Source organism: Lithobates pipiens, unplaced genomic scaffold, assembly GCF_037356315.1.
Source record: "Lithobates pipiens isolate NorthernLeopardFrog02 unplaced genomic scaffold, aLitPip1_a1.2 Scaffold_8, whole genome shotgun sequence".
Lineage (NCBI taxonomy): Eukaryota > Metazoa > Chordata > Amphibia > Anura > Ranidae > Lithobates > Lithobates pipiens.
In genome coordinates, this window is record NW_027507903.1 from 425,919,085 (window position 1) to 426,207,442 (window position 288,358).

The 288,358-nt window shown below is 45.3% G+C and overlaps 1 long non-coding RNA gene across 1 annotated transcript; it reads left to right on the forward strand.

Moving 5' to 3' along the window:
* Positions 1-16,379: 16,379 nt before the first annotated feature.
* Positions 16,380-183,827, forward strand: LOC143963062 (uncharacterized). Its single transcript, XR_013270872.1, has 5 exons — positions 16,380-16,804; positions 145,715-145,774; positions 149,038-149,187; positions 150,444-150,568; positions 183,618-183,827. It is a non-coding gene; the product is annotated as an uncharacterized LOC143963062 (long non-coding RNA).
* The last annotated feature ends 104,531 nt before the right edge of the window (positions 183,828-288,358 follow it).

Consider the following 288,358-nt stretch of genomic DNA (forward strand, 5'->3'; position numbering starts at 1 on the left):
TGCACTGGAAGGAAGTTCACCTCTCCCTCCTTCCTCTCTGCAATCTTCTAGGACACGTCACAGGTCCCAGAAGATTGCCCGGCCATTCACAGAGTGCAGCACAGTAAGAATGCCGGGGCTGTGGAGAGGAGGGGGAGAGGAGTGTGGCTTCGTACTCCCACATTGGTGGACCATGGAACAGGTGAGTGTCTGATTATTAAAACTCAGCAGCTACACTTTTTGCAGCTGCTGACTTAGAGGTGGAAGGAGGTGGAACTCCGCTTTAATGTATTCTATGCATTAAGATACAAAGCCTTTTGTGTGCATCAGCCCCCCCACAGCCCTCATAGTACTTACCTGAGCCCCATCTCTATCCAGCAATGTCCACGAGTGCCTCGGCCATCCGGGACTCTCCCTCCTGATTGACCATTGTCTCCCGGTGGGGCAGAACCCCGGCTCCATGTCTGAATGGACACATGGAGCTGTGGCTCAGCTCGGGTGCCCCGATAGCAAGCTGCTTGTTGTGGTGGCAATCAACAGGAGGGAGGGGCCAGGAGCTCCAGCCAGGGACCTGAGAAGAGGAGGATCCAGGTTGCCCTGTGTAAAACCACTGCACAGGGAGGGTACAGTGCCTTGAAAAAGTATTCATACCCCTTGAAATTTTCCAAATTTTGTCATATTACAACCAAAAATGTAAATGTATTTTATTATTTTGTGTGATAGACCAACACAAAGTGGCACATAATTGTGAAGTGGAAGAAAAATGATAAATGATTTTCAAAATGTTTTACAAATAAATATCTGAAAAGTTTGACGTGCATTTGTATTCATCCCCCTCAGTCAATACTTTGTAGAACCACCTTCCACTGCAATTACAGCTGCAAGTCTTTTTGGGGATGTCTCTACCAGCTTTTCACATCTAGAGAGTGACATTTTTGCCAATTCTTCTTTGCAAAATATTTCAAGCTCCTTCCTTGTCCCTGCTGAAGAAAAGCATCCCCACAACATGATGCTGCCACCACCATGTTTCATAGTGGGGAGGGTGTGTTCAGGATGGTGTGCAGTGTTAGCTTTCCGCCACACAGCATTTTGCTTTTATGCCAAAAAGTTAAATGTTGGTCTCATTTGCCCACTTCTTAGGGCTTTCTAATCAACAAAGGCTTTCTTCTTGCCACTCTTCCATATCGGCCAAATTTGTGGAGTGCACGACCAGGGCCGTCTTTAAGGCAGGGCAAAAGGGGCAGCTGCCCTGGGCCCTGTCATTGTTGGGGGCCCAAAGCAGCTGTCTCATACTTGCCAACTATCCCAGTTTAAATTCCCTTGTCCCTTGAGGTTTTAGTCCTGTGCTGTGTCCCGACATCTCAGTGTGAAATTCTGGTACTAATGCTGCCCAGATCTGCCCTATTGTTGTATACAAGTAACTCACCTGCAGACCCTGTGTCTACATGTAAATAACCGGCATTCATATGTAAACAGCAGCAGCATTAGCAAGTAAATAGATGTGGCTGGCGGCATTGATATGTAAATAAAGGCAGCATTCATATGTATATCATAGTCCCCTGCAGTGAGGTGATGATGTGCTGTAACCTCTAGCAACTAATCAGTGAGCCATAATGTGTGCTGTAACCTCTAGCAACCAGTCAGTAAGCAGTAATGATATGCTGTAACTGCTGAAAACCAATCGCAATTTCTGCCTGATCTGGTACAGTAAACTGATTTTAAGTCTAGCTGCTATTTAGCTATTTATTGTATGTCTCAGAGCAGGTGGAGAGTGAAATTGCATGGCGGGGGCAAGAAAATTTTTGCCCAGGGTCCAATCAATATTAAAGACGGCCCTGTGCACGACTAATAGTTGTCCTGCGGACAGATTCTCCCACCTGAGCTGTGGATCTCTGCAGCTCCTCCTGAGTTACCATGGGCCTCTTGGTTGCTTCTCTGATTAAAGCTCTCCTTGCTCGGCCTGTCAGTTTAGGTGGATGGCCATGTCTTGGTAGGTTTGCAGTTGTGCTATATGATGAATTGAACAGTGCTCCGTGAGATGTTCAAAGTTTGGGATATATTTTTATGACCTAACCCTGCTTTAAACTTCTCCACAACTTTATCCCTGACCTGTCTGGTGTGTTCCTTGGCCTTTATGATGCTGTTTATTCATCAAGGTTATCTAATGTCGCGTACACATGTAACCAACTATCCGGCGGACTTAGTCTGGTGGACTTCCCGCCGGACTGTCCGCCGGACTTTCCGAACGAGCTACTTGTCCACACACTGCACTTTTTCAGCAGACTAATACGGCGTACTAAGTCCGCCGGACTATCCGCCGTACTTTTGAAATGAACGGACTCGCCCACACACGCGAAAGAAAGTCTGCTCATTTTGAGCGTGTCTCCAGGTAGCCGAGGCCAGCGAAGGAGGCGTCGCTGGCCCCGTCACCTGGTATGGAGTTAAAGGGGAATCCCTACGCCGAAAAATCGGCGTGGGGGTCCCCCCTAGGTCCACATCAGACCCTTATCCGAGCACGCTACCCAGCCGGCCAGGAAAGGGGGTGGGGATGAGCGAGCGCCCCCCCCCCCTCTTGAGTGGCCCCCCCACCCCAAAGCATCTTGTCCCTATGTTGATGAGGACAAGGGCCTCTTCCCGACAACCCTGGCCATTGGTTGTCGGGGTCTGCGGGCGGGGGGCTTATCGGAATCCGGGAGCCCCCTTTAATAAGGGGGTCCCCGGATACCGCCCCCCACCCTATGTGAATGAGTATGGGGTACAATTGACCACTACCCATTCACCTGTAAAAAAAAAGTTAAAGAAAACACAACACACAAGGGTTTATTGCACAGCTCTGGGGATCTTCTGTCCGTCTTCGGGGGTCTTCTCGCCGGACTCCTCTGCTATCTTCTGCTCTTTTGCTAGCTCTTTCACTAGCGGAGGAGCCCAGCTTTCTTCTTCGCCGCCGCCCTCTTCTTCCGACTTCGGGGGTCTTGTCCCCCTCTTCGGTTCTTCTTGCCGGGCCACCGCGCCTTCTTCTAGCTCTTTTACAAGCAGTAGCCCGGTCTTCTGTCGCCGCTGTCGCCGTCTTCTGTTCTTCTCTTCAGATGTTGAGGGCACGCGGCCTGGCACGGCTCAGGAGGGGGGGGGGGGGCGCTCGCTTGTCCCCACCCCCTTTCCTGGCCGGCCGGGTAGCTTGCTTGGATAAGGGTCTGATGTGGACCTAGGGGGGACCCCCACGCCGATTTTTCAGCGTAGAGATTCCCCTTTAAGTCCATACCAGGTGACGGGGCCAGCGACGCCTCCGTCGCTGGCCCTGGCTACCTGGAGATGCGCTCAAAATGAGCAGACTTTTCTCTGCGCGGGAAAAGTCCGCTCATTTCAAAAGTACGGCGGACTAGCACACACACGGCCATACTGTCCACCGAAAAGTGAGTCTGGCGGACAGATTGGAGTGCAAAAATACTTTCTTAGTCCTCCGGACTTTTGGGTAAAAAAAATCCACCGGAGGCTACACACGGGCGGATTGTCCGGCGGACTTGAGTTTACCGGACTTTTCCACCAGATTGTTTGATCGTGTGTACGTGGCATTAGTGTTGATCTATCACAAAAAATCCCAATAAAATACATTTACATTTTTGGTTGTAACCTGACAAAATGTGGAAAATTTCAAGTGGTATGAATACCTTTTCAAGGCACTGTAAGTATAACATGTTGGTTATTTTAATAGAAAAAAAAACAAGAGTTTACAATCACTTTAATAAATCACTAACCAGTAGAGTGTTGTCATTATAGGCCATACGCATACACTAAAAAAGGGATACCCCGTAGCAGGAGACAGGAGAAGTAAAGTAGCTGTATTTAATGACAAGAATAGCATGGTTGGGTTATCAATAAATATTCTTTATTATACAAAATTGTTTATTTTGTCTCAAAAAAGGTATGATTGGTATGTAGTGTCAAGGTGATTTTTTGTGTGTTCCCATAAGGCGGAGGGTGTATATACCCTCCCTTTTTAATTGGAGGTAATTTTTTGAGACTAAATAAGTAAACAATTTTGTACAATAAAGAATATTTATTGATAACCCAACCACGGTATTCTTGTCATTAAATAATGCTACCTGCAAACTTTGACTAATTAATATACAAAAAATTATCAGGTAAAACTGCTCTTGCTCTTTTCAACATTGCTCTTCTTTGATATTACTATTTAAAGTAACAATTGCCATAACTTAAAGACAGGATGAAAATATTAGGGAATTATAATACTTTCAATTCTTATAAGATCACTCCAACAAATGATCATTTTGGTTATAAGCAATCTGTTTTGATTAGTCAGCCCTTGGATCTTTATCACAGATTAACAAAACGAAAAGGTTTTTTTCCCCCCAAAAAAAGGGGTTTTGGCAAAATGTTGTCATATTGGCAAATTGACTGAAGTTAAAGTGATTGTAAAGGTTTTGATTTTTTTTTTAAATAACAAACATGTTATGCTTATCTGCTCTATGCAATGGTGGCTCTGGCCCACTCCCCTACTCTCTCCTCATTGGCTCATTGGCTGTGATTGACAGTAGCAGGAGTCAAAGGCTCCTGTTGCTGTGTGAGGCAACAAGGAGTGAGAGACCCGAGAGAGCCACTGCTCTCATGCACATCTCTGGACCAAGATGGGGCTCAGGTAAGTATAAGGTGGTGGGGGGGGGGGCTGAAGGGGGAGCTGCACCCAGAATATTTTTTACATTAATGCATAGAATACATTAAGTTAAAAAACCTCCTGCCTTTAAAATCACTTTAATGATGAAAGTGAAATTAGTGTCATTGTGGGTGTTTTTAACAGGCTTTAAATGGCTCACCAAGGTTATGAAAGCTCGTTTCAAATATTTTGGATCTGTTATTTGCCAAAAAAAACACCCATCATTAGCTGTTTTTTTTTTTTTTTTTTTTTTTTAACAAAAAAAATAAAAACAAAAAGAAGCAACAGTACACAAAAAACTACACACAGACACAAAATGAAAATACATAGAGAACAATGTAGGTACTTTATCACCCCAAAAAATGTTAAAGCGGAGGTCCACCCTAAAGTGGACCTTCCGCTCATCGGAACCCTCCCCCCCTCCGATGCCACAATCGGCACCTTTCAGGGGGGAGGGGGGTGCAGTTACCTGGATAATCCAGGTAACTGCACCCACGTCCGGGATAGCTCTCTGCGGAAAGGGGCGTAACTTACGCTCCTTTCCGCAAGTGCCCGCCCCTTCCCCCAAGTGCCCCGCTGCCTGCTGGGAAACACACAGATCCCAGAGGCAGCGGGGAGCGTCCTTATTGCGCAGCGCGATTCGCGCATGCGCAGTAGGGAACCGGGAAATGAAGCTGAAAGGCTCCATTTCCTGATTCCCATACCCAAGATGGCGGCGGCAGGACCCGACAGGCGACCTAGAGATCGGCTTCGGGTGCCGACATCGCGGGCGCGCTGGACAGGTAAGTGTCACTATTTTAAAAGTCAGCAGCTGCAGTATTTGTAGCTGCTGGCTTTTAAAAAAAAAAAAAACGCGGAGTCCCGGTGGACTCCCGCTTTAATGCTGAAAATGTTATTCGGTATTACCGTATGCAGTCGTCAGCCTCCTCCAAATTCCTTTTCTTTTTTTTTTTTTGCTTCTGCGATTCGAATTCCTGTTAATGGGTGGCTACTTTTATTCTCCATGGTCTCACTGTATGTAGGACTGTAGCCGCCTTATCATGCTTGCTCCTGAGATGGACTATGAGATTTGTGGTGTACATAGAGCAGTAAACATGACCACACCTATCCTCCACTGCCAGTTCTAAAAAGTTACAAATTCTGCTACAGATATGTCACTTGTTCAAGGACAACAAAAAGCACTGACCAGTTATTTAAAATAGCAATCACTGCCCAGTAACTGCAATAATCAGAACCTTAGGGATGATTTCTGCAAACTCTGCTGTCTATTGAAGAAAAGTTAAAGCAAACTCATGTAAAGGGAGACACTTTTAGAAATATTAAGTGATTGCTGTGCTTGGAGGTCAGATAGAATTATAAGTTTAAAGTCTAACGCTACATTTAACGTCCCTTTTAATAGTTTGTTTGGGACAAATTGTCCCAAACAAACTATTTACTGCACTAACAAGAGCTCTTGGTGGCTGCACTGTATTATCTGTATCTAGTCTCAGCTATTTACAGTATACAGCACTGTGTTCTGGCAGTGGGACCCATTCCTGGAATAAAATAGCGTGGGGCTGAGCATTGCTTAGCCATTCACAGGGAGCTTTGTATTGTAGGAATTAGTACAAAGCTCCCTCTGATATGCTGAGTAGGGATGAGCTTCGTGTTCGAGTCGAACATACATTCGACTCGAACATCGGCTGTTCGCCCATTCGGCGAATTCCGAACGTTATGGGCCGTTCGCGCCAAATTCGTGTGGCGCTCACGGCCCACAATGCACTGCGTCATCGCAGTGCATTGCTGGCTCATGATTGGCCAAGCATGCACTGTGACCCCGCATGCTTGGCCAATCACAGCGCCAGCAGCGAGGAGAGCCATGATTGGCCACAGGCAGGATGCCTGTGGCCAATCATAGCTCAGGCTGTGTAGTACACGCCCCACACTATATAAGGCCGCCAGCGCGGCGGCCTTGTGTAGTGTGTTGGCGTCTGAAGCAGTTAGTGGGTGTTCTGTGTACCTTCAACACAGTATACACTGATCGTTATGGCCGATTTTCGATCTTGCTCTTCTGCAGTGGTTGTCTGTGTGCTCTGACCGCAGTATACACCGCTATATTCACCTCACCTATATAGCTAGTGATCTATCTTTTATAATAGAGCTTGCAGTCAGTAGTGTTAGGAGCTTGTGTGTGCTGTCTGCATGCTCTGTACCCTGTACACACCGCTATATCCACCTACATAGCTCTTCTCTATTTGAGCCCACTTGCCATCTGCAGGAGTTATTGGAAGTTGTGTGTGCCTCCAGCACAGCACAGTATACATCTGTATATACCCCTTTATCCCTGGTGTTCTATAAAAAAAGGCATCTGCAGGAGTTAGTGGGTGTTTTGTGCCTCCAGCACAATATACACCTGTATCTACCCTTTATTGCTGTTCTCTAATAGAGCCATCTGCAGGGCTTAGTGGGTGTTGTGTGACTCCATTACAGTATACCCCTTTATCTCTGGTGTTCTATACTAAAGGCATCTGCAGGAGTTAGTGGGTGTTGTGTGCCTCCAGCACAATATACACTACCCAGCTGCTGTTTTACCCAACTCCCTTCAGGCCATTACCATGTCTGGAAGGCCAGCAAGGAGAGGCAGACAGGCGCGAGCCGATACAAGAGGGCAAGCAGGCTCTGTGTCTAGAGACAACAGTGCTGGTCGTGGATGCGGTGCATTGTCATCAGCACGTGGCCATGGGACACGCTTGTCCTTCTTTTCGGCAGCTGGACATGTTGAACCGCAACATGCCAACGACTTGGTAGAGTGGATGACCAAGCCCTCTTCATCCTCCTCATCCTCTCTCACCCAGTCTCAGGTTACTAGCAAAGCAGCTGCCAACGTATCGTCTTCCCTCCTCTCAATGTCATCATCAGTGACTCCTTCCCTAGACCCACCACGTCCTCCTGAGGAGTCTCCAGAACTCTTTGAGCACAGTGTTGGGTACATGCTCCAGGAGGATGCCCAGTGTTTTGTAGGCTCTGATGATGACACTCAGCTAGAGGAAGGCAGTAGCGTGAATGCAGAGAGAGGGGATGCTCAAGAAGGACAGCAATCTGGCAGTCATGTTCCACAAGCTGCAGCATATTGCCAGGTTTGCTACAGCGATGAAGAGGGAGGGGATGAAGAGGGCACTGACTCCACATGGGTGCCTGGTAGGAGAGAGGAGGAGGAGGAGGAGGAGGAGGCACATGTCCAACGAGGCAGGATGCCCTCCGGGGGCCAGCTTAGGGGCAGCACACCAACTGAATCACACCGCAGAGCTCCGCCTGTGCAGGGCACTGCCTCTGCGCGTTATTCTAAAAGTTCTTTGGTGTGGGCCTTTTTTGAGACGAGTGCATCAGATCGCACCGCTGCTATTTGCAACATATGTCTCAAGCGTATCTCGCGTGGCCAAAACATCAGCCGCTTGGGCACCACATGCTTGACCAGTGTAATGTTCGGGGGACCAGGTAGATCGCAGGACACAGGCTTTGCACACAACAAAGGGTTTATTAAACTTAAATCGCTTTACAGCAGCCAAAAACAAAAGGTTTGTAGTCTCACCGACTTGCAAAGTCCAGAACAGCAGTCTTTATCAGAAACAGAGCTTGATCTTGATGGCAGGTAGCTTCCCCTGCCAGGAGCCTTCCAAACAGGACACTGCTGTCCACTTCAGCTGCTGCAACCCAAACAAACACCATCCACCATGTGTTCTCCACTCCTCCACACCCACCTACCACTTCCTGTCTTGTTTTTTAAAGGCACTCCCTTAACAGGTGGGTTAATCAATTTTATTCATTTAAAAAGACCACAACCCAGAGGGGAAATATAGCGTCCTTCCAGGACCCAGCCACGGCGTCCTGTACATATCCCCCCCCCGTGCCCCAACGCCAAGGAGGTGGAGGCAACAGTGGAGCTCAAACAATGGACTCGGGAGAGGGCATCTGCATTTTGATGCAGTCTCCCGGGCCTATGCTCCACTACAAATTTAAATTCCTGGAGTGCCAGGAACCACCGGGTAACCCTGGCATTAGTCCCTTTTCCCTGTCTCAGCCATGTTAAAGGGGCATGGTCAGAAATCAACCTAAACTTCCTTCCCAAAAGGTAATATCTGAGGGATTCCAGAGCCCACTTAATGGCCAGACACTCTCGTTCAATTATGGCATAGTTTTTCTCCGCTGGTGTTAACTTCCTGCTGAGGAAGACTATCGGGTGTTCCTCGCCATGAATAACCTGTGACAACACCGCTCCCAATCCTACATCGGAAGCATCAGTCTGGACAACAAACTCTTTTGAAAAGTTAGGTGCTACCAGTACAGGGTGTTGGCACAGCGCCGACTTGAGCTCCAAAAAAGCCTTCTCAGCGTCTGCATTCCACTCCACCATGACCGATTTCCGACCCTTAGTCAGATCGGTCAACGGAGCCGCCAACGTGGCAAAGTTGGGTACAAACCTCCTGTAGTATCCCACCATGCCCAGGAATGCACGTACCTGCTTTTTTGTGAGGGGGCGGGGCCAATTCTGTATAGCCTCTATCTTGTTGACCTGAGGTTTCACTACCCCTCTACCCACGATATAACCCAGGTATTTCACCTCCTCCATTCCCAAAGCACATTTTTCAGGGTTTATTGTAAACCCCTCCTTCCAAAGAGAGTCCAGCACTGCCTGCACTTTGGGCAAATGCGATTCCCAGTCTTTGCTAAAAATGACTATATCGTCCAAGTATACTGAGGCATACTTCCGGTGAGGTCGTAAAATCCTATCCATTGCTCTCTGGAACGTGGCTGGAGCAGTTTGCAATCCAAAAGGCATCCTTTTGTACGGAAAACTCCCCTCTGGGGTAGAAAAAGCAGTTTTCTCTCTAGCAGCCTTAGTCAACGGTATTTGCCAATACCCCTTGGTAAGGTCTAACGTAGTGATATACCTGGCTGGACCTAGTCTCTCGATAAGCTCATCTACCCGGGGCATGGGGTAGGCATCAAACCGGGAAACTTCATTAAGTTTCCGGAAATCATTGCAGAATCGCAGAGTCCCGTTGGGCTTCGGTACCAACACAATCGGGCTCGACCACTCACTCTGCGATTCTTCAATAATCCCTAGGTCTAACATCTTTTTTACTTCCTCTGAAACGGCCTTCCTTTGAGCCTCTGGGATGCGGTAGGGCCGGACAAAAACTTTGACTCCTGGTTCTGTGACAATATCATGCTCTATGACACTAGTGAGCCCTGGCAAGTCTGAAAATGTTTCTTTATTTCTCTGCAAGAACTCCTTTGCCTGCTGACTTTGGGTTTTAGACAGGGTATTTGCTACTTGGACACTCTCCACCCCAACCCGAGGCTCAAGTTTTGTACTAGCCAGGGAGGTCACTGGTTCCCTGTCTGTCCAGGGCTTTAACAAGTTTACATGATATATCTGGAAGGGTTTCCTCTTGCCTGGCTGGTGGACTCTATAATTTACCTCTCCCACTTTTTCTACAACCTCGAAAGGGCCTTGCCATCTGGCCAAGAATTTACTTTCCACAGTGGGAATCAACACTGCTACTCGATCCCCCACTTGGAAGTTCCTAATTTTGGCTGCCCTATTATAGACCCGTCGTTGAGCCTCCTGGGCTTTTTGTAAGTGTTCCTTAACTAGCGGCATCACAGTTCGGATCCTCTCCTGCATTTGAGAGACATATTCAAGAACACTCTTATGCTGAATTGGTTCACTTTCCCATTCTTCTTTAACAAAGTCCAGTAATCCACGAGGTCTCCGCCCATATACCAATTCAAAGGGCGAAAACCCAGTGGAGGCCTGGGGCACTTCTCGGATAGCAAATAGGAGAGCTGGTAACAGGCAGTCCCAGTCTTTCCCATCCCTTTGTACCACTCTCTTGAGCATAGACTTAAGGGTCTTATTAAAACGTTCTACCAATCCATCTGTTTGGGGATGGTAGACCGATGTGCGCAGATGTTTAATCCGGAACAGTTTGCATACATCAGCCATAACCTTCGACATAAACGGGGTGCCCTGGTCTGTGAGAATTTCCTTGGGAAAACCTGTCCGTGTAAACAACTGGAATAACTCCCGTGCAATAGCCTTAGAGGAGGTATTCCGTAGGGGTAGCGCCTCAGGATATCGAGTGGCATAGTCGAGGATCACCAGTATGTAAGAATGACCTCGAGCCGACTTTACCAAGGGACCCACTATATCCATGGCTATCCTCTCGAATGGGACCTCAATTATGGGCAGAGGGACCAACGGGCTCCGGAAATGGGTCGCTGGAGCGGTCAACTGACAGGTGGGACAAGAGGTACAGTATCTCCTTACCTCTGCTTTCAAGCCTGGCCAGTAAAACCGGTCTGCGATCCGTGCCTCCGTCTTTTCAACTCCCAGGTGTCCCCCTAACACATCATCATGGGCCAGGTCCAGGACCTTGCGTCTATACTGTTGGGGTACCAATAATTGTTCTACCACATTTTCTCTCACTTTAGTAACCCGATAAAGCAATTCATTACATATTGAAAAATGTGGCCACCGCTCATTAGCACCTGGCTCTTGGGGCTCCCCATTTATTACTACAACCTGTTCCCGTGCCCTGGCCAAAGTGGGGTCCTGCATCTGGGCAGTACCAAATGCCCCCTGGGGAACACCCAAATCTGGCAAGTCAGGGGTAGAGGCCATTTCCTCATCCTCTTCCCCCAGCATTACCTGGAGCGGGGAAGGTTCCCCCCCCCTCAGTGTTCAGGTAGGTCTGAGACCCCCACATATTGACATCCTTAACAGTATCAGCACTATTTTCATCATTATTAACCAAAGTCTTGGCGTTTTTATCAACTGGGTCCATATTACGAACATGTGGCATCTCAGGGTTATTACCCTCAACAACAGGAACAGAGGGACTAGTTTCTTCCCAGTCTCTGGACCTTTCAGATAGTTCTCCTTGTCTCCAAAGTTTTGCAAATAACGGACAGTCACGTCCTATGATAACGTCATGTACCAAGTTTTTTACCACCCCCACCTCTTGAGTACTAGTGCCACATGCTGTGGAGATGGACACCGAGATGAGAGGGTACTCTCTAGTGTCCCCATGAATGCACACAACCCGCAAAATTTTGCTTACTGGACCAATCTTCCCAATTACTCTAGGGTGAACCAGGGTTACCATGCTTCCAGAGTCCAGCAAAGCCTGTGCAGGGTGGTGGTTCACTTGGACTTCACACTCAAACTTCCCCTCTCCAAGGTCAAGATGTGTTGTACACGCTTTATGGGCATAAAAAGACTCCCTCTGAAGAACCCCGCATTCCATGGGTTCTTCCTGCAATGGGCAGTGGGCCCGGGTATGGCCCCAGGCATGACATCACCAACATTGTACATCCCCTCCTCTCCGATCAGGAACAGGTCGCTGAGGGGGTAACGGGTGTGACTCTTGGCCTTCCGGGGTGTTGGTTCCAGGGCTCCTGGGGACATCCTTTCGAAGGGCGGCAGTTGGTTGGAAGGGCCGTGGCAGACTGGGCCCTTGACGCTTGGTGGGGCCAAGCAGATCCTCCACCACCGTATATCGTTCCACCATCTCAACAAGGCAGTTCGCGGTTTTGGGGTCTCCATGGCTGACCCACCGTTGAAGGTCATCTGGCAGTGACCTTAAGTATCGGTCCAGCACGACCCGCTCCACAATTTGGGGGCCAGACAACACTTCGGGCTGCAGCCATTTTTTTACTAGTTGCACCAGGTCATGCATTTGAGATCGCGGTGGCCGGTTTGAACGATACTTTCATTGGTGCACTCGTTGGGCCCAAACGGCCGTAGTCACCCCCAACCGAGCCAGTATTTCTGCCTTTAGTTTTTGATAATTTTTAGCATCTTCTGGTGGTAGGTCAAAATAGGCTTTTTGAGAATCTCCGGTGAGGAAAGGAGCAATTAAGCCGGCCCACTGGTCCTGGGGCCACCCTTCTCTCTCTGCCGTCCTCTCAAATGTTGCCAGAAACGCCTCTACGTCATCACTCAGGGACAACTTCTAGAGGCGATTCAGCTCGCATTGTGCGCTATATAAGTATTTCATTCATTCATTCATTCAAAAATGGCTTGCCCTTATGGTCACCTGGTTGCCAGGGGCAACGGCCACTTGTTCACGGCCCTGAGAAAGCTGCTGCACTGCTTCTTTTAAGGCCGCCATCTGAGCCTGCATAACCTCTTGTTGGGTCGCTAGCTGGGCTGCTAACTGGGCCACCAACTCGTTGTGGTGCGTTTTTTGTACCTCCAGCTGGGTTGCTAAGCGCTGATTAGCTTCCTCATGGCGAGTCTGCGCTTGTATATTAGCTAAGGACAGCTGTTTAATTAGCTCCTCCATTGTTTCAGCTTTCAACAGCTGTGCAGCTTTAACCCAGGACATAAATTCACTGTACTGTCCCTTTAAATGTCAGTTCAAATCCCATGCAAAAAAAAAACTAGCAAGAAAAAACGCCTGTTACTTTGTCCTGCCCGCATTCGAGCACCACTTGTAATGTTCGGGGGACCAGGTAGATCGCAGGACACAGGCTTTGCACACAACAAAGGGTTTATTAAACTTAAATCGCTTTACAGCAGCCAAAAACAAAAGGAAAAAGGTTTGTAGTCTCACCGACTTGCAAAGTCCAGAACAGCAGTCTTTATCAGAAACAGAGCTTGATCTTGATGGCAGGTAGCTTCCCCTGCCAGGAGCCTTCCAAACAGGACACTGCTGTCCACTTCAGCTGCTGCAACCCAAACAAACACCATCCACCATGTGTTCTCCACTCCTCCACACCCACCTACCACTTCCTGTCTTGTTTTTTAAAGGCACTCCCTTAACAGGTGGGTTAATCAATTTTATTCATTTAAAAAGACCACAACCCAAACAGAGGGGAAATATAGCGTCCTTCCAGGACCCAGCCACGGCGTCCTGTACACCAGACATATATTGACCTGCCATGCAGCTCGTTGGCAAGCATACCTCAAAGACCCACACCAAAGAACAAAGCGGACCTCTCCTTGCTCCTCATCAGCTGGCATCTCCCACCCCACTAGACCTTCAGTCCTCTCTGAAACCTGCTCTGAGAGGAATGAAGGTGTAGAATTAGGTGTGTCACAGCCAAGTGCTTCCGGGCACTCTGCTAGCAGTACACCCACGTCCGATTATAGCAGGCAAATGTCCCTGCCCCAGCTGGACCGGCGAAAGAAGTTCACTCCCAGCCATCCACATGCCCAGCGGTTGAATGCTAGCTTGGCTAAATTGCTAGCACTTCAACTGCTGCCTTTTCAGTTGGTAGACTCGGCCCCCTTCCGTGAGTTTGTACAATGTGCGGTTCCTCAGTGGCAGGTCCCCAAACGCCACTTTTTCTCACGGAAGGCGATTCCGGCACTCTACCGGCATGTGGAAGGCAATGTCCTTGCCTCGCTGGACAGGGCGGTCAGCGGTAAGGTGCATATTACCGCTGACTCATGGTCCAGCAGGCATGGACAGGGACGTTACCTGTCTTTCACGGCCAATTGGGTCACTCTTCTGGCAGCTGGGAAGGATGCAGGACAAGGTGCAGTAGTGTTGGAGGTTGTTCCGCCACCACGCCTCCAAAATGCTACTATTGGTTGTGACACACCTCTCTCCTCCACCCCCTCCTCTTCTTCTTCCTCCATGGCCTCTTCCACACTGGGGCGGATGTTTTGTCAGCTCTGCAGGGGCAGGCCAAGAGGTGGTTGACACCACGCCAGCTTAAGCCAGGAATGGTGGTTTGCGACAATGGCACCAACCTCCTCTCTGCCCTCCGACAGGGACAACTGACCCATGTGCCCTGTGTAGCTCACGTCCTTAACCTGGTGGTGCAGCGGTTCTTGGGCAGGTACCCCGGCTTACAGGATGTCCTGAAGCAGGCCAGGAAAGTCTGTGTGCATTTCCGCCGATCATTTAATGCCTGTGCTCGGCTGGCTGAGCTCCAAAAGGAGTTGAACCTGCCCAAGAACCGCCTTATATGTGACATGCCCACCAGGTGGAACTCAACGTTGGCCATGCTGCAGCGGCTGCACACGCAGCAGAGGGCCATCAATGGGTACCTGTGCGACTACGGCACCAGGACAGGGTCAGGGGAGCTCGGTTTTTTCTCACCACGCCAGTGGGGCATGATCAGGGATGCATGCACTGTCCTGTCACCGTTTGAGGAGGCCACAAGGATGGTGAGCAGTGACAGTGCATGCATCAGTGACACTGTACCTCTTGTCCACCTCTTGGAGCATACGCTGCGTGGAATAATGGACAGGGCACTTGAGGCAGAACAGAGGCAGGAAGAGGAGGACTTCCTTGCCTCTCAAGGCCCCCTTTATCCAGACAGTGTTCCTGCTGTGCCACCCATCACACAGGAAGAGGATGAGGAGGAGGAAGAGGAGGAGGAGGATGCGGCGCGGCGATCAGAGGTGCTGTGCATCAGTCTGACACACCGCAACTCTGATCATGGTATGAAGCCTCTGAGGCTTCTTACCAAGTGATCAGCTGTGACCAATCACAGCTGATCAATGCATGAACCAGGAAGTGCCGGTAAATGGCTTTCCCTGGTTTATGCGATGATCAGCTGTGCTTGCATCGGCTCTGTCAGTGGCTCTCCCTGTCGGGGGGGGGGGTCTGTGCTGATATCAAAAGGTACCCATCAGTTGCCAATCAGTGCCCATCCCCTGTCAGCCTGTCCCCCTCTATAAATGCCTGTCAGTGCCAATCATTGCTAACAACAGTGGCAATCAGTGCCCCATCAGTAATGCCTGTCAGTGCCCCATCAAAGTGCCAATCAGTGCCACTCAGTAATGCCTGTCAGTAGCTCCTCATCAGTGCTACCTATCCAGTGCCACCTATCAGTGCCGTCAGTGCTGCCTATCAGTGCCCATCAATGCCCATCAGTACCCATCAGTTTTTTTTTCAAAATTGTCTGCCTTTTTTTCGTTTATAGGGCCAAAATTTAAAACCGCAAAGGTGATCAAATACCACCAAAAGAAAGCTCTATTTGTAGGAAGAAAAGAATAAAATTTTAGTTTGGGTACAGTGTTGCATGACCGCGCAATTGTCATTCAAAGTGCGACCGCACTAAAAGCTAAAAATTGCCCTGGACAGGAAGGGGGGAAAGTGCCAGGTATTGAAGTGGTTAAAGGGACAAGAAATGTGGAGTTAGGCTTTAAAGAGTTAATAAACTAACGGAGATGAGATTAATAAAGTGAAGTGGTGTTGATCCATTGACCGAATCATGCACAAGGCAACATCCATTTATTTTCTTAATTCCTGTAAATGATTTGATTTTCAAAATGAACATGGTTTTACTTTATTAATATTACTTCCATACTAAATACTATTTACAAAATCTCGTTATTTTAACCAGAAGTTGGACTTGCTATTTCCATTTCTTGTTGTCGTCGTAACAGTTTAAACAATACAAGACAAGTAGTGATTTAAATGACCTCAGTTGAGGTAATATAAACTAGTAAAAAATGTTACACAAACAGGAAATTTTTGTTGTAATTGAAATGTCTGTTTGGAAGAAATGCCAAAGAATATTTTAACGGAAAAGTCATAAATTAAACGAGCTATTTCCCTGTTTATATAACACATTACAATTACTACTGTTATTCCACTAAAAAAATTCAGTTATAACAATTATAGTCTAACATGAGTGAGATCAGATGCCTGATACGTCTACAGAATTGAAAGAAAAATCATGGCCACATCGTAGCTGGTTTCTCCACCTCTAGGTCAACGATGGACAGGCTGCTAGAGAAGAGGAGTGAGCAGAAAGACTCCGATTGGCCAAAACGTACCCCCACCCATGGGACAGAATGTGACATAGGAGGCAGACAGTCTGCCAGGGAGAGAGCTTGTGAGAGCCTGCAAAGAGAGTGCTGTCTGTGAGTGGCACCAGGGAGACGTGGCCAAAGACCCAGAACCCCAGGACATAAGCCAGGAATGGGGTGTTCAGCTGACTGAAATTGGATTGCCACATGGACCAACAGAGATTTAGAGCAAGTTAGCAAGAGCAACAGAAGGGGGGGGGGAGGTGCAGACTCGCGTTGGTCATCCTGCATACTAGCCATAAGGGATACTGTGGCCTACAACTCATCTGCTCTCATCAAGCCTGCGGGGTGTGACTATCTGATCCCAGAAGGACATTTTGTCAGATACCAGAGTGGTATGTATGAGATTTTTTGCCCACCAACTTTGTTTACACTTGTTTGGGGACACTACCAGCAATGGTGGAACATTCTTAAAGGGAACTTATGCATCTTTTCATGGTCATTTTTTTGGGACACTTTGTGAAGATGCACTCTTATTTACAAATACCTTCCTTGGAAGGTTGGGTGCTCCACCATTGAGTTAAAGGGTGGTGCCACCGACAGTCTCTGCAATAACCCATTGGCTAGTGGTTAGTCAGGGATATTAGTTTGTCTATAGGCCCAGATAGTTTAACTGCACCTTTCATACTATACATCTGGGAATAACTGTGTACTAAATATCGCCTTATTTACCATAAAGGTTGTTCCCATGTATTTTACCTCTAGTTAAAGGGCAAACAAATGGCCACTATAACTGGCATTTTCAGCAAGGAGCACATGGAAGGGTGGAAAATGACGAACAAAAACCAAAGAAAATTCCCAGCTCAACTTACCAACCAGCCTGCAACCAAACAAATGATCCTGTCTAACAGTTTGCATTAAAAACAGGGGTTTAGTTTGCACACATTTGCAAATACATGCATAAGCTGCAGAGCCACTTCACGGCACCTCAGTATTATCTGCAGTCTTAACTCAAAATTTTAAGAGCCTCCATAGCAGAGGCCCGTGAATTATAGGGCAGAGGGCAGGTGAGGCTGTAGGGAGCCCACCCCTCCTTAAAGGCACAGGGGTGCACTGAACACCAACACAAACTGCATATAGCACAATGGCAGCAAAGGTGTGCAGTGTGTCCCCTCACCAGTATTCCAACAGTACAAACAAATGGTCACTGCCCTCACCTATAACTGCCCTTTGCAGCAAGGAGCACATGGAAGTTAAAGGTCAGATCATCACTAGAAACAGTAGGAGAACCCAACATTTCCAGCAGCTCTTTCGGGGATCATTTCTACATAGCTGATAAACTTTCTTTCTATCTAATAATAAGGGCAACTTTGCTAGTCTGAAAATTCTGTTACTCAAAATTGAATTGTTTACAGTAGTGTAGCCTGACGGACCTGGGCCCTAAGCCCAAAATAAAAGCTAGTGCCACTGAGCTTTAGTTCTTTACCCACTGCTTCAGACTAAAACCCCTATAACACCTTCTCTGAATACAATGGTATTACCTGCTAAACGAATACCCAAATTCCCAAAACCAGCTCCACCTTGCATAGTTTGTCACTTTTCCTCTATCAGCATAGAATTACACCCAGTATCTAAAAGTAAAATGACTATATTTACTTTTTCTTGTGGCCCGTTGGTTGAAGCAATGGTGTTAATTTACTAAAACTGGTGCAGCTCTGCATAGAAACCAATCAGCTTCCAGGTTTTGTTTTTTTAAAGCTTAATTGAACAAGCTGAAGTTAAAAGCTTATTGGCTACCATGCACAGCTGCACCAGATTTTGTACGGTTTTAGTAAATCAACCCCAATGCCTCTTCGTTGCTCATCAGCCCCAGCAGATACTCCACTCTTCTGGGTTTGTGGAACTTTTCTTCTCCATGGCGCATGTTTTGGTTTCTCCTGCTGGCACGTACATCACTACTGGACATATGAAAAAGCAAGCGGAACCACAGCCTGCAGCAGGGCAAACAGGTATTCAACCCATTTGACCAGTTCTATGCCTGCTGTAGTCGACAAACAGTGAAGAGGATGCATTTCAGTAAAGAGGCCACCAGATAGGTAAGTATAGTGTCTCTTCTTTTTATAGGCATGTAATCATGGCTCGAGTCCTGCAGGTATGAATGGGAACGGCATTCCTGCACTTTTTCCTTTTTAGCAGCCACATCCAGCAGGACTGGCCTTTGAAGTACGCAAGCTGTGTGGCAGACGCTATACCAGCAGCTGCCAACACAGCTCGTAATAGTAAGTGCACTGTATACGCCTACTAGCATCAGCATTCACTCAGTGACCAGGCGCACATTCTCTTTTCCTGGTTTATTGGAAGCTTGGGACTGTTAGGAAATGTAATGATTTAAGAAGTTTAACCACATTTATTATAATTTCTTAATCCCTGAAGATATGTGTGTGACTGTTTTAATGGATGCATGCGCAACTGTGACACCCTTTTTAATGACAACGTTTTGGAAGGTTTACACCGGATCTGTTGTTTTTCTTATATATGGTGCCTTTTTTTCTACAGTAAAATTATCTTATTTCAACCGAAGTGTACCACAGATGTGACTTTCTTGGTAGGTCTTTCCTCCCCTTTTTTTGTATGCAAATTTTGGACATGTGGGCTACACCATGTGGTAAGCCACTATATGGTTATTGGTTGGCAATTTATTTTTTAGTCTATCTATACTAGTTACCAGTTGAAGCGGTGGATCAAGGCGTTGCAATTGCCAATATTTATCTAAGTGCCGCACACTGATTGAAGCTAATGTTGCCAACCGCCCTTTAATTTACAGGCAGCCCATACATTTCAGCCCATTTTCAGGCCACCTGTAAAAAATATGGCTGCGGGCCAACCATGCATGCGCCGTTCCGAAGCCTGCAAAGCTCGTACATGTTTGGCCATTTTTGGCTAGGCGGGCGCATGCGCAGTGGAGTAATGGTGCTGCCTGGCTCCATTTTTGAATGGAAGGCAGTAACACTTGGTCTCGATGGCTGTGGTGTCTCGCCACAGCAGAGCACAGAAGGACAGTAGCAGTACATTGTTGTGAGTGTCTTGGTAGTGGAGCCCTGCCACAGCAGAGAGGAGGACACTGATGTGAGGTGGCAAAGGAAGACATTACTGGGGGGAGTGAAGGGGGCAGAGGAGGACATTACTGTGGGGGGTGGGGAGGTGAAGGGGCAGAGGAGGGCATTGCTGGGGGGGAGTGAAGGGGGCAGAGGTGGACATTACGGGGGGGGGTAAAAACAAAGCAGAGGAGGACATTACTGTGGGGTGGGAGGTGAAGGGGCAGAGGAGGGCATTGCTGGGGGGGAGTGAAGGGGGCAGAGGTGGACATTACGGGGGGGGGGGGGGGTAAAAACAAAGCAGAGGAGGACATTACTGTGGGGTGGGAGGTGAAGGGGCAGAGGACAACATTACTGTGGGATGAGAGTTAAGGGGATAGAGTTGGACATTACTGGGGGGAGGTGAAGGGGGCAGAGGTGGACATTACTGTGGGGGGGGGGGTAAAGGGGGAAGAGAACATTACTGGGGGGAGTGAAGGGAGCAGAGGTAGACATTACTGGGGGGGGGAGTGAAGGGGCAGAGGTAGACATTACTGGGGGGGGGGGGGGTGAAGGGGGCTGAGGTGGACATTACTAGGGGGGAAGTGAAGGAGACAGAGATGGACATTACTGGGGGGGAGGGGCAGAGGTGGAAATTACTGTGGGGGGGTGGGGAGGGGTGAAGGGGCAGAGGAGGGCATGGCTGGGGGGAGTGAAGGGGCAGAGGTGGGCATTACTGGGGAGGTGAAAAGGAGGCAGAGTTGGACATTACTGTGGGGGGTGAAGGGGGCAGAGGACGTTACTGGAGGGGGGAGTGAAGGGGGCAGAGGTGGACATTACTGGGAGGGAAGTGAAGCTGACTGAGGTGGACATTACTGGGAGGGTGGAAAAGGGGGCAGAGGTGGAAATTACTGTGGGGGGTGGGGAGGTGAAGGGGCAGAGGAGGGCATTGCTGGGGAGGAGTGAAGGGGGCAGAGGTGGACATTACTGTGGGGGGTTGAGGGGGGCAGAGGAAGGCATTACTGTGGGGGGGGGGGGGGGTGGATACGGCAGAGAACATTACTGGTGGGGAGTGAAGTAGGAAGAGGTGGACATTACTGGGGGGGATGAAGGGGTAGAGGAGGACATTACTGGGGGGGGGGTGAAAGGGAGAGAAGAGAAGGACAGTGCTGTGAGGGCAGGGCTCAAGTTCTGCAGGAATACATGGGAACACACTTTTTTATTTTTGAGGTAGGGGATTTTCGGTGAGTTTTCACACTTTTTTTTCCCAGGACTTGTGCCCTGTATGTAATGCTATGTAAGTGACCCTGTGCAGACAGAAAAAAGGACAAACGCATTTTACACTTATCTAAAAAGTGAGAGCAACCTTGTTTAGGGTTAACTCATTACTTCCTATGCTCTATAAATATGAACATTTCAGACACACAATGAAAAAGAGAAAACTAAACAGTCTATGTACCAAACACAGTTGACAGAGAAAAAAAATCTGGCAACTGATGAATTTTAAACTAGGCAGTACACAGTGGAAGGGGTCAATTCACAAAGTGCACAAAACAAGACTCGCCAGCACTAGCCAGCTAGGACCTTCCAATGATCTTTCACATAGCATAACTTTTTAAGGCTTAAAGCCGCGTACACACGGGGCGGACTGTCTGGCCAACTTAGTCCGTCAGACAATCCGACGGACAGTCCGTCATACTTTCGAATGAACGGACTTGACCACACACACCACTTTTTGAGCGGACTAATACGGCGTACTAAGTCCGCCATACTATCCGCCCTACTTTTAAAATGAACGGACTCGCCCACACACGCGGAGGAAAGTCCGCTCATTTCGAGCGCATCTCCAGGTAGGCGGGGCCCGCGAAGGAGACGTCGCTGACCCCGCCGCCTGGTATGGACTTAAAGGGGAACCCCAACGCCGAAAAAAAATCGGCGTGGGGGTCCCCCCCAAGTCCACAACAGACCCTTGTCCGAGCACGCTACCCGGCCGGCCAGGAAAGGGGGGCGAGCGAGCGCCCCCCCTCCTGAGCCATACCAGGCCACGTGCCCTCAACATGGGGGGGTGCCTTGGGGAAGCGGGGCCGCGCGGCCCACCCACCCCAAAGCACCTTGTCCCCATGTTGATGAGGACAAGGGCCTCTTCCCAACAACCCTGGCCGTTGGTTGTCGGGGTCTGCGGGCAGGGGGCTTATCGGAATCCGGGAGCCCCCTTTAATAAGGGGGCCCCCGGATACCGGCCCCCCACCCTATATGAATGAGTATGGGGTACAATGTACCCCTACCCATTCACCTGTAAAATAAAAGTACCAAAAAAAACACAACACACGAGATAAAATACTTTATTGCACAGCTCCGGGGGTCTTCCGTCTTCGGGGGTCTTCTCGCCGGACTCCTCCGCTATCTTCTTGTAGCTCTTTTGCTAGCGGAGGAGTCCGGCTTTCTTCCTCGCCGCCGGCCTCTTCTCCTGACTTCGGGGGTCTTGTCCCCCTCTTCGGTTCTTCTGCCGGGCCACCGCGCCTTCTTATAGCTCTTTTACAGGCGTTGCCATTGCCGCCGCCTTCCGTTCTTCTTCTTCTTCTTCTTCTTCTTCTTCTTCTTCTCCAGGAGATGTTGCCTCGACGATCTCTCCGGCCGGAATGCCAGGGACGCACTGCGCGGCCACTTATATAGGGACAATGGGGCGGTGTCACATGGCTTTATGTCACATGGGTTGGTGTCACATGGTGACCCCGCCCCCTTACGATGTCATAGTCCCCATGTGACATCAACCCATGTGACCAACCCACGTGACATAAAGCCATGTGACACCGCCCCATTGTCCCTATATAAGTGGCCGCGCAGTGCGTCCCTGGCATTCCGGCCGGAGAGATCGTCGAGGCAACATCTCCTGGAGAAGAAGAAGAAGAAGAAGAACGGAAGGCGGCGGCGACGGTGGCGACAGAAGACCGGGCCACCGCCTGTAAAAGAGCTATAAGAAGGCGCGGTGTCCCGGCAGAAGAACCGAAGAGGGGGACAAGACCCCCGAAGTCGGGAGAAGAGGCCGGCGGCGAGGAAGAAAGCCGGACTCCTCCGCTAGCAAAAGAGCTACAAGAAGATAGCGGAGGAGTCCGGCAAGAAGACCCCCGAAGACGGAAGACCCCCGGAGCTGTGCAATAAAGTATTTTATCTCGTGTGTTGTGTTTTTTTTGGTACTTTTATTTTACAGGTGAATGGGTAGGGGTACATTGTACCCCATACTCATTCACATAGGGTGGGGGGCCGGTATCCGGGGGCCCCCTTATTAAAGGGGGCTCCCGGATTCCGATAAGCCCCCCGCCCGCAGACCCCGACAACCAACGGCCAGGGTTGTCGGGAAGAGGCCCTTGTCCTCATCAACATGGGGACAAGGTGCTTTGGGGTGGGGGGGCCGCGCGGCCCCCCCTTCCCCAAGGCACCCCCCTATGTTGAGGGCACGCGGCCTGATACGGCTCAGGAGGGGGGGCGCTCGCTCGCCCCCCCTTTCCTGGCCGGCCGGGTAGCGTGCTCGGACAAGGGTCTGTTGTGGACTTGGGGGGGACCCCCACGCCGATTTTTTTCGGCGTTGGGGTTCCCCTTTAAGTCCATACCAGGCGGCGGGGCCAGCGACGTCTCCTTCGCGGGCCCCGCCTACCTGGATACCCGCTCGAAATGAGCGGACTTTTCTCCGGGTGGGAAAAGTCCGCTCATTTCAAAAGTACGGCGGACTGGCACACACACGGGCGGATTGTCCGCCGAAATGCGAGTCCGACGGACAGTATTACGGAAATTCCGAAATACTTAGTCCGCCAGACTGCACGCTGAAAAAGTCCGCTGAAGCCCACACACGAGCGGACTGTCCGCTGAAATGTGTTTCGGCGGACTAAGTAGGCCAGACAGTCCGCCCGTGTGTACGCGGCTTAATAGTCCTTTAATGAATACATTTATAAGGATCAACGCCTAACAGTATCATGTAGAAATTATGACAGGCATGAGTTAATCAGAATTTTAAATTTTTTTTAATGATCACACTGCAGCCATTTTTCGCTGAAGTTATCAGGCATGGAACAGTTAAAAATCACATGTCCCTCAGATTTCATGTTTTTTACCTGAATCCACTGGTCTGTTTCCTACATACTTTTATCTGCCTTCACCCTGCTTTCTGCTTTTATCATTTGTCCTTCACAGATCTTTAATTCAGACACCGAACTAAAGGCAGACGTGTTTAGTCATCCAGGTTGTGCAAATATCAGAGCGACCATGAACTACTATTTATTAAAACACCAAACAGTGTTTTGAAATTCAATAGAAAAATAGCGATGATGGGGTTGTGCATACGCTTCCTTCCTGTAGCTGTATGGTGGCCTTTTACCGAGAGTCGGGAAACCTTTTGTTACATATTATACTATATAAAAAAAAAATAGCATTCCAAACAATTTCTACTGCATTTAAGGCTCAGAGAAGTGATGTGGTGATTATTCTGAACACATATCTCCCATGTATCATATTCTATTGTGAGCTAGACCCGCAAGGCAGATAAAGCTCAAGAAAATCGAAGTTTCCAGGGAAAGATTTTCTTTTAGACCCCAATAATAGTTCTCTGCCTTACTTCAAGCAAATTACACAGAAACCTTTTAGATCATGAATATTCAAACTAAATTGCATGAGATTTTATTACTGAAGTTTTCCCACAATTATACAATTTTAAAGTGTATCTAAACCAAAGAACACAATTGTAATACATTGCAGCTGATCAGTCCTTACAAGTGGTGGCTGCATACGTTTTCTTTTTTTTTTTAAGACCCTTTACCCTTGCATTTTCACCTTTAGGGTACTTGCACACATTACTGATGTACGATTAGACATTCCTGGCAGAAAAATGTGAGGATGGGCTGTTCAGCGTGTATTTGCACATACACATGCATGAACATTCTTGTGGCATATTTGTGTATATTCACATAAAAAGACTGATCAGCAACGCAAATTTCTAGATTTTTTTACCTGATCTATATGCAGGGCATGTTTACGCACCTGTGTGTACAGGCACATAGAAAACAATGGTCTACATTTACATCACTAAAAGAAGCAGTGTGCAAGAGGTCTTAGATCCCAATAATAACACGCTTCCTCTCCTGATTTGACAACACTTATAGTGCTGCATCTATTGAGGCCTAGTAGCAGTGCTGCCACTCTATTGCCCTCTACACACGGTCGGAAATTCTGACGGAAAAAGGTCCGATCGGATTAAATTGTCGGAAAATCCGATCGTGTGTGGGCTCTATCAGACTTTTTCAGTCGGAAATTCCGACAGAAAAAAATTGAGAGCTGGATCTAACATTTTCTGACCAAAAATCCGATCGCACTTTTTCTGAACGTTTGCAGAGAATTCTGACTGACAAAGTGCCACGCATGCTCAGATTAAATTACGAGACCAAAGCTATTGGCTACTAGCCTCTATGTAATCCCGTCGTACGCAACGAACGTCACCTCGTTCCGAAAGATTGGATTTTCTGACAACTTTGTCCAACCGTGTGTATGCAACACAAGTTTCGGCCAAAATCGGTCGGAAAAAACCTGATGGATTTTGTGGTTGGAATGTCCGACCGTGTGTCTAAGACAAGTAGTGTGTTAGAACTACAGGATGCCTCTTCCTATTCTCATCACCATAACAAAGGGTGAGTTGTTTTGTATGAAATATGAAAGACAGTTTTCGCGCTACTCCTCATGTAGTGAACAATAAACTTATTAAAAATGAAAAATTCCTCTATAAAACATAAAAATAAAAAATAAAAAAATACAGTAGAAAACATACTCCAATCTCCATGCCTTAAAGTAACAAATAGGAGTTGATTTACTAAGGTAAAATTTACTGTGCATTTTTAAAAGTACAGTTCCTCCAGTGGGCGAGCTCTGCTGACTTCCATCATCCAATCATGTGCAAGCAAAAATGCTCTTTTGTTTTTTTCCTGGCATGTGATTGGTTGTTCTTTGTAAAGCGAAGCTTTACCTCATTTACTAAGCTCTGGGGCAACTACCAGAGTGCAACTTCACTTTCAAAAGTACACAGTCTATTTCCCTTTAGTAAATCAACCCTATAGTTCCTCCTTCAATGTATGTGCTCCACCACTAGGGATGGTTCGGCCCGAGCATTAGTTCAGGCAACAATATGCGGTGTTCAGGGGAAATGCAAAAAGAGTTATTGTCATAAAAAGTTTTTGGGGACCCGGGTCCCTTCAGGTCTGGTATGGATTTTATGGCGAACCCTGCACCAAAAGTTAAAATAATGGCGTAGGGTCCCCCCAAAATCCCCACCAGACCCTTATCCGAGCACGCAACCTGGCAAGCCGCAGGAAAAGAGGGGGGACAAGAGAGCACCCCCTCCTGAACCATACCAGGCCACATGTCCTCAACATGGGGAGGGTGCTTTTGGGTCTTACCCCAAAGCACCTTGTCCCCATGTTGATGGGGACAATGACCTCATCCCCACAACCCTTGCCCGGTGGTTGTGGGGGTATATGGGCAAGGGGCTTATCGGAATCTGGAAGCCCCCTTTAACAAGGGGATGATCCCAGCCCCCCATGTGAATTGATAACAGGGTACATGTACCCATACCATTTCACAAAAAAAGTGTCAAAAATGATAAATAAGACAAGAGAAAGCATGGGACAAGTCCTTTATTAAAAGATAAAAAAAAATGTCCTACGATGTAAATCTACGCTGCCCGACGCACTTAAAAGGAAAAAAGCCACAACGGTTCCGCCTTCATGGGAGGCTCCCGCCAAGTGTCGCTTCTTCTTGGTGACAGCTGTTATATAGCTGAGGGCGGGGCCAAATGGTGACTTAAACGGGTGCCCCCGCCACCTCTGATGCCACGGGCTTCCCCATGGTGTCAGAGGGGGCGGGATCACCCAGTTATGTAAACGGATGACCTCGCCCCCTCTGACACCACAGGAAAACTATGGGGGAAGCCCCTGTGGCGTCGGAGGGGGCGGGGCCACCTGTTTATATGACTGGATGGCCCCTCCCCCAGCTATATAACAGCTGTCACCAAGAAGAAGTGTCACTCAGCAGGAGCCTCCCATGGAGTCTGAACTGTTGCTGCTTTTCTTTTCTTTTTTGGTCCATTGGGTGGCGTGGATTTACATTGCGGGACATTTCTATCATTTTATCTTTTAATAAAGGACTTGTCCCAAGCTATCTCTTGTCTTTTTTGCCATTTTGACACTTTTTTTGTGAAATGGTAGGCCGCTACCAATTCACATAGGGGGGCGGGATCTGGGGGTCCCCTTGTTAAAGGGGCCTTCCAGATTCCGATAAGCCCCCCGCCCGCATACCCCTACAACCACTGGGCAAGGGTTGTGGGGATAAGGCCCTTGCCCCATCAACATGGGGACAAGGTGCTTTGGGGTCAGACCCCAAAGCACCCTCCCCAAGTTGAGGGCATGTGGCCTGGTAAGGTTCGGGGGCACTCTCTCATCCCCCTCCTTTTCCTGTGGCCTGCCAGGTTGTGTGCTTGGATAAGGGTCTGGTATTGAAATTTGGCACAGGGTACCCCTTAGTTTCCATACTAGACTTATAGGGCAAGGTATGGATTTTGGTGGGACCCCCATGCAATTTTTTTTTAAATGTTGCCATTTGCCATTTTTTTCAATGAGTTTTATCTATATTGCCGAGACCCGACAATTCAATACAACTGCGATCAGTTTTAAATGACAATTTTTCCTTTTAGAAATGTCATTTTGCTGTCGTACTGTTCTAAACATGGGAAAAATGTGCCACGTTACAGATATATTATAGACACCTCAGAGGCACAATATTTAAAGGAAAATTTCATTTTTATTGTTTCACTTTAAGCATTAAAAATATCACTGCTCCCGAAAAACAGCCTTTTAAAAAAAAAAAAAAATGCATTGATACATGTCCCCTGGGGCAGGACCCGTATCTCCAAACACGTTTTAAGACAATAACTTGCATATAAGCCTTTAAAATTAGCACTTTTTATTTTTCATGTTCGTGTCCCATTGACTTTAACGGTATTTGTGTTTGTCCGAGTTTTTTGCTAGTGCGAACCAAACCCGGGGGGGGGGGGGGGGGCGGGGGTGGTGTTTCGGCTCATCCTGATTCACCACATGTGAGAGAAGTGCGCACTCACCAACTACAAATGACCATTGCACGTTCTTGGTCGCTTTTCACAACACTCAAAGAGGATTTCCTTAAATCACTCTTCACATGGTTTCAGGGGAAGATGAATCCACAGCACTCAGACACTTGATTTTTTTTTATTTAAATGTATATTTATTGAAAAAAGATTTTTGTATAGCAGATAGATTTGTACTTCCGATACAGACAATCAAGATTGACAATGCAATTGTAACAGGAAAAACCGCCGCAGGCGGGATACAAAATGTTAACATCTTAACACATCACATTAAAAGGTAAGGAGAAAAGGATACACCACGGATCCGCCGATAAAGATACGTAAATAAACCAAGAGTTGTATTTGTGGGAGGGCATGTAGAGTAAGAATCCTGAGATTAAACCTGAGAAAAACATTCCTGAAAGTAAGTAGCCACAAATTAGGGTGTTGTCTCAGGGTTAAACGCGGAGTTGTCCCACCTGTCCCATATTTTAGAAAACTTGGGTAGGGAGTCTTGTACCAGTGCAGTCATATGTTCCATCCTGCGTATGTATGCAATAGCGGAAATTAGCTGTGAGTGGGACGGAGGGGAAGGGGACAACCAGAGGGCAGGAATCACTCTCTTAGCAGCTAGGAGGATATAAGCTGTCAGTTTCTTGGCGTGTTTAGATAACGCCGCAATAGGTAGGCCTAACAAGTAATGTCTAGGGTCTAACGGAACATCTATCTCCAAAACAGATTGGAGTAGGGACTGGACCATAGACCAAAAAGGTATAATCAAAGGGCAGCTCCAGAAAATATGGTAATGGGTGCCCTCATTTCGTAGGCACCTCCAACACAGCTTAGATACGGTGTGATCGTATTTATGTAACATTTCAGGGGTTTTGTACCAAAACATTAGTATCTTATAAGCCGTCTCTCTGCTCCACACATCTAGAGACTTTAGAAGTAAAAGTCCAGATGTCCTGCCATTGAGAAATAGTTAAGGGGGTCGGTAAAATTGTGGCCCATCTCCTCATATAGAGATGTGCTTCCGTGGTGGGCGAGATTGAATTGTGAAGGATACTGTAGATAGAGGATATAAGTCCTTTCTGACAGGGACCTTGGGAGCACAAAGTTTCAAAGGTGCTAGGGTTGGCCAAAGTTAGGTCAGGGGATCTGGAGTGGAAATAATGTTTAAATTGAAGGTATGAAAAAAGGAGCCGATCCGGAATGTCATATATATCCTGAAGCTCTGGAAAGGATAGGAATTTGCGAGATACCGGGTGCACCAGGTGGCGGAGTTGGAAGATGCCTGACCTGTACCAAGGAAACATATTCTTCACAGAGAGGCTGTCAGGCATATCCGGATTGAAAATGACATTCAACAGGGGTGAGCATGGAGAAGAGAGAGAGAACCTTTCGTGACACTTTTTCCATATGGACATAGTAAAAAGCATCGGCCCAAGGCTTATGCGCCTAAGCTGAGCCACAGAGGAGGTCAGATCAAACCACAGCATGGAGCAAGGATGAACTGGATTGACAACACTCATTTCCAGCTCTGACCATCTACTGGTAGCAAAATACGACAACCAGGAGATAGCCGCCAGAAGGTGCGTTGCATAATAATACTTCACTATATCGGGGGTCCCCAACCCTCCATGAGACCGTGGAGCAAAAACCACTGTTTGGGCTATCCTATGCAACTTATTCCCCCATATAAATTTAGCAAAGGCCCGCTGAATATTCCTAAGCTGAGGCATGGGGATGGCAACCGGTAATGTTCCAAAAAGATATAAAAACTTAGGGAGTATGGCCATTTTTAATACATTAATCCTGCCCAGGAGAGATAGGGGGCACGATGTCCAACCTCTGAGCAGGCTATGCGTTTCCGCAATTAGAAATACATAGTTAGCTTCATAGAGGGAGCTATACGTGGCGGTCAAGTTAATGCCAAGGTATTTGAGGGAAACGGGGCACCAATGATAGGGGTATGCGTGTTTCAAAGAAGCTAGAAGCGGGGGAGGGATATGAATAGGGAGCGCTTCAGTTTTAGTTGTATTAACCCTATAACCCGAGAGTCTGCTGAATGTATCTAAAAGAGTGTGAAGTTTGGGAAGGGAGATGTGAGGTTTCGTCAGGGTGAGGAGTATGTCGTCTGCAAAAAGAGACAACTTGTATTCTTTCAATCTGAGGGAGATTCCACTTATGTCCGAGTCCTCCCGTATAGCTGCAGCTAAAGGTTTCAGGCACAGTATAAAAAACAAGGGGGAGAGGGGGCATCCCTGTCTGGTACCATTACTATGTGTAAAGAGCGGGGATCTGTAAGATGCCAATTGGACTTGGGACGTGGGAAGTGAGTATAAGGCTTGCAGGGCTGACAGGAAAGAACCAGAAAAGCCAAAACGCTGGAGCGTAGCAAACATGTAAGGCCATCCCAGCCTGTCAAAGGCTTTTTGTGCGTCTAAACTCAAAACGATGGCAGGGCAAGATGTTTTATCAAGCAAGTCTATGAGGTCAATGGTACGTCTAGTGTTGTCTCCAGCCCGTCTACCCAGGACAAATCCCACCTGGTCGTTGTGAACCAGGGCGGGAATCATTAAGGAAAGCCTATTAGCCAAAATTTTGGTGAAAAATTTATAATCGGAGTTAAGTAAGGCTATGGGTCTGTAATTATCTGGTAGGGTATGGGATTTACCCGGTTTCGGGATAACTGTGATGTGCACGTGGAGGAACTGAGAATGTGGTACAGTGCCCTTCTGTAGGGAGGTAAAGAGACTAAGCAAATGAGGGCTCAGTGTCGGAAGGAAAGTTTTATAATAAATATAGGGAACCCCGTCGGGACCCGGGGATTTATGGGACGGGAGGTCTTTTACAACCGCAGCCAATTCTTCTGGCGTGACGGGTGCATTAAGGGTAGCCACTTGTGAGGAGGACAACACTGGCAGTTTCAAGGAAGCTCAGAAATCATCAAAGCTGTCTTGAGAGAACACGTGGTTGGGATCTGAAGCTAGGCAATTATATAATTTTTTGTAGAAAGCACCAAATACTTTAGACATCGTCAAGGGGCAGTAAGTCGGAGTGCCGTCTGACTGTAGCAGGAGATCAGGGTAGGAATGAAATGGACGGGGCTTTAGCTTGTTCACCAACATCCTATGAGGCTTGTTGGCAAACTCATAAAACTTTTTTGCCCAAAGTAGAGCCTTAGAACATTTATGCATATCTAAGGATTTTAACCGTTCACGTAGAGAGGTCACTGTGCAAAGATGTGGCACCGATGGGGAGGACAAAAGCAGAGCTTCAGCTTTTTGCAATTGCGAAAGAATGTCCAGTCTCTGCGCAGCCGAGTCCCGCTTAAGGCGGGAGCCAGCCGAAATACACAATCCTCTGAAAAAGGCCTTGTGGGCCTCCCAAAGGGTGGACACGTCCCGCACTGACCCTTCGTTAAGTTGAAAGAATTCGGCTAAACTCTGGGACAAATGGGTTTCAGTGACCGGGTCGCGGAGGAGAAAATCATTGAATCTCCAGTGGCAGGTCCTGGGTGTAGAGAAGGCGAGGGCGAGATCAAGCTGGGACCGATGCATGATCAGACCATGTTATGGGGTTTAACTCCGAGGCTACTGCCGATGTTAGAAGAGGCGCCGTAACAAAGATGTAGTCCAATCTGGAGTACATCTTGTGTGGGGGGGGAGTAGAAGGAGAACTGCCGGTGCGTAGGGTGTTTAATCCTCCAGATGTCTAAAAAGTTATGGGATCTAATGAGTTTGCGAAACGCAGTAGATTGACGTTCCGTTTTTGAGGAGGGGTTGTCTGAGAACAGGGTCTGTCTATCCTTCCTAGCAGACATGGTCATATTAAAGTCCCCGCCAATGATCATGAATGGCTGGGCATATGTGCCCAGGTTATCCAAGACCTCAGTAAGGAAATGAATCTGACCCGAGTTGGGAGCATAAACATTAATGACAGTAAGAGAACGAGATAAGTAGTCACAGTCCAGAAGAATGTATCTACCCTGCGGATCAATAAACGAAGACTTAACCCGTAGCGGGCAGGTCTTTTTAATCAGTATCGCCACCCCTGCTTTACCAGAGGGGTCAGAGGCCATAAAAGAGACCGGAAAATGTTTGGCTGCAAATTTAAGAGATCCCCCTGGGCGAAAGTGAGTCTCCTGGACTAGGACCACATCTGCGTTTGAGGATTTGAACTCCTTCAAAGCTAACCAACGCTTATGGATTGAGTTCAAGCCCTTAACATTGTAAGTAAGTACCCTCAAAGCCTTCGTGTAGGAAACAGTGGAAGCTTAAAGTACCCATAATATACACACAAAAAGCGGATATAACCATACAAACCAAGAAAATATTGGGTCCCATGGTGTATCCTAGGAATGAAAAGCAAGTGAAGGCATATAATAACAAAAATGCATCTATAGAGTGTAGAAAAGAGCATAAAAATTGAACAAAAAATTAAAAAAAGGCCAAAAACGAGGCCTGAAAAAGAAAAAAAAAACATTAATATTAGAAAAAAGGCCTGGGGGGTAAAAACCACCCAGGAGTCCACAGCCGTAGCCACGGAACAAAAGGAGGCACATCAGGGGTTCCAGCTCATCTGGAGGGACCCCGCCACCTTCCAGCAAAAGTTACAGGTAATAAGAACAGTATACTGTAGTCCCAACAACCAAAAACAGGGGCAGTAGAAAAAATATAACCCGTAACTAAAGTTGCAAACACCCCTTGTTAAGGAGAAAGCATGGTGAGATAGGGGCCGAGGCCGGCCAAACACTGCACATGGAAGTTTCTATCAAGGAGGGAGTCTAGGATGTAGGTTACGCTGGGGAGTAGAAAAGGACTTCTGCGATTTCTCGCGCGCAGGGGTCCAAATCCGGGCAGGGATGGAGGAGGGTCTAGGCGTCGTCGGAAGCGGCATGGGATCCTCGTCTGGTAACGGTGGTAGACCCAGGTTGCGTATGAAAGCTTCACTTTCCTGAAGATCTCTCATGGAGTATTGAGTCCCATCTTTAGTAGCTGAAAGGCGGAAGGGGAACCCCCAGCGATACGGGAACTGATGGTTCTGCAGATGAGCAGTCTACAGGGCGAAAACTACGACGTTTGGCAAGAGTGATAGGGGATAAGTCACTAAAAATTTGTATCTTGGCCCCTTTAAATTCCAAACGGATTTGTTCCGGGTGGCCATGGTCAAAGCTTCCTTGCTGTCGTAGTAGTTTCATAGTTAGTAAGGTTGAATAAAGACACCAGTCCATCAAGTTCAACCTGAGTGAGTGCCCACAATTGTCCCTTTCCCTGTACATTGCATACTCACATTGGTCCCTACCCTCAAGGAGCCCGCAATCCAAGGTTCCCATTCATATACTAGGGTCAATTTTGGACAGAAGCCAATTAACCTACCTGCATGTCTTTGGATTGTGGGAGGAAACCGGAGTACCCGGAGGAAACCCACGCAGGCACAGGGAGAACATGCAAACTCCAGGCAGGTAGTGTCGTGGTTGGGATTTGAACCAGTGACCCTTCTTACTGCTAGGTGAGAGTGCTAACCACTACACCACTGTGCCGCCCAAGTGGAAGCGTACGATAATGTCTCTAGGGTTGGCCCCGGCAGGGGGCTTTGGGGCCAGGGATCTGTGGGCCCTATCCAATCTCCAGTCTATGTCCGGGATTTTAGGGGCAACAACATTGAAGAGGCTGAGTAGGTATGGTTTGATCTCTCCCTCACTGACGGCCTCAGGGACGCCTCTAATACGTAGGTTTTGGCGATGTTCCCTATTCTCCAGGTCTTCCTGTTGGGATTGGAGCTGAGAGACAGATTGCTTCAGACCGGCGTTGTCTTCTTCTAAAACGTGAACATACTGTAACAGGTCATCAAATTTGGTTTCCATGACATCAGTCCGTTCTCCAATCTGAGCAAGCTCCCCCCGTAATTCATGGGCCAGTTTACCCATTTCCTTAGAAACATTGCTTGTCAAGTCTTGCAGGAGAGCTCGCAGTTTATCATCAAGTACATCGACTGTGACCGGGGCGGACATCGTGTCTGAGTGGCTATGTGACAAAGAGTTTGGATTGTCTTCTGCCGACACTTGGGAGGCCACTTGTGCATATGTGAAAGAACCTGGAGAAGGAGCAGGGGAGGCCGGCCTGCTCAAAAATCGATCCAGAGTCTGTGAGGGCTGCAAATCCGGGGACAGAGACTGAGGAAGGTATTTCACCATGAGGCGTTGGGACTAGGCATATATTCAGTTACATGTGGAGCTTCCCATATAGAAGTAGCGACTGTGAGTAGCACGGGAGCATTGGAAGGCGGCTAAGGCCTATGTAGAATGATCACATGTCTGTCAAACAGGGGGGACCCGAGATGAGACCCCAAAATTGTACGTTGCCGGTTAGAGAACACAATCCAACTGGGGGGGGAGGGGGGGTGGAGCAGGTGAGCAGGCCGCAACAGTCTCAAACAATCAGGGGGGGGGAATTCCAGGTACCACTGCACCACTAGGTTGTATGAAGAGACAAGGCAGAAACCAGGGCAGATAGCAAGCAGGTGTAGGCCTCAGGGAGTAGAAGAAGGAGTTGGGTGAACCAAGATGGCCGCTGACCAGGCCGAGGGCAGTTGCAGGGTAAAAGGGTGCGGCTGATGTGGGCAGGCAGTCACTCAGGGGGAGGCAGGCTCCGTTGAGGCAGGGGTTAACGCCTACTTTGGAAGGGGCAGCAATCCAACTACAGGAGAGGGTGAGCAGATATACTGCAGGAGGCCTTGGGTGTAGCAAGATGGCCGCCGGAGCTCACCTTTCCAGCTGGAACCTAGGTGTCTCCTCAGGCATCCGAACGACGGCCAGCGGGGCTCCGGCGCAGGTGGGGGTGCCTTGAGGGGTCAGCGTTGGGCAGCACCAGTGGTCCCGGCCGAGATGGGACCCGGGATGCGCCGTCCGGAGGCTCCGCAGAGCGGTGTAGGCCGCAAGATGGCGGCGGCGTCCGGCCTGTCTCGCCGCTCGCAGCCGCGGGATTGGGTACGGTGGCGGAGCGGCCAGAAAGAATAGCTCCGTCCGGAGCTCAGAGGGCCCACCGGCGGGATGGATGGGCCGGTGGGCAGAAAAATCTTGCGGCAGGCGAGGATGGACACAGATCAGACACTTGATTTTAAATATCTCTCATTCAATATAATAATCCACATGCCAAAACATAATGATATAAATCATGGTGCAGGATTTTATTCAAATGAGGATAAAAAAATTAATGATTGCACATACATTTCAAATGTGCTAGATTGTGCACTGACACAAACAGCACCAGAGAGATTCCTGGGGCTCTTTTATAAATAAAAGGGCGAACATTCTTTAAACTATTATTTCCCATCAATATTATATATTTTTTTACATTTTCCCTTTTTTCATATTTAAATCCCTTTTTGGTTCCAAACATTTTTTATTTCTTAAAGGGGCAGCTGCACTTTCGTTTTTGATATATTTACAGATTCATTGGTGCCAAATTTTTTGAGTTGTTTTGTAGCTCACGAAGAAGAACTATGAAACACTGCTTGAAGTGGAACTTCCCTTCTGTGGGTTTTTTTTTTTTTTTGTTCTTTCCTTTCTTACCTGATTTTTTTGAGTTATCCTTAAAGGACAACTAGGACCAAACCTCTTTTAGCTCTACTTCTCCTGTGGGTCACAGGAGAGCACATCATTCTGCACTTCTGTGACCAGTATTCAGCCGACAGCAGGCTAAAGCCTGCTGTAGGCTGACATCACTCAGCCGGTCCAGACTCTGGAGAGATCCCAACTTTAATGTCAGAACCCATCCAGATGCCTGGACCATCTGCTGGTTCAGCCTCTCAGTGAGCTGTTGAGAGCTTGAGCCAGCCACTCTTGCTTCCACCACAGTCCGGTTCTCCACTGAGTTCTGGAGGGGCAGAGCAGAAAATGAACAGACCTACAGTCACCGTCTCTCTGCTCATCGAAGAACCAAGTGATCAGTGGTCTTTGATCATTCAGTTCTCAGTCTAGAGCAGTGGGGGGACAGATGCAGCATTGGATTGCTACATCCACCTAGGTGATTTTACATTTCTGTTTTCTTATATTCCCCAACTTTTATTTTAAAACCCATGTGGGTGGGGCTTAACATGCTCAATTGTATCCCACTCCTCCAGCATAGCCCATCATGTCACCTCACTTGCAATGACAACCCAAGGTTTCTTGCTGACATTTAGCAATGAACTCTCTCGCTAGGGAGGTTTCATCTTGCAAACCTTTTCACTACCAGTTCCTTCCCTCACCCGTACCAAGTCAATGCTGGCTGGCTGCTTTAGCACCCGACATCATTTTGGTTACCTATAGCAACAGCAATGTAGCCTTTTCTTTACTTTCTTTGTTCCTGTTTTAGCCTTGTTTTTTTTATATAGCATGCATGCACCCCTTTCAAAGGTGCTCTTTAAAAAATGTTTTTATTTTAATATTTATCACCTTTTTACACTGTCCCTTTATTTATTTTTTAACTCCCAATGAACAACAACCCTTGTGATAGTATGGGCTATGAGAGGTCCTCTTTATAGCACTATGTGGGATCTATTAGACCCTAGATCTCTCCCTTGCCCTCCAAAGCAACCGATGAAACCAAGATCGGTTTGGTTGGCTGCTTTACTAGCTGGTACCATCAGAAGGGACAAAATCCTCGTTGTCTTCAGCGTCACATCATAGAAATGATTGGAGAAAGAAAGTTCCTCCTTCATCTCTATGGTCAGTGGGTGTGACTGCAGGCAGTGGCTCTGGGACTCCCCCCGGTGGAATGGGAGAGCCCAGAAACCATCAGCAGCACCACTTCCCAGGGATGCACATACGCATACATTAATCGGGAAGTGGCTAAGAAACTTTTAGAACATTTTCTTAAGAATTCTTTCAGGATAATAATATAAAACAATCTTTCACAGTCGCTTTCAACTCTTACTAACTTCAGGTTGCCCAGATTATACATTTTTCCATTGTAAAGTCCTTTCAACAAAGTCCATAAGGCTGTCTCTGACATGACTAGGGGTGCCCCCCAAGAGTAGAGTTACATGGCTGCAGTTCTCTTTGTACTTTCCCATCCAAGAACCAAGGACCCAGCTAGGTTGCTTGTATTTTTAGCTCACCACAAGGTGGCAGAGCCACAAACACCCGGGAATCAGCACATTAACCAGGCCATATAGAAATTGCACCTGGGGTTTAAAAGCCCACACAATCTATTGATTTCAGAAACTTTTCAACAAAAAAAGTTATTCTGAGGTACTTGATATACATAGAGAAACCAATGCATTTTAAACAATTTAGTTGGCATTACACATGAAATTTTCAGTGGCCAAACAATCTTTTCAAGCGAACATTATTTTTAATTGAGATTTTTTTTTAATTTAGATATTAGAATATACTGTACATATCCTACATATTAGATTATATAGTACATATACAAAAGCTCTTTTACTTGACAAAAGATTTGCATTTTCGCCCATCCAGTCCCAAGATTTACACAGCTGCCAAACAATACAGCCCTGCCTAGCAAGACAGAAGTCATACAATATTTTTTCTTCTGCCGTTAAAGTGTTACTAAACCCAGGACCCTGCATTCACTATATCTGATCTCCCACAGTACACAGAACATGCAAATGAATTTATTTTAGTAAATATAAACTGCTAAATACCTTTTCTTATCAGCAGTATATAGCAGTCTTGTGGCTTCTATCAGTGTTTGGCAGAGCTTGTAGGAGGAGTTTTCATTCTGCTCTGATTGTCCTATGAGGCTGCATGACCCCTGACTTTCTGTTTGGACACTGCTGATTTGCCCTGTGCTGATCACATGCACCCTCCCAAATAAAAAAAATAAAAATAAAACTCTATTAATATACACCAAACTAAGTATGTGCAGAGTGCCTCCAAGGCTCTGATCTATCATGAGAATGATTGGGGACAGTAAAAGAAGGGGAGGATCAGAGAAGACAGGATCAAACAGCCTTTTTACACTATGCAGAGGATTAACCCCTTATGCCTCGTACACACGATCGGACTATCCGGTGAACTTGGTCCGGCGGATCAGAGTCCGCTGGACAATCTGCCCGTGTGTGGGCTCCGGCAGACTTTTTTTCCCCAAAAGTCAGGCGGACTTAGAAAGGAGTTTTAACTCAAAATTGTCCGGCGAACAACCCGCCCGTCTGTGTGCTAGTCCGCCGGACTTTTGAAATGAACGGACTTGCCCACACACGGAGAAAAGTCAGTTCATTTCGAACGTGGCTCCAGGTAGACGGAACTAGCGCAGGAATCAATGTCGCCGGCTACATCGGCGAAATTGGCACCTCGCTGGCCCCGTCACCTGGTATGGACTTAAAGGGGAAGCCCTACGCCGAAAAAACGGTGTGGGGTCCCCCCAAAGTCCATTACAGACCCTTATCCAAGCACGTAGCCTGGCCGGTCAGGAAAGGGGGTGGGGACGAGCGAGCACCCCCCTCCTGAGCCGTACCAGGCCGCGTGCCCTCAACATGGGGGGGTGCTTTGGGGGAAGGGGGGCCCTGCGGCCCCCCCACCCCAAAGCACCTTGTCCCCATGTTGATGAGGACAAGGGCCTCTTCCCGACAACCCTGGCCGCTGATTGTCGGGGTCTGCGGGTGGGGGGCTTATCGGAATCTCGGAGCCCCCTTTAATAAGGGGGCCCCCAGATACCAGCCCCCCACCCTATGTGAATGAGTATGGGGTACGATGTACCCCTACCCATTCACCTGGTGAAAAAAGTGTAAATAAAAAAAAAAACACAAGTTTTTAAAATAATTTTACAGCTCCGGTGGTCTTCCGTCTTGGGGGGTCTTCTCGCCAAACTCCTCCACTATCTTCTGCTCTTTTGCTAGCTCTTTTACAAGCGGAGGAGCCCGGCTTTCTTCTTCGTCGCCGCCGCCGTCTAGGGGTCTTCTTCCAATTTTTGGGTCTTGTCCGCAAGGCCCCCCCTTCCCCCAAAGCACCCCCCCATGTTGAGGGCACGCGGCCTGGTACGGTTCAGGAGGGGGAGGGGCACTCGCTCATGCCCACCCCCTTTTCTGACCGCCTAGGCTATGTGCTCGGATAAGGGTCTGTAATGGACTTAAGGGGGACGCCCACGCCGTTTTTTCAGGGTAGGGCTTCCCCTTTAAGTCCATACCAGGTGACGGGGCCAGCAAAGTGTCAAGACTTCCTGCGCTAGTTCTGTCTACCTGGAGCCGCGTTCAAAATGAACGGACTTTTCTCCGTGTGTGGGCAAGTCAGTTCATTTAAAAAGTCCGGCGGAATCCTGCCATAGTCCGGCGGATTGTCCACCGGAAAAGTCCAGTCGTGTGTGGGCAGGTCCGCTCGTTCGGAAAGTTCAGTGGATAGTCCGATCGTGTGTACGCGGCATAAGGTTACACAGTGAGTATAAAAAGCATGTTTTACTGCACATACAGACTGATTTTACTGTTGTGGGTTTAGTAACACTTTAAGATATAGTTACAGGTCTTGTTCATCTTCACTGTTACTGGACATTTGGAGGAAAAGCTGCATGCTGATGAGATAATCTTTCTGCCACACTGCTGTCTCCTCCTGTTAGTATTCCCCCTTGCAGTGCAACACAACTAATTGGCTCCACCTTCGCCCTCCCTGAGCTCTGCTCTACAATAGACTGCGAGACCCTATAACTAAAATTCATGTACTTATACTGCTTGTTTAAAAATGAATTTAGTTATGTATTAATAAAGTTAAAGTGGCTAAATGCCATGCTAGTACACAAAATGATACAACCTGGAACATTTGGTAGACGTTTCCACCGCCAAACGCGACCCATTTAAGTGAATGGTGCAAGATTGCAGCTTGATGTTCAAAAGTACAGGTGAGCACTCAGAGGAACATGGCTGCTCAAATGTTGCTTTGGCAATCAGGCTCTGGCTTCCTATTCCATATCTTGCCCTCACACCCTAGTATGCTTCCCCATATGACAATAGCATGGTTGTAATAGCGGCTCATCCTGATACTAACAACATGGCTATCGGATGTCCTTTTGCATCCAGTGCCTATATGAATTTATCCTAACTGGACCTAATATGATATTGTTAGCAGTAATCAATAGCATAATGAAGAGCAATTATAATCAAACACATATTCACTGTACAGTAGAGCACAATCAAGCCAGGTTATTGTGTTTTCAAATAAACATTTTGTCCCCTTCTTTCTTTTTTTTTTTTTTCCTTTTTTTTCCTTTAAGCTTATCAGCTACATAAAGCACAAAGCATGACCTTGCACAAGTAGATGAGCATAAAATGATAAAGTCTAACTTAAAGTGACTCTACCTCATTCTAGGTTTGTATAATACAACTCAATGACTCCTAGCTTATTCATAATGATGGACTTACAGGTAATCCATTGCTGATGACATTGGGTGTGGGATTTATTACTTTTCTTTACATTGTATAAGGATGTCTGTGCAGTGCGTAAAACACAAGTCTTCACAGAAAAACAAAAGATTTCTCAGCACACCTACCAGCCAGGCTACAAAACAACCAAATTGACCCTGTCTAACAATTCATGTTAAAATCAGAGGGTTTTGTTTGCACGCATTTTCAATATACCATATTTGCCGGTGTATAAGGTGACCCGGCATATAAGACGACTCCCTAATTTTACAGGTTTTTGAGATGTTTTGCCCGTACTCACCGTTTAAGACGACCCCCCCCCCCCCTTCCGAGGCTTCCGACGCTTCATATCCTTCTTCTTTGTTCTTGCTGGAGCCATTTCCTTCTTCCTTCTTGCTGGTGCTGGAGCCAATCATGGCAAGCAATGTATTCTATTAATGAATACAAAGCCTGCTTGGATTGGCAGAGGCTGTAACATCATCAGCCCGCGCCTCTCTGACTCTCAAAGCCAATCCGAGCAGGCTACTGTGTGTAGCCTGTTCGGATTGGCAGAGGTTGTTACTCCAATCCGAGCAGGCTCTGTATTCATTTGAATACATCGTTCACTGGGATTGGCTCAGCGGTATATACTGTATGTAGCCGAAGCTACATACAGTATTACCGCACATCCAGAAGGCATCCCAGCAGCTGACCTGGCGTATAAGACGACCCCTGCTTTTTGGCCAGTTTTTTTAAGTGTTAAAGGTCATCTAATACGCCGGAAAATACGGTATGCATAAGCTGTATATATGTCATGGCTCCTTTGTATACTGTCATCCTATCTATAGTTTTCAGAGCAGGACCATCTTTAAGGAAGGGCAAAAGGGGCAGATGCCCTGGGCCCTGTCATTGTTCTGGGGCCCAAAGCAGCTGGCTCATACTTGCCAACTATCCCAGTTTAAATTCCCTTGTCCCTTGAAGTTTTAGTCCCTTGCTGTGTCCTGGTATCTCAGTGTGAAGTGCTGCTACTAATAATGCCCAGCTCTACCCTATTGTTGTGTACAGATGACTTACCTGCAGACCCTGTGTTTACATGGAAATAACGGCATTGATATGTAAATAGTAGCTGCATTCATATGTAAATAGCTGCATCCGGCAGCCTAGATATGTAAATAAAGGTGGCATTCATATGTATATCATGCCCCCTGCAGTGAGGAGATGATGTGCTTTAACCTTTAGCAACCAATCAGTGAGCAGTATTACTGTACAGTAATCTCTAGCAGAACAACAAGCAGAAATCATGTGCTGTAACATCTAGCAACTAATCAGTGAGCCGTAATGTGTGGTGTAACCACTAGCAACTAGTCAGTAAGCTGTAATGATACACTGTAACCTCTGGCAACCAATCACCTGATCTGATACAGTAAACTGATTTTAAGTCTAGCTGCTATTTATTGTATGTCTCAGAGAAGGTGGAGAGTGAAATTGTATGGGGGGGGGGGGGGCAAAAGACGGCCCTGTTTCAGAGTCTCCAAAGTTGGAGCACAAATAGCAGTGGATAGATTAATTAATTAGATCAGGAGAGCCTGGAGGGAGCCCACTCTTCCTTAACCACTTGAGCACATTGGGTGCTGGCAGAGGGGAAGGCGGTGCGTGTGCACCACCTGAACCCAGAAGCTGGCAGCGATGTACCGGTATGTCGCTTTGCCTGTGCAGGCTGGCCATCCACAGTACATTGCAGGCAGGTGGTCCACAAGTGGTAAGGCACAGGGACGCACATTACGCCCAGCAAAAGCACAATGGCAGCTGAAGGCATCCAGTGCCTCCCTGCACCCAGTTGAGCCAAGTGTAAAAAAAAAATGGCAACCACCCCAAACTAGAACTAGTTTGCAGTAAGGTGCACATGGAAGGTAACATCACAAAAACAAAAATAAAATACCCAGCACACCTATCAGCCAGCCTGCAAACCAACAACTTGACCCTGTCTAACAATTCACATTAAAAACAGAGGGTTTTGCTAAATTGGCTTTAGGGACCCACTGGATGCCTCCAGCTGCCATTTTGCTTTTGCTGGGCATCACATGCCTCCCTATGGCTTTAAAGAGGGATGGGCTCCTTCCACGCACACCTGCCCTTAATCCATCCACTTAATCCATTTGCTCATACTGCCCTTCCCTGCCCTTAATCCATTTGCTCATACTTAAGAGACTCTGAAAATTATAAAGTTAGGACAGCAGTATACAGAGGACCCTTGACATAGGCACTGCGGCTTACACATATATTTGCAGATGTGTGTAAACAAAACTCTCTATTTTTAATTTCAATTGTTAGACCGTCAATTTGGTTGTTTTTTAAGCTGGCTGGTAGATGTGCTGGGAAATCTTTTGTTTGTTTTTGATGTGCGTTGCCCTTCCATGTGCAACTACCACAGAGGTTAGTTATATACAGGTTGGGGTGGTTGCCATTTTTTTTGTAAAGTACAAGTCTTACCTCAATAGAATGACCTCTTTTTATTTTTTTTTATTTTTTTTAAATTCTTTATTTACGGATTGCAGGTAATACAGGGAAAAACTGTAAAAGACATAGATCACTCAGTTTTCCAGGGTAACAAAAACACTCACATAATCAACCAACACTTTGTGGGGGATCAGGGAAAACCAATCAGTTTGCTAAAGCAGTGGCCCCAGCCTTGTCTAAACCATCACGTTATCGTAGTCAAATTATCTGGCATCCCAGTGTCCACTTAGAAATGAGGGCAAACCCCGGGGCAACGCCCTTCCAAGCCCAGGTCGAGGGGTAGCCGACATCGGTCTAGAATGACCTCTTTATCCCTTTCCATTCTTTAGTTTTCATCACTGTCACATTGTGAATGGCAATTACTCAGGCATGCAAAACTGTACCTAAATTACATTTTTTTTATACAGATAGAACTTTCTTTTGGTGGCATTTAATCACCACTGTTTTTTTTTATTTTTTGTTACATAAATGAAAAATTACCCCAAAAATTATTTGTTTCATTATTTTAGGCCAGGATATATTATGCTACATTTCCTTGGTTAAAAATACGTCCACCAGTGTATATTATTTAGTCTGTTTGAAAAATATAGAATCTACAAACAATGTTTTTGTTTTTTTTCCCCTAAATTCCTTAACCCTCCCCCTCCCAAAAACTTTGGACAGAAAAAAAAAAAAAAACCCTATTAAATATAAATCTTTCTTTTTTTTTTTGTTGAGTGGGAAGGTCTGTCCCCCTCACTTCCCACTCGAGGTCCTCTCCCTCTCTGTCCCCTTATCCCTCAATTATTTCACGGCAGTCCTCCCTCTCCAAGAATGCAAGCCATTGTTGCCACTCCCCGTGGCCCTCTACCTCTATATCTTGTAATTTATGTATCGATTCCTCCATTATCCTCGTTTGCTCCACCCTCTGTACCCATTCCGTTATTTTTGGGATTTGTATGGTTTTCCAATAACGAGGAATCAACACTTTAGCAGCATTCAGGAGATGGGGGACTATCGTGTTTCTATATTGTGTTACTCCTAATTCGGTGTCATGGAAAAGGCATGTCCAGGGGTTTTTCTTTTTTTTTTTTTCCATAATATTTTATTGAGAAATCAAAAAAAAAAAAAAAACATGGAACAAGGTTTACAACATCTTAGTTATATAGGCAAAAGCAATACAAAGATATCACAGAAGCGATGAGTGGAAATGATCAGCAATATCAGACTTAGGATATTATCTATTTCATGTTATTATTAGTCGAACACGTCAAAGGCCTGAGGTGTAATTGTCGATGGTCTAGTAAACTTTTAGGTCTATCTGTTGCATAGAACTGCTTGTGGATAGTCAGCGTGTTCGTTACGAGGATCTGATTGGGCAATTGCTGGATCTGAGAATATTAGCCAACTTTGACTAGGTAGCTTTGTCTAGGGGCTAAGCCGTCAAAGTCGGTTACATGACGTTGCTTGGGAGCAGGGAGTTTTGTCAGATGGGGGAGATAGATGGTGGTGTAAACCCAGAGGGGGAAGAAGTACAGAAGGGGGAAGAGAAGGAGAGAGGGGGAAGAGTAAAGATAGCGAGAGAGAGAGAAAAAAAAAAAAGGGGGTGGGGGGATGATCGGGGGGGGGGGGGGTTGATTGAGGTTGGGGGTACCTCACAGTCTCCGCCACCAGTCCCGGGGGATTGAAAGGACGTATGTAGAGGAATCTAGTCTAAAGATACTTGGATGTTCTTGAGGATAATTTGACAAGGGTCCTCCCTCTGTCTCCCCTTGTTTAGGTGAGGGAGGTCACTTGTCTCGTGATTTGCTGCGAATACTTCCTAGATAAGGTGATGAAATCATTGGGGGTCGTCATCATTTTGGGATGTGCTGTTGGAAGGGGTTTGGCTTGTCAGTAGTTTGTATTGGTCAGTAGTACGGAAATGGGTCCAACAGGCCCATGTGCGGGAGAATTTAGATGGACAGTCCTTGGCTATGGAGATTAATTCCTCCATTTCCGCAATTTTCCCCACACGCTTGAGCCATTCGGGGATGGTTGGGGTATGCGTTGTCCCCCAATGCAGCGGGATACATAATTTGGCTGCGTTTAATAGTGGAGGAATCAGTGTTTTACGATAGTGGTGTGTCGGTATATCTGAATGGTGCAAAAGAAGTTGTGCTGGGGTGTGTTCTAGAGTGTATGAGGAAATTGTGGACGTCAGTTCTCTTACTTGAGTCCAGAATGGTTGGATAAGAGTACAGGACCACCAGATGTGTTCTAAAGTACCTGTAGTTCTGGCACATCTCCAGCATTTCTCCGAGACGGCAGGGTTATATTTGTTGAGAATTGCTGGGGTTCTGTACCAGCGCATTAATAGTTTATAGTTGTTTTCTTGAATTGAGACATTTAGGGATCCTTTATGTGTTATCTGAGAAATACGTTCCCATTGCGCTTCTGTCATGTCTATGTGCAGGTCCCTTTCCCAGCTTAGACAGGCTTTGTTCGATTTCATGAGACTATCAGAGGAGAGTATGTGATATATATTGGAAATCATATGTTGCTGGGGTGAAGATTGGGAACAAAGCTGCTCGAATGGCGTTAGTACTCGAGAGACAGAGGCTACGCGATTAGTGCTCTTAAGAAAATGTCTGATCTGGAAATATGTCCAAAGTGGAAGGGCATTAATGTCTGCGATGATTGGCAGGGAAGAACGTTCTAAGAATGAACCTGCACGGAAAAACTGGTGGGCTAGCACCTCTGTGTGTTGCCAGGTTTCTGTAAGGAAGTTGGCAGTCATGCCAGGTGGGAACGCTGGATTAAATTTTACCGGTGTAAGGGGCCCGGGGTTGGAAGAAATATGTAGCTTTCGGCACGTTTCCCTGAAACAGCGAAGCGTCGTGGCAATTAGGGGGTGTTCCATTAGGTGTTTTGGAATGTGTTTAAGTTCGATCCAAGGAAGGGATCGCAGGGGTAGGGGGGAGAATGTATGCTCCAGAGTCACCCAGTCTTTGTAGGGGGCATGTACTGTCCAGTCAATAATTCTGGAAAGGTGGCATGCCCAGTAATATTTCTTTAAGTCTGGCAGACCGATGCCTCCCTTCGTTTTAGGTTTTGTCAGTTGCTCGTACGCTATCCTAGGTCTCTTCTGTCTCCACAGGAACCTAGTTGTCGTTCTTTGGTAGAGTTGAAAAAAGGTTGGGGGAAGTTTGACGGGTATGGTTTGTAGGATATATAAAATACGGGGGAGGATATTCATCTTTAGGATTGCTGCCCTTCCAAACCAGGAAAAATGGGGATTGTTCCATTTAGTGAGATCGTCAGTAATGGTTTTGAGGATGGGTTGAAAATTTTTTGAGAAGATGTCTGAGAGGCTTGCCGTTAGATATATTCCAAGATATTTAATGTGGTCATGTTTCCATTGAAAGGGGAAGTTGTTTTTGCATTGAGTCACCATTTCTTGTGGGAGGGAGATATTCAGGGCCTGGGATTTTGCATAATTAATCTTGAAATTGGAAATAGTAAGGAAGTGATTCAAATCTTTTAGTAGATTTGGGATTGAGATGTGTGGTTCCTGCAGGAATAGCAATATGTCATCGGCGAACGCAGCCATCTTATAGCTACGGTCGCCGACGAGAAAGCCTTTTATACTGTTGTCTCTGAGACATTGAAGGAAGGGTTCGAGGGTAAGGATAAAGAGAATTGGGGATAGCGGGCATCCTTGTCTTGTCCCATTAGTGATGGAGAAGGCGTTCGACAGGTGGCCGTTCACACGCACTCTAGCGGTTGGGGTTGTATAAAGGGACATAATGGCGTTAAACATACGATCTTGTAGCCCGATATGCCTAAGGACCGCGCTCAGGTAGTCCCACGCCAGCCTGTCGAACGCCTTCTCTGCATCCAGCGACAGAAAGAACCCCTCTTGTTTGCGAGTTGTAATCCAATGGTGAATATTCAGGGCTTTTATAGTGTTATCCCTGGCCTCTCTTCCAGGTATAAAGCCTACTTGGTCCGTTCCTATCAGGGACGGCAGAAAGATTAAGAGACGGGAAGCTAAAATTTTGGCGTATATCTTTATGTCGACATTTAATAGGGATATTGGCCTATAATTAGTCACTACTGTAGGGTCTTTTTCTTCTTTTGGGATCACTGTAATGTGGGCTTCTAGCAACCTGTGAAAGGGGAGAGTGGATGATGTCAAGGAGTTAAAGGTCTTAAGCATATGGGGTAACATGCCCCTGTAGAAGACACATATGTCGAAACGCGTTGGGCGAGCTGTTGGCACCCTACATTGCTTTTAATTCCTATTTTAGACTGTCTATGTGATCACTAAGTCATTAATTATTTTTTGACTTCAATAAATCAACCTTTTTTATACCGTCTGACCTGCACCATGTGGAGCCTTTTTTCTTTTTTCATTTTTTCTGTTTCTCTGGCTTGAACCCCCACAACGTCTCCCTCCCTATTCGGGCGAGATTGGAGCATCAGTACAACGGGCTACGTCTGAGATTGACTACATACACCCTTGACGTTCCATTTGAAAGGATCCATCACAGGGCCTACAATCGTTTTGAGCTCATCCATCAGCTCAACAGACCTCCCTCTTCGTACTCCTCGGTCCCAAACTGTGACCTAAAGCCTTCTAGACTCAACTGTCATATGACTGTATGGGTCCAACTAAGTCGGTAAGAAGTATTTTATCCATTCTTCTCTGATGTTACAGTCAAGCAGACTCGCATGAATACATCCGCCCAGTCCAATTTCCCCCCTCTGTGACGGTTCGGCCACCCTTGGGCCTGCTACATAGTGGAATGTGCGGCCAATATTGGACTTTTCTTTAGGCATTCATATTTATATTATTTTTGCCTTTATTCATATAATTTATGCTGACCACATTCATTAGTGAAGCGCTACACTATTTGTATTATTAAGCATATGGGGGGCTAGTACGTCTGTAAAGGTTTTGAAATATGCAGCTGTAAGCCCGTCGGGGCCTGGACTTTTACCATTTTTAAGTTGTTTAATTGCCACTTTAAGTTCTTCTTCCGAAATAGGGTTTTCTAACTGGGTGGCATCCTCTCTATCTATTCGTTTGGTGCAAAATTTGTTGAGGAAAGATTGGATTGAAGAGGTCTGACTCCCAGGTATATCATGGTTTGTGTTGTGTTTAGGGAGATTATATAAGTTGGTGTAGTAGGTTTCAAATTGTGCCGCTATATCGACCGGGGAGACATGCGCTTTCCCTTGGGAATCTTTGATGGTGTGGATGTGTGTGTGCGCGCTTTCCTGGTTTGGAGGGCTTTGGCCAGGTATTTACTACATTTATTGCCAAATTCATAGTAGAGCTTCTGGTGTAGGGTAAATTTACGTTGCGTTTTACGGTTTAGTTCTTCCCGCAGCAATTTCCTGTGGGTGGTAAGTTCTTGATAAGTTTGTTGCGCTCGTGAGAGTTTATGTGCAAGTTCGAGTTGTTTGATTTTGTCAAGGATGTGCATAATTGTCTGTTGGTGAGCTTTCTGACGGGCTGCTTTAAGGGCAATGAGTTTCCCACGGATAGTGCATTTATGGGCTTCCCATTGAGTGATTGGGGCTGTGTCAGGTGTGTCATTTTCACGAAAAAATGCCTGTATGCAACTACGGACGTCATTAGCAACCTCTTCTGAGGTGAGCAGTGAAGAGTCTAGTCGCCAAATGTTTTTGGGAATGGGTTTGTCAGGAAATGTCAAGGTCATTGTGATTGGGTGGTGATCCGAGAGTAACATTGGTTCAATGGTGGCAGAGGATAGGAAGGGAATGTCTTTCTGGGATAGGAACAAGTAGTCTATTCTAGAATATTTATTATGAGGGGCAGAAAAGAAGGTAAAATCTCTGTCGTCAGGGTGAAGGGTACGCCATGTATCATGTAGGAGAAGATCTTGTATTTGTATCCTAATTTGCCGAATGGCTTTATACGGCAGTGAGGCTGAACCTGAGGATGTATCTAGTATGGGGAAGAGGGCCACATTGAAGTCCCCTCCCAGGATGGTTAAACCAGAGTTGAATTCTGCGAGTAGTTTTGAGATCGATCTGAAAAAGGAAACCTGTGCTGTATTGGGGCTGTATATGTTAGCCAAAGTTACGGGTCGTCCTTGGAGTCGGCCCTTTAGAAATACGTATCTGCCTTCTGGGTCCAGGAGGGAATCTACGAGTTGCCAATCAAGGTTTTTCGAGAGCAAAATTGAGACCCCTTTGGTTTTTGCAAGTGGGTTGGTCGCATGATACACAGTTGGAAACATATGATTTGTAAGTCTGGGGATTTTGTTTGTGCGAAAATGCGTTTCTTGTAGAAATACTACATTTGCCTTTAGTTTATACATCATGTCAAGCACTTGACTACGTTTTTCGGGTATGTTGAGGCCCTTTGCATTCAGTGAAATTATCTTAAGTGTGGAGAGTTTTTGGGTTGTGCGTATGCGTGTCATAGTGTGTTGTCGTGTAACTTGAGAATGCACAGGGAGTTGTGGGATGTCGGGTAGATACCTCTTCACGAATAAACTGAAGGGATCCGGGAAGAGGTAAGGTCTTAAGTAGTTTTTTGTCCTGAAAGGGATGTGGTGGTGGCGGAGGCTGTGAGTCCGAGAGGGAGAGGAGAGGGAGGGGAAGAAGATAAGGGAGCGGGGGGAGGAGAAAAAAAAAAAAAAACCCCGGGAAGGGGGGGGGGGGGTTTAAGGGAGAAAAAGCGAGAGGGGGCGGAGGGGGAAAAAGAAGGGGGGAGAAGAGAGAGTCTGTGAGGGAGGGGAAGCCTAGGTCTTAGACGACCACAAGGAAATCAGTAGTCCGGATTCAGGGAGGTTGCACTTAACCTACCCTGAGGGTAAAATAGTATCCGGTAAAGTGTGACAGGAACACCAAAGTTCCCGTCTGGTGAGGAGGTGGAGGATGTCGGAGCGGAACGGTCACGATTCAATGTCTTCCGTCCGCCGAGGTTCATTCTGTTGATTGTAAAAGGGGAGCCCTTGTTACAGGTGTCTGAAGTAATAGCTATAGGGCCAAACTCAGGGAGGCCAACCAAACGGTATGTGCTTAGGGTCATTGAGCAAATGTATTTTGAATGTACATAAACAGTTCCAGAATGCAAGACATCATATATTATTAGAATAACCATCACAAGAATACAAATTTCTTTTTACCCCCAAAAAAAACTTTTCTTACATCTCCAATAAGGGGGAGATGTAAGGAATCTCTAATAACAGAACAGATCAACATTATATATAACATGTTATGTCAACGTATAAAAATATAACTTTGGTCAAGGCTGTATCAGAGGGCCCACTTCCCCATACTTGAGTTTAGCTGGGCAACCATTAAGTTGCAGTCAGCTTTGGCCAGGGTCCAGTCTGAGTATGATTGGGTTGGAATGTGGATGACAGGAACCCCAAAGATGTGTTTATCGTTCCAGAAGGCGCAAGGCGAAATAAACTAGAGACTTCTGGAGGCGGGGGTGAATAGGCCCAGATGGTGTGTGTGCGTGAATTGGGAATTTTTAAGGTCAGTCAAGACTGAGTGTTTGAGGTAAAAGCTGATATGTGAGACGGAACCCTCTGGTACAGACCAATCTTGAAAGATTCGTGTATCCCCCTTCTCTCACGGGACCTCCAGAGGAGGTATGTAAAGCAGTGTCATGGTTCTATGCGATGATGGAGTAGGTCTCCATGCAACCCCATCCCCCATCCCCAGAAAAAAAAAAAAAAAACCCCCGTCCATGAGAAAGAGTTACAGTTATTGAACCGTAATTAAGGGTAGTTCCTGGAGTGCAAAGGCTATAACGGTTCATATATGGAAGCACTTGATGAGGATGGGTATGGGTGGGAAGGGGGCCCAGGGAAGGAAAGGGGCGAGTAGAGGAAGCGCGGGGAAGGGTGAGGACCGGTGGAGGGGGCGGCCCTGGGGAGGGCAAGGGGAGGTATTTGGTGCTATAGTTCCGTTCCTGAGATCAGATATACATCGTTCAGAGCTAACCAATCTCACAGCACAGACTGAGGCAGTTTGTTGGGGGGTCCATGGTTATTCTTAGGGGGACATCTTTCTCCTTGGAGACCGTTGGTTGGTCTCGAAAGGATTTACCAAGCAAGAGGGTTCTCTAATGTGGGCATCAAACGTACAGTGTAGCCATTTGTGAAAAGTAAAGTAACCTAGGGGTATAGTAGATATCAATCAGGGGTCTGATGTAGGCAGTCACTGGGGAGGAAATGAAAAGAAATACTTAGCTGTATCCGTACGTGGCAAGGTCCCATCTTCTTGGGTGTCACCGACGGGAGTCGCAGGAAGGCTCTTATCATGATGAGGTGCATTCGGTTCGCAAGTGCACAGAAGAGTAGACGAGAGGCCTCTCAATCAGATCTGTCATGACGGGCTCTTCTATGAGCTGGGGAGGCCGTTGGGCTGTTGGGTACCACATTCCGGGAGTCTGAAATGTCGGATTCTCTCGGCAGAGTGGTTCTGCGGCGTCCGATGTGAAAATCATCACGTACTGGGATGGCATCAGTGGAAGTTGATCTTCTCACACGTGGCGGACGAAGGGTGTTATACCAATCTGGGATGTCGACGCGTGGGAGATTCAGTGTCTCACAGAAGGCGGGCAGGTCTTCTGGCACGCGTAGATTTGCTGTACGGCCTTGAAAGGAAGCAGAGAGGCAGAAGGGGAACTTCCATCGATATTGGATCCCTTTGGTGCGTAGGAGATCAAGGAGAGGGCGTAGGTCCCTTCTATTTTGAAGGGTGATCGGCGAGAGGTCTTGGAACAGTTTAATGTCCGCTCCTTGGTAGGTTAGGGAGTGACGGTCTCTGGCCCTGTGAAGGATTTCCTCCTTTAGTTTGAAGTTGATCAGACAACATATGACGTCTCTAGGAGGATCAGTGTCTCTGCCTCTGGGTCTTAGAGCTCTATGTAAGCGTTCAAAGTCAATGGGTGTTTCAGGGGGTCTACCCAGAAGATCGTTAAATATGGCGATAGTGGCTTTTGCGATTTGCGCGTTTTCAACGGATTCAGGGATTCCTCTTAGCCGAATATTGTGGCGGCGGCCACGATTATCCAAATCCTCCATTTGCCTTTGGATATCCCTGATCTGTGTAGTTTGGGAGTGGGATGATGTCTGTAAATGCTGGATGGCATTAGCATGGATGGTTGTTGTTTCTTCCAGATCATCCATCCGCACAGCCATCGCCTGGACATCTCTCCTGAGATCAGTGATAGCAGAGGCAAGAGTGGCTTTAATGTCCTCTGCGACAGATCTCAGGTCTTGCATGGAGAGAGGCTGAGGGGCACTTGCTTCTGCAGCCATAGGCTGGGGCTGGGCAGTGTTCCTGCCTGAGGGGCTGAGGCTGGAGGAACGTGCGGCGTGGGAGTAGGCCCGATCTGAAGCCGGGGCCTCGCGTACCTGGGTACTCCGGAAGAGCTCCGGAATGCGGCGGCCGTTCTGTGCGACAGTTCCTCTCGGCGAGCGGGACCTAGTGGGGGAAGGATCCCTTGAGTTTTTCCCCATGTTCAGCTGCAGATGGCTCGGCTGGGCTTAATAACGAAACCTCCGCGGACGGGAGCTCAGGCTCTAAGCAGCCATTCAGGTCCGGCACCAAGCCACGCCCCCCAGGGGTTTTTCCTAAGTTTCTTTTGTGTCACCATATTTATGATTTCAACAATTTTATCCCAAAACGGGGTTATTTTGGGGCAGCCCCACCAAATATGTGAGAGGGAGCCCTCTTCCGAACACTCCCTCCAACACAGTGCCTGCTGTGCCCCTGTAAACCTCTGCATACTTTGGGGGGTCATATACCATCTTGATAATAGTTTATAGGACATCTCTATCATGCGGACTTCTCTTGATACTGAGTGAGTCAATTTAAATATTTTTATCCTGTGTTCATCGTTCCTTAGTGAGCCTAAATCTTCTTCCCATTTCCCTAAAAATCTCCAAGGGTCTCAGATACTCTAATTCCCGTAAACTTTGTGTAAAGTGTAAAATTTGGGCGTGTCTCCATTTATCTAACGGTTTGTGTCCCCATTCTTGTGTAAGTTTCCTGTATGTGTATAACCTATTCCCTTTAATGATTTCTCCTAATTTTATTTCCTCTTTACTTGCCCATCTACTAAAATACAGTCGCTCCTCTTTACCTGGTAAAAAATAATCTGTGTCCAAAAGTGACATTAAGGGTAAATTATAAGTCCAGTTGTGTGCCCTGTTAATACTATCCCATACTCTTAACGTGTGTCTCGTTAAATTACTTGTGTTTTCTCCTAAGTTCCGCTGCTCAGCTGGTATCCATACCATTTTTTCCAGAGGCACTCCACTCAGTCTCGTTTCCAGGTTTACCCAACACTTTTCCTTCTGATTATATATCCAGTCTGCTACTCTAGCTATTATTATTGCCTCATAATATTTCTTAACTTCTGGTAATGCTACTCCCCCCCTATCTTTTGCCTTTACTAATACTTTGTATGGTATACGTGCACGTTTCAGGGGCCATATGAAGGTCATCATTAGTGTTTTTAATTTCCTAAAGAAACACATTGGGACCGGAACAGGAATCATTTGAAATGTATAATTTATGGTTGAATATATTTTTTATTGCGTGCCAAACAGAGAAAAATAACACAGTTACAAACAGGCAATTGCATCATATACGTAGCCTGGACACCGAATAAGGCATTGCAATATAAACAGAATGAAGAGAGAAAAGAAAAAAAAAGGGGGGGGGGGGGGAAGCAGAGGAAGCGGGTATACCAGGGAGAAGGAGAGAAGGGGCAGGGGGGGAGGTAGAGATAGACAGTAAGAGCTGAAAGGGAGAAGAGTAGGATGGGGAAGAACAAGGAGAAGCACAGCATTCGTATTAATAGAAGCAAACCTGTGCAAAATACACCTTATTGTTATGCACTCACTTTACAACAAAAATGTTCAGTACAAAAGATGGCAGTAATCAAGTTGTTAAGGTTTGGCCGCTAGGCCACAGATGGTCATAAGAATGACACCTTCCACCAACCAAACCCGGCAAACAGCCTGCTCATGAGATCGTAAGGTTGTTAAGGAATGATTCCGTCTGTGAGTGGTGCCGCCAAATGGACCATAACATGGTAAACCTTTCATAAGCGTCATCCGCCTTCGCCTGCAATTCCTCCATGAGCATTGTGTCATTAAGGATAGCCACCCACGCCGAAACAGGGGGGGTGGAATCTTTTGAAATGTATAATTTATAATTGGGAGTATAGTCATTTTTATTATATTTACTCTGCCCATCCAAGATACTGCTTTATACCTCATATTTTTCATTATGTTTTTGATTTTATTAAGGAGAGGGATATAGTTTGCCTCGTAAAGCCCCTGTCTTTGTGCCGTTAATTTAATCCCTAGGTAGTTCAATTCTCCCTTACACCATTTAAAAGGTAAGCTTGTTGCAAGCGTACTCTGTTCTACTTCGGGTAGATTCAAGTTTAAAATCTCTGTCTTCGTGAGATTTATCTTGAAATTTGATAACCTTCCGTAGTACTCCAGCTCCTTCAGGACCGGGGGGATCGATGTTCTTGGGTTAGCTATATATAGTAGTACATCATCTGCGAATGCAGATAGTTTATATTCTATCCCTCCAACCCTAATACCTTGGATATCCTGGTTCCTGCGTATTGCCACTAGGAGGGGTTCAAGGCTCAAAACGAACAACAGCGGTGAGAGAGGGCATCCCTGTCTCGTCCCGTTGAACAACTCAAGGGGGTGAGACAGGGATCCATTAACTCTTATTCTGGCAGTTGGATGAGTATATAGTGCCTTAATCCATCTCATCATTCTTTCCCCTACCCCCTTATAAGTTAGGGTCTCATACATAAACTCCCAGTCTAATCTGTCAAAGGCCTTTTCGGCGTCAACTGACATAAGAACTGTTGGGGTCTTCTCTTTACTTACCTCTTGGATCAAAATGATGGATTTCACCGAGTTGTCCCTTCCCTCCCGTCCCTGCACGAATCCCGCCTGATCGGCATGGACCCATGACGGTAGGAGCACTTTTAATCTATCAGCTATTATTTTTGCATATATCTTTATGTCTACGTTCAGTAGCGATATCGGACGATAGCTCTCCAGAGCAGCTGGATCTTTACCCTCCTTCAAAATTAGGGAAATGTGGGCTAAAAGTGCTTCTTTACGGAAAGGTTGTCCCTCACCAACTGCGTTAAAGTACTCACAAAGTTTTGGTACCAGAAGAGTCTTATATCTCTTATAGTACACACTGGAAAACCCGTCCGGGCCGGGGCTACCCCCCAGTGGCATTTCCTTTATTGCTCTCTCGACTTCCCCAGTTGAAATGGGGGCCTCTAGGGCCTCCATCTCCTCCCTCCCTTCTCTTGGGAAATCGAGATTCCTGAGATATTCCCTTATCGCTTCCTTCCTTTTTCCTCCTTTACTACTAACTGTTCCCAATTCATAAAGGGTACTATAGTAGGAATGAAAATTCTCTGCGATTTCTGGGGTGGCAAACTTTAACTCCCCCTTCTTATTTCTAATTTTGGGTATGAAAGTCCTATTTTTCTGTTCCTTGACCCTTCTTGCGAGCCATTTGCCTGGTCTATTCCCCCACTGGTATCTTTCCTTATTTATCTCATGTGTTCTCCTGTCTTGGTCTAAGTACCCTTCCAACTCCCTTTTTTTTTTTGTAGTTCCTGACTCTCCTGGATACCTCTGGGTCTTGTTTTCTGTTCCAGTTGTTCAATCTCGTTATATAATTGGGCCTTCCTTTTCTGCTTTTCCTTCTTTATTCCTGTTCCGATCCCAATCAGCCTACCCCTTATTACTACCTTATGTGTTTCCCATAAGGTAGCTCTAGATATTTCCTTCATATCATTTAGCTCGAAGAAATCGCTCAACTCTTTTTCAATTTGTCGACTGACCCCCTGTTCCTGCATAAGGGAGTCATTCATCCTCCAGATTATCTCCCTCGCTGTCTCTTACTGCATTTCTATTTGAGCTACAATCGGGGCATGATCTGATAGAGTAATAGGCTTAATTTCGACTTTTTTCAAATTAGTCACAAGTCGGTGTTCTATAAAGACATAGTCCAGTCTAGCAAAAGTTTTGTGCACTGCCGAGAAATGGGTATAGTCACGCTCTTTTTGATGGCTAATCCTCCAAGCATCTAAAAAGTTGAGCCTTTGACAGTGCTTTAATTACCCCCCTATATCTCTGTTGCGACGCTCTTAAGCCTCCCCCCGAGGAATCCATCTTTGGGTCTAGACACCAATTTAAATCCCCTGCTAGTACCACTTTGCCCTCTCTGAATTCCTCAAGTTTTATTAATATTTTCCTTAGGAATCTATCTGTGTTTCTATTTGGAGCATAGATGTTTGCTATTGTATATTGCGTTGCCCCCATTTTTCCCTTTATGAACAGAAACCTGCCCTCTGGGTCGGTTAAACGGTCTTGAATATCAAACCTTAATTGTCTATCAAAACCAATGGCTACTCCTCTTGAGTGGGGCGATGGCGAGTCTCCATATTACCATAATGGAAATTGTACTGAGGACATTTTTATTCCGGAGTCATTGGTTATATACGTCTCCTGTAGACAGATTACATTCCCCCTCATAAACTGCAATTCCTCATTCATTTTAAATCTTTTTTCTCTTGTGTTTAACCCCCTCACATTATACGTTATCACATTAATTAATGCCATTAACTATTAATTTCTTTTAGAGACCTATACCGACCCAGTAGGTATTTTTCGGGACGCGGACCAGGGGACAGATCTACAAACTATGTTATACTGTATATATTTAAAATGTGGTCAACCCTAATGTACTGACTGCCTATCTCATTTCTTGAGGCACTAAAATGCCAAGACAGTATAAATACAAAGTACAAAGTGACCCCTTTTTTGTAAAGTAGACAGTCCAAGGTATTTAGTAGAAGGTGTAGTGGGTATTTTTGTTACGATTTTTTTGAAGAGTCAAGATATTAAATACAATTTTTTTTTTTTTTTACAAAGTCATCAACCTAAGTTATTTATCACACACAGCATAGGCATTTTGAATTACACCCAAAACACATTTGACTACACCTGGCAAGTATGGGGATACCACAGCCTAGATGCATAGAGCGTACAACTAATCATAGTGGTAGTCCTTGGGGGAACAAAGAGGTTACGTTGGTAACAAAGTATCTAATCAAAAGAATATTTTATTGATATCAAACGATAACACCACAAAGTGCAACAATTCTAATCAGATTAGCAATTTTGCAGTGCTATTACTAGTGTGTCACAAATATACATCAGACAAGGACATACATGTAACATAACAACACAAATACTTTAAAACTGGACGTCTGGACACCTAATCATAATGCGCAAAAGGGATGTCATGCGATGGTTGTCGCATATGTTGAATTAATTATGCTTCCTGTAAATGCAAAAATATATGACATCCAATCTGTGCACCACCCCGGGGGTGAATTGCTGTTAGGGTGGGCCTATCCTTTCCAAACAATGGATAGGGTGATGGTAGTGGAACTGTGGATCATTGAAGGTAGGGGCATATAGTATTGGTATGGAAGAAAGGTTTTAAACTCATGTTCAGCAGGACGAGGACTGCATATGATTGAAGTCAAAAGCGGTGATAGTAGGATGGTAATCAATATCACTAGGAACTATATGACATCCTGGTTTGCTGATGAGATATCATTGTTTGCTTATATCAAGTGGTGGAGAGTCATTGCATTTCTATAACTGAAGGACTGCCGTTTATGCACTTATAGGTGATAATAAGTCACAATCAGTGATGAACTCACTGTCAGCAATCACTGTAAGTGCAGAGCTTGTCACACTTAAAAGTGGAGCTGCGTCTTGAGTCAAAGAAATAGTTCCAGTTGGCAACAAGTGCGTTTACCCTTCCATCAGGCCTATATACTGTATGTGTGCTACATCAGCGTGTGGTCAACTGATGGCTGCAGGTCTGATGGGTATAGAGTGGTTGGTACAATTTCCACAGACTGTATGTGCCTTCTAGTGTCCCCAGCTCCGTATCCACTTAGCAGTCTTTATATATGACCTTCATTGCCTCCTGGTTACAATCTGTGGTGGAGAGGACATGAGTCACCTAATCCTTCATTCCACGAGGGCAGCAGGCTGCTCCTCAATCGGGCTCATCATCCCACTGCACTGATTACCTGGACACTCTCTGCTGCAAGGAGATGCTGCTGATCGCCTCTCCTCGCCTCACACTCTCAGTGTGAGGCGAGGAGAGCTGAAAAACTGCACTTCTGTGCTTACATGTGATCAGCTGTAATTGGACAGTTAGCCAATCACATGGTTAAAGAGCCATGTCATTGGCTCTTTACACAGATTGGGGGGCGCCACGCTGCTCGAACCCAGGGGCACGCGAGAGTGGTGACACTGGGACAATGTTATATGACATTGCCCCAGAATGAGAGGTAGTTAAGGAGCATAAAGAACACATAAATTATGCAGCTGGTTTCCTGACTACCCATGACATTTTTGGGGGCCCTGGAGGACAGTGGAAACACCCACAAAATTACCAGATTTTTTAATACAAACACTACAATGTATTTTCCAAATGGCCTAGTGAGTCATTTGAAAATGTAATTTTTTGCCACATGTTTTTGGAAAATGCAGGAAAGAAAATGAAAATTATTATTTTTTTTAACACAAAGTTGTCAGTTAAATAGATATTTCTAGCACACATTATAGGCATACTTAGAATTACACCCTAAAACACAGAAAATGTTTCCCTCTTAGAAAATAAAGTATGAACACCCACCCTGGCTGTAAAATATGTTTCTTCTGAAAATTATGTTTCATTTCATTATTACCTAAAATCCAAAATACAACTTTTAGCAATCTAGCAGCAGTCAAACAGATCCTGACATTTACAGTAATGTATGTATAATTTGATTTTCTCCCAACGATCAGCAGAGCAGGAGTATCTAAACTTTATGTACTATGTGACAAATGATATGTAGCGCACTGAATTGGATAGGAAACCCAAAATATTAAAAGGGGGGCAGACAGTCGAATGATTTACTACCTGCACAGCAGGGAAGAAATATAGTCAGTATTTTATAATACACACATTTATTAAACGTGGAGTCCGGCGGAACTGCCAAAGGCATATTCAGCATGCCACTTATTTCAGAAGTAATGTACGTCCGAAGGAGAGGTCCTTGTTCCTGCATCTGCTATCTGTCTTCACGCCGCCTCTGCAGGGAGACAGGAGACTTTCAGCACATTTTTCAAAGTACTTAATCAATACTCGATAGTGAATGACGCTGGCACGTCTTTCATGTATATGTACTGTATATTATATGGGGCAGCAAAATATAATCTTTCATGCAGATGATTGCTTTTAAAGGATTCTTTTTTTATATACGAAAATCCACATTTCATCTTATTTTATGTAATTTTCTTTAAATTGTCAAATTGTTTAAATTGTAAATCTTTTAAATTGAATATTGTGCTACTTTGACAAAAGTTCTCCTTCCTTTTCCAATATAATTGGTCACAAGCCCGGCTGCATCATATTTATTGAAGAATAACCCCAAATTCAGTCAAATATGACAAATACATTTGCATACGCTAAAATCTATAAATATATTGTATAATTTTTGTTTTCTTTTTTTACCTGCTGAGATCTATCCACATCATGATAGTGGAGAAGTTTGCTTTACATGCTGCAATTTTTAATATTCAATCTGATCCAAGGCGCACAACACGCATAACCACATTGCATAATGTTCATAAACCAGCATACGTTCACACACTGAAAGAGTGTAAATCCATCTTTCATTTATGCCGAATTTAAAAAAAAGAAGTAGAGGTTTAGACTAAAAAAGAAAAATTATACTCACCTAGGTGGATGCAGCATCAGTCCGATGCTACATCTGTTCCCAGTCAGCTCTGAACTAAACAATCAAACACCACTAATTGCTCAGCTCTCAATTTTTAGGCAGCAGAGAGCTGATGACTATCAGTCACTGGCTCTCTGCTCTACTCCTCCAGTGCTCACTGGAGCGCTGGGCTGTGGAGGGGGCAGGAGCAGCTGGTTCTGAATCTCAGCAGTCCAGGCATCTGGGTGGATCATGACCAGCCTGAATCAGCTCTGTGACATCAGCCAACCGTGGGCTTTAGCATACAGTCAGCTGAAAGTGCGTCATAGGAGTGCAGAACAAAATGGCTTCAGTGCCACCCTCTCCAATGTCTACTGTGACAAATTCATGTAGCTGTTTCCAACCAGTTGTCATGCAGGGCAAAACAACAGGGTCACTTTAAATGCAATGCCAACAATAGTAGGTTTTTTATAACAGCTTACCTGTAAAATCCTTTCCTTTGAAGTACATCACAGGACACAGAGCCATATTAATTACTATGGGGTTATAAGCCACCTTCAGGTGATGGACACTGGCACACCCTAAACAGGACGTTGCCTCCCTATATAACCCATCCCACTACTTGGAGTACCTCAGTTTTTGTAGCAAAGCAATACACGTGTATACCAGAAAGAGAGGAGGGACATCTGTGTCCCGTTATGTACTTAAAAGAAAAGGATTTTACAGGTAAGCTGTTCTAAAAATCCTATATTCTTTAATTGTACATCACAGGACACAAAGCCATAGTAATTACTATGTGGGATGTTCCAGAGCAATACTAACTGAGGGGAGGGAGACACAACAAAAGTAGGGCAACATAAGATCAGAGGACTAATGCCCTGTACACGCGGTCGGACTTTCTGATGGAAAATGTGCGATTGGATTGTGTTGTCGGAAAATCCGATCGTGTGTAGGCTCCATCGGACTTTTTCCATTGGAATTTCCGACACACAGTTTGATAGCAGGATCTAAAATTTTCCGACAACAAACTCTGATCGTTTAAATTCCGATCATGTGTGGACAATTCTGACGGACAAAGTGCCCCGCATGCTCAGAATAAATTACGAGGCAAAAGCTATTGGCTACTGCCCTCCTTATAGTCCCGTTGTACATGTTGTACGTCACCTCGTTCTGAAAGATCAGATTTTTCGACAACTTTATCTGACCGTGTGTATGCAAGAGAGGTTTGGGCCAAAATCTGTCGGAAAAATCTGATGGATTTTGTCGTTGGAATGTCTCAAAGTGTGTACAGGGCATAATACTGCTGTCTGCAGCACACTGCACCCAAAGGCGACATCCTCATGTCTTTTTACATCCACCTGATAGAATCTGATAAATGTATAGACTGAAGACCAAGTTGTGGCCTTGCCGATTTAAGCCATGGAGGCTTGGTGATGCACTGCTCCTGAAGCACTAACAGCCCTGGAGGAGTGCGCTTTGATTTGAGAGGGTGACATTGACCTCTTTAAACCATAAGCTAGAATGATTATTTGTTGAATCCATTTAGAAATAGAAGATTTCGATGCTGCCTGTCCTCTTTTAGGACCTTCAGGCAACACAAACAAAACATCCGTTTTTCGAATCTGAGCAGCTGCCTTTAGGTAGATCTTGACTGGTCTCACCACATCAAGAGAATGTAGTGATTTTTCTTCCATAGAATAGGGTTCTGGAAAAAAAAATGAAGGTAGAACAACATGCTGGTTTAGATAAAAACCTGACACTACCTTTGGTAGAACCTAGAAAGTTAGGAGGAGGATGCAATACTACCTTATCCTTGTGAATAATAATATGTCTCTTTACCAGAAAGAGCAGCCAACTCTGATACCCTTCTTGCAGAGGATATGGTTACCAGAAAAACTAGTTTCCTTGTCAAAAGGACCAAGGGAATATGTCATACCGGCTCAAAAAGGCTGTTTTTGTAACGCCGACAGAACTAAATTCAAGTCCCAAGGGTTCAGGGGTGACCTAACCGGAGGATTAAGCCCTGAGAAAAACTACGAACCAAAGAATGCAAAGTATGTGGTCATTGAAGTAATACCGAAGTACTCAAGGCCAGCTTCATTTCTAACCCCATCTGCAGAAAGTCAAGGATTCTACCTATGACATACCTCTTTGGGTGGCAACCCCTGGATTCATCCCAGGAGACATATGCCTTCCAGACTCTATAATATGTGATTCTGGAGGACAGCTTCCTTGAATTAACCATGGTAGATACCACTGAACTTGACAGCCCACGTTTCTTCAGAATGTGGGTCTCAATAGCCAAACCGTTAACTTTAGTGTTTGTAAGGTAGGATGGAATACCGGACCTTGCGAGAGAAGGTCTGGACGTGGTGGTAGGGTCCATGGGACCACTACCGCCATCCTTATGATCTCTGCATACCAAGATCTCCTGGGCCATGCTGGGGGCCACAAGAATCACTAACATCCCTTCCTGCTTGATCCTGCGAAGAAGTCGTGGACGCAGGCAGAATAGGAGAAATGCATAAATCAGTGAGAAATGATTCCACGGGAACAGCAAGGCATCTGTTCCGCATGCTAACAGATCTTTTGTTCTTGATACAGAGTTGACAATTTCTTTGTTGAACCTGGATACAAATAGATCTATGTTTGGGATACCCCATCTTTGACATATTGACAGGAAGATATCGGGGTGAAGGAACCACCCGGGAACAACTCAAGTAGTCCGCCTTCCAATTTTCTATTCCTAGAATGAAGTAGATTGTTTTCTGCCCAAGATAGGATATGATTTTCCTCTCTCTGGGCCGCACAACTTTTTGTGCCCCCTTGGTGATTGATATAGGCCATTGCTGTGGCATTGTCGGATTGGATCCTGACAGGACAATTACGTAAACTGAACGTACAGGCCCTCAGGGCCAAGTGCTCTGCCCGAATCTCTAGAATGTTAATGGGCAAGGTCATTTCTGATCTGGACCATTTCTCTTGGACAGTTACCTCTTCCAGGACTGCTCCCCAACCCAAAAAAAGGTACCATATGCTGTTACCACTTCCCAGGTAACTGTAGGCCCACGTACACACGGTCGGAGATTTTGCCAACCAAATCCATCGGATTTTGCCCATCGGATTTAGTCCGACGGATTGTGTCCGAAACTGTTGCATACACACGGTCGGGCCAAGTTGGCGAAAAATCCGATCTTTCAGAACGTGATGACGTAATTACGATGGGACTACATTCAGGCTAGTAGCCAATAGCTTTGATGTAGGAATTTGATCTGAGCATGCGTGGCACTTGGTCCGATGAAAATGCTCTACACATGATCGGATTAGGTCCGTCCGGCCCAGTTGGTCGGGAAATATTTCCAACATGTTGGAAAATTGGGTCGGACGGAGATTCGGACGGAATCAGTCCGATGCATACCACACACAGTCGGATTATCTGACGAAACGGTCTGATAAGACTCATTCCGACAGATTCTCCGACCGTGTGTACAAGGGCTAGGAATGATTTTGCCCCTTGCAGATTTTTGGTTATTAACCATAAACGGAGGCTCCGGCACACCTTTGGAGTCAGACATATTGGGAAATCTAGAGCTCGAACCATCTTGTTGTTTGCTGATAGGATACTGTTTTGCAGCAGTCTCGAATGAAACTCAGTATAAGGAACGACCTTGAATGAAGCCACCTTCTTTCCCAACAACCTCATGCCCGCTGAATAGAAGGATTCATCTTGGTTCAACCACCTGAATCAGTTCCTTTAGGTCGCTGATCTTTGCCTGGGGCAAGAATACTCTTTTCTGGGTGTATCTATGATCAGACCCGAGTATTTCAGCCTTCTTCATGGTTTTAAGGAAGATTTCTCTACGTTGAGAATCCAACCTAGCTATTCCAGATAGTTGAATGTGGTGACCATACTTTGGTCTAAGCGGGCTACTGACTGGTCTATCAAGAGCAGATCGTCTAGGTAAACTATAATCATTATACCTTGGGCCCTTAATCTGGCAAGAGGAGAGGACAGAACCTTTGTAAACACTCAAGGTACAGTAGCTAGACCGAAAAACTACAAACTGAAAATTAAGATTTTCTACCTTGAAAAGTAGATATTACTGGTGAGCGGGGAAATAGGCACATGGAGGTATGCATCCTTGATGTCTATTGAAGTTCTCCTCCTTGTAGGATGGTGACAACTGATTGGATTGACTCAATGCAAAAAAAGAGCGGATATTCAGGAACCAATTTAGATTTTTGAGATCCAGAATGTCCAAAAAGGTTTGAACAATACCTTAACCCCTGATCTTACATGGGGACCACCATGATCACTTTTTGCCAAAAGATGGTCCAATGCTTGAAAGAAAGGCGTATTTTTCTCTGGATCCTTAGGAAACTTTGATCTGATAAAACGAGGAGATGGCATCTCTCAGAACTCCAGTTTGTACCCTGGAGCTATTGAGGAAGTCCCCCATCTATCTTGACACTCTTCCTGCCAGACCCTTGATAACTGCAGAAGTATTCCCCCTATCGAGCGAGCGGGGCACCTCCTCATAAAGAGGCTTTAGCATTTTATAGGTTTCCTCCCCCAAGAATTCTTTTGTCCCTGGGGTTGTCCCTGAGGATTACCTCTTGAACTTGATGGCGGAGGCCGTCGTGACTGCCTGGAGGCTGATACCCCTGACACTGGAGAAGGAGCTTGTTAAAATGAAATACGTTTACTCCTTTTTCTTAAATGGCAAAGGGGTACTTTTTCCACTAGAATTTCTTTGGATAAATAACCCAAATCATCCCCAAACAGCTGTTTCACCATAAAACAAGGACGACTATCATGAGCTTCTTGCATGGCGCTTAGTGAAAGGCGTGAGGCCTGAAGGATAGAATCTCTCATAGCAACTATTGCAAACATAAAGCTGCTAGCAGCTTGCCAGATCCTTGGCCTGTTGAACAGGATAACCTTGAGCACCTGTTTAAACTGGTCTCTCAAGGATTGACCAATTACTGCCAATGCAGGCTGAAACACTCAACCTGCCAGAGAAAAAAATGTTTTTTAATAGGAATTCCAACGTTTTATCCATTGGATCCCTAAGCATTTGAGCATTGTCTGCCAGACAAGTCAAACTTTTATTCATAGAGGATATAGCAGCGTTAATTGCTGGCATACCCCACTTTTAGTGATTTTTTTTCTCCATAGGATAAAGTGTGAAAAACTTTTTTGAGAGGGAAAAACTGCTTATCTGGTTGATCCCACTCAGACACAAAAAGCTTTTCCAGCAATGAATGGACAGGAAAGGCATGCACAGCTTGAAGAGGCTTTAGCAAACCCAAACACTCAGTTAAGGGTACATAAATGTGGAGCTGACCATTCAGTATGAAAAAGCACCATCAATCTTACAGATTGCAAAGCTGATCTTCCTGCATTTGACCCCTCAGAAGAGGACTCATCAGCTTCACCATGGTCCCCTGAGGGAATTCATCTTCTCCCGTCCCCAGTTCCTCAGTTTTAGGGTCCTGGGTAATGGAAGGGAACCTGTCGCATTTTTGTTCCACACTGGGATGTGATTAAAGCTGATAACTTTTTTCCAATCCTATCATGGTTGAGGAAAAATACCTCTTTAGTAATATAGACAAGGGCTCCAGTATTGAAAACAGTTGAAAACATTTTATGGCCCCAATGCTCTGACCAGTCACCCCCTCTCAGGGGAGGATACCTTTGTAGAGATGAGTAGGCTTTGCAGAGCTTGAGGGTGACCCTTTTAGCCCTTTTTTGGGGGTGTTTCAACCCCCCTTCTGACTTTAGCCCCATGCACAAAAGCAGAGGTACTACCAGAATAAATCACATCCACTGCTTAAGCAATAGTCCAGCCACTGCCGCTGCTATTAACACTCAGCCTGATGTTATTATTAAATGTGGCAAGGGAATGCCTGTGTCACCAACCTCTTACACTCCCCTTTTTGCCTTTGTGTCCTTTTGAAATCTGCAGCCAGCAAAAATTGAGCTTTTAAACATACTCCCATGCTGGATGTTGCAGGACGCCAAGACCGTGCTAAGCCCTGCCCCTTCCATCACATCCCCCCTCTTTTCAAAAGAGGGTTTTCCCACGAGAGCGATGGCCTCCGATCCCATGGTATCAGCACGTGTGTGTGTGGGGTGGAATGCTGAGGGGGAGGCTGCCGAGCAGGGGCGTTCAAAAAATGGAGCCGCATCACCGATAATTTTTGGCTTCCCCCTATCCAGGAAGAGGGGGAGAGCTTTGTCCAGGTGGGGGGTGTGTCGTGGAAGAAAAATCCCCCCAATCTTACCAGAGGTCTGAGCTGCTTGTCGGAGGGAAGCCTTCGGCTTCCGTGACACAGCCTGATCTTTGAGGAAAGCATGACAAGGTACGTGCTCTATACAGCCCCCATTGGTGACTCTTAGGCATGACAAAATTTTTTAAAGGAGACATTTCATAAGAAAATCTAAAAATTCCTTATAAACCTCCACTTACCTTTCTGTGGAAAAAACCAACAGACCCAATCTTCACCTCTCACAGTGGGCTCCGTTACAAAACCTTCAGGAAACCTTCAGGAACCGGGGACCCATGGGGAACCCACACTCCTGGACCTGTAAAGCACCCCACCAGTCAAAACGTTATGGCTGAAAACACCAAAGCTCTGGATCCTGGGGTCCAGCTCTCTAAAAAGAGAAGCGTAACAGGCTAAAGCTAATTTCTTCCGCCACGAGGCCCGGGTACCATTCAATTCAGCCTGAAAGGACACTTTGAATGGATCCGGCTGCATAGCTAGCCCCAGCAAGGATTGCTCCAGTGGAGCTCAGCACAGCACATCTTTACTCATGACCAACCCCTTAGACACTAGCGAAAAAAGTACTGCCAGTAGTGGGAGGGGTTATATAGAGAGGCAACTTCTTGTTTAGATTGTGCCAGTGTCCATCACCTGACGATGGCCTATAAATGCATAGTAATTACTATGGCTCTGTGTCCCGTGATGTATGATTAAGAAAATGAATTCTATTGCAAAAGTAATCTCTTCTCTGACCCTAATCCTTCATTACTTATCTTCCTGCATTAGTTGTGTCAAAACAGTCTCAAAATGTGATTGTGGGGAAAAAGTATGAAGATTGTTCATCGCTGCTCTCTCTCCTTGAGAAAGGTGGCAGGTCTTGTTGTTACTGCCTACTGCAATTCTTTCAATGCAGCACTGACAGTCCTTACACAGAGCTGCCTGTATTGAGAAACTCCTCTTAGTGCCTGGATATCTTTTCCAATTAGTTTGATCGTTGTGTTGCCACTGAGATTAAAGGATTGATTTTATTGCAAATAGATATACATGTGGAGAGAGAGGATTGGGGAGGCAAGAGTAGGTTGATTGCAGAGTTCAGTTTAAGGCTTCTTTCACATTGGTGGTTCTACAGTGGATTGCTTTTCAGAGGGTAGCAGTAGAGCAGTGGTTGGCACTCATTCAGAAGGCAATCTTGCGGCTTCCTGAACATCTGCTTTTTTTTTCAATCCTAAGGGGAATTGTGTAGTACAAAATTGTGCTGCAACTGTAAATCAACTTGCAGTGTGCTTCCATTGAACTCATTGGGCGAGTTTGACAGGCAGTCTGCCTGCCAAAATCTGCAGCATGGGTTAAAATGCCACGGCGGTATGTGTATAGCCCTGTCAGGCTTTAAAGCCGAATTCCAGGAATTTAGCCACTTTATAAAATGTGCGGGCACATTATAGGGTTGATTTACTGAACCTGGAGAGAGCAAAATTGTCAGAAACCATGAATCAGACTGAGACAGAAGTACAATTAAATCACACTTGTTTAATAATAATAGCAAAAAGATAAACGGAGTAAACGTAGTCAACACAGAGTTCAGGAACCAGAACGGATAGTCAGACAAGCCAAAACGTCAGGGAGCCAGAAGGAATGTCAGCCAAGCGAATCTTTAACAGGAACACAGGAGAGTGTCTCTAGAGATATGATCAAGGTAAAGGCAGAGATCATCTGGACTGGACGGTTTAAGTAGGCAAGACCAACGAGCAGGATCATCAACAGGTGAGTTACTGTGGAGAGATATAAGCTGGCAATTAGCCGACAGCTGAGCGGCCAGCTCAGAGATGGAAGAGCTTGGCCCAGCCCTGACAGTACCCCCTCCTCAACGACCCCCAAGCTTGAGGGAAAAACGTCTATGGAAATCACGGAGGTGGACAGGGGCATGTACGTCCGAGGACGGGACCCAAGAGCGGTCCTCCGGGCCATACGCTTTCCAATTCACCAGGTACTGTATGCACCCAGGGAACCTTATGGGAGTCAACAATGGACTTTTCTTCATACTCCTCATGGTTCTCAACCTGAACAGGTTGAGGACGTGGCACCAAGGTGGTAAAGCGGTTGCAGACCAAAGGATTTAAAAAGGAATGAAATACATTTGAGATACACATATTAGAAGGAAGGTCTAATGCCACTGGGTTAATCCTGCAAGGAATACGGAAAGGCCCAATAAACCAAGGTGCGAACTTCAGAGAGGGAAAACAAAGTCAGAGGTTGCAAGATGACAGCCAGACCCTGTCCCCAACCTGGTAGGAAGGTGCAGGCAGGTGTCTGCTGTCAGCATGGAGTCTGTACCTATCATTAGCATGTTTCAAAGCCTCCTGGACTTGTGCTCAAGTAGAAAAAAGACCATTGAGAGGCTCCTCTAATGCAGGAATACTCTGTGGAACAAAAGAGTCAGGCAACATTTTGCCATAAATGGGGACAATCAGGAAGCAGAATTCAAGGCACTATTGTGAGCAAACTTCCCACAGTAAGAGTTCTGACCAGTTGTTATGATGGTCAGAAATATAGCAATGTAGGAATTGCTCCAGGGACTGATTGGCTCCTTCTGCAGCCCCATTAGACTGCGGGTGATATACAGAGGAGAAAGCAAGCTGAATTCCCAACTGTGCACAAAAGGCTTGCCAGAACCATGACACAGACTGACTACCTCTGTTCCAGACAATCACTTTGGGTAGCCTATGTAAGCGAAAGATCTCCCAAGAAAAAATGGAAGCCAGTTCCTTAGAAGTGGGCAACTTCTTAAGTGGAATACAATGAGACATTTTTGAGAACCGGTCAACCACCATAACGATAACTGTATTGCCCCAGGAGTTGGGTAACTCCAAAATGAAATCCATAGACAGGTGGGCCCAGGGCCTCTTTCCATTGGGTATGGGTTGTAGACCCACTGGAAGGTGACGTGGAGTCATTCTCTGAGCACACACGGAACAGACAGCTACAAAGGTGGTTACATCAGCATGTAGACTAGGCCACCAGAATTGTTGGGAAATGGCCCAAAAGAGTTGATTCTTCCCAGAGTGGCCAGCAGCCTTGGAAGAATGGTAAGTCTGGAGCACGGCAGTATGGAGACTCTCTGGGACAAAGCAGCAGTCACAAGGTTTCTCAGGAGGAGCTTGGACCTGAGCAGCCCGAATTTTGTCACCCAAAGGAGAACTGAGACTGGTAGCCAGAATACGATCAGGAAATCACAGGTACCGGAACCAACCCCATCTTGGAAGTCGAGGAAAATTGTCGTGACAGCATCAGCCCTTACATTCTTAATACCGAGTTAGAATGAGACAATGTAATTGAAACTTAATAAGAAAAGAGCGCATTGCGGTACTCCGCCGGCAGGGAGGAGAGTGAAGAGGTGCACAGGACCTTGGCTACCTTCTGGAAGCATGTCTTACTGCATGGTGGTCACCAAGAGAGAACCTTAGCATGGAGCCAATCAAAGGAGGGGTTGTGCCTCTGTAACCAAGGACAACCAATAACCAATAGAAACTTAGGTGAGGAAATAACTTGGAAATGGATCATCTCATGGTGAAGAGCCCTTACAGCCATGGACAATGGAACAGTCTCATGAGTCACATGGGCAGGCTGTAGAGCTCGCCTGTCAAGAGTCTCAATGGCAAGTGGAGTGTCATGCAGCTGCAGTGGAATCGAGTGCTTCGATACAAAGGAAGCATCAATGAACATACCTGCAGCCGATTAGAGCCTGAGTAGATTAGAGCCTCTACGGACGACTCAGCCCAAGAAAGGGTAACCGAAACCCAGGGGCTTATCCTTCTGGATAACTGGGGACAAAACAATGCCACTTCGGGTCTGTTCATGACAGGACCTCAAGGTTCAGGTGTTCCCTGGACAGATAGCACAAGACTTCAAAAAGTGACCTGCCTGGCCACAATAAACACACAATCTCTCCCTCCTCCTAAATGTTCTCTCATCCAAAGAGAGACGAGTGAAACCCAAGTGCATGGACTCACCTTCCCTGACCGACTTGGTACCAGGAGGCATGGGAGGTGAGGGAAGCAAGGGTGGGACTGCAAAGCTTGGAGACAAATGTACAGAAGGCTTCTGCAAGCGCTCCTTAAAAGAAAGTATTTCTCTGAGCCTGGAGTCAATGAGGATGGCAAACGTGAGAAAAGGCAGCCATGAGGGCCTTATTGTTCCAAGCAACCTTTGCTGCCAGAGTACAAATTCAATGGTGTAATCGGCAACAGTTCTCGTACTCTGCTCGATGGACATGAGACACTCTGCAGCAGAAGTGGAGCATGGGGGAATATCAAATACCCTTTTAAAAGAAGCCACAAAGTCAGGATAAATCAAGACAACAGGTTTTTGCGTCTCCCATAGAGGGTTTGACCAGGCCAAGGCTCTCTGAGAAAGCAAAGATATCACAGAATCTACTTTCCTTCTGTCTGTGGGAAACTCCTGAGGCAGCATCTCAAAGTATATCTCAACCTGGTTGATAAACCCTCTGTATTGGACTGGATCGCCCCCAAATCACTGGGGAAGCGTCGCAAAACCAGACATACCTCTTACAGAGGTAATGCTCAACGCGGGTGCCTGCACAGAGACTAGAGCAACAGCAGGGATGGCCTGCAACACAGGTTGTACCGGAGCAGCCACAGTGGGAGATTCCAGGTAAGCCATGGCAAACTGATCCATGTGGTGATCCTGCTCATCCAATCTGGAAAAAATATTACCAACAAGTGGATTGACTGCATCTTCTGAATTCATGGCCTTAGCCTACTGCCAGAAACCATGAATCAGACTGAGACAGAAGTACAGTTAAATCACACTTGTTTAATAACAATAAAAAAAATGGTAAACAGATTAAACATAGTTAAAACATAGCCAGAGTTTAGGAGCCGGAATGGATAGTCAGACAAGCCAAAATGTCAGGGAGCCAGAAGGAATGTCAGCCAAGCAAGTCTTTAACAGGAACACAGGAGAGCGTCTCTAGAGATGTGACCAAGGCAAAAGCAGAGATCATCTGGACTGGACAGCTTAAGTAGACAGGACCAACAAGCAGGATCATCAACAGGCAAGTCACTGTGGAGAGATAGGAGCTGGCAATTGGCCGAAAGCTGAGTGGCCAGCTCACAGAAGGAAGGATTTGGCCGAGCCCCAACAAAAATCTGGTGCAGCTGTGCATGGTAACCAAGCAGCTCCTAACTTCAGCTTGGAAAAGGGGAAAGTCCTAGAATTTGCACATCTTTGCAAAATCCCGTAAGAAGGAAAACATGCAGGAACAGCTTTACCTGTTTCTTTATCCTGCACGGGCAAAGCATAAGCTCACATCCAGGTAGCAAATCCACTTTGACATTTGGAACATGTAAAATAGAAAGATTAATGCCAAGCCACAAACAAAACATAGTCATTATTATTTTATCTTTAGACCAGGTCTAGAAGATTAGAGAGTATGGCCCATACATTTAAACATGTTATCAAAAGCTCAGTATACAGATTGCTACAGATCCATTCTAATATGTACGGATCCATTCAATTACACATTCATTCCAAGTACATGCACAGGATCAGTTATAAAGATTATCGCTAAGCCACCAGCAAAATAAATGGGGATAATCGGATCCTCCAAAAAAAAAAAAAATGAAAGTTAATTAAAGGGACACTCGGATCTTTGTTAAATGTGTGCTATTTTGTCATTTAATTTCCTGGAAGTGCCTCTTGTGTTCTAGTCTTTGTTAAATGAGTAAATAGCATGCTATGTTACTGTTTAGAAATATCAGTGAATGAGACAATAACTTTTATGTTAATCAAAATTTGCTTCCCACCTGTCCACATAACATAACCCTGAAATATTATTATTTAAAAATATATATATATATATATATATATATATATATATATATGCCAAGACCCGCAAAGCACTCACTGTTTCTTCTGTCAACCTTATTGTCCCGTATGAGTCCTGGGAGGTTATGGTAGGAACTAGCGATGATAGGGGAGTAAGTGTAAGAACCCCTGTCAAGTTTTTACTACTGTTTGTGCTCTAACTGGGCTGATTCTTCTCTCTATTTGTCCTGATGACCATTGTCAAGTAAATTGAAAAATAACAGAAAATTGTGTAGCACCCCCTGACCCCAAGAGGCATGGTGGTATCCCCAGAAATAGAGTTGGCTGACATTTCACCTCAAGGGTGCATCACCTATTAGTAGACAGATGGATAAAGTAAACACAAGAGGGCTCCTCCATCTAGGTGTAGCGATCTATTAAAAAGTATAAAAGACAATAAAAATGCACTCACTAGTTAAAGGTGTTTTATAAATGTGCAATAGGATCTCAAGACGTAATCTGAGAGGAGCTACATCTACTTCACCTGGTGTTCTCTACCACTCTCCTGGCCCTCTTATTTTCCCCATTAAATGAAGGTTGGGGCCTAGTAAGTGCAATGGCTTTTCTTTGGTTATTCATTTTCTTTTAATTTTCTTTGGTTTTTCCATGTAGACAGGTGAACGCCAGCAAATTTTTTGGTGAAACAAAAAGGGAATTGATTACTCGCAGTCCATTGGAGAATGGGTAAGGGTTTCAGATAGACATGTGCAATTTGTTTAGTTACAAATAAATTTTTTAATGAATTTAGACAAATTCGTTAATTCGGAAATATCTAAAATTCCGAATTTCTGAATTTTTCAGGATATTCGGAAATTCGAAAATCCAAAAATTCGGAAATTCGGAAATTTGGAATTTGGAAATTTGAAATTCAAAAATCAGAAAATTTGAAATTTCGGAAACTCGTAATTCAAATATTTGGAAATTTGAAAATCCTGGAAATTTGGAGATTCGGAAATTCCAAAAATCCAAAATCTGGAACTTCAAAAAATTCGGAAATTCAGAAATCCAAAAATAACAATGAAAATCCAAAAATTCAAAAGGACGAAAATCTGAAAATAAGAACAAAAATCAGAAAATTCTAAAACCCGAAAACTAGAAAATCTGAAATAATAACTAACTAATCATATCTTAACTATTACTAACTATTAAAGGATAGGTATTTCCTTTCAAATTTGGCTGTTAGTGAACGTAACAAATACGAATTATCCGTAATAACGAATGCCATATCTAAATGAATGGAACGCAACAAATTAATAATAATAAAAAACAATAATAATAATAATAATAATAATAAATATTTATTATAATTATATTTATTGTTATTTTGTTTCATTCTATTTGTTTAGATGCAGCATTCTTTATTTCGGATAATTCATAACTTCAGACAAATTTGAATTTGTTACATTCACTAACAGCCAAATGTGAAAGGAAATTCCGATATCTATAATGTAATAGTTAGTTATTATTAGTTAGTTATCATTTTGACATTTTTGGATTTTTGTTCTTTCTAATTTGTGGATTTTCCTTCCTTATTTTCGGATTTTCGGATTTTAGAATTTCCGAATATTCTGACTTCCAGTATTTCGAATTTTAGAATTTTCGAATTTTCAAATTTCCGAATTTACAAATTCAGAATTTTCGAATTTACAAATTTTCGAATTTCTGAATTTCCGAATTTTCGAATTTACAAATTTAGGAATTCAGAATTTTTGAATTTCAGAATCTCAGAATTTTTGAATTTACGAATTCACGAAATTACACATTTTTTGAATTTACACATTTTCGAATTTCTGAAAAAACAAAAATGCTCTAGATTAAAGCAGAACTCCATCAAATCACAGCACAAGCAAAGGGCCTATAAGTCGAATCCAACATTCCTGTGTTTTAGAATCCATCAGTGAACGATGAGGTTAATAACCTTCTTTCTCCAGAAAAAATAACCAGCTCCTACTCACCACTTTCCAGCATAAAACCCCTGCAGACACCACCAACAAGATCCTCTTGAGCTCTGGAACTGGGACTCAATCCTGTATCCACAAAGTATCTGTCACAGGCCTCACCTCCAGGCCCCTTTAGCAGACACGCCTAGAGAAGTAGTTCTAGCACATACACCCTCCCCAGGTCAGAGTCTGGTGGGGAAGAGAGCTTGCATCAGCCAGCTTCAAATACTTGTACCCTTTTCCATGGTGCACAGGAAACTCCTGGTGGTTGGCTGAGAAAATATATGAATATTTGAAACCGAAACCCATTGTATGATCTCACACTAATGCCAGAGGTGGCAGTGTCACCTACTGACAGATGGGAGAACTGAAAGCCAGGTCAAACTTAGGGGAGGTTCTAAGGATAGTGTACTGGAAGTTCTGAGACTAAAGGAACTTGACACTCTGAAGGTAGCCCATTATTCTCTATGGTAGATGGCATTGGCAATGTATACCTGGGATCAAGTGGTAAAAACTGGAGCAGAGGATGTAAATTTGTGATTTTTGAAGATCTATGGTTAAAGGAGAGTTGTTGGTGAATCTGGAGAGATTCTAAACCAGTGGAAAAGACCCCCAGTGAGGGAGAGCATGTTAGGACCTATTTTATATAGGTCTGTTGGAGAGGTGAGCACATGGTGCTGCTGGTGGAGGATATCACATGGTGTTGAGATATACACACAGGTTGATCATGGTAGAGAAATGCAATTGAATACATACGGACAATATATGCTGAACATTTTCTAAATATTGTGCACAGGACACTTGAAAATATACCCTAAAGGATCCTCACCACGGTTCATAGGTGTACTGGTTACTTGGGGATATACCATGAAGAGGGTTTCATCATCATTGCAAATTGCAGTACTATTTACTATGTATTCACATGTTTCATTTCACAATTGTGGCATATTGGACCCATATTTTTTTATTTTTCAGTATTGTTTTTTGTATTAGACTAAATTTCATGTGTCTAATATGGGAGGTTTTATGAGCAAATTTGAATATAGTATGAATTTAGGCCAGGAAGTGAAGAGGAATCTCTACTCTAGACACACAATATTTATTTTTAGACATACACTATACTACCAAAAGTATTGGTACGCCTGCCTTTACACACCCATGAACTTTAATGGCATACCTGTTTTAGCCTGTAGGGTTCATTATTGAGTTGGCTCACTCTTTGCAGCTATAACAGTTTCAACTTTTCTGGGGAGATGGTCCACGAGGTTTAAGAGCGTGTCTATGGGAATGTTTGACCACTCTTTTAGAAGAGTATGTGTGAGGTCACGCACTGATGTTGGTCGAGAAGGTCTGGCTCCCAGTCTCTGTCTATAATTCTTCCCAAAGGTGTTCTGTTGGGTTGAGGTCAGGACTCTATGCTGGCAAGTCAAGTTCCTCAACTCCAAACTTACTCATCCGTGTCTTTATGGACCTTGCTTTGTGCACTGGTGCACATTCATGTTGGAACAGGAAGGGGGCATGCCCAAACTGTTCCCACAAAGTTGGGAGCATGAAATTGCCTGGAATGTCTTGATATGCTGATGCCTTAAGTGTTCCCTTCACAGCCAAGCCCAACCCCTGAAAAACAACCTCTACACCATAATCCCCCATCACCAAATGTTTTGAACCAGTGCACAAAGCAAGGTCCATAAAGTAATGGATGAGTGAGTTTGGGGTGGAGGAATTTGACTGACCTCAACTCGATAGAACACTTTTGGGATAAATTAGAGCAGAAACTGTGAGCCAGGCCTTCTTGTCCAAAATCAGTGCCTGACCTCACAAATGCGCTTCTAGAAAAATGTTTAAACATTCCCAAAGACACACTCCTAAACCTTGTGGACAGCCTTCCCAGAAAAGTTTAAGCTGTTCTAGCTGCAAAGGGTGGGCAAACTCAATATTGAACCCCTATGGACTAAGACTGGGATGTCATTAAAGTTCATGTGTATGTAAAGCAGGCATCCCAAAAATTTGGTAATATCTTGTATTTTAACAAAATGAACAGTTAACTGCTGAGCAAACCAACCCCAATGATTCAAGCAACAATTAAAACAAAAGCTGAAAGTGGAGGACAGTGATGGAAGAACTTTGACGAGGTGTATCTTGACAGTGCATTTGCAACAATTTTCTAACATTAAGACCATATTAGAAAATCCTGCGCCAAATTCATGAAAGCATTCATGACATGACATTTTTCTTGTCCTTTGCGAAATGTGTGACAAATCCAAGTAGTTATTATGTGCTACATTTTTTTTTCTGACACTTTGGCTTCGACGAATGTTTAAGAAGTACTGCCATATTGGAAAAGATAAGAAAAGTGGAAGAAAATAAGACCTCTTTCATGTTGAGGTAAATAGTGTTGCACGTGCAAGTATTTTACCTTGGATAAAATTCTGTCTGAGGCAATTCTGAAGCAGATTCATGCGCATCTCACTAACAGTTACATTAATCTATTGCCAGTTGTGCCATTTCCTGCACTGATTTCCTAATGAGTGTCTATGACACTCTTTGGGTATAATCATATTAGCAGCAGTCTCTATGCTCCCTCTGAAAAGCAATCTGCAGTGGAATGCTTTTCAGAGGCAGAAGGCAACCGATGTTGCCGCCTTCTTTTTCTTTTTACTGTGTTTATTTATTTTTTACTGAGCAGGGATTTGCATTGAACTACCCAGCAGCTCACAGTTGCAGTGCAGTCCCTTTGACTTCAATGGGCAAGTTTGACAAGTGGTGCAGCTATCAAACTCGACAAGCACAGTTACATTTGCTGCAGCTTCTAAGCAAAGCATCGTGGATGCAGCATGTGTACAAAAATCTCCAGCTGCCATTTTAGGCTTTCGCTGGGTGTTTCAGGGGGTGGTAAAAATGCACCTGTACTGCCTGTGTCAACAAAGCCTTTATGCAGGGCTGGCCCTACCATGGGTCCCACTGGGTTCTTTGGACCCATGCAGCACTTTCAGAGGGGCATCAAATTGACGCCCAAGATTTTTTCTAGCGGTTTTGTTTTAGAGCACAGCTTGCATTTCTATTGGGTGGAACTGAAGGAGGGGGTGCCGCCAGCATGCGTGAAGCTAGGCACTGAAGACTGTGAGAGCGCTGAGAGAGAGCAACAGAGAGGTAGTTTCATAGTTTCATAGTTGGTAAGGTTGAATAAAGACACTAGTCCATCCAGTTCAACCTGAGTTAGTGTCTACAATTGTCCCTATCTCTGTACATTGCACACTCACATCGGTCCCTACCCTCAAGAAGCCCACAATCCAAGGTCCCCATTCATATACTAGGGCCAATTTTAGACAGAAGCCAATTAACCTACCTGCATGTCTTTGGATTATATATAGGTAATATAAGTTTGTTCTGTGTGACAGGACCCAAAGGGTGTCCATCATTTTTTCTAGTAGTGGCTGCTAAGCTGCTGGATGGCAAAATGTTGCATAACCTGTCATGCTCAAAAATCATTATACAGCCCTAGCTTGCCATTATACTACCCTAGCCTGCCACTATATTACCCTAGCCTGCCACTATATTACAGTACCCTATCCCGTCCCTATACTATCCTAGCTTGCCCCTATACTGCCCCAGCCTGTCTATATTCTACCCTAGCCTGCCCCTATTCTACCCTAGCCTGTCTATATACTACTCTAACCTGCCTCTATACTACCCTAGCCTGCCTCTATACTACCCTAGCCTGTCTATATACTACCCTAGCCTGTACATATACTACCCTAGGCTGTTTATATACTACCCTATCATGCCCCTATACTGCATTAGCCCACCCCTATACTGCCTTAGCCTGCTCCTTGGAATTGAGCATAATAGTATGTCATATCATTTTGCATATAGACAAGGTGCTGTTGTATGTAAATCTGACCTCCTGATAAATTAAATTGTCATTATATAAAAAATAGATGTGGGGACCTTTTGGTGGACATGATTTTTTTTGGGCGGGGGCAGCATTTCATTCTTGGACCCAAGCACACAATGTCTTGGGCCAGCCCTGCCTTTATGAATCCCAAGGGATTGTCTTTCTAACAAATAGATGTTGTATTCTTTAAGCTTCAACTGCAATCTGTCATTGGAGAAATGAGTTGCAGGTGAATAACATGCTTTAAATGAGCATAGCTGAATCAGCCTCCTCCTTATTGCTCCATTGGTTCCGATGTGAAAACCCAGCTGTCAGTAAATAGCTGCCAAGAGCTAAAGCAACAACATTCATTTAACATATATAACTATAAACTCATAGAACTTCTATACAGCTACAGTAATTACTTTAAATGCTACATGACACAATGGTAGATAATCATGGTGGTGCAATGAATAGGGGTTTTCAATATGTATGAAGATGAATGCACACTTAGATAAGAACATAAAGCCCTACTCCAGCCAGTATTATGTAGTTTTTGCTTTCCTTTCAGGAGATTCTATTACTTCCTGTCCTGTGACACTCTATCATACTCTGGCAAATTACCTATCACCAGGATGTGGAAGTTAGACAATACCTGCCTAGTGAGGACACAAGCAGAATTGGGTCTCATTGACATGGAGGATGAAAGGCAGTGAGAGCGGTGGTCAGTTCCCCCCAAGTCTGCCCCAAATACTTACCTAAGTCCTATCTGATCCAGTGCTGTGCCCGAGAGCAGCAGCACTGCTCTCTCTTTCCTCACAGGACACAGAGGCATTGGCAGGAGCTATCCTGCTGCTGCAAATCAAATCCTGTGAGAAGGAAGAGGGGGGAGGAGCCATATTGTGTGCATCAATGGACACACACAGCCTGACTCAGGATCAACTGGCTTGCTTTGGGGGCACTCAGAAGGAAGGAGGAGCAGAGAATGCCATTGGGGGACCCGAGAACAGGAGGATCGGGGCTGCTCTGTGTAAAATCATTGCACGTAGCCTACTGTGTGTAGTTAGCAAGTAGATGTTTCCCCAGTTCAGGGAAAAAGGGTTAAAGTTTTGCTGCCTTTTCCCTGATGTGTTTTAAGGCTTTTTCTAGGGTCCAGCCTCCCTCCCATGTTATATAAAATGGATGGGGTTCAGATCCCAGGAGTCCAGGGAGGGCTCTGGGGGAACACTTGGGGGACCTATGCTAAAGGCTTGCTGGGATCTATGGTCCACTCGGGAATGCCGATCCACTGGAGGACACCAGAATATGGGGCTTCTCTGTTAGAGCACTGCAAAGTTTGGACTTTTCTCAAAAAGACATCTCCTGTGCAGGTAACCAGGTGCAGTCACAGTTAGGTTTAGTTAGGGAAAATACGTTGTTGCATGTTATACATGTTCTACCAAAAGCTCAGTAAATTTGTTAAACTGCTCAAAGCCTGGCCTGGTTACTTAAGGGGTTCATGTGGGGTCCTAGGTTCTCTCTAAGGAACCAGGGTCTGTAATAACATTCTAATGTATGTGTAACAACACAACAACAGAAGGTTAACCTGTAAGGCTAAGAAGAGAGGGATGTTGCTATGGTTAACCACAAGGTAGAACAGCAGCCAGTAATTGGCATAGCACCTGGTTAGGTGACAGGTCCTCTAGTAGTCAGGGGGTTTGTGTTTTAGCTTCCTCCCTAGCCATCTATCTCTGCTGGTCACTGGGAGCGGATTAGCATTACGAATATCTAAAAGCGGTTTACTACCTCTTTAAGTATCTAATAAGATAGAATCAATGGACAGTCCCCGTTATGTATATAAGCCCAATGTATAAGTTCTAAAACCGCAAAGGTAATGTATCATCCGTTCACACATCTGATAGATTCCCCGCAGCTATGTAACAAAGTCTATTTCAGCAACATAACAAAAGAGCTGGCCTTAATGGGAAAATTGCAACCATTTTTGTTGAATCATCTGTTCTGTACATTAAATGTACAGAATTATATCAGATACTTACTGTTTTTTTCATTGCGAAGATCGACCTGAACTCCAATTGTGCCGGCGCCAGCACAGAGCATCTTGAGCTGCTGTGTGAGTTAGGTACCATTGTGTGAGCTGGATGCCATTCTGCACACAAAGGGGTGAGGAGCATTCACAGCAGACTTCTTCACCACTTCTGTGTTGTCACTGTGTGTACAAATACGCATTTTACCACGAGACGATAATACATGAGTTTATGTGCTTTGTGATGCAGTGAAATTAATTCTGGTACTCCAAAACACATTTGCAGTTGAAAAAATATACCTGTGCGATAGCACACCACAAAGAACAGATGTGAATATTCTTTGAATTGTGGTATGCTGTAATTAATCATATCAATGTGTATTAAAGCTAAGCCTTAGCTAAAATTGTCTGGTCTACTGGGATGATTACATCACTTTAATACTGATTTATTTCCAGGAACCTAATTTTCAGAACCCTGGTGTCATATACTAACCAATAATATCAAAGAGAAAGCATTAAAGAGCAAATTGAAAAAAACAGCGAACAAATGCACTGAGACTGCAAACCACCACAATATAAAAGAAGTAAAGTACTGGTATGCAGTGTGAAAGGATCACAGTGATACGCCATTAGCAAATTAGCAAGCTTAGATCTAAACGTTGTCTCTCCATACAGACTAGTTTCCAACCTTTTACATAGGCAGAATATGCATCACATCTTATGCCGCGTACAGACGATCGGAATTTCCGACAACCAAACCGTGGATTTATTTCCGAAGGATGTTGGCTGAAACTTGTCTTGCATACAAATGTTTTCGAAAATTCCAATTGGCAAGAACGAGCTGACGTACAACATGTACGATGGGACTAGAAAAGGGAAGTTCAATAGCAGTGCGCCACACTTTGGGCTCCTTCTGCTAATTTCATGTTTATCTCGTGTTAGTAGAAGTTTGGTGAGAGATAATTTATGATTTTCAGCCTCATGCTTTTCAGATAGTTGCTGCTCTTCGATTTGTGTTTGTGGGTCCATGTGTGTTTTTCAGTGCGCGTAGTCAGTTCGTATCTGTTTTTCAGTGTGTTCTTGTCCGCTCGTTTCTGATTTTCAGGTCACTCTTCTCAGGCCTTTCTGATTTTCAGTGCGTTCTGTTCATTCTGACCATCAGACCTTTTTCCAGCCGTGTTGTGGGTACATACTCATCGTAGAGTTCATGCTATGTGGGGTGTTGGGGTTCTTACTTTGACCCAAGCCCAGTCCATGAACAGAGTGGGGAGGAGTTCATGGATGAAGAATTCTTTACTCCAGCTTGACCAATTCTCGTACATGGCTTTATTGCGGGAGATCTGTGAGAATAATCCTGATGATTCCAGGAATTATCTCCGGATGACGGACCCCATTTTTACCGCTTGTTGGCTTTGCTGTCCCCTTATATTACTAAGCAGGACACCTGCATGCGGCAAGCCATCACTCCTGAGCAGAGGCTAATCGCCACCTTGTGTTACTTGGCCACGTGGAGAAGTCTGCAGGACATCAAGTTATCGACAGGCATCTCCCCCCAGGCTCTGGGAATCATTATTCCACAGACCTGTTCTACCATTATTCTGGTCCTGCAGAAGGACTATATAGGGTAAGTTTTCTGCTTTAACCTCACATTCTGTGTATTTAATGTTTGCTAATGTATTGTATTTATTTCATAATTCCATAATTACCATGATTGTAATATGTCTTCTTTGTCCTCATGCATGCTAGAAGTTTTTAAAGTTCCTTTTTTTGTCATTCATGCATATTTGCCTTCACTAACTTCCCCAGCATGCTATCCTGGGCCCATACACACCTAGCCCAGTCACTTAACAATGTATTTTGTGAGCTCCATTGTACTGCTTTACCCTAAACACCCCCTAAAATGTGTACAAATGTGATTTTGTCCTTAAATTCAGGCATAGTGTAAGAGGCTTTTTTTGGGGGGTCCCAAACTCATTTGGACCCCCCCCCCATCGCTATGTCAACCGATACCAATCCTCTATCTGCTGACTGTACCAAACCCATACACACTATATCTACCTCTTTTGTGTTCATATTTTAAAAATCTTTTTTATTGAGTATAAGACATACAAACAGACAAACAACAGTAAACCTGCCACAGCACTGGGACTAGACCCACGCAGGTGTCAGTACCAGCCGGCAATTGGGCTGCTTCCATCATTAGTGACATACAGCTGTAGCACATCCACGAGAAAAGAACAAACGAACAACCTAGTGCTGTATTGGCTCAATTGAAATATCTAAGGATCAAATCTTTCAGTCGAGACCCAAGCGACAATAATAGATATCAAATAAATCCATATGAGATTACAATACAAAAAAGTCACCCAATGTATCTAAATCACATTCACCCATAGAGTGGTATTATGGACATGCTCAATCAGTCTGCAGTTGCCATGGAGGCCTCCGCTAGCCATTTTGCCCACACGCTATCAGATTTTTTTGGGGCATCATCTATTTTGGTAGATTTCCTTATAGAGTGGTGGAACTTTATTGACATGTGTTTTCCATAGCAATATGGACAGCGGGGCACATTTTTTCCAGCAGAGAGTGATCATTTTCCTGGCATAGAAAATCAGGAGTCCTATCAGAGTTCTCTCCGCTATCCTGGGGGCTAATTCTTCTACTAAGCCTAGAAGGCATATCTGCCGGGTTGGAACTATATCTATTCCCACCACTTCTTGTATTACAGATAGTACTTGTGACCAGTAGTTTTTAATTGCTGGGCAGGACCAGAAGATGTGTATAAAGTCACCCGGATCCCCAGTACACCTCCAACACTCCGAGGACAGGGAGGTTCTCATTTTATGTAATCTGCCCGGTGTAGTATTTTGTATTGTATGAGGCGGTCCCAAAGTGAGACCAGGATTTTGAAGGGGAAGTCCAACATGTCCTCCCAATCCTCAGAGTCCAGTCCTGGGACGTCCTGTGTCCATTGGTGACGGAGCTTTGACAGGTCTGGAAAGGAAACCCTAAGGAGATGTGCATAAAAGACCAAGGTCAGTTTCCTTTTGCATTCATATCTTGTGACCCTCTCCAGATCGGATTTCACTATTTGAGTGTCGTTGGGTATTATTTGGGCTTTAAACGCACAAGACAGTTGCATATAGCAAAATAGATGCGATGGAGGCACATTGTTGTGGGATACTAGATGATTGAAGGGGTGTATAGCCCTGTCAGTGGTGAGGTCAGACAGTTTAATACCACATTTGCCCGATATTTTGGAGTCTGGTAGTGAGTAAAGATGGGGTAAGGTAGGGTTGTTCCATAAGGGGGCGTGTGGGGAGACTGCATTTCGTGTGAACTTCTCAAGTCCCAGTCGTGCCCTCCAGGCCTTCAGAGTCGTGTGCATGGAGGTCAAATCGTATGGAACTTTGGGATCTCAAAGGGGTAAATGTGTTAGGGTCTCCATAGAACGGACCACCGCGGCCTCCAGAACTGCCGTGGGGTTGGATGCGTCCGGCACTAGCCACCAAACTGCCATGACCAACTGGGCTGCCAGAAAATATTTCTGACAGTCGGGAAACACCAAAACAGACACTGGATGCATCAGTGTGGACAGTTTAAATCTAGGGGGGTTTGGGCCCCAGAGGAAGGAGGATAAAATTTGGTTCAATTTCGTAAAAAATGAGCAAGGTATCCTTTGTGGGGAATAACGGAATAGGTAGGTAAATTTAGGTATGATTTTCATTTTAATTAAGTTAATGCCGCCTAATAAGGATAGAGGAAGGTTCTCCCAGGCTTTTAGTTTGGCCTTGACTCCTTGGACCACCGGTTCTAGGTTAAGGGGGATAAAGCTGGATGCGTCTCTCGAGACACGCACCCCCCAGTACACAATTTTGTCTACCCATTGCAGTTGGAGATCTTGCAGGGCTAGTCTTTTTGCCTCAGGGTCAATAGCTAGCAACTGGGATTTTGTCCTGTTCACCCGTAATCCTGTTATTTTAGAGATTTCAGTCAATAATTGCAGTGCTCCTCTAAGGGAGGAGTTTGCGTTGTTCAGAAAGAGTAGGAGGTCATCTGCGTACAGAGCTACCCTCTCCTTCAGCCACGCTATTTTTAGTCCTTTTATGTGGGGCGAGACCCACAGTGCCTCTGTCACCAGTTCCATAGCTATTGCGAACAGTGCTGGAGAGAGAGGGCAACCTGGATAGCGTGAAGGGGGGAGAGACGTCACCCCCCAGTCTGATGGTTGCCTTTGGGATTTGTATATAGTTTGCAGCGAGGCAATAAAAACCAACTGAAATCCAATCCCCCGCAGAGTTTCCCAGAGAAATGGCCATTTGATCTAATCAAATGCTTTCTCAATATTGAAGGAGGCATCCGTTCTAGTGCCACATTGTCATGTATGGCATGGGAGTTGGTGAATAGTCTGTGGAGGTAATATCCATTGATTTATGGGCCATGAATCCAGTCTGGCCTGTATCTATAATGGAGGGCAGAAGTGGGTTGAGTCTAGCAGTAATTCATTTAGATAACATTTTGAAATCAATGTTGAGAAGTGCTATGGGCCTGTATGAGGTGCACTGTTTGGGATCTTTATTGGGCTTAAGGATTAGAATAATGTGCGCGTCTGCCATGGAGGGTGGGAGCACTCCCCCTCCAGACATTGGGTATACAGGTCTGCCAACAGGGGGGCCAGGAGATCCGCATGAGACCGGTAAAATTTGACGGGTAGACCATCAGGGCCCGGGGGCCTTCCCAGTTGCCGGTGTGTTAATAATAGCATGAACTTCCTCTGCAGTGATAGGCCTGACGAGATGGGAGCTCTCCTCGTCTGAGAGCCACCCCAGAGCCAGGAGGTCCAGGAGAGGTGCCATCTCACCAGGAGTCATATCCTGAGGGAGCTTGGTACTGTATAGTGTCTGATAAAAGGTCTGAAACTCCTTTAGGATACCTTCTTGGGATGTAATAGATTCACCTGTAGGAGGGACCAATTCTGGAATCATGGTCATAGGGGTGTCGTGATGGGACATCATTGCTAGCAGTCTACCATTTCTATCGCCCTGCTCAATAAATCTTTGTTTGGTGTGAAATAACTCTAAACCAGTGACCTCAGTGAGATGGAGTTGGAGATCTCTTTTTGTCGACTGCAGCTGTTCAAAATTGGAGACCAAGGGGTTAGACCCATAAGTGGCCGATGCCTCTTCAATCTCCCCTTCCAACTGCGTTGTGCTGTCTTGTTGATTTACCTTCACCGCCTTAATTGCTGACATATAGTGTCCCCAAATGAACGGCTTGAAGGCGTCCCATACTGTGGGTGGAGAGGATGACCCTGCGTTATGTTCCCAAAATTCATGCAATGTTTGTGGTGTCTGCCCTGATATCTCGTCATGGGAGATCCAGTGATCCCCAAGGCACCAGATGGAGCCACTGTGTTTTTCTCAGGTCTTCATAGTGATCTTGAGGGGGAGTGATCAGAAAGCCCACTGGGTAGGTATGTTGCCTCCACTATGTCAGTTAACATAAGTTGATTTGCAAACGCCTAATTAATTCTGGAGGTTTTATATGAGGTAGAAAAACATGAGAAAGCTTTAGTCTAGGATTGTAACCACCTCCACACCTCAGTAACCCCTGCCGAGTGTGTCCACCCCAGCAGGTCCCCAGTAAGGGACTGTATGGCGTGGGCCTGTCAAGATCAGGGGAGAGGATGTTATTGAAGTAACCTAGGATTAACAATTTAGCTGGACAGTAAGGGGTAATCCTCTCCAAAATAGTGTACAGCACTTCCAGTTTGAAAGGTGGTGGGAAATAAACTCCTACAATAATATACCTTTGTTGCCAGGCCGTCAATACTACAATTACAAATTTGCCATGGGGGTCTGTATTGACCGCCTCAACTTTACATGGGTAGGACTTATTTATCAGAATTGAGACCCCCCTTGCATTTGAGGAATACATGGCATGAAAAGCTCTCTGAACCCAGGGCTTTTTGAAGGCCATCAGTTTGCCACCAATCGAGTGGGTCTCCTGTAGGATCAGTACCTGCGGGCTGTGCACTTTGACATACAGGAACATCAGTGCCCTTTTAAATTTGGAGTTGAGGCCTCTGACATTCCAGGATATCCCCGACATTGTTCCCTGATCATGTGACGCCATGATCCCAGGGGAGAATTGCTAACTTCAGGGTGAATGAGTCCCAACTGAGTCCCAATTGATGAGTGTTTTTAGAGCCAGAGCCAACCACACATAACTTATAGAAAACAGAGAAAACAATACAACTTCTCAAGCACTGTGTACTTTTCCTACTGATACCTGGCACCCCACAAAAACACTGGGGATGGGCCAGGAGCCGGTATATACCCAAAACTGAACACAACATTGTAAAGCGGCAACCCGAGAACTAGGTCACACTACAGTCCTCCGCAGCACTGAACTGAAGCTGCAGGCTCAAACTATGGCTATTTTAAAGTCCCTCCAGATGAGTGGAGGATAGCGGGTCAATAACTTTGCTAAATTTATGTAATGACCCCAGCTTGTGTTCAACCTATAACAGTAGGCAAGGGTGGGAGGACATGTAACAACCTGTGAGGGGAGGTACAAGGCTTGCTAATGGCGCATACACACAACTGGAATTTTCGACGGACTAGGTCCAACGGTCTTCCCGACTGACTTTTCGGCGGAGGTCAGATGGACTTTCTGAATTAGTGGACTTGGCCACACATGACCAGACTAAGTCCGTTCGAAAGTCAGTTCGTTTTGAACGTGATGACATAAACAGGACTAAACAAGGAAGTTCAGTAGCCAATAACTGCCCTTGCATTGTATTTGGTCCGTCAGACTAGCACACAGACTAACGGTTTTCCCGGTTTTTAGTCCATCGGACTTGAGTCCGTCAAATAGATTTGAAACATGTTCTATTTCTAGGTCCATCATATTTTTTTTTTATAAAAAGCGGTCGGACTAGCCCATGATTGGATGGTCCGAGGACTGATCCAGTCGGACCTAGTCTGACGGAAAGTCCGGTCATGTGTACGCAGCATTAGAGTTATTCATGAGGCGACTCTGGTGCTTGCAGCAAAATTGAAAGTATAAAACAAGTGAGGATGTGGAGAATCTGTGCATCAGGTGAGTATCAGTGAGAGATCCTTATCTCAGAGTGGTCAGCCAGTCATCCGCATCCATCGGGTTATCAAAAAAACAAACCATTCCATCCCGTTGGACCCGGAGGCAACTGGCATACAGCATGCCATACTTGATACCTTTATCTCTGAGACATTTACGGACATCATTAAAGGTTTTTCTTTTCCTCTGCAGTTTGGCCGAGAAATCATGGAAGAGGATAACTGAGGTATTGCTGTATTTGAGGTCTGCAAGCTTCAGAAAGGATCCTGTCCCTGTCACGGTAGTTGAGAAACCAGACTAAAAAGGGTCTAGGTGGATTTCCAGGAATCGCTCGGCCCGTAGGCACCCGATGTGCTCTTTCAACCAGATAAGTGGAACGAACATCTGTGAGTCCCAGCAGGTATTTAAACAAGTCTTCAACAAACTCTGTTGGATGATCCCCTTCCTCTCCCTCAGGCAGGCCAAGGACATTATTTGTCTCATTCGATTTTCCGCATCATCCGATTTTGAAACTAGTGTCTGCACTGTGCGTTGCAGCTCAGCAATGGAGGTGACGTTTGTGGCAGTAAGATCATCGGTGGTGGAAATTCTGGACTCAGTCTCGGTTATTCTTCCCCTTATTTTGACAATAAAAATAATGTTGCGCTATAAGTAAATCTTAAATGTATGTGAATAAATTAATAAAAATGAAAAGTGATTCACAAAATAGTCCATATTGTGTGCAATGGGAATAAACTGAATGAATGTCCCATCAGATTAGCCCACAGAAGACACCATCGATCAGCTTTCACTGTAGTCAGATCTCCAAACGAAAGAGTCAGTGAGTCAACAGTGTGAGCAAATCCAGCCCTCGGCAGGGACCGATGAATCACTAATGTCCCGGACTCTGCTGGCAGCTTCCGGAGATGAACGAAGAGACACAACCGCAAGGGGCGGTGCAAGAATAGGTCAACAGTCAAGCTCACCAATCCCTGTAAAGATCCCACATCTCCTCGGAGGTAAACAGCAATCACTCCAACACAGGGCAGTAAGTGAGACTTCCCAATCACTTCCCAATCAATATGACGGCCAATCTGAAAGAGACATACTCGGACCAACCGGCCACGAGTGCACGGAGCCGATGGACTCCCCTGCAGGTGGAGTCAACAGCTCGAGCAAATCCAGCCCTCGGCAGGGGCCGATGAATCACTAATGTCCCGGACTCCGCTGGCAGCTTCCGGAGATGAACGAAGAGACACAACGGCAAGGGGCGGTGCGGCAATAGGTCAACATTCAAGCTCTCCAATCCCTTAGTTCATATTCCGGATGCTGCTGGCGGAGTGCCGGACATTAGTGATTCATCGGTCCCTGCCGAGGGCTGGATTTGCTTGCTCTGTTGACTCCGCCTGCGGGGGAGTCCATCGGCTCCAGTAAGGACCCTCACTCACTGACTCTTTCGTTTAGAGATCTGACTACAGTGAAAGCTGATCGATGGTGTCTTCTGCGTGCTAATCTGATGGGACATTCATTCAGTTTATTCCCATTGCACACAATATGGATTATTTTGTGATTCACTTTTAATTTTTATTAATTTATTCAAATACATTTAAGATTCACTTATAGTGCAACATTACTTTTATTGTCACTTGTTTACACCATAAGGATATTTGATGGGTTTTTGTTGCAGCTTTTGATTATTTTTCCTAGCACGGTATTGTTTTACTTTTACATATTTAATTCTCCTTATTTTGTCCAGGTCATTCCTTATAAGGTCGCACTCTTCGGCAAGGTGAGAGGTTCTGCTCTGTTCAATCGTGGCAAGGATTATGCTTGTGCTATCCTGCAGCAGAGGGGCTGGTGCATCTGTCACCAGGGCCTCCCCAGGCCCTGCCTCCATTTCAGCCAGCAAGACCTGAAGCCTCCCGAGCAGGTCGGCGTCCAGCTGCAGTGAAGGAAGTGGCGACAGCTTATGCTGAGTAGGTGTCCTAGAGGTCTTGGAGGACTTTTTCTAGGAAGACATCTGCCCTGGATTAACTACAGGGTAGGGTCTCTCAAAAAGGGGGGAGTAGTCTGGGTCTACAGCTGTACTGAAGAGAGAGCCAGGGGTACCAAGATGGCTGCCGTTGCCAGGCCAGGAAAGATCTTGACTTGGGTAAACACTCACTGCAGGGGGATGGGCAGATGGATGAGGCAGTGCAGTTGGCGTTTCAGGGAACCAGAGTGAGTGTAACTCGGCAGGTTGATTCAACTGGGAGTACCAAAGGAGAGATCTGGGAGTACCAAAATGGCTGCCATCCTCAGGCCCCAATAGACCTTGGTTGTTGTAGACACTGGGCGATGGCACTACAATTCCCTACTTGACTGCGGGGAGATGGCCAGAAAGATGAGGCAGTGTATTTGGCGTTACTGGGACCCAGGGTCAGTGTGGCTCAGCAGATTGGTGGGGCTGGATTTGGCAAGATAGCGGCCGTCACCAGGAATCAGTAGGCTGCGGCCGGATTGACAATTTGGCTTGGCTGATAGGCTTCTATGCTACCATAGGGAGGCAGGGGTATATGGGGAAGGGATCAGGCTGAGAGTCCCCCCACTCCAGGCGTAAGGATGGCAGAGTCTCTGGACACGCCGGGGCCTTACAGATGGCAGCGGCTGCCTCGGGGATGTGTGCACTATGGCTGCCCCAATATCACGGCGGATGGGCAGCAAATTCTACACATTTTTGGCTCAGGGCAAGGCAGATGGTTGTGAGGAACGGTCTGTGGAGCTTACAATGCTTTCCAAACCACTGGATGCACAGATGGTTAAGGATTGTAATCAGGATTCCTGGAGCTCCTCTTCTACGCATCCACTGCTGCTCACATACGGACATGTGTTCATATTTATGGATGAATTCACCAATGCATGTTTAATAGTATCGTTATGTTGGCGGTGGTGTTTCTCTATGTGAACGTGGGGAAGAATGGCCAGATGTCAGATGGTGGAGTCATCGCCCAGACTGAGTTCTACAGATGGCTCCAGAGTGGTGGCTTGGGATTGAGACCTGCAGAAGACAACGTGGCTGGTCTACTGTTCGTCTTTGTCGCTGATGAAGCGTTTGGGCTTGGTGAACACCTGATGCGCCCATTCCCCATGAGGACCCTCACCCTGGACCAGAGGGTTTTTAACTACTCAGTGGTGGAGAATGCTTCCGGCATAATGGCCAGCCGATTCCGCCTATTCCTGACGCCAATTCACATGGCGGAATACAAAATAAACCATATCATACTTGCATGCTGCATTATGCACAACTGTCTAAGGAGAAATGCTTCGAACTATATGGCCTCAGTTGGGCCTGGGAGAGGATTGCCAGATCAAGCACCCCCTCGAAGTTCGTCAAAAATACTTTTTTTTTTTAAACTGAAATAATATTTCATTTGTTTTACTGTTTGTGTTTCTTTTAGCTGTCGCCTAGGTTCTCCAATGGACGTTTCTTTTTGGACATTTTCTTCAATAGTGCAAACGTAATTTATTTGATACATGCGGTGACAATCTCTTCAGCTAACTACTGTTGTGGGTCTGCTACCCACACCCTGTTTTTGTTTTAATGTATGTAATGCATTAATGCTAAAAAAAAAAAAAACACATCCTTTTCAGCACCATGAATTATTAATTGTATTGAAAATGGCCTGATTTTGGCAAATTTTAGAGCACTGTGTGGGTTATTTACTAAAGGCAAATCCACTTTGCGCTTCAAGTGCACTGCAAGTGCACTTGTAGTGCAAAGTGGATTTGCCTTTAGTAAATGACCCCCATTGTCACTGTAAACACCAACTCCAAAAACTGGCATTGAGCATTGAAAGAAGAAGCCACACATTGTTTAATATAAAACATTTTACTCAAAGCACATTCACATGTGCATTAGAAAAGGGTTTTTGAACAAACCAACATATTTGTTGTATAACATTTTTAGGTTTGACAGTACAATTAGCCTTTTTGAGTTAAACAGGCATGTTTGAAACTAGGGATGCACCAATACCATTTTTTTACAATGAGTACAAGTACCGATACTTTATTAGTACTCGCTGATACCAATTACCGATACCTACCACTACTGTTTTGTTTTAACTTCAGCTGTCAGCAATGGTACAAAGCATTAAAAAGTTATTTACAAATTAAATAAATTGATTTTTTTTTTTAATTTGCGCTTTTTCAATGTGAAATGTGTGAATATGTTAATATATATATGTGTGATAATATTCACATACAAAGGAAACAAAAAAAAAAAGTTTTAATTGTTTATCATTTATAACATAGACGTGAATAAAACAAAAAAGCAGGAAAATAATAATTAAATGGAGGAGAATACGGAGTTTATTAAGGCTGATTAGAGTAAATTAAGGGTTATAAAGGGGTTAAACAGAGGAACATTTGATCTGCAGATGAAGAAACAGACATATACAAAAAGAAACAATATTTCTTTCTATGTTAGTGTTTCAGGGCTGAGCAATGTTGGCAATAAACATTGCTGGCTGCTTTTTTTTGACTGCTCCAATTACTGGAATTCTTTAACACTGGGGAGACCAACTGACAGCTCAAAGAGCCGAGCCTGAAAGTATCGATTTCAGGTATCGGTGCATTTGCACGAGTACAGATACTTGTGCAAATACTCAGTATCAGCACCGATACTAGTATCGGTGCAACACTATTTAAAACCATAAAACATACACAACTCAGGAACTTACTGTCAGGACTGGCTCAGCCCTTCCTTCTCTGAGCTGGCCGCTCAGCTGTCAGCTAATTACCAGCTCTCATCTCTCTCCACAGTTAACCAGCTGTTATGGATCTGCTTGTCAGTCCCGCCTACTTAAAGATCTCAAGCTCACTTCATTCTTGCCTTTGCCTTGGTCACATGACAAGAAACCATCTCCTGCGTTCCTGTTTAAAGGCTGGCTTTGCTGACATCCCTTCTGGCTTTCTGTTCCTCTTCTTGAATCCCTGACTTCTGGCCTGGAGATTACCCGATCTGGTTACTGAAGTCTGGCTTGGCTGATTACCGATCTGGCTACTGAACTCTGGCTTGGCTGACTACCCGATCCGGTTACTGGACTCTGGCTATGCTTTGACTATGCTTACTCTATTTCCAATTTTATTTTTATTAATAAACAAGTGTGATTGTACTGTACCTCTGTCTCTGTCTGGTTCATGGTTTCTGACACTTACAAAGTTCAACTTTGACAAAGTGAAAGCAATATCAGACATAAGTATGTCCAAACTGTGTTGATATTGCCTTCATCAGATAAGGGTGATGTCACCCCTGTAAAAGCCAAATTTTGAAGATACACACAAATTGGGAGTCAAAATGTGGATTTCCCTCCTGATCCCATGCTTAATGTCAACGTGTGCTAGCTCCCCTCATGGGGGATCAATGGACGTGTTTCAGGGGTGCAACCCGTTCCTCTCATCTACTTTAGTTGCGAGGAAGGGGTTGCACCCACAAAATGCGTACATTGATATCCCGTAATGGCAGATAGCACATGTTGACAAACTGTGTGCATCTTCAAAATTTGGCTTTTAAAATACTTTAAAACTTGATTTAAAAGAAAAATTTACACAACAAAATAGTACATTTTTTGTACGTTTTAGATTCTGCCTAAAACATCAATGATGTTCTTCATTTTTTGTTGAACATCATTGATGTTTTCCTTTATCAGCTCTAAATCACGATTGCACACAATGATCATCCAGATGAGGACGTGTGCACTTGCATTGGTGAAATGAGATTCTTCTTCCACAACATCACATCACCTAAAAATAAAAAGACACTATGTATTATAAATGTGCAGGTATACATCTATTACTTGAAGCTGTGGTCTCAGACCCTCACCTGTTGTGGTCACTATTTCACCCACTTTATAAACCTCTCTTTCTTCCACATCCTGAGGTTGTGGTGTGGTGACTTTCCCTTCTTTATGAGTTTGGGGGTCCCTGGTGTCCTTTGATGTCCCAAGTCTTTTCTCCCCGATGTGAATTAAAAAATAGGTATACTTAGCACACAGATATTTGAGGACAGAATTAGGAATATGAAACATTGCTTGGAAGTGACTAGTGATGGACGAACTTCTGACGGGACGTTTCGCGAACGCGGACCGCAAACGCGGCCGATAGTTCGCGAACCGGAACGTTCGCGGCGGGCCCCATTGACTTCAACGGGAGGCGAACTTCGCAAACCTACAGGTCAAATTTGCAGCCACAAAATAATTAATAGCTGTGCAAACATAGTCCCACCACATGGCCAATGACATAACACATGTATGAGGTGAATCTGGGATCGACAACTACAAGCATTCTTTTTTTATATGGGAAATTGTTGTGACAATTCAGGACTGTGGAGCGCATGAAGGCAATGGAGGAGAGGGAAGGTCAGGGACCAGGGTAGGCAAAGAAGAGGGTGCAGGAGATGATCGCCAGCAGCGTGACATACAGCAATGACACCTGCACCGTGATAGTCATCTGACACCAGCACCGTGATAGAGAGCACTGACATCAGCAGTGTGACATACAGCAATGACACCTGCACCGTGATAGAGTGATCTGACAACAGCACCGTGATAGAGAGCACTGATATCAGCAGCGTGACATAAAGCACTCACACCAGCACCGTGATATACAGCACTGACACCAGCACCATGATAGAGAGCACTGACATCAGCAGAGTGACATAAAGCACTCACACCAGCACCGTGATATACAGCACTGACAGCAGCACCGTGACAGAGAGCACTGACATCAGCACCGTGATATACAGCACTGACACCTGCACTGTAAGCAGCCCCAGAAGGAAGTCAGCATAGCACAGGGATGGTGGGAGCCCCTCATAATGAGCATAGCACAGGGATGGTGGGAGCCCCTCATAATAAGCAGCCCCAGGAGGATGTCAGCATAGCACAGGGATGGTGGGAGCCCCTCATAATAAGCAGCCCCAGGAGGATGTCAGCATAGCACAGGGATGGTGGGAGCCCCTCATAATAAGCAGCCCCAGGAGGATGTCAGCATAGCACAGGGATGGTGGGAGCCCCTTATAATAAGCAGCCCCAGGAGTAAGTCAGCACAGCACAGGGATGGTGGGAGCCCCTCATAATGAGCATAGCACAGGGATGGTGGGAGCACTTCAAAATATGCACAGCAGAGGTACAGCCCCAGGAGGAAGTCAGCACAGCACAGGGATGGTGGGAGCCCCTCATAATATGCACAGCAGAGGTACAGCCCCAGGAGGATGTCAACACAGCACAGGGATGGTGGGACCCCTCATAATAAGCAGCCCTAGTAGAAATATGACACCACTCAACCTCTTCAAAGAGGAGGGTACGGGCATATAGTACGGTGTGCTTTTTTTGGACAAGGAAGTGAGCCAAATGAAGAAAGAAGGTCTCTGTGCTCGATTAAAAAAATTGTTTATAGACATATACATGGTCTGCTGGTCACATGTGTTGAATTCCTCCGAGATCCATGCCTCATTCATTTTTAGAAATGTGAGGTAGTTAACACTGTCGTGAGCTAGGCGAGTACGCTTATCGGTCACGATCCCCCCTGCTGCACTGAACGTCCTTTCGGACAGGACACTGGATGAGGGGCAAGCCAACAGTTCGATTGCAAATTGGGCAAGCTCTGGCCAGAGGTCAAGCCTGCCCACCCAGTAGTCCAGGGGTTCATCACTCCTCAGAGCGTCCACATCGGCCGTTAACCCGATGTAGTCGGACACCTGATGGTCTAGGCGTTCCCTGATGCTGGATCCGGATGACACCTGTCGATGGGTCGGCTGAAAGAATGACCATCAGAAGTCACCAACACATCTTCAAATTGGCCTCTTCTTGCAGGCGCTGTTGGATTGGTACCCGCAACTCCTTCTCTGGGAGTGGGAATTGCTCCTCTGACAGCGCACGCAAAAGCAGAATGCAGCATTTCTCGAAGCAAGGCCTGGAAGTGCTGCATTCTGACAGCCCTCTGTGACGGCAGTAACATTTCCGCCATTTGCACTAAAGTGGAAGCGGTGTGGTGGCCTGGAAGCCTGCCTTTTTGCAGAAAAACGTGAGCTTGGCGTGATGGAAGGTGGAGTGGAGGACAATTGTGAGGAGAGAGGAGAAGGAGAAGTAGAAGACGAGGCTGGACGGTGAGAGCCTGCAGTGTGGCTTTGTGTGTTCCGTTGCTCCCACTCGGCTCGGTGATGGCTGCTCATGTGCCTTCTTAGGGCGGTCGTCCCTAGGTGAGTGTTGGGCTTACCGCGACTAATGCGTTGACTGCAAAGATTGCAGATGGCAACGCTATTGTCAGCAGCGGACACGTTAAAAAAAGCCCACACTGCGGAGCCATGTGCCGGTGTCCTGGGAGCGCCAGATGTGACCGTACATGGTCGATGACTGGCTCCTGATACATTTGCAGTCTGCTTTGTCCCTCCTGTGCAATGTAAGTTATTCCTGCTTCTCCTCCCTATCTGCTGGTCCATATCTCCCTCTGAACTCCCCTCCTCTTCCTCTCTTGTGGGCACCCACGTGACATCACTAGACACGTCATCATCAACGTCACCTTCCCCACCGCTATAAGTAGAGATCTCGGAGTAGACAGCAACACCGGGGACCAACCTCCTCCTTGGGCTGATCTGGGTACTGTCGTCAGACTGCTGAGTAGCGGTTGTTGCTGCCTCCTCTTCCTGATCCAATACCAAGAGTGGCTGCGCATCAGAAATGTCTTGATATGGATCGGAAAATAATTCCTGTGACTCAAGCGGAAGGTATGTGGTGGTGGTGGTGGTGGTGTTGTTGGTGGTAGTGTCTTTGGGGGTGCACATAGCAGAGAGTGAAGAAGAGGGTGCAGATCGAGAGGATGAGGAGGGTGCAGAAGAGTAAGGCTGAGCGAGCCACTCAACCAAGTCTGGTGCGTCCTTTAAAGTAATTGAACGCACCTTCTGCAACTTCCCACTTTGGCTCAAGCCTGTTGCTCCTGCCCTACCCCTACCACCCCTGCGGAAGGGCCTGCCTCTTCCTCTGCCTGTCATTTTTTAAATGACCCTGTGACAAAACTCTCAGTCCCTATACTGATGAAGGACTGCTGCAGTATAGGGCAGCGGTCAGCAGTAGTGCACCTCAACCCTATGTATTGTGGACCGATACCAGTCCTTATAGAATGGCAGACTGTACCTCACTCAACCCTATGTACTGTAGCACCCTAGACAGACCAAGTTACCAGTCCTTATAAGGACTTTTGTGGACCAAGTAGGTTGTGTGTGAGTGATTAGCAGACTGTACGTCAGTCCCTATACCGATGAAGGACTGCTGCAGTATAGGGCAGCGGTCAGCAGTAGTGCACCTCAACCCTATGTATTGTGGACCAATACCAGTCCTTATAGAATGGCAGACTGTACCTCACTCAACCCTATGTACTGTAGTACCCTATACCTTACCAGTCCTTATAAGGACCTTTGTGGAACAAGTAGGTTGTGTGTGAGTGATTAGCAGACTGTACGTCAGTCCCTATACCGATGAAGGACTGCTGCAGTATAGGGCAGCAGTCAGCAGGAGTGCACCTCAACCCTATGTACTGTGGACCTATACCAGTCCTTATGGAATGGCAGACTGTACCTCACTCAACCCTATGTACTGTAGCACCCTAGATAGACCAAGTTACCAGTCCTTATAAGGAGCTTTGTGGAACAAGTGGGTTGTGAATGATTAGCAGACTGCAGCAGAAGGGCAGCAGTCAAGTATAATATTCTTTCTATATTTGGAAGAAAGAATATTATACGTGTACAAGCCTATTACCATACCACTGATACCAGTCCTGAAAAGAACTTTGTGGAACTAATAGTAACAGCTACTGATTAAACTGACCCTCACTGCCTCATACACTGCTTCCTGCCTGTCCCTATATAAACTGACAAAACAGAGGCTACTGGAACAATAATTGAAATAGCACTTTTGTGGACCTGATAGTAACAGCTAATGACTAAACTGGCTGTCCCTGCAGCACACACCGTCCTGTCCCTTTCTCTAAACGGACAAAAGACACTCAGGCTGCTGCAACAATCACTAGCACAGCACTGCCTATCCTGAACTACACCTAACACCTATACCAGTCCTGAAAAGAACTTTTGTGTTCCAAATAGCTAGCGATTTGGGTCACTGTAATCTCTCCCTGCTCCACACAGCAACCTCTCCCTATAGTGACAGAAGAAAGAATGTAAAATGGCCGCCGGATCGGGTGTATTTATAAGTTAGGGGGAATGTCCAAGTGTCTATGTGCTGTAATGTCTCAATTGGCTGTCCTGTACCCCATGATGGATGTGTCATAGGTCAAAGTTCTTTTACACAGTAAACACGGAAGTCCGCCGGGCGAACGGCGCCAATAGTCCGCCGAACGGGCGGACCGCGAACAGCCGGAATTTGCTACGAAACGACCGCCGGGCGAAACGTTCGGCCATCACTAGAAGTGACCTACAATTGTCTGTTTTGGCAGAGTTCCAAGCTGAAGAAATTTTTTTTCCCTTTCTAAAGCTAGAATACTTACCTGTTTTGTGCATATTTCAAACATGGAGACACCCCTAGTATTCACTGGAGCACCTGTGTGGGACACCCTAAAAAAGGTGTTCTGGTGTCCCACACTAGTGCTCCTGCATCCAGATGTGTAAACAGCTGCTGAGTGTCCTCTCCTTACACTGAATCAAGTTTGCATTTCATTCTAGTTACAAACCCATCTAGACAACAAACTTCTTTTAAGGCAAATAGGCATGAACAAATGTAGTCAACCTGCATCTGACAAAAACATTGTATTAGGGGGCGAATAAACAATTTTTACAACGAACGATTACTGTGCCCATGAACCTGAAACTTGCCATTTTAAACACCATTTTAAACTGTACAACAGTAAAGAAAAGCACATGGAGCAACATAAACGTAATAAAAATAATAGGAACAGACGACAAAATACTTACTTTTTTGCAGCCCTCTCGATTCTTCTGTACTGATCCTGCTCCCTCAATTTGAGGTCTGACCATCGTTTCCTCAGTTAATCCTTGAATTGCCGTACTCCAAAATTCTTCTGCAGACTTTTCACAACTTTAGCCATTGTCACGTACCTGAAGGGAGACTGAATTGACGAGGTCGGTCTCTCTTGTATCTCCAGACCAGGTCTCACTGAGGGTGGAACAGGAGGAGCCAAGGACCAGGAGGAACACGAGTGCCCATAGGAGAAGACCGGGAGACCTGTTGCAGGAAGTCGCAGCTAGTCGCAGGACTGTAGTTGCAGAAGTGCTGAGCCCAAAAGGACACTGGAGCAAAGTCACAGAGGAAGCCGGGTTCGTTAACAGGCAGGCAGCAAGGTACCAGGACATCAGGCAAAGGCAAGGTCAGATGAGAAGCCGGGGTCAGGAGCCAGGGATCAGGTAAACACAGTCCAGAAGCAAGGTCAGTGGAGAGCCATGGTCAAAAACCAGAGATCAGATAAGCAAGATCTAGAAGTAGGGTCAAACAGGAGCCAAGGTCAGCAACGGGTATTCAGACAGGAATCACAAGTTCAGGGTATCAGGAACACAGCTGAAAGACCAGTCAGCATCATTCAGGAGTCCGGGCACCCTTTAAATAGGCCGTCTGGTGCCAACTGGGTCCAGGGGCGCGCTCCTGCACGTGCACGTGTGCGATGCGCAGGCACAAGGATCTGCTGTTGCCTGTGAGTGTGCGCATGTTGCCCTTAAGTGTGCGCCTGTTGCCTATAAGTGTGCGCACAGAACGTATTCTGACAGTTCTCTTACAGCCATGATCTTGGCCTGTCTCACATTTGGGCTTCTGTATGGTCCATATTTCTCGTCATAGTTGGCCCTCTTCAAGATGTCCACCATCTCTACAAAGGACATATTTGAGGCCTTAAACCTCCTGGATCGGGACGTTTGTGGCTCCGGGCTTTTGTCGTCCTTGTTGGTGCTCTCCTCTGCATGCACTTGCTCTTTCTTTGCCATGTGCTCTCCCACTGTGCCGAAAGAGAAGGGGCGGGGAATATACTAGAAAGAGGGTCAGGGGTGGGCAGAGTTTTACGCAAGTGCAGTGTATATAAAGCGCAACACGCGTGTGTTGTATGTACGATCTGTGAGCGGAGGACGGAGTAGCATGCTAACGAAGGTACCATTTTAACTTGGGGCATCAGTGGCCTATACTGTTTATAGATTAAGGCCTATGTTGGGACAAGATTAGGAGAGTTTAGCCTGACAGGGTTTGTCTTGTGTTGTGTCTTGCAGATAACATGGATAGATTCAATGATCATGACTTCCTCCCCAACTTCATTGATAAATACAGAGAGCTTCCCTGTCTGTTGCAGGTGAAACACCCTTTTTATACTAATAAAATAAAGAAGAAGGCAGTGCTGGATCAATTGCTGGAATTGGTGAAGTCAGTGATTCCCCCGGTAACCATCCCCTATTTGAAGTGCAAAATTGGTGGCCTGAGGAGCACATATAATAGGGAGCGCAAAAGGGTCCAAGATTCCATGAGATCCGGTGCAGCAGCAGATTACATTTATGTCCCCAGGATCTGGTACTATGACAGACTGTTTTTTGTCAGACCAGAGTGAAATCAAGCCATCACTCTCAACCCTTCCTTCCACCTCAGATGAGGCATCAGACGTACAACCTGGGCCTTCCACCCAGGAAGATGTGGAGAAGCCCAGCTTGAGCCAGGTATAGCATTGTTCAACATATTTCTTGTCCAAAAATTGAATGATGTTAACTAGATGTTAGTATTGATCACTAATATCGGAATTAACAAAGTGGTTTACATATCAATAGACAGTAGTATCCAAAAATGATTGGGACAAAATGCTGGGGTCAGAACGATAGTCTTTTCTATTTGTTAACATTCAATTTGCAACAGTCATGAGCTCTAAATTGTGTGTGATTGATGACCAAAAAAATTAAAACGATGTCCCATTTTCATACACAGGAAAGTCTCAGCCAGGAAGAGGCGGGGGTAAGTGTCAGCCAGGAGGTGGCCGTGCCCAGTAGCATGACCGAATCCCAGGTTCCTCCCCTCTGCCTTCCAACAAAAAGTACCAGGAAGGGGAGGAACGTGGAAGATTCAGTGCTTTCTTTGATTCAGGAGGCTACTGCGGCCCTCAGAACCACCCCCAATATTCAAGAGGCCTATGCTTGCATGGTAGCCAGAAAAATGCAGGAAATGGAGGTGGGCCAACACCTTATTTGTGAGGAAGTGATCTGGCCCTAAATAGTGGGTTGAGAGGCGAACTCACAAGCAAAATCCACCTATGTGAGTTGGACCCTCCTCCTCCTCCTCCTCCACCTCCTGCCACAACTCTAACACCAGGGCCACAGCCCAGAAGCAAGCGTGGAAGGAAGCATGCAAGGAAGTCTTGAGAGTGATGGTCTAGGTTCAGCCTGGTCTGATAAAAGACGCAGGCTGTTGTATGACCACAGCCTCTGGACATATATGTCATCTGCTGCTGTTCCTGATCTCTCTGAGTCTCGGACCGGATTGTGCTCCCTATTAAATGGAATCCTCAGGCCAACAATTGTGCATGCCAAATAGTTGATGTGTGCCATGGGGTTCAAAGGCTTTGTCAATGTCACCAGTTTATCCAGTGTTGCCTTTCTCTTTATTTTGTTATGACCCCAAATAAATGTCTATTTTTTTAGCACAAATACTTGGCGATATGTTTTAGTTCAAAAAGGACAGTTTGTTTGTGAGTAGGCAGGTACATTTCAAAAATACAATGTCAAATTAACAAGGGACACCCTTTGTTATTTGCAAAGGGAAAATCCACTTTGCACTACAAGTGTAGTGCAAGTGAACTCAGAAGTTTTATCGCAGGGCACTGCTGTTGTGCCTTTCTTTTTACCATTGTGTGACATTGCCAATTCTGTTCGTAGATGGCAAGTGTAACAGAAAGGGGAATAGGCTGCATGATCAAACAGAGGGTAATGTTAATTCAAACTTTAATAAACAGGTGCAGAGTAGGATTAACAATGCAAAAAAAATGGCAAAAAGGGTGTGCTTACAGAACATTGTTAAAGCTGAATTCAAAGAATTCAGCCACTTTGTAAAAAGTGCAGGCACACTATGAGTTATATCTGACAGGTTTATGGCTCTGCACTGACAGTTGGGGCTGTGAGAGAAAAGAGAGATGCACACAGAGCAGCTATGTTTCCCCTCCCCTCTGCTGCCCAATCGGAGGAGCCTTTATATTTTGTGAATGAGTTTACGTGATACAAAGGCTTCTGTGATTGGGCAGGAGGAGGAGAGGGCAGGAATAGCAGCTGCATCGACTCTAAAGCCCTGTACACACAATATGTGTACAATAGAAACTGGCCCATGTGTGTACTACAGCCTATTGAAGGGGCATAACCAAAAAAGATCTGCCGACTGGCCCCTGATAAGCATTCTCAGCCACTGACCGGAGTGTTCTGGGAGGGGGGGGGGGGGCTCTCCCCCTGTCAGAACACAGAATACCCGCAGGGGAGGTTGCTGTACTAACATTGGAGTGTTAGTACAGCGGCTGAGCTGGCAATTTTTTTTGTTCAGCCTACTGGTTTGAAAGAGAAAAACTAGCAGTTGTACTAGGCTTAATGCTGAAGATGCTTAGGCCTGAAGTATTAGCGTTGGGCTCTTGGAAAAACAGCAAAAGTCATCTTCCAGGAGTACAAGGAAACAGCTGTAAAAAACAGAGATAAGCACAGGAGATGCCAGGCATCTCCTTGGACTTAGCTCATTGTGTGCCTTCACGTTTTACAAAGGAGCTGAATTCCTGGAATTCAGCTTTAAACCAATTTGTTGTAAAAACAGAAGCTTATAACAGCAATATCTCTACGAATCAATAAGGACACTGGTTGTCAGTACAGCACAGTCTCTTTAAGGCTTCATAGCCATGGATACTAGAGAACAACCACTCTTTCAGTAACTAGTGCACAACAAAAATAGCTATGCACTTACTTTCTGAGACAGTGTCTCTCACAGTGTATTTGTGAACAGCCGGAGAATCTCTGGGCTGCTACCACAGGTGAGCAGCTGGAGGAGTCCCAGGGCTGGCACCACAGGTAGGCAGTTGGAGATGCAGGGCTATTTCTCTTAAGTAGCAACACTCTGATAGCAATTGGGGCAGTGCTCCCTTCAGTGGCTGGGTGTTCCATAGAAGCTGCATACTATTGGACTAGTGCCTGTCTGCCCAAACATCGGGACTAACGGTTTAGAAGTATATACCTGGCTGCAGATCACATGCCCAGCCACTTCTGGCTCATCAGTTGTGGTCTCTCTGAACTGGTGGGAAACAGGGAAAAGTATATTCCTTGGGTATGACCAGAAGTCTTTCCTCCACAAAAAAATATATATAATTAAACACAGAATCTACCAAACTCAGAAATATATATTTTTTTTTTTTTGTGTTGACTTTGGGTGAGTTTAGTCTTATATTAGTCTAATTATTTTAAAGGATTTCAAAAGCCTTATAAAACTCCTGACAATCTGAATTCTATTAAAGGTGTGAATAGCTTTCAACAATGAACAATTTCACTTTGCTGGTTTATGGCATTCAAAACTGAGCTCTAGTCAAGATTCATATCTAATATTTATTTAACATCTGAGTAATTTTTCAATGTCTGCCTTTACTGTGTCTGCTCATAATCATCATCAATCATACATAAACTCTCTTTCATTGTCATTGGTCATTTATATCTATTCTCTTCATGACAGGCAAGCAAAAACACAATCAGATCCTACAGCATGTGCTGATTTTTGTAATTATTCTTTATTCAGCGATTGCTACCCAACCAATTCCTCACTTATCACAAACTTCTCTCTCTCCACTTTACTCTGTGCAATCTCACTGCATTGCCACCAAAGCATGTGGGACGTACATTTTATTTTATATTATTTGTTTTTAAAGTGAATCGTCAAGCAAAAATTGCCTATCAGGTGTTATAACTGCCTGTGTTACATTCCCTCAATTTCTGTCCAGGTTATAAAAAGTCCCCCCCCCCCCCCCCCCCACCTAAAGGTGACATTTTTCCAATGGGGACACAGAGAGAAATACTAAATTATTGTGCTTTTTACAAAATAATGCCAATAGGCATTTAAAGTTGATAAATGTTTCAGGTTTTGTTTACTGGGATATAGGTTTAACAACATTACATACCACTAATAAAGTGTATTTTGCATTCCTCGGATTGCTCCTTAACCATTTAAAGACCGCAAAACTCATATATACGTTGCAAGTTTGAAGTGGTTTACTGGGATTATGGCTGAAGGTACCAGCCATACCCCTGGTATTGTTTTTAACAGCCGACGGCTGGCTTTCTCATTAAAGCATGTAGAGTGGCTCATGAGCCACCAGGGTTTCTCGGGCTTACCATTTACGCTGGTTCATGTGACAAACAATCCAACAGTGCGGCCAACTAGTCCCAGAGGCGATCAAACAATAGATCCTCTTTGATCGCCTCTATGGCCTTGGAGGACCCGAGTAACGTCATGATGTAAAAAAAATTCTAGCAAAAAATACTGATTTAAGCCTGTAAACAAAAAGTGCCAGAAAATGCCTGGTTTTAAAGTGTGTAAATGTTCCTTGAAGGCAAGGCTGCTGTTAGAAATTACGGGGCCCCATACAGCCTTCCTGACAGAGTCAGCGCAAAAATATAAAAATACTATTTTCGCTAATAACTCACTAAAATCATTTATAGCAGACACAAACACAACATAATTCCTGCTAAATCCAAAAGATAAAACTGTATTGAGTCAATAAATAAAACTCTGTGTGTGGATGAGGTCTTGGAACTAATTCACATGGACACAGTGGCCTATACAGTATGAATCAGCATTTTTTTAATGTGGCTAAAGCTGTGTGCAGGCAGCCTGTTATGTCGTTACGCTATGGTACGGGATGCAGTGGGTGTACAAACACAGCCGCAGGTTCTAATTTGACAGATGTGTGGGTGCAGGTGTACACGCCTGACACAGTGGGGGTTATTTACAAAAGGAAAATCCACTTTGCACTGCAAGAGCACTTGGAAATAAAGACATTGTAGATCCGAGGGGGACATGCAAAGCTGGTAGAGACATACCCAAAAACAAATGCAGCTGTAATTGCAGTGAAAGATGGTTCTACAAAGTATTGCCTTGGGGGGCTGAATACAAATGCATGCCACACTTTTCATATATGTATATTTTTTTTACATTTGAAAACCATTTATCATTTTCCTTCACAATTATGTGCCACTTTGTGTTGGTCTATTACATAAAATCTCAATAAAATATATTTACGTTTTAGGTTGTAACATGAGAAAATGTGGAAAAATTCAAGGGGTATGAATGCTTTTTCAAGGCACTGTAGATGGCAACATGACCAATTAGCTAAGCATTAAGATCCCTGGTTACCCAGATGCAGTGTGTGGATGTTTTGGTTGTGTGGTAGAGAGACATCTCACATGACCTCCCATCCACAACCCCCACCCTCCTCACTAACCTTTATATATGTTTTTTTTTTATATCTCCCTTTTCTATATCATCAATTAAAAAGTTAATTTCAGAGTTTTTTTTTTATTTCTAGTAATTATAGTCACTCTGGATGTTCAATAAAGAGAGAAAGCTTGTAGGCAGATGCAGCTTAGCCTCCTGGCAAGGGGGGGGGGGGGGGGGCGCTATTGACGGCCGCCGTGCAGGAGGGCCTCTGTAGGTCTCATCAGGGAAGCAGCTGCCTGCTGATTGGATGGTGCTGCTCTGACTGACCCGGTGGCCATATTTGATGTGGGCAGTGCCTATAAAAAGCACTGTCCTCTTTGGGTTGGTGCTCATTCTGCATAGTGGGTAGGATAGAAAAAGATTTCCTGCTAGCTAAGGACAGTCACATTAGCATACAATCAGGTTCCTGTGGAGGAGGGACAGGTTAGGGACTGTCACTGTGAATCAAGAGGTAACCTTCTTGTTAAGGGCCTGGTTACGGGTCAGCCACCTCCCCTGCCAGATACTGTTGGGTGTCTACAGTGTGCACTGTTACCCCTTGTCTAGTTCCTTGTAAGTGTTCTTGTCCAATGTGGCCCCCGGTTGTAGAGTTGCTGTATTCTCTCAACATTACTACATTAATATACTTTGCTGCATCAACCAGTCTCTATGTGAGCTTTCTTCCCCCGGTGAATAGTGAGCCCGAGCCACACCTACAGCTCCTAATTTATTTTGACATGCATGCAGAAAATCAAGTTTTGATTTTAAGGCCGGGTTCACACCGCTGCGATGCGGGAACGCCGCGAATCCGCGGCGTTTTCCCGCATCGCATTACTCCCGCCGGCAGTTCACACTGCCCTATGCGGACAGCTGGGAGTGTCAATGATATGTTAATGACACCCCCAGATCCGTCCGCATATCGCAGTGCGATCTGCACACTTGCACAGGAATCGGATCGCATGGTGTGAACCCCCATGCGATCCGATTCTGTTGCGGACCAAAAAAAGGGTCCCGTGCGAGTTTGCTGCGGGACCGATGCGAATTCAGCCATACTATCTGTATGGCTGTACTCGCATCGCTACGGAGATCGGATGTGATTTGCGGTGCGAATCACATCCGGATCTCCCCCCGCAGCAGTGTGAACCCAGCCTAAAGCTAGTCAGGGAATGATCCAATCCATCTGCAAAAAGGATAAAACAGATGGATTCACCATAACTAATTTATTTTCATTTCACGTGTTCTCCTGTTGGCTTTCTAGCAAGCGTTGCTCTCTACCTCCAGTGTGTTTATTGAGACATAAGATGTTTTCTAGATGGGGAAGGGAGAACCTTCCAGAAAACAGTTGGGGTGACTATTTTTTAAGCTTGGCGGAAAATTTGTTATGGCTGTAAGCCAAAGAAGGTTCTAGGAATAATACATGAAGATCCCAGCAGGACTACAGTGGGAGAGATATTTTTAAACAGTAGGATACAAATGATTTCAAAGAACTGATTGAGCCCCCCTCCATGGGCAAGAGCTATTTTCTCTGTCTAAATATATAGGTATATGTGTTCTTTACGAGTAGGGGTCTTCAGTTTGTGCTGGAGTTTTCATGTTATTTTTGTGCTGCATAACGCTACTGCAGTGTACTCTTAAGCCTGATTCTCCCTCTCTCTCTCTCTCTCTCTCTCTCTCTCTCTCTCTCTCGGTTGAATGTTTAAAGTACACCTAAGGGGTATATTTTGAAATCGTAAATCTTATTTCTACTTCAGCAGAATTCTAGTGTTAGAACGAGAACTACTTATACATTTATTTTAATAAACCTTCTAAATACTTTAAAAGCTTGCTTAACCAAAATAACCATAAAGGATTCTTTATTAAAAAAATAAAACAAGATGAGTGGAAAAAGTTTAGTATATTTTCCAAAACCTTTTGGGAATTGCAAATGGTTCAAATGGATTTGTCCTGTATTTGAAGAATCATCCAAACCCTTAAAGTGTAACTCCACTTTTGTTGAGAAAAAAAACATTCCCCTCTGGGTGATCTACGTACTGCACATTGCAAAGAATATAACAACCTTTGTTGCAGATTCCTACCTTTTGTTATTCTGAAGAAATCCCTCTATGTTCCCCTGTGCCTCTGCGCTAAGTGGGTCTAATGGGCGTGGTTTCATAATTATCTATCAGCCGCTGCACCTGCAGGGCACTAATGAGGAAATATGCTGAGTCTGCATCCCTTTAGACATGTTCCTACAGGGAATATCTCACCAAAAATGTAATTTGTGTTACAGGGGATGCCTGAAATCTGACTTTTATCTTAGGCAGACTTCTGTGAAAATTGGTGAGCCAATTACACAAGATGGAAATTATGTATCTGGGGGGGTGGTCAGTACACATTCTGTGTACAGAACACCTCCAGATGGCCATATTGCATTGCATTTACAAAAAATGACAACAGCTGCAGATTGAAAAGGAAAGGTAATTTTTAATAACATTCAATTACAACTGTGCCGCAATTGTATACGCTATATTATTATATTTATTTGCTATTTTTTTTTATAAGTTACCCTTTAACCAATACATGCTGTCAAGGCTCTTAAACTCTTGGTTACTTTGCAAAACATTACTATCTAGAAGACCCATCAAAAATAAAATGATCTATGTAATGCATTCTTAGTTAAATTGTATTTCCAGACAAAACCATTCTTTTACAGTCTATCTTACCAATATACTGGTAATAACTTGGACTTTAATACATATATTTTCAAACTTTGCAGTGTCTCCTCTAATTTCCATTCAAGAGAAGTATACCTTCCCTACTCCCCCTTGAGCCACACCCAGATATGTCTATGGCACCATCATAAAACATATATGAGGTCACCACATGCATGTTGTATTACACAACATGCATGCATATATCTCTCTCTTCACTCTATTTTATTTCTATTGTAGGATCTAAGTCTATGGGCCTCAGTGGGTCCTCCTTCCATGTCCCACATATAGGAAGCCTTTTTGGGTTAGGGACTCTGATCCCACTCAGACAATAACATATGTTGTGTCCGAATCAATATTCCATTCAGGGCTTCTCGGAGTGATGTCGGCTCCCTGTGGTCACGTTGTGCTGTTCGCTTATGTTTTTATCCAATGAAGTGTGCTATAAGCATCTGATTGCTGTAATTGTAAGTGCTGAATGTTACAAACATATGTATGATAATTGTATTGCTAACAACTTGTATAGGCATTGACTGTTTTTACTTACCTTTGTAGAGTTTCTTATATCCTATCTACCCCTGAGGAAATGGTATCCCTAGTAAACACCGAAACACGTCGGGTGAAGGATCTTTTTTTCACATCATCCATTTGTAACTATTGCAACATTATTATTATTATTATTATTATTCAGGATTTATATAGCGCAAACAGTTTGCGCAGTGCTTTACATCAGTATTGGCTGCCATGTATACTCCCTTATATATTCTTTTACCTGTGTATCTTTATTAAAATGTATGCTTTTTCTACTTTATTGTTTTGCTATATTTATGCAAGTGCTGCTAAAGTTCTACCCCAAGGGGACCCCCCTTTTTCTTTGTAAGCTCCTCAGAGGAGACACAGCAACATAGTTTTGCCTTTGAAGAAGATTTGGTTAATGCATGACTAGGAAAGTCTTCATGCATATGTGCAGGTTAATCCCCCAAAGCCTCAAAATATGGGCATTCCTAGGGAAGGGAATACAAAGCCAGTAATAAGCCCCATGTACTATGTGCACAGGATCCCCTGGGGGTTTAATATGTTGTCTTTTCTGCTAGTCAGTGGCATCCACCCCCCTAATCCATACGCCTGGCCCCTAACCTACATGCAGGGTGCGGACACATGGATTTTATTGGGGTTTCTTTTTTTCTTTTAGAAGCACATGATTAAAGCCAGAGGCTCTAATTGGCTTCAAAAAAGGGTGGGCTGAGGGTGCAGAGCACCAATTAATATTCGCTATTGTCTTCCTAATTCTCCTCCTGGACAATCAAGAAGCTGGTCTTGAGACCCGATTGGCCGAGAGGAGAAGTGCTCGTATTGGAGGAGAAGTGGTAGAGAAGCCACCACATGAAGCCTAGGAGGAGAAGCCGGTGAAGCCGCCACTTGGAGGAAGCGCTGCCTGCGACCTAGCTGGTGTAAGTGTGGGTCTGGTGACCGACCAACAGGGGGGTGAAGACTGACTAACCGGGGGAGGGGGGGTGGCGGGTGGATTGTTTGCTGCCCCCCCAAAATAAATATAGCACCAGTCGCCACTACTGCTAGTGATAGCTCTTCTTTAACCACTTTCAGACCGGACCAATTTGCTGGTCAAAGACCAGACCACTTTTTGCGATTCGGCACTGCGTCGCTTTAACTGACAATTGTGCGGTCGTGCGACGTGGCTCCCAAACAAAATTGACGTCCTTTTTTTTCCCACAAATAGAGCTTTCTTTTGGTGGTATTTGATCACCCCTGTGGTTTTTATTTTTTGCGCTATAAACAAAAATAGAGCGACAATTTTGAAAAAAACGCATTATTTTTAACTTTTTGTTATAATAAATATCCCCCAAAAATATATAAAAAAACATTTTTTTCCCTCAGTTTAGGCCGATACGTATTCTTCTACATATTTTTGGTAAAAAAAATCGCAATAAGCGACTATTGATTGGTTTGCGCAAAAGTTATAGCGTTTACAAAATAGGGATAGTTTTATAGCATTTTTATTAATCATTTTTTATTATTTTTTTTTACTAGTAATGGCGGCGATCAGCGATTTTTATTGTGACTGCGACATTGTGGGGGACCCATCGGACATTTTTGACACATTTTTGGGACCATTGTCATTTATATATATATTCACTGCTATATAAATGCAGTGATTCCTGTGTAAAAGACACTGGCAGTGAAGGGGTTAACCAGTGGGTGGCAGTGTAGGGGTTAAGTGTTCCTAGGGGTGTGGGGGGGTTGGGCTTTCATTTAGTGAACACTGATCTCTGCTCCAATCACATGGAGCAGAGATCAGTGTCACTAGTTGCTAGGCAGAATGGAGAAGTGTTGTTTACAACGGCATTTCTTCATTCGGCCGCTCCGTGAGACTCACGGAGGTCCCGACCAGCGCGGGAGCGCGCCGCTGTTGGCGCGCTCCCGGTGGCAGGGCGGCAAATTTAAAGGGACATACATGTACGCCCATTTGCCTGCCCGTGCCATTCTGTCGACGTACATCGTCGTGCGCTGGTCGGCAAGTGGTTAAAATGACAGCAACTTTTATATTGCCTCTTCACCAACTAAGGTAAAACACAGCATGTAGGGCTCTTTTGATTTAAAGAGGTTGTAAAGGCAGAGTTTTTTTTTTATCTTAAAAGTGCAGCAGTCCCCCTTAGCCCCCCTAACACTTATCTGAGGCCCCTCTCTGTCTAGAGATGTCCACGAGTGCCTCAGCTGCCCGAAATTCTCCCTTCTGATTGGCTGTTACACCATTGGCTGCTGCTGCTGTCTATCAAAGTCAGCTAGCCAAACGGGGGAGAGAGGGGGTGGAGCTGGGTCGGGGCTCCATGTCTGAATGAACACAGGGAGCTGTGACTTGGCCAGGGTGCTCCCATAGCAAGCCACTTGCTGTGGGGGCACTGAACAGTTGGGAGGAGCCAGGATCACAGAAGAGGGACCCGAGAGGAGGAGGATCTGGGCTGCTCTATGCACATCCACTACAACAGAGCAGCCAGGTATAACATGCTTATTATTGTTATAGAAAAAAAAAACTAGACTTTACAATCATTTTAAAGAATCACTTTCTAGGTTATCTTTTGCAATGAATCCACTTTTTATCTTTATGTCGCAGATTAGAAAACAAAATAATATTCTTCTTCATTACTAGTGCTAAATAACAGCTTTTAGCTTGCATTCACACCTGAGCAAACATTTTTTTTCAGCCATTTTACAGTCATTTTTGCGCATAGATCAAGTTTCAGGTGTTTTTTTTTTCCTAGGAAAGGGGAAGAGATCTGTTCTATAGGAGAAGAGGAGCAATTCTGGAATTAACATACACAGATGTGTGCGTATCGTGCATTTACAGGTGCTCCTATTGAAGTCTATGAACTCAAAAACCACCTGATTGCGCTCAGAAAAAAGCTTGCGTTCTTTTTTTTGAGCATAGGCCATAGAGAATATGGATAACTGAATGTGGAAGTGTGAACAGAAAGAATGGGATTCTGCATCCCACCCCCCCCCCCCCCCACACACACACACACACACTCGTACTCTCTTGACACCCTTCTTCATGATGACACAGGGGCTCCGCCCACAGGCTGGGGCTTCAAGGAGCGGAGGAGAGCACTGGAGCTCGCCAGAGTGAGAAGTCAGGTAAGTAATAATGCCTTTTCAGCTCCCCCTGGACTATATACGCAAATAAGCACTTACCCCTTGCAGCTCAGGAGGGGATCCATTCCAATTGTGTAACATTCACAGGGTTCAACTCAAGGAACTGCAGTCTTCTCACGTAATTTGTAATAAAAACAGCTTTGCCATTCTAAAGCGTCCCTTCAACCACTTTGCATACTATTTTTAAAATAGTATGCAAAGTGGTTGAAGGGAAGCTTTAGAATGGAAAAGATGCTTTTTTTTTTTTACAAATTATTTAATATATACTGTGATTCTGTACTTGCCAAATATGCTGCAGAAATCTCCCTACACTAAGTCTGGCTGCAACCATTTTAAATGTGGGCAGCTTAAGCTTGCTGGATTTTCACAGACACACAGTTGCACACCTCCAGCTCCACAGCCCAGCAGCTCTCATTTGCCCTCTTATGACTCATGGCAAAAGCTCAGGAGAGAGACAGAGAGAGAGAGAAAGAGAGAGGAAAGAGAGAGAGAAGAGAGAGCTGTACACAATGTCATAAGCCTAGGCTTTTTACCAGACAAGAAACAGGAAGTGGGCTGTATAAGGTATTTACAGACAGAAAAAAAATGTTTTACTATCCAAAGTTAAAACAACAAGGGCAGAAGATTTAATAGATGGACAGATGAAAACATGACTGAAGATCCAGCTTCAAATATATCATTAAATGTTTTTTTTTTTTGTTTTTTGTTTTTTAATGCAAGCAGTGTAGCTGATTTTGACCTGGTACCAACCAGCCTTTTGCAGTTTCCATACAGACAAAGAGATGAATTCATCACTGTGCTTCTTCTCTTTCTCTAATCACAGGTTTGGGGTGGGACGACCTGAGATCAGAAGAAGAAGATTGAATGATGCCAGCCATCAGACTGCAGATACAGTATCTAGTGGCAGAAAAAAAAAAAAAAAACTGCAGTGGGAATCTTTTTAGTGAATATTGCAGCAAAAAGATGGTTTTGTAATTGTATACTTTAACCGGTTCCTGACCGGCGCACGCCGATGTACGTCAGCAGAATGGCACGGCTGGGCAAATGGGTGTACAGGTACGTCCCTTTAAATTTGTCGCCGTGCCATCACGTGTGCGCGCCGGCCGGAACTTCCGTGAGTCGGGGCGCATGTCCCGTGGACTCTATCGCCGCGGGGATACCCGCGATCGTCTCACGGGGAGGAGGAACGGGGAGATGCTAATGTAAACAAGCATCTCCCCGTTCTGCCTAGTCACAGTGTCACTGATCTCTGCTCCCTGTGTTCGGAAGCAGAGATCAGTGACACGCCCCCACCGTTAGAAACACTCCCCAGGACACGCTTAACCCTTACCCAGCCCCTTAGTGGTTAACCCCTTCACCGCCAGTGTCAATTACACAGGAATCAGTGCATTTGTATAGCACTGATTGCTGTATAAATGACAATGGTCCCAAAAATGTGTCAAAAATGTCCGGTGTGTAAGCCATAATGTCGCAGTCACGATAAAAATCGCAGAACGCCATCATTACTAGTAAAAAAAAAAATGAATAAAATTGCCATAAAACTATCACCTATTTTATAAACGCTATAGCTTTTGCGCAAACAAATCAAATGCTTACTGATTTATTTTTTTTATTTTTTTTACCAAAAATATGTAGAATACGTAACCGGCCTAAACTGAGGGGAAAAAAAAGTTTTTTTTTATATATTTTGGGGGATATATATATTATAGCAAAATGTAAAATATAATGTTTTTTTTTTTTTCTAAATTGTTGCTATTTTTTTGTTCATAGTGCAAAAAATAAAAATTGCAGAGGTGATCAAATACCACCAAAAGAAAGCTCTATTTGTGGTAAAAAAAAGGACGTCAATTTTGTTTGGGAGCAATGTCTCACGAGGGCGCAATTGTCAGTTTAAGCAACGCAGTGCCGAATCACAAAAAGTGCTCTGGTCAGGAAGTGGGTAAAATATTTCCCGGGGCTGAAGCGGTTAATGGGCTATTCATTTTTATCTCGTTGTTTTTGACTGGAGTTCTGCTTTAAAACATTCTGTCATATGGGAAAATCAGGCCATAAAACATGAGAAAAAATTAATTTAGAAACAAACCTTGGAAGCATAAATAATCTGGGCCTAGTGGAGGACATCAGTCCTCTAGTGGTTGTAACTGAGTTTTGGATTTCTACATATCTCTAAATTTAGAAAGTCATTTGTAGTTAATTTCCAGGTAAATTAACATTACTTTTAATTAGAGATACCTGGTAACTAACCATAATAGCGCTTAATTAATATTTTAGGCTAATAATTTCTTTTCATACACATGCACACCCATTTGAACAACAGAAGCATTTATTTATTACAGTTTGAACGTTTCGAGATTGCTGTTCTCATCCCCGATTGCTTGTATCCTTCCTTTGGATAAATATTTATGTGCTTTAAATTGCATGTGTGCTATGTGCAAATAGCAGTCTCAATAAAAACAATAAACAAGAAGTTGTAGAAGGAATGACAGCAATAAACACTGATGCATATTATAATAAGTCACTTTTTTTCTCCCACTATTGCTTCCTACAGACACTTTTATATCTCACTATCTCTAATTAATGCCAGTATAGTAAAATTGGTGCAATATAATTGGTGTTAAAAAGATGAATATTCAGAACTGTTACTTTAAACATCAAATTAGTAGAGGAGCAATCAGTCTAAAAAATGTTTAAAGCGGTGCTGTGAATGTCATTTTAAGATGTTTGCTGTCTGTTGTGATAGCTTTTAATAGATCATAATGGTACATACAGTACGTGGCTTTGAAAACACATTGTTAATGCGAACTGCTTTGTTTCTTCCCACTGCAACGCATATTAGGCTTCCAGAAAGTGGGCACCGAGTACTGTACACCTAGATGCATATCTAAGGCTGGACATAGATGTGACAATATTTTGAAATGGTATTCAAAGCATTTTCTGTTCAAAAACTATGGCAAGCAACCAAAAACTCATCAAATATCAATCAAACTGATTTTTCAACAAACTAAATCATTCCCTGTAGACAGTACTTTGCAGGGAGGCTTTCTCATTACAAAGGTCATTTCCTGACATAGGGCTGGAAAATTTGCACAGTCTCACCATCAGAAGAGTAAAAATAGTCTAGCGCTAGTGGTCCAATAAAACTTGGCTTTATTGTACATCCACTATCCTTTGATGTAGATACAAATCCTAAATGGATTGCATTTAATTTGCTAAAGCAAACGTGTATTATAAATAATTGTCATGTTCCTTTTTAAATCATTTTTGGAGAATTTGTTGTTGTTAAAGGCCAATAAACTCCAGGTAGAGAGGGCAGGTGTACAGAATACCCAAATGACTCCAAAAATCCTACTTACAGCCAGGGTCCTTCTTTAATATTGATTGGACCCTGGGCAAACATTTGTTTGGGCCCTAACATCCCAAAAAACAAACAAATACACACATAGACTTATCACAAAAAAATGTAATGGGCCATACTACTCCCATCCTTACACAGGACCCCCCTCCCCCTCAACAAATCTGCATTGCCACCCCCCCCCCCCTCCCAGCAGTGTCAACTTGATGATGATGTTAGCCAAACACCAGGCACACCCTGCAAAACCCTAGGACTTACAGCCCCCCCCCCGGACAAGGATTACCTTACCGAGTTGGCCAATCCCCACACAGGCTGCAGACATAAGACCTAATCAGTCACCAGTGCCCCCAACATTCAATTCTGCCCTCATCTCCTAAATGATAGCCAAATCCACTTATCAACTATTTGCAGGCAGCGAGGGCTGAAGGGGCAGCTCAGCTGCTTTGGGTCCCACAACAATGACTGGGCCCTTTTGCACTGCATTAAGATGGCCCTGCTTACAGCCAATACAGTTAAAGGAACTTTAAAAGTGATTATAAATTCTATTTTTTTCCCTTAAAAAAACATGTTATACTTACCTGCTCTGTTGCAGTGATTTTGCACAGAGCAGCCCCGATCCTCCTCTTCCAAGGTTCCTCTTCTGTGATCCTGGCCCCTCCCTCCTATTCAGTGCCCTCACAGCAAACAGCTTGTTTTGGGGGCACCCGAGCCGAGTCGCAGCTCCCTGTGTCCATTCAGACATGGAGCCCCAGACTGGCTCCACCCCCTCTCTTCCCTAATTGGATAGTTGACTTTGATTGACAGCAGCGGGAGCCAAAGTAGCCAATCAGGATGCCTGAGACACTTGTGGACAGAGATGGACCTCAGGTAAGTGTTAGGTGGGCTGAGGGGGGCTGCTGCACACAGAAGGCTTTTCATCTTAATGCATGCAATGCATTAAGATAAAAAATCTTCTGCCTTTATAACCTCTTTAACCACTTGCCGACCGCCTCACGCCGATGTACGTCATCAGAATGGCACGGGCAGGCATAAGCACGTACATGTACGTGCTTTGCCTCCCGCGGGTCGGGGGCCCGATCGGGCCCCCGCCCGGTGCCTGCGGCGGTCGGTTTTCGTTCGGGAGCGATCCCGGACGAGGGGACGGCCATTCATTCATGGCCACCCCCTCGCGATCGCTCCCGACGAATGGAAATCCCCGGTGACATCACTTCCTCTCCTGTAATGTAAACACAGGAGAGGAAGTGATGTATTCTCTCCTCCGTGTCGGTATTTTTCGTTCCGACACGGAGGAGAGCGGATCAGTGAGTTGCACCAACACATCCCACACACAGTAGAACATGCCAGGCACACTCACACCCCCCCTTTACCCCCCGATCACCCCCCCAATTACCCCTGCCCCCCAGTCACAGTGACACCAATGTCATTTTTTTTTTTTTTTTTTTTTTTTTGCATTGGTGTCATTTGTGACTGTAATAACTGTTAGGGCAGTTAGGGTTAGCCCCCTTTAGTTCTAATGTACCCCCCTAACCCCCCCAATAAAGGTTTAACCCCGTGATCACCCCCCGTCGCCAGTGTCACTAAGGCTGGGTTCACATTGCAGCGGTTTATGAGAACGAATGTGATTCGCACCGCACTGCAGTGCAAATCACATCCGATCTCTGTGCGATTCGAGTTCAGCCATTCGCCGCACCCGCCGCACCCGCCACACCCGCCGCACCCGCCGCAAATTCGCACGGGACCCTTTTTTTGGCCCGCAGCAGAATCGGATCGCATGGGTGTTCACACCATGCGATCCGAGTTTGCAGATCGCACTGCGATATGCGAACTGATCTGGGGGTGTCAGTAACATTTCACTGACACTCCCAGCAGTTCGCATAGGGCAGTGTGAACTGCCGCCGGGAGGCATGCGATGCGGGAACCCGCCGCGGATTCGCGGCGTTTCCGCATCGCTCCAGTGTGAACCCAGCCTAATAAGCGATCATTTTTCTGATCGCCGTATTAGTGTCACAGGTGACGCTAGTTAGGCAGGTAGGTATTTAGGTTCGCCGCAGCTTTTTATAGCGCTAGGGACCCCCATATACTACCGCATAAAGCCCCCTGATTGCCCCCTAGTTAACCCTTTCACCAGTGATCACCATATAACTGTTACAGGTGACGCTGGTTGGTTAGTTATTTTTTTATAGTTTCAGGGCACCCGCCATTTATTACCTAATAAAGGTTTAACCCCCTGATCACCCGGCAGGTGTCATTTGTGACTAATAACTGTTAGGGCAGTTAGGGTTAGCCCCCTTTAGTTCTAAGGTACCCCCCTAACCCCCCCAATAAAGGTTTAACCCCGTGATCACCCCCCGTCGCCAGTGTCACTAAGGCTGGGTTCACATTGCAGCGGTTTATGAGAACGGATGTGATTCGCACCGCACTGCAGTGCAAATCACATCCGATCTCTGTGCGATTCGAGTTCAGCTATACAGATAGTATGGCTGAATTCGTGTCGCACCCGCCGCACCCGCCGCAAACTCGCACGGGACCCTTTTTTTGGTCCGCAGCAGAATCGGATCGCATGGGTGTTCACACCATGCGATCCAAGTTTGCAGATCGCACTGCGATATGCGAACTGATCTGGGGGTGTCATTAACATTTCACTGACACTCCCAGCAGTTCGCATAGGGCAGTGTGAACTGCCGCCGGGAGGCATGCGATGCGGGAACCCGCCGCGCATTCGTGGCGTTCCCGCATCGCTCCAGTGTGAACCCAGCCTAATAAGCGATCGTTTTTCTGATCGCTGTATTAGTGTCACAGGTGACGCTAGTTAGGCAGGTAGGTATTTAGGTTCGCCGCAGCTTTTTATAGCGCCAGGGACCCCCATATACTACCGCATAAAGCCCCCTGATTGCCCCCTAGTTAACCCTTTCACCAGTGATCACCATATAACTGTTACAGGTGACGCTGGTTGGTTAGTTATTTTTTTATAGTTTCAGGGCACCCGCCATTTATTACCTAGTCTCACTAGTGTACCCCTAAATTTAGGGGTGTCTACTTTCTAAAATGGGGTCATTTGGGGGGGGGGGTTTGTGCCATCTTGGCATTTTATGGCCTTCAAAACTGTAACGCCCTTAGAAAGCCTGAAGGCGGTGCTTGGTTTTTGGGGCCCCGTACGCGGCTAGGCTCCCAAAAAGTCCCACATATGTGGTATCCCCGTACTCAGGAGAAGCAGCAGAATTTATTTTGGGGTGTCATTTCACATATGCCCATGGCATGCGTGAGCAATATATCATTTAGTGACAACTTTGTGAAAAAAAAAAAAAGTTTGTAATTTTCCCGCAACTTGTGGCAAAATATAAAATATTCCATGGACTCAACATGCCTCTCAGCAAATAGCTTGGGGTGTCTACTTTCTAAAATGGGGTCATTTGTGGGGGTTTTGTGCCATCTTGGCATTTTATGGCCTTCAAAACTGTAATAGGTAGTGAGAAGTGAACTCAAAAAATTACGCCCTTAGAAAGCCTGAAGGCGGTGCTTGGTTTTCGGGGCCCCGTACGCGGCTAGGCTCCCAAAAAGTCCCACATATGTGGTATCCCCGTACTCAGGAGAAGCAGCAGAATTTATTTTGGGGTGTCATTTCACATATGCCCATGGCATGCATGAGCAATATATCATTTAGTGACAACTTTGTGAAAAAAAAAAAAAAAAAAAAAAAGTTTGTAATTTTCCCGCAACTTGTGGCAAAATATAAAATATTCCATGGACTCAACATGCCTCTCAGCAAATAGCTTGGGGTGTCTACTTTCTAAAATGGGGTCATTTGTGGGGGTTTTGTGCCATCTTGGCATTTTATGGCCTTCAAAACTGTAATAGGTAGTGAGGCGTGAAATCAAAAATTTACGCCCTTAGAAAGCCTGAAGGCGGTGCTTGGTTTTCGGGGCCCTGTACGCGGCTAGGCTCCCAAAAAGTCCCACATATGTGGTATCCCCGTACTCAGGAGAAGCAGCAGAATTTATTTTGGGGTGTCATTTCACATACGCCCATAGCATGTGTGAGCAATATATCATTTAGTGACAACTTTGTGTAAAAAAAAAAAAAAAATTTTTTTTTTGTCATTATTCAATCGCTTGAGGCAAAAAAATAAAATATTCAATGGGCTCAACATGCCTCTTATCAATTTCCTTAGGGGGTCTACTTTCCAAAATGGGGTCATTTGGGGGGGTTTTGTACTGCCCTGTCATTTTAGCACCTCAAGAAATGAGATAGACAGTCGTAAACTAAAAGCTGCGTAAATTCCAGAAAACGTACCTTAGTTTGTAGATGTGACAACTTTTGCGCAAACCAATAAATATACAATTATTGACTTTTTTTTTACCAAAGACATGTGGCTGAATACATTTTGGCCTAAATGTATGACTAAAATTGAGTTTATTGGATTTTTCTAATAACAAAAAGTAGAAAATATCATTTTTTTTCAAAATTTGCGGTCTTTTTACGTTTATATCGCAAAAAATAAAAATCGCAGAGGCAATCAAATACCATCAAAAGAAAGCTCTATTTGTGGGAAGAAAAGGACGCAAATTTTGTTTGGGTACAACATTGCATGACCGCGCAATTACCAGTTAAAGCAGCGCAGTGCCAAAGTGTAAAAAGACCTCTGGTCATTTACCAGCAAAATGGTCCGGTCTGAAAGTGGTTAAGCTAGACCATCTTGTATTTTCTTGACTAAAAGCAATAGCAGCATTCAACTCACTGAATGAGCCACAGACTTTTTGACAGAGTTCAAGCATTCACCTTGCTTTTCATAACACACCCTTACTAAGTTCCTCCCTGGTGCTCTTATATGGAATTCAGCTTTGCTTGTCCTGGACAACACCTACAGCCAGGAAGTGCAAGCGTAAGGCCCCAGCCTTGGGCCTACATTTGAAAGCACATGTGTCCTCCACTGGCAGCAGTCCTAGGAGGTCAGGGAATACAACGCACATATGCACATATATCTTCCCCAGGCAAAGCATAGGATGCAAGAGCGTCAAGAGCATGCACTGCTTGCAATAAACCTCCTAGTGACTGGTCAGGGAAATATATATTCATAACTTCAACTGGGAGAAGCAAGCATTAACTTGAACTCAGGGGAAAACATGTAGAAAACAGAACTACAGCCCAGCAGTGCTAAATTTAGAATAAGGACACCAGTGCTTATCGCAGGGTCCCTACGAAACATTTATTAATTCCTTTTCCCATCTCAGAGCTACTGATCTCCTCCAGGCTCATACAGCTACTTCCTGTCTAGTGCACTCTCTTCAGAGTCAGCCGTACATCATTCTGGAGCCTGTTCCTGATAGTGAGAATGGTGCAGCCACCTGCAGACTCCACCATGTGGTAGGGTGACAATGTAGGAGCACAGTTGGGCAATGGTCGACAGGGACATAACAACATCACCCTAATACAGGAGATACCTAAACAAGAACCTTCATGGCAGGTCACCAAACATTATTTAAATGAAAGGTGAAGATTTAAAAAGACTTAAAACATTTTTTGAAACAATTTTAACATAATAGACCACATGAGATTTTAGATATTGGGTTTAGATCTACTTTAAAATTGTGAACAAGACAGGTAAGTCTCCTACTGTATCTCAAAGACTGTCTCACATACTACTTACATGTACTATTAAGGAGGTGACCTCAAGAAAATAACCATTTTATTGAACAACTAGTTCGGGACTGGTGGAGAGATCATGCTTGAATTTAATTTTGGTCTGAGTACAGTTGAAGGACTGGATTGTTAAAGGCTCTTATTTCCATGAGATGTCAATGTGGTTATGATCCATATTCCTTTCAAACTTAGGTTTGGGAAATTTGCAGAGCACATTCCCTCTAATTGCAGAGTATTGTGTAAACTTAAACTATTTGAATAATTTGCATGCAATACAAGTAGCAGTGTTTCTAAACTTTTGTTCTGAAGGTCCATCAGCATTACATTTTCTAATTTCAGTCACTTGTATAGTTTAAAAAGAAGAAGTCATTAATTAATTATTGTGCAGGTACTATGGACATTAACTCCCTTAACTTTATTTACATAAAAGATAGCAGCTGTGGATTTATTTATTTGTTTTCAATTTGTTTTTATTAGATTTTCAAACTTACACAGAAAGTTGTTTAACAACTTGTGTTGTTTAGCAACACAGCTCATCACCCTCAACACACCATCCCCACTGTCAAACATGGTGGTGGCAGCATCATGGTTTGGGCCTGCTTTTCTTCAGCAGGGACAGGGAAGATGGTTAAAATTGAGGGGAAGATGGATGCAGCCAAATACAGGACCATTCTGGATGAAAACCTGTTTGAGTCTGCATAAGACCTGAAACTGGGACGGAGATTTATCTTCCAACAAGACAATGATCCCAAACATACAGCAAAATCTACAAAGGAATGGTTTACAAATAAACGTATACAGGTGTTAGAATGGCCAAGTCAAAGTCCAGACCTGAATCCAATCGAGAATCTGTGGAAAGAGCTGAAAACTGCTCTTCACAAACGCTCTCCATATAACCTCACTGAGCTCAAGCTGTTTTGCAAGGAAGAATGGGCAAGAATTTCAGTCTCTCGATGTGCAAAACTGATAGAGACATACCCCAAGCGACTTGCAGCTGTAATCGCAGCAAAAGGTGGCTCTACAAAGTATTAACGCAAAGGGGCCGAATAATTTTGCACGCCCCACTTTTCATTTTTTTATTAGTTAAAAAAGTTTCAAAAATCCAATAGATTTCGTTCCACTTCACAATTGTGTCCCACTTGTTGGTGATTCTTCACAAAAAATAAAAATGTTATATCTTTATGTTTGAAGCCTGAAATGTGGCAAAAGGTTGAAAAGTTCAAGGGGGCCAAATACTTTCGCAAGGCACTGTAGTTTTGCATGCGTTACTGCCAGTTTAATGCCATTTACTTCTGTGTGCGTTACTGCCAGTTTAACACCATATAGTTTTGTGTCCGTTACTGCTAGTTTAACGCCAAATAATTCTGTGTGCGTTACTGCCAGTTAAACGGCATATAGTTTTGTGCGTTACTGTATGTTTGGTGCATTATATTGCAGTTTATTATAGTGTATCCATGGAGTGTGTCTATGTAGTGTGAGTGCTCAAATTAAAGTTCACCAAACACCACTTTACATTGCATCTACGTACAGATTTCGGCTTCTTCTTTACATTTGCTTATAAGCACTGCCCCCTCCCTCTCTCCTTTCCAATAATGTCTGGGAGGACAACAAGGAGAGGCAGACGTTCCCTTGGCACTGTAAGGGGGCTAGCAACAAATTTGTCCACAAGCAAAGGTGGAAGTGGTGGTCAGGCCCCAGGCAGGGCATCATTTCCTCTGTTTTGTGAAGTTGCCCATGTTATCTGTAGCCATTTCAGGCGGTCATACACAGCCAGTGCTTGGTTGGCTGAAATTCAGTAGGAATTCCACCTGCCCATAAAGCGCCTAATTTGTGACATGCCCACCAGGTGGAACTCGACTTTGGCAATGCTGCACCAGCTATACATGCAGCAAAGGGCAGTGAGTACCTGTGTGAATATGGCATCACGACAGGCTCAGGCAGCCTTGGCTTTTTCTCCTCATGCCAATGGTTGATCATTAAGGATGCATGCACTGTATTTTTACCATTTGAGGAGGCCACAAGAATGGTGAGCTGTGACATTGCATGCATCAGTGACACAATCACTGTTGTTCCTGCTGGAGCAGAATCTGCGTGGCATTATGGACAGGGCACTGGAGGCAGAGCAGCAGGTGGAAGAGGAGGATTTCCTTTCCTTTTAAGGCCCACTTTATCCAGACACCATAATTTCTATGTCACAGAACACACAGGAGGAGAGAGGGGAGGAGGATGAGGAGAAGGATTTTGGCACTTTCATAGGCTTCGAAGAAGAGGAAGACATGTGTAAAACTGTAAGCGATGGCTTTCCAACCCCAGGACCCTTGGGAGTAGTACGTGGCTGGGAGGAGGAAGTTCCAGATGCTGTCATCCTAAGTGACTCCGAGGAGTATGCTTCTCAAGCCTCTGCAAATTTGAGGTGCATGGGCAACCTCATGCCTCAAAGCCTGCAAAAGGACCCAAGAATACATGGCATAAAGGAGAAGAATGATTACTGGTTGGGAACCCTCCTTGAACAGGGGAAGGTCTCAGAACTCATCCCGTCCCCACAGAGAGTACAGAAGATAAAATCTCTTAAGAACATGTTAAAGAGGATTTTATTGAACATTTTTCTGACTCCAGTAGGTTACAGTGTCGTAGAAAACGTAGTTTTGAGTCTTCTGCTGGTCAAGTGAGGAGCTTTGGAGAAGGCGTCCACCTAAGTGAGGCATTTCAAAACTTTTTTAGTCTTCACTGCCCAGGGCTGTCAGCTTGCACGTCCCATTGGCAGCGTCTGCATCACATGGTGGAAGATTACCTCAGGCCAAAACAGAGATGGGGAGCTTTCCAGCTGACGATCCAATTTGACGATCCCAGATTTACTGGGTCATGAGAATAGACCACTGGCCAGAACTTGCCCAGCATGCTATTGAGTTGTTGGGCTGCCCTGCATCCAGCGTGCTTTCAGAATTGGCATTCAGTGCTGCAGGACATTTCCTTACTGATCATAGAACGTGTCTGTCCACAGACTCTGTGGACCGTTTGACTTTTATAAAAATGAATCAGTCCTGGATTACTAGCTATGAAGCCTTTGATGCCGATGTCACTGATTAATACCTTTTGGGATGTGGAATCTCTGCAGGACTTCGAGGCTGCCTAGCTTTATGGGTGTTCAATCATTTCACCTGGAAGAATGTTTTTAGTATAAGTTTCATGGGCACAATTAACACCCAAAGACCAATTTTTTTGCATATCATTGCAATTTTTTTACAGCAAGGCCAATTCTTACTTTCATTAAGAGTACCTCTGTAGGGTTATGGTGGGAAGGTGCCACCGACACCCAAAGACCAATTTTTCTGCACCTGTTTGACAGGTGCATATTATTGCAATTTTTTACAGCAAGACCAATTCTTGCTTTCATCAAGAGTACCTCTATAGGGTTATGGTGGGAACTCACCACCGACACCCAAAAAGCAATTTTTCTGCATCTGTTTGACAGGTGCATATCATAGCAATTTTTTACAACAAGGCCAATTCTTGCTTTCATCAAGATTACCTCTATAGGGTTACAGTGGGAAGGCGCCATGACACCCAAATACCAATTTCTATGCATTTGTTACTTTTATCCAGAGTCAAAGTGACAACAGACTGTATCCAAATAATCTCTGATCTTGTTCTCAGTGTACTACATTGTGGCCCCGTCATACACACTGGCTCCCCAGCTGTTGCTGAGCAAAATAAAGGCAGCTTGCAGGGAAAATGTAATTTGTTTGGCTTGCTATAAATGCAATTATTGCTGCAGCAGATTCTAGACATGGTACATATCTGCCACTTTACAGGTAGACCAAGGGCACCCCCCAGGTAATATATTGGAAGGAATTTTTAATTTTTATACTTTCACTTTAAAAATCAAAAAATCACTGCTCATTTAAAAATTACATTTTTCACAAGTGGACCTGGACACCTATGAGCATTGCATGCCCGGTTACTTGCATATAAGCCTTCAAAATGGGCACTTTTGATGTTCAGCTCCTATTGACTTCAATGGGGTTCATTATTCGGGTCCAAACTTTCGTTGTGTTCGAAAGTTCTGGTACGAACTGAACAGGGGCCCGTTCAGCTCATCCCTAATAGACAACGCGAAGTTTATGACTGTGGCCTCTCTCATTTCCAAAGGGGACCTAAGATACACAAGCCCCATATGCACAAGCCTCATTTTCATGAATTTTATGATCAGTAGTTCTACAAGATGAAACAGTTAATGGAATCTTGTGTCGGACATTTGTCTGTAGTTATGGGAACATTCAAGATTGTAGTGTAATAGATCAGAATGAGAATAATGTAGGAAGCCCCATCTTCTGTGACCATTAAATTGTCCAAAATGAGTTGTTGCTCCCATGAGTCAGCTGCTCCCAGAGAATGCCTCCATTCAGTTTATAAGTCATGTCAGAAAGTAAAGCATGAAGTGCAGGGGGAAGCACACATTCACTTTTACACATAGGGGGTTATTTACTAAAGGTAAATCCACTTTGCACTACAAGTGCACAGCAAGTGCACTTAGAAGTACAGTCACTGTAGATCTGAGGAGGACATGCAAGGAAAATAAAAAACTGAATTTTTGCTTGCACATGATTGGATGATAAAATCTGCAGAGCTTCCCTTCATTTCAGAGCTTCCCCTCAGATCTACAGTGATCTACAGTGATTGCACTTTCAAGTGCAGTTGTAGTGCAAAGTGTATTTACCTTTAGTAAACAACCCCCATAGTTTTAACTTCTAATACACAACTCAAAACATCTTGATTGCACAATTAGCCAACACCCAAGCCATTATTTTGCAGAGCTTATTTTTGCTATTTTTGAGCGAGGACATCTATACTTCATTGAATGCCATGCCGTTAGGATTCCTTGTATTGAGCACCAGACCTCAGAGATGCTAGCTCTTTTATCTCTTTTTAGTCATTTCTGTGTAGTTTACACAATCCCCCTGCCTACTCCCGCAACTAAGGATGAGCCGAACACCCCGAACAGACCTAAACTTTGTGTGAACTTTAGAACCCTATTAAAGTCTATGGACTCGAACGTTCACAATCTAAAGTGCTAATTTTAAAGGCTAATATGCAAGTTACTGTCCTAAAAAGTGTTTGGGGAACTGGGTCCTGCCCCAGGGGACATGGATCAATGCAAAAAAAAGTTTTAAAAACGGCAGTTTTTTCAGGAGCAGTGATTTTAATAATGATTAAAGTGAAACAATAAAAGTGTAATATTCCTTTAAATTTCGTACCTGGGGGGTGTCTATAGTATGCCTGTGAAGGGGCGCATGTTTCCCGTGCTTAGTACTGTCCCTGCATGTACTGTCATTTCGCAAGGAAAAAAAGTCTTTTAAAATCACTTTCCATTGTTGGCTCCTGTAATACAGAGAACACTCAATGAGTGTTCTCTGTATTAGCCGACAATTCATTCATTGATAAAAAAAAAAAAAAAAAAAAAAAAGCGTGGAGGTTCCCCTAAATTCCCTTCAGGTCTGGTATGGATATTAAGGGGAACCCCACATCAAATGTAAAAAAAAAATTGACGTGGGGTCCCCCTAAAAATCCATACCAGACCCTTTATCCGAGCACACAACCTGGCAGGCCGCAGGAAAAGAGGTGGGGCGAGAGAGCGCCCCCCCTCCTGAACCGTACCAGGCCACATGCCCTCAACATTGGGAGGATGCTTTGGGGGTCTGTGACCCCTCAAAAAACCATGTCCCCATGTGGATGGAGACAAGGGCCTCATCCCCACAACCCTGGCCGGTGGTTGTGGGGGTCTGCGGGCAGGGGGCTTATCAGAATCTGGAAGCCCTATTTAACAAGGGGTCCCCCAGATCCCGGCCCCCCCGTTTGAAATGGTAAGGGGGTACCCCTACCATTTCACAAAGAAAGTGTAAAAAGGGTTAAATAAGACAAACACACTTTTGAAAAATTCCTTTATTAAAAATAAAAAAAAGATTCCAGCGGTGCTAATCCACTCTTGCTTTCCAGTGACGGATGATCATCTCTCCGGGGTCCAGCGATGGCTGATCTGGGTGATTTTCAGTCCAGTGCGGTCCATACATGCATCCGTCTTCTGTCTCCACTGCGACACTGTGGGGATCCCAGCGCTGACGTTTCTTATATTAGGAGGGCGAAGCCATGGGGTTCCCCAGTGACGTATGGGTGACCCCACCCCCCTCTGATGTAACGCAGAAACCTGGATTGGCACTGCTGGAATCTTTTTTTTATTTTTTTATTTTTAATAAAGGAATTTTTCAAAAGTGTGCTTGTCTTACTTAACCATTTTTACACTTTCTTTGTGAAATGGTAGGGGTACTTTTGTACCCCCTTACCATTTAAAATAAGGGGGGGCGGGATTTGGGGGTCCCCTTGTTAAAGGGGGCTTCCAGATTCTGATAAGCCCCCCACCCGCAGACCCCAACAACCACCAGCCAGGGTTGTGGGGATGAGGCCCTTGTCCCCATCAACATGGGGACATGGTGCTTTGAGGGGTCACAGACCCCCAAAGCATCCATCCAATGTTGAGGGCATGTTGCCTGGTACGGTTCAGGAGGGGGGCGCTCTCTTTTTTTTTTAATTGACACAGGGTTCCCCTTAATATCCATACCAGACCTGAAGGGCCTGGTAATTGAATATAGGGGAACCCCTACGCTTTTTTTTTTTTATCAATGAATGAATTGTCGGCTAATACAGAGAACACTCATTGAGTGTTCTCTGTATTACGGTAGCCGACAATGGAAAGTGATTTTAAAAGACTTTTTTTCCTTGCAAAATGGCACTTTGTGCAGGGACAGTTCTAAGCACGGAAAACATGCGCCCCTTCACAGGCATACTATAGACACCCCCCAGGTACGAAATTTAAAGGAATATTACACTTTTATTGTTTCACTTTAATCATTATTAAAATCACTGCTCCTGAAAAAACTAAAACTTTTTTTTGCATTGATCCATGTCCCCTGGGGCAGGTCCCAGGTCCCCAAACACTTTTTAGGACACTAACTTGCATATTAGCCTTTAAAATTAGCACTTTAGATTTCTCCCATAGACTTGTACAGGGTGTTCCGGCTTTTCGAATTTGCCGCGAACAGCCCAAATTGTTCACTGTTCGCTGAACAGGCGAACAGGCAATGTTCGAGTCGAACATGAGTTCAACTCGAACTCGAAGCTCATCCCTACCCGCAACCCATGGAACTAAATCAAGAAATAACATGGCATGGCATGGCATGGCTATTGATTAACAGAAGATTTTTCTAAACTCCTAGAACAAGATCTCAGTTGGACTGCTACAATATTAGTGATGGGGACACAATATGGAGGCACCTTTTACATGCATTGGGCTCAGACAAGAGAAAAGACAATCTGCATGCGGCCCACAGCCACAAACTGAGCCTAAATGACATAGCACTGAGAAGGAAAGAATTCAACTTAATAGAAGGACACATATGTGTTGCTTAGAGGTAAGGCTTTTTTTATAGTAACTTAAAATGAAGGTTCAATGAAGGTTCAACGTATTACATATACAAATTTTGTATTGGCTATTTTTAGGGGTAATGCAAAATTGTATATAAATTGTAAAACTTTGTATATAAACAGACAGGTCTGGATGAGGAACATGGCGATGGACTTTCAGAGTGGTAAACAAACACTTTCACATCTCCTTTACTTGTTCTTTGCTTAATGCGAATCTGTCACTTTGTCCATTTAGTCCAGAGTAACAGGTTCTCTTGAATGCCAGTCTGTCTCTTGAAGCCCATGAAAATACCCTTTGCTTCCCGGTATTATAGAGAATGTGATCTTCTCCCATAACTCTCAGGACACAATGCTCAGGGCTGGGTGACCAATTATGGTGACACGTAAGATGTTGCTGCACGCTTCGCTTTCTGTTTCCCCTCTTTGATATACAGAAAAATATATTTTTTAAAAGGTAAAATAATGAATGAATTAAAAATAGTAGGCCTCTAAAATCTGTTGTGCAGGCTAGACCTGGATTTTATGCTAAGACAATGTTTTATTAAGGCCATAATGAGTTACTAGAGGAACTTCAAAACTGGTAAGCTTGAAACAGTATGGGTAATGTTAGATAATAACATGCTTTTATCTATATAGTTCCATCCCATATGCTTTGAAACATAAAAAGATAAACCTGGGGCTGGAATTACACTTTAGTGCTAAGTACTTTTGAAGGGACTCCTAGACAGATGTCACAACTCATTATATCATGTACAGTATCTGTTAAACTTACCTGTTACCGTCACACAACATTGTTGCTGACTGTTTCAGTTGTAACATAGCACATTGAGAAAAAAAATTCTAAACTGGGGGCATACCCCTTGGCCAATTAAACAGCTACCAAGCACATGCAGATGTGTATTTAAATAGAGTCTGGTTTGCATTTGAGCAACTACTTCCACAAATGTCACTAGCCGGTAGATGGTAGATTTATCCTGTCACAGGAAGAATACCCAGCAATCGCGTGGTGAAGCCACATTTTTATTACCTTCTTTTTTACCTAATTATTTTGGACATTACTTCAAATGAGTATACAGTATAGAGTGAATGGTAAGCCCACACTTTTGAAGACTTTGGGGTGTCCCAACCCTCACCTAGAGCTTCCACTCAAAAGAGGACTCAAAGAAAGAGAGCAGTCCACATTGTTATATAATTGAGTTAAACCAAAATATATCTAGCTTAAATATTCTATTCTCTGTAGGTAAAGGACTCTTCAATACCAGGAAAGAAACATTTTGAAGCATTCCCATTCAACAGAAGTTGATCCTTAGATTAAATTCTGTCGAGTGGGGGTGGTCACACATACAGTAGATTAAAAATTCAGCTGTTCCCTGCTAGACTGGCTGAATTTAGTTTCAATCGTTTTTATTAAATTTTTTGAGAGATACAAAAACAAGAAGGTACGATCAGGTTTGTTGAAATATTCAATGCAAACAGATGGTTTGTTGCTATATCAACATTAGCAGATGAAACACAAGAATAAGGCGCATAAAAGAAATTTTTTACGTACTAGGGGTATACTGATAACTCATAACAATATTTTACAGTTGGTAGTATTGCCTATTTGTGTGCCATTGTAAAGAAATACAAACAGTTACAAGATAGGTTTATATGTAGTAAAAATACCAGTCAAACCAGGTGGACCAAGCTGCATCTGATGCTTGTTGGAGTTTGCGAACATTCTCTCAAATGTTACATGGGTGTGCACTATGGAGATTCCTGTGTCAATGCTAGGTATGGCTTGTGAGAGCAATTTTCATGTTATAGATGCCAGTAAAATGTGGGTGATCATTCTCTAGAATGGCGTGGATAATCTACAATACCAATATTGATTAACGCTAGTTCAAGCTTAAGACTGCAAGGTGAATTGGCGACTGCGCTTATTAACTGGGAGACCTCAAGCCAAAAGTTGCTGAGCCTGGGGCAACCCCAAAGGATGTGGAGCACAGAACCCAATTCGACGCCGTTTCTCCAGCAGGTAGATGAAGCAGATGGGTCAGTTCTGTGCGTTTGAGTTGGGGTGGCATACCATCCGAGGGTGATTTTATGATATAGCTCCCAAAGGTTTGTGGAGCGAGTAGATTTATAGATAGATTCTATTGCATCTAAGCATTGGATTTCTGTAAACTATTTTCCTAGTTCAGCTTCCCATTTAAGCAGTGGAAGGGTTTTATGAAATGTACCTTTATCCCGGAGAAGGTTGTAAAAGAGTAAAATACCTTTTTTATGTGTTCTGTGGTCAGTTAAGAAATGTCAGGCCGAGCTGCATATAGGCTTAAAGTGAATGTAAACGTGCCATTTTTTTTAATGAAGACTACTACCTGGTACAGTAGAGGATGTCAAGTCATCTGTGCCTAGTCTGGCCACAACAATTTAATCCAGCTCTGAGCAATCCTCTTGTCTTTTTTTAGTAAGATAAAAGACAACTTAGGGCGGCACAGTGGTGTACTGGTTAGCACTCTCACCTAGCAGTAAGAAGGGTCACTGGTTCCCAACCACGACACTACCTGCCTGGAGTTTGCATGTTCTCCCTGTGCCTGCGTGGGTTTCCTCCGGGTACTCCGGTTTCCTCCCACACTCCAAAGACATGCAGGTAGGCTAATTGGCTTCTGTCCAAAATTGGCCCTAGTATATGAACTGGATGGACTGGTGTCTTTATTCAACCTTACTAACTATGTAACTATGTAACAACACACAGATACGTTTGTGTCCCCACATCCTGAGAGAGAGAGAGTGTGTTATGATTCCAGCTTCACATCCCTCCTCCTTTCTTCTCCAGCTCTCCCAGGATTGGCTGCTCCACACCTCAGCGTGATTGGGCATGCTGAAGTCATGTGGTGCCTTTCCTGAGTTTTGACTGGATTTTACACAAAACTCAGGAAAAGGAGAGTAGGAGAGTGTAGAGGTGGGCGGGGAGTCTTGTGATATCACTACTCCACCCACCGAGCTCCGGCAAAGAGACCCACCCACCATTTCCAGAGTTTTGCGAGGCTCCTACTGCTGAAGGGGGTGACATTTACAAGGTAGGGATACATGCAGGAGGCTTGCATGTATATATATACACATTAATACTGTGCCATTTGTTTATACTGAGTAAGTGGTGGGTTTACGCCAACTTTAAATATGTAGGGGTTGCGTAATAAGCAATGTGTTATTTGCACAAATTTGTATGAGTATGTGCTTTGTAAAGTTGTAAAAGGTTTGAGAGTGCTATTGGCATATAAGTCTTGTATGTGAAGTACGCCCCTATCAATCCAAGAGGGGATAGAAAGATTGGGTATAAGGTGTAGTAGCATAGATAAGGGGAGTGGTGGGTGTATCAGGGAAATCCCTGATGAAGCCTTTTTGAATGAAATAGTGATATGTGATAGCTGATGCAGTGATCATTGGGGAGAGGTTCTTTTTTCCTAGGGGAAGGAGTTGGCTGGCTATGCAGCCATAAGTACAAGTCATGATTCGCTATCTGTGAGGATTAAATGTCCTTCCAGGGGTCAATGATGTGAGATGAGAACCAAGCTTTGAGTTGTGCTACAATACTTGGCATGTAATAGTCTCTAATGCCCATAAGGCCTGTTCCATCCACTTTCCCATGCTTATTCAAGATGATGCGAGAACACCTGGGTTTTTTTCCTAGCCAAATAAAATGATCTCTTATGGATTGGATTAATCTAAAGAATGATATTGGGATGGGGATAGGAAGTCATCCAAATAGGTAGAGCAATTGTGTAAGTTTGCACATTTTGAATAAAACCACCCAGCCTGACCAGAAAAGTATAGGCTTAGTTAAGGTCTTTGGGGAGCGCTTGCAACACTGAAGCATAGTTAGTCTGGCACAGAGATGAGGTGTTTTTGGTTGGAGAATGCCTAGATATGGTATGGATTCCTCTGCCCATAAGTAGGGGTATTTTGCTTTGCAGAGAGGTTTTAAGCAATGGGGGTACATCAAGGTCTATAATTGAGGGTTTCTTGACATTCACTTTATAGTAAGATACACTACTAAATGCAGTAAGCACCTGTTGTACCGAAACCAGGGAAGAAGCCAGTTGCGATAACATAACTATAACGTCATCAGCAAATATATTTATTTTGTGTTTGTTAGAGCCAATGTGGAAGCCCGAGATGTCTTGCTTAGATCGTATATTCTCTGCCAATGGTTCCATAACTAGATTGAAGATAAGGGGGGATAGACTGGCTGAATTTCGATCAATCTATGGTCAGCTTAAGACTCCAGAAGTTTGGTGACTCAAAGCAGCCATTTCATGCTTTGTGTGTTTGTGGATTACCAGGATCAAGCAGCACCATGACACCCTGGATAGCCATGCTCTCTTTTGTGCCAGTTTTGGGATCACGCTTTTCCTGTCCAGCATGACATACAGTATATTTTGGAATAATAGGCTCTGCCAAGAGCAGAAGACATAACAGTACATTTTTATAAATCATGCACTGTGACGGTATGACAACGTTGGAAAAGATAACCATTTCAGTGCTTCCACTTCAGCCCCGGAAGGATTTAGCCCCTTAATGACCAGGCCATTTTTTTGCAATACAGCACTGCGTCGCTTTAACTGAAAATTGCGTGGTCGTGCAACGCTTTCCCACAATAGCTTATTTTGATGGTATTTGATCACCTCTGCGGTTTCTATTTTTTGCGCTATAAACAAAAAAAGACTGACAATTTTGAAAATATATATATTTTTACTTTCTGTTATAATACACATCCAAAAAAAAAATGTATTCATTAGTTTAGGCCAATATGTATTCTTCTAAATATTTTTGGTAAAAAATAAGCATATACTGATTGGTTTGCACAAAAGTTATAGCGTCTACAAAATAGAGGATAGGTTTATGGACTTCTATTTATTTATTGTTTTTTCTGGTATTGGTGGCGATCTGAGACATTGTGGAAGACAAATCTCACCCCAAGTGACACTTTTTTGGGGACCAGTGATATTATTACAGTTATCAGTGCTAACACTGCCAGGGAAGGGGCTAACACTAGGGGGCGATCAAAGGGTTAACTGTGTTCCCTCGGGGTGTTCTAACTGTGTATGTCCAGTCTCGGCTGGGGATGAGTCAGCAAACCTCAGCTATCAGCTGCACCAGAGATCTGAACCATCCACCTTTGCAATGATCAGGAACAAGTGCGAGCAACGTCTATATTGTTCACCCCCTCTTCAGTAACGTTCAGGACATGTTTCGGGGAGGACCTCCCCTTCCTTGGACTCTTTATTTTTACATAATTACATTGATCCAACTTGGACTGTAAGTATGTATATACCATACTTGTGAGATCCCTCTAGAAGCCGGAAATCACTGTAGTAGACAGCCCAACTACAGTGATCTCTGCTAGTTTGAGAGTCCCATGCTGAGTGGATGCCCTTGTGTACAGGAGGTCGCTTGCTCAGCATGGGCATCATGATCTCAATGATTGTGAAGCATTCTCTGATTGGATGAGGAGGAGATGCTGGAGCCTGTGCTAATGAGTGATTTTCTTGTGTTCAGCAAGCAGCGGGGCAATTGCTAGGCAAAGAACCAGGAAACTAGTGGAGAACACTGTAGTAGTGGTGCCTAATGCAACTATTTACAGCTTTCACAAGGATCCCACTGATATGGTACACACATACTTACATTGATCCTAACTGGACCAATGTAACTAGATAAAAACTGAGAGGCTGAAGAAGGGGAGGTCCTCCTCAAAACAAGTCCTGAATGTTATTGGGGTGAAGATTGTAGATGTAAAAATTGCCATATCTAAACATTAGCTTCAGTAGCTTTGTTTGGTTAGCATAGGAACTGATAAAAAAAATGCACAATAAATATGTCACAGATAGCACATATATATAAAAAAAAAAAAGAAGGAACAGCATTTCAAGCTGCCTTTATCAGAAATTCTACGTTAAAAAAATGTGTGTGCTTCATATAAATAAAAGAGTCCTTTGAGCTCCAGCAGTTTTGAAAGGCAATTAACCCCATCATATTGATTTAATACAATTTATATTAAAGTGTCCCTATTTATACAACATCGTAATTAATGAGCTAGCGTAATTGAGGTCCGCAGTCACATGAAATGGCTAATATGATATATTTCAGAAGCTGTAACCGTGCACAAAAAAGAAATGATGTCAGTCGAGAACTCAAGATTTGTTTTTTAAAAGTAATTAAGCCTGCCTCCCCCTTTTTTTCTCAAGTCAACTTCCTAAAGCCGATTATATGTCTTTTAGAACAGAAAGAATAGTGACAGAAGACTGCACTTTACATTAATTAAACCAAACTTCATTTTCGGATATTTAAAGAAGGGAGAAAATTGACTCTTTGGTACGATTCTCACGGAATATTTTCGGGTTCCAAGTGCAGTAAAGTGTTAAACAGGAGGATTAAAATGCAGCAACTAATGAGCTCTATCCTTGTGTGCCTGGGAAACATCCAATAATTGTATGTAACAAGAGGCAAGAGTTGTTTGATTTCCTCTCTCATGGTCAGATTATTAATTAACTGAGTGGCTAAAAGGCATTTCTATAATCCAGGAATACTTGTCAGATGTTCATATTTAGAGAGAGACTTTGTTTTGTACTTTAAAGTAAATATGGTCATTAAATCTTCGCACATGTAAAGTTAAAATCTACCTTTATTCATCAGTTACTAACATATGTGTGGCTGTATTCAATAAGAAAGCTCAAAGTGTTAAAGCTGTCTTTGTAGACTGCTGACACCTTGTGACTATTGGTATACAGGCGTACAATGAGGTGTCACCATGCAGGAGCCAAAATCACTTATTATACGTCTCTGAGAACAACGATGAAAGTTGTCAGGATTATCCAATAGGTGCCTCCTCACTTCAGGACAGAGCTACTATTTAATGAACTTAGGATTCAATATAAGCGCAGAGTCTTTGCCACTTTGATAAACTTGCCATATAAAGTAGGCCCTCATGCTAAAATTAAACTTTCTTCCTCTCCAACCATCTCCCCTCAACTTAATTTAAATTCACCCCTTTTTTCATGTTCCTGTCTGCCCTTCAGTCCTCCATTCTTCTTCCTGATGGGCTGTGCTCCCAGGGCCTTGTGGGATATGCATGTCATATATGCCAGAAGGCATTGGCTCCCATGAGTGGGTGCAGGCCTGGCGGCACATCATAGGGAGTTGACTGCCTCCCAGTAATGTCACAGAGGAAGTTGGTGGCATAGGACCTAAGCGGTGGCAGCAGGGAAGGGCATTTCAACAAGACAATGCTGGATCTGGTGAATAGAGTAAAGTATCTGAAATGAGGACAACCCAGCATCAGGTAAGTAAAAGTGTAAAAAAAAAATGGCTACTTTATTAGCAAAGTATAATACACAGAGTTATGATGACCCACAGGGCTAGCCATATACTGTTCAATTTCTCATGTTTCACCCCAAATCCATAAATCTCTCCATCCATGCTAAACAATGTAGATGGAGGATCCTCGTCAGCAGGCTACTGTATTCTTACCTAATGCAGTCATTGTTCCTCTGATAACTTTCCACTCGCCCTCTTAAGTTTTTCAATTCAAGTTTGTCGAGCCACGTGGTGCCAAAAAGGGTCATCCACTGAATAAATCTTGACTGATTCAGCAGGAATTGGATGAGTATTGAGCCCTGTATGACTAGCATAGGAATCAGCTTGTTAGCTGCGTTATAGGAAGGAGTACAGATGTATCTTTGTACCCCTAGAGGCCGACAGAGTAACTACATGTTAAATCTTGAGGTGGCATTAAAGTGATTGTTACCCCCCTCAAAAAAAGAGAAAAACTATGTTGATGTCCCTTTAAGGCGCAAGCTGTAGCATAGTGCTTTTGCTTTTTCAATTGCCCCTTTCTATCTCCTACAGCAGTGTTTCTCAACTCCAGTCCTCAAGGCGCACCAACAGGTCATGTTTTCAGGATTTCCACTATTTTGCACAGGTGATTTGATCAGTTTTCACTGCCTTAGTAATTACCACAGCCATTTCATCTGAAGGGAAACCTGAAAACATGACCTGTTGGTGCGCCTTAAGGACTGGAGTTGAGAAACACTGTCCTACAGTACCTGGCTCATCCTGCCTGGTCCTGACTTCCATCCTGAGAGCTGACCACATTTATCATGGCTTCTGAGCTATGAAACCGTGGTCAGAACATATGCCTCTGTCATTGCAGCTCTCCTATGTGCCTCTCTGCATCCCTACTTCCTCCCCCTCCCTCTCCCTGTCAGTTCCGTAGCTCTCTGTAGCTAGGTTTGAGAGCATGACCTCCTCCACTCCAAACTATTGGGGACATTTGAGTTAACAACCACTTTAAGGCAGCTCTCTAAATTACATTTTCACACACACATTTCTCTTCTATTGACACTACCCACGAGCATCCACTTTTCTGCCCAGCATAAGCAGCAATAACTTTTCTGAGCTGGAGCTGCAGAACATGTTTCGGTCTCCACCAGCCTATGACCAGCCTCATGACCTGTCACTCCTTTTGATGACTTCTTTGAGACACATTTGTTCAAACTTCACACTCATGTTTTAGAAAACTAAACACTCCTCAAGAGCTTTCTTCCCTGTGACTCCCAGGCCATGTCCCTAGGAAGCCCCATACTGACCCAAAGAGGGAGCTTCCAAGCAGCTAGGGTAGGGAACAAAAGCACACAACAGTACTCTTACTACTTGGGCCCTCCGCCACTCCCAAGTCACTAATTTCTTGGTCAGCTGGCTACTATGTTTTCTGAATATCCAACCCAACTGCGACACCTCCACAAAGTTACTTTGACACAGTTGGCCAGCTTAAAGCAGTTGTAAACCATTGCTTTTTTTTTTTTTTGCTTACCTGCAAGGCAAAGGCATAATGTGCTAGTATGCATTGCAGTTTTGGCTATGGCATTGTCCCCGTCTTTGTCCACCTGCTAGCTGATTGATGTGGTCGGTCCCTGGGTGGAAACTCAAACCTGTTATAAATCAGATAATCCCTCACTTGTGATAGATGCTTGTGATAGAGAGTGATACGTGTGTTATTCCTGATCAAGCCCCCGTCTGTCTGCGCTGCTCTGCTAGTTTGGATTTCCCTGTGTATGACGTTGAATTGGATTTTGGACTATTTCCTCAACTCAGCCTGTCTTTTACCTGGACTGCCATAGAACCACACTATCTATCTGCTAACCACAAGTATATGTTTGGTTTGCTCAGTTTGCAACTGCTCTGGCATGGTGGCCAGGCACTATAGCATTGTGTATAAGTCCTGGGGGCAACCGAGTACTGGTAGGCCTGCTTGCCTTATGGGAAATGGGGCTGCTATAGGTGAAGAACACAGTAGACAGCTATAGTGTTTGATCACCTGCGTTGGGGTAGATTTGACATTATCACAAGCCTTTTACAAAAAAAAATTCTGAGAAGATGGACTCTATACAGGCCCATTTATTTGCTGAGGAAATTTGCAAAATGACACGCCAAGTCCAGGAACTGTCTTTACGTGTAAACGCACCTCCAGCAGTAATGCAGGAGCCAGAGCCCACAGTTAACCCGCCTGATTGTTTTTCTGGTGACCCATATTTTTTCCAACTTTAAAAATAGTTGTATGCTATATTTTAAGCTTAAGCCACACTCTTCTGGTTCTGAAGCAAAGCGGGCTAACAAGGCACTATAGCATTGTATATAAGTCCTGGGGGCAACCGAGTACCAGTAGACCTGCTTGCCTTATGGGAAAGGGGGCTGCTATAGGTGAAGAACACAGTAGCCAGCTATAGTGTCTGACCACCTGCGTTGGGGTAGACATGACATCAAGCTATTGGGATTTGAGCACAGGCATATCTTTTTTCTGTTGCATTGTAGGTCAGTGACCAGACCTGAACCTAGTAGCTCTCCCCCATTTAGGTGTCTGTTTGCCCCAGATTGGCATTGCGTCCACCGTCGAATTTGCATTTGCAGAGCAGAGTAGGACTGGCCATAGAGGAATTACTTTGACGCAGTTGGCCAGCTTAAACATGTATTGCAATGTATGTGTGACCTAAAAATCCCTGTTTTGTATTGCAAAGTTTTCTAGAAAGGGTATATATAAGTGTACACAGGGCCGGTGCTACCACTAGGCGAATTAGGCAATCGCCTAGGGCGCACTGCTGCCTAGGGCGCCTGGCTGCTGGTTTCTCTAATCCCTGTCCCCCACCAGTCTCCGTGTTATGTAAGTGTTCGGTGGAGGTGCGGTGCTGTATAATGCAGGTGATACCGCCTGGGGCCCCTGCAGAATGTCACATGTACTCAGGCAGGCGCTCCGTTCACCTGTAGTATCATTAGAGGCGCAGCGCAGCACTGGGGGATGTGTCCTGAGTCAGCCGACAGAATGAAAACAAACACTTCCCCTGCTGCTGCGCGCCACTATGATTATACCAGTGACCTGTGTCTCTGGTCTCTTTCAGTCCTGCCAGCTCTGCCCATACATGATTCAGTCACTGAATTTCAGTGACTGAGATTTGTATCCGAGTCTAATCATGTGATCCCTGACCCTGCCCCCGTGTGTCACTTGCAGAGGCCAGCTCTCCCTCCCGGTGTTCTATCACCTCTCCTATGCAGCGGAAGGTGTCACTTCACATGCAGACATACTACAGCCGATCAGAGTAGTCAGTGCCTGGTCAGTGGTGATATCTGGAGGCATGGAGGCGGGGTTTGTACTGGACAGAGTCATCGGATGCAGTCTGCAGAGCAGAACCCCAGTGAGTGAACTTCAACTACACTGTATTACTGTATAGTGTGTATGTATGGATCTTTCCTCAGACTCCTCACATGTGTGATGTCATGATTGTCCCAGCACATGGCCTGAATGTAAGAGTCCCTCTCCTCTTCCCCACACTCCTCATCCCTCTCCTCCTCCTTCTCTCCTAACACCCCTTCTCCCCTTCCTCTCCCTCATCCTTTCCCCCCCTCCACACACCTCCCACCCTCTCCTCCTCCCTCACACCCCCTCTCCTCCTCCCTCACACTCCTCATCCCTCTCCCTCTCCTCTCCTCTCCTAACACCTCTTCTCCCATCCTCTCCTCATCCTTTCCCCCCCTCCACACACCTCCCACCCTCTCCTCCTCCCTCACACTCCTCATCCCTCTCCTCCTCCTCCTCCTCTCCTAACACCTCTTCTCCCCATCCTCTCCTCATCCTTTCCCCCCTCTCCACACACCTCCCCCCTCTCCTCCTCCCTCATACTCCTCATCCCTCTCCTCCTCCTCTCCTAACACCTCTTCTCCCCCTCCTCTCCTCATCCTTTCCCCCCTCTCCACACACCTCCCCCCTCTCCTCCTCCCTCATACTCCTCATCCCTCTCCTCCTCCTCCTTTCCTAACACCTCTTCTCCCCCTCCTCTCCTTATCCTTTCCCCCCCTGCACACACCTCCCACCCTCTCCTCCTCCCTCACACTCCTCATCCCTCTCCTCCTCCTCCTCTCCTAACACCTCTTCTCCCCTCCTCTCCTCATCCTTTCCCCCCTCTCCACACACCTCCGCCCTCTCCTCCTCCCTCATACTCCTCATCCCTCTCCCCCTCCTCCTCTCCTAACACCTCTTCTCCCCCTGCTCTCCTCATCCTTTCCCCCCTCTTCACACCCCCCCTCTCCTCCTCCTCCTCCTCTCCTAACACCTCTTCTCCCCTTCCTCTCCACATCCTTTCCCCCCTCTCCACACACCTCCCCCCTCTCCTCCTCCCTCACACCCCTCATCCCTCTCCTCCTCCTCTCCTAACACTTCTTCTCCCCCTCCTCTCCTCATCCTTTCCCCCCTCTCCACACACCTCCCCCCCTCTCCTCCTCCCTCACACTCCTCATTCCTCTCCTCCTCTCCCCCTCCTCCTCTCCTAACCCCCTCCTCTCCTTACACCTCTCCCCCTTCCTCCTCCCCCACACCCCTCCCCCCTCTCTCCCTCTCCCACACTCCTCATCCCTCTCCTCCTCCCCCACACTCCTCATCCCTCTCTTCCTCCTCCTCTCCCCCTCTTCTTCTCCTAACACCCCTCCTCCCCCACACTCCTCCTCCTCCCCCTCCTTCTAACACCTCTCCTGCCCCCCTCTCCTCACCCACACTCCTCATCCCTCTCCTCCTCCACCACCAACCCTTCCTCCCTCTCACTCCTCCACCCCGCTCTCCTCGTCCATCTCTTCCTCCTCCCTCCCTCCCATTCCTCCTCCCTTTCCTCTCCCCCACACTCCTCATCCCTCTCCTCCTCCTCTCCTAACACCCCTCCTCTCCTCCTCCCCCACACTTCTCATTCCTCTCCTCCTCCTCCCTCTCACTCCTCCTCCCTCACCTCTCCCCCACACTCCTCATCCCTCTCCTCCTCCTCCCCCCTCATCCTCTCCTTCCCCCCTCATCATCTCCTTCTCCCCCCATCCTCTCCTAACACCCCTCATCCTCTCATAACACCTCTCCTGCCCCCTCTCCTCCCCCTCTCCTCCTCCTCCTCCCCCACACTCCTCATCCCCCTCCTCCCCCACACTCCTCATCCCCCTCCTCCTCCTCCCCCACACTCCTCCTCTCCTTCTCCCCCACACTCCTCCTCTCCTTCTCCCCCACACTCCTCATTCCTCTTCTCCCTCACCTCACCTCTCCCCCACACTCCTCATCCCTCTCCTGCTCCTCCCCCCATCCTCTCCTCCTCCCCCTCCTCCTCTCCTAACACCCCTCCCCTCCTCCTCCTCCCCCACACTCCTCCTCCCTCTCCTAACACCTCTCCTCCCCCACACTCCTCACCCCTCTCCTCCTCCCTCCCAATCCTCTCCCCTTCCTCTCATAGCACCTCTTCTCCCCCTCTTCCTCCCCCACACTCCTCATCCCTCTCCTCCTCCTCCCCTTCCACTCCCACCCCCTCTCCTCTCCTCCCCTCTGCCCCTCTCTCTTCTTCCTCCTTCTCTTCTCTCCCCTCCTCCCTCTCCTAACACCTCTCCTCCCCCACACTTCTCATCCCTCTCCCGCTCCCTCCCAATCCCCCCTCTCCTCCTCCTCCTCCCCCTCTCCCCTTCCTCTCCTAGCACCTCTCCTTCCCCACACTCCTCATCCCTCTCCTCCTCCCTCCCAATTCTCTCCTCCTTCTCCCCTTCCCTTCTCTTCCCCTTCCTCCTATTCTCCTCCTACCCCCTCTCCTCCTCCCCCCTCTCCTCCTGTTTTCCCCCACTTTTCCTCCCCTATGCCCCCTCTCTTCCTCCTCCTCCTCTTCTCTCCCCTCCTCCTCTCCTAAAACCCCTCACTCCTCCTCCCTCTCCTCCTCTACACTCCTCATCCCTCTCCTCCTCTCCCCACTCCTCCTCCCTCTTCTCCTCCTCCCCCTCTCTTCATCCTCCTCCCCCCTCTCCCGTTTCCTCCTCTTCCTCCCCTCCTCTTACACTCCTTCCTCCCTCTCCTCCTCTCCTTCTCCTCCTCCCCCTGTCCACCCTGCCCCTCTCCTCCTCCTCCTCCCTCTCCTGAGAGAGCAACCACCAGGGATACCCACCAGTCGTACCTACCCACAGAACAGCCATCTGCAGCCACCAGCCATAGCCACTGTAGGGCAAAGGGGTGGGGTTGGAGGTCGAGCCAGGGGGCGGCAAAATGAGGTTTTGCCTAGGGTGTCAAAATTCCTTGCACCAGCCCTGAGTGTACAGAGGGTTTATCCAGAATTTCTAGTACCTCCACAAGGTTACAAGGTTTACATTCTCATACAGGTCTCTCCTCTCCAAACCCAGATGTTTTGTGTGATCACTCTCCCAGAGGATGCCATTGAATACACCACTATATACACTCAGATCAAGCAAAGCTCTTCTTCAAGTGAATACCTTTAATGAAACAGTTATAGCTTGTATTAATCACCCAACCCAGATAAAAAAAAAAAAACACTTTTCTGCCAGCCAAGCCTGACAATTTACCTACACTAACAAAACCTATTTTACTTTTAGCACACTACAGGTTGCCCTGTGGTCCATACCTTGGTTAGTTAGATCAAGTCCATCCCAAGAGCAAAAGTCCAATTCCTGGATCCATGACTAGGTTCCAGCCAAGGGACTACAGAAGAACAGAGTCCTATCACATAGCAGCACAAGTCCTCCTAACTGTTCCCACAGATGGGCAGACTGGCTGCAAGGCCTGGTATTTATATCCCACCACAAGGGGGCTGTGCCATGATCACCAAGAAGCAGGCTGGCAGCACACTTAACTCTCCCTTGACCTGAAGGCCCCATCAACCAGTACAATTACAATGTACAATGCAAAGAGGTTTGAACATAAAATAAAGCACCTACCTACAAGCTTTCATTAGTTATTATTACTATCTGATGTTGCTGACAACGGGATTATTTATAATACAAAATACTTAAAGTGCTACTAAAGTCTTGTTTTTTTACTTTAAAAATAGCAAATGTTATACTTACCTGTTCTGTGCAGTGGTTTTGCACAAAGCAGCCCTGATCCTCCTCTTCTCGGGTCCCTCATCAGCACTCCTGGCTCCTTCCTCCTGTTGAGTGCCCTCACAGCAAGCAGCATGCTACGGAGGCACCAGAATCGAGCCACAGCTCAAGACATGACACGAACCCGCGGTTTGGGACGGCCCTCATCTCTCTCCTGATTGGCTCACTGACTGACAGCCAACGGTGCCACTGCTGTGCCTCAGCCAATCAGGAGGGAGAGTCCCGAATGGCCGAGGCACTCGTGCACATCGTTGGATAGAGATCGGGCTCAGGTAAGTACTAGGGGAGCTGCTACACACAGAAGCTTTTTAATCTTAATGCAAACAATGCATTAAAGGAGTTGTAAAGTCAGAAGGTTTGTTATCTTAATGCATTCTATGCATTAAGATAAAAAGCCTCCTGTGTGCAGCAGCCACCCCAGCACCCCCTAATACTTACCTAAGCTCCCTCTCTGTCCAGGGATGTCAACGAGTATTTTGGCCACACGAGACTCTCCATCCTGATTGGCTGAGACACAGCAGTGGCGCCATTGGCTCCAGCTGCTGTCAATCAAAGTCAGCCAATCAGGAGAGAGAGGGGGCGGGGCCGGGCCCATAGCTCCATGTCTGAATGGACACAGGGAGCTGTGAATCTGCTTGGGTGCCCCCATAGCAAACTGCTTGCTGCAGGGGGAACGCAACAGGAGCGAGGGGCCAGGAGTAGCCAAGAGGGACCTGAGAAGAGGGGGATCTGGGCTGCACAGAGCAGGTAAGGATAATATGTTTGTTATTTCTATTGAAGGCTTTACAATCACTTTTTTAAAAACTAAAAAAAAAAACTGACTTTACAACCACTTTAAAAATGTATGTATAACCAAATAATGTTTTAGTTTTTGTTACAGTAAAGAGTGTTAACATCCCCTGTCAGTTAATTTTTTTTCTGTCTGTGTCATATCCTATTGGGGACATTTCCTTTCACTTACTGTCCTAGAGATGCTACAAGAAGTGAGAGAAAGTCTCTACAAATTTAAGGGAATTCACTTTTAGACTAGTTGTCACTGGAACAAATGTCCACATTAGAAGATTTCCCCTCCCCTTTTGCTCTGGTGACAACTCTGAACTATTGGATTTCCGATCAATTTCTTTGTCAGCAACAACGGTCATCACAGTCATCAAGACAAATAGAGAGGGTGAATCTACCCAGCGGCGACACAGACAGCAATATACACTTAACAGAGATTCTAATCTTTCCCTACTATATCCATATCTATTTTTCAAAGGCTATACTTACATTTTAATTTAAGACAATAGCCTTGAATCTTTCAGGCTTTTTTTTTTTAAGTGATTGTAAAAGATATAATTAAAATAAAAATAAAAATAAAAATAACAAACATGTTGTACTTACCTGATCTGTGCAATGGTTTTGCACAGAGCAGCCCCAATCCTCTTCCTCTGGTGTCCCCCATTGATGGTTCTGGCTCAACTCCCCTGCCAAGTACCCTCAATAGCAAGCCTCTTGCTAGGGGGCATTTACATAGTTAGTAAGGTTGAATAAAGACACCAGTCCACCCAGTTCAACCTGAGTGAGTGTCTACAATTGTCCCTGTACATTGTACACTCACAGCGATCCCTACCCTCAAGGAGCCCACAATTCGAGGTCCCCATTCATATACTAGGGCCAATTTTGGACAGAAGCCAATTAACCTACCAGCATGTCTTTGGAGTCTTTACGAAGGCTCACTCCCGAGCTGCGCCCCTGTGAATCAATATTGTCCATTCACACACAGAGTGTGGCTTAGCCCCATTGCCCCACTCTCTTCACATTGGCTCACTGGCTCTGATTGACAGCAGCAGGAACCAATTGCTCCTGCTGCTGTGTGAGCCAATGAGAAGAGAGAGACCCAGGAGAGCTGCTGCTCTCATCCACATCACTGGATTAAAGCGGGAGTAAACCTGCTGATTTTTTTTTTTTTTTTTACACCTGCAAGGGAAAAGGCATAACGAGCTAGTATGCACTGCATACTAGCTCATTATGAAATACTTACCTTAGAACGAGGCCCCGATATCTCACCCGATCCACTCTGAGGGAGCTGACATGTTCCCTCTGCGCGTCTTCCGGGTATCGCGGCTCCGGCACATGCGCACGGGAGTTTTCTTCCCGGCAAGGTCTGGCGTCTGCAGGACTTTCAGCCAAGAATCCCCTGTGTGCATGCGCCACTGAAGTCAGCGGCTCATTGCGAGGGGAATATCTCCAAAACCATACAGGTTTAGGAGATATTCTTTTTACCTACAGGTAAGCCTTATTATAGGCTTAGCTATAGGTTAAAGTACAAAATATAACTATACAACTGCTTTAAGATGGGGCTGAGGTGTGTATCGGGGCTGGGTGGGGAGCTGCACCCAGAAGGTTAGTTAATTCTATGCATTAAGGTAAAAAAAGTCTGCATTTAGAACCACGTTCATTTTGGATAGAGTGGAACAGGGTAGGAATCTTTGTTAGTGGGGTTTTCTTTGCTGCCTCTGTTTTCCTATGTGGAGAGATTTCCTTTTACTTCCTGTTCTGGAGAAAAAGTGAAAGGAAATCTCTCCAATGCAAGGAGAACTCCCTTCCAGGACAATTGTCTGCGCAACTTGAGTGATTTCCGTTTCACCTCTTGTTCTGGTGACAATAAAATTCTGGATTTCCCATAAATTTTTGTATTTGTCCCCAAGACAAATGAAGAGAAAGGTGAAAACATTTCTCATTACTGTTGTAACCCTAGGATAGGAAGTGAGTTAATAGCGGGATTATCAGATTAAAATAAGGAGGAGGGAAAAAGTGTAAAAAATAAAATAAAAATTTAATGCAGCCACCACATCTAAGAACTGGTAAGTTACAATACTATGAACTTTTTGGAGGGGATGTGGCAGCCATGGAACTCTTCTTCACATTTTGTGGGAATGTCCCATAGTATTAGCATTCTAGCAAAATTTCCTTTGGTGGGGAGGGGGCGGCAGACAGTATCACCCCCTAGCCGTCGGTCTGTCTGTCTGTCTGTCTGTCGGTCGGTCGGCAGGCCTGGTGCATGCACCCCATCTATGCAGCGTTTCTCCCAGGCTCTCGTGGTGGCTGCAGCTCTCCCTTCCCCTACTCTCCATGAACGACAGCACTGGCAGCACTGGCTTCTGATCCTCCTTCTCGGCGATCAGATTGAGGATCCTTTGATTGGCCAGATTTGCTGTTGTAACACCTGGGTGGGCTCATGGTGCAATGCTTTGTGCCACGACCCCACATATTTTGAAGCCTATTAGAGCCTGGCTTCCATTTCCCCCCTCCTTCACGGCGGCCAATCGGGAGTCTTCTCTTTTTGGCCAATCAGGAAAGGGTCTCACACCCACTTCTGATTGTTCGGATTGAGGATTACAAAAGTGAATATTTATTCCCTGTTGTAACACCTGGACGGGCTCATGGCGCAATGCTCTGTGCCACAAGCCCACATATTTTGAAGCCTATTAGAGCCTATGGCTTTAATAAGGTGCTTCAAAAAAAACACCCCGTGGCTGTAATTCAGGTGCCCAACGTCTCCTGAAAGGGGGTGGATGCCTGAATTGGGGGTGGCAGCAGCGGCCATGGATAGACTCATGCTATGCATGAATCTATCCATTAGTCATATAGAGGGTGGCGTGGAGAGAGGGGGTGGCACCAGGGTGCCCCTAATGGATGGGCTGCCCCTGCTGTCTTGTGTCTCTACAATTACTATGGAATGTAATCCTGCTACAGCACTGCTTCTTCTCCACCACAAATCTTGGGCCTCAGCGCAAACCTCCTTTCTTGTAAATGGCTTTATAATAGCCAGGAGAACAATAGCCTCTGCATGGAAACAGGCTGATCCTCCTGATCATTCTATTTTTCTCCAGCATTGGAACACTCACACACAATTTGAATTGATGTTTGCCATCAAAAATGGCAAACGTGCAACCTTTTGGAAGCAATAGCATAAATGGCTGAATCGTTTGAACTGCACAACAGAATTTCTAGACCAGCCTCTAATGCAGAATATATTTTTCTTTAGGTATCCCATAGAGACTTTGCCTAACTACAGAACTTGTATATCACGTACAACATTGCCATTTATAGCTTCTTCACTCATGGGTCCCTGCATCTTTACAAGTTACAATGTATAATTCAATACAGTGCTTATTCAAGATCAGTTGGATAATCTGATGAACAATACCCAAAAGCCTTTTCTTCTTTGTTTTACCTTCGCACTCCTTAATTTCTCAAGTGTTTGAGCACCACATAGTACAAATGTATTACTATTGTACCAGTTTCGTAATTAGCACTTCTGTCTCCCTTGGCGCCTCATTTGTAAATTTATTTTGCCTTCATCCTAAACTAAAATAAAAAATACTCTCAACTTTTGTTCTTGGGCTCTTTAGAGGGTATAATCTTTCCTCTGTGTTTCTATCTTGGACTATAACATCTCCCCCCAACTCATGTTGATATGAGGCAAGAAAGACAGATTCTGTAGTTTAGTAAAAGACAACTGATAATTAGGGTAGCTGCCCAGGAACAGGATTCATGGGATTATCGGGTCAAAATAATGGAAAAAAAAGTCTAAAAAAGAAAACAAATGCAGCCCCAGATCTAAGTACTGGTGAGTTTTAATATAATATAATTTTTCTTTTGCATTTAGATTTCTTTAATGCTGAGATGAGGTGCCTAATGACCAGAACATAGAGATTTCATCATACAGGTATGGTAACATAGGTAAAAGATTGGTCCTCCACAATCTGAATTTGATTTGATGTGCTTTACTTCTAATAGATTTCTGGTGTCACCAGGTCACCACTACGAGCCACTGGTCATTGTGCCATGGTTACTTCAGATTACTGCTTGCTCATCACTGCCCATTGCACTGTGCAATGACAAAACTTACTACTGAACAAACATCAAGGCATTCCATTAGTTCCTTAGATTTGCTGTGTGTTGACCTCTTTAGCCCCAGCAGATGTCTACACTGTGATCTTAACTATTCACCATGTGTGTAATGTAAGCAGGTCATATTATATGATTGTTTCTGAAGTCAATTGCCATGAACTGCTGATACGATTGTCTACAGCAAAAACAGTGACGTGGGCAATAGGTCATTGGCAATAAATAAGAGAAGAGGCTCCTTACATCTGGCAGGATGCAGGTCACATCGGCTTGGAGATGGGCTATTGTCTCAAGCATATACGTCAGTGTGTGTGCATGAGTCTCAGGGGCCTTCGGAGCATTTACAAAGAGCTGAAGGTGTTTCCTGCAAACAAAGAGTCGACTGACATAGTATAATTAGGTGACTTCCTTCATAGTAAATGTACACTATGTCAACATTTTATGGGAACTTGGATTATCACAGTTTCCCCAGAAATTGTTAAGAAAGACTTCTACACCCTTCCCCCACACTTTAGGAAAAAACAATTGTAGAATTCAGAAAGTCTTAATAATTTAGTTTTTTTTAAATTAAAGTGTATTTCACTTTAATTAAATTTAATTAAATTTACGGTTAAAATAACCTGTCTCACGACGGTCTAATCCCAGCTCACGTTCCCTATTAGTGGGTGAACAATCCAACGCTTGGTGAATTCTTCTTCATAATGATAGGAAGAGTGGACATCGAAGGATCAAAAAGTGACGTCGCTATGAACGCTTGGCCGCCACAAGCCAGTTATCCCTGTAAAAAAGTATGTAGTACATCTCAAGCGCAAGCGCACTTTCAATGTTTTATCATTTTAAAGACTCTGCATGTATATATTAATATAAAATAAAATACCTTCTGATCTGCCAAAAGTGTGCTCAGCTCCTAAGGTCTGTTCTGTGCAGACAACAGTTTTATGGACAAAGTGGTGTCAGCCCTGACCAGTTGATATTTATGAACTATTCAACCACTCCTGCTCTTCTATCTACAACAAAGGCACAAATTATTCATTTATAAAAGATACAAACTAGAAGAGCTAATTAGACTCCTTGAGATAACACAGTTAAGCCCCATACACACTATCAGATTTTCTGCTGATTTTTTCAGATTTACCAAAACCATGTAGTGCAAGGGCCTGCCTGATTACATACAAACTGAAACTCCTAAGGTTTGAACTCATATTACATGGTTTTGGTAAATCTGAAGGAGAAAATCAGCAGAAAATCTGATAGTGTGTATGGGGCTTAAGCGTGCACAGGGCACAGGACAACTCTAAGGCTCCATGCACACTGAAGCTGATAAACTGCAGTTTATTGGCGTTTGGGCGTTTTTTGTAAAAGCCCATAAACTCCACTCTATGTTAGCCTATGTGTCCATGCACACATGGACGTTTTTCAGCTTTAATGAGCAGTGGAGTTTATGGGCTTTTTTCTGAACGCCAGAAATTCGCGTTCAAAGTGCCGTTTTTCAGCGGCAAAAAACGACAAACGCTCATTAACGCTCATTAACGCTCGTTCATTAGTGTTCGGCATTCTATTTTTCAATGCATTGTGGGATTTTTGGAGTGTCCTCTGTGTATTTTTATAAAAAACGCCCATTAACGCTAACGCTGTAAAACGCTCATTAACGCTAGTATAAAACGCTGTTAAAAGCAGGTTTTTCAACCAGCGTTTTCTGCCAGCAATCTGGCGTCCAGAAATAGCTTTTTTGAGCTTCAGTGTGCATGGAGCCTTAATTTCTGACATGGTTAGTGGATATTTAGGTGGAACAGATAGAACAAAACACTTTCAGTGGTACATTTAACAAATCAAAAGGGAGAAAATAAGAGAAGTTCATTGTTTGTTGTTGTTTACATACACTTCAAATTAGGCTAGGTTCACCTCTGTACGGGTGGTTCCTGTTGCGGGTCCGTACCTGTTCCCACAGTCAGAAAATGTTCTGGATGCGTGTGTGTGCCAATACTCCTAATAGCATGCACTGGAAAATTGCACCCGTGATAAATGGGCTGCTGTGCCTGATTCTAACCCTTCCTCACTCCCAAACAAAAGTTCAGCTTGAGTTGCAATGAATTACTACTTCACCACGTTGGGATTTTGTTTTTACTTAGTTATTTTACATATCTCATTGATTGCTATATGTATGTATTTTAATATACATTGTTATTTTTCCATTTAGTGACAGGGTCTCTTTAAAGCTTGCCCCCATCACCCAACTCACCTTCGAAGTAGTCCTCTTACTGCAAAGGTGAGATATTTTACATATCTCATTGATTGCTGTATGTATGTATTTTAATATACACTACATTGTTATTTTGCCAATCAGTGACAGGGTCTCTTTAAAGCTTGTCCCCCCCCCCCCCATCGCCCAACTCACCTTTGCAGTGCCCCCCTCCCCCCCGCTGCTCCTTCCTCTGTTGTAAAACTGAATATGTAAAATGACAGAGTGGATCTTTGTAATTAAAAAGATTGCTAAGTTCCCATTTACATTTATGTTTGTGATTAATGTGCAATACTGCAACACACAGCAGCGCACATATCATGGTACTATACAGTGCTATTCACTTTTAAGGGCACTTTAATGCAGTAGCATAGAATACACCCTCACCGCAAGCACCATAATGCACAAATGCCATGTGTTGATGTACTTTGTTATAAAAAAAATAGCCATATGCCCGTTTTTGGTATATTGTGAATATTTGGTATATTGAGTTAACTTTTCTTCATAACAAGCTGATGATTGGTTGCTAGGACCACCCTGGGTCCTAGCAACCAATCACCTGCTGGTTATCTTGAAAGTTAACTACTGCAGCTCCTGCATGTCCCACTCCTGCATGCCAATCAGAACTGTATAGCCTGCTGCTCTTCACTCTGCTGAGAATGATAGTGGTGGAAGCTTGGTGGAAAAGCTGACTCCTGTATGGCAGTCCAGATTTGACAGCAACTTGGTATATATCCGGACCGTGGTGCGCCACTTAGTGAGACTAGCTCTATAGTTATCTTCTGCAATAAAATAAACCTACCTACCTGCCTGCTCACAGCTCAGTTTACATTCCAATACAGATCCTGTGTGTTGGGGTGTCTCAACTCATGCGCAGGAGCGACATCATCCCATGCTGGACACTGAAGATGGCCTCAGTTTGGCATCCGGAAGAAGCCAGGTAGAAGATACTGACACTGGTGAGGGACATCGGACCGTTCAAGGAGAGATAGGTATTGCAAACTTTATTTCTGCTTTAATGCAGAATGTCCCCATCTGTCCCTTATCTGTGCATTGCTATCCATTCAAGGTAGCAGAAACTTGCCTATATAGTTTCTATGTATAACTTTATAACAATCTATAGAGTTATAAAAAAAATTGTATTTTGTGTGAATCAGAACACATAACAGAGTTTCTCAAATTTGACTGTAAAGGAACAATACACTTTAATGCAACATAAGTTAGATGCAACACAGTGCAAGTTAGCGGTTTTGCGGGTGTGTGGAAATGCAATGCTACAGTGTAAATGGGCCCTAATTTGTTAGGGAAACTGTTATGAGAAAAAATGCGTTGCACAAGTATTTTTCTCATGATGGGTGCCCTTGAAAATCACTAAGGAAATACAGTAGTTGTATTCTTCTAGAAATAGAGTCTCACACTTCAGGATGAAGAAGACAAAACCAAGGAAGACCATGCGGTATGAGAAGAAAATATACCTGATTGACAGTATGCCTCCATTTCTTTAAACAGTGTTTAAATTTGTTTTGTTTTTTTAAATGTTATTGCTTTTATTTTGTTGGTTTCGCTTGGATGTGGCTGATTTCCCAAAGATCTTCAATAGCTTCTGGAAACAAATATTCTGTAATAATGACAGTAAAGTAGAGAGAACTTTGATGAGTAGTCTGAAGACTGCTGACACTGAAACCACTTATGCTGACCTCTATTACCCAGCAAATTTTTCACTCATCATCATTACAGACAAGGCAGGATGTAACAATGGGCTTTAAGGAGACCTGTATTGAAAAAAAGAAATATGTAGGCTGACCTCTCCTGAAAATGCTAGTTGCCTGGCTAGCATATTAAACCTTGAGTGACAGGCTTGAATAAGTATGAAGCTTAGGGGTTTGCTTTGGCTTCACTGGCTGCATGCTTGTCTGTCTTTCAAAAGCCAGAAACAGCTAGCATGTTTGGCAGAGGTCATAAACCACGGCCTCTATATTTCTTATATAAAGGCTGTTTTCATTGTTTTTAAATAAGACAAAGACCAACGTTCAAGAACCCATGGTGACCAATAATCAGGAGGCACTACTGCTTGCACGCAGATTTGGTTTACCCTTGCCTCTGTATGTGGCACTGTGTTGCTGGCTTTTACGAGCGAGATTTCTTCACGTTTGTGAGTAGTTTTACCTTGATTTTATCAATAAATTTGCTTGGGATAATGCACAAGGCTGATGCGTCCTCTTCTCTTTACTTTTTCTGTGATTATTAGGATATCCCCTATCCTGGAGGGCAGCAAGGCCAGAGAAACCATACATTGAGTAATAGATCACCCGGACATCACACTAATGCACAAGAGTGTTTGTTTGGTCTCGGTGTGCCTTTCCTCCACCTTGGGTAAGTTGTTTTTTTACTTTTTGTTTTAATTGTTTTACAATGTGTCTGGCTCGCCGTTGCAGTATGGTTAAACTGATCTCAATGGGCAAGTTTAAAATGTGGCACCACCCATCAAACTGCAGTTCGAGTCAAGAGTTAAGGCCATGATGCATTTGCATAGCACTGCCAGGCTATAATGTTAGGGTTCAGGTAGGCAGCCGGGGGGGGGGGGGTTTAAACCGTGGATCAGCTGCCTCTTTTTACAGCTCCCCTTGGCTACCCATGTATAAGGGCCCTTAGTGCATGTATACTAGGTATTTTATTTGTTTAAAACAAGCATGGCAACTGTATGTAGCGCACCTCACATAGGAGGCGCTGGTGAATAGGGATCCCCTACCCTGCATTGACAGGCACACAGTATCTTCACAGGCTCCCAGATTAAAAAAAACAGTCCAGGGCTTGTTTTTATATTTTATTGATGGGATAAAATTTGGATAGCGATATTATGAGATGCCCACTTAACTTAGAAATCTTCAGGGACAACTCTCCTATATAAAGTCTACACTCTTCGCTCTCTCTCTTCCTCCAGCACACTTGCTTGCAGAAATCTTAGCTGGCACACTAATAATTGATCTGGCAAAAAGACAACAGTCATATCTTGCAGCAAATGTCCTTTACAGGCAGGGATCGTGGGCCCCTTTGGTGTGCAGAGAAAAAGTCCACTGTCCAGCTACATTCCTGTGGCTACTGGTCCCAGCACCACCTCTTCAGGCATTGCCAGACTACCTGGCTTCAGCTTCCCTTACCACTAGCCCACCTGGCTACTTCTCCACAGTCCTCCCCGACTGCACACTCACCAGCCACCCAGCTGACTTCTCCCTGAAGATCTCCTGGACATGCTGACTCTCTGCTGATCTCACACCTGCTCCCTTGCATCAAGGACAGGACTCCTCCATGTGTTATAGAGGATCCCTCCAGCACCCAAGCCCCAGGTCACCCCAGCCCAGACTAGGGGGCACCCTCAAGGGCCAATGACAGCCTCTTCAGCACCCCATCTCCAGCTCCCACCTGAATGCCCCCTGCCCAGAATATCTAAGAAGTCCCCACCCCCTGCCAACCCACTTGCTGGGGATTGGCTGGGGCCCTCTGCAATCCTCTAGGCAGCTCCTAACCTCCTTCCCATTCTTCTGGAAGCTTCTCCAAGGTTTCAGCAAGTAGGGAAAGGTACCAGAGGTGCTTCCTGAGCCTCTCTGGGTCACTCACACTGACCCAGATTCAACCCAGTCTGGCTCTCAGCCAGGCTAAAAGGTACCTACACTAAACACTAACTATGTACACCTAGCACTCTACATTAGAAGGTGCTACATGTATATAATACACAGTGTTTTTGAAAAGTTATATGTCATCCAGTTAGCCCAGGTTCATCTGAATGGGTTGTTTTTTTAGTTCAGGTCTGAACCTGTTCCCAAAGCTGCAACCACCCACACAAGAGAAATCCTAATGGCACACTGCATGCACTGAAAAAAATTGTACATGCATCTTGTACATGCATTGGGAACAACACTGCACTTGCAGTTCTTGTGAGGGCTGAAATATCTAAAATGCTGCAGGGACTTTTTCCCTGCGTTACAGGGTGGACGGCAGCCTATTGAAATTAATGGGCTGCCGTGACCACATAAAATGTGGCTCACAAAACTGCATATGTTTGAACCTAGCCTTAGGGTTTACATTTACCTTAAGGGCCCATTCTTTCCCAGTGCAGTCCCAATGAAAAGAATTTGACTTGTTTGCTATGAAGTCAAATTATACCTTTGGGTTGCGTTCATGTGAACTGAATAAAAGCGCTGCATGCCATACTCTTTTCAGGGCAGCGTGTTTTGATGCAAACCTCAGGGGTGAATAGAAAGGAAGGCCTAGCTAGCAGTTGTGAAAGATTAGCTCTACCAGCAGATCGCACTGCATAAGAATTGTCAGAAGCATTGTTTTAACCCTTTCCGTACATTCCGATAGACTAGCACTTATCAGATTTACAATTCTTCCTGCTTGCAAAATAGAGGTTGTCTGGAATGTAAAGTGACAGCAGATAGATGCAATTGGGGCCCACCCCACGGCTGTTATCATTGTTTGCTTATATCTCTCTACCTAACCCTATTACCTTCCATGAACACTGCAATAACTGACATCCTCTCAGCACTAATGATGCTCCAGACCTGAACTGAGATGACATCCCCAGGCAATGAAACAGGCACACAGCAAACATTATCAGTGTTATTAAATAAGACAAAGACCAATGTGCAAGATCCCATGGTGACCAATCAATAATAATTTTTCATTGTTATGACTGCTCAGAACTGATAAAAGGTGGCAGGCAAGTGCTTGCTATGGGTTACAGCAGATTATTATTACACACTATAGAATTTTATTAAAGGTAACCTGTGCTGAGGATTCAGAGGCTGAACTCCTTCTGAAAATACTAGTTCCCTACTGTCATCCTGATCCAATGGTCCCTTTGGAGTAATTGACCATAACCCCAATAAGTTACCCAATACAGGTTCATGTAAATACAAAAGGGCTTTCTTCCATTTGTTATCAATAGAGATTAACTCATAGCAGATATAAAAAATCTATATGAATAATGCAGGTGCTTATATAGTACTATCAATTTACACAGCACTTTACACACATATATATTATATATATATATATATATATAGTACATTTACATCAGTCCCTGTGCTCTAGGAGCTTACTCACAGTCATACATACACATACTAGGGCCAATTTAGTCTGAAGCCAATTAACCTACTAGCAAGTCTTTGGTGTGTGGGAGGAAACCAGAGTACCCAGAGGCAACCCACGCATGAACAGGGAGAAAAAACTCTGCAAGTAGTGCCGTGGTTGGGATTCAAACCAACGGCCCTATTGCTGCTAGATGGAGGTGGTAACCACTTACCCACTGCACTGCCATATCTTTTGTTTGCTTTTCCAGCTTTTCTTACAAGAAGCAGGAGCAGCACTTTCAGCCAAACTGAGCTCTGCTGGTTTGCATAATGCCGTTTAACCCTTGGAGAGCACAGGTGTAACCTTATTAAACTTCTGCTGCTCCTTTGTTGTTCAATTGGCAGGGTGAGGTGGGTCATAGACTAGTCTTTATTGCATGACAGAAAAATGAGTCCCTAAACCTGGCTATGCTGTTCGGTAGAAGTGTCATGGCTTTAAGAGAATTACAGATCATTTGGATATATCCGTTCACATTTACCCTGTGTATTTTAACTGGGCATTTAGGTATAAGGCTGGTATAAGGCTGGATTCACACGGAGCGGATCCATTGGACAGACTCCGCTAGCTCAGCAAGGGATCGATCTGTTGATCCCCTCTGAGCAGGCGGAGGACAGGTCCATCTCTGTATGCTCAGATTCAACTATGAGACGGAAGCTATTGGCTACTGGTTATTAAACATCCTTTTTCTAGTCCCGTCATACATGTTGTATGTCACTGCGTTCTTGGCGGTCGGAATTTGGTGTGACCGTGTGTAAGCAAGACTGCTTGAGTGAAATCCCATTGGAATTCCATCAGGAAAACCATCAGAGCTTTTTCCGACCAAAATTCTGATCGTGTGTACGGGGCATAATAGAAAAATTCTAGGAGGTAGAGTTATTGGTAAAAGAGACCTTATGCCGTGTACACACGATTGAAAATCCCACCAGCAAAAGTCCGATGTGAGGTTTTGGTCAGAAATTCCGACCATATGTATGCTCCTTCGGACCTTTACTGGCAGAATTCCTGCCAGCAAAAGATTGAGAGCAGGTTCTCTATTTTTCGGTCGGAAAAAGTTCCGATTAGAAATTCTGATCATCTGTACAAATTTCCGACGCGCAAAAATTCCTACGCATGCTCGCAAATAATTTGACGCATGCTCGGAAGCATTGAACTTACTTTTCTCGGCTTGTCGTAGTGTTGTACGTCACCGCGTTCTTGATGGTCGAAAGTTCAGAGAACTTTTGCGTGACCGTGTGTATGCAAGCCAAGCTTGAGCGGAATTCCGATGGAAAATCCATTTGTGTGCACGGGGCATTACATGTCTCTTCTGTCCAAAAAAATAAATCTTTCCCCTGCTGCCCTAGCTTCTTTTTTTTTGTGCCAATTGTGCATTTGCACTGGCCACTGGAGAGTCAATAAACAAGACATTGGATTTTAATTAAGCAACAAAGAAAATGTTGGTGATGAAGAAGAGCATAGAGCTGTCAAAACTGGTGGAAGGAAAACTAAACTAAGTGGTATTCTCTGACAGCCCCACCAGCCTTAGTTCTGCTTCACAATTGTTGATTTAACTTGTTACAAATGCCCATTCCTGATTGGCTCTGCTCCATCCTGGTTATTTTTAACGAGGAAGAAAAATTTGAATAATACAGAGAAAATGTAGTTCATTTCTCAAAACATGCTTATATATGTAGCGCCCTGCTCCTAATGAGCAGACGCTATTGTTTTTCAAATTTAAGTTGTCTGAAGCTGAAGTTGGGCTTAGGCTAATTTTTCCAAAAAGTTCTGGTTTCTGTACCAGTTCATCTGGGTTTGCTCTGGTTTCCACTTGACCGTAGAAGTCGCTGTCACCGCCAGTAAGTGTGGAAATGCAACAATCTGGATGTATTGAATACCATCTTTTGCTCGGAAATAGCCCAGTGGGAGTGGTTTCCCCACTGTGTATTCTGGGAGAGGGTATTTAAGGTACCAATGCCATTTTGTGGGGTCCATTTTCCAGGGTTCGCTATCCCGACCTCATGGCCCTCCTGGCCTGGGGTGTGTCGCATGATCCTGCGTCTCGGGGCTGGCTGGCCAGAGGCTTTGTAACTGAGAGAGTAGGCCCAAAAAGGTCTTGGGGCCTACTGATCCAGGGGTAGTCCTGTGCTGTCTCGCCTGCGGGGAGAGGCCAAGAAAACTGGAGGATCCAGGGGAGGACTTTTCTAGGAGAGGACCGAGCACAAGGCTGGTATCTCTGGAGGAGCCTGGAAACCCAGTTAGAGGACGCAACCTGGATCAACACTCATACAGTATTGCTGGGTCGGCTGAAAGGAAACTGGTACTGTATGGCAGTTCTTTAAATCTCTTAAGAATGCTTTAGTTCAATTGACAAGTCTGTGGCAGAGACTTTGTTTGAGCATCTCACCGGCTGCTAGGTCAAGTGAGAGGGGCCTATCTGGTGGTTGCGGGATCCAGTCTGTGGAACTGTTTGTCCTCTGGATCTGACCAATACCTCTAACCCGCAATTATCAAGTGCCTGAACTCCCCTTAACCCTTTGACTCTCTATTGAAGGACTTTATGCTTATTCCAAATAAATCTTTGAAAAAGGACTAAGTGTCGGATTTAACATTCTTTGGGCTATTTTCCAACGGGACCCCTGAGACGGAGAAGCAAGCAGGTAAGGTAACGGTAAGCTCAAATAAAACCAGCAGCTCCTTCGGGGGTCAGTGCTACATATAATAGGCTTCCTACTTATATTTTGCCCTTTTGAAGCCTTTCCTACTACACACCTTGAACCTCTATGGATGAACTTACTAAATTCAAACACATCTGCTGGAATAATGTAATACCACTTAGCTTACTGGTATTTGGAAATATCTAAACTCATGAATCACATGAATAACTGTTTCATTTGAATACAGTGGGCTGGCAGCATATATCTGAACAACAAATGGAATAGCCAGCTAGAACTGAGCAGATCTTGAGTTTTAGTGTTGTAAGATTTCTGCAATATATGACACTGCACTAGCAGAAAGCTGTAAATTTAATGGATGAAAATGCAATTGCAGATTTTCATTCATGTTACCACACAAATCAGCTGAAGAATATACAAACTCTTGGCTCAGCTGAATAGTTAATATTACATTTAAAGGGCTCATGTTCAATCTGCCTGTGTGTTGAAAAGAAAATATGTGCCATTTTCAAAGAAGAAGAATTTTGTAAGAGATTATATTCTGAATATATTGTGAGATGGTGCATTATGTCGGAGTGCTGCATATTTGTATCTGTGAGGACTAGCCACTCGTTAAAGGACCAGTAAATATAATCTGCAACGTACTTCATGTAAAAACCTTTTACTGTGCCATTTTATTTTCTGTGGTGCCACCAGATATAAACTATGTGGCCAGAAGAGTGTGCACACTTCTCCAATATTGAATTCAGGTGCTCAAAATCAGATCCCTAAAGATATAGTTTGATGACATTAGTTTGAAGAAACCTAAGTAGCTTGCACACAGTTTTAAAATTAAATGGAAAGCAGATTGCAAGCAGTGGCAGCCCATCCACTAGGGTCACATGGGCGCCGCCCAACCTATCCATGCCTCCGACCCCCTAATCTACATGCGGGGCATCGGATGCATGGGTTCCAATCAGGGTTTTAATAGGCTTCAAAAAAGGGAGAGCGCTCTGCCCCAAACCCTCCCAGTTGTGTGACAATAGTGAATGATTATTCGCTATTGTCACATTAATTCTCCTCCCGGCCAATCAGGAAGCAGATCTGAGACCTGTTTCCTGATTGGCCAAAAGGAGAAGCATTCCAATAGGCCGAGGAGGAGGGAGGAGACGCCCAGTGGAAAGAAGCCATGCCTGTGCTATAGATGCGGTAAGTGCCAGGCTCGTAACCAACATTACAGATGGGGAATCTAGGATGGAAAAGGACCTGGGGGTCCTAGTAGATGATAGGCTCAGCAATGGCATGCAATGCAAAGCTACTGCTAATAAAGTAAACAGAATATTGGCATGCATTAAAAAGGGGATCAACTCCAGAGATAAAACAATAATTCTCCCGCTCTACAAGACTCCGGTCCGGCGGCACCTAGAGTATGCTGTCCAGTTCTAGGCATCAGTCCTCAGGAAGGATGTACTGGAGATAGAACGAGTACAAAGAAGGGCAACTAAGCTAATAAAGGATCTGGAGTACAGTAGTTATGAGGAATGGTTACGAGCACTGAGGGTATTCTCTCTGGAGAAGAGATGCTTGATTTCAATTTATAAATACCATACTGGTGACCCCACAATAGGGATACAACTTTTTCACGGAAGGGAGTTTAACAAGACACGTGACCACTTATTAAATTAGAAGAAAAGAGGCTTAACCTTAACCACTTGACCACTGGGCACTTAAACCCCCTTAATAACCAGACCAATTTTCAGCTTTTGGTGCTCTCACATTTTGAATTACATTTTTGAATGACAATTACTCAGTCATATTCAGACATCCCCGCACAAATTCAAGGACGTCATATGATGGCCGGCGGGCAGGAAGTGGTTAAAATGCATTTTTTTTTAACATAAAGTTGTCCACTTATACAATATTTCTAACACATAGCATGTACATACCAAAAATGACACCCCAAAATAGATTCTCCTACTCCTCCTGAGTACAGCGATAACACGTGTGTGAGACTTCAACAGCATGGCCACATACAGAGTACAGCCGAGCATGGCTGGGTATCACCGAGTATTGCAGGGTATCACCAAGTATGGCTGGGTATTGCAGGGTATCACAGAGTATGGCTGAGTATGGCTGGGTATTGCAGAGTATCACCGAGTATGGCTGGGTATTGCAGAGTATGGCTGGGTATTGCAGGGTATCACCGAGTATGGCTGGGTATGGCAATTTATGGCAGAGTATTGGCAGGGTATTGCAGGCTGTTGCAGAGTATTGCTGGGTATTGCAGATTATTGCTGGGTATTGCAGATTATTGCTGGGTATTGCAGAGTATTGGCAGGGCATTGCTGGGTATTGCAGAGTATTGGCAGGGCATTGCAGAGTATTGGCAGGGTATTTCCAGAGTATTGGCAGGGCATTGCTGGGTATTGCAGAGTATTGGCAGGGAATTGCGGGGTTAATTGTCGGAATCCGTGTGTACAGGGCATAAGTCCGACGGGATCAGTCCGTCGGACAATCCGATCGTGTCTGGACTAATCCAATCATTTTTCATTATAAAAATCTGACGGACCTAGAAATAGAACATGAAATATGTTGCAGGTGGTGTGACTATTATCTTTGTCACTCACTGCTGATTCGCAAAACTATGCCTTGTCAATCAACATATAGCCACACCTAGTCATACCCACTGTTTTCAGAATTGCTACTCTGCCTTTTGAGCTGAGAGCAGTCCACTGTGAGCTGCAGTGTCTGGGTGAAGGAACATAAGACACAAATGAAGGACTTGTTCCAGTCAGGGAAGTTGTATGTTTACTTTGTGGCTTGTGCATCACATAGCAACTGGATTTGGCACTTTTTTAGGCTGTCATACAGGAGCCTTTAGCTGTATGTAGGGTTGCCACCTTTTCTTCAAGCCAAACCCGAACATTTTCATGGTGCATGGCAATTTTTTTGTAGCACACGCTATAGGATTGTAAAATACCTTGGGTTACCCAAAAAGAGTAGTAATGAAGTGTGCTACATTGAACAGTTGCTATAGCCAAATTGCATTAACAGTGGGGGGACTTAAAGGGGCATGATTAAATAAAACAAAAGCATTAAGTGTACCCATAAAATATGATTTGATTAATAAAAGAAAGGTCAGTGAAAATAGCCTACCTTAAAAGTGGACACTGTCAGCCAGTAGAGCAGTGGACGGTGTCAGTAGAGCAGAGGACGACGTCAGTAGAGCAGAGGACGACGCAATAGAGCAGTAAATGGTGTCAGTAGGGCAATAAATGGTGTCAGTAGGGCAGTGGACAGTGTCAGTAGAGCAGTAAATGGTGTCAGTAGAGCAGTGGACAGTGTCAGTAGAGCAGTGGACGGTGTCAGTAGAGCAGTAAATGGTGTCAGTAGAGCAGTAAATGTGTCAGTAGAGCAGTGGACAGTGTCAGTAGGGCAGTAAATGGTGTCAGTAGGGCAGTGAACAGTGTCAGTAGGGCAGTGGACAGTGTCAGTAGAGCAGTAAATGGTGTCAGTAGAGCAGTGGACAGTGTCAGTAGAGCAGTAAATGGTGTCAGTAGGGCAGTGGACAGTGTCAGTAGAGCAGTAAATGGTGTCAGTAGAGCAGTGGACAGTGTCAGTAGGGCAGTGGACAGTGTCAGTAGAGCAGTAAATGGTGTCAGTAGGACAGTAAATGGTGTCAGTAGAGCAGTGGACAGTGTCAGTAGAGCAGTGGACAGTGTCAGTAGAGCAGTGGACGGTGTCAGTAGAGCAGTGGACAGTGTCAGTAGAGCAGTGGACAGTGTCAGTCGAGCAGTAAATGGTGTTAGTAGAGCAGTGGACAGTGTCAGTAGGGCAGTGGACAATGTCAGTAGGGCAGTAAATGGTGTCAGTAGGGCAGTAAATGGTGTCAGTAGAGCAGTGGACAGTGTCAGTAGAGCAGTAAATGGTGTCAGTAGGGCAGTGGACAGTGTCAGTAGAGCAGTAAATGGTGTCAGTAGAGCAGTGGACCATGTCAGTAGGGCAGTGGACAGTGTCAGTAGAGCAGTAAATGGTGTCAGTAGGGCAGTGGACAGTGTCAGTAGAGCAGTAAATGGTGTCAGTAGAGCAGTGGACAGTGTCAGTAGAGCAATGGACAGTGTCAGTAGAGCAGTAAATGGTGTCAGTAGAGCAGTGGACAGTGTCAGTAGGGCAGTGGACAGTGTCAGTAGGGCAGTAAATGGTGTCAGTAGGGCAGTAAATTGTGTCAGTAGAGCAGTGGACAGTGTCAGTAGAGCAGTGGACAGTGTCAGTAGAGCAGTAAATGGTGTCAGTAGAGCAGGGGACAGTGTCAGTAGAGCAGTAAATGGTGTCAGTAGAGCAGTGGACAGTGTCAGCAGAGCAGTAAATGGTGTCAGTAGAGCAGTGGACAGTGTCAGTAGAGCAGTAAATGGTGTCAGTAGAGCAGTGGACAGTGTCAGTAGAGCAATGGACAGTGTCAGTAGAGCAGTAAATGGTGTCAGTAGAGCAGTGGACAGTGTCAGTAGGGCAGTGGACAGTGTCAGTAGGGCAGTAAATGGTGTCAGTAGGGCAGTAAATGGTGTCAGTAGGGCAGTGGACAGTGTCAGTAGAGCAGTGGACAGTGTCAGTAGAGCAGTGGACAGTGTCAGTCGAGCAGTAAATGGTGTCAGTAGAGCAGTGGACAGTGTCAGTAGGGCAGTGGACAGTGTCAGTAGGTCAGTGGACGGTGTCAGTAGAGCAGTGGGCAGTGTCAGTAGAGCAGTAAATGGTGTCAGTAGAGCAGTGGACAGTGTCCGTAGAGCAGTAAATGGTGTCAGTAGAGCAGTGGACAGTGCCAGTAGGGCAGTGGACAGTGTCAGTAGAACAGTGGACAGTGTCAGTAGAGCAGTGAACAGTGTCAGTAGAGCAGTAAATGGTGTCAGTAGAGCAGTGGACAGTGTCAGTAGAGCAGTAAATGGTGTCAGTAGAGCAGTGGACAGTGTCAGTAGAGCAGTAAATGGTGTCAGTAGAGCAGTGGACAGTGTCAGTAGGGCAGTGGACAGTGTCAGTAGAGCAGTAAATGGTGTCAGTAGAGCAGTGGACAGTGTCAGTAAGGCAGTGGACAGTGTCAGTAGGGCAGTAAATAGTGTCAGTAGAGCAGTGGACAGTGTCAGTAGAGCAGTAAATGGTGTCAGTAGGGCAGTGGACAGTGTCAGTAGAGCAGTAAATGGTGTCAGTAGGGCAGTGGACAGTGACAGTAGAGCAGAGGACGGTGACAGTAGAGCAGAGGACGGTGACAGTAGAGCAGTAAATTGTGTCAGTAGAGCAGTAGACGGTGTCAGTAGGGCAGTGGACGGTGTCAGTAGATCAGTAAATGGTGTCAGTAGTAGAGCAGTAAATGGTGTCAGTAATAGAGCAGTAAATGGTGTCAGTAGGGCAGTGGACAGTGTCAGTAGGGCAGTGGACAGTGTCAGTAGAGCAGTGGACAGTGTCAGTAGAGCAGAGGACAGTGTCAGTAGGGCAGTGGACAGTGTCAGTAGGGCAGTGGACAGTGTCAGTAGGGCAGTGGACAGTGTCAGTAGAGCAGTAAATGGTGTCAGTAGAGCAGTGGACAGTGTCAGTAGAGCAGTGGACGGTGTCAGTAGAGCAGTGGACAGTGTCAGTAGAGCAGTGGACAGTGTCAGTCGAGCAGTAAATGGTGTCAGTAGAGCAGTGGACAGTGTCAGTAGGGCAGTGGACAATGTCAGTAGGGCAGTAAATGGTGTCAGTAGGGCAGTAAATGGTGTCAGTAGAGCAGTGGACAGTGTCAGTAGAGCAGTAAATGGTGTCAGTAGGGCAGTGGACAGTGTCAGTAGAGCAGTAAATGGTGTCAGTAGAGCAGTGGACAATGTCAGTAGGGCAGTGGACAGTGTCAGTAGAGCAGTAAATGGTGTCAGTAGGGCAGTGGACAGTGTCAGTAGAGCAGTAAATGGTGTCAGTAGAGCAGTGGACAGTGTCAGTAGAGCAATGGACAGTGTCAGTAGAGCAGTAAATGGTGTCAGTAGAGCAGTGGACAGTGTCAGTAGGGCAGTGGACAGTGTCAGTAGGGCAGTAAATGGTGTCAGTAGGGCAGTAAATTGTGTCAGTAGAGCAGTGGACAGTGTCAGTAGAGCAGTAAATGGTGTCAGTAGAGCAGGGGACAGTGTCAGTAGAGCAGTAAATGGTGTCAGTAGAGCAGTGGACAGTGTCAGTAGAGCAGTAAATGGTGTCAGTAGAGCAGTGGACAGTGTCAGTAGAGCAGTAAATGGTGTCAGTAGAGCAGTGGACAGTGTCAGTAGAGCAATGGACAGTGTCAGTAGAGCAGTAAATGGTGTCAGTAGAGCAGTGGACAGTGTCAGTAGGGCAGTGGACAGTGTCAGTAGGGCAGTGTACAGTGTCAGTAGGGCAGTAAATGGTGTCAGTAGGGCAGTGGACAGTGTCAGTAGAGCAGTGGACAGTGTCAGTCGAGCAGTAAATGGTGTCAGTAGAGCAGTGGACAGTGTCAGTAGGGCAGTGGACAGTGTCAGTAGGTCAGTGGACGGTGTCAGTAGAGCAGTGGGCAGTGTCAGTAGAGCAGTAAATGGTGTCAGTAGAGCAGTGGACAGTGTCCGTAGAGCAGTAAATGGTGTCAGTAGAGCAGTGGACAGTGCCAGTAGGGCAGTGGACAGTGTCAGTAGAACAATGGACAGTGTCAGTAGGGCAGTGAACAGTGTCAGTAGAGCAGTAAATGGTGTCAGTAGAGCAGTGGACAGTGTCAGTAGAGCAGTAAATGGTGTCAGTAGAGCAGTGGACAGTGTCAGTAGAGCAGTAAATGGTGTCAGTAGAGCAGTGGACAGTGTCAGTAGGGCAGTGGACAGTGTCAGTAGAGCAGTAAATGGTGTCAGTAGAGCAGTGGACAGTGTCAGTAAGGCAGTGGACAGTGTCAGTAGGGCAGTAAATAGTGTCAGTAGAGCAGTGGACAGTGTCAGTAGAGCAGTAAATGGTGTCAGTAGGGCAGTGGACAGTGTCAGTAGAGCAGTAAATGGTGTCAGTAGGGCAGTGGACAGTGACAGTAGAGCAGAGGACGGTGACAGTAGAGCAGAGGACGGTGACAGTAGAGCAGTAAATTGTGTCAGTAGAGCAGTAAATTGTGTCAGTAGAGCAGTGGACGGTGTCAGTAGATCAGTAAATGGTGTCAGTAGTAGAGCAGTAAATGGTGTCAGTAATAGAGCAGTAAATGGTGTCAGTAGAGCAGTGGACAGTGTCAGTAGGGCAGTAAATGGTGTCAGTAGGGTAGTAAATGGTGTCGGTAGGGCAGTGGATGGTGTCGGTAGGGCAGTGGATGGTGTCGGTAGGGCAGTGGACAGTGTCGGTAGGGCAGTGGACGGTGTCGGTAGAGTAGAGGATGGTGTCACCCGGTGAGAACTGTATATATGGATGGTGTCTGGGGGAGTGAAGAACAGTATATAGGGGGGGACTTTATGTATGGATGGTGTATGGTGGGGGAGGGGTGTGTGTATAGTGTATGGTGGGGGGAGGGGGGTGTATGGTGGGGGAGGGGTGTATGTATAGTGTATGGTGGGGGAGGGGGTGTACGGTGGGGGGAGGGTTGTATGTATAGTGTATGGTGGGGGAGGGGGGTGTATATAGTGTATGGTGGGGGTGTATATAGTGTATGGTGGGGGGAGGGGGTGTATATAGTGTATGGTGGGGGGATGGGTGTGTGTATGGTGGGGGAGGGGGTGTATATCGTGTATGGTGGGGGGAGGGGTGTGTGTATAGTGTATGGTGGGGGGTGTATGGTGGGGAGGGGGTTATATAGTGTATGGTGGGGGGTGTATATAGTTTATGGTGGGGGAGGGGGGTATATATAGTGTATGGTGGGGGGAGGGGTGTGTGTATAGTGTATGGTGGGGGGGAGGGGGTGTATATAGTGTATGGTGGGGGGGGGGTGTATGGTGGGGGGAGGGGTGTATGAATAGTGTATGGAGGAGGGGGGTGTATAGTGTATAGTGGGGGAGGAGGGGGGTATATATATAGTGTATGGTGGGGGAGGGGTGTGTGTATGGTGGGGGGAGGGGTGTGTGTATAGTGTATGGTGGGGGGGAGGGGGGTGTATATAGTGTATGGTGGGGGGGTGTATGGTGGGGGGAGGGGTGTATGAATAGTGTATGGAGGATGGGGGTGTATAGTGTATGGTGGGGCAGGAGGGGGGTGTATAGTGTATGGTGGGGGGAGGAGAGGTGAGAATACTATGAAATCCTGACAATGAAAAAACGTACCTTACAAGCTTGTCTGCAGTCCCAGCGATCTCTGCACACATTTCAGAGCAGCAGTGAATGGGAAGCTCCACCCAACTCATTGTCCCTTCTGCAGCCAGCCAGAGGATTGGAGGAGAGCACCATGGAGGCTCCGCCTCTGCCTCTGTGTCCGACTCCCGTCCCGCACTGACAGCTGAACAGCAGCTGAAATAAAGCAGTGCTACGCCGCTGCGGACCGAAAATTGAGGAGACACGGCCGCGCAGGGAGCCACTGACGGGTCTGAAATGAATAATGTGCCCGGGTCTCAGGTGGTCAGAGACCCGGGCACATGTTTCAAAACCCGTACTGTCCGGGTGAATCCCGGACAGGTGGCAACCCTAGTTGTATGCAGCACATGCTATATAAACTAGATGCATGCATACAGCACCAGCTATAGAAACTGGATTCCTGCGTTCAACACCTGCTATAGCACCTAGATGGCTGCATGCAGCACCTGCTATAGAAACTGGATGCCTGCATTCAGCACCTGCTATATGTAGTGGCCATAACCCATTGCAGGGCAGCCTTCACTGAATGGGCTTACTGGTTACCTTCTCCTGGCCTGCTCTTCCACGTCTAGGGGTTCCCAGGGTTGATACCCAATGACTTGTACACTGACACAGATAAAGTAATTTCAAAAGGTTTTATTTTGCAGTAGAACTTTCACAAAACACAGTCTCTTTGGGAACAGAGGGCACGGGTGAAGAACTGCAGGTTTAACAAAGTGTCTATTTCCACCCAGAGAGTAGCCACTCGCAACTGGATACTTCAAGGTCAGACCAGACCTCTAGCCAGAGGTCATGGCAGTCAGCACATTGACTCAAAACTTGAACAATCAACTGAAGATGAACAGGAACCTTTTTCCAACCGTACCTGGAACGTTCCCGGCTTCCTTTGAGGTACTGGAAAAGTGTGGACTCGCCAATGTCCTTCCCAACTCAGTAACCAGGCACTCCTCAGGATGCCACTTGCCGGCCCTCCTCCGAAGAGTCCTCCCCCGGTCACTTCCACGAGCTGTGGTGCCCCTCCAAGCCGAGAGCACACCCGGACACTTTGAATCCTTCCTCAGTTACAGCGCCTCGGACCAGCAGGTTCCGAGACTCGGGAACAGAGGGATCCCTACCCCAGACCAGTCGGGTCTATCAGGGGCCACTGACAGGAACATGCTGCAGGATGTCGAACACCCTGTGACCGAGACCCCTCATGGGGCTACCCCGGTCCTGGAACCAGAACAGACCACACGGGTCTCTCGAACAACTCCGGAAATCCCGAACACGTGACCCCCACCTGCTTAAGTACCCCCTCCCAGACTCCTCAGCGGGCCCGGAAACCCTGCTGATTGGGTATGGCCCTGTCGGAGTCAAACATCCAACCAGGCCTGGTTCTAGCCTGTCATGTGCACCTCACCACTCACATGACCAGGCAGAACATCAATCATGGCCTGGCCAGACTGGTGTTAAGGCTTACCTACACAATTAACCCTCAGTACTGTAAGGTCCTGAGGCAAAAACTAAATTTACAATGTGTGTGACATTTGATCCCAAATGTCATCTGCTACATATAGAAACTGGATTCCTGCATTCAACACCTGCTATAGCAATTAGCTGCCTGCATGCAGCACCTGCTATAGAAACTAGATGACTGCGTGCAGCACCTGATATAGAAACTGGATGACTGCATGCAGCACCTTCTATAGAAACTGGATGACTGCATGCAGCACCTGCTATAGAAACTGGATGCCTGCATTCAACACCTGCTATAGCAAATAGATGCCTGCATGCAGCACCTGCTATAGAAACGGGATGCCTGCATACAGCACCTACTATAGAAACTGGATACCTGTGTGCAGCACCTGCTATAGAAACTCGATACCTGTGTGCATCACCTGCTATCGAAACTGGATGCCTGCATTCAGCACCTACTATAGAAACTGGATGCTTGCATGCCACACCTGCTATAGCAACTGGACACCTGCGTGCAGCACCTGCTATAGAAACTGGATGCTTGCATGCAGTACCTGCTGTAGAAACTGGATTGCCTGCTTGCAGCACATGTTATAGAAACCAGATGCCTGCGTGCAGCACCTGCTCTAAAAACCGAATGCCTGTGTGCAGCACCTGCTCTAAAAACCGAATGCCTGCGTGCAGCACCTGCTATAGAAACTAAATGTATGCATGCCGCTCCAGCTATAGAAATTGGATGTCTGCGTGCGGCACCTGCTATAGTAACTAGATGCTTGCATGCAGCACATGCTATAGAAACTGGATCGCCTGCATGCAGCACATGCTATAGAAACTGTATGCCTGCATGCAGCAGCTGCTCTAAAAACTGGATGCCTATGTGCAGCACCTGCTATAGAAACTTGATGCCTGCATGCAGCACCTACTATAGCAACTTGATGCCTGCATGCAGCACCTGCTATAGCAAATGGATGCCTGCATGCAGCACCTGCTGGCTAGGGCCGGATAAACAATTTGATCATTCAGTGTGTACGAGCGCCCATGAACAAGGCCTGAAATGTGTATGAAATGTATTACCTATTTCAGTTTCTAGTAATCTTAAATCGCTCATGCTGTCTTGCATTCCTTTCATCATTTCCTCTGTCTACCCATTCCTACAGCCCATTAGGTAGGGTTATATTGTCAGAAATAGAAGTAGCAGGCTATTACTATTCTGAGTGTGTGACTGCTGAATACTTTACCTCTCAGACTCCTTAGCGTCATCATCACTCACAATCACAGTAAATTGGGATGTGCTTGCTGTCACTCTGTGCCATAATGTCATCATCATTACCATTCATCACAGTTATAGATAAGATTCATATGCAGATTCACATCATTTTTTTTTTAGACTATAATGTATTGCATGGCCTTTGAACCATGGCCAGTAGGGACAGTAAGGGATAAGACAGCTCCCTCTATAAAAAAGGGAGCAAAGAGCAGCCATAGTATTATTGTGTTGAAGCTGCTGTAGGGAAAGCTTTGAGAAAGCTGACAAACTACGATGGGCAAGATTAAGGTCAGTTGGGACACTGTACTTTATTTCTGATTGCTAGCTCTTTGGAAATCAACCCCTTTGCTGCATATTTTCAATTGATATTTTACTTTCAATTGATATATATATATATATATATATATATATATATATATATATATATATATATATATATATATATATACAAATATTTATTCTTCAATTTAGGCCAATCTATATTCTTCTACATATTTTTAATTAAAAAAAATTGCAATAGGTGGATATTGATTGGATTGCACAAAAGTTATCACGTCTACAAACTATTGGATGGATTTAGGGACTTATATTTTTTTATAGTTTTTACTGGTAATGGCTGCGATCTGCGATTTTTTTAGTGGGACTATGACATTGCGGCAGACAAATTTGACCCCAAATGACACTGGCAGGGAAGAGGTTAACACCAGGGGGTGATCAGGAAGTTAAGTGTGTTCCCTGGATGTGTTCTAACTGTAGGGGGGATGGGCTCGCTGGGACATGACAGAGATCACCTGTTCTTAAAAGTCTCCATAGTCGACCCTCTAAAAGCCTTTACAGGTTACCAGTTTAGAGTTACACAGGAGGTCTGGTACTAGAATTATTGCTCTTGCTTTGATGCTTGTGGCAATACATCACATTTGTGAAGCTGTTTACGTATGCATGCGGGACCAACACATACGTTTGACTTTGCACGCAAGCACAGGGGATGGGGGATTTACATTTTTATTATTTTATTTTATTATTTTTTATTTTATTTTACACTATTTCTTTAATTTTTTTCATCACATTTATTACTGTGATAAGGAATGTAAATATCCCTTGTGACAGCAATAGGCAGTGACAGGTACTCTTTATGGAGAGATCTGGGTTCTATTAGGCCCCAGATGTCTCTTCTGCCCTTAAAAGCATCTGATATTTGAATGCTTTCGCAATTTAAAAATGGTGTTGTTTTTGAGGTGAGCAGTGCAGGGATCAATGGGCAGCATTTATTTGTTACTGCCTTTAGCATACCTCCCAACTTTTTAAGATGGGAATGAGGGACACCTATCAGCAAAAGTATGCAAGCATAGGACACACCCCTTGTCACGCCTCCTTAAAAGGAGAATTGTACAAAAAATAAAAGATTGGTTAAAGCCAAAAGTGCTCTTTTACCTCTATTATCCCTTTATATTGGCTTTTAGAATTTACAAATGCAGTTATTTTGGAAATCGGATAAAAGGTTTAGCCCTAGGAAACACTTTTTGATAGATAAATAGTGCATTTTATATATAACTATATAGATCAGACCAAAATGAGGGACAAATGAGGAGGATTAAGGGACAGAGGGACATTGCTCCAAATCAGGGACAGTCCCTTGAAATCAGGGACAGTTGGGATCTATGCCTTTAGTTCGTGGTATTCTGTTGCATCAGCTGAAAGAAAAAAATAATCTAACTTGAAGAACAGCGTGCATATAAGTAGAACACCTTACATTATCACTCACATTTACCGTACCCCCTGCCTCCATAATAAAAATAAAAATATAGGAATGCGGCAGGTTATTCGTAAATAAAATTGTCCCCCTGCTCATTAATTATACACTGCTATATCCTCCGTGGTCTCTTAATTCTTGCAGTAAAATACCTGCCTCTTCTCTGTGTCTCTAGCACATTTTGGCCAACTCTCCCTTATTAAAACTGTCCTGATGCTGATCATTTTACACTGCTCTGTGTAGCTGGCCAGCTAAGACCTGTCCTAGGTTGCTAATGTGACTTACATGCATACACAGCTAGACCTGCTAATAACCTTAATACAGTTTATATGCTCACATGTGAGAGATAAAAGCAGAGTTATTTACTGCGACTTTATACACAAATGTCATATAACAGTTGTATATTGTGTTCACAGAAGCAAGCAAGAAACATATGCCTTTTAAGATTCATTATATGACAGTAAATGTAAGCTCAAAGCAGAATTGAAACCAGAAAACATAGAGTTAAACCTTTGTGACTCTCAGGAGTTTTGGCCAATCACAGCCAATCACAGCCAGGCTTACACCTATTATTTTATCTGGAAATTACCCAGCACATTGCTAGAACTCATTACATCAGAGAGAGTGGACCTGAACAAATTACAGATCCAGCCAGAGTTCAGTTTTATGGAAGCAAGTGGCCAAAATATGTATTTAATACAGTTATATATGTTACTATTGTTAAATAATGTGATTAGAACTGTATACTGAACTAGTTATGTGTTCACTTGTAGTTCCACCAAACAAACATCATCAAACAGACACCATAGCAAACACCATCAAACATAGCAAATGTTCAAGCAAACAAACATCATAGCAAGTGTCCAAACAAGCAAAATTATTTCTTAAGCCTCAGATATGCCTCTCAGAGAGCTCATAAAGTGTCTAAAGTATTTAAAGTGGAAGTACAGATACTGAAGAGAGAAATATATGTATCATTTTATGTAGAATGACCAGATCGAACAGTTGAACCTCAATTTTGTTATACTTTATTCAACACATGTTTGTACATGCACTGCCTGCTGCTAAATTGTCAATGATATATATGAAGAAAAGCTGAAGTTAATAAAGAAGATATCATAGAGGTTTGGTGTGCTCTTTAAACCTACTGCTTCCATAGAACGGTGCTAGAGGAATTATAAAGTAAGAGATAGTCCTGTTTGGACTAAAAGGTCAGAGATAAAAATTCTTCTAATGCCACAGCGCATAAGGCACTTCATAGTGCTGGGCCTGTCACACTCTGTACTCTGCAGTCTCAAAATTATAGCACCCTCCAGTTAGGTAGGTGTTAGAGTGAGGAATTTATAGCAGAGTAGAAATATTTAGGCAGGCCTAGCTGGTGGCTAGGCCTGTTTGTTTTCATTCTGGGCTGGGAGTGGCCTAGGGCAGGGCTGGGTGACTCACAGGTAGCATCACTGTCACCTCCCTCTTCCTTCTAGAAAATGCTGGAATGAAAGGAGGGGAGGAGAGGTGGAGCTGCCTGGGGTATCTTGAGGAGCCTTGACCAATTCCCAACTTGGATTGGCAAGAGGCAGGCCTCTTAAAATACCTGGGGTCAGCCCAGCCAGAGGGGAGTTGTTGGGTGGAAGAACTGGAGTGAGAGAGTGTGGAGGCTGTTGGGGGCCCTCGAGAAGCTCCCTAGTTTGGGGGGGGAGACCCTGGGCCGGGGCTCGGGTGCATCCAGGAGGAGTGAAGAGATCTTGAAAAGAGAGGCACATGAGAGAGCAGAGAAAGGAGAGCGGGAGAGAACACTGCTAAGAGTCCAGGGAGAACAACTGGTCGCAGACAGGAGGGCTGGTGAGTGAGCACAATCGGGAGGACTGGGGAGGCACACCTGAGAGAACTGGGAGATTTCAGTTTGAGATGGGAGCAGAACCAGAAGAGAGGACTGTCGAAAGGGCAGTGGAGAGAGGTCATGGCAGGGCCTGAAGAGAGCTATCTGGGATTGATAGCTGAACTGCGGGCAGCTAGCACCTGAACTATTTCTACACCGCAGGGGCCCGCGTTCCCTGCCCGCAAAAGGCAGTTCACTGAGGCCTGACTGAGTTAGTGGTCAGGCCTAACTATGTGATGCTAGCTAGTCTGGAGGAGTAACAGTCTGCAGCAAGTGAAGTGCTGGAGGAGTAACGGTGTGCAGCAAGTGAAGTGCTGGAGGAGGGAAGGATAAGAGGTCTGAAGCAAGAGGTTGTGCTGGAGAGATGACTGGACAGTATATACAGGAGTGTATATAGAAGTCCCATAACTTACCTTGGAATTGAAATCCCAACAAACCTAAACAACCTCTTCAAATTGAATTTTCTGCCCATCTTAAAAGACACCCGAGATGATCTAAAAAGATGGAACTCCCTCAACATATCATGGTTCGGCAGAGCTTCACTAATAAAAATGACAATCTTACCAAGATTTTTATATGCAATGCAAACAATTCCCATCAGACTACCATCATCTCTTTTTACTTCCTTCCGTAAAGCTTGCTCAACCTTTATCTGGAGGGGCAAACCCCCCAGAATTAAATTCACAAGATTAAACTTACCTAAAAACAGAGGGGGAATAGCACTCCCCGATCTAAGAAAATATCATCAGGCAGCCCTACTGACGCGTATAGTCGATTGGAACATTCATCAAAAAATTAAAGACTGGGTGACGCTAGAACAATCACAATTTACTAGACCAATTAAACACCTACCTTGGATAAACCCAACACATCACCCAAAAGACATTAAATCCCATCCTCTCATAGGACCTACTCTGGAAATATTTCATGAAGCTTACAAAAAAAGTGTCCCTTCCCCATGGATAGGCCCTCTCACACCTTTAAAAAATAACCAAGATTTCCCCCCAGGTATTGAGGGGAGATTTCTTAAAGATTCATGGCCTCACAATGATGTGCTTGTCAAACACTTTTTTGATAACAAGAAGCTAATATCTTTTGAGGACATCAACAAAGATAAAAAACCAATTCTAATTACACAGTGGAATTACCTACAGATAAGACACTTTCTGACCAGAACTGAAACAGCCCACCTTTGGACCAGAGCTCCCACGACACTGGAAGTTCTGTGTACAAAAAAAGACCCACAAAGACATAACATATCAAAACTCTACAATTCACTATTCATGAATGGTCCAGAGTTCTCCATCCCGTCATGCCAAGCCTGGGAACGAGACCTAAATCTAAATCTCTCTGATGACAATTGGGAAACCATATTCTCTTACGCGCATAAAGGCTCACTAAATGTAGCCACACAAGAGTGCGGCTTTAAAATACTCTCTAGATGGTACAGAACCCCCAACCTTTTGCACAAATTTTACCCCCAGGTCTCCGACAGATGCTGGAGATGTCTTACTGAAGAAGGCTCGATGGTACACATTTGGTGGTCCTGCCCACTAATTCAGGACTTTTGGAAGATGGTCCACGAAACCATCACCCTGGTAACTTCAGAAGTCATACAATTCAAACCAGAGCAATACCTTTTACATCACACCACAACCCCCAAAAAACGTTACCTAAAATCATTAACGATGTTCATGATCAACGCAGCAAGACACTGTATTCCATGCCACTGGCGTGAACATATTACACCATCAAAAAAAGAATGGTTTCATAGGATCAACAACATTGAAACTATAGAGGAACTCATAAGCATCTCACAAGAGAAAATCTCTAAGGCCGCGTACACACGCGGGGACTGTTCGCTCAACTTTGTCCGTCAAACAGTTTCAGCGGACAGTCCGCTCAAAATTAGCATGGACGGACTTGGCCACACACGACGAACGAACAGTCCGCTGAAACCGTGCGCGATGACGTGAACGGCACGTACGACGGGACTAGAAAACGACGTCCTATACACTGCAATGCAAACTTCGGCGTGTAAATCCTTTCTGAGCATGCGTGGAACTTAATTTGACGAACAAGCCTACACACGAGGGGACTGTTCGCTGAAACAAAGTTTCAGCGGACAGTTTTTCGGAATTTCCGAAAAACTTTGTTCAGCAGACTGTCCGCTGAAAGCCCACACACGAGCGGACTGTCCGCCGAAACACTGTTCAGCGGACAAAGTTGAGCGAACAGTCCCCGCGTGTGTACGCGGCCTAACTTTACTGCAACATGGTCCAACTGGATCGACTACAAAAACTCTCAGGCTTATAAGTCCTCCATAGGATAACTAAACACTTTCTTTACGGTCTACTTTTACATGATAAGGTACGAATGATGTGAGAATGAATAAACAATGTATTCTGTCACCCGTCCATTCCTGATTAAATCCCTTTGCTTTTTTTTTTCTTTTTTTTTTTCTTTTCTTTTCTTCCCTTCCCTTTCCTTTCTCTCTCTTGGAGAGTGAGTACCTTTCTACTGAAAAAAATTTAGTAATGCTCAACGGTAATCCTGCATACCCTCTCAATATTATCTGATCATATCAAATTTTGTTTTGTTCAAAAACACCTTATGTAGCACATATGTACGATTTACTTACTGTAATGTTTCATCAGATTTTTATTTGCTGTTCAACCAATAAAAACCTTTGTGAAAAAAAAAAAATAGAAGTCCCAACCAAGTGTGCACTGAATATTTCTGGGCATCCCATAATTCCCAATTTCCCATCCAAGTTCATTCCCTCAATAAAAACAAAACAAAAACAGAGCTATGGACTGTTCTATGCCTCTGAGTGGCTAAGAGATGGATGTCTGGCTGGGCAGGGTGACAGGTGGACCACTACATTCAGCAATCCTTATGGGGGCATGGCTACATAATAGTGGCAGGATGGTTTTGCATCAGTGCGAATAGACATATGCCAGTTCATGCCAGACTATTGCCACTTGATGAAAAACCAATGTGTTGCTGTTAAAACTATTATTTTTGTTGGCATTGATAGATGTCCCTCATGGCAGTGTCCAGCTCCCCATGAATTTTTTGCCCAAAGTTTCCGTGCTAACTCTAAAAATGGGCATAATTGCAATCAATTTGCCCACCACAGATTTCAATCTAAATTCAGGTTTGTCGACTTTTAAACAGAATTTACCAAACTCTCAGCAGATGCACTCATCCCCAGTCACATACAGTTAGCTGTAGCTTACAGTTTTTCGTGGTATTTGTGATTCTTCTCAGTTGGTTAGGTTAATTTAGTTTTGGGGCATGGTGATTAGGCTGAATTTTAGAGGACTGAAATTTGAGCTAGAAAGCTATATTTTTTTTCATAAACATCAGTCTCCTCGCTTGGTCAAAGGCATTAATGGTGCTGATGTTGCTATACCCTGGTAAGAAAATTTATGGAAGAATTCTATTTTTATCTTTTTTTATTGCCCCCCTGCTCAGCATAAGATGCTGATGCTACTAATTGACAAAATAATTGTAATTTATCCCAACGCCTTTAGCAGAACACATTTCTCATAATATTTGTAGCTGAACACATTAATAGTTGTATGTTCAGGTCAAATAGGAATACAATAGATGTGGGAATGCAATAAAAGCACTTTTTCCTGTACAAAAAATAACTAAAGACATTTTATTAATCAAATTCCGTAGGTTAATTATCAGAGAAAATTGTAGTAAGTCCCTTTAGTTCTCAAAAGTAGCTGAAGAATTATATACGCAAAAGGGTTACGTAAAGCCAAATTCCAGTTAAAACAGTTTTTTTTCGTAGTGCCAGTACTCCTATTGAGTACGTGCTCTGTGTTTAAATTTAGTTTTTGCCCAAAACTGTAGTGAATTTTGGGGTTAATTGTGATAAATTGTACTTTTGCATCAGTTTGGCTGGGCTGTATAGAAGTTTTGCCTGGTCATAGGTGGGGTTGCACACCTGTGGGAGGCTATAGAACGCAGTCTGGTTGGACGCATTGGGTACCAATCTTTATCTCGGAGCCAATCAGTGGGCGCGTTTGTCTCACTGCCTAATTCAGGAAAGGGTACTTAAAGTGGAGGGCCACCCTGAAAACAAAAAAAATATAAAAAATTACAAAAAAATATAAAAAAAAAAACAAATGAAAAAAAATTTTTTTTTTTACTTACCAGAAATGCCTGTTGCTAGGCACTTTCTCCTAATCTTCCTCTTCCTCCTCCGCGGAGATCTTCTGTCTTCTGTCTTCGTCGCGGCGTCTTCTGGGTAATGGGTCGCGCTGTGTTCTGGGAACTGTGTGTTCCAGAACACAGCGCGTCCCATTCAGAAAGCGCTGCGGGACTCGCGCATGCGCAGTAGCTGCGGGACTCGCGCATGCGCAGTAGGAAACGGGCAGTGAAGCCGTAAGACTCCACTGCCTGTTTCCCTTACAAGGAATGGCGGCGTCGGGACCCGAGAGCCGAGGGACGGGTCGGCCTCGGGCGGCCGACATCGCGGGCGCCCTGGACAGGTGAGTGTGTTGATTAAGTCAGCAGCTGCAGTGTTTGCAGCTGCTGACTTTTTTTTTTTTTTTTTCGTATAACCGGCCCTCCTCTTTAAGGTGCCGAAGTCATGTGGTTCTGGGTTTCCGGTCCAGAAGTTGTTGCCGACTCCGTAGTCCTGGTCCTCCTGACCAGCCCCTGGGGGCCCTCATGGCCTGGGGTGCGGGTCCATCTGTTTCCGAGCATCAGAACTGGTTAGTTCGAGGCGCAGTAACTGGAAGGAGGATTCTAAGGTGTTCCGGTGCCTTCTCGGGTTTGGAGAGGCCCAGCAACTCTACATGCGACCAGGGGAGGACTCTTTAGTAAGAGAGCCACGCACAAGGCTGGCTGCTCAGTAAGAGCCTAGAAGCTGAGCTGCCATGGACATTGACTGAATCCACAATTCTTACAGTATCGCTAGACCAGCTGAAAGATTCTGGTACAGTAAGAAAAGTTCCTACTTCTACCCAAATGCCGCGTACACACGATCGGACTATCCGGCGGACAAACCACCGGACTTTGAAGCGGAGGTCCGCCGGACTTTTCGAACGAGCGGACCTGCCCACACACGACCGGACTTTTCCGGCGGACAAATCACCGGACTATGGCGGGAGTCCGCCGGACTTTTGAAATGAACGAACTTGCCCACACATGGAGAAAAGTCTGTTCATTTTGAACACGGCTCCAGGTAGACCGGACTAGCGAAAGAGGTCAATGTCGCCACCTCCATGAGTGAGATTGACACCTCGCTGGCCCTGTCACCTGGTATGGACTTAAAGGGGAAGCCCTACGCCAAAAAATGGCGTGGGGGTCCCCCGCAAAGTCCATATCAGACCCTTATCCGAGTATGCAGCACGGCAAGTCAGTAAAGGGGGTGGGGACGAGCAAGTGCCCCCCTTCCTGAGCCGTACCAGGCCGTGTGCCCTCAACATGGGGGGGTGCTTTGGGGAAGGGGGGTCCCTGCGGCCCCCCACCCCAAAGCACCTTGTCCCCATGTTGATGGACAAGGGTCTCTTCCCGACAACCCTGGCCATCGGTTGTCTGGGGCTGCGGGCAGAGGGCTTATTGGAATCTGGGAGCCCCCATTAATAAAGGGCCCCCCAGATACCGGCCCCCCACCCTATGTGAATGAGTATTGGAGTACCATGTACCCCTACCCATTCACCTGGTGAAAGAAAAAAACACAACACGTTTTTAAAATAATTTATTGCACAGCTCCGGTGGTCTTCCGTCTTGGGGGGGTCTTCTTGCCGGACTCCTCCGCTATCTTCTGCTCTTTTACTAGCGGAGGAGCCCGGCTTTCTTCTTCGTCGTCATCTGGGGGTCTTCTTCTGACTTCAGGGGTCTTGTCCCCCTATTTGGTTCTTGCCGGGCCTCTGCTATCTTCTTCCAGCTCTTTTACTAGCAGTGGCCCGGTCTTCTTTCGCCGCCGCCTTTTCTTCCGAATTCGGGGGTCTTGTTCCCCTCTTCGGTTCTTCTTGCCGGGCCTCTGCTTTCTTCTTCCAGCTCTTTCCAGCCACAGTCCCAGCGAAACACCCCCCATGTTGAGGGCACGTGGCCTGGTATGGCTCGGGGTGGGGGGGGCGCTCGCTCGTCCCCACCCCCTTTCCTGACCGGCTGGGCTGCGTGCTCGAATAAGGGTCTGATATGAACTTTGGGGGGGAACCCCATGCCATTTTTTCGGTGTAGGGCTTCCCTTTTAAGTCCATAGCAGGTGACGGGGCCAGCCATGGAGGCAGCGACATTGACCTCCGTCGCTAGTCCCGTCTACCTGGAGCCGCGTTCAAAATTAACGGACTTTTCTCCATGTGTGGGCAAGTCCGTTCATTTCAAAAGTCACACAGATGGCCGGATTGTCCATCGGACTACCGAGTCCAGCTAAAATTTTGAGTCAAAACTTCTTTCTAAGTCCGTCGGACTTTTGGAAAGAAAAAGTCTGCTGGGGCCCACACACGGGTGGATGGTCCACCGGATAGTCTGATCGTGTGTACACGCCATTACAGTTGTAACTAAGTTTCCAACCAAGTCTGTGTGAGAGACTTTGAAAAGCTAGAATTACCTGTTGGCTGCTAAACCCAAAACTTAAGGATTTATCCAACAGTTAAAGAATCCAGTTGCAAGCCGCTGTTCCCTGGATTGTGTACATAGAGAGAGACTTTTATCGAAGTCAGCCGTTCCAAGCACCTGAGCTAAACTTTACCCTGATACTCTCTATTCCCAACTTAGAGACTGAGTTTGTTCAACTGTTTTATGCAAAATAAAAATCCTAACAAGGAATTCAAGTGTCAGTCTCGACAGTTACTGGGTTATCAACCCTGGGAACCCCTAGACAAGGACAACGAGTACGAGCTGGAGGAGGTAATTGGTAAGCCCAGAAAAATTCAGCAGCTCCTTCGGGGGTTAGTGCTACATTTTTTTTTTTTTTTTGGGAAGAGTTAATACTTCTGTCAATTTTGTATTCCTGTCTTTTACCCCTTTATAAAGATGGATGAAATATGTTGCTGGCACATCAAATAGATTGTTTCAAAGTACACAGCTTTATTATTTTATGATCACATAGAAAAGCAATGTTTTGGGACCTTTCCCCAGACCAGGGTGGATTTGATTTAAATCAAGTCGATTTAAATCACTAGTAAAAAGGCTTGATTCAAATCAACTCGATTTACCGTAAATCATAATTTTTAAAGAGCAACTGTCATCTCTGTCCCACAGTGGCTCCTCCTCTGACCCGCTTTTCACTCACCGACATTCCCATTCACTCTAATGGGACAGCTGGTGATGCAACAGTGACACAACAAGGCGAGGGACGTGGCGGCAGCAGGTGAGTGGATGCCCGCTAACAGGCGCTGCCGTGATGGATCTAAAATGGCGCTCTTTAAATGTAAGGACTCATACTTGCTGGTAGTTAGGATCTTTATCATTTGCAAATAAAATTAAGGTTTCCTATTTAGAAAAAAAGGCTGTCAGGTTGGTAAAACAGTGATATCAGAACATATTCAATCATACAGTTTGTAGTTTACATAGATTTGCAAAATGGTGGGATGAAGGAATATTCCTAAACTATGTTTTATCTCATGGTTACTGTGAAATTGTGTGAATGCATCAATGCCGTGCATGTTATCTCAGCTTGCAGAGCTTGGATTAATTGAATGAGTTTAACAAAAATGTAAATATTGCAGAATATACAGCCTCATGCTACATAACTACGTTCCATTTCACGCTGGATAATCTAAATTATTATTGTATCTTAAATAGAAAATCTTTAGATAGATTTTTACTCCAAAAGCATTTTATTAGAATAAATTTGAAAAAAAGTCAGATTTTTTTATTTTTTTTTAGATCATAGATTTTTATCCACCCTGCCCCAGACACGTGTTGGTGGTTATAATCCTTGCCTATTGTACTAAAATAAAGTATTGCTGCTGTCTGTCTCTCCACAAGAGAAATTTTCCATCACTTCCTGTTCTTACCTTCCGTTTGACTTCTGCCTGCCTACTTGTGATCCCGGCTTGTGTTTGACTCCGCTTCTGCCTGATGTTCCTGTGTTTCATTGCCCGACTGTGTACTGAACCTGGCCTGTGTCCCGTCTCTCCAGCCACCTGGTTCCAGCCAAGACCCAGCCTGAGTCATCTGCCACATCGGCCCTTGTGCCACTCTGTGTCCTTCACTCCCTGTCATCACTACCAGGGGTGTTGGATAGGAGGTGCAAGAGAAGCCCCCTCTCCAGCTCAATCTCCACCAGGTACATGACATGCGCATCTTGGAGATCTATGGAGACCACCCAATCCCCTGGCTTTACTGACAAAATAACTGTATTTAGGGGCTCCACTGGAATGCATCCGTTTAACCTTTTCAGATCCAACACAGGTCTCCTCCTCCCAATTTTTTGGGTACTAAAAAGACCAAACTTTTGTGGTTCTGGAAACTGACGTTAAAGCCAATGCTGGCTTGCACGCTCCCACTGCCCCTTGAAAGGCTTTTTAAAGTCTGAGTCGATTCTCCAATCAAGAACGTCCCCTAAAACAGACCATATCCTCCAATGGCAACATTGTATTTGTGGCTAATTTCATAATTGAAGCATCCACAGCCAGAACAGAATCAAAAAGTTGGGCATCTGATATTGCCAACGGGTAAAGCTTGAGGAAGTGGTTATAGGTGATGGGTCTCTTCTCCACCTTCCACCACTCATCCATTACTACTTCTTTAATTTATTTAATGAGCGGGAAGGCTGATGGTTTTTTCTTTAGATGGGGAAAATATCTCCTATATCTCCTGGACTTGGGTGGGGGTTCAAGGTCGTCTTCCCACTGAATTGTGTCTTTAACTGCCAGGAAGAAAAGGCTTGACTAATCCAAAATCAAAAACTGAAGCATTTTCTTGTGCTGTGTCCATATCATCTTCAGAGTTGGAATCTGCCTCTGGCTGCTGAATTGGTGTCTTCATTGCTCTTTTCCTAGTGGACGGAACTACTAAATCTAGTTCTCCAGTTGAATCCTTTATTAGCTTTTTCATTGTTTTCATGGACTTCTGTTTGTTCTTCTCTTTCTCCTGTTGCTGCTAGGAGGCACTAATCACACACTAACTTCCCAAGGAGAGATTGCTTCCCACGTACCAAACAGAATTTATTTCCTGGGTGGGAGCAACTGTGTGGAGGGTCATGTCTACCAGAGGTATGATGAGGGGTCTGAGAACTGTGAGGCCGCGTACACACGCGGGGACTGTTCGCTCAACTTTGTCCATCAAACAGTTTCAGCGGACAGTCCGCTCAAAATTAGCATGGACGGACTTGCCCACACACGACGAACGAACAGTCCGCTGAAACCGTGCGCGATGACGTGAACGGCACGTACGACGGGACTAGAAAACGACGTCCTATACACTGCAATGCAAACCTCGGCGTGTAAATCCTTTCTGAGCATGCGCGGAACTTAGTTTGACGAACAAGCCTACACACGAGGGGACTGTTTCAGCGGACAGTTTTTCGGAATTTCCGAAAAACTTTGTTCAGCAGACTGTCCGCTGAAACTGTCCACTGAAAGCCCACACACGAGCGGACTGTCCGCCGAAACACTGTTCAGCGGACAAAGTTGAGCGAACAGTCCCCGCGTGTGTACGCGGCCTAAGAGGCATGAGCAGAGGATGAATGCATATGTCCTGAGCTTCCATAACCTCTTAATCTCCTATCTGGAGAATCTCTGTGGGATGATCTGCGGTGTGGGCTGTAGTGAAAAAACATACCCGAAAATGCTCTTTTTGAACAAAAATAAAATTATCTGCCTCTTGCAGCCCCTTACCTAGTGGTATGTTGAGGATCTTTTTGATGCGCCATTTGGCTACTGGGAGCAGCTAAATACATAACAGCGATACAGGTTAAAAAACCTATAAAAAAATTAAAACATTGATTTAAAAAAAAAATTCTTTAAAAAACAAAAAAAAAGCCTACCTTGGCCAGGATCCATTATACTAGGCAGCTAGAGCAGGGAAAAAGATAAAATATTTATTCATAAATAGAGGGCAGTCTCCCTCTTGGAGATGTTTCCCCTCTGGCAGCTGACACCATACTGAGCTCTCAGCCTCATTTATATATATGAGAGCCAAATAGGATGTACCAATATGGCCACCATTTGCTTTACTCGGTTACTGCGAATGCACTGATGACATCATGCCACATCCACTCCCACCCGTGACAGCAAGGGGGCATCAGGAGGCATGCATGGAGCGCCGCACACATCCCAGGAAGAGCTTGGTTACAGGAAACACTCACACAGCTCCTTCCACATGGGGACAAGGTTCCTAAAAAAGAGGAGGGACACCCGCTCACAACATGTACAAGGTGAGCCATGCCTATCCCGGGGGACTAAGGAGAAAAAAACATTTCAAGTTCCAAGATCCCCAGAAAGATCCACAGAAAAACAGGGCTCCCATACTTATATGGCGCCTTTAGCAGCCCAAGTAATGTGACTCTATGCTGCAGGAGAGCATGAACCTGCAATGGTTACACCAAATGATGGTGAGGCAAGGGCTGAACTGTAATCCTGCAGGCTTGAGGACAGAAAAAAGACTGCCTTATGGGGAGCTCAGCTCTTTTTTTCTAGAGTTTAACAGCTAGCCGTTCGGCTGCTGCAGTTATACTGCGGCAGCATGGCTCAGCTGCGCGAATCGCTGTTATGCTACATCGGTAGCATAAATGGCCACTAGGGGGCGCTTACGAGCCGATGCTAGTGTCTGGTGGTCTCGATCCCCGCCGGGCTCCCGCGTTCACACAGTTTCCGGTTCTTTAAACAGTGAACTGACAGATATATGTTCATACAGAGTATGAAGAGGTGATCAAATACCACCAAAAGAAAGCTCTATTTGTGGGGAAAAAAAGGACATTGATTTTGTTTGGGAGCAACGTTGCATGACTGCACAATTGTCAGTTAAAGCGAGGCAGTGCCGAATCGCAAAAAGTGGTCTGGTCTTTGGCTAGCCAAATGGTCTGGGGCTGAAGCGGTTAAAAGTGGTCCCGTGGGTTGGTTGGGGGAGGAGAAACCAACCATAGGTATGCTGCTATGGAGGCACCAGGAAATAACACTTCCTCACTGCCTATTAAGTGCCCTCTGAAGAATGATCTGTAGTGGATTGCTTTTTAGAGGCCCATGCTAGTGTAAACGAGCCCTAAGAGGAACAGTCTTCCCATTGATCACCAAATTGAAGGGCATATTCCAATGACAATGAAAGGTTTAATTTGAGGTAAAGGTTGAGAAAGGATGAGTTAGAGTTTAAATTGACTTTAAATGCAATGGGGTTGATCAATTAATAGAGAGAGTGAAAAATCTGGTGCAGCTCTGCATTGAAACCAGCTTCCGGGTTTGTTGTCAAAGTTTATTTGAACAAGCTGAAGTTAGAAGCTAATTGGTTGCCATGCACAGTTGCACCAGATTTTGCACCCAATGGTTACCCTACTAGTATAAAAAAGCTTAGAGGTGGTATTCAGTTTAATTAATCTTTCAATGTTGATTTCCGTTGCAATATATTTTTGTTGTTTTCATTTTTTGTTGCAAGAAAATTCAAAGTAGTTATAAAAAAAAGGGAGCCCTATATTTGTAACATGCAGTACTCCCCACTCTCACAGCTCTTTTATAGACAACAGTGGAGCCTGTGTTGCTTGCCAATTCATCCCTTTAATTACTAACATGTCTAATTTAATCATCCTGTATGGCTAGTTTGATGCAGTTGGCGCCTTATCTTAGTTAGCTGCAGTACCTGTATAAATATATCTGTCAAATTACAAAAAATTAAATGTACATTTTGGCAACACTGATTGAAAGTCTGGAGTTCAGCCAACGAAACACAGATGTTCCCATGCAGAACCATTGTATCTTATAGTTGTGCCACAATATCAAATTTTATGACACAGACAAATTTTGTAACTGCAGCTCTCAGTCTCAAGAAAAATTGGAGGGGGTGTCACAATGTGCTTATCAGCTTAGCTAGAACTTCCAAAAACAGATTCACTTCTCTTCCAGAGAATGGGAATTATGTAGTATGTGTTCTGATCCAAGAAAACCATCCAACTGCCTAGAGAAATTACACAGCATATTTAAAAAATTTTGATCACTCACCTGCCTTTATAGATGCTTCATAGTAGAAGCACATTTTGCCTTCTCTCTGCTTAAAGTTACACCCTCTATCGGTAGTGTGTCTACCCGCTCTTGCAATACGCTTAATAAATAATAAGTACCACATATACTGTACACTACAGCTCTACTGCTGCTGTGACAGAAGCATACTTATAGGGCTACAAACCCATCATGCATAGAACCTCCTCCTAGATCCTCCTACTATACTCTGGAATAAGGATGAGCTCAGGCGTGTACGCATGGTCCACGTGCAGAGCCCGCCAGGAAGTCGGCGCAGCGCTGCGCTAATCACAGGCAGTGAGACATTGCCCGATCTCTACAGCCGCGCATCGCCGCATAATTAGCGCAGCGATGTGTCGACTTCCTGGTGGGCTCTGCACATGGACCATGCGAACACGCCTGAGCTCATCCCTACTCTGGAAGTTGCATATGCTCCTTTTGGTCATTAAATGCTGCACCAGGCCAGCTACTGCTTTACTACTCCTGTGCAGCATATACCTTATTGCGAAAAAAAATAAAGCATTGACACTGGTGTTGGATGATTGGAGAATGGATACTTGCAAACCGTTGGTACAGAAAAAAAATAATTCTTTGCAGCACTACTCTATATTTTTAAAGCAACTCTATTGTTATTTGAAAGACTAAATTCTCCCTGCAAAGAAAACAGGTAAAACTTACTTGCCCAGCTCCCTGCACTGCTAAACTCCACTTGTAAGCAGATTAAGTTTTATGCTGCCCCAGCCAGGAGAGTTAGTAGTGTTAATATGTATCCCGGTTCTTTCTTGGTGCCCTTCCTTGGGTCTGCCATGCTGTATAAAATGGGACAAGGGTCCAATTCAAGGGTCGGTGAGCGAGAGGGTATGCTTAAGACAAAACATTTAGTCATCACTGGAGTTTGTCCACACAGGCTACTGCCAAAAGCCAGAGCATCCATGGATAAGGAACCTGCTACAGAGTACGGGCCTACTGAGAACAATGAGATCTACAAGCTGCATTGGGACACCAGGTCTGGAACACTACCATAATAGACTTTTTCCTGTGCAGGTATCCTGGGGTAGCTGGCAAGCCGTTATAATGATTTGAGATGTCTGTAAAAGATTGTGCAATTTCTTTTGTATGCAGCAACTTTCCAGTAAAGTTTGTGAAACTTTGTGCTTGCCTGTTGTTATTTAAGGGATGTAATGCAAGTAACCAGCACACATGGTCTACTGCTCAGGTCAGTTAAATACACTGGTGTATGAAGACAGCAGTACAAAAGTTAATACAGTGTGAAGACACAAGTGGTTACCAAGGGTAAAAAGGTTTCTCTAGCAGCCTATAGTGAGCATGTGCATGTGACAGGTGGGATAGCCTTTTGCAGGAGGAGTTAATGTCAGCATTCTCTCCATCAGGTCCATCTCCCATAGCAACGGCAGCAAATTAGCACCACAGAGCTCCTCTTCTAAATGCAACAGCGACCGTGATGGTGTTTATAAACATTGAGAGAGTTAAATAGAGTTCAGAAAAAATTAAAACAAAAAAGAGGTTGGGACTTTAAATGAGACATGTGGCACACAGATGATAGATTAGTACATGGTGGCATAAAAGTTTATACATGGAGGTTCACTTAGAAAAACATAATACATTACAGATAATAAAAAGCTGCATAAAATTGGATAAATACATGATTGCATATATTTCATAAAATTCATATATATGATCTAAATACAAATGCACGATTATATGAGAAACTGCATCTTATAATATTGACGCGTTTCGTGGATGAAACTCCACTTCTTCAGGAGAACGAGCAGGATGCGTGTCTACAAAAAACACATATCAAAATATAAAATATAATATTAAAATAAGAGGAGAAAGAGAAAAAGAGAGAGACATGCCTACATTACTTACATATCAGCTTATAAATTGATCATGTGATGCTGATAGCTGAAAGCTGGCCTAAAAAATTGTCCCTGCCGGGACCTGCGGACAGCCAAGGCGGGTTGCACAGCACACTCAAGGGGGAGAGGGGAAAGAGTTGGTGTCCATAATAAGATGCACATTAGTGTTTGTGACAGATTTGAAATAGGTCTATAAAAAGTGTAAAATTATATATAGTCAATATAGAATATATAGTACTACTAATAATTATGACACATGAAAAAACTTCCTTCACATTTAGGACTTTAAAGGCTCTGAGGAATATAAAAAACACCAATAGTATGCAAGAAGTATTTTATTAGTATAGAAAATATCTTAAAAGTGTTAAAAAAGTTTCATCAATACAATACATGTAAACATACATACGTGGTCAAAGCCACGAACAAGAACAAAATTTGAATTTGTCCACTTAGTATGATATTGGAGATTGATACAGAAAACCATACACCAACACGTTTTGGAGTCTTTAGAGTGCCTTCTTCATGGATGGTTTTAATAATCTTGCTAAATGTACTTTATACTAAAACAGAACATATATTAGAGCATGCATTGCTGATTGATGGTGAGATAACATGATGGAAGCAGAAAGGAAAGAGGAATTTGAGGGAAAAAAGGGACGCACAGCAGCCACTACTCACAATGCCTGAGTGGAGGGACACAGCGCATGATCAACCACCGGTAAAAACATACGATTCCAACCCGGATAAAATCAAATACCCAAAAAAGGTAGGTAGAGGTCTTCTTGGCTGCCGGACACATCATGTGGGGTGCACAGGGTTCACTAGTCTGGATAGAGGGATGAGGAGGGGAAGATATATGTATATGTGTATAATCATTTAAAAAAGGTAGGGCTGTATTAAATAAAACCTCACGCACCTTATTCTAAGGGAATTCTCCTGTTTGAGACGGGAAAACCCTCAGCATGGAAGGTAGCTGAAATGTCTTAATAGCTTCCTTGTTCAGCAGACCAAAATGACCCGTGCATTGCCTTCAATGAGGGAGTCCTTCGCGGTGTTAGGTGTCCAAGCAAGGACAGTGTCAATACACCAGTGGTTAAATTAGAAAGTACTGATCATAATATGGCAGTCAGGAGGAAGCAGGGTGGAAGTCTCTGCTCCCAAGTCCTATCTCCAAAAACACTAGTCACCATAAAAAAGCAAAAAACAAAAAAACAAACAAAACAGTTGCATACCTGCTAAGATCATTCTTCACTGCACAGTGCAGCCTAGGTACCCAAGGCCAGATCACATGCTTCTGGGAGGAATGGAGTTATGATAGTAAGTGGAGGGGGGGGGCAGGGGTATGAGGAGGGAGGAGGTGGAAGGAAGGGAGGGGTAGTGGGGGGTGGAAGGGGAAGAAAGGAGTAGTGGTCATAATCTTTCATAAAGCGTAACACTTCATATACATTCACTCATTAAGATGATATCAACAGTTGAAGATTGTTATTACTTTAGTTGGATTCGCATTTAAGGATGTAATCCAGGTGGACATGAACATTAAGACCCAAAAAGCTAGTCATGTTCTATCATAAACCAAGGTTCATATCAAGGTTCAGGTCAAGGTCGGGGCCCCTAAGGGGAGGGGGGGGGGGGTGAGGTTAAAATGTATTCTGACTGATCTGATCTTAACCTCTCAAACTTCTGTGAGTATTTAAAGGCGAGCATACCAGGTTTTTCATTATGTGTAATATATTATGTTTTTTTTTTTTAAATGTGAACCTCCATGAATAAACTTGTATGCCATTGTGCACTAGTCTATTATCTGTGTGCCGCGTGTCTAATTCAAAGTTCGAACACCTTTTTTGTTTTCATTTTCTCAATCAGGGATAGAGGCGCATGTTGTTCCACCATGTGCCTCATTTAAAGTCCCAACCAACCCCCCACCCCCTATCTTATATATTAAATAGAGTTCAGTCATCTGTTCAAGAAAAAGGTGCCCCTTTTGCAAGGCAGTAACCCTATCTAAGTGCCTTGAGTTATCCAGAAAAACCCACCCTGGGATAGGTCTCTCATATGACCCACACTTGACATCCATCGAGGAGGGGAACATAGAGGAAGTGTCAACGGTTCAACCACCTACCCCCTACACACTGTTTTAGGCTTGCTTAAAAATCTTGTGCATTCAAGTATATTTTCAACCAAAACTGTTTTCTAATTTTTGGGTAGAGTGGGGAAGGGTTAGAAACTCTACTGGATTGTTACTGCTACCTAGGGCTCTGTTACAGATATTTTCCTTAATTTTCTGTGCTACTGACAACATTTTACTAGACAGGAAATGAAAGAAACAATCCAACCACAACCCCTGGCAGATTTGTATTTTTACTGCTGCTCAAAAAATTACTGACTTACTGAATTCCTGACAGAGAGCTTTTCAATTACACATACTGTTTTCAGTTAAAAGTTAGATAAATCAGTCACTTCTCTTCCAGATTTAGTGCAGCCACATACAATAATAGGCCCTTGCCCCTAGTACTCCTTCAGGATGCCTTGTCAATGGAGTTGAAGACTTGGACCTACAGGTGGAGTAAATGGTTGTGTAAAAAGTGGCTCTGTAAACTTTGATCATGATGTGAGACTGATACTTTAAACTTTGATATAAGAAAGTACCGCTACCCCCTAAGGAGCTGCTGGATTTTTGGGTCCCCCTTTAAACTGCACAGCCCGGCAACATGAATTTTCCTACTTGCATCCAAAGTCAGTAACCAGTCCATGTGCTTGTTTTTGTTATTTTATTATGGAAAATAACTTTGAAATGGACTAGGGATATATGGGATGCCCAACTTGATCTGAAACAAAACTTGGAGGACAAAACTTTATTTTTCTCTATAGAAATACAAAAAGATGGATCAGGGACTTTGTACATCCTCCAGAATGGCTTCTGTGTCTTAATGGATGAATAACACAGTCTCTGTATGGAGCAATTGGCTCCCCTTTAAATTAACCTATTCAGACCCCAGAGCAAGGGATTCCAGAAAAGACTTGCAGCTGGTTGGGTATGGCACCTAGCAGCCCTCTCCCTTGTAGGCCCTGGGTAGAGGTACTCACCCAGTCCTTGCCTGCAGCTTTAGGTGAAACTGCTTTCAGGCCTTTCATTAGGCTAGTTTCTTTCCTGGCTAGACAGGCTGTCCTTTCCTTGTGAACTGCAGGGTATGGAGATCCCTCTTTCAGCTTCCTTCGTCCAACATCCAGACTCCAGCCTGAAGGCAGTTCTTTGGGCCTCCCTCCCAGGCCACACACAGCAGCACTTCAGCACTTCATCTTCCACCCGACTCTCTTGCTGGGCAGGCTCCACAATATTTATGGGCTGGTTCAGCCACCCTGCCAGGCCTCCTGCCTGGGGATTAGTCAGATTCCTGTAAATATTCAGATCCCTGTCTCTATACTGTCGCCCGCTAGCTTCTATAATTTTCCATAAAACCTCCAGAACCAGGGTAAGGCGATAGAGACCTGGTCTGCAGAGCCTTCCAGCCCGACCTGAGTATGAACCCTGAAGCAATTAACAGACTCATGCTACTACCATGAGTAAAGTAAATTTTCCTACAACTATTCTAGCACCAGAGGGTACTACAAGAATTTGCAGTTGTTCATTGCACAAAGAATAGACTAATGTTCCATTACAGAAAGTTTAGAAGATAACCACAGTTGTCTGGACATTAATCACTCCTTGTGTACCAAAAATAAGCACCTGGTTTAACATTTAATGCAGTTACTGTACTTTAGTAGTAGAAGGGGATGATTAGGGTCAGAGATAGATATAGAGTTCTGACATTTTTGGAACAACTGAAAAAGCAGATGGGAACTCAGGTGTATTTGGCCAACTTGGATACCTTCATGTGGGTCCCCAAATATAAACCCAGGGTGAGAGAGTAAGATGGGTAATCTGCTGTTCCTGTTCACGTGATCCATATTCATGGCTAAGACAGCATGTATAGTCAGAAACACCGATAGGAGAGCATGCCCCAAGACCCATTTGAATAGCTGCAGTATGATGTGATTGCAGAGAGAAGTATCTGGAAAAGAATGCTCATAGAACATTGGCTACCTAGAAAAGGTTCCTGTCTGCTGAATAGTCATTCCCTATGTAAGGCTCACCCCTGAAGGGGCTGCTGAAGATAGGTTCTCCCAAATAATACAGAGACTCCCCCACCAAAGCACAGTCCCACGCACATTGACAATTAAGGCTCAGTCTAGTGGATGTCTTTTTGGGGTTTATTGCTGAAGAACTTAAACAGGAGAGGGGTTTAGGGTCACAGGATACTCCAAAAAGATCAGTAATAACAGTAGAAGGACAAATCTTCCCAAGAGCAGCTTTTCTGGGTGTAGCAGGGTATGGCTAAGTTGTGGACTGCCCTGCAACAACAACCTCTAGCAACTGGTCTCCTCTGGCACTTGCTTAACTATCAGTCTCAGTGAAGCCTTTACTCACAGTGTCCCAGGTGCTGTCCGCCATCCAACATTCTCAGGCAAATCTTCTGTGAAGAAAATAAGGATCCCTCTTTCAGTCCAGGACATAGAGCCAGTGCCCTTCAGCAAAGATACTTCTATGGCAATTTTTTTCAGGCTCTCAGCCCAAAAACCGCTGAGGCCCAAGCAGCAATCTCTTGTCTCTCTGGCTATCTCACAGGGGCAACAGCCCCCCCAGCAGACTGGAATTCTCCCTGACAAGAAAAGAGCAATCTGCCCAGGCTTCCTGCAAATGTATCACCTCCCCAGCCACCTTGTATGTCCCCTTTCAGAGATTGGACACAGCATGATAAATATTCAACTGATCATTTGAATGGCTCTCTCTTTGCCCTGGAAGCTTCTTTCAGAGGTGGGGGAAACAATCAAACTCTCAACTCAGGAATCCTGATGAGACCCAACTGAGCAAAAACCACTCCACTCAGTACAATGGAACCAACAACCACAGTAAATTTACCTAGCAGTCTAACTAGGAGGATATTACAGGTGATCTGTGCTAGACCTCCTCTGCAACACCAACATTTAAAAACATATAAATTGTTAAATGTTTCCTTGTTTTCCTCTTCTGGCCACATCTGAACTATTGTGAACTAATTCATCAAGAGAATCTTAATGGAAAGGTGGTGCATGTAAATTATGCAAGGAGTCAGAATGCTCTTTATAGTTAAGGAAATATTAAATAATATTTTCTTGTTTGGGGTGGTCTATATAGTTGCAAAGTAGCTTTGTGTGTAAGGAAGAGCCCAAGCTGCTTCCTAATAATGCACTTAATGCAACAATGTTGTTGTTCAGTCATTTTGTTGTGTCACAGTCTGACTCTTCGTGACCTCATGGACCATAGCACGCCAGGCTTTTCTGTCCTCCACTGCCTCCCGGAGCTTTCTTTTAGGCCGGGTTCACACCGCTGCGATGCGGGAACGCCGCAAATCCGCGGAGTTTTCCCGCATCGCATTACTCCCGCCGGCAGTTCACACTGCCCTATGCGGACGGCTGGGAGTGTCAATGATATGTTAATGACACCCCCAGATCCGTCCGCATATCGCAGTGCGATCTGCCGACTCGCACAGGAATCGGATCGCATGGTGTGAACCCCCCATGCGATCCGATTCTGTTGCGGACCAAAAAAAGGGTCCCGTGCGAGTTTGCTGCGGGACCGATGCGAATTCAGCCATACTATCTGTATGGCTGTACTCGCATCGCTACGGAGATCGGATGTGATTTTCGGTGCGAATCACATCCGGATCTCCCCCCGCAGCAGTGTGAACCCAGCCTCAATGTTTTTATGTTTATGTTTCGATAATGTTATCTATCCATCTTATTTTCTGTCATCCTCTTCTTCTTCTTCCTTCCATGTTTCCCAGCATCAGGGTCCTCTCTTCACATTAGGTGGCCAAAGTATTCGAGTTTCAGCTTTAGGATCTGTTCTTCCAGTGAATATTCAGGGTTGATTTCATTCATGATTGACTGGTTTAATCTTCTTGCCATCCACGGGACTTTCAAGAGTCTTTTCCAACACCATAGTTCAAAGGCATCAATTCTTCAGCCTTCCTTATGGTCCAACTTTCACTGCCATAAGTTACTACTGGGAATACCATACGGCACTTTGTTGGTAGGGTAATGTCTCTGATTTTTGTGTTAACTAGTTTTGCCATCGCTTTCCTCCCAAGAAGCAAGCGTTTCCTAAATTCATGGGTACAGTGACCGTCTGCTGTGATCTTGGAGCCTAGGAAGATAAAATCTGTCACAGCTTCCATTTCATCTCCTTCTATTTGCCAAGGAGTGATGGGACTGGGTTGCCATGATATTAGTTTTATTAATGTTTAGTTTGAGGCCAGATTTGAGCTCTTCTCTATCACCTTCATTAAGAGACTCTTTAGTTCTTCTTCATTTGCATTATATACTGTATATGTATGTATATTATATATATATATATTATATTATATAATGCATTATAAGATGCAAATAATCACATTACAGAAGCAGCAGTTATAAAAAAGATGTGACTATGGCAGCATCGTGTCTAACTGTGACCTGGTGATACCTCTTTCCTGGGAAACAGTAAAGTCTAGTACCCACTAGTCATTTTTGTTCGCTCAACCCAGCAGGACTGAGTGAAAAAAAACTGACAGCTCAGAAGGAGCTGTTGTACTAACTATCCAATGTTAGTACAACACTCTCCTCTGCTGCTCAATTGTGTTCTGACAGGGGGACAGACCCCCTGCCAGAACACTCCAGTCAGAAGCCGATCGGCAGACCTTTTTTGGTCATGGCTTCTGCTGAACCAACTCCAGTACACATGGGCCGAATGTCGGGAGGTTTCTATTGAACTGCCCGATGATGCCCAACATTAGGCCCCTGTGTGCTAGGCTTAGGTCTGAGAGCATACCTCCACCAGCCATGTCCCCCTGTGTATAAGTTCTTTTGTAAAGCAAATTCACTTTGACTAAAAGTGCTGTTATATGTCTGCATGATGTAATTACACTCCTGATGTTGTTTCAGACCAGCTCAGATGGATCCTGCCGGGAGTTTGTGGGAGGTGGGATGCCCAAACTTACTACAGAGCAGGTCCTCGGTTAACCTGGGCAGTTTCATTTTTTTTTTTTCAAATTCTCTTTTAACGAGAGAAATAATACAATCCGACTCACATTTTGTACCACAACGTATCAGGGGTGACAGTTCATGCCCCATCCAGCCTCGTGGGCCCTAATGTGGATGTACTCCCTGCATAGTTATGCCACTGAGCTTTCCAGTGGAAACTGGCCTCTGCACTCTGCTGTGTTCTCCAGAGCCTTCAGCCTGTGTGTGCGGAATACATTAATGCTCATCCATGCTGGGGATGGCGAAAAACGGATGACGCTGGGAAAAGTATTGGCAGCACAATGCAGGAAACGCTTCTTTTATTGCATATGATAGCAATAGCAATGTCGTTTACTATTTGTGGGTGGCACAGAGCTATCCATCTTGGTCGACAACTAATATTAATAAAACTCCAGCTAGTGCAGCTGGGCTCCCCAGCCGTCGCGGTACTGCATAATCATTACCTTAAAGCATCTGCCTCTGTTCTGTCTCCGGCTTCCCTCTTTGTACTCACTCAGACCCCCGAAGGTTTTTTCAATGTAAAGAACAAAGTTGCAAAAATCAATAGTGCTCCTATGATTCCAACTGCGAATCCATAATGCATCACCACCTTTTTTTAAACATATAAACTGCATTGTTCTGTTGTTTTTTTCCAATTAATGTAAAAAGTACCTTTTGTGTTTTCTGCAGTGCTTCACAAGCTTCTCTTTAAATATTGCAGTCTGCCTTTCCTGACATTTTAAAGGCTAATGAATTAATTCATATTATGGGGTGTCCTACGGGAAAAGGATGAGTATATAAAAAATCAACTTATACTATTAAACATTTATTTAATCATACCCTTGTAACTGTCTAATAATGATGAAAGGATTTAAAATAACAATAAGCGGAAACATACATTATGTGAACAAAATCAAGTTGATGAATAATTAAAACTCCCAGGATGCTTTGGGAAAAGATCATTTGCATGCGTGTTGTCAATGGAAGATTTCGTAATTAAGGGGTGATGTTTTTATAATTGATGAGATGAGTCAGTTTTTATTATATGTGATATATATATACACACAATATATATTGTCAAAAGTATTAGGACACCTGCCTTTACACGCACAACATGAACTTTAATGGCATCCTAGTCCGTAGAGTTCAATATTGAGTTGACCTACCCTTTGCAGCTATAACAGCCACAACTCTTCTGGGAAGGCTGTCCACAAGGTTTAGGAGTGTGTCTATGGGAATGTTTGACCATTCTTCCAGAAGCGCATTTGTGAGGTCAGGCACTGATGTGAACGAGAAGGCCTGGTTCGCAGTCTCTGCTCTAATACATCCCAAAGATGTTTGGGTTGTAACTCTGCGCAGGCCAGTCAAGTTCCTCCACCCCAAACTCACTCATCCTTGTTTTTATGGACCTTGCTTTGTGCACTGGTGCGCAGTCATGTTAGAACAGGAAGGGGCCATCCCCTCACAAGTTGGGAGCATAAAATTGTCCAAAATGTCTTGGTCGCCTTAAGAGTTCCCTTTACTGGAACTAAGACGCTATGTTCAACCCCTGAAAAACAACCCCACACCATAAACCCCCCACCACCAAATGATTTGGACCAGTGCACAAAGAAAGGTCCATAAAGATACGGATGAGGGAGTCTGGGTTGTAGAAATTGACTGGCCTTCATAGAGTTCTGACCTCAACCTGATAGAACACCTTTGGGATAAATTAGAGCAGAGACTGTGAACCAGGCCGTCTCGTCCAACATCAGTGCCTGACCTCACATATACGCTTCTGGAAGAATAGTCAAGCATTCCAATAAACACACTCCTAAACCATGTGGACAGCCTTCCCAGAAGAGTTGAAGCTGTTATAGCTGAAAAGGGTGGGCCAACTCAATATTAAACCCTATGGACTAAGACTGGGATGCCATTAAAGTTCATGTGCATGTAAAGGCAGACGTCCCAATACTTTTGACAATATAGTGTACATATTTGTAGAAACACAGACAGCTGCAAACATTGGCACACCTACTTTGCCAGAGAATTCCTTTTAACTATTTAGATATCTCCAACTCCAACATCACCAACTTTAAAGCGACATTAAACAATATCCTTAGTTTTCCAAAATAATCCATACATATGCACTCTGACTGTTACTAAACCCAGAACCCTGTATTCTTTATATCTGGTCTCTCATGTCTGGACAGTGCTGATTGGCCCTGTGCTGTTATCACTAAGGATGAGCCGAACACCCCCCTCCGCCCCCCCCCCGCCCCGGTTTGGTTCGCATCAGAACTTGCGAACAGGCAAAAAATTCAGACTAACACACGAACACCGTTAAAATCTATGGCACACGAACATGAAAAATCAAAAGTGCTAATTTTAAAGGCTTATATGCAAGTTATTGTCATAAAAAGCGTTTGGGGACCTGAGTCCAGTCCCAGGAGACATGTATCAATGCAAAAAAAAGTTTTAAAAATGTCCGGTTTTTCGGGAGCAGTGATTTTAATAATGCTTAAAGTGAAACAATAAAAAATAAAATATTCCTTTAAATATCGTGCCTGGGGGGTGTCTATAGTATGCCTGTAAAGTGGCGCATGTTTCCCGTGTTTAGAACAGTACCATAGCAAAATTAAATTTCTAAAGGAAAAAAAGTAATTTAAAACTGATCGAGGCTATAATGAATTGTCAGGTCCCGGCAATATAGATAAAACTCATTGAAAAAATTGCATTTTTGAGACAGAGGTTTTGGTGGTATTTAATCACCACTGTTTGTTTAGCAAAAAAACTAAAAAAGGCTGAACATTTTTTTTTAGAAAACATTTTCTTCCTTTATTGTTTTAAAATTTTACAAATAAATGATTTTACTCCTTCACGGATGTGCACTGATGAGACTGCACTGATGGGCACTGATGAAGGAAGAGGCACTGACGGGCTCTGATATGCTGCACTGATGGACACTGATTGGCACTGATGATCGGTGCCCTGATTATCAGTGTAAATGTCCCTTGTCACAGGCCAGTTATTGCCTTTCCTTTCCTTCACACACTGACAGCACAGAGGAAAGGAAATGCCGATAGCCTTCATTTGTTTACGTGGGATCAGCTGTGATTGGACATAGCTGATCACATGGTAAAGAGCCAATGTAAAAAAAATAATAATAAATACAAAACATGTATTAAAAAATGTTTCAATGTCATATATGTAACATTGTGTCATTCATTTGTAAATATCTGTCACAAATAGTGGTTGTTTTTGTGATTCAAAGGACTACAATTATGATAAATATCATTTTGCCCATCTGGTTTACTGGGACTATAGCTCCAGTGAAGTGTCTGAAGACATCATTGATTACCATCACTAAGATATATTAAAGTTTATTGGGACTACAACCTCAACCGGGTGTTTGGATACATCATTATATCTTTTTAGCCCCATACACACTATCAGATTTTCTGCTGATTTTTGTCTTCAGATTTACCAAAACCATATAATATGAGGTCAATCCTTAGGAGTTTCAATTTTTATGCAATCAGGCAGGACCTTGCACTACATGGTTTTGTTAAATTTAAAGACAAAAATCAGTAGAAAATCTGATAGTGTGTATGGGGCTTTTGAGTCCCACCAACCTTGATTTGATATAATTCTATTTGGATTATTTATCACAGAACCATTATTATTGGGACAAACTCTAGTTCACTGGGATTATAAACCCAGCTGGGTGTTTTGAATACATATGTGGGAAGTTAACATATCTTGATAAATCAGCACCATGATCTCGGGTTGGTTCTTAGTGTATGTCTCTATTGCCAGAAATAAGTCCCCGCCAATTTATACTACGTTGTATGGTTACCATTATAATAAACTTTTGACTTATTGGTACTACAACCCCAGTGTGGTGTTTGAACACGGCAGTCAATACAAACTCTGACTGATAAGCACAATAATTCTAATTTGGCATCTAGGTGTGTACACTTTGACTTGCTGTAATACATTTGGGCTTATCTGTATGATAATTTGAACCTTGAACATGTATTTGATATTTTTTATTCAATTATATAGCAGCATTAATCCACCCCTACTCAGTATTACATATACTCAAGCATTATTTAGCCATGCACTTACTATTATTTTAAGTGTAGTTTGTATTTATTTATTTATTTTTTAATTACTATTCATAACTCTACACAATCTTCCTATTAGTGACTATAGTCCTCTTATTGATTTTTTTATTTTTCGCTTGTAACACAATGTTTAAAAAAAAAAAAAGAATTCAGCACCATACAGAGGGTTAATCATGGCACAATCCCCTCTTTTACTTAATATCCTTGACACAAAAAAGCAGAGACGCAGGGAGAAATAACAAAATAGCTCTTATTGTGTGCGTTTTTTGCTGTTGCTCATATTTTTGCTTATATCTTCCTATGTCTCTGCTATCCTGAATGATGTCCAGTAAATGGGATAATAGAGCTTCTTTTTGAGATTGTTATATGATTTTATATGGCATAATGGATTCGTTTACATTTTTTCTCACATTTTAATTTTTTTAATTTTCCACTTTTTATATTTATTTATTTATCTTTTGCATTTATTTTATTTTTCACACTTGCTCATGTTTTTTGCACATCCTGCTCTGTGCTGCTAATCCACCCCTAGCAACAGTTCACTACAATATTAATCCATTGCTTGCTAATAACAATAATCTCTTGCTGCGGAAAGGCAAGTAGTCAGAATCAGATGAATCTTGCTTATGCCAAACCTCTTATAAATAAAAATAATCAAAAAAGTAATAATCAGTATATTGTTTTTCTTTCACTATTTTCATATATATATATATATATATATATATATATATATATATATATATATATATATATATATATTTATTTGAGATACATATACCCGCAAAAATTGAAAATAACAAACTATTGAAAAAAAGTAAAAACTCTTCAATTACACAAATGATATATAGTCAAATAATTAAATAAAACATAAAATGCTAATACCCTCCCTCGCCATTGATTGCCAGAGCCTGACAAATATGCTGGATGCTGTGGATAAAACGTGTGCTCACTGCAAAATGTTATGCATTTAGAACTTTTGACAAGCTCTGTGAAATTGGCCCTGTTGTGCTATTTCCTGGCCATGCAAATGGACTGATACATTTTCACCTGTGTAAATCATATATGGACAGCCTTAGTTAAAAAGTAGACTGTTACCATTCCACCACTTTGTGTAAAAATCCTAGTTATTAGGGGTTGCCCGTCTATTAAGGGCGCACTGCACTCGCAGTCCACTCAGGTGTGTCAGAAAAGTGAATGAAAATTCGCTATTCTAACACTGACACTTTTGCCACGTACACACGAGCGATGTCCCTATATAAATACATCCGGTGATGTCCCTATATAAGTCACCTCGCATCGCGTCAGAGCCATTGTGAGCGGAGGATGCGATGAGTCAACATCTGAAGAGAAGAACAGAAGGTGGCGGCGGCGACGACGACAGCGGCGACAGAAGACCGGGCCACCGCCTGTAAAAGAGCTATAAGAAGGCGCGGTGGCCCGGCAGAAGAACCGAAGAGGGGGACAAGACCCCCGAAGAGGGGGACAAGACCCCCGAAGTTGGAAGAAGAGGGCGGCAGAGAAGAAGAAAGCCGGGCTCCTCCGCTAGCAAAAGAGCTAGCAGAAGATAGCGGAGGAGTCCGGCGGGAAGACCCCCGAAGACGGAGCTGTGCAATAAACTATTTTTACCCTGTGTTGTGTTTTTTTTTGTACTTTTTTTCACAGGTGAATGGGTAGGGGTACATTGTACCCCATACTCATTCACATAGGGTGGGGGGCCGGTATCCGGGGGCCCCCTTATTAAAGGGGGCTCCCGGATTCCAATAAGCCCCCCACCCGCAGACCCCGACAACCAACGACCAGGGTTGTCGGGAAGAGGCCCTTGTCCTCATCAACATTAGGACAAGGTGCTTTGGGGTGGGGGGGCCACGTGGCCCCCCCTTCCCCCAGGCACCCCCCATGTTGAGGGCACGCGGTCTGGTACGGCTCAGGAGGGGGGCGCTCTCTCGTCCCCCCCTTTCCCCTGGCCGGCCGGGTAGCGTGCTCGGACAAGGGTCTGATGTGGACCTGGGGGGGACCCCCACGCCGATTTTTTTCAGCGTTGGGGTTCCCCTTAAAGTCCATACCAGGTGGCGGTGCCAGCGAAGCATCCTTCGCGGGCCCCGCATACCTGGAGACCCGCTCAAAATGAGCAGACTTTTCTCCGGGCGGGAAAAGTCAGTTCATTTCAAAAGTACGGCAGACTGGCATACGCACGGCCGGATTGTCCGCCGAAATGCGAGTCCGGCGGGAAGATTGAAGTGCAAAACTACTTTCTAAGTCTGCCGTACTTTCGGGTAAAAAAAGTCTGCCGGAGGCTACACACGGGGGGATTGTCCGGCGGACTTGAGTTTGATCGTGTGTACGCGGCATTTCAGACACTAACACTTTCAGATTCATACTTACCTTGGTGGATGCAGCATTTGTCCCCTCCTGCCCCTGCACTGAGAACCGAGCGATTGAACACCGCCGATCACTTGGGCGGGGAGCTGTAGACTGTCAGTCACAGCTCTCTGCTCTACCCCCTCCTCGCTCATTGGAGAGCTGGGTCGTTAAGGGGCGGGGGCAGCTCGCTGAGAGGCTGAGCGGGTGTCAGTCCGGGCACCTGGCGTATCCAGACTTTATTGTTGCGATGACACGGTGCCTGGACTGACATCCGTGATGTCAGCAGAGAGCGGACTTCAGTTGTATGCATGTAAATGGATTGAAATTTATGCTAGTTAGGTACTGCCCTGGAATAGGAGTGTTGGATTTAATGCCTTTCCCAGGTCTTTGGTTTTGGTGTGTTATCTTTGGGTCTGACCCACTAATCTTGTGATGTAAAAGAGTGACAGTGGTCTGGAGCAGAGATTGCCTCCCCCCTTGCCCCTGAGCACAGAGTCCCAGAGCCTGTAAGAGAACCCGATAAGGGAGAAAATCGCAGGGTTGCACCCAGGACAAGCAGAGGAATGTCACTTGCCATGATATAGAAAGTCATAAGGACCTAGGGCTTGTCCCAGAAGATTCCAGCACTGGTAAAAGCTACTGATGGATCCAATTCTTCGTACGTGATACCTTTGCAGGTGTTCCGGGGCAGAGTCAGGGGTGTGTAGCACTACCCCACTCCAGGAGCTGCTGGTGAATGTTGGTTATCTCCTACCCTGCACATACATTTTCCATTAATTTCAGAGACAAGAAGTCCTTGCAGATTTGTTTGATTTTTCTTATTAGGGGGTTGATCTTGGATGGGATGCCCATTTGATCAGCAGAAATCTTCGGGGACTCAACCTATATACAGCCGCTATATACACACTCCTTTTCTTCTACCTCCAGCACACACTTGCTTGTAGAACTACAAATCCCAGGACCAGATAGCACTTTGTTGATTGTCTGACAAGGGTATCTCAGACCATAGCAAATGCCCTTTGCAGGCAGGGACAACAGGCCCCATTTGGTGTAGCAAAAAGGGAGGTCTTTGGTGCTAGCTGTCCTTCTCCTGTGGCCACTGCTCCCAGTACCACCTCTTCAGGCACTGCCAGCCTGCCTGGCTGCAGCTGCCCCTTTCACTAGCCCTCTTGGCTACTTCTCCACAGTCCTCCCAGACTAACTCTGAATCCATCCTAGACTGCTTGCTCCCTGTCCCTTAAGGCATGCCTCTCAGTCCTCTGACTGCAACACTCACCAGCCCACGTGCCTGTCTTTCTCCCTGGAAACTTGCCCAGTAGTGTCCTCTCCTTGCCTCCATGCCTCCTGGTAAGGATCACTCTGTGCGTCATGAAGAGGGGTTCTTTCCAAACCTGAGCCCAGGCCTGAGTTCATCCCCCCAGACTGGGGAGCTACTCTCGAAGACCCTGACAGCCTAACACTCCATCTCCATCTTCCATCCGAAATCCACACTGCCCTTTGCTGGGCTGGCCCAGAGTATTTGAGGTGGTGTGCCCCTTGCAAAACCTTCTATTGGGGATTGGTCAGGGCTCTCAGAACGCTCCAGCTAGCTCTTCCTGGACCCCTCCCAACTACTTCAGGAATTTTCTCCCAGTTTCCAGATAGCAAGGGAATCCCCAGAGAAGCTGCTGATGAGTCATCCAGCCTACCCGAGCCAGAAAACACACAGGCTTGGCTGCCGGCCAAGCCTGAAATGTACCTACACTAACAAAATAAAAAATCCTAACACTAGCAATGCTAAGGGGTGCTACAAGTGATTTGGAGATGTAGGAAAAATTTTGTTCTTGCATGTTTGATGTTGAGATGTTAATTTTACACTTTTCTAAGTAAAGCTTTGAAACTTTGTTCCCGTCTCATCTGAAGTTACTCAGGGGGTGTAATGCAAGTAACCAACACACATGGTCTGTAGACACACGGAATATGAACCAAAAATAGTGTAGTGTGCATATACAAGTGGTTACCCATGGTAACGGAAGTCTACTAAGCAGCCTGTCGTTAAGAGTGTTCCTGGTCGGCACTCTCTCTGTGAGTGGTCCGTCTCCCATAGCAATAGGAGCCGACTTGTGCTGCAGGGGTCTCCAGCCTGTAACAGGTACGGAAGCGTTAAAGGAAGTCAAGTGCACACATGGAGTCTGTGCTGGGTGCACAGTGGGACTCCATACCATCACTGGGAGTGAGGTAGCGGTGATAGGCTGGACAGGTGGATGTGGACAACACTAAGCACGTCCCTCTTAAATGCAGGTTACAGAGAAGGTGCACATTTTCACGGGGACCCAGGAGTTAACTGGAGAACAGTTATGGTGCAATTGTACACAGTGGGGTTGATTTACTAAGAAGAATGCGCTGTGCCAGTTCATCCATTAATTGGTGCGCTGGAAAAGTCATTAACCAAATGCATGAACCGGTGCACTTTGAAGCGCAAATAACGCTAATAAATACCTGCGTATGTAAAGTGCAACTGTCGCTAGGATAATTGCAGTTTTCTCATTGATAATAGCGCATGCCCAATCCAATTGGTTAATTTCATCTCATTGGATATGTCTTGTTACGCAATTAGTAGGTGTTCTCAGTTAATTAACCCTTTTGATGCTAATCTTTGAATTTTTTTTCTTTTTTTTTAACCCAAATCTTTCAATACATAAACCCAATAAATGTATATTTTCAGATCTTTATCTTTAAAGGAGACCACACACTGCAATGAGATTGTAAATAAATTATATTTAGTGCAAGAGCATGATCGATTTCCTATAATTTGAATTAACCTCCCTGGCGGTATGATTATTTCAGATTTTTGATGCTCAAAACGGTACATTGTTTTGCATGGAAATTTGGCGTTTTATATTGTAGGCCTGTAATTCTTAGGAATAACACAAAAATACGCATAAATCTGTCCAAACAAGAGTCTAGTAGACATCCCGGGTATGATAAAGTTTGAAACAATAAATCATACATTATAGTATAATAAATAACTATAAATAATTATAACAAATAATATAATAATAATAAAAATGATTCAATAATGTAATCAAATCAAAAACACTGACATTTGCTCAGTTGCAGAATTGTCGCTGTCATTACTTTCAGTGTTTGATGACGGATCTCCGCACAAATCACCATCACTCTATTCTGCAAGTGATTCTAATTTATTATCTCTGTTTTGTAGCTGGTCTAAAACCGCTTTTGATGTAAAGGGGCACTTTTTGGTTGCCAGGCAGAAAGAACAGTTTTTATAATATAAAACTGCATGCAGGGCACTGGACAAAGCACTAGGGACAAAAGGGATGTGTAATTATTTGATACAGTACTGTAATCTGTAAGATTACAGTGTACTTAAAGAGGAAGTAAACCCTGATGGGTTTACTTCCTCTTTTTTTCCCTGCAAAGGTAAAGCATAATGGACTACTATGCATCGCATAGTAGCTCATTATGTGTCACTTACCTGACACAGGAGCCAGCGAAGTCACCGCTGTCACCTGTAGTCCGCCGCATCCATCTTGGTTGTGGCGTCTCTCGCAGCTCCGACGAATGACAGCGGAGAAGCCGCGATGACGTCACTCCCGCGCATGCGCACGGGAGTCGCGTCTCGGAGCTCCGACGCTGCCATTCGGCGGAGCCGCGATGACGTCACTCCCGCGCATGCGCACGGGAGTCGACAAATTAGGCAAATCCATTCTTGGACTTGCCGCATTTAGTGCGCCTGCGCGCCGCTGTCTACGGCGCATGCGCCGTAGACAGCGGTGCCCATTTTCGGGCAAATATCTCCTAAACCATATAGGTTTAGGAGATATTACTTGGACCTACAGGTAAGCCTTAATCTAGGCTTACCTGTAGGTCAAAGTTGTTTGGAAGGGTTTACTTCCATTTTAATGTCTAGTGTGTTTTTTACTTTTTGAATTTGGCGACGTGCTCCGTCCCCGTGCGTCACAACACTTGCAGGGAACAGAGCTTGGCACTGTGATAGATCCAGCGGAGGATGGCTTGCACACACTGTGGGGAGATATCGCAGGATCCTGGGGAAAAGGTAAGTAACTTTGCCTTGATCCTGCGATGCGATCCCGAGTGTGGCTCAGGGTTACCATTTTTGGTACTGAAAATTCACCCGAGCCAGACTCGGGAATACCGCTAGGGAGGTTAAAGTAATTGTAAGGGTTTTTTTTTTTTAATAACAAACATGTCATACTTACCTCGGCTGTGCAAATCGTTTTAAATAAAATTAACCACTTGCCGCCCCCGCCCTATAGGCGAATGACAGCTGAAAAGTGGTTTCAAAATCCTGACTGGGCATCATATGACGTCCTCAGAATTTTGAGCCACTGCGCGCCCCCGGGGGCGTGCATCGCGGCGATCGTTGTTGCGGTGTGTCAGTCTGACCCCCCGCAACTACGATCTCGGTAAAGAGTCTACCACGTGATCAGCCGTGTCCAATCACGGCTGATCACAGTGTAAATAGGAAGAGCCGTTGATCGGCTTTTCCTCACTCGCGTCTGTCAGACGCGAGTAGAGGAGAGCCGATCGGCTGCTCCTCTGACAGGGGGGGGGTCTGTGCTGATCGATTATCAGCGCAGCCCCCCCCCCAGGATGCCCACTCTGGACCACTAGGGACGCCACCAGACCACCAGGGATGCCCAGCACCAGGTATGCCACCCTAGACCACCAGGGATGCCAGTCAGTGCCCACAATGGATGCCAATCAATGCCCACAATGGATGCCAAACAGTGCCCACAATGGGCATCACTGATTGGCATGCATTATTGTTTGGCATTGATTGGCATCCATCAGTACAAAACAATACAATGCTGCCTATCAGTGCCCATCCGTGCCACCTATCAGTGCCCATCCGTGCCACCTATCAGTGCCCATCCATGCCGCCTATCAGTGCCCATCCATGCCAATCTGTGCCGCCTATCCATGCCCATCTGTGCCGCCTATCCATGCCCATTCATGGCCCCTATCCATGCCAATCTGTGCCAGCTATCAGTGCCAATTTGTGCCACCTATCAGTGTCCATCCGTGTCGCCCATCAGTGCCACCTATCAGTGCTACATATCAGTGCCCATCAATGCCACCTCATCAGTGCCACTTCATTGGTGCCACCTGATCAGTGCCCATCAGTGCTGCCTTATCAGTGCCCGTCAGTGCAGCCCCATCAGTGCCCATCAGTGAAGGAGAAAACATACTTATTTACAAAGTTTTGAAACTGAAACAAAAAAAACATATTTTTTTTTTCAAAAATTTCCAGTCTTTTTTTATTTGTTTAGCAAAAAATAAAAACCGTAGAGGTGATCAAATACCACCAAAAGAAAGCTCTATTTGTGAGGAAAAAAATGATAAAAATTTCATTTGGGTACAGTGTAGCACGACCGCGTAATTGTCATTCATGCGACAGCACAGAAAGCTCAAAATTGGTCTGGGCAGGAAGGTGTTTAAGTGCCGAGTATTGAAGTGGTTAAATAATCCATTAGGAGAAGCTCTATCCTGGGAGGGTTGCCTAGCAGGGGCGCTCCCGAGTCCAGCAATACGGGACTCCGATAAGTAAAATGGGGGGGGGGGTCACTGCCAGGTGTTTTTTCACCTTAATGCATAGGATGCATTAAGATGAAAGAACACAAGGGATTACAAACCCTTTAATTGTTCAAGTGGGCCTTCCTATTTCCTATCTTGCCTAAATATCGAGTTAGACAGAGATTGGCCAATCAGATTGCATAGTGCATGACCATCTTAAGTGCCAGATTTGTAGATGTAAATGTGCCATGACCCACTTGTATTTTCCAAACAATAAATCTTGGACATTATACAAGGTACATGAGAAACCACCTTTTTTCAAGACATGATAGAGTGATCAGGAATCTTCAAACTACGGCTCTCCAGCTGTTGCGGAACTACACATCCCATGAGGCATTGTAAAACTCTGACATTCACAGACATGACTAGACATGATGGGAATTGTAGTTCCTGAACAACTGGAGGGCTGTAGTTTGAAGACCCCTGTGCTAAACCATTATTATGCCTCCAAAATTGGAGGCACAGGAACCTACAATGCCTTGCAAAAGTATTCACCCCCCCCCCCCCCCCTCCCCCGGCATTTTTTGTGTTTTGTTGCCTCACAACCTGGATGCATCATTTAATTTACAGAACATGCCAACAACTTTGAAGATGTTTTTTTATTTTTTTTATTTATTGTGAAACAAATAGGACAAAATAACAGAAAAAAAGCCAATGTGCATAACTATTCACCCCCCTAAAGTCAATACTTTGTAGAGCCCCCTCTTGCGGCTATCACAGCTCCAAGTCACTTTAGATAAATCTCTATGAGTTTGCCACATCTTACCACTGGGATTTTTGCCCATTCCTCCTTGCAAAACTGCTCCAGCTCCTTCAAGTTGAAAGGTTTGCTTTTGTGAACAGCAATCTTTAAGTCTGACCACAGATTTTCTATTGGATTTGACTAGGCCATTCAAACACATGTACATGTTTCTCCTTAAACCATTCAAGTGTTGCTTTAGCAGTGTGTTTGGGGTCATTGTCCTGCTGGAAGGTGAATCTCCGTCCCAGCACAAATCACACACAGAGTGGTACAGAGTAGTACATGTTTTGCTCAAGAATATCCCTGTATTTAGCACCATCCATCTTTCCCTCAACTCTGAACAGTTTCCCAGTCCCGACTGCTGAAAAACATCCCCACAGCATGATGCTGCCACCACCATGTTTCACTGTGGGGATGGGGTTCTTCGGGTGATGTTATGTGTTGGGTTTGCGCCAGACATAGCGTTTTCTTTGATGACCAAAAAGTAAAATTTTAGTGTCATCGGACCAGAGCACCTTCCTCCATACATTTTGGGAGTCTCCCACATGCCTTTTCGCAAACTTGAAACGTGCCATTTTGTTTTTTGCTGAAAGTAATGGCTTTCTTCTGGCCCCCTGCCATAAAGTCCAACTCTGTGGAGCATTCAACTTATTGTCCTCCTATGTACAGATACTCCAAGTCTCTGCTGTGGATCTCTGCAGCTCCTCCAGGGTTACCTTGGGTCTCTGTGCTGCCTCTCTGATTAATGCCCTCCTTGCCTGGTCCATGAGTTTTGGTGTGTGGCCGTCTCCTGACAGGTTTGCTGTTGTGCCATGTTCTTTCCATTTGGTTATGATAGGTTTAATGGTGCTCCTAGGGATCATCAACGATTTGGATATTTTTTTATAACCTAACCCTGACTTCTCAACAACATTGTCCCTTACTTGTTTGGAGAGTTCCTTGGTCTTCATGGCAGTGTTTGGTTAGTGGTGCCTCTTGCTTAGGTGTTGCAGCCTCTGGGGCCTTTCAAAAATGTGTGTATATGTAATGACAGATCATGTGACACTTAGATTGCACTCAAGTGGACATCATTTCATGAATTATGTGACTTCTGAAGGTAATTGGTTGCACCAGAGCTTTTCATGGGCTTCACATGCCAGTAATCATTTTTTTTATTTCTGAAAATATATATATTTTAATTTGAAAATAAGGATCATCTCTTCCTCAGAGAACAGTAAGCGGGGCATGGTGGTGGGAAGAAATTAGCAGCAGTACAAGCAACTTCCTGTAGGGGCGTGATGTCATTCCTGTGTACTGGCCACCTCTACTGGGAACCAGATTTGTGCCATGGGTACATACCTCCGTGCACACAGCAGTTGTGCATCTAGATGCATTTGGCACATCTAGCTGCAGGAACCCAATTTTTAGGGAAATTAATAGTAAAGCAGATGCAAATTTCCAGGACTGGGCTAACAAATGTTTCTAGTGAAAGGCAACTGGTGTTTTCTATTAACTGGTTACCGCCCGCCCACTGTCAAATGACGGGGGGCAGTGCGGCTCTTGTTCTGGGACAGCGTCATATAAAGGCATCCCAGAATGGCCATTTTCGCGTTCCCGCAGGGGCGCACTGTGCAGCGATTGCGGCCGCGCTGTGTCGCTAGGACACTGCACAATCCCGATCTGTGGAAGCCGCGCCTGCGGCTCTTTAAACATGTGATCGGCTGTGTCTAATCACAGCCGGTCACATGTAAACAAGGAAGTGCCAGTAATAGGCGTGCCCCGCCTCACACTGACAGTCAGTGTGGATCTCCACGCAGTGGGACATTTAGGAAGGTAATCAAGGCACTGATCATCAGTGCCCTGATTACAATAGTGAAAAATAGTGTCACCTTACAGTGCCCACCAATGCCAGTGATCAGTGCCTACCACTGGCAGCAATCAGTTCCCACCACTGCCCACAAGTGCCACCAATCAGTGCTCATTAGCGATGCCAGTCAGTGCTGGAAATCAGTGCTGTCTACCAGTGCTGCCCATCAATGCCCATCATTGCATTCAATCAATGCCCATTAGTGTCGCCCATCAGTGCCACCCATCGGTGCCCATCAGTACCACCTATCCATGCCGCCTATCAGTGCCCACCAGTGCTGCCTAACAGTGCCCACCAGTGCCGCCTAACAGTGCCCACCACTGCCATCTATCAGTGCTCATCAGTGCCACATATCTGTGCCACCTATCAGTGCCCATAAGTGCGGCATATTAGTGCCACCTAATCAGTGCTCATAAGTGCCACCTCATCAGTGCCCATAGGAGCCACCTCATCAATGTCCACCAGTTCAGCCTATCAGTGCCCATCAGTGCCGCCTCATGAGCGCACATCAGTGAAGGTGAAAAATTACTTAGTTACAAAAAAAAAATCAAACTTTTTGGTCTTTCTTTTTAAAAAAAAAAAAAAACATCAGTGATTAAATAACACCAAAAGAAAGCTCTATTTGCGTGAAGAAAATGATAAAAAATGTGTTTGGGTACAGTGTAGCATGACCACGCAATTGTCATTCAAAGTGTGACAGCGCTGAAAGCTGAAAAATGGCTTGGGCAGGAAAGGGGTGTAAGTGCCTAGTAGGCAAGTGGTTAAACAAGGTCTAAATGGGCCATTGACATGCATCACAGTTGAACTTAGGAATGTGTCTTTGCAAAGTTAAACTAAATGAAATCCTTTCTTATTTTTGCTTGGGGATAGAGTGCGGAGGGATTAGAAGTCTTGTCAGTTTTTGTGGATGTCTGCACCCGGGTGAAGACACCTCCCAAATTTTGCTAGTTCCTCCTTCAAATTGATTCACTTCCTAGAGTGCAATTTGCCTAATGGGGACACTAGTTAGATTGACCTGTGTGTCCCCAAGGAAAGACATTGGTAGGGTTTTACCCTCACTTCCTGTTTGGTTACTAATGGTCCAGGCTTTCGTAAATCAGTCCTAGCGTACCTTAATCTCAAAAAGCAGAGGCCAGCCTTTGGGTTGAGCATTCCCCCCCCATGGTGGCCTTAGCCTGGTCTCAGTGCATATATGAAAATGTCACAAAATAATGGTATCTCATATGTTGTACAGTGATCCCATCTCAAGTGCCTAGCAAAGCCTAAAAGAACCCACCTGGGGTCTAGTCCTCTCTGGCCTAAACTTGACATCCAACAATTTAATGGGAAAACATAGAGGAAAGGTCTACCTTCAGCCGTACCCCACCTACAGCACATGCAGCTTCTTTATCTTTGAATGTTTGCCTATGTTCCAGTTTAAGCTGGTGTCATGACCGCTTGCCCCAGATTTCCTGTTTCAAGTTGACTCTTTTTTTCTTGCAGCATCCTTTGGAGCCACCCTTGCATGCACGATCTAGAGTTCTTTCTCCCTACACTGAAACACATCCTGTAGCCTAGCATAGCAAGGCATGCTCCTGCTCCTCTCTCCTCCTCAACACCCCCTTTTTCAAGCTAACAGACTGACTGGAAACTGCACTGTCCACTGTTAACATTTTTTTGTGAAGAATGAAAGTTCAGATATGCAGCACTTGGAGAGCAGTAGCTTGCAGCCTTGAAAGTTGTAAAAGTGCTGGAGTAAGAATTTTAACACATAGGGGGTTATTTACGAAAGGCAAATCCAGTTTGCACTGCAAGTGCACTTAGAAGTGCAGTCGCTCTAAATCTAAGGGGTATATCTGAAATGAGTGGAAGCTCTGCTGACTTTATCATCCAATCATGTGCAAGCTAAAATGCTGTATTTTATTTTCCTTGCATGTCCCCCTCGGATCTACAGCGACTTTACTTCCAAGTGCACTTGCAGTGCAAAGTGGATTTTCCTTTAGTAAATAACCCCCATAATGTTTATTTCATTGCAAGAAGCCTTTAGTAAATCTCCCCCAATGTGTTAGCCAAAAATGCAGAGGCTTTAAAGTGGTTCTAAAGTCTAAACATAATGCATTCTCTGCATTAAAGCAGAACTAAATCCAAAGATTTAATGGTTTCCCAAAACAGTTTTTATTCAAGGCATGCATAGTTGCCAACTGTCCCGAATTTCGCGGGACATTCCCGCCATTAGGACATTTGTCCCAAATAAATTTTGTCCCGGGAAATGTCCCGCGAAATTTGGTTTGTCACAGGAAATTTAATTTCCAGTTTTTTTGCCGCCGGCCGCTAGAGGTCGGTCTCCGCCGGCCGCCATTTTTAAGAAGACCAGAAGTTGGGCTACACCTGTGGCGCCGCCCACCCCCGCTTCTATTGTGTATTTGTGTCAGTGAAGGGCGGTGGGCGGCGCCACAGTTATGTCTGCGCACGGCAACGGCGGTCAGTCTGTCAATGTGGATGTCGGGGCGGGGGCTAGTCGGATGTCGGGGGCCAGTCGGATGTCGGGGGCCAGTGACAGTCATGGTATGTGGCCAGTCTGAGAATGTGGGGGGCCAGTCTTTGAATGTGGGGGCCAGTGACAGTCATGGTATGTGGCCAGTCTGAGAATGTGGGGGGCCAGTGACAGTCATGGTATGTGGCCAGTCTGAGATTGTGGGGGGCCAGTCTGTGAATGTGGGGGCCAGTGGTATGTCGGGGGCCAGTCTGTGGATGTGGGGGCCAGTCTGTGGATGTCGGGGGCCAGTTGTATGTCGGGGGCCAGTCTGTGGATGTTCGGGGGGCAGTGGTATGTCGGGGGTCAGTCTGCAGATGTGGATGTCGGGGCGGGGGCCAGTCAGATGTCGGGGGCCAGTCGGATGTCGGGGGCCAGTCGGATGTCGGGGGCCAGTGACAGTCATGGTATGTGGCCAGTCTGTGAATGTGGCAGTCCAGTCTGTGAATGTGGGGGTCCAGTCTGTGAATGTGGGGGCCAGTGGTATGTGGGGGGCCAGTCTGTGGATGTGGGGGGCCAGTCTGTGGATGTGGGGGCCAGTCTGTGGATGTCGGGGGCCAGTCTGTGGATGTCGGGGGCCAGTCTGTGGATGTGGGGGCCAGTCTGTGGATGTTGGGGGGCCAGTGGTATGTGGGGGCCGGTCTGTGGAGTATGGGGGGGGGCGGTCTGTGGATGTCAGAGGGACACCAGATGTAAGGAGGGGCTCCGCTGATGGACACAGATGTGAGGAAGGTACCTCTGATGGGGCACCTGATGTAAGGACAGACTCCGCTTGGGACACCTGATGGCATCTGGTGGCAGGCAACGTGGCTAGTGACGCGCGCATGGCTACCACTGATTCTGCATTATGGTAAGTGGAATGATTTCATTTCATATTACAATGTAATAATAGAAATAATGCGCTTCAATCATCCTGACACCATAACAATCATGGCGCCGGGATGATTGAAGCGCCAACACCAGGTATTTGGAGTATATTTATCTGCTGATTGTCAAACTCTGGAAAACACATATTGCTATTGTGGTGTAGGATCGGGGGGCTGCTGTCCCTCCTTTCCCTCCCCCCCTCTCTCCATCCCCATCCTTTCCCTCTCTCCATCCCCCTCCTTTCCCTCTCTCCATCCCGCATTCATCTCAGACTCTAACCACACCCATTTGAGCCACGCCCCATGTAAGCCACGCCCACTAGTTTACGTACACCACGCCCATTTTACCTTTTCCTATGCCACACCTATAAACACATTCCCCGCCCCTAATTATACCATGACTCCGCCCACTGCCAAAAAAGTGTCCCAAATTTTTTTTTACAATGTTGGCAACTATGGGCATGCTGTGAATAACTGTCACATTTGCTCGTGTTTTCAACTAAGCTGTCAAACTAGCAACTAGTTGGTGTTATACCTGATCACATGTGCAGCACCGTAGCAACTGCAAATCAACAGAGGCTAAGATGGCAACTTCCTTATCTATAAAGGATAGAAGGGTATACTTTGACTTTAAAGGAAAAGCTCTTTTGTCTGGGTTTCTCCTGTGGATTACAGGAGTGCAATTTGTTTTGTACTCCTGTGACCCGTTTTAAGCAGAGAGCGAAGTGAAGTCCGCTCTCTGCTGATGTCAAGGATATCAGTCCAGGTCCCGCGTTGTTCAGACAATGGGAGTCTGGATCCGCCAGGTGCCTGGACTGATACCCGTCTCAGCCTCTCAGTGAGTCGCTCAGAGCCTGAGATGGGCACTCCCTGCCCCTCCACAGCTCAGCGCTCCAGTGAGAGAGGAGGGAGCAGAGCAGAGAGCTTCTGATTGACAGTCAGCAGCTCTCTGCTCAGGGAGCTGTGAGAACCGAGCCATGTTGGATCGATCAGTTCTCAGTGCAGAGGCCCTGGGGGACAGATACAGCACTGGACTGATATGCATACTGTGTGAAAAAAAAAAAAAAAAAACATACTTCTCTTTTAAGGTAAAAAATGCTCCACTACCTGTCTTACTTCCCTCTGTCAATAAAAACTTGTCTTGCTCCATGTCACCACTCCCATTACTTCTTTCCTTTACGTTGTAACTCAGGGCAGTAGAGTCATAGGCTCCTGCTGCCATCAGTCAAACTCCTGTGAATAGGAAATGCAGGTGTGGTTTACCAGCACTGTGTGTGTCTATAGACTCACACAGCCTGGCTCAAAACCCATGCGGGAGCGCGCATGTACGGGTGCCTCCTTAGCACCTGGCTGCAGAAGGCACCAGAAGGAGGGAGTTGCTGACTGTGTCAGTGGGGACTTCCAGAAGCAGAGATAAGCAAGCCAATCTTTCTGTGCAATATCGTTGCACAGAGCTTGAAAGTACAATACATTTTATTTAAATATTTTTTTTATTTTAAAAAATGTGTCTTAAAGTGGTTGTAAACCCTTACAAACCACTTTGACCTACAGGTAAGCCTAGATTAAGGCTTACCTGTTGGTCCAAGAAATATCTCCTAAACCTATATGGTTTAGGAGATATTTGCCCGAAAACAGGCACCGCTGTCTACGGCGCATGCGCCGTAGACAGCGGCGCGCAGGCGCACTGAGCGCGGCATTCTCAACGACGGAGCTGCCGCGCGTGTCGGCTCCTGTGCGCATGCGCGGGAGTGACGTAATTGCGGCTTCGCGGAATGACAGTGGCGGAGCTGCGAGACCCCACCAAGAAGATGGATGCGGCGGACTACAGGGGACAGCGGCGACTTCGCTGGCTCCTGTGTCAGGTAAGTGACACATAATGGACTACTATGCGATGCATAGTAGTCCATTATGCTTTGCCTTTGCAGGGAATGAAAGAGGAAGTAAACTCATCAGGGTTTACTTCCTCTTTAAGTATCACTTTTATACAACAGTACTTAAACTCTTGTCTGTATCTTGGTTTAATTCACTTCTTATACAACACAGGAAGTGAAAATCTCCCTAATATGGACACAGACTGTCATCAGCAGAGGTGCTCGAAGACCTGGCTTTTCTGCCACTACTTTGCATGGCTGCAGGAATGAGGATTGACACACAATGGGTGCATGCCGGAATATGCATGCGCACTGGCATATAGCTATACGCACTCTCAACCCAGTTTGGCGTCAAACAGCCTTTATATAGAGGCCAGTCACTCTGCAATTGCTGGTTGATCTTTGGGCCTCCACAGTGTGTTTGTTCCTGTGTACCCCTTGCACCTGTGAATACCCGTTAGCTACTCGGCCTGCCTCCTGAGCCAACCCCAGCTTATCTAATGGATCATCTCTCTCTGCTCTCCTGTGTATGACGCTGGCTATCCTCCTTACTATGCTTGCTCTTATCCGCACCTGGTACCTGACCTTGGCTTCAGACGACTACTCTCCTGTTCTCTGTTCTGCTTGAAATATGCTGCTTCTCAAAGGCGCCACCTGTCTGCAGGCACCATTCCAGTGCATCAGCCGTATACCTACCCTGTTTCCCCAAAAATAAGACCTAGCGTGATTGTCGGTGATGGCTGCAATATAAGCCCTACCCCCAAATAAGCCCAAGTTAAAGTCCTTGTAGGTATTATTTTCAGGGTAGGGCTTATTTTCCGGGAAACAGGGTAGGGCTTATTTGGGGGGTAGGGCTTATATTGCAGCCATTACCGACAATCACGCTAGGTCTTATTTTCGGGGAAACAGGGTAGGTGTTCCTCTGACAATGTTTCTTCAAGCACTCCAGCAGGCGACCCATGCTTCTTTAAAATGGACTCCTCCAGTTGCATCTTCAGGATAATCTGGAACTTACCCGCAAGGGAAGTCCTCTTTCTCTATTGGCCTCTAGCACCAGGTACATGACACAGACAGCAAAAAGGCTGGAAATCTTCATAGACACATCTTTTAGCCAGAGTTGAGAATTTAATGGGGCCTTACACACGTTTGGAGGAAAACTTGTTCATATTGTATTGAGCCCTTTAGTTATGCTTCTGATACCTGTTTTACTTGCAGACAGCAAAATCACTTTCTAACCAGAACTATAACTTTAACACCATCTTTTCTGTTATTACAGTGCCCTCTTCTCTACCTAATCAGAGACATCTTTCAAAATCATTACACCAAAGTAGCTAGTACCTTAGATAAGGCAAGTAATCAGCTTACTGAAGTCCTGATATCCCCAAAGCTGAAGCCCCATGCAATCAGACAGACTGGAAAAAGATGAAGGAATCACAAAAATAATATCAAGAAGGAGGCAAAGTTATGGAAAATTTGTACAATCTATAATTTACGAAATGGGTCAGCGCAGAATCTTCCTGATGTAGAGACTGAGTAGCAGGAAAAAAAAATGACTTCAGAAAATTAACCAACTTACCACCAAATCCAGATCGACACATGAAATGATTGAATGGTGGCAGAATTCAGAGACAGAACAAACATTTCTACTACATTATTATAGCATTTATATGTACAAAGCACTTTTGGCAAGCACTCAGAGATATTGCAATATTGTACTCTATTTCAAAATTTTATAGGCATATCATATGCTTTTATAACTCTGGCTGCAAAGTGCATCTGCAAACCACAGACCACAGAGGCCCCATGTAAAACAGAAACCTCGTACAATAGTCACAGATATTTACATATCAATGGACAAAGAGAAACTGCTCATATATCTGTAAAAACATTTTATAGCAGGAAAAAAACAAGCACTCAGTTAATGCATGGATATTTTAGGCTGTAGTCAGGCCTTAGCCAAATGATATTTAAAAAATGACTTAGGCTTGGTAATAAGCATGATTTCTATAGACAGGAAAACATGCTAAAACTGTGGTATACAGCAATTTTGGTAGTAAATAGAGAATGAACAATAACAATGAGTTATTAACCACTTCAGCCCCGGAAGGATATACCCCTTTCCTGACCAGAGCACTTTTACGATTCGGCACTGCATTGTTTTAACTTACAATTGCGCAGTTGTGCGACGTCGCACCCAGACAAAATTTATGTCCTTTTTCTCCCACAAATAGAGCTTTCTTTTGGTTGTATTTGATCACCTCTGCGGTTTTTATTTTTGCGCTATAAACAAAAAAAGAGCAACAATATTCTTCTACATATTTTTGGTAAAAAAAAAAAAAAAAATCGCAATAAGTTTATATTGATTGGCTTGCACAAAAGTTATAGCGTCTACAAAATAGGGGATAGTTTTATGGCATTTTTATTATAATTTTTTTTTATTATTAGTAATGACGGCGTTCTGTGATTTTTTTGATCGTGATTGCAACATTATGGCGGACACATCGGACACTTTTGACACTATTTTCGTTGTACGCTGGTCATCGGGTGGTTAATATGAATCCAAAGTGCTATCCATTTTAAAAGAAGTGTGTAAGTGTGTATGCCCTCAACATGGGGAGGGTGCTTTGGAGTAGCCCTTGTCCCCCATGTTGATGGGGACAAGGGCTTTACCCCCACAACCCTTGCCCAGTGGTTGTGGGGGTATGCAGGCGGGGAGCTTTTCAGAATCTGGAAGCCCCCTTTAACAAGGGGACCCCCAGATCCCGGCCTCCCCCCCATGTAAATTGGTAATGGGGTACATTGTAACCCTACCATTTCATTAAAAAAGTGTCAAAAATGGTAAAGACAAGAGACTGCTTCAGACATGTCCTTTATTAAAAAATAAAAAATGTTCAGCGATGTAAATTCACGCCGCCCAACGGACTGAAAAATAATTTTTAAAAAAACGCAACCGTTCAAACCATGGAAGACTGTGGGGGGAACATTCCCTCCCACTACTTGTAAAAGTAATCTAGAGGCTAATTAGCCATTAGGATTGCTTTTACATGAAAGCCGACCGCTGGTTGAAATGAATGATACCAACATGATACCTAAACCTGCAGGCATCATTCTCGTATAATCACTCAAAGTCCAGCAACATACTAGTATGTTGCCGGTCCTTGTTGGGCATATATTGTAATGTTCTTCTTTTCATGCAGCCTGTGGGGTGAATGAAAATAAGAGATTGATTGATGGGTATGCCCACCATTAGAATACCACCCTGCATCCACCCACTTCTAATGATGGGCAAACAATGTACCGTTTTTTAACTGAGGTGGTGAAATCAACTCCTACAGCGTTGGAGTCGCTGATTTACGTATCGTAAGAGCAAACGCTGTTGCTGTCAAGATAGATAAATCAGTGCTGCATCTGAATGGCGTACCTGAAAAGAAAACAACGGTAACAATAAAACATTAACTCAATAAAACAACAATCTGTGCCAAAAAAAGAGTAAACCATATATGCCAAAGCATGGGGGCAATCCGCCCCTAATATTAGGGATAAATTGCCCCTCCACCCCTGCCCCCATGCTTTGACACATATGCTCTTTTTTCGACACTCTACGAATAATAACGAATTATCCGAAAAAGTATTAACGCAACATAACGAATATAACAGAACAAAATTATGTATTTTACGAATGACAACGAACCGAAACTAAGCAAAATTTTCCTTTGTGCACAAGTCTACTATCTTGTAACTATGGTGTAACAGTCAAGTACACTTTTCAAACCTTCCTTGATGCTGACACCACAGGATGCTGAAATCTGCTAAGAAGAACCAGAAGTCTATATCATCGTTTCTCCAACTCTTTCCATTGAGGCCTACACAGGAAAATAATCCAGCCCAGATTTATGTAATGGGTTGGTAACAGCTTTTGCTATAGTGACATGTTGCCGTGGAAACAAACGACTATGTGTTAAAGGATGTCAAGAAATCATCTCCTTATTTCTGATGATGGTTTTAATGAAAAGAAAAGTGTGCTGTTGTAAATCACACACACACTGCATGGTTTTAATAGAGTTGCCTTGATAAATTGTGTAACTGTGCCCTCTAACCATTTAACGCAGAGCCTGAAGTGTTTTAATGCCTTTATAGAATGGCCCATCATGTCTTATTACTTGCATTAACCTTTCTTTACAAAATAAAACTGAAATTACATTTCCACTATCACCAGGAAATTGGATCCTCCCTGAATCCTGCTTCAATTTTGTATGCTTATTAGGAGGCTGGGTATGGGACCCCAGTAAAAGAGCAGATAATCTGCTGAAATAAAATAGAAACCTATAAATGATATATTGGTTACATTTTCTTCTGGAATATTACCTCAGAACTGCACTGGAAGTTATTTAGAACAGTGCTGCCAGTGCTCTCCATACGTGTCCTCAAGTGCAGTCCACATGTTTTGAAGGTGACCTCACTTTGCACAAGCAAAGACTTTAGTGTCTCAGCAATCTGACATAGTTAGTAGTATGGATATCCTGAAAACATGAACTGTAATTGGAACTTAAGGCCCCTTTCACATGTGCGGACCGTTCGTCCGTCTTTCTCTACATCCGTTTTCGGACGAAAACGGAGCACAATGCATGTCAATGGCATTGCGGACGTTTGCGGACGACCATCCGCAAACGACCGTTTTACGTTCCGTTCAGCTACATTTTTCCGAACGGAAGAAAACCCTATTTTCTCTTCCGTCCAAAATACGGAACGGACGTAAAACGGTCGTTTGCGGACGATCCGTTCCGCGGACATCCGTTTTTGAGCAAAAAATATATATTAATGTACAGGTGACCTCTGACCCAGGTAGTGGTCAGTCACATGTACAACCACATCCTGCTAGTGGAGAGAGTGGAGAGAGGAGAGGAGAGTGTATAGAAAGAGAGCTGCCTGAACCTGTGTGTTTTGAAGAGACGTGTCAAGAGAGAGGAGACCTGCCAGGAGATTGGAGACCTGCCAAGAGAGAGAGAGAGGAGAGCAGCCTGGAGAGAAGAGAAAAAATGGCCAGAGATGTCTCACATGAAAGGCTTATTCAGCTCGTGCATGCCAGGCCGGGCTTATGGGACAAAACATGTGCTGAATACAGTGACCGCCATATCACCAGCATGAAGTGGGAGGAGATTTTTGAGGAGGTCACACCGAACTGGATGTCCCTTAGTAATAAGCACCGTCAGATACGTGGTAAGCAGTTTGTGGCTTGGCATAGCTAAACACATGGCATTTCATGGCATGGCATGTCACGTGGTCACGTGGCCATGTGGCATGTCACGTGGTCACGTGGCCATGTGGCATGTCACGTGGCCATGTGGCATGTCACGTGGCCATGTGGCATGTCACGTTGTCACGTGGCCATGTGGCATGTCACGTGGCCATGTGGCATGTCACGTGGTCACGTGGCCATGTGGCATGTCACGTGGTCACGTGGCCATGTGGCATGTCACGTGGCCATGTGGCATGTCACGTGGTCATGTGGCATGTCACGTGGCCATGTGGCATGTCACGTGGCCATGTGGCATGTCACGTGGCCATGTGGCATGTCACGTGGTCACGTGGCCATGTGGCATGTCACGTGGCCATGTGGCATGTCACGTGGCCATGTGGCATGTCACGTGGCCATGTGGCATGTCACGTGGTCATGTGGCATGTCACGTGGCCATGTGGCATGTCACGTGGCCATGTGGCATGTCACGTGGCCACGTGGCATTTCATGTGGCATGTCACGTGGCATTTCATGTGGCATGTCACGTGGCCACATGATCACGAGGCCACGAGGCCACGTGGCCTCATATTATATGTAATTGTCATGTTGGAGTTCTATCAGTTCATTGTGTCTACTGTTCCTATACAGGTGATAAAATCATCACACGGTGGAGATCCCTTAGAGACCGCTACAGACGGGAGCTAAAGGAGGAGGCAAGAGAAAGCCGGAGCGGCGCAGGACCATCAACAAAAAAAAAAAGCCCCTTTTTTGATTCACTGGACTTCTTGAGAAGTGTTATGAACTTAAGAAAGTAAGTAAATGCATTATTTCTCCCCTATATTAAATTATTTGGCCGAGTAAAAAAAATGATATACTCCAAAGAGGAAGTACAAAAGTACAGAAAAGTACAAGCATGCTAGCTCATTATGAATTACTTACCTGTGATGGAAGCCCCCCCTGTGGTCCCCGTTCCCCTCCTCCGTTGCCGCCATCACTCCCTGAGTGACTTCTGCGTATCATGGCTTCAGTACTGTGACTGGCCCTAGCCACAATGACGTCATGCACGTGGGATCCACCAGTCATGGCACAAGCGTCTTCAGAAACGGCACGCTTAGGCGCCGTTGTCTACGGGTTTTCTGCTAATATCTCCAAACCGTGTAGGTTTAGGGGATATTTCTTGCACCTACCTGTATGTATAAGTGGTCCACTTTAATGACACACATGGATCCATGTATTGTAATAACTCTACTGTACTCACCTGTAATCCATCTATTAACAAATATTTTACAGTACCACCAGCAACATTTCTGATACAGAAGAGGAAGGGGGTGCAGTGGATACCCAGCCTGCGGCAGAGGAAGACATTGGAGTTGGTGGTAGGGAGCAAGCTCCTGAGGAAATGCCATCTTCACAATCTACAGCCACGCTTGAAAGACGTGTGCCACAACGTGTGCCTGTAAATATCCTATATAAAATGTCCCATTTTGAAATGTTGATAGAATAAAATGTACTAATAAATGTTCCAACCCTCAGATTCGTTCTGTTACTACTGCTTCCAGAAGCAAAGGACACGGACAGCATAAGCCTGACATGGATGGAGCTATGCTGTCCTTTATGCAAGAGATGACGGCAATTAGACGGGCGGATAGCAACGATCCTTTTGCAGACCCCAATAATGAAGATGCAAGCTTTGTGAAGAACCTATATCACCACCTTTCAAAGGTTCAGACTGCACGCAAAATGGACGTTCACATGGCCATCTTCAATTTCACTGGTGTGTGCGTAAGGGCTGCACTATCTGGAGATCCCATGCCACCAGTTATTACCCATCCCCAACGTCCATATGGTGAGCAAGCTCCGCAGCATCCTTATCCCCATCCATATCACCACCCAGGCATTATTCCCCATCACCAACGTGCTCCAGCCCCCACTGCCCAAAATTTTGCAACCCCACCTCAAGTGGCACCCTCCAGTTCCCCGGCCACTTCTTACCTTAGTTCTCCCCAGTCATCCAATCCCTATCCCACTTCCCACAGTCCTTATTACCAAGACCTTTAAAAAAAAAACATTTTACGTTGCCTCCCCCATTCTAGTTGGCCACCCAGTTTGCACTACAGCAATTTTTTGTTTTTTTGGGTTATATATATTTTTGTAAATATGGTTGTCGATTTGAATTTTTTTTTGCGTTTCTATGTTGTCGTCACTGACATTATTAAACATAATGGACTGTATGGAATATTTTATTGTGTTTATTGTACTCTATATAACACAAAAACAACTGATACAAAAGAATGTGATGGTCATAGGGTCAATGGTGATTGATCTTGGCACTAGGAGAATGAAAACTACAAGCTTTATACACTGATAGCAGTTACAAGACTGCTATACTGCTAACATGAAATGCATTATTTATTAAAACTATTGCATTTCCAGTTTATGTGGGAAAACAAATACAATGCAGGTTACCAAAAGGGGGTCAAACATGTACTAACAAAGGTATACCCAATAAAGTGCCTGGTGAGTGTTTTTACACATGTTGATACTGCCACGGAACCTCTCCCTCTGGGGACATGAAATAGTTTGCAAACGTATCACGCATGGTAACAACTGAATTGTTGGGTCGCAGTCCAGTAAACCGTACAGAAGGTAAATCGATCTCGTCCTCTTCCTCAACAGTAATTCCTTCTTTTTCACGTATAATGTTATGGAGGACACAACATGCTTGTATAGCTAGTTCGGCATTCTTCAGGCTCAGTTGAATTGTTGTATGGAATATGCGCCACTTGCTGGTCAAAATGCCAAAGGTACATTCAATAAGTCGCCTTGCGCGACTCAACCGATAGTTAAAAAAAATTTGGGGGGGAGTTAGATTGTGCCTGGCATAAGGCCTTAGGAGATTCATAGAAAGTGCAAATGCCTCATCAGCTACAAGTACATGTGGCATATCTGGCCCCACAGTTCCTGGAAGAGGTTTGTCTGATGGCAAATGGAAGTGGCCCTCAAGTAGTCTTCTCCCTATTTTCGATGATGTAAACACTCTTGAGTCTGCAGTACATCCATACGCCCCAATATCTACAGCTACAAACTTATAATTACGGTCACAGATTGCCATAAGCACAAGGGAGAAGTATTTCTTATAGTTAAAATATTGTGAGCCAGATCCAGGTGGCATCTGAATTCGGATGTGTTTCCCATCCAGGGCTCCAACACAATTAGGGAATTGGGTCTTATTCCAAAACCCATTTGCAATTTCTTGCCACATAGATGTATCTGGAACAGGCATTGCAGTACACCGAAGCTCCTCCCATATTGCTTGACAGGTGTCGTGCACAATTCCAGAAATTGTAGAGATTCCCAACAAAAAGTAGTGGTTTAGGGAGGTATAGGATACTCCAGATGCCAGAAACCTGGGAAGAGTAGAACAAATAATGAAAGGAACCCTACATTATGCTGGACATAAGCAGAAAGGCTGGCTGGCTTACCTCAGGGTAAGTAGAAGTCGCTCCTCAGGAGGCACACAACGTCTCATATCCGTGTTCATCCTTTCCAAACGGGGTTGCAACTTTTCTAATAAAAATTCAAACGTTGGTAGAGACATTCGCGTAAAATTAAAAAATTTTTGCGGGAACTGTCGCAGATCTGCATAGTGCAGAGCAAAAAACCCTTCAGTGGGCCTCTTCAGCAGCATGGGATGTGTCCAGTACCTGCGTCTTATTGCAGATTTGTTCCTGCTCATGCGTTTCTGTCTCCTCAAATAAGATAGCATGACAAATAATGTCACATGCTCAAAAAATCTGTCCAAATCCATTGCTAAATAAGCACATACACTACAGCAAGGAATCAGGAAGCACAAAGCCAGCTGAAACCACAAAGCAGCATGGGAAGCACAATGCATGCTGGGGAAAACAAGGAATCATGGGAAAATCCACATAATTCATGAAAAAATGATTGCATACAGTTCTAAAAAAGTGGACCAAAAAGGATGAAAAACTGACAAAAACTGATGAAAAACTGACATAAACGGATGAAAAACGGATGAAAAACGGACGAAAACGGATGAAAAACGGACATAAACGGATAAAAACTGACAAAAACTGATGAAAAACTGACAAAAAATGGATGAAGAAGGACATAAACTGATGAAAAACGGAAATGAAAAGGATGAAAACTGACAACAACTGATGATAAAAAACGTGACTGAACTGATCTAATGTACGGTCAGCATGTGTGAAAGGGGCCTAAGGGATTTAGGAAGCATTGCCTAAGGGCCGGTTCACACTGCGGCGCGAGGCGAGGCGACACGGCTCGCCTCGCCTCGCTCCCGCAAGTCGTCCCCATTGAGTACAATGGAACCGTTCTGAGAGGAGCGACTCGAGTCGCTCCGACTCAGAAAAAAGGTTCCTGTACTACTTCGGGGCGACTTCGGGGGCGACTTGCATTGACTTCTATGCAGAAGTCCTCTGCAAGTCGCCGCTGACCCCCCCTGCAAGTCGCGGCGAGGAAGTCGGAGACGCCTCGCCGCGGCTCGCAGTGTGAACCGGCCCTTAGACCTCTACTGGTGTGTTTAACTCTGGATGCCTGAAATGTCAGTCAAAACATCCAAACACAATTATTTAAATCTACTCACTGCAGCACTACTTCCGTTATATCACCATATAACAGGAATGTGACAGTGACATAACACGTAGGGCAGAGCTGGGTAACATCATCGCACAAAAGAGGAAGTAATTGAGTAAAAAGGAGAGGAAGGTGACAATCACTAGGATTGTTTATAAATCGGTATAGTGTGGTGCATTGGATTAGTGTGCTTTATAATATGAGTGCATTTTTATATATTTTACTGTAAATGTGACATATTTTTAACCAGAAAGCACAATTTTTTTTTATTAACTACACCTATACCTGGACTGAAGGAAAGTAGTGGTGAGGTTGCCCCTTAAAGGGGAAGGCTCTATTTGACCACCGATGAGCAATTCAGACACACCCCCTGCCACGCCTCTTAAAGGAGAATGTCATAGATCAGCCGCGGAGCTGATCTGTGTCTCACCTGTACTGCAGTGGGTTGGCTGGCATCTGTTGTCCACTGTCAGGTGTTCAGCTCTGTGCACTCTGCAGCTATGGGTGTCGACGCCCTACACCTGTTGCCTAATATATGTTTCCTTCCTGTTACTTCCTATCTAGCTCCTCATATGCTTCTCTATTTAAATCCCTTCCTAACTAGCTACCATTGCTTGAGCAATGTTTGTTTCTGAAGCTCCCCGTGTAACCTGGTTTACCAGACTACTCGTGAACTGATCTTCTGTGTACCGACCCTGCTTGTTCTGATTACGTTGTCTGCAGCCCGCCCTGACCTTGGCTCAATATCTGACTTTTCTTGCTTCATCCATCCATCCTTGTCTACAGTGTCTTCTGGTACTTCCCTAGCGAGCAGGGTGAACCCGGGGGTCGTGACCTGGGGTCAGCACGCAGCTAAGTCCAAACCTTCGTGAGAGGGTCCCTGGCGGAACACCGGCTGACTCTTAGCCCCTGTACACACGGTCAGAGATTTCCACAACCAAATCCGTCGGATTTTGCCCGTCGGATTTTGTCCATCGGATCTTGTCCGAAACTGTTGCCTACACACGGTCGGACAAAGTTGGCGAAAAATCAGATCTTTCAGAACGTGATGACGTGATGACGTAATTTCGTTACAATGGGACTACATTCAGGCTAGTAGCCAATAGCTTTGATGCAGGAATTTGATCTGAGCATGCGTGGCACTTGGTCCGATCAAAATTCTCTACACATGATCGGAGTATGTCCGATTGGCCCAGTTGGTTGGGAAATATTTCCAACATGTTGGAAAATTGGGTCCGGCGGATATTCCGACGGAATCAGTTCGATGCATACCACACACAGTCGGATTATCCGACGACACGGTCCGATAGGACACATTCCGACGGATTCTCCGACCGTGTGTACAAGGGCTTAGAGTCCACGCCCTGGGGGATCCCGTCATGGGCTTCCTCAGAACTTTTTCCAAGGGGGGGCATCATTTTAAGGTCATGCTCCGTCCCTTTTCGACAATCTCATAAAAATCTTTCCACTGGTAATACATATGTGTTATATAACAAATAATTAATCTTCACTTTGTATTGGAAGTTACTCTGGTGGCTGTGTTCCATGCCCATATAGCCTAGAGAATGTACATCTTTTTACATTGCAATATATCTGTTGTGGCCATATTTTGATCTCATACTGTCACTATATAGGCTGTTTTCATCAAGATAAAAATATGTCAACAGATGTATTGCAATGTAAAAAGATGTACATTCTCAAGGCTATATGGGCATGGAACACAGCCGCCAGAGTAACCTTGCGGACGCCCATGCTTTCAAAAACCAGCCCTGGAAAAAATTTCATACCAGCCTCACAGCATTATTATACCAGCCCAACAGCATAACACCATTATTTTCTTGTTCATGAAAGGGAAAACCATACATTTTAAAGCACATTTGATGAAGAGAGTATTAGATATAGATAGGAAATCACACAGGTCTTGCTTTATATATTATATAATATATATATATATATATATATATATATATATATATATATATATATATATATATATATTCAAATTCCAGTTAATAGTGGTAAGTGATCAATCATCAAGGGGGACCCCAGAAACTCAGAACGTGGGGGGGACCACCTTCTGCAGAAAGAATACTCTAAGGTAAGGGGGTCGGTTACTAATATAAGGAGGAAACCCTTTATATCAGTGCCCCTTACATTATCGTATTCACTCCCCCCTTACATCAGTGACCCCTGACTGGCCTGGCGGTGCTTTCACTGACCTCCTCTCAGGTGCACTGTGCAGGGCTCAGTCAGTCAGCTCCAGCTTGGTGGCTCTGGTTTTATCCTATAGTCTCCTGTCTACAGTCCACACAAGTCTGACTTCTCCCATGACCCCCATCCCGGTGGTGCTCCCACTCTTGACTCCTCTCCAGACTCCCTCAGAGACTGCAGACATGCTACAGGAGTTGGTCAGAGACTGCAGACTTGATGCAAGAGCTCAATGCAGCCTCACCAGTGCCCATCAAATGCAGCCTCACTGTGCCCATCAAATGCAGCCTCACTGTGCCCATCAAATGCAGCCTCACTGTGCCCATCAAACGCAGCCTCACTGTGCCCATCAAACGCAGCCTCACTGTGCCCATCAAACGCAGCCTCACTGTGTCCATCAAATGCAGCTTTACTGTGCCGTGAATGCAGTCTCACTATGCCCATCATGGCAGCCCCTCCTGTGCCCCATGTCCCAGTCTGCAGTCCCTGTCTGTGGGAAGGTGTGTTTTTGATGCTTGGTACGGTACCTTGCATGCCAGCAGGATATCCATGATGGCCAGCAGCAGGCAGGGTCTGTTCTCGTTTTGGATGGGGACGGTGCTCCTTTCAGAGGATCTGTCTGCTGTGAGATGAAGTGGTCCCTGGCCACCTGCACCTTCAGCCTTCCTCATTTTCCGACCCCAGTCAGCCTGCCCTCTGGTGCAGGGGAAGTGGAGAGCACTGGGTGGGAGTTGGAGAGAAGGGGGAGCAAAGAGTACTGGCAGGGTTGGAGAACACATGGGTGGGGGCAAAGAGCGAGGGGGAGTGGAGATCACAGAGGTGGGGAGCGGAGAGCACTGGGGGGGCCAATAAGAACAGGGGTAGAGAGCACGGTAGGCTGAGAGCACTGGGGGGCTAAGAGTGTTGGGTGGTGAAGAGTACTGGGGGGGCAGAAAAACAGGGGTGAAGAGCATGGGGGCTGGAGAGTACTGGGGGGGTACAAAGAGCAGGGGTGAGTGGAGAGCAATGGGGGGGAGCTTGAGAGCACCAGTGGGGGCCAGAAAGAAAGCACGGGGGACTGGAGAGCACTATGGGAGGTGAAGAGCACATGGGTGGGGGAAAAATGCAGGGGGAGTGGAGAGTACAGGGGTGGGGAGTGGAGAGTGCTGGGGGGAGCCAAAAAGAGAGCACGGAGAGTAGAGAGCACTGGGGGGGGGGTGGAGAGCACCAGGGGGGCAGAAAGAACAGGAGTGGGGAGAATGGGGGGCTGGAGAGCACTGGGGTGGGGGCTGGAGAGTGATGGGAAGAGCTGAAGAGCACTGGGGGGGAGAAAGAACAGGGGGGAGAGCACTGGGGGGAGTGGAGAGCACTGGGGGGAGAGTACTGGGGGGGAGAGGAGAGCACTAGGGGGAAGAAAGAACAAGACCGAGAGCACTGGGGGGAGAACAGGGGGGAGATCACTGGGGAGGAGAACGTGGGAGAGGACTGGGGGAAGTGGAGAGCACTGTGGGGGGGAGAACAGGGGGGAGCATTGGGTGGAGTGGAGAGCACTGGGGGGAACGGGGGGAGAGTGCTGGGGGGGGGCGACAGGGGGGAGAGCACTGGGATGGTGGGTAGAGAAGGATGGGGAGAGCAGGGAGGGCAGCAAGAACAGGGGAGGAGAGAACTGTGGGGGGGGGCAGGAGAGTGTGGTGGTGGAGGAGAGCACTGTGGGGGCAGGAGAGTGTGGTGGTGGAGGAGAGCACGGGGGGGCAAGAGTGTGGTGGTGGAGGAGAGCACTGGGGGGGGCAGGAGAGTGTGGTGGTGGAGGAGAGCACGGGGGGCAGGAGAGTGTGGTGGTGGAGGAGAGCACGGGGGGGCAAGAGTGTGGTGGTGGAGGAGAGCACTGGGGGGGGCAGGAGAGTGTGGTGGTGGAGGAGAGCACTGGGGGGGCAGGAGAGTGTGGTGGTGGAGGAGAGCACGGGGGGGCAAGAGTGTGGTGGTGGAGGAGAGCACTGGGGGGGGGGCAGGAGAGTGTGGTGGTGGAGGAGAGCACGGGGGGGGGGGGGTGGCAGGAGAGTGTGGTGGCTGGAGGAGAGCACTCGGGGGGCAGGAGAGTGTGGTGGGGCAGGAGAGCACTGGGGGGGCAAGAGAGTGTGGTGGTGGAGGAGAGCACTGGGGGGGGGCAGCAGAGTGTGGTGGTGGAGGAGAGCACTGGGGGGTGGCAGGAGAGTGTGGTGGTGGAGGAGAGCACTGCAGCCTTCCCCCTCGATCCTCCTATCCAGGCACTGTGGCACACAAGACGGGCTGTACAGATGGGCATCTACTCCTCTGGATTACAATGCTGGCTGGCTCTATGTTCGGCGGCCGCTCTGTAACACAGTCCCGCCCTCCCAGACCAGCTTGTGTGATAGGCGGAACGTTGATTCTCTCTACTATCACACGAGCTGGTCTGGGGGGACGGGACTGTGTTACAGAGCGGCCGCCGGACACAGAGCCAGCCAGCGTTGTGATTCAGAGGATAGAGCAGAGGATGCAGCCGCCAGCGGACTAAGTAAAAAAAAATGCAGCATGGCGGCGGCTGCAACACCTTGGGGATTCCAGGGGGGGCACTTGACCCCCCTTGCCCCCTGCTGCGGACGCCCATGGATCCCGTGTCACCTGGTCGCCTGTGGGTTCGCTGTAAGTAGTACCGTGACAGAGAATTATACAACAACAACAACAACAAAAAAAACTTTTAAACCCATGAGTGCTTTTTTACCACTACTATTCCATATAAATTCCTTCCATATAAATTGGATGAAAGGTTTAGCACTGAGAAACACTTTTTCAAAGAGAAAAAGTGCATTTTATATACAACTATATAGATCAGATCAAAATGAGGGACAAATGAGGAGGATTGAGGGACAGAGGGACGTTGGTCCAAATCAGGGACAGTCCCTTGAAATCAGGGACAGTTGGGAGCTATGCATTTCCTATGGATGTAGTCCACATCTGTGCATTTTATGGAAAAGGCCAGGACTTTTTTTCTGGTTTTTGGTTCCATACACTTCAATAGATTAAAAGCGTGTATTGAAAAACGCAAAATGCACCTGCAATATGCAAACTGCAACCTGCATAGGTGTGAATCAGGCCTTAAAGTGGCAAGTAAACGCTGATTGGTTTACTTCCCCTTTTTCCCCTGCAATGTAAAAGCATAATGGGCTACTATACATCGCATACTAGCCCATTATGTGGCACTTACCTGCAAAATGAAGCCTGCATTGTCCCCTTTGTTGGCCACATCCATCTTTGCCCCTCTTGCTTGCGGGGCCATGGACTCTGTCTCTGTGACTGGCTGGAGTTGCGTGACATCACTCCTGCACATGTGGTACGGTGGGCCGTTTCTTCCCAACGCATGCGCTGATGACGAAGGTGCAAAATATCTCCTAAACCATGCCGAATAAATTGATACCCAACATATCACGCTTAAATATTGCAAAATGGCGACAAACTTTTACCCTTAAAAATCTCCATAGGCGATGTTTAAAAAATTCCACAGGTTGTATGTTTTGAGTTATAGAGAAGGATTGTTGCTCTCACTGTAACGATCGTGGTGATACCTCACATGTGTGGTTTGAACACCGTTTTCATATACGGGCGCTACTCACGTATGCGTTAGCTTCTGCGCACGAGCTCAGCGGGACAGGACGCATTTAAAATTTTTATTTTATTTTTTCTTATTTATTTAACTTTTTATTCTTTATTTTTACATTAAAATAAATAATACCGTGAGGTTATGGCAGCTAGCTGCTGCAATATTCCACATCAACAGCCGACGTATAAACGATGGCGGGCAGTCGGCAAGTGATTAAGGATAGTGATCATATAAAGCCATTTATTATGACATAACGGTTTGGCTCCTTTTTAACGTATAATGCTAACAGAAATCACCCAAAGTGCCCTGATCAAAAGTTTACATACCCTGGAATGTTTGGCCTTGGCACAGACACACAAGGTGACACACACTATTTAAAATGACAATTAAAGATTATTTTACATCTGTGGCTTTTTAAACATCAATTAGTGTCTGTGCATAAATAGTCAATGAGTTTGTTAGCTCTCATGTGAATGCACTGAGCAGGCTAGATACTGACCACTGGGGAGCAGAAAAGAACTGCCAAAAGACTTGCGTAACAAGGTAATTGAACTTTATAAAGATGGAAAATTATATAAAAAGATATCCGAAGTCTTGAATATGACGGTTAGTACTGTTCAATCGCTTATTAAAAAGTGGAAAATTTGGGAATCGCTCAATAGTAAGCAAAGGTCAGGTAGACCAAAAAAGATTGCAGCCACAATTGCCAGAAGACTTGCTTGGGATTCAAAGAAAAACCTACAGGTAACTTCAGGAAGAATACAGGCTGCTCTGGGGTTTATTTATGAAAGGCAAATCCACTTTGCACTACAAGTGCACTTGGAAGAAGTGCAGTCGCTGTAAATCTGAGGGGCAGACCTGAAATGAGGGGAAGCTTTGCTGATTTTATCATCCAATCATGTGCATAGGGATGGCCGAACTGTTCGCCTGGCGGTCGGTTCGCGGCAAATTTTGCGTGTTTGTGATTCGCCCGATCGGCAGACTATTGCCGCTGTTTGCCCGGCGGACATATGTGTTTACAGTGTGAAAGAACTTTGACCCATGATGACACATCCATCATGGGGTACAGGACAGCCAATTGAGACATTTCAGCACATGGACAATTGGACATTTCCCTTACCTTATAAATAGACCTGATCTGGCGGCCATTTTACGTTCTGTCTTATGTCAGTTTAGGGACAGGACCCTGTGTGGAGCAGGGAGAGACTGTAGTGACACAAATCGCTAGCTATTAGGTCCACAAAAGTCCTTTTAACGACTGGTATAGGTGTAGTACAGTATATAGGGTTCAGTGCACTACTGTGCTGGTGATTGCAGCAGCCTGTCTTTTGTCAGTGTAAGGACAGGACGCTGTGTGCAGCAGGGACAGTCAGTTTAATCACTAGCTAGCTATTACTATTAGGTCCACAAAGGTCCTTTTAAGGACTGGTATAGGTTTACAGTATATAGGGTTGTACACGTATAATATACTTTCTTCCAAATTTTATCAGTGTAGGGACTGGGGGGACAGTCTGCAAATCACTAGCTACTAGGTAGCACAGTAAGGTCCCTTTTAAGGACTGTATAACTATACAGTTTAAAAGACTTGCACATATAGATAGCATAGTATAAGTGCATGTCCGTGCTGCAACAGCGTCTGTCCTTACACTGACAAAAGACAGGCTGCAGCGATACTACAAAGAGTGACAAACCAATAATGTATACACCTTATACCAGTTTATAACTGGTGTGTATAGGACCAGTGGCCTGCTCCAACAGTCCTGTCCCTAAAACGACAGATTGAAGCGGGGTGTTATATACCTTCTTCCACATACGTACTGCACTTCTCTAGAGACTTTTGTCACAGGGTCATTTAAAAAATGACAAGAAGAGGAAGAGGCAGGCCCTTCCGCAAGGGTGGTAAGGGTAGGGCAGGTGCAACAGGTTTGAGCCAAAGTGGCAAATTGCAGAAGGTGCGTGCGATTACATCAAAGGACGCACCAGACTTGGTTGAGTGGCTCACTCAGCCTTACTCTTCTGCACCCTCCTCATCCTCTCAATCTGCACCCTCTTCTTCACTCTCTGCTGTGTGCACCCCCAAAGACACTACCACCAACGCCACCACCACCATATACCTTCCGCTTGAGTCACAGGAATTATTTTCCGATCCATATCAAGACATTTCTGATGTGCAGCCACTCTTGGCATTGGATCAGGAAGCGGAGGTAGCAACAACTGCCACTCAGGAGTCTGACGACAGTACCCAGATCATCCCAAGGAGGAGGTTGGTCCCCACTGTTGCTGCCTACTCCGAGATCTCTAATTATAGCGGTGGGAAAGGTGACGTCGATGACGTGTCTAGTGATGTCACGTGGGTGCCCACAAGAGAGGAAGAGGAGGGGAGTTCAGAGGGAGATATGGACCAGCAGATAGGAGGAAGGAAGAGGCGGAACTTAGATTGCAGGGACAAAGCAGATATGTTATCTCAGGAGCGAGCATCAACCATGTACGGTCACATCTGGCGCTCCCAGGACACCGGCACATGGCTCCGCAGTGTGGGCTTTTTTTTAACGTGTCTGCTGCTGCCAATAGTGTTGCCATCTGCAATCTTTGCAGTCAACGCATAAGTCGCGGTAAGCCCAACACTCACCTAGGGACGACCGCCTTAAGAAGGCACATGAGCTGCCATCACGAGCCCAGTGGGAGCAACGGAACCCACAAAGCCACACTCCAGGCTCTCACCGTCCAGCCTCGTCTTCTACTTCTCCTTCTCCTCTCTCCTCACAATTGTCCTCCCACTCCACCTTCCATCACGCCATCCTCACGTTTTTCTGCAAAAAGGCAGGCTTCCGTGGGCCAAATGTTAGAGCGGGAAAAATGATGACGCCGTATAACCCTCTTGCCCAACGGTTGACGGCTGGCTTGTCAGAACTGATAGTTCGCCAACTACAGCCATATAAACTGGTGGACTCGGGGTCTTTTGAAAATTTGTGGCCATTGGAACACCACAATGGAAGGTCCCAGGAAGGAAGTATTTCTCACAGAAGGGCATCCCAGAGCTATATGGCCATGTTCAGCGGCAAGTGAATGTATCTCTGGCACACAGTGTCGGTGCCAATATACATCTGACCACAGACACGTGGTCTAGCAAACACGGGCAGGGAAGGTATATCACTTTTACTGCCCTCTGGGTGAACCTTCTGATGGCCGTCAAGCATGTAACCCATGGCACCCGTGTAGATTTGGTTTTACCACCACAAATTACATGCAGGCCTGCCTCTTCTTCTCCTCCTCCTACTCCATCCCCCTCCCTCTCCTCCTCGGCTGACTCCTCCTTTTCCGCTGCTAGTGTCTCTTCCGCTGCACCGCCCAAGCTCCCCAGAACCTATTCGACATGCCAGGTGAGATGTTGCCATGCCGTGCTGCGTCTGTTGTGCCTGGAAGCCAAGAGCCACACTGGCCCGCACTCCTTTCAGCTTTGCGTTCACAGGCAGATCAGTGGCTAACAGCGCTCAATTTGACAGTTGGTAAAGTGGTGTGTGACAACGGTGCCAATCTGCTTAGCGCATTGAAACAGGGCAAAATTACACATGTGCCATGCATAGCACACGTCTTAAACTTGGTCGTGCAGTGATTCATTGTCAAATACCCTGGGGTCCAGGACATCTTGCGGCAGGCAAGGAAAATCTCGGCCCATTTCAGAAGATCTTACACGGCCATGGCTCGCCTTGCTGACATTCAGTGGCGACACAATCTGCTGGTCAGACGTTTTATTTGCGATTGCCCAATGAGATGGAACTCAACCTTCTATATGCTTGATAGGCTGCTCCAGCAGAAACGTGCAGTTAACGTCTACCTGTACGAACTCTGCGGCAGAACAGGTTCTGGGGAGCTGTTTTTTTTTCACTGCGCCAGTGGCTGCTCATGCACAACGCATGCAGACTTCTGCGGCCATTTGATGAGATCACCAAACTGGTCAGTCACAGCCATGGTGCCATCAGTGACATGGTACCTTATGCCTTCTTTATGGAGCGTGCATTGCTTCGTGTCATTGATCAAGCCGTGGAGGAGCAGGAGCGGGAAGATGAGGAAGTCGCAATGCTGGATGAATTCCCAGGGGGGGCTACTCTATCTGAGACAAGTCAACAACAGGAGTCTGAAGAGGAGTCAGAGGAGGATGGTGCCAGGGCAGATGAGGAGGAGCAAGAAGAGCATGCTTCAAACCTTTCTGGGATCCCTGTTGTGCGTGGATGGGGAGAGGAGAATGAGGAGGACGACATTATCCTGGATAATGAGCAGGAGCCAGGCCACCACACCGCTTCCAGTTTAGTGCAAATGGGGGCCTTCATGCTCCAGTGTTTTAACAGGGTTCCCCATATAAAAAGCATAAGGGTCAAGGACCAGTACTGGGTGGCAACGTACTTAGACCCCCGGTACAAACACAAAATGGTGGAAATGTTACCACCGTCACAGAGGGCTGTCAGAATGGAGCACTTCCAGGCCTTGCTTCCAGAAATTCTGCATTCTGCTTTTGCATGCGCTGGCAGAGGAGGAATTCCCACTCCCAGAGAAAGAGTTGCGGGTACCAATCCAATAGCGCCTGCAAGAAGAGGCCGGTTTGAAGATGTGTTGGTGACTTCTGATATGAGGTCATTCTTTCAGCTGACCCATCTTCAGGTCTCATCCGGATCCAGCATCAGGGAACGCCTAGACCGTCAGGTGTCCGACTACATCGGGTTAACACCCGATGTGGATGCTCTGAGGAGTGATGAACCCCTGGACTACTGGGTGGGCAGGCTTGACCTCTGGCCAGAGCTTGCCCAATTTGCAATGGAACTGTTGGCTTGCCCCTCGTCCAGTGTCCTGTTCGAAAGGACGTTAAGCGCAGCAGGGGGGATCGTGACCAATAAGCTCACTCACCTAGCTCACGACAGTGTTGACTACCTCACATTTAGAAAAATGAATGAGGCATGGATCTCGGAGGAATTCAACACATGTGACCAGTAGACCATGTATATCTCTATAAACGATTTATTTATTCGAGCACACAGACCTTTTTTCTACATTTGGCTCACTTCCTTGTACAAAAAAAGCACACCCTACTATATGCCCGTACCCTCCCGTTTGAAGAGGTTGAGCGGTGTCATATTTTTGGGGCCCAACAGCGAGTTGCTGGTATCAGTGCTGCTATCAGTGCTCTCTAATACGGTGCTGGTGTCAGTGCACTCTATCACGGTGCTGGTGTCAGTGCTCTCTATCACGGTGTAGGTGTCAGTGCTCTCTATCATGGTGCTGGTGCCAGTTCACTCTATCACGGTGCTGGACTCAGTGCTCTCACGGTGCTGGTGATCATCTCCTGCACCCTCTTCATAGCCTACCCGGACCTTTCCTTTCCTCCATTGCCTTCATGCACTCCTGAGTCCTGAATTGTCAAAATTTCACATATAAAAAAAGAATGCTTGTAGTTGTCAATCCCAGATTCACTTCATACATGTGTTATGTCAGTGGCCATGTGGTGGGACTATGTGTGCACAGCTAGTAAGTATTTTGTGGCTGAAAATATGACCTGTAGGTTTTTAAAGTTCGCCTGCCATTGAAGTCAATGGGGCCCGCTGCGAACTTTGCGGTTCGCAAACTTTTGGCCGCGTTCGCGGTTCGCGTTCGTGAAACGTCCCGTCGGAAGTTCGTCCATCTCTACATGTGCAAGCTAAAATGTTGTTTTTTATTTTCCTTGCATGTCCCCCCTTGGATTTACAGTGACTGCACTTGCAGCGCATTTGTAGTGCAAAGTTGATTTCCCTTTCGTAAATAAACCCCAGTGTGGTTGTTTCAAGGAGCGCAATACAATGATACTTGAACAAAAATGAGCTGCATGGTCGCGTTGGCAGAAAGAAGCCTTTACTGCACCAATGGCACAAAAAAGCCTGCTTACAATATGCCTGACAACACCTTGACATGCCTCACAGCTTCTGCCATAGTTTAATCAGGAGTAATGACACCAAAATAGAGCTTTATGATTACAACCATATGTGCTATGTTTGGAGATGGGCCAACAGCGACAAGAATACCATCCCCAATGTGAAACATGGTGGTGACTAACTGATGTTTTGGGGGGGTGTGGGCTCTAAAGGTATGGGGAATCTTGTGAAAACTGATAACAAGATGAATGCAGCATATTATCAGAAAATACTGCTAGACAAATTGCATTCTTATGCACAAAAGCTGCACATGGGGGGTTCTTGGACTTTCCAGTACGACAATTACCCTAAGCACAATACCAAGTTGACCCTCCAGTGGTTACAGCAGAAAACGGTGAAGGTTATAGAGTGGCCATCACAGTTTCCTCACCCTAAAATCATCATGCCACTCTCGGAAGATCTCAGTTGTGTAGTTCATGCAAGAAGGCCAAAGACGTTGCATGGCCTGGAGCCATTTTGCCAAGACGAATGGGCAGCTATACCACCTGCAAGAATTTGGGCCTCATAGACAACTATTACAAAAGGCTGCATGCTGTCACTGATGCTACAGGAGGTAATACTCAATATTAAAGTGGAGTTTCAGTCCCCCAAATATTTTTTTTTTTTAAAGACTGTTCTGTAATTGTCAAAACTTGTAAACGAACATTTCTAACATGTCATTTATTGCACTTTTACTTTCTTGAAAAGTAGTTTGTTACTCACAGATCTTGGAAGCAGGCAGGTTCCATTTTGGCTGTGGGCATCTGAAGTCCTCCTGTCCATGCCGGTACAAGGCAGGGGCAGAAGGGGCGGATGCCCTGGGCAGGATAATTTAATAGAGCAAGGGGGGCGCAGGTGAAGTGTCAGTGGTGCCTGGACTATTATACACAGACTGCGCTTGAATACTGCACAGCCAGTCAGATGTAACAATGTGCCGAGTGCACTACTGCACCCGCCACAAGCCTAGGACAAGCCCTTCAGTTCACTTCCCTGTAAGGCATAGTAATCTCCGCCCGACAGGCATTTCCTAGTCCCGTCCCGGCATGACGTCACTGAGAGGCCGGTCAGAAAGCGGGAGTGAAGAGAAGAATAAAATCCTGCCGGTGTTCTGGCAGATAGTGTCCTGCCATCGTATAGTGTCCACCCCATACTGCGCATGTCTTGGCAAGCCACAAGCCTAGGACAAGCCCTTCAGTTCACTTCCCTGTAAGGCATAATAATCTCTGCCGACAGGCATTTCCTAGTCCCGTCCCGGCATGACGTCACTGAGAGGCAAGAAAGCGGGAGTGAAGAGAAGAATAAAGTCCTGCCGGTGTTTTGGCAGATAGTGTCCTGCCATCATATAGTGTCCGCCCGGTACTGCGCATGCGCAGTACGGAGCAGACGAAGCTTCGGAAAATCTCCCAAGATGAACGGCGTCTGCGCGGTGAGTGGAGGTGGTAGCCCCACCATCCAAGCGGACATAGGGTTGGGAAAATTAGAGGGCCCCTTGCGGGCTCGCTTCGCTCGCCACGCTTCGCTCGCCACGCTTCAGGCTCGGCCTCGCTGCGCTCGGCTCTTTTATATTCCAACTCTATATCCACTTGGATGGTGGCGTAGGCGCTGTTCATCTTCGGGTATTTTCGGAATCTGAGGAGGAGAAACCAAGCAATATAGTAAGCCATCTGCAGATGAATTAGTTAACTCTTTTGTTGAGTGACTGAGTGGTGGTTAATAAATTACCCATGGTATTTTCGTAATATGCATTATGAATTGGTTAATGTGTATTGTCACTGATGCATTAGTGACAAGTGCCAGTTAATTAACCCCCTTGGGCTGCATTAGTTGCACCAGTCTTAGTGTTAATTAACCCTTTCATGCTGCATATTACAAATACCATTGGTAATTAACCACTTGCCAACCCATTGCGGTACATATACTGCGATGGGGTGGCAGCTACAAGCGCCGTGACATACCTATATGTAGTGAACACAGGCATCGCATGTGATTCGCACACGCACTGCAGTGTCGATCACTTGCGATGTCTGTGCAATGCAAGTGAACTCGCATTGGATTCACACGAAAAAGGTGCAGGGACTTATTTTTCCCAGCACTGGAATCGGATTGCATGGGTATTCTCACCCATGTGATCAGATTCCGGTCCGAATCCACAGTTCACACTGCAATCCGATCTGGGGGTGTCACTAACATTGTATTGACACCCGCAGCGGTTTGCAGAGGACAGTGTGAACTGCCTGTGGGAGAGATACGATGCGGGAATTGGCACTGGAATCGCACTGGTTCTCGCATCGCTACAGTGTGAACCTAGGCTTAGGGTTTCGGGTGCATGCCCCCGCCCGCCTACTTCCATGTGAGTTGATACAATGGGAGTCTGTCAGCAAATCACAGCAAAGGTTGCCACCTTTTCTTCAAGCCAAACACGTACACTTTAGCAGCGCCGCTAAATATTTTTTTTTTGTAGTACATTAAATTCATTACCACTGTACATTGTAATGAACAGCACTTTTTATGTTGTATACACTATAGATATAGTTTTGTGATTAAATAACATTTCTGGAGGGAGTGATGGGTGCAGTATGTACAGGAGAGGAGTGTGGAGGGTATGATGGGTGCAGTATGTACAGGAGAGGAGTGTGGAGGGTATGATGGGTGCAGTATGTACCGGAGAGGAATGTGGAGGGTATGATGGGGGCGGTATGTACAGGAGAGGAGTGCTATGATAGGTGCAGTATGTACAGGAGAGGAGTGATATGATGGGTGCAGTATGTACAGGACAGGAGTGATATGATGGGGGCAGTATGTACAGGAGAGGAGTGTGGAGGGTATGATGGGGGCAGTATGTACAGGACAGGAGTGATATGATGGGGGCAGTATGTACAGGAGAGGAGTGTGGAGGGTATGATGGGGGCAGTATGTACAGGAGAGGAGGGTGGAGGGTATGATGGGGGCAGTATGTACATGAGAGGAGTGTGGAGGGTATGATGGGTGCAGTATTTACAGAAGAGGAGTGTGGAGGATATGATGGGGGTAGTATGTACAGGAGAGGAGTGTGGAGGATATGATGGGGGCAGTATGTACAGGAGAGGAGTGTGGAGGGTATGATGGGGCAGTATGTACAGGAGAGGGTGTGGAGGGTATGATGGGGGCAGTATTTACAGAAGAGGAGTGTGGAGGGTATGATGGGTGCAGTATTTACAGAAGAGGAGTGTGGAGGATATGATGGGGGTAGTATGTACAGGAGAGGAGTGTGGAGGATATGATGGGGGCAGTATGTACAGGAGAGGAGTGTGGAGGGTATGATGGGGCAGTATGTACAGGAGAGGGTGTGGAGGGTATGATGGGGGCAGTATGTACAGGAGAGGAGAGTGGAGGGTATGATGGGGCAATATGTACAGGAGAGGGGTGTGGAGGGTATGATGGGGGCAGTATTTACAGGAGAGGAGTGTGGAGGGTATGATGGGGGCAGTATGTAAAGGAGAGGGGTGTGGAGGGTATGATGGGGGCAGTATCTACAGGAGAGGGGTTCAGAGGGTATGATGGGGGCAGTATGGGGAGGGATTTCTTGCAGTGTCTGTGGGGTGATTATGGAATGAAGTCCCTCAGCTGGGGGGTAGGAAGCAGCTGAGAGTGATGTCTGTATTAAGTGGTCTGGGGGTGATATAAGCTGAAGGGAATGAATGGTCATAAATGACATCACATAATCTGGACAGAGGATGAGGGAAGTTTGTGTACATAGATAAGTGTGCTGCTTGAGAGATACTGTAATCAGACTGCAGACTCCCCCCCACACACAGACACACACTCACTACTGTCTCTTCTGATTCTGCTTATCTTAAACCTTCACAAAATAAACGTTCCTGGAACTTTGCTTAGTAAAATAAAAAAAACAGCTCCAGTGATCTCCTCTGCTCCGCCTCCCCCTTCTCCCAGACCACAGCACTAGTGATTGCAGAGGGGGGAACAGAGATAATGGAGACCCTGCAGGAGCCTGGAGGGGGGAGACAGAAAGGAGCTTCAGATTCCCAATACACAAAAGCACAGTGTGTATATTTATTGAGAAGAAATTATACTGCTGCTGTAACTGTCTCCACAGTGGCATGTATTCTAATGAAGCTCCCCCCTGCCAGAATGGTCTGTCCGGGTTTCAGGCAGTCTGAAAACTGGACAGATGTTTCAGAACCCGGACTGTCCGGGTGAATCCCGTACAGGTGGCAACCCTAATCACGGCCAATGATTAATGGCCGGGACCTATTGACTGGCTGTGTCGAATCACATCCCTGTGTTGACAATTAACACAGGGCTCTGTCCAGAGGGAATGTTAGCTTTCAAAGCAGGGAAAATAAACAAATCAGTCTATGGTAAAAATCAGTACACAGTACACATATTACACATTGTTAGGCATGCAATTAACCCATTGGATGCCCCTAGATATTAACCCCTTCTCAGCCATTGTCATTAGTAAAGTGTCGGTGCATTATACTGTATTAGCACTGATCAGTGTATAAGGCTACATTCAGGACCTAGGCGTTCTGGAGCTTCTTTTGGGCAACAGTGGACAATTGCCAAAAAAATTGCACCGTGATTGGGCTGTCATTGAAAGTAATAGGAAGATCGCAAGCATGTCTGTCTGGCGATTTGGGAATTGCGGGCAGAATCACAGCGATTCCACCCACGATCCAGAATGCCTACGTGTGAACTGAGCCTTATGCCCTGTACACACGCTCAGAAATTCAGATGGAAAAGGTCTGGTCGGATTATATTGTCGGAAAATTTAATTTGAGAGCAGGATCTAAAATTTTCTGACAAATAAATCCGATCTGACTTTTTCCGATCGTTTGTAGAGAATCCTGACGGACAAAGTGGCACGCATGCTCAGCTCAAATTATGAGATCAAAGCTATTGGCTACTAGCCTCTATGTAGTCCCTTCGTACGCAACGAACGTCACCACGTTCCGAACGATCGGATTTTACGAAAACTTTGTCCGAACTTGTGTATGCAACACCAGTTTCGGACAAAAAAAATTGTGGTCGGAATGTCCGACCGTGTATACAGGACATTAGTGTCACTGGTGATGTCAGTGGGCGTTAATCAGTTCGAGTTAAACTCACTATCACAGTCCCACTACAAGTCGCTCCTTCTTTACAAACGGGGGGTCACAGTTTGCCATCTTCGCCCTGGGCACCGGATTACCTTGTCCCGGCATTGCCTACTGTGTTTATTTCCTGGACTTCTGTGCATGTGCAGTAATGCCTCAGCGAGACTATCCTTCTTACTGACCGGTTGCTATAGCAATGTTGGCATCGGCCTGTTGTAGCGAGTGCTGTCAAGGTCCCTCCACCCCCCCATCAGTGAAGTGGTAACAGGGCCAGCGGGCTGCAGCTCAGAGTCAGCACAACTCTGAGAGTGGGCTGCAGCTCAGAGGCGGTGTGGGGGGGCGAGCTGCGGGCTGTCAGAATGTTTTCTCCGCTCGCTCCCCTCCTCCCTTTCTCCTGTCAGAGAAGAAAGAGAGGATCTCTGAACCATTCGCGTCATCTGCAAATAAGCTTTCGGCAGTAGGGGATTCACATGGGATACATGACGCCACTATCCCAGGAACCCTTGCAAATCGCCTAGTCACGTAATCGCCTAGGAGAGAAGGAGCGGAAGTCAAGAAGAAATAAAAGAAAAAAGGTATTTCTAAGCAGAAAAAAATAAAATAAAAATGCCAATGTGAAAAGGATGAGCTAAGGAGATGGAATATAGACAAGGTTCAGAAAATTCTATTCTAAATTGTATGCGGCATTAGTTCTTAAAGAGGAATTCCGCTTTAAGAACTAATGCCACATACACTAGATTTGACTTTCTGGCAGACTTGGTCCAGTGGACCGGAATCCGTCGGACAATTCGATCGTGTGTGGGCTCCAGCAAAGCTTGTTTTTCCCAAAAGTCAGATGGACCTAGAAATAAAACATGTTTCAAATCTTTCCGACAGACAAAAAATCAGTTCGTCTGTGTGCTAGTCCGAGGGACCAAATACGACGAAAGGGCAGCTATTGGCTACTGGCTATTGAACTTCCTTGTTTAGTCTCGTGTAGCGGCGGCTCCCGAAGAACGCGCGCTATGCGGTTTTCCAAAGTTAAAGTTTGCCTAAACTGCAGTTTTGGTTTGGGTACAATTGTCTAAATTAGACTTCAGCATCAGTCTGACTGGACCGTGAGATGTTCAGCCTGGCCACAGGGGGCACTGTCTCTTCTGGCAGGCATGGAACTATGGTCTGGTTGTGTGCTTAAGTTACTCTCTCTTGAGCCTGCCCAGTGGGAGTGGCACTCTCGCTGTGCTTTCTGGGAGAGGGTACTTAAGATGCGGATGTCACGTGGTTCGGGGTTCTGGTCCAGAATGATGTACTGACTTCATGGTCTTGGTCCTCTTGACCAGCCCCCAGGAAGGCCATGGCCTGGGGTGCAGATCCACCTGACTTTGATGTCTTGGGGCTGGCTAGCCGGAGGCAAGAAAACTAAAATAAGGATTCTGAGGTGGTTGGGTGCTGTCTCCGGTTCGGGAGAGACAGAGGGCCTTCAAACATTCCAGGGGAGGACTCTTCAGAAGAACACCACGTGCGGTTGGTTTCTTAGCAAGAGCCTGGAAGGGCTGAAGTAACCGAGAAAATCTGGTCTTGTGGATATCGCCAAGCTGGCTGAAAGATCCAGGTATCCTACAAGTGTTTCAAGTTTAGTTTTCCTACGTGTTCTACAACAACGTCTGTGGCAGAGACATTATCTTGTACATTCCACAACAACGTCTGTGGCAAAGACTTGTTCCTAAAGTAAGCACCTTGTTGGCTGCTAGGCCTTGTGAGAGAAGGACTGTCCAATCTGAGCGATCATCCAGTTGCGAATGGCTATTCTCTGAATGCAGTCAAAGTAAGCAAGTTCTTCAGAAAATTTGACTTTGACATTAAGAGTATCTGAATTCCTTTTCCAACACTCTGATCCCAATTCAAGAGACTGTTTCTTTGTCTAAGTTTTTGCAAATAAAATCCATTCAAGTGGATCTGTTGTCAGTCTCTAAGTTATTGGGCCATCTACCACGGGAACCCCTAGACGTACAACGAGGAGAACGGTAGGTAACGGTAAGCCCAATTCTAACCAGCAGATCCTTTGGGGGTTAGTGCTACATGTGGGGGCTTGTCTGGGATTTGAACCTGGGACCTCTCACAAAGAACTGTACACATGATAAAACATAGGACAGAGGGTTGTTTTTGAACTACGCCATCAGCGCCATCTTTACTCGGACTTTCACTGAGGTGTGTAAGCATGGGAGGAGCCCTTGCCGAAAAGCCCACAAAGTTATGCAGCCCAAGCATTCCAGTGGGAGGAGTCTGAGTTGTTCTTTTCCTGCACGAGGCACCGCGTGAGAGTGTGTTGCTGAAGGAGAAGAGACCAGTTGATTTTCCTCTCAAAGTGTTGGAGAAAAGATCTTTCCTTTGAGAATGTACCATGCTCCGGGTATGCAGTCTGTGTCGGGACCCAGGATGCCTACTGGAAGGGCTTCCACAGGTATGCAGATGCCCGGTACCATGCTTATGGACACGGCATTCGCGTGTTGCCACAGGGGTGGTTCATACTATATAGCGCTGGAGATATTGAGGGCCTTGGCATGTTATGTGGGAAGTGCAACGGCCTGATCGCCAATCCTCGACCGTTTGCAAGGTGCAAAAGGTGTGGAGAGTACGCCTTTAGAGTGGAGCAGTTAGTCACATTACCAAGGGTTTACCACATTGACTGGGCCAAGGGCGTGACAACCGAGGAGTCGGCCATCTTTGCTCCTTTGGTGAGGCCTCCACAGTGGTGACACCTGTCGTTGCTGACATCCCTGAGAGAGATGCTGCTGCTTCTACCACTGCGACTGCCAAAGGAACCACTTTGGAGCAGGCAGATGGACACTGCTTCTACTACCATTACTGAAATCACCATGCCTCCTTTGGAGAAAGTGGGGCATACAAAGTCTTCCCAGAAGCGACATGGAGGGCCAAAGCCGGCTGGATCTAATCGGCGGAAGAAGGTTGCTTCGGGAAAAAGTCTGACTGTGAGTATAGAGATTCGGAGTTAGAATCTTTGTCAGATACTGGAGATGATGACATTTTGGGAAAACTGTCTCAGGAGTTATTGTGGGCTAGAGGGGATGATGTAGCTGCCACTTGTACAGATTACTGATGAGCCGAACACCCCCCGGTTCGGTTCGTACCAGAACTTTCGAACGGACCCCACGTTCGTTACGAACGTTAGAACCCCATTGAAGTCTATGGGACTCGAACGTTCGAAATGGAAAGTGCTAATTTTAACGGCTAATATGCAAGATACTGTCCTAAAAAGGGTTTGGGGACCTGCCTCCTGCCCCAGGGGACATGGGTCAATGCCTAAAATGTTTTTAAAAATGGCCGTTTTGGCGGGAGCACTGATTTTACTGACAATGAAAGTGAAAAAAAAAAGTGAAATATTCTTTTAAATATGGTGCCTGGGGGGTGTCTGTAGTATGCCTGTGAAGTGCCACGTGTTTCCCGTGTTTAGAACAGTCCCTGCACAAAATGACATTAAACGGAAATAACACCATTTAAAACTGCTTGCGGTTTTAATGTTATATCTGGTTCCTGCAATATGGTTGAAAATCATTGAGAAAAATGGCATGGGTAGCCCTCCCTGCCCATTACCAGCCTATTTGGGTCTTGTACGCATATTAAGGGGAACCCTGTACCCATATTAAAAAAAGGAAATGCGTGTGGCCCCCAGGCCCTATATACTCAGAACAGCAGTATACAGGCGGTGCAAACAAGACAGGGACTGTGTAGGTTTGTTGTGTTAAGTTGAATCTGTTTGTAATTTTCAACTGGTACATTTTTAAAGTGTAGCTCCAGTCAAAAAAACTATTTTTAAGCTTTTTGGAAAACATAGGGAAGGGTTATCACCCCTGTATAATTTGTTTTGTCGTCCATCTTTTTTCATCTCACTTGCTGCTGTCTCCTTGCGTTTGCAAGTAGGAGATGTTTGTAAGTTGGATGTTTGAAAGTAGGGGCCTGCCCTATATGCTCTGCAGAAATGGTGGAACAAGGTGTTGGTTTTGCCACAACATTGTAAGCCCTCAAAGTGACTCTTGGTGGGCGCTGGAGCGCCCTGCTGTGAACGATTATATCAAGAATTGTAATTACATGCCATTGTTGAACAGTGGTAGAAAAATTGACCTTTGGTGGTTGTGGTGCTGGTGCCACAACACTATAAGTCCTCACCGTTACTCTGGGTGGGCACAGGAAGGGGCCCTCCTGTGAAATATTATATCAAGAATTGTAATTACATGTCCCTGTTAAACAGGGGCAGAAAAATTTGGCCTTAGGCACTGCTGCTGGTGCCACCACACTGCAACCTCTTCCATATACTCTAGTTTTTTTGCTGGAATTAGCCCTGCTGCAAAGCATTGCATCAAAAATTGTACTTAAACGCCCCTGTTAAACAGGGGCAGAAAAATTGGGCCTTAGGCTGAGGTGAATATCGCGGTGTATACTGCGGTCAGGGCACGCAGACAATAACCAGAAAACAGCAGAGATAAAGGGGTATATACAGATGTATACTGTGCTGTGCTGGAGGCACACACAACTTCCAATAACTCCTGCAGATGGCAATTGGGCTCAAATAGAGAACAGCTATGTAGGTGGATTATAGCGGTATGTACTGGGTACAGAGCACGCAGACAGCACGCACTATCTCCTAACACTACTGACTGCAAGCTCTATTATTAAAGATAGATCACTAGCTATATAGGTGAGGTGAATATAGTGGTGTATACTGCGGTCAGGGCACAGACAATAACCACTACACAAGAGCAAGATAGGAAATCAGCCAAAAAACAATCGGTGTGTACTGTGTTGAAGGTACACAGAACACCCACTGCTTCAGATGCCAACACACTACACGAGGCCGCCTCAATGGCGGCCTTATATAGTGTGGGGCGTGCACTACACAGCCTGAGCTATGATTGGCCACAGGTATCCTGCCTGTGGCCAATCATGGCTCTCCTTGCTGCTGGCACTGTGATTGGCCAAGCATGCGGGGTCACAGTGCATGCTTGGCCAATCATGAGCCAGCAATGCACTGTGCCATCGCAGTGCATTGTGGGCCGTGAGCGCCACACGAATTTTGACGCGAACGGACCAAGAGTTCGGATTTCACCGAACGGACGAACAGCCAATGTTCGAGTCGAACGTACGTTCGACTCGAACATGAAGCTCATCCCTAGTACAGATGTTTTGGACTGGCTATCTCTAACCTCGGGGTGGAACGCCGAGTGCAGAAGACCCCATCAGGGTGAATGTGACTCTCCCTAAACCCGTGAACTTGCCTACACTTAAAAGGGACTCTGCCATGTTGGTAAAACGGTCCCCAAACTCCTGCATACCGCCCGAGGGAGGAAGTGCCTTCGCACTGCCGAGACTTGCAAGGTCACAGCGCCTCCTTAATAAAAGAGTAGCTAATGAGTACGGGTTGGAATTCCAATGGACATTATGACCATTATTGAAAAGAACCGCGAGGCATGGTACGAAGACGATGTTTGGAGCTATTTAAAAGTACCAAAGCCGCTTCGAAAAAAGGCTTTTTCACCAGAGTTATATGAAAGGTTTGTCGGATGTCTACAGCATTGGAGTTATGGTCGGCACATTTATGAGGACAAAGTTGTGATTTGCAGACCGGATAAAGACAGTGCCGTGTACTTTATTACTACTGTGGATGCACAGGGGAAAGACTTAACATTGATCCCCATTTCTACTGGTGAACTGTTTCTGAGTCAAGACTTTGAAATTGCAAGGAGAGTTTCTCTTGGTCTTCATCGTTTTGCAAATTTCCTTTGGAACTATTGAACTCTGTGGTAGTTAGTCAGAGCCAGTTATACAGAGAAAGGAACATCCGCCATGTCAAGATTGCTTTACCGGACAAATAATCTGTTTTAATAAGAGACTGCACCATAGTGACGCATACCACTAGGCAGCATGAGTCGGCGCAATTAGCACTGTTTTACAAGAAGAGGAAAGAAAAACATAGGTTTTAAAAGTTTTAGCCCTTGTAAACAGGGTCGGACATTCCGACGGAAAATGTCCAATTGGACCGCGTTGTCGGGTAATCCAACAATGTGTGGGCTTCATCTGACTTTTTCCGTCGGAATGTCCGACCAACAAAGTTTGAGAGATGGATATAAAATTTTCCGACAACATGATCTGATCGGACAAAGTCCGATCGGTTGTAGAGAATTCCGATAGAACAAAGTGCCACGCATGCTCAGATCAAATTCCTAGACCAAAGCTATTGGGTACTAGTCTGAACGTAGTCCCGTCGTAACTAAATAACCTCATCAGGTTACGAACTATCAGATTTTCTGACAACTTTGTCTGACCCTGTGTATGCAACACCAGTTTCGGACAAAATCCGTCAGAAAAAAATCAGACGGATTTTGTTGTCGGAATGTCCAACCGTATGTACAAGGGCTTCAAGTTTAGAGGAGAGGAAACCATGGAGATTCGATGGTATCCTGCCTTCTAATAGTCTGTATATAGTGTATTGTTGCATGTTTTTCTTCTTTTTCAGGATTCACCAAGGAGCATCTATCAAGCTGCTGGAGAATGGGTGGGTTAGATAGACAAGCTTGGGTGGTAACTTTAATGTATGATAATTTTTGTGCTTAACAAATGTCTATGGAAAGTTTATTGTTTCCCTTTCCCTTTTCCCATTCCTACCCTTAACAATTCGGGTACTCTAAGGTTTTTGGTAGAGTTAGTTTGTTATCTCTCGGTTTCTTTTTTCCTGTCTTTCCCAGGTGATGAGGACATCGTCTAAAAAAGCAGGGGAAGTGTGTAGCAGCGGCTCCCGAACAGCATGCAGTTTTTCCAAAGTTAAAGTTTGCCTAAACTGCAGTTTTGGTTTGGGTACGATTGTCTAAATTAGACAGACTGGACCGTAAGATGTTCAGCCTGGCCACAGGGGGCACTGTGTCCTCTGGCAGGCATGGAACTATGGTCTGGTTGGGTGCTTAAGTTACTCTCTCTCGGAGCCCGCCCAGTTGGAGTGGCACTCTCGCTGTGCTTTCTGGGAGAGGGTACTTAAGATACGGACATCACGTGGTTCGGGGTTCCGGTCCAGAATGATGTACTGACTTTATGTTACTGGTCCTCCTGACCGGCCCCCAGGAAGTTACTGGACCATCTACCACGGGAACCCCTAGACGCACAAGGAAAACATGAGGTAACGGTAAGCTCAAATCTAACCAGCATCTCCTTCGGAGGTTAATGCTACACCCGTTTACATCATCACGTTCAAAATGAACGGACTTTCGAACAGACTTAGTCTGATCCTGCATGGCCAAGTCCGTTCTTTCAGAAAGTCCATCGAAAGTCCATCGGGAAGACCGTCAGACCTAGTCCGTCGAAAAGTCCAGTCATGTGTGCGCAGCATAAGAGTATGCAGACTTTTGAACAGGGGTCATTTCATTTGTTTATTTGTTGCCATATCTTGTTTTATGATTGTGCTATTCTGTTATGACCTACAGTTGAATATAAATCACTCACAAAATGTTTTCTTTAAAAATGGTACATACTGTAAATGACCGGTTCTCCAAGGATATGCAAACTTTTGAGTACAACTGTAATACAACTGCCATACCAAGTGGAATTTTGTTGAAAATGTTTAGTTTTAAGAACATTTGATTATCATTAGTGGGGTTGGATCATTCTTCATTTTTTACTGCAGCAATGAGAGAAATCAGTGGAGCAGAAATGTATTTTCTTGAATGAACTGTGTATGTGATTGATTTTTGTTTGGGAAATGATGTTCATTTGAAATCACCTTCAAATTATATTTTTCAAATAAATTAAGTATTTTTGTACAAATATTTGTAAAATATTTTCGCTCATATGAATGTTCTCTCAAAAACCTACTAGTGTATGGCCAGTGTTAGGCTTGACAGATGTTGAGACAAGAAGCTTCACACATTTTCGTTGTGTTTTAGAGGCACTTAGAAAATTATTTCTTAAGTTCACTGAACACTTTTTTTGACATACTAAACAAGAAGAGAACCTTGCCTTGAAGCTCCCTAAATGTTTAAAACATGATTGCGGAGCACTTCCACTGACTTGAATGGAGACGTTTGACAAGCTTTTCAAGTTGCAATAAACATGCTGTGTAAACTTGACTCACAGTTCATGTAAATGTAGCACCTTCTAGTGTGTGCAAATTATAGTCTGGGCCAGGGATAAACCTGAGTCACTGAATCTGGGTCAGGGTTGTTAGAGGCCAGGGCTGGATGACTCATCCTGATAGCTCTCTGGTGTCTTCCCCTGTTTCTAGAATGTTGGAGAACATTCTACAAAATAGTGGGCAGAAGCTAGAAGGGGTTGCCTTGAATATTTATGGGCCCTCAGTTAATCCCCAGGAATGAGCCTGGCAGGGGACTGAGGAGCTCATAAATAGGATTGAGCCATGCCAGCAGGGGAGTCAGGTGGAAGATGGAGTAGCAGTACTGAGGAAAGGCTGTCAGTGGGCCTTGAGGGACCCCTATGGGGGGGTTACCTCTGGCTGGTGCTTAGGAGGCTTGTCTGGAAGGATCACACCACAGGAGGCAGTTGTAGGGATATAAGCTGGAGAGTCAGCGGAGAGAGCAAGGGGAGACAGTGAGTAGATCAGCACGGTACAGTGACAGTCAAGGGGAGAGACTGCCAGCTGTAGCAGGTGTCTTTTGAAGACAGGGGTGTGCCAAGTCTTCATCCAACCTTGCCCAGAGAAATCTCCATGTGTGTGTCCAGGGCTGGCCCCACCATAAGGCAGTTCAGCCAGGGTAGCAGGGGCAGTAAATTCATACCTTCTGGATTAGTCCTGGAGTCCCGGCAAATCCTGGAGCACTTCACTGCTTGGCAGAGTCTCCACCTCCTTGGCTGTGATGTATTCCTGTACACAGACAGGAGGAGCTGGGGAGGAGAGACATCGCCGAGCATGTTCACCCAATACAGATGACACTTGCAGTGGTGGGGGGGGGGGGGGGGGGGACACAGCAGGAGATGAGGGAGACAAGCTGGAAATCAATACTGGCAGCGATTTGGGGGGAGGAGGAGGGCTAAGAGGATACTGTATGTCCTGGGGCTATTTTGTGCCATGCTCACAGTCTCTGCCCACCTCTTGTGCCATGCCCACAGTTTCTGCCCACCTCCTGTGCCATGTCCGCAGTCTCTGCCCACCTCTTGTGCCATGCCTGCAGTCTCTGACTGTCTCTCTCTTTGTTTCATGCCTGCAGTCTCTGAACATCTCTTGTGCCATGTCCAAGGTCTGTCCACCTCTCGAGCCATGCCCGCAGTCTCTGCCCACTTCTTGTGCCATGCCCACAGTCTCCGCCCACCTCATGTGCCATGCCCACAGTCTCTTCCCACCTCTTGTGCCATGCCCCTAGTCTCTGCCCACCTCTTGTGCCATGTCTGCAGTCTCTGACTGTCTCTCTCTTGTGCCATGCCTGCAGTCTCTGCCATCTCTTATGCCATGTCCACAGTCTCTGCCCACCTCATGTGCCATGCCCATAGTCTCTTCCCACCTCTTGTGCCATGCCCCTAGTCTCTGCCCACCTCTTGTGCTATGTCTGCAGCCTCTGCCCATCTCTTGTGCCATGTCTGCAGTCTCTGACTGTCTCTCTCTTGTGCCATGCCTGCAGTCTCTGCCATCTCTTATGCCATGTCCACAGTCTCTGTCCACCTCATGTGCCATGCCCACAGTCTCTTCCCACCTCTTGTGCCATGCCCCTAGTCTCTGGCCACCTCTTGTGCTATGTCTGCAGCCTCTGCCTATCTCTTGTGCCATGTCTGCAGTCTCTGCCATCTCTTATGCCATGCCCACAGTCTCTTCCCACCTCTTGTGCCATGCCCGCAGTCTCTGCCCACCTCGTGCCATGCCCGCAGTCTCCAACCATCTGTCTCTTTAACCGAACCCCATTGAAGTCTATGGGACTTGAAAAAAGTCCCCATTTTGAAAGCTTATATGCAAGTTATTGGCCATAAAAAGTATATGTGGGTCCGGGTACTGCCCTGGGGACATGTATCAATTTTGAAAAAATAAATAAATAATATTTTTTACTTTCTGTTATAATACATATCCAAACAAAACTTATATTAAAAAAAAAACAAAAACAAATGTATTCATCTGTTTAGGCCAATATGAATTCTGTTACATATTTTTAGTAAAAAAGCACACAATAAGCGCAAAAGTTATAGCATCTACAAAATAGGGGAAATATTTAGGGGCTTTTTTTTATATTGTTTTTACTAGTAATGTCAGGGATCAGCGATTTTTTTGTGGGACTGTGACATTGTGGCAGACAAATCTGACCTTAAGTGACACTTTTTGGTGACCAGTGACACCAATACAGTGATCAGTGCTATAAAAATGCACTGATCACTGTATAAATGACACTGGCAGGGAAGGGGTTAAATCTAGGGGTGATCGAGGGGTTATGTGTTCCCTAGGGAGGTGTTTCTAACTGTCAGGGGGACGGATTGACTGGGAGTAGAAAGAGATTGCTGTTCCTGATCACTAGGAACAGCTGATCTCTCTCTCTTCTCCTGTCAGAACTGGGATTCGCCTTGTTTACATAGGCACATCCCCGTTCTGCCTCTGTTCACTGCAACCCCGGCGTTCGGGGCTGCAGTACCAGATGCACAGACCGATGTAGAGGTACGTCGGTTTGTGCAGCTGAGCCTCCTTGCTGCAGTATATATGCGGAAGGTGGTCAGCAAGTGCTTAAAGGTGCAATGATTTTATTGATGTGAAAATGTTATAATTCCTTTAAATATAATGCCTGGGGGGGGGGGGAGTCCCCTTAACCTGCCTTTAAAGTGGCGCATGTGTACCATCATGTGTACCACCAAGAACCCTCTGCAGCAAAACCGACATTTATAAAGAAAAAAAAAAATGAAATACAATACCATTGCTGGCAATAGAAAAATATGAAAACAAAAACCCAGTGTGGGGTCCCCCTCCTATCCATACCAGGCCAACATTTTTAAAACAGCGTGGGGTGCCCTCCTCCAAAATCTATATCAGACCCTTTTTTAAAGCATGCAGCATGGCAGGTCAGGAAAGGGGGGGGGGGGGGAAGCAAGCGCCCTGAACTATACCAGGCCACTTACCCTCAACATGGGGGGTTCAACGAGACGGTTAGCCTTAGCCCTGGGCAGAGCGTTTTTCTTTTTTCCAGGTCCAGCAGTAGCGGCGCCGTTGTGATTGGCGATGGATCTATATTGTGGGACATTGTTTTAAAAAAAAAAATTTAATAAAGGAATTGCCAAAAACTGTGTGTGTTTTTATTTCTTTTTGGTGAATGGGTAGAGGTACTATGTACGCCATACTCATTCACATAGAGGGGGGGTGCGATCTGGGGGCCCCCTCGTTAAAGGGAGCTTCCAGATTCCGATGAGCCCCTTGACTTCAGACCCCCACAACCATAGCCCAGGGTTGTGGGAATGAGGACCCTGTCCCCATTGACATAGAAACAAGGTGTTTTGGGGTGGGAGAGCAGAGCCGCCCCTGCCCCAAAGCCCCCCAAGTTTAGGGCATGTGGCCTGGTTAGGAGGGGAGGGACTCTTGCTCACCCCACCTGACCACAGACCCCCATGACCACAGCCCAGGGTTATGGGAAAGAGGCCCCTGTCCCTATTAATATGGAGACAAGGTGCTTTGGTGTGTGGGGAGAAAAGCCAAACCTGCCCCAAAGCACCCCCCCTCAAGCTTAGGGCATGTGGCTCACTGGTCCCCACTCTTTCCTGGCCTGCCAGGTTGCATGCTTGTATAAGGGTCTGGTATAGATTATGGGGGGGAGGGGGGCCACACTTTTTTTTTCACCTTTTTATATTGCCATCAATGTATTTTTGTTTTGATTTTTTTTAATTTTTAGCTGTCAGCGGGGAAACCCATCGGTTGTTAAGAATGCAGCGGACAGATTCCCGCCCCCCGTTTCTTCACAACCAGATTTCACTGTGCCCTGATTGGGCAAAGGCTTAGAAAGCACTGTACAGAGCCCCACAAATTCTGTATACCTAAAGAGTGTGAGTAACACCACTTCTCTTTGTTTTGCTGTTTATAAATCAGGGGCAGAAGTATAGGGGTCGCAGAGATCGCCATGGCGACCGGGCCCCATGCTGCAGGGGGCCCTTGAGGGGCCGCCTGTATATCTCGATAGCGCGATCTCCCCGATCTTCAGCCGAACTGTAATCAGCACTGTGCGGGGAGCTCGTCACAATGATTCTGAAGTGAAAGCAGTGTAACTGTGCTGTGTTCTTTGTCTCCCCCTACAGTGCAGTACACGGCAGGAAGAGGTAAGGTAAAGCACTAGCAAAAGGCTTTCTGTATGTATGTGTGTATGTGCATGTGTTTATATGTGTGTGAATTTATATATATGTGTGTGTGTGTGTGTGTATATATATACAGTATATATGTGTGTGTGTTTAGATGCAGTGGCGGCCCGTGCATTAAGGCTCCATGCATACTGAAGCTCAAAAAAACTTTTTCTGGACGCCAGATTGCTGGCAGAAAACGCTGGTTGAAAAATGTGTTTTCAACAGCGTTTTGTACTAGTGTTTATGAGCGTTAGCGTTTATAGGCGTTTTCAATAAAAATACACAGAGGACACTCCAAAAATCCCACAGTGCATTCCAAACTCCCACAATGCATTGAAAAAATAGAATGCCGAACACTAATTAACGCGTTTATGAGCGTTTATAAGCGTTTATCAGCGTTTGACATTTTTTGGCGGTGAAAAACTGCACTTTAAGGCTCCATGCACACTGAAGCTGATAAACTGCAGTTTATTGGAGTTTGGGCGTTTTTTGTAAAAGCCCATAAACTCCACTCTATGTTAGCCTATGTGTCCATGCACACATGGACGTTTTTCAGCTTTAATGAGCAGTGGAGTTTATGGGCTTTTTTCTGAACGCCAGAAATTCGTGTTCAAAGTGCCGTTTTTCAGCGCCAAAAAACGACAAACGCTGATAAACGCTGATAAACGCTTGTAAACGCTCATAAACGCTCGTTCATTAGTGTTCGGCATTCTATTTTTCAATGCATTGTGGGATTTTTGGAGTGTCCTCTGTGTATTTTTATAAAAAACGCCCATTAACGCTAACGCTGTAAAACGCTCATAAACGCTAGTATAAAACGCTGTTAAAAGCAGGTTTTTCAACCAGCGTTTTCTGCCAGCAATCTGGCGTCCAGAAATAGCTTTTTTGAGCTTCAGTGTGCATGGAGCCTGAATGCGAATTTCTGGCATTCAGAAAAAGCCCATAAACTCCACTGCTCATTAAAGCTAAAAAACGTCCATGTGTGCATGGATACATAGGCTAACATAGAGTGGAGTTTATGGGCTTTTAAAAAAAACACCCAAACTCCAATAAACTGCAGTTTATGAGCTCCAGTGTGCATGGAGCCTAAGGGCGCATTAGCACCGCCCACTCTCTCCTACCACCCCCACTATCACCAATAGATAGATTCATGCATTGCATCTATGGCCGCAGCTGCCACCCCCTATTCAGACGCCCAGCCCTTTTCGGGCACCGGGCATATGAATTACAGTGGCAGGGGTGTTTTGAACGACACAGGCTCTAATAGGCATCAAAAAAGTGACCTGCCAGTGCCATGCTGGGCACTCACAGGTCACTCAGTTGTGTTAGAAAAGCAAATGACTATTCGCTTTCCTAACACTGAACCGCCAATCAGGTGCTCAGGTCTGTTACCTGTCACCCGATTGGCTGAAACGACAGGTGCCACTATTGGACTCCTATCAGGAGGAGAGGACGGGAGATGAGGATGGCAGGAGAGGCATGGAGGACCCCGCTCATCCCTGTCACCCGCTGCCCCACCAAGACACGGTAAGTGTCGGGAATTCAAGGGCACACTGGCAGAATTTGATGGGCTCACTGGCAGCATATGATAACCACACTGGCAGCATATGATGGGCACAATGGCAGCATATGATCGCACACTGGGAGCGTTTGATGGGCAATTGATGGCACAGTGGCTGCAATTGATGGCACAGTGGCAGCATTTGAGGGCACAGTGGCAGTGTTTGATGGGCACAGTGGATGCATTTGATGATTTTTTTTCAAATTATTTTTGTGTACCCCAAATATTTTGAGCACCAGCCGCCACTGTTTAGATGTATATATGCAAATTTTTTGTATGCGTGTTTAATCCTGACCCCCTATATGTGTACAATCAGAACTGATTTTTTTTCTTGCTTGTTCAAATTACCAGCAAAAAAATGCTGTTTCTCTAAAAAATGATCCATGTTCAGGTCGTTTTTCAGAGGCATTTGACAGCCGGTAAAGAGACAATATCCGGGACCGCCCCCTGCACATATACGTCGGCAGATTGGCACGGCTGGGCACAATCACATACCTGTACGTGGCTCTTTACGTACCCAGCCGTGGGTCGCGAGCACTCCACCGTCAGCTCGCTCGCGACCCGGTCATGAGCTCCATGACCGTGGCCGCGGGACCCGACCGCCGCTGGTGTCCCGTGATCGGGCCACAGAGCTGAAGAACGAGGAGAGGCCTGTGTAAACAAACCTCTCCCTGTGCTTCCTACTGAGCCTGTCACTGATTGTCTGTTCCCTGTTATAGGGAAAGACGATCAGTGACGTCACATGCCAGGCCTCACTCCCTAGTGGTTAACTCCTTTACTGCCAGTGTCATTTACACAGGAATCAGTGTGTCAAAAATGTCTCATGTGTCCGCCATAATGTCGCAGTCACAATAAAAATCGCTGATCGCCGCCATTACTAGTAAAAAAATATAAAATATAAAAATGCTATAAAACTATCCCCTATTTTGTAAACGCTATAACTTTTGCGCAAACCAATCAATAATCGCTAATTGTGTTTTTTTTTACCAAAAATATGTAGAAGAATACGCATCGGCCTAAACTGAGGAAAAAATATGTTTTTTTATATATTTTTTGGGGATTTATTATAGCAAAAAATTAAAAATATTGATTTTTTTTCAAATACCACCAAAAGAAAGCTCTATTTGTGGGAAAAAAAGGACACCAATTTTGTTTGTGAGCCACGTCACACGACTGCGCAATTGTCAGTTAAAGCGATGCAGTGCTGAATCGCAAAAAGGGGCTTGGTCCTTTGGCTGCAAATTGGTCCGGGGCTTAAGTGGATATGTTGCCTCATGGCCACTTGTTTTAACCCCTTAAAGTGTTTGTAAAGGTTTGTGTTTTTTTTTAAAGAACAAATGTCATACTTACCACCACTGTGCAGTTCGTTTTGCACAGAGTAGCCCTGTACACCGACTTCTGGGGTCCCCCGTCGGCTCTTGCCGCTCCTCCTCTTATCAGATAACCCCCTAGGAGAAGCACTTTCCCCCGGGGGGTTACCTTGCAGGCGAGCTCCGCAATCCAGCATTTGCATCCATAGTTACGAATGCTGGACTCAGCCCCGCCCCCTGATGCCGCATCATTGGATTTGATTGACAGCTGTGGGAGCCAATGGCACTGCCAGGTGTTTTTTACCTTAATGCATAGGATGCATTAAGGTGAAAAAACACAGTTGCGGAGTGGTTGCAGTGCAGCCCCATTCACCTAGGGGTATACTTCAACGGTGGCCTGACTGGAAAAAGATTGAGAAACACTGGCATAGAGGAACCCATCTCTCCATTTACCTCCTGCAGCCGCTGAATGCCTGCGGGAGGGAGAGGAGGAGAAGCGCGGGGGGGGGGGGGGGATGGAAAAATTGGTTCCTTTATATGCAGCCACCCACTTGCGACCGGGCCCTGGTGTTCCAACACTGGGCTCGGAGGAAAGGGCCCTCTCCGGGTCAGGTTTCTTGCATTGGGGCCCTGAAGGTTCTAGTTACACCACTGTTATAATGATACTTTACGTTTTAGGCTGGATTCACACCCATGTATTTTTAGTGCTTTTTGCATTTTGCTGATTTGCACTGCAGTCCATATAACATGGCTTCCTATGGAACATGTTCTGTAGTGCAAATCTGCAAAATGCAAAAAGCACTAAAAATGCATAGGTGTGAATCCAGCCTTAGGCAACACTCAGGCTCTGTTGGTTATAGCAAACCATAAAAAACAATGTTTGATGAGCTGATACATTTCAGCATACACACACAAAAAAAAAAAACGCATATGTGGTTTTTATATTTTCCTCATTTATTTATCATTTATGTTTGTCACATTCCCTGCAGATTTTATTTCACCTTTCAGTTATGCCTTTGTTGTTAGTAAAACAGGTTATGGATTGAACAATTTTCCTGTAATTTGTGAACCACTTCATCCATTGTCAAGTAATTATGATGTCATATTTAGCCATCGTAACACAAGTAAAAATCTGTTTCACTGACATCAGTTAAAATAAAACAGATTCACAGCCAGAACTGTATGTGGCTTTTATTTTATTAAACAAGGGTTATTACATTAATAAAAGGTTTGACTTTTGAAACAGATGCCACAAAAATGACTTAAAGGGTAACTCCACTTTCCTGGTAAAGAAAAGTAACAGAGCGTATCAAATTGCGGCACAAGTCATATTGTAAATGAATGTTAATAAAAACCTTTCCTTTTCAATCCTTTTCAATCTGCAGCGCTGTAATATTCTGTAAAAAGCAATGCTATATAGCCGAGTGATACAGTGAGTGGCTATAGCCGCTGACTGTATCACGGGAGCGCGCCCGCAAGTGCTTCTCACCATGCGAGGGAGCTCGCATGAATGTGAGAAGTACTTGTGGGGGGGGGGGGGGGGGGGGGGAGGAGCAGAGACAGCCGCAGAGGGACCCCAGAAGAACAGTGGAGGTAAGTATAACACGTTTGTTATTTAAAAAAAATAAAAAAAATAATAAGTTTACAATCCCTTTAAAACAAAAGTATGGCCAAAAGTTTTTTAGTCATACTTCTCTTCTGGGTCACAGAAGTGCACTTAATTTTGCACTCCTGTGACCCAGAATCAGTCTACATCAGACTGAAATTTGCTGTCAGCTGATGTCACAGTGCTGCTCCATGCTGGGATCCACCCAGAAGTCTGATTGACAGCTGGCTCAGCCTCTCAGCGTAAAGCTGGCCATACACCATACCATTTTCTTATTCAATTTCCTTTAGATTTACCTTCAACTGTGTAGTACCTGCCTGATTGCACACAAACTGAAAGTGTTTAGATTTGACCTCATATTATATGGTTTTGGTAAATCTAAAGGAAATCTATAGAAGAAAATTGTATAATATATGGCCAGCCTAAGGCTGAAAGACTGAGCCAGATGCTCCTGCCCCCTCTCCAGCCCAGTGCTCCAGTGAGTACTGGAGGGGAAGAGCAGAGAGCGGTTACTGACAGTTATCACTCTCTGCTCAGAGTGGATGTGATAGCTCAGTTATTGGGCTTAGAGCCAGCAGGAGACAGCTATAGCATGAAAGTATGTATGTTTGTTTGTTTTTTTTGTTCCCACACTTCTCCTTTAACCACTTCGTGCCCACGCTATAGCCTAAAGACGGCTACAGCGCGGACGCTATCTGCCAGGAGGGAGTCCCTGGACGTCCTCCCTTTAACTTCCCGCCACAAGCGCGCATCAGGGAAGTTCTGTGCTGGCCGTGCCCCCCTTGGGTATGGGATAGTGTATGTGGAGGTTTCTGTTTGTTTATTTTGTTCTATTGGTTGAACTAGATGTATTTATTTTTTTAAACTATGTAAGTGAGAGCTAATTTTTTTACATCTGGGAAATGAGTTAAAAACAAATTTAAAAAAAATGGACTTTAATTGTGGTCCTTTTTAATCTGCTTTATTAAGTCTCCCTAAGGCCCCTTTCATACTGACAGACTGATTGGACCCACCTGCCAGTTTTTCAGGTGGACCCAATTGTACCATTGATTGCCCTCTATGGAGTGGCGGATCTCAACACCCAATACGATCCTGTCAGCTAAAAACAGATGGATGGGGATTCCCCATCCGTCTGGTGGATTGGATGGCATTCGGATGGAAATACACAGGTGGTTCATTTCCATCCCACAGGACATAGACAGCGGGGGTTGAGTCCATGTCCACTCTGCATCCGCGAAGCAGACACAGACCTGCCATCCGCCTGCTCATTGGGTATCAGCGGAGAGACCCTCTGCTGAGTGGGCAGATCTGCTGGTGGACTCCACCCAAAAATGTAACTTCCACTGTCTGGATTCCTCCCCCTCCCTCCGGTGTCACATTTGGCACCTTTCGGGGGGAGCAGATACTGTACCTGTCTAATCCAAGTATTTGCTCTCACTTCCGGCAGTATCTGCTACAATCTACGCCATGTCCGGCCCCTCCTCCGGCCCCCGTGTTGTCTTCTGGGTGACACACAGGTCCCAGAATACAGCAGGGACCACTTAGAACACGCAGCACGACTTGCGCATGCGCAGTAGGGAACCAAGCTGTGAAGCCACAAGGCTTCACTTCCTGATTCCCTTACTGAATATGCCGGTGCCTCCACCCGGGAGCCGAGGGAGGGGTCAGCTTTGGGTGAAGACATCGCAGGCACCGTGGACAGGTAAGTGTCCATATTTTAAGCAGCAGTGTTAATTTTTGTCGACTAAAACAATTTAGTCACCTGGGTGCTATTTTAGTCAACTAAAATATGACTAAAACTAAAACAATTGAGATGATTAAAATACGACTAAAACTAAAATGGCATTTTAGTCAAAAGACTAATGCTGTGTACACACGATCAGAATTTTGGTCAAAAAAAGCTCTGATGGTTTTCCCAACGTAATTGCGATGGAATTTTGCTCAAGCTGTCTTGCATACACACGGTCACACCAAATTCCGACCGTCAAAAACGCAGTGGCGTACAACACGTACGACAGGACTAGAAAAAGGAAGTTCAATAGCCAGTAGCCAATAGCTTCTGTCTCGTAGTTGAATCTGAGCATGCGTGAGTTTTTTGCATGTCGGAATTGCCACAGACGATCACATTTTCGGATGAGAACTTTTCCCGACCAAAAAATTGAGAACATGCTCTCAATCTTTTGCTGGCTGGAATTCAGCCAGCAAAAGTCAGATGGAGCATACACACAATCCCATTTTTCGATTTTGCGGGACGAAATTCTGATTGTGTGTAGGCGGCATAAGACTAAAACTAAATTGAAATTCGACTTCAAAATTAACACTGGTCTGTAGTGCATGTTCATACCTCAATACCTTAAATAATAACATATGAGATTTTTCACTCCAGCAGTATATAAGTTTGAAAATTATAGAGAATTGTTAACGAATGCATTACAATTTAATTACCCCCATTTGATTTTAGACGACTAAAATAAGTTTGTCGACTAAAATGTATTGGAGATTTAGTCGACTAAATACAACTAAAATGAAAACAATTGCAGAAGACTAAAATGGGACTAAAACTAAAATGCCATTTTAGTCCTAAGACTAACGCTCCGTATACACGATCGGACTTTCCAACAACAAAACCGTGAAATTTTTTTCGAAGGTTGTTGGCTCCAACTTGTCTTGCATACACCCGGTCACACAAATGTTGACCAACAATTACGAAAGTGGGAACGCAGTGACGTACAATATGACGAGCCAAGAAAAAGGTCAATGGCCAGTGCGGCTCCTTCTGCTTGATTCCGAGCATGCGTGAACTTTTGTGCGTCTGACTTGTGTACACAAGATCGGAAATTTTGACAACAGACATTTGTTGGTGGAAAATTTGACAACCTGCTAGCCAACATTTGCTGGTGGAAAGTCTGACAGCAAATGTTCAATGGAGCATACACATGGTCGGACTTTCCACCAACAAGCTCACATCCAACATCTGTTGTCAGAAAATCCGATCGTGTGTACTGTGCACAAGACTAAAACTAAATTGAAATTTGCTGTCAAAATTAACACTGGTCAGCAGCTGCAGTATTTGTAGCTGCTGACTTTTATTTTTTTATTTTTTTTCGCAGGAACTCCACTTTAAGCAGAACTAAACTCTCTCAATCAACATTAACTATGTTTAATCCTTATACAGCTAGCATTAGTAAATAGACAAGAAGGTATATTATAATTACTTGCTTTAAACTTTTCTTTTTACGTTTCGCCAGTTGCTCTTTGGTTTCTGGTCTGGGCGAAATGTCTTCATGCATCCCATGAGTCTTAACAGCCATTTTTTCTTTCATTTAGAGGAGGGGAGGAGCGGCTTTCTCAGTTAAGCAGACCTGCATACCTGAGATAAGGGCAGATGGATTCCAGGAAGTACATGAAGAATGTGCCCTTACTCAAGATGGTGGCAGCTAGAAATGCTAGAGGGGATGCTTTTCAGAGTGATTTCTCAACAAAATAAAGCATGGAGATATGGATGGATAGGTGGCTTTGGTTTGAATATTACAAAATGAAAAAAAGAGTGTTTTCATTTTGTGGTGCTCAGACGGAGTTGAGTTCCGCTTTAAATACACTTTGTCAGCTCATACTTTTACAATATGTGCATTGCATAAAAATGTTTTGTTCCTTAAATATGCTGATTAAAAAGAATAATTCCAACACCTTAATATAGTGGTGGATTATTAGGTGTTTTGTGTACTAGGTTGTGTATTAACCTTCTTCTCCCTCTCTATTATATGAAGATATGTGCCTGATTCTAATTCATTTTTTGTATGCTGTCGTTCATAATGCACAGTTAATACATGTAAATTAGAGGGAAAGTTAATGTGTGTTCTTGCCAGCGGTACGTCCCCTCATTGTGCTAAATAATGATTTCAGCACATATTGACAATGGCTTGGAATTCCAGAATGTATTCCACTCAGCTCCACACTCCCATTTTTCTAAACTACAAATGTTTTTATTGTACTAAAAATGTAATACTCTAAAAGCTGTTTTCTAATGGATTAAGCATAAATGAGATGCTTTTCACAGCCGAGAACAGCTAGCTCCTATAAAACAAATCCAGCATGCTGCAAGCCTGCCTGTCTGTTAATGGGTTAACAAAGGGCCTCAGTCTGTTGCTGATTGCAGACCGGAGGGAAAATGAGTTTAAAGTCCCTCTGTGGTGGCCAGAAGGCTTGGGAGACCGGCTGCTATTCTCACTCAGGGCATAGGGAAAATTAGAATTGACTAAGAGATCTATGCAATTGCTAAACATCTGGTGCCATTGTCGACTGCATTAATTCAGGCCGGTTTTTGAATGCAGAGTATTGATACTAACTCACAATTCTACTTATTGACATTGTTGTAGCACAGAAGGAATGGGGTATTGCTGACTGGATTTAAAGTGAAGCATTACTTTGTACCTTTACAAAAAGCTACTATTTATGTGCTTTCATGGCCTGTTTACATGTTTACCTGCCTTAAAGGGGTTGTAAGCCTAGTTTTGAGAGATCAAATTGCATGACAAGTTGCAGCCTATTGGAGGCAATGACACTGGTCCAGTCGGTGTGACACCGATTTTGCGGCGACACACACCGAAAAAGTAGTTCCTGCACTACTTTTGCTGATTTCAGGTGCGACTTCAAAAGACATCTGTGCATGAAGCCACACAGATGTCATGTAGCACTTGTAATCGCACTGACCTTGCTACTTTTAAATCGCACTACTTCAACTGAAGTGGGTGCGATTTCAAAGTAGCATCAATGAACCAGGGCTATACCCCTTTTTTTGTTTTTTTAAATAACAAACATGTCACACTTACCTCCACTGTGCAGTTAGTGTTGACCCGATCTTCGAATTCTGGGGGCGATGGTAGCTCTCCTAAGGGGGACACCCGAGTCCTGCTTCTGTGTACATTCACATAGAATGCAGGATTCGGCCCTGCTCCCGGGGCCACCGTCATTGGATTTGATTGACAGCAGTGGGAGCCAATGGCTGTGCTGCTATCAATCTATCCAATCAAGAGCTGAGACAACGAGCACGTCTCTGCTGAGGGAACAAACAGGCTCAGGTGAGTAAAACGGGGGGGGGGGGGTGCTCAGTGTCAGAAGTTTTTTCATCTTGATGCATTAAGGTGAAAAAAAACGAGGGTTTACAACCCATTTAACCCCCCTTGTGTTGTGTTATGGAGCTCTTTGAAACAACATGGCCTCCAAAAATTTACTGCAACCTGCACTTTTTTGTGTTGTGGCACACTAATGGGGGAGATTTACTAATATTGGTTCACTCAGAATCTGGTGCAGCTGTGTAGCCAATTACCTTCTAACTTCAGTTTGTTCAATTAAGCTTTAACAATAAAACCTGGAAGCTGATTGGTTTCTATGCCCCTACCTCACTTGCTTTCAAAAACCAACACAGGAGGGTGGGTAGGAATTGCTTCCTCTGACGCTCTGCCACTGACGTCACTTCCCTCTCTCCTTTACTTACCTGCTCAGCGCGTCGCCCACTCTGGGCCCCTCCCCTTTTATTAAAAGGGCATAACCTTAAAACGGCAACACTTTGCTGTCCAGCACTGTCATGCCGTCCCTCCGCTCATGTCCTTTTCTCCTCTGCTCCAGAACTCACTTGACATTTGTAGGACTTAAGCCCAGTATCCCGATCACTCCCTTATCCCCAAAAAAACACCCCTCCAAGTCCCTCACAAATGACTTGACCAGGTTTTTGGAGTAAATGGCCTTAACGGCCTTTTTATTAACAAACTATAAAATTATATAAATAACAACTTCATAAATAACCATTAAAATTTTCTGTACTTTTTTAGGGGTCATGGAAGAAAACAACATACCACTGGTCACTGCGAACAACTTCTTTAACTTTAGGCCTCCGGTCGGCAAACCACTACCTTTTCCCCCTACAGGTTAACCCCTCGTAACCTGAAAGTACCCGAAAACCCCCCATCCTATGGATGGGTACAACATGTTCCATACATGTAATCTCAATTCTTTCCTCCTCCAGCGACCCAACACTGCCACAGCACGGAAGGGGTAACCCCTTACCCTTGCGTGCATCTCCACGCCCTCAGTCCTCAGTGTATCCCGTCCTGTAGGCTAGTGCCCACAAGTCAGTCCCCACATCATTAAGATGCACCCCATCACTCCTAAGTTATCTCCAAATATCAACCTCCAGTTCTCTGTGGCGTATGGCCAGCCCTCCATTTTTGATGAAAAACCTGCTAACCTCCTTGTTCACTTTAATTCGTGCCCTGTCCACCTTTTTAGCTGACCATGCCCACTGCCACAACGTCCTGCCCATATCAGACCATACTATAATCATACCTGGGTAAGCGGTTCATAAATGCAAAATATCGCATTTCACGTCACGTATGAGGTCCCTCATAGATCTGGCTCTGGTATCGTTACCCCCTACATGTAACAGTAAGTCATCCAGGGGCTCTGTCTAAACGTGAGAACCTATGTACTTCACCCAGTACCATGTTACACTGCATTCCTGGAACACCGATTCACCTGACCCGAGCCTCCTGCTTGGGGATACATAACTGCCTGCCGTTCGACCGAACGTCGGCTCTTCTGGCCCCCAATACACGTAAGAGTGACCAAGTATCCAAACTAGTCCCACCTCTTGACCTGTGAACAAAAGATGACAACACAAAAACAATATAAAACATCCATAACCAATGCATCATAAACAACCCAAGAGTTATGTGAACCCCATTACAGCATCAAATGTGGGCGAATATACAACTTGAATCTATCCGAGTCCAACCTCCCAATGCGCCTGACTGCTTCCTGACTCAGACCTGCCCTGGACGCCTCTGTTGCTGCCCCTATGCGTGAGGAATGAGAAGAGAAATATTTAGGGTCATAGCCGGCTGTGGACATGCATCTTTGAAACACCGCTATAAACTGGAACTTTGATAAGGACGCACCGTCCTCATGTATTAAGAAGGAACCAGCGACCCCAGGTTGCATATCCCGAAAGGCTTCCACCGCCCCCACTGGACAAATGCATGACTCTCCAATCCTTCAAGTTGTATTCCCTTGCCAGTCTGATCAGTTTTTGATCGCCTGATCCAAATTCTGATTGAATCCTGGAAATACTCAATATCCCCTAGCAACAGCCCTCCTTGCATTTTCTTAGAAGGGCTGACCAACTCGCTTATACGTAGTGCCCCAAAGAAGGCTAATGCAAATGCTGCCCTGAATAGAACGCATTCATAGGCCAAGCTGCAGACCTTTTCCAAATTAGAATACAAAACAGGGCGCCTCCCATCCCTCTTCTTATGTGCCTTCCTGTACCCTTTCACTGTCTGTTTTACCCAAAAAATGTGTGGTCCTGCTGCCCCTGCAACTTAAAAAGAAAGGCCAAACCTGCCAACTTGCGGTCAATGGCAGCTGCCGAGATACCCCTTTCAAGTCCCATATTAATAAAATATAGGACCACATGTGCCACCTCCTGACCTTCGGAGGCCATTCCAAGCACGTCCAAGCAAGCAAACCATTCATCCCATACCTTTGAGTAGGCATTCCAAGTAGCAGTACTCACTGATTGCTGGATCCACTTTGATGCGTTCCCAAGGCAATGTTCCACATCCAGTTGGGACAGGCAACCCCGTGTTGCTCAGTTCTGGTTCCAACTCCTGGAACCTGTCCCACTGAAAATGTGACAAAGCATCAGCCAAAGTGTTCTCAATCAGCGTAGATGAATGCATTTACTTGCAAGCAGCGTAGCACCAAATGTCGCAACAACCTGACCACCGGCATGGATGCCGTTGTCAGCCGATTAACCACCTGTACCACCCCAAAATTATGGCTGTTAAAATTGACCTTTTAAGTTGCGGAAGGATTCCCCCCCAGATTTCCATGGCGACTACAACTGGAAACAATTCCAAAAGAACCAGGTTCTTCAAAAACCCAGCCTCCTCCCATGCGGAAGGCCATCGGGCTGCACTCCATTGTCCCTTGCAAAATGCTCCAAACCCCATGGAACTCGTGGCAACCATGAACAGTTCCAAGTCGCAATTACCTATGGGGCCTGACATCCAAAGAGCATGCCCGTTAAACTACTCTAGGAACTCCTGCCACACCCGCAAATCCTCCCTGTGTTCCCTACTGAGACTCACAAAGTGAGTTGGGGCCCAGACCCCCGCGGTGGCTGCCGCCAGCCGTCGGCAAAATATCCTACCCATAGGAATTATGCGGCAAGCAAAATTCAGTTTACCCATTAAGGATTGTAGTTGACGTAGTTGTAACTTGCGTACCCCAATGGTCCCTCGCACCTCGTCTTTCAACTTCTCCAGCTTGTCCTTCGGCAACCGTCACTCCATCCCCATAGAGTCTATTTCGATTCCCAGAAACGTAATTGTTGCTGTGGGGCCTTCCATTTTTTCCGGAGCTAAAGGAACCCCGAAACGTTCCGCCAGATGTTGAAAAGTCCCTAACAACACTGCGCAGATATTGGAACCCGCCGGGTCAACACATAAAAAATCATCCAAATAGTGAATGACTGAGTTGATACCGGAAACATCCCGAACTGCTCATTCCAAAAAGGAGCTGAACGTTTCGAAGAGGGCACATGAGATGGAGCATCCCATCGGCAGGCAACAATCTACGTAGTAAGCCCCATTCCACGTACACCCAAGCAGCCGAAAGCTGTCTGGATGCATCGGCAATAGCCGGAAAGCCGACTCAATGTTCCGACTTGGCCATCAATGACCCCTGCCCATACCGCCTTACCCATGCTACAGCTGCATCGAAAGAGGTGTATGTTACTGCACACTCTTCAGGGGCAATGGAATTATTGACCGACCCACCCTTTGGAAAGGAAAGGTGGTGGATCAATCTGAACTTGTTGGGCTCTTTTTTGGGAACCACTCCCAATGGAGAGATCACCAAATCTGGAAGTAACTTCCTTCCCCAGTTTTTTGGAAACCACCACTGGGTGCCGCAGTGCTGACCGTAAATTCTTAGCCTCGGGCGGGACTGTCGCCAATGAACAAGGTATTCTAAAACCGCTAGTGAAACCTGCTTCTAACATGTTCGCTGCTGCCCGGTCAGGGTATCTACTGAGGAAAGGAAGCATCCTTTCCACCCGCACTGGCGTCATCCCTCTTACTCGCAGACTCTCCGGCATGTCCTTTTCCTCTCTTAAAACACTTGGACAGTGCATGGGATCTGCCGCTCTGCCACTGACGTCACTTCCCCCTCTCCTTTACTTTTCCCTGCTTAGCGCGCCGCCTGCTCTCGGCTCCTCCCCCTTTTCTTAAAAGGGGCATAACACTTAAAACGGCAACACTGTGTCCAGCACTGTCATGTCGTCCCTCAGCTCATGTCCTTTTCTCCTCTGCTCCACTTTTTCAGTGCAATTTCCAGTGCACTTTGCATTTGTAGTGCAAAATAGATTTGCCTTTAGTAAATAACCCCCTTTGTTTATTTTGGGATAAAGGTTTTACATAATAAATAAAAGCTGATCATTGAATGCACCCTTGCTGTCAGTGGTAAATGGTTTGCTTCAATATTCTAAGTCTAAAGCCCCATATACATTATCAGTTTTTCCTTCAGATTTACTAAAACCATATAATATGAGGACAAACCTTAGGAGTTTCAATTTGTATGCAATCAGGCAGCGTCTTGCACTACAAAGTTTTGGTAAACCTGAAGGAAAAACTCAGCAGAAAAACTGATAGTGTGTATGGGGCTTAAGGGCTCAGACACACCATATGTGCATGAAAACTGGTGGGAACTGAAAAAAAATCCATGCAGATTTCACTTGCAGAGACATCAGTTTACATCAATTTTCATGCATGTTGACATCAGTTTTCATGTGTGTCAGTTATGTGCCCTATTAATACCAATGTTGATATCATGTCAGTTCTTTTCCCTTGCAGGAACACGTTGCAGATTCCTGCGCAGAAAAAAATCCACTTGTTGTGGTGTGAACAGGGCACATAGAGAACCATTGTTTATTTTGTGCCCTTGAAGAACATGTGCATGTCTCTGCACCGTGGTGTGAACGAGGCCTAATTGCTACATTTGTAGAAGAGCTCAGTTGAAAAACTGAATTTAGTTAAAAAAACAACAGACTTAGAGTCCATTCACACGGGGGCAACTTTGAATCCGACTTTAAGATGCCCCTAGTTGCCTCAAGTCGCGCTACATGAAAAAATCTATGTAAGTGAATGGATCCGTCTTAATGCGCACTTCGATCCAACTTCTAGGCGACTTGTACCCATAGAATTTAATGGAAGTCACTTCCAAGTCGGATCTCCATCTATATTGAAGCGACTTTACAGGAAAATTCGCCTCTATAATTATAAAAACCGGCATGGGTTCCCCTCCAGGGGCAAACCAGGCCCTTAAATCTGGTATGGATTTTAACGGCGTGGGGGTCCCCCCAAAATCCATACCAGACCCCTATCCGAGCACGGAGCCTGGTCGGTCAGGAAAGGGGGTAGGGACAAGCGAGCGCCCCCCCCCTTCTGAACCGTACCAGGCTGCATGTCCTCAACATGGTTGGGTGGGTGCTTTGGGAAGGGGGGCGCCCTGCGGCCCCCCCACCTCAAAGCACCTTGTCCCCATGTTGATGAGGACAAGGGCCTCTTCCCGACAACCCTGGCCGTTGGTTGTTGGGGTCTGCGGGCGGGGGGCTTATCGGAATCTGGGAGCCCCCTTTAATAAGGGGGCCCCCACCCTATGTGAATGAGTATGGGGTACATAGTACCCCTACCCATTCACCTGAGGGAAAAAAAGTGTCAATAAAAAAACACACTACGCAGGTTTTTAAAGTAATTTATTAGGCAGCTCCAGGGGTCTCCTTTCCCCGACTTTGGGGGTCTCTTCCGACCTCTCTGCTCTCTTCGGCCTCTTCTCCCGGTTCTTCTCCAACTCTCCAGCCTCTTCTCTCGCTCTCCAGTCTCTTCTCCCACTCTCCGGCCTCTTCTCTTGCTCTCCGGTTCTTCTGCCGGGCTCCTCCGCTATCTTCTTCCAGCTCTTTTGCTAGCGTTGGCCCGGTCTCCTGCGTCGTCTTCTTCCCTCTTCTCTTCCTCCGATGTTGACACAATGCTCTCTCCCACAGTAATGCCGTGTGAGCTGTGTGCAACGACTTATATAGACATGGGGCGTGGTCACTGGGTGATGTCACCTAGTGACCCCGCCACTTATGACATCACAGTCCCAGCATGCCCTGGGACTGTGACGTCATAAGGGGTATTGGCAGAGTATTGCACAGTGTTGCAGAGTTATGGCAGATTATTGCACAGTATGGGCAGAGTACTGCAGATTATTGTCACTGAGCAACGCTGTGGGCACTACACAACCAGCCCACAGCGCTGATGCAATCTCTTCCCCTCTCCCCTTGCACTGTACTGATCTGTACAGAGAGGGGAGAGAGGAAATGGTGTCAGGTCATGTCGCGGACGATCATGTGCTAAACGGCCGCTACCAGCAGCTGTTTACCGTGATCCGTGATGCGCCGGGTCTTCCGGACCCAGGGGGCGTGAGAGAGCAAGATTCTGGGAGGACGTCCACCCTGGAAAACACGACCGCGCTGTAGCCGTCTTTCAGCTATGGCCTGGTCTGCAAGTGGTTAAAGCAGAAAGTTAAAAATATTGTTGTTTTTTTTTTTTCAAAATTGTGGGTTTATTTTTATTAATAGAGCAAAAAATAAAAACCGTACAGGTGATCAAATATCATCAAAAGAAAGCTCTATTTGTGGGGAAAAAAAGGACAAAAATGTTATTTGGGTACAGTATTGCATACAGTATTGCACTACTGCAGTTAAAATAATGAAGCACCATAAGGCAAAAAATGGCCTGGTCATGGAGAGGAGTAAATCTTCCGGAGGTCAAGTGGTTAATAAAGAGGAATTTTAAATTAAAATGTGACAAATGAAGGGGTGGTGGTGGCCATGGTTAATATCTTTTATTTTTACATATGAGTCTATCCAACACTTCTTCTTACCCAATTTCTGATGAAGTCCAGAAGTGGCAAAATGCATCAGATAAAAGAGGACACATCACATAAGTATGAATGCACACTGGATGCCATGGGTTTGTTTAATATGCTACACATTGGTACTTGGAAATATGAGTATTTTAAATGGTTTTGTTTGCAGAATTTTAGATAAATGCATTGCTACACTATAAGGCTGGATTCACACTTATGCATTTTTAGTGCTTTTTGCATTTTGCAGATTTGTACTACAGAACGTGTTCCATAGGAAACCAGGTTAAATGGACTGTAGTGCAAATCTGCAAAATGCAAAATGCATTAAAACTGCATAGGTGAGAATGCAGCCTAAGAGCCTCTGGTACATATTTCTTTCTATTGCTATATATGATTAATTACATTGACAGCGTATGGGCCTGTGTCAAGATGGGTTTTGCATTCATATACACAACTCTTTTTATATTCACACCTATGCATTTTTAGTGCTTTTTGCATTTTGCAGAACATGTTCCATAGGAAACCATGTTAAATGGACTGTAGTGCAAATCTGCAAAATGCAAAAAGCACTAAAAATGCATAGGTGTGAATCCAGCCTTCTGAGATCAGAATTCATTGGCAGATGTATTTAACCTGAAGTTAGGCTGGATTCACACCTATGCAATTTTAGTGCTTTTTGCATTTTGCAGATTTGCACTGCAGTCCATATAACATGGCTTCCTATGGAATACGATCTGTAGTGCAAAATGCAAAAAGCACAAAAAATGCATAGGTGGGAATCCAGCCTAAGGCCGGATTCACACCTATGCAGGTTGCAGTTTTCATACTCCTGGTGCATTTTGCATTTTTCAATACACGTTTTTGATCCATTGAAGTCTGTGGAAACAAAAACCAGAAAAAAGTACCTGACCCTTTCCATAAAATGCACAAATGTGAACGTGACCCATAGGAAACCACGTTAAATGGATTGTAGTGTGTTACTGAAAACGCACTAAAAAATGCATGGGTGTGAACCAGGCCTTAGACCAGTGATGGCGAACCTTGGCACCCCAGATGTTTTTAAACTACATTTCCCATGATGCTCAACTACACTGCAGAGTGCAGGAGCATCATGGGAAAGGTAGTTTGGGGTGCCAAGGTTCGCCATCACTGCCTTAGACAATGGAGGATGGTTTGGGCAAAAGTGATCTGTGGCTTTTTCTAAATGAGATGTTAATAGAATAGGTGAGCATTTAAATTGTGAGCTGCGGCATGATGGCAGAGAGGCAAGTATGTGCATCCTTCTTCTACTGTGTATGCTTTGCTGGAAAAGTTTTTTTCTTGTGCAGTTGGCCACCATGCTTTTAGGTGCACTAATCTTGCTTTTGAACTGCATTTGTGTTACTTCTTATCTGCATCTGAGCTACATTAAGCTGCTTTTGAAATCCCATTGACTTGCGAAGGGGGAAAAGCAGTTGTTACTCAAATAAAGCCTGTGTACACAAACAATAAAGCAGAAAAAAATTGCATGTTGATAAAAGCCTCTGTTTCATCACATATGGCGACCAATCACATTTGGCTACCCGCTGGACTGCGCATGGACGACGCCGCCATATGCGTTCCAACACTGTGGTGATTTGCGATTGCGCAGAATCCCTGTGCCCGCATCCCTGAGTCCAGGTTCAAGCCCCACCGTCCAAGTGGATATAGAGTTAGATTATAATTATGCTGAGCAAAGCGTGCCCACGAGGGGCCCTGTGTTGGAACGCATGCGCACTCCAGCGGGTAACAAAATGTGATGGGTAGCTGAATGTGACGTGACACCGCTAGTTCAGGCACATCAATTCAGTGAACAATTTTGGAGAAGATTTTAAAAATGATGCTTAATTCTAGTGATGAGTGTTGCAGGAATTAGAAGACATCACATGGATGGTGATGATGGACTGAGAATATTGTAGACCCATAGCCTAAGTCTATCTATACAGAAAAAAATATCAGCGTCCATTCATGTTCATCTAGACTAGGAACCTTTAAGGACTTCCACTATGGCACTATACAAGCCACTTTTTTCATAGGAGTACACAAATACATATTTTATTCTTTAAACAAAAGACAACTAAACTGTACCTGCATATGTCCTGACCTATTACTGAAAATAAAAGTGGACTAAGGGGATCTAGGGATGGTCAGGGAGGAGGGGGTCTGGGCAGAGGCGAGTGCATTGTACTGCATAAGTGCATATTATCAGCACGGTCTGTCCTAATTGCTTGTTGAGGCTGAAACAATTTGGTTAAAAGCTGCTTTGCTTAATTATGAGAGTTTTACTCAGAAAAGTGGGGAGGGGGAAGGGTTGTTCTGAGCAGAGAACTCGTTATTTCTTTATTAGCACTGGGGGTAAGGGAGATGGCTCTGCTACCTTTTATTCTGCTCTCCTCAATCAGGAAAAATAGATTTTTGAAGTATATTGGTAGAGCCATTAAGCTGAATTCCATCACCTGGCATTAGACCTCTTGAAAGTATTTAAAGGCAGCTCATAAAATGTCTGATTTTGATGCCTTTTTGATTTTTTTCTGGGTAGAGATAATTTAATTAAATTATTCGAACAGGTTTGACCAGGATTGAGCATATTTGAGGTTACTAGGATAGCTTTCTCTGATCTAGTGGTAAATATGGTTCAATGTAGAAAAATGGAAAATAATGCCCGTGGGTGGCAAAAATATGAATGCAATCTATACACTGGGGGGAGAACCTCTAGGATCTAGGATGGAAAAGGACCTGGGGGTCCTAGTAGATGATAGGCTCAGCAATGACATACAATGCCAAACTGCTGCTAACAAAGCAAGCAGAATATTGGCATGCATTAAAAGGGGGATCCACTCCAGAGATAAAATGATAATTCACCCGCTCTACAAGACTCTGGTCCGGCCGAACCTGGTATATGCTGTCCAGTTCTGGGCACCAGTCCTCAGGAAGGATGTACTGGAAATGGAGCGAGTAGAAAGAAGGACAACAAAGCTAATAAAGGGTCTGAAGGACATTAGTTATGAGGAAAGGTTGTGAGCACTGAACTTATTCTCTCTGGAGAAGAGACGATTGAGATGGGATATGATTTCAATTTACAAATACCATAATGGTGACCCCACAATAGGGATAAAACTTTTGTGCGGATTGGAGTTTAACAAGACTCGTGGCCACTCATTAAAATTAAAAGAAAAGAGGTTTAACCTTAAACTACGTAGACTGTGCTTTACTGTAAGAGCGGCAAGGATGTGGAATTCCCTTACGCAGGCGGTGGTCTCAACAGGGAGCATCCATAGTTTCAAGAAACTATTACATAAGCACCTGAACGACCACAACATACAGGCATATACAAGGTAATACTGACATATAATCACACACATAGGTTGTACTTGATGGGCTTTTATCTTTTTTAGACCTCACCTACTATGTAACTGTGCAACTATGTAGTGGACCTAATTGTGCTGAAACATGACTAAGGCACCTCAGATGCAATCCTGCCCCTTAAAGAGGGATTCCACCTACAAAAAAAATATTAAAAGCCAGCAGCTATAAATACTACAGCTGCTGACTTTTAATAAATGGACACTCACCTGTCCCGGGGTCCAGCGATGCCGGTAGCCGAGGCCGATCGATCTCTCGGATGCTGCCGCCACCATTCCAGGTGAGGGAATCAGGAAGTGAAGCAAATCGGCTTCACTTCCCGGTTCCCTACTGCGCATGCGCGAGTCGCACAGCGCAATAGGAATTGTCTCTGAGACCCGTGTGTGTCCCAGCAGACAGCGCGGCAGGACAGGAAGAGGCATAGACTCCCACGGGAGTCTATGCCCGGAAGTGGGTGTAAATACCTGTCTTTGACAGGTATCTCCACTCCCCTCCCCCCTGAAAGGTGCCAATTGTGACACCGGAGGGGGGGAGGGTTCCGATCAGCGGAAGTTCCACTTTAGGGTGGAACCCCGCTTTAAATGCTAACTGCTACCCAATCCCCCTCTTTTACCCCAAATTAACCACTTCAGGACCAGCCGCCGCATTTTTACTGTGGCAGTAGTGTGGCTGGTAAAATTGAAGTTACCTTACGGCGGCTGTGCCGATCGGATTCGCTTCAGAACCGATCAGTCTCCAGGCCCAGGCCAATGATTTCTGCCCCGGACCTGCTGATCGGTCCTGACGAATGAAGTGTAAACCATATATATGTGCAATGTGTATAAAGCTGCAAATTATATAAAGTGACGAGTGACGACACATTGCACATATATATGGTTTGCATGTTAATTTTGTGGTAATACTTCATTCTATGTACTAGTTTTTTGTTTATACATTCTTACTAGCTTGTGTTATAGCTTTTGGTATATGCACTAGTTCACTTTTTAATATACCGTAAGTGCTAGCATTTGCACATTATACATTTTCAAATATACACTAATATTTTTTACTATTTTTATTGAACAGCGCCATCTCCCCATCTCCCCTATCTAGAGTTGTATCAATCTTTGGACCCCACTTTGGTGGTGTTTCTTCATTAGGGAAGCTGCAGTTCAGGTTTTTTCCTAAGTGCGGATATTTGCATTTTAACACAAAACAAGATGTCGCAAAAGCTGAATTACGGGAGGGGAGGACCCTGACAGGGAATTGATGACTTAAACCACCCCTAAGTTATCACAGTGGAGACAAACCTTTTTTTTACGAAAATACTCCCTCCATATCACTATAGCGACCACGACCTGAAACAGCGCCAAAAGTACCAAATTTTTTACGAAACCCACCTCCCGCCATTCGGAGGGCCAGCGCTCTTCGCTCCATCGGCCCACCAAAAATGCTCCGTAACCAGTAGAGCCGGCGGTATCTGTACAAAGATCCAGATCAACGTTGTCCCAGAGGGACCGACCATTGAAAGTTTCCAAAAAAAATACCACATCCGTAGATCGGTCCTATGTTCCCTGTTCAGACGAACAAAGTGTATAGGTGAACGCACTCCAGCTGTGGTGGCCAATAGCCACTGACAAAAAACCCTGCACATCAGCATGATGCGGCAAGCAAAATTCAGCTTACCTAGGAGCCACTGTAGCTCCCGTAGCTGTATCTTGTGTTTGCCAAATGCTAAGCTAATTTTGTCCTTGAGAGCAAGCAACTAATCGTCAGGCAGACAACATTCTATCGCCTCAGAATCAATAACTATCCCCAAGAACTTGATTAATGACGTGGGGCCATCCGTTTTATCTGCCACGAAGGAATACCAAAATGCTCCGCAATGTGCTTAACCGTAGCCAGAAGAATGCAACATAAATTCAAAGAAGGAGGGCCAACGCAGAGAAAGTCGTCCAAGTAGTGAGACCCCTGCCACGTCACGAACCACCCACTCAAGAAAGGAGCTAAAAGTCTCAAAAAGGGTTCAAGAAATGGAACAGCCCATAGGAAGGCAACGATCAACATAAAAAGCACCCAATCACCTACAACCTAAAAGATGAAAACTGCTTGGGTGGACCGGCAACAACTGAAAGGCAGACTCTATGTCTGCCTTGGCCATGAGGGCACCATGACTGTAACGCCGTACCCAAAAAAATGCAGCATCAAAGGAAGTATACGACACCGCACACGCCTCAGGGTCAATAGCATCATTAACCGCCCCACCTTTTCCGAATGGTAGGTGGAATAAGGCGGAACTTATTAAACTCCTTCTTTGGAATGACCCCCAAAGGAGAGACCACTAAATTGGCCAAGGGGGGGTGAACAAGAGGGCCACAGAAACCATGGCAGAGTTTAAAAGAGCTTACTGCAAATTTTTCAGCCACTGTAGGGATCCAATTAAGTGAGCAAGGGATCACAAAACCCTCCTCATAACCTGCGTGCAACAAATGGGCTAACCAATCTGGATATCTACTTAGAAAGGGCACCAGCACCATCCAGTCCGCCCTCACCGGCGTCATGCCTTTTTCCCGTAGAATCACCAGTACGAGCCCTGCCGGCTTTGAAGCAGCGAGAAAGGGGGTGATTCTCCCTGCAGTGGGACCATTCGTGCTTGAATCAGCAGCTGCTGCCCAATCTGCAAAAACCCTCATTGAGCGGCCAACGACAATCCCACCTTTCTGTGGCCGGCTGTCAGACCCCTGGCCCTTACTGGAAAAAATGAAGTGGAGGCCTGCTCAGAGGACATAAGCTTCATCCATAAACTGATGTCCTTATGATCCCAGCGCAAAGATGACCGAATAGCCTTCCGCTGACGGAACTGCTCATTATAGCGCAGCCAAGCCACACCCCCATATACTCTATGGGTCTCGCTAATGGCATCTAGAAAACAGAAAAGGGAGGAACAGTTTTCAAGGGATTTTTCCCCGATAACTCTAGCCAAAATGGAGATTGCCTGGAACCACTTACTAAATGTACATGGAATCAAAGGATACCGATGCTTTTCCTCGTCTTCCTTCTTGGATTCTTCGGGTTTAATCCTATCTAGATTAAACTTCTCTAGAGGCAGCATTGTGAAAATCTCCACATAGTCCCCGCGTCAAATCTTATCCTGCCCCTCAGACTTAGAATGGGCTTCTAGAGGCTCCTCAAAGCAAACATACACCCTGCCTTTGGCCGAATCGGCCAAGCGAACCATATCCGTACTTTTTCTAGAGTCCCCGGGCGAATCCAACGAGATCATCACTGACGTGCCCTGATTAGCTGCGTCTCCCAACGCCATGCCAACCACCCACCCTTGACTTGATGCAGTCACAGAGACAGCCGGAACCTGGGCCACAGCCTGCCCAGCACCCAATGTATCCGGAACCCAAGTCGTCAAAACGATTCACCAAGGAGCACAATCCAGACAACAACTCGTAGACTGCTGTAGAATCATCCTGCACAGTGAGCCTGGGGGTTGGGCGCCGGACGGGAGGGGGAGGGGCTGGGGAAGGGGCCCTGACAACCGGAGGGGGAGTAATACCTGGACCACCCACGGGGCCTGGCCTGCCACCCCCCACCACTGAAGACAAAGCTAGCTGCAAAGAAAAGACAATATTAGACAGGGACTTTCCTGACTAGGACCGGATCCCACAGCCGCATTTCCAGAATGCACCGTCACCGACCAGAACAGAGCCTCACCATCTTCAGAGCTGGACCGAGAAAAATCCTGTGGGTCATCAGGACACTGAAGGTCTGGCGCTGACTGTGGATGGCCCAGGCTGCGCACTGTCCCTCCTGCGTCTCTCTTTTGCTGTACCTGCTTGCCTGGCCACTGCTGGCTGTCTCCTCTTCACCCCCCCCCCCACTGGGAGGAGGGACCCTTCCGCTCTGACCGTACTCTGCTGGGCATGCCTGGAACTGAGGGTGATGGGCCATCACAAAACTATGATCCCATGGAGCTCCACCCCCCGCCAGGGATTCCCTTCAGTATGCTGCCCATGAGCAGCCATTAGAGGCTGAGCTGGCAAGGCTGGAGGGTCCGATCTTGGGCTCTCTGCATGGCGCTGTGCTGGGGGGGAACTGGAAGGGCTGAAGCGCTGTGGGGGGCTTGCCCTCCGAGCACACCGTGGTGTAGAGACCTGCTGAGCTGTTCAGAGGCTCCCAACAGGGCTGTTACCTGGTCCTGCAGCCAGTCGGTCCCCATCACCGGAGCCTTGGAGCGGAGCTGCTCCTGCAACTCTGGAAGGTTGGCCACAGTAGAGATGATGGGGGTGAGCAGGCGGCCAGGGAATCCTCTAAAAGGTCCCCTTTACTGCATAATTGTTAACCCTGTCACCTCTATAGACCTTTAGAGTCCCATGTCATGCTAGCCCTACGCACATTTTTATTTTATTTATTTTTTGCTTCGGGCTGTACTGTAGGGTTTCTGCCTCATCTCTTTAAACCCGAACACATAATAATTACACAGGTTCTGTGGATGATTAAGGTGATAATTAAACTCCCTTGTGCCTTATCTGCATTAAACTAGCCTCAGAACCTGTGTAATTCATATGTGTTTGGGTTTCAAGGGATGAGGTGGCAACCCTACTGAACAGCTCAATCCCCCCAAAAAATGTAATTGATAAGAACTCATTTACTCTTGAGGTTGGGGGCAGTAAAAAACACATGGTTAAGCCACATTTTTATCACCTAGGTGTGTACACAGGCCACTGCTGCAGCTATGCATCATGTCACAGCACAAATTTCCCTCCCTTCAAGGAGTGTTGGATTCTGGGTCCTGGGCTCAGAAGTTAAATCTTACAGCATCTATTTTAATACTGTGTCCTGTGATGATGTTGGGGCCAGGGGGAGGAACCGTAGTGCACAGAAAGGGGCCAGGAAAGCAAAACTCCCATGATTGTGAAATTCTGAAGATTCTTCATTTAGACCCCTTTCACACTGAGGCAGATTTTTTGGGCGTTATAGCGCTAGAAAAATGAAAATGAAAACTGTCTCCCATGCCGCCCGAATGTGAAGGCCCGAGTGCTTTCACACTGGGGTGGTGCACTTGCGGGACATTTGAAAAAGTCCTGCAAGCAGCATGTTTTGGGGAGCGGTTTGGGAGAGCTCCCAAAAGGCCCCTGCCCATTGAAATGAAATGGGCAGCGCTACAGAAGTGCCGCAACATGGACGTTTTTAATCCCTTGTTCAGCCGCAAGCAGTAGTTAAAAGTGCCCCGCTAGCAGCTGAAAAGCGCTGCTTAAACAGCGCTAAAGCACCACTAAAATGAGCAGCGCTTTAGTGCTATTGCACGAGCGGCCCCAGTGTGAAAGGGGTCTTAGCATTTTCTTTTTGTAACAGCAGGAGTCGGTGGGAGAGATGAGTATTAAAGTGCTTGCATTATCAAAACTTTTTTTAGTTTAGGACAGAGTAAAGAAGAGTTAGGCCTGGTTAACACTAGTGCGATTTCAGATGCAACTTGAGTATTTCTATTGAGTCGCACAGAATCGCATGACCATGGAAATTACATTGTTTTCAATGGTACCCATTCACATCAATGCAACTCACCACAGTGCAATTTTGAAAAAGGTTCCTGTACTACTTTGGTGAGGTTTTAGCATGATTTTGCCCCCCATAGAATACAAGTCCAAAACAGTCTCACTGAAAACTGGATGAAATTGCAGCCATAGTAATGTGAACCTAGTTGTAAAGTGACACTGACGTCTATGTTGTTTTATTCCATAATGGTGTAGTGCCTTACCTTATGTGATGCCTTGCGGTTTATACATCTTCTTTCATCCAATCCAGATCAATCCCCTCAGTGTTGGCATCAATGTACATCTTTCTTCTTACTGTGTTCCATGATGTCACCCTTGCATGCAGACTCCTATCTTGAGTCCATTCCCTGACATAGACTGACAAACCGCTCATCTTCCCCCTCCTGTGTCCTCCATTGCACATGCTTCTTCTCCCTCCTGTATCCTTAGGGTTCAGGAAAGCAACACAATTCAGTCAGGAATGAGCTGTGGAGGACATGAAATCCATGTTAGCAACTGGGCCCACACAGGGACATTTAAATTTATTGGAACAGGTTTTTGCTTCCTGTGCTAGAGAAGCAACAGGAAATTAGAGGAAATCTGTCAAAATAATGGAAATTCCTTATTTAGATGGTTGTCCCAGGAACAGTTATCCTCTCTGGAAGATTTCTGCTTGTACTGGAGACAGCTCTAAAATGTTGAATTTGCTCTCACTTTCTTTTTCAATGAAAATGGTCACCAGTACAAATAGATGGGCATATTCCCCATCAGAGTGGCTAACCCTTCTGCACTCAGAAAATAAAACAAGGGAATTGCCTAGAGGTATATTCTAATAATTTTATTGTGCATGGTGCACTGTATTTAGGATTTTTTTTTAGAAATAAAGTTGCTGTATTAACCCAAATTGCAAACTGCAAAAAATACTCCCCCGATTCCCGATACTGCCATTCATTTACCCTAGATTCACATCTATGTGGCTGCGCTTGATGCATTTTCTAGGCACGTTTTGCAGTGCGTTTTGTGGTTGTTAAGGACATGGCGGCCAGAATATTATTATTAGTATCTCCATAAACTGCAAAAAGAAAGGAGTGGTTCCAGGGCTTAAAAGGAGGAATTCCAATACACTGTTGACCAGCAACAATTCTTAGATGAAACAAGGTCAACACCAATCTCCATGAATATTACCCCAATTAATGAGGAGGAGGCTGAACCAGGGCCTAGCAATGTCTCTAGGCCTTGCAGAAGATCTACAAAGGGAAGTGCTAGGGCTGGGAAACCCATAGATAAAATCCTACATGTGGTCAGTGAGATGTCCGCTAAAATGGCCGAAAACCAGTGTGAAGTCACAGCATTTCTCACTGTAATTGTAGGCATGTGTAAAAAGGTCCACCCAGTGAAAAAAAAATCCACTCGGGATGTCTTTACTGTCAACTGCTCAGTCCTTTGTGGGTGAGGAGCCAACAACATCATCAGCATGTATGCAACCCCCCCCCCCCCCCATATCCCTCTTATCACCAGTACCCCCCCTCCTGCATGTACACAGTATACACCACCAATAAACCACCCATACTGTGATGAATATAGTAAAATGCTGAATCCCTTAAGGCCCTGCAAGTTGCATCCAATTCCTGCCCCCATTACCTCCACCCTTGGCCCCCCCGACCACTCACCAACTTATGTCACCTACATGCACTCAGGTTCCATCTTTTCAGGAAAGACAATACTACCCAGAAACATAGATTACCCTGGCCCATCCACTAGTTCAGGTTCCCGGGTCAAGCAGTTGTAATGTTTTTTTTTTGTTTTGTTGTTTGCTGTTATTATAATTGGCACCTGTTAAATTATGTCTATTTGTTGTGGTTGCAAAAAAAAACAACAAAAAAATGGTGTAATTTACCGGAAAAAAGATTTGCAAATAAAAAATATTCAGGTTACATTTTGTGTTTTTTTTCTCCCTTTATTTTATTTGGGAAAGATCTGTTTATTCAACATTTTAATGCAATTACACATAAACAGACATATAACCAAAAAAAAAAAAGAACTAAACATACAAAACTGGAGTATAAAAAATGTCACCCACACAGGGGAGTAAGGCAAACAATATGGCATAAACATGGTGTAACAGCCTGGGTGGCTTAAAAAAAAAAAACCTGTAATAATGCTGCACTATAGCTAATGATGTGGAGCACCTCCACCCAGTACTAGCTGATTAGGGGACATGTCCAGAAAATAGGGGACAAATCTATATGTATCCATAACAAAAAAGAAAATGCTGGAACGTAAGAGACATTATCCAGTAGCATCCTGCTGCTTGGAGACAGAACCAGCAGCAGACATGAAAAACAACATTAAACCCTCATGCACAGTGGCACCATTGCTGGTGCCCCTACTGGTACTCCATTGTGCACCCTCCATATCATACATTAGGGAATCTTCAAAAAGATAACCATCATGAATTTGGACATAGTTATGAAGCACACATGCTGCTTTTACAGCAAATAATGCATTTTCCATTGTTAAATTTATAGCTGTATGTAGAAATCGCCACTTGTTGAATACTCTCTTCTCTTCACTCAGAGACTGATTGGAATAAGGCCTAAGTAGATGGTACCTGAGAGCAAAGGCCTCATCCCCAACATAGACAAATGGCAGTGGAGAGCCATTTGTCCCTGGAAGCAGACAGTCCTGTGGCAGGTTCAGGCTGTTTTCCCTCAACATTTTTCCAAAAGATGCTGCCATACGATCCTGTGTCTACATAGCTAAAACAATAAATGGCATCAGCCACTGCTAGTAAGAAAAGGAGAAATATTTCTTATAGTTAAAGAATTTAGTTCCACCGCCAATGGACATCACTATTCTTATATGTTTTCCATCAATTACCCCGACACATTTTGGAAAATTGGACTGGTCCCAGAAAACGTCCGCTATCTTGCACCAGTCTTCTGTAGTGGCCTTCTTTAGGACCAAATCCCTAGAAAAATTCCAGATGGCTCTGCAGCTATCATGTACAATATTGCTGGCAGTAGTTTTGCCAACCAAGAACTCAAAATGCAAACTTGCTAAAATGGCTTTTTAGAATGATGCGTATTAACAATAAACTACTTCTATACTATAAATGAAAACTAGCTTGGAAGGAGGTGTCTGAAGAAGTGAAGGAAGAAGAGGAGCAGGAGAAAGACACTGGTGATGTCCTGGGACAATTATTATGATAAACAATCACACCCACTATTACATGCTAGTATCAATGATTTCACTTCATGTTTAAGTAAAAGGGTCAATTAATGATGTGGATCTCCAAATGCCACACGTGAGGTAAGAAGAGGAAAAAAAAAGATATGAAAAGTTACCTCAATGGTATAACGAGTCTTTCAAAGGCTGGAATACTCCTTAGGAAACTGGTGTTTTGGCCTCTCTCTTCCCTTCAGGATGGAATCATGCTTTTTCCTCCTCTGGTTATCCTCTTCTTTAGTGATGGCCGAACGGTTCGCCCGGCGGTTGTTTCGCAGCAAATTTCGGCTGTTCGCGGTCTGCCTGATCGGCGGACTATTGCCGCCGTTCGCCCGGCGGACTTCCGTGTTTACTGTGTAAAAGAACTTTGACCTATGATGACACATCCATCATGGGGTACAGGACAGCCAATTGAGACATTACAGCACATGGACACTTGGACATTCCCCCTAACTTATAAATACACCCGATCCGGGGGCCATTTTACATTCTTTCTTTTGTCACTATAGGGAGAGGTTGCTGTGTGGAGCAGGGAGAGATTGCAGTGACCCAAATCGCTAGCTATTTGGTACACAAAAGTTATTTTCAGGACTGGTATAGGTGTTAGGTGTAGTTCAGGATATAGGTTTGAGGCAGTGCTGTGCTAGTGATTGTTGCAGCAGCCTGAGTGTCTTTTGTCAGTGTAGAGAAAGGGACAGGACGGTGTGTGCTGCAGGGACAGTCAGTTTAATCATTAGCTGTTACTATCAGGTCCACAAAAGTGCTATTCCAGTTATAGTTCCAGCAGCCTCTGTTTTGTCAGTTTATAGAGGGACAGGCAGGAAGCTGTGTGTGAGGCAGTTAGGGTCAGTTTAATCAGTAGCTGTTACTATATTAGGTCCACAAAGGTTCTTTTCAGGACTGGTATCAGTGGTATGGTAATAGGCTTGTACACATATAATATTCTTTCTTCTAAATATAGAAAGAATATTATACTTGACTGCTGCCCTTCTGCTGCAGTCTGCTAATCAGTCACAACCTACTTGTTCCACAAAGGTCCTTATAAGGACTGGTAACCTGGTGTAGGGTGCTACAGTACATAGGGTTGAGTGAGGTACAGTCTGCTATTCCGTAGGGACTGGTATAGGTCCACAATACATAGGGTTGAGGTGCAGTACTGCTGACCGCTGCCCTATACTGCAGCAGTCCTTCATCAGTATAGGGACTGACGTACAGTCTGCTAATCAGTCACACACAACCTACTTGTTCCACAAAGGTCCTTATAAGGACTGGTAACCTGGTGTAGGGTGCTACAGTACATAGGGTTGAGTGAGGTACAGTCTGCTATTCTATAAGGACTGGTATAGGTCCACAATACATAGGGTTGAGGTGCACTACTGCTGACCGCTGCCCTATACTGCAGCAGTCCTTCATCAGTATAGGGACTGACGTACAGTCTGCTAATCAGTCACACACAACCTACTTGTTCCCCAAAGGTCCTTATAAGGACTGGTAACCTGGTGTAGGGTGCTACAGTACATAGGGTTGAGTGAGATACAGTCTGCTATTCTATAAGGACTGGTATAGGTCCACAATACATAGGGTTGAGGTGCACTACTGCTGACCGCTGCCCTATACTGCAGCAGTCCTTCATCAGTATAGGGACTGACGTACAGTCTGCTAATCAGTCACACACAACCTACTTGTTCCACAAAGGTCCTTATAAGGACTGGTAACCTGGTGTAGGGTGCTACAGTACATAGGGTTGAGTGAGGTACAGTCTGCTATTCTGTAAGGACTGGTATAGGTCCACAATACATAGGGTTGAGGTGCACTACTACTGACCGCTGCCCTATACTGCAGCAGTCCATTATCAGTATAGGGACTGACGTACAGTCTGCTAATCAGTCACACACAACCTACTTGTTCCACAAAGGTCCTTATAAGGACTGGTAACTTGGTCTAGGGTGCTACAGTACATAGGGTTGAGTGAGGTACAGTCTGCTATTCTATAAGGACTGGTATAGGTCCACAATACATAGGGTTGAGGTGCACTACTGCTGACCGCTGCCCTATACTGCAGCAGTCCTTCATCAGTATAGGGACTGAGAGTTTTGTCACAGGGTCATTTAAAAAATGACAGGCAGAGGAAGAGGCAGGCCCTTCCGCAGGGGTGGTAGGGGTAGGGCAGGAGCCACAGGCTTGAGCCAAAGTGGGAAGTTGCAGAAGGTGTGTTCAATTACTTTAAAGGACGCACCAGACTTGGCTGAGTGGCTCACTCAGCCTTACTCTTCTGCACCCTCCTCATCCTCTCGATCTGCACCCTCTTCTTCACTCTCTGCTATGTGCCCCCCCCCAAAGACACTACCACCAACAACACCACCACCACCACCACATACCTTCCGCTTGAGTCACAAGAATTATTTTCCGATCCATATCAAGACATTTCTGATGCGCAGCCACTCTTGGTATTGGATCAGGAAGAGGAGGTAGCAACAACCGCTACTCAGCAGTCTGACGACAGTACCCAAATCAGCCCAAGGAGGAGGTTGGTCCCCGGTGTTGCTGCCTACTCCGAGATCTCTACTTATAGCGGTGGGGAAGGTGATGTCGATGATGACGTGGCTAGTGATGTCACGTGGGTGCCCACAAGAGAGGAAGAGGAGGGGAGTTCAGTCATTGACCATGTACGGTCACATCTGGCGCTCCCAGGACGCCGGCACAAGGCTCCACAGTGTGGTCTTTTTTTAATGTGTCCGCTGCTGACAATAGCGTTGCCATCTGCAATCTTTGCAGTCAACGCATTAGTCGCGGTAAGCCCAACACTCATCTAGGGACGACCACCTTAAGAAGGCACATGAGCAGCCATCACCGAGCCCAGTGGGAGCAACGGAACACACAAAGCCACACTCCAGGCTCTCACCGTCCAGCCTCGTCTTCTACTTCTCCTTCTCCTCTCTCCTCACAATTGTCCTCCACTCCACCTTCCATCACTCCAAGCTCACGTTTTTCTGCAAAAAGGCAGGCTTCTGTGGGCCTAATGTTCGAGCGTAAAAAAATTATGACACCGGATAACCCTCTTGCCCAACGGTTGACGGCTGGCTTGTCAGAACTCATAGCCCGCCAACTACCGCCATATAAACTGGTGGACTCGGAGGCCTTTCGAAAATTTGTGGCCATTGGAACACCACAATGGAAGGTCCCAGGAAGGAAGTATTTCTCAGAGAAGGGCATCCCAGAGCTATATGGCCATGTTCAGCGGCAAGTGAATGTATCTCTGGCACACAATGTCGGTGCCAAGATACATCTGACCACAGATACGTGGTCTAGCAAACACGGGCAGGGAAGGTATATCACTTTTACTGCCCACTGGGTGAACCTTCTGACGGCCGTCAAGCATGTAACCCGTGGCACCCGTGTAGATTTGGTTTTACCACCACGGATTGCATGCAGGCCTGGCTCTTCTTCTCCTCCTACTCCATCCTCCTCCCTCTCCTCCTCGGCTGACTCCTCCTTTTCCGCTGCTAGTGTCTCTTCCGCTGCGCCGCCCAAGCTCCCCAGAACCTATTCAACATGCCAGGTGAGACGTTGCCATGCCGTGCTGCGTCTGTTGTGCCTGGAAGCCAAGAGCCACACTGGCCCGGCACTCCTTTCAGCTTTGCATTCACAGACAGATCAGTGGCTAACACCGCTCAATTTGACAGTTGGTAAAGTGGTGTGTGACAATGGTGCCAATCTGCTTAGCGCATTGAAACAGGGCAAAATCACGCACGTGCCATGCATGGCACACGTCTTAAACTTGGTCATACAGCGATTCGTTGTCAAATACCCTGGGGTCCAGGACATCTTGCGGCAGGCAAGGAAAATCTCGGCCCATTTCAGAAGATCTTACACGGCCATGGCTCGCCTTGCTGACATTCAGCGGCGACACAATCTGCCGGTCAGACGTCTTATTTGCGATTGCCCGATGCGATGGAACTCAACCTTCTATATGCTTGATAGGCTGCTCCAGCAGAAACGTGCAGTTAACGTCTACCTGTATGAACTCTGCGACAGAACAGGTTCTGGGGAGCTGGGTTTTTTTTCACCGCGCCAGTGGCTGCTCATGCACGACGCATGCAGACTTTTGCTGCCATTTGAGGAGATCACCAAACTGGTCAGTCGCAGCCATGGCGCCATCAGTGACATGGTACCTTATGCCTTCTTTATGGAGCGTGCATTGAATTCCCAGGGGGGGCTACTCTATCTGAGACAAGTCAACAACAGGAGTCTGAAGAGGAGTCAGAGGAGGATGGTGCCGGGGCGGATGAGGAGGAGCAAGAAGAGCATGCTTTAAACCTTTCTGGGACCCCTGTTGTTGTGCGTGGATGGGGAGAGGAGAATGAAGAGGACGACATTATCCTGGATGATGAGCAGGAGCCAGGCCACCACACCACTTCCAGTTTAGTGCAAATGGGGGCCTTCATGCTCCAGTGTTTTAATAGGGACCCCCGTATAAAAAGCATAAGGGTCAAGGACCACTACTGGGTGGCAACGTACTTAGACCCCCGGTACAAACACAAAATGGCGGAAATGCTATCGCCGTCACAGAGGGCTGTCAGAATGCAGCACTTCCAGGCCTTGCTTCGAGAAATGCTGCATTCTGCTTTTGCGTGCGCTGGCAGAGGAGCAATTCCCACTCCCAGAGAAAGAGTTGCGGGTACCAATCCAACAGCGCCTGCAAGAAGAGGCCGGTTTGAAGATGTGTTGGTGACTTCGGATATGAGGTCATTCTTTCAGCCGACCCATGAACAGGTGTCATCCGGATCGAGCATCAGGGAACGCCTAGACCGTCAGGTGTCCGACTACATCGGGTTAACGGCCGATGTGGACGCTCTGAGGAGTGATGAACCCCTGGACTACTGGGTGGGCAGGCTTGACCTCTGGCCAGAGCTTGCCCAATTTGCAATCGAACTGTTGGCTTGCCCCTCGTCCAGTGTCCTGTCCGAAAGGACGTTCAGCGCAGCAGGGGGGATCGTGACCGATAAGCGTACTCGCCTAGCTCACGACAGTGTTAACTACCTCACATTTCTAAAAATTAATGAGGCATGGATCTCGGAGGAATTCAACACATGTGACCAGTAGACCATGTATATGTCTATAAACAATTTTTTAAATCGAGCACACAGACCTTCTTCATTTGGCTCACTTCCTTGTCCAAAAAAAAAACACACCGTGCTATATGCCCGTACCCTCCTCTTTGAAGAGGTTGAGCGGTGTCATATTTCTACTGGGGCTGCTTATTATGAGGGGCTCCCACCATCCCTGTGCTGTGCTGACTTCCTCCTGGGGCTGCTTATTATGAGGGGCTCCCACCATCCCTGTGCTATGCTGACATCCTCCTGGGGCTGCTTATTATGAGGGGCTCCCACCATCCCTGTGCTGTGCTGACTTCCTCCTGGGGCTGTACCTCTGCTGTGCATATTATGAGGGGCTCCCACCATCCCTGTGCTATGCTCATTATGAGGAGCTCCCACCATCCCTGTGCTATGCTCATTATGAGGGGCTCCCACCATCCCTGTGCTATGCTCATTATGAGGGGCTCCCACCATCCTTGTGCTATGCTCACTATGAGGGGCTCCCACCATCCCTGTGCTATGCTGACTTCCTCCTGGGGCTGCTTACGGTGCAGGTGTCAGTGCTGTATATCACGGTGCTGGTGTCAGTGCTGTATATCACGGTGCTGGTGTGAGTGCTTTATGTCACACTGCTGATGTCAGTGCTCTCTATCACGGTGCTGGTGTCAGATGACTCTATCACGGTGCAGGTGTCATTGCTGTATGTCACGCTGCTGGTGATCATCTCCTGCACCCTCTTCTTTGCCTACCCTGACCTTCCCTCTCCTCCATTGCCTTCATGCGCTCCACAGTCCTGAATTGTCACAACAATTTCCCATATAAAAAAAGAATGCTTGTAGTTGTCGATCCCAGATTCACCTCATACATGTGTTATGTCATTGGCCATGTGGTGGGACTATGTTTGCACAGCTATTAATTATTTTGTGGCTGCAAATTTGACCTGTAGGTTTGCAAAGTTCGCCTCCCATTGAAGTCAATGGGGCCCGCCGCGAAAGTTCCGGTTTCGCGAACTATCAGCCGAGTTTGCGGTCCGCATTCATGAAACGTCCCGTCGGAAGTTCGTCCATCACTACTCTTCTTCTTCATCTATTAATGCTGCTACAGCAGCCATAATGATTACTAACCCAGCATATTGCATAGACAACATATTAGCTAAGCAATATACACCTGACAACAAAAGAGGAAGGGGAAATGACTGAGCAGAAAAAGGAATTAACTATGACCAGATCGCATAACATCAAAGTCACATGAAGTGGTTTGTAAAGTTGCATTAAAAGTTGAATTGAAAAGTCGCACAGCTTTCTAGTCTCACTAAAGGAAACGTAGGCTAATACATTTACATATTAGGGCCAATTTAGACAGGATCCAATTAACTTACCAACATGTCTTTGGAGGGTGGGAGGAAACCAGAGTACCCAAAGAAACCCACGCAGGTACAAGGAGAACAGGCAAACTCCAGGCAGAGAGTGTCATGGTTGAGAATCAAACCAATGACCCCAGTGCTGCTAGGTGGACATGCTAACCACGTAGCCACTGTGCTGCCCATATCCAGCACACTCTTCCCCTAGGCCAGTTCTTCACTGGTCCTCAGCGGCTTCATGCCAACTGCGGGAAGCCGGCTGTGACTCCTTGTGGCTTCAAAGCCTACTTCCCACTGGGCATGTGCGAGCCACACTGCACTGTGTGAATGGTACTCCAGCATTCTGGGACCTGTGACATGTTGCAAGAGGCTACAAACAGAGGCTACAAACAGAGGGGGGCAAAACAACCGCTTGGATTACCTCCGTAATCTGGGCAGAAGTGGGAGCGGGTACCTGTCAAAACCAAGTGTAGCGCACCACCTAAAAGAGACACAGTTAAACTGGGATTCCCCACTCTGCACAGCCAGTCACATAGAATTTTCACAGGCATGCCAGAGACAGAGAATGTTCCGTGACTTTGTTTTTGTTATTTATTGAGGGTTAATAACTTGGTTCGGGACGAAAAGTTATGAGATGCCCACTTGACTTTAGCAAAATATTAGGGACATTCTTCCCATTCACAGTCTCTATATACAGTCTGTATAACGTTCTGACCTCTTCCTCCTGCACACTCTTGCTTGCAGACCCAGCTGAATCAGTGTTTGGAAATCTGACAAACTCTCAGTCATATGTTTGAGCGAAAGCACATTACAGGCAGGAACCCAGGGCCCCTTGTAGCATAGCAGAAAAGCTTGCACGTTTCCTCCTGTGGTTACTGATCCCAGCACCACCTCTTCAGGCACTCCAAACCCACCTGGATGCAGCTGCCCCTTTCACTAGACCTCCAGGCTAACTTCCCACAGCAGTCCTCCAGACTGACTCTGCCTCTCTCTAGGTGGCACCCTTGAGGGCCACCGACAGGTCTCCACAACACTACATTTCCATTTTCCACCGGAATGCCCCTGCTGGCATTGCTCATGTCTATATATGAGGTGGCCTGCTCCCTTTATTGGGGATTGGCTGAGGCCCTCATAAATATTCCCAACAGCTCCTCCTAACCTCCACCCACTAGCTATAGAAGTTTCTACAACCTTCTAGACCAGGGGGAGGCACCAGAGGAGCTGTCAGGATGAGTCACGCAGCCCTGACTCACTGATCCCTGACCCAGATTCACAGCTTAGGCTTAGCCCTGAGCCAAATTAAATTTTCCTACACTAACAAACCTAACACTAACTAGAGGGTGCTACACAAGTAGCCGCTACCCCCCCCCCCCCCAAAAAAAAATACATCTGAAAGATGAAGGGGGAGCAGAAAAGCGGAACATCCCATTTTGGGTGAAGTTCCACTTTAAACATAGGGGAATATGTATAAAGTAGTGAATGTGGCATTTACCAAACATTTACTGCAGGTGAATCTTTCTGATCATTCACATGCTTTTGCTTGCACCTGAGGTACTGTCTTCCTCATAACAGTTAACGGGGATCGCGAAAGCACATATATAGCTCAAAGCAACATAAAAATAGTTCAACTTCGTCCAGAAGTAGCTTAACCACTTCTGGACCACCCGCCATCATTATACATTGGTACTTTGACATTGAATACCGTTATTATGGCAGCAGATAGCTGCCATAACCCTGGTATTTTTAAAAATGGTGGACGGTCCACTTTCGGATAGTTGTGCTCTCTGTGGTGGATTCACCGTGAGATCCCTTTTATTGGCGATCTGATGTTCTCCCCTCAGAGGCATGAAGTCGAGTGAGAGAATGATGGCGCCCACTCGACTCCATACCATTGGATGATAGAAGCGGCGTCGAACGACACTTTCGCCCAATGGTCTTAAAGGGGAATTTTTTTTTTATTGCATTTAAGTGTAAATGTGAGATTTGAGGTCTTTTGACCCCAGATCTTACATTAAAAAGGTCTTTACATGCTTTTTTTCTATTACAAGGGATGTTTATATTCCTTGTAATAGGAATAAAAAATTATCCTTTTTTTTTTTTTAAAGGGACAGTGTAAAAATAAAAAGTAAAATAAATAAGAAAAATAAAATAAAATTGAAAGCACCCTGTCCTGTCGTGCTCGCGCGCAGAAGTGAAAGCATACGTAAGTCGCACCCGCATAAGTAAACGGTGTTCAAACCACACATGTGGGGTATTGCCACGATCATTAGAGCGAGAGCAATAATTCTAGCAAAAGACCTCCTCTGTAACTCAAAACTGGTAACCTGTAGAAATTTTTAAACTTCACCTATGGAGATTTTTAAGTGTCAAAGTTTGTTGCTATTACACGAGTGGGCACAATTTTGCAGCATGACATGTTGGGTATCAATTTACTTGGAGTAACATTATCTTTCACAATATGAATGGGCTAATTTTACTGTTTTCTTATTTATTATTTTAAAAAAGTGTATTTTTTCCCCCAAAAATTGCGTTTGTAATACGGCTGCACAAATACGGTGTGACATTAAATATTACAATGACAGACATTATATTCTCAAGGGTGTCTGAAAAAATATATATAATGTTTGGTGGTTAATTTTCTTGCAAAAAAAACTAACAGATTTTTAACTTGTAAACACCAAGTGTAAAAAATAGGCCTGGTCCTTAAGTGGTTTAAAGGCAAATCAAAGCAATTCAGATGCAAAAAGAGCTAATCTGATATTTGTACAGGTGAACCTTA